The sequence below is a fragment of the Cavia porcellus genome, unplaced genomic scaffold (genome assembly GCF_034190915.1).
Source record: "Cavia porcellus strain 051 isolate PalLab524CR breed Dunkin Hartley unplaced genomic scaffold, mCavPor4.1 scaffold_30, whole genome shotgun sequence".
NCBI classification, from domain to species: domain Eukaryota; kingdom Metazoa; phylum Chordata; class Mammalia; order Rodentia; family Caviidae; genus Cavia; species Cavia porcellus.
The window spans coordinates 19,061,740-19,292,415 of NW_026947513.1; the positions used below are offsets into that span (position 1 = coordinate 19,061,740).

The window sequence follows — 230,676 nt, forward strand, 5'->3', positions numbered from 1 at the left end:
GTAGGACTGGGTCAGAGCCAGAATTCTCCTTCTTGGACAATGTGGCCAGACTTGGCTGTGCCAGGCCTTGAGAAGGGCTTAAAAAATTCAAGGAAGGTCCCCTAGTGCTGAGATGTGGTCCCATGGCAGAGGCTGCACTGGACCAATGGTTCTTGGATTCCCCTAGAGACGCTGACTGGGCAATAAGGGCAGGGACAATGGCTGGGGAGGGGGAGCCATACACCCTATTTTTGGTGATTTATACAATCTGAAGACTCTGAGGTAGTTCAAGGGGAAAGTCCCTGAGATCAGGCAGCTCCCAGAGAGGAAATGTAGAGTCACAGAAAATGTGTGGATGAAGGCTGAGAGCCCCACAGGCCACTGCTGGCAGTTCCCAGAAAGTGTCAACAAAAATACATTTATTACAGGGAAAGAATGTCCACTGCTGAGTAAAATCTATATCCCTATTACAACAGAGGCTTTCACTGAAGCAGGCAGCCTCAGAAGCAGAAACCCTGCAGAACTTCAGAGGAGCTGGGAGTCTACCGCAGGTCTACGAAATGTTTCCCTTGAAGAAAATGTGGGAGAGGGTGATTATGTGCCAAGCACTGTTCCAGGCAGAGAAAGAAACAACACTTGTCAGCAAACAAACAAAAATCTCAGCTCCAAAAAGAGTATGCATTTTAGTGAGGAAGACAGAGAACAGCCAAGATAAACAGAAAAGTGGCACTATAATTCTGAAAGCAACAAATGCTATGGAGAAATGAAAAGCAAGTGTTATGGTTAGCGTTTAGATGTCTCCCCCAAAGCCTCATGCGGTCATGGGGTGGGCTTTTCATAGATGGCTGGATCTAGAGCGTGTGATGCTAAGATTAAGGATGTAACTCAGGGACTGATTCATAGTGTGATGCTAGGATGAAGGGTGCTCCATTCTAGGTGTGACTGATACGCTTCCCAAGGGTAGGTAGTCTGAATAAGATACAAGAGACAGAAAGAGGGCTGCAGTAGTCACTTGGTACTTGTCACTTGCTGCCTGCTGGCTTCTGCTTTGCTGCCATTTGCCTGCCAGGCACCGTCCTCTGTGATGTCACTCTGCCATGCCACCCTGCTGTGGACCCAGCCAACTACCAACCGAATCTTCTACAAACTGTAAGCTAATGAAGCCTTTCTGCCTTTAACTTTTTAAGTCGGGTATTTTGTCTCAGCAATGGGAACAGTAACTGAGACAGCAAGGAAGGTGAATAAGGTGCACTGTCACTTTCAACCTGGGGAATGTGACTGGGGCAGTGATGTGAAGTGCAAAGGGAATGTTGCAATGTCTTAGGGAATGTGAAAGGGTTTAAAATGTACTATATTTGGATTTTCATACAAATATTTCAAACTGATTATCAGAATGTGCATCTTGCTTGAGTAGTTACTTTAAAGAAGCCTGGATGTCACCACCAGACTTACTTTGCAGGCAAGTTTTGGGTGAGATAAAAAAAAAAACCTCACAGTGAATGTTTAAATAAAAAAAAAATGTATTAAAGTCAAAGATACAGTGCTATTAATTCCCCTCAAAATCATCCCCCTCAGTTTGAACACGTTTATCTCATCATTCTTGCTAATTTCTGAAACAGGTCTGAAAGTCTTTTGTTGTGAGTGTCTTACATAGCAAGATTAAAAAATACAGTGACTGTTGCTCCATTCAATGGAAAGGCAAGCTCATAAAAAACATTAGTGTGTCCTCTCCATCTTATTCTGGCTCATTCCCAAAGTCAACATGTTCAGGAAAGGCAAATGTTTTGAATGGATCCAGAACATCAAGGCAGCCACAGCAGCATAACTGAAGACATTCAGGAAAGAGGACCTCCAGAGCTACTTTGGAAAGTATTGCGACCCAGGCAGCTCTTGAGGTTCTTGGGGTAAAGAACCCCAAGAAAATGAGAAAATAAAGAAGAGACAAAAGCTGGGGTCAGGTGGAGCCCTTACTCTCCTGATGAGAGAGAAGGAACTGCTCAACCACTGTAGCACATTTATTTCTATACTCAAGAGGATGATGTCAGTTTCAACCCTGCTGCCTAGCAACTTGTTTGCCTGGCTGGCTTTGGCCCCTTGCCTTCTGGGAACTGGAAGAGCTTGTTTACATGGCTTGTTCTGGGCTCTCTGCATTTTTGGGGCTGGCTTGCTTTAGCTCCACACGTGTGATCAATCTCCAGATTCAATTTCCCTACAGGAAAGTGGCCAGAATGAGGGATAAGTGCATCTGAAGTGAGGGAGAGTGTTTTGAGATGATTTGTGGCAATATACCTTTTACTATAATAACATTTTTAAGGTTTAATGGGGCTGGGGATTTAGCTCAGCAGCATAAGTGCCTGCCTAAAGTGCATGGTCGTGAGTTTGATCCCCGGTACTAATAAAAATAAATAGATGAATAATATTTTTAAAATTTAAATTATCAAACATTCACCATATTTTTTATTACCCCTCAAATCTCTCATTGTGAGGAGGCAGACATGAGCCTGGGTTTGGAGCCGTCTTGACCCAAACCCCTCGCCCAAGGTCCCCAAGCCTGAGCCTGAATGACCCTATGGTTAGCAGCACTTTTGCCCTTGGACACCTGCACACCTGGAGCTGGGTCCTCCCACAGCTCTGTGGCTCCTTGGCTACTTGGTCTGTGAAAAGGAGCAGCATCTTAACAGCTGGCTATCGAAACTGACTTCCAGTCATAGACCACCTCCAAACCCACACTCAGCCGTTGCTTCTTGTGGTCAGCCCCCGAGGATGTGTGGGCACACTGTCAGGTCCACTTCATCAGGTGGCCTGGAGCAGGCTGCAAGGATCATGACCAGCAGTACACCATGGCAAACAGTAGAACACGTGGAAAACTGAGCTCAGTGAAGGGGTGCCATGTGGAGAACTGCTAGCAGGCTACCAGTGGGGACATTTCCTTCAATACCTCCAGAGTGGGGAAGGCTTTGAGGGAAGGCACCACACCAAGGCACCAAGAAGACTGGGTGCTCTGGGGACACACAGGGCTTAATGATAGGGTGGAAAGCGGTAAGAGATTGGTGAAAAATTTCAAATATGCATGGTATTTTTTTTTCTTTTTCATGGGCATAAACTACATTTTTCCCAACTAGGGAATGGATATCATGTTTGTTTTTGAAATGTAACTATGCAAGATTGAGGCATGCTTGTTTTCCTTCTGTGACCTATGAGTCTAGAGAAGCAGAATCAAACAAAACAAGTAGGATGTGTAGGTTTTACAAATTATCTTAATTTTTTTATTTGAAAAAGAAATACAGAGTCACTCTAAATAATTCAACTATTATAGAGAAGTACAACATAGAAAGAAAATGCTTCCTGTTATTCAACCTAGAGATATAGAATCTCATATACTTTTATTTCAATGTATAAACTAACATATTAATGCAAGCTTCTCTACACCAATGAATAGTGAACTGCCTAATTATTTTTAATGGCTATATAGCATTCCATCATAGATGTTTTATACTTGCTTGAATCAATGTTTGGAGGACATTTGGGATGCTTTTCAGTTTTTTATGATTATAAACACCTTTTTACACAAACCTTTGCAAATGTTTGCAGATGTTTCTGAGAATACATTCTTAGAAATTTTTCTAGGAATGGACATGATTTTTTCATTTCTCCTTTTAATAGATATTGCCAAATTGCCATCATAAAAGCTGTATCCGCTCATGTTCCAACAGTATATGTTGTCCCCAGTTGCCCTGGGGGTTGGCAGGTACTTTACACACATTCTGTTCTTATTAGAGAGACAGCAGAACCCCGGGACTCTTCACTCAGTTCTGTGAAAGTCTGTAGTTCACACATTTCTCTGATGTCTGTTAAATTAGCACTAATAGCAATGCGAAGATTTGCCCAAAAAAGCCCACATTTACGCCTATCCTTGGGCCATTCCAAGTATGCTTTCTTTTCTAGGAGAGCCTTCAGCCTATGAAAGTGAGTAGGAATACAGTATAGTGGAATGGGTTCCAGGAGGAGAAGAATGATGTGATCAGAATTTTCATGGCAGTAGAGTTCATAATGGCACCACTCGCTCTGCACAAAATTGGGGGACAAAACGAAGATGGACTTGTAGCTCTTCTCAATGCAGTTAATGATGTTTTCAGTAATGCTCTTGCCAGGGTCAAAGTTTCTCTCACAAAGACAAATCAAGACAGAGCCATCTTCTTTCTCTAGATTGGGGACCAATTCATTCTTTACCCAGAGAGAATCGTGTGCACTGTATGAAATAAATGCATGGAATTGGATGTTTCTCCTAGGTTGCTCTTGTGCTGCCTTCCTAGCCCTGTGCCATGTCTGCATCAATTGACCCAGCATCCTGAAGTACCAGGGGACATCAAAGCGGAGGAAACAGACAGCCACAGGCATCATCAAAATCAGCAAGAGGACAACAATGGTGACAATCAACAAAGCTGTGTTGCAAGACAACTCAGAAAGATAAACATCTTTTAATAGAGTCCCTTTTAGATTCAAAGGATATTCACAGATGTATGAATCTGGCCATCCAACCATCATGCCCTTTGAGTATTTTTCAAGCTGAATGAAATTTCTTAATTCACAAGTACACCGGAATGGATTTTTTCCTGCATTTAGAGTCTTAACCTCCTGGCAGCTCTGAAAAAATTCCAGAGATGGGCTGAGAATTAAGTTCATTTCAATGTTCAGAACTGAGAGTTTCCTGAGATGACTGCACTCAGGGAGATCAGTTAGAAAATTAACTGCAATATTTAGCTCTCGTAAAGACTTCAGATGAGTAATCTCTTTGGGGACACTTTGAATGTTGTTATAGTTCAGGTCAAGAATTTGAATATTTCTGGGCAAGCACCTGAAGACAGAATCAGCAAATTTATTCGATGACAAGTTCATATGGACCAACGTTTCTGGCCACAAGCAATTTTCATCATTTATGTGCTGCAAGAGATTTTGGCTTAGATCCAAGTACATCAAGGCTGTGTGGTTAGCAAAACAACTCACTAAGGAAAGTGTCTCCAGCTTATTACCCTTCAGAATCAGAGTGTTCAAATAAGGCAACTGGATAGGATTTTTAAACAGTTCATCTGTTAAGATATTATTGGCAAAATTTAAATACCGGAAACTTTTAGGAGAATTAGGGAAAAGCATATGAGGCATTTTTGCATCTGATAGTGTCAGGTTCTCTATATCCATCCTTGTAAAAAGCAAGTAGATTGTATCCTGTGGAATAGAAAAAACTCTCAAATGGACATGCTCCAGTCTTACAGTTCTCATTACGGTATTTGTGTAGTCAAATGAATTGTCAAGATACACCTGACCTCCGAATGTCATTTCTTGGATCTGGAAGTATTCCACTGATGTGTGCCAAACAAATTGGAAAATGAGGAGAAGGTCATTCCAGAGTACGTCAACTTTATTAAATAACAGAGTAGATGTCTTGGCATTCTCTAAAGTCAGATTTTGTTGAGTGTCATAATTTAAAAACTGGCTTTTGCCGTCTATGTTTGTCATTTGTAATATTCTTGAAGTCTTGAGTCCATCACGCAAAAGAACCCAGAAATGTATGTTCATTGGTAAAATTATGTGAAGTTTTGTTGTATTTAAGAGGGGCAGGCTACCTTCTTCATAGTGAGAAAGACTTCTCAGCCCAAAGAAGACAGTATTGAGATACAAATGAGCGATTTTCTGGAAATCCGATTTTTGTATTTTTGCTCCACTCAAACCGAGGGTTTCCAGTTGTGTCATGTTGCCAATCTCCTCACCAATAGGCACTGTTTCAAAGTCATTAAAGGAAAGATCTAAGTGTCTGAGAGCTGTCAGTGAGTACCAAGTTACCACCTTCAGTCTATTGTGAGACAAATCTAAATATCTTAACTCTTTGTTGAATTCAAAGATCTTGATATCCAGCTGTTGGATTCTGTTATGGGATGCAATTAAAGCTTTCAGTTTGGAGACAGAAAGAAAATCGGAATTCTGGAGTTGAAATAAGAAGTTGTGGGATAAATCCAGTGTGATCGTGGCGGGGGCCAGTGTGGGAACCTTTCTCAGAGACATGCCGGAGTAGTTGGTGGTCATTTCCTTTTCTTCTGGAAGTTTTGGAGCCCAGCCTTCTACTGACATAACAATATTACAAAATATATAAATTTTTCTGATAAGTCCCATTCTCTTTCCAAGTATCTTATCACTGACTTCCTCATTTAAATCACGAAGATGAATCCAAACCCCTGGAAATACAGCATATAATACTGGTTTTAAAAATTGGTTCATCATACAGACTTTTTAAGGCCAGTATCTGCCTATATTCATGAAGAGATTGTAGTAAGGTCTCAATCTGTGTGTTGAATCTTGGACTTGATCTCAGAGACACAGCTGATCAGTCTCCAAGTCAATTATTGCATGTGCCATGTTTCCCACAATGAGGCAGCTCAGAGTAGTTGGTAGAACCCTCCACACACACACACCTCCCAACCTTGCTTAGGAACTACTTTGTTAGGTCAAAATCCATATCTGCCTCCATATTCCCCTAATAGTCTTAGATAGCATTAAGGTTTTAAGAGGACTGAAAGTAACATTCTATCAGCAAATATTGTGGGCCCTTGAATTACATTCATGAGTTGCACCTCACCTTTTCTATTTGTGAGTGTAGAGTCCCTGTATGTGACTTTCACCAATGCTTACCCATATCCATGGAAGGTACAAGTCACAGGAACAGAATGAATGTTGTCCTTATGCCTCTGCTTGTCTTCAGAATGGTGGCCAAAGAAACCTGGGTCACCGCCAAACAATAACCATACACAGTGATGAAGAACAGTTTCCATTTCTTAGAAGCTTTCAAAGCATCACAATATATAATAAATGGTTCATATGTACTGTCTTATTAGCACTGCAGGGAGGGAAGTACTTTTGTCCCCATTTTGCAGATAAGGAAACTCATGGATGGAATATTATGAGGAATGAGAGAAGAGTCAGTCTTCAAGTTATTCGACATAGAACAGAGAGGCTCAGAAAACTAAGATTCTCACCATAGTTACTATTCAGGATCTTTATTAAGTGCTTAGTCAGCCAGGAACTTTTCTAAGCTTCAAAGAAACAGCAGGGAGCAAAAGAAGCTCTCTTCAACATGGCATGCATTCTAATGAATAAGAGAGACATAATGTAAATAAAATAATATATGTATGTGTTTGTTGGTGATAAAGATTGTACCCATAGCTTTTGTGAAGCTATGGAGCTTATACTTTATGAACTTATGAACTATGAAGCTTATACTTTATTTATCTAATATTTGAAGATGTTTACTGGCACATGTTTGAAGGACATAAGGATTAGCCTCATTGTGGGAAGTTGGTACACATACATAACACATTGTAAGTCTCTCCACTTCTCTTCCTCTTCTCCTTCACTCTTTCCTCCACCCAGATTCCCCTCCAGTTTGCAAAAGCTCTTTCTCCCTTTTCCCTATTATTTTTTACTTTGTGCTTTAGATTATTTCTACTTTGGGTTTTTCATATAAGGGAAACCATGCACTATTTAAGTCTGTCTGATTTATTTTATTTAATATTATGGTCTCAAAGTACATCCATTTCCTTACAAATGTCTACATTTTTTTCAGCTTAAAATCATACAGTATTTCAGAAGTTTTAATGTCGTGCCACTAAATGTAAAAAATAGCTCTCCATGAATTCACTGTCTCTTATGAATGGCGGCTTACAGATGAGCTTGTGTTTATTTGCTTGACCACCGCCTCCACCACCCATCCCCACGAGAGCTGGCAGACTTGCTCACTTCTGCATCTGATGCAGAGCCTTGGTGAACACATGCTCAACGTGTGTGTCAATGAATGCATGATATTATTTCATCCCCTGCACAAGATGGCGCATAATGTGATTTCGAAACTAATGTCAAATGAGTATGTTTATGTTGTGGATTCCTGGTGGGGTGCAGAGCATGATGGTTAAAGAGTAGATTTGGTGCTAGGGACCCATAAGTCTGTGTCCAAGCCCAGTGTTTACCCGTGACTGGCTGTGTAACTTGGACCACTTATTTAACCTCTGACAGCTTTAATTTCATCTGTTAAATGAGATTTATACAGAAGCACAAAATAGATGTTGTAAACAATTACTTAGTGTCACACCTAGCTTCTCACACACAAGCACTTATCAGGCCCAATACAAAAGTAAGGCTAGTAAGTCATAAATTTTTAAGGGGGTAACAAGGAGTTCCATAATCAAGAGTTTTTAATGAAATATTTAAAAATTCAATCACTACATGAAAATCCATGTTGAACAACTACAAAAAATTTTTGCATTTTGGGAGACTGAAGCAGGAGGATTGCAAATTCAAGACCAGCTTGGTCAGTGAGCGACAACTTGTTTCAAAGCAAAATAAATTTAAAAAGGCTGGGGATGCTGCTCTGTGCCAAGACTCTGAGTTCAGTCTCAGTACTACCAAAAAAAAAAAAAAAAATCATAGCTAGGATCAGCGTTGCAGAATTTTTCTTTACCCTCAGGCTCCAGATGGCTTGGCATGTCTCCTTATCCCTCACTCAATCATAATCATTATGTTGCTAAAGGTGATTTGTGTGTTATCACCTCACAGAGCATGTTCTGTACTTTAATCTTCTAAGTGTGGGAGCCATCGCCCTTGAAGAAGGTGGTGGCAGAATCTGCCCCAGTTTCAGAGTTCCCACCTCTTACCCACTTCTTCCCCTGCCCGAGACCACAGCTGTACCTGGAACTGTAACAAGAGAGGAACTAACTCTTTTTGAACTTCTCTTAATATAAGAAAGTAAAAATAGTCTTCTCTCTCAGCTAATTGCATGGGTATAATGGCATTTTCTAAAAAGTGGGATATAAACTTTTGATGAAAAAAGCATACAGGATACTACTATTATTATTATGTTGACGGTAGATGAAAAGCAGGAATGACTTTCTGTATTAGCTGTAGTTTGAAAGTCCAAGTCCAAAGACACCGTGCCATAGCAACTGGTAGTTTGCTGAAGAATGCATACTTTATGACCTGGGAATTTCTCTTTTCCCAGTAATGTCAAGACATAGAGAGGAAAGGTTTTAAATCTCACTGAATGTTGAACAATCTTTGTATCATAACAATAAGAATGTCATTTTTGAGCATCTCCTATGAGTCCAATGCAGAGCTAAGTACTTCCTACATATTCTTATGCAGTCCGCTCAACAACGCAACAAAATGGTGGCTACTGTTACTCCTCTTTTACCGATAAAGGTGCTAACATCCAGAGGTTTAGTAACTTTTCCTTAAGCAGTGTAGAAGGATTTAAACTCAGAATTCCCTGGACCCTTCTGCGTGGTGGTTAAACCCATCAAAGGCAGATGTGACCCTGAAATGATGTGGCTCAGGATACGATGGCTGAGGTCTTCCCTTCCACCTGCCTGGTGGCTGCAGGGGCTACTTCCTTCCTCCCAACCCCATGTCCTCTCTCCGAGCTGAGTACCACTGCTATGGGACACTGCTAGGTGCCACCAAGCCTAAGAGACACTGCTGATGTGTACCTATGTTGTTAGGAGAGTTCTAAGTTTATGTGAATTGAAGCAAAACTCAAGGTGCACAGAGCCCTGATTGACAGCTCCAAGAAGGAGATCTGTGAACTGAACTCAACAGCAGCCTCTTGGTCATCCTTGGGCACTTTTCTGAAGGAAACTGTATTGTGCAAGGTCCGTCCACCCAGCCCAACTTTTGAACACACACCATACATACAGAGCTTGCAAACTGAGTAAAAGACCAACAGAAGTGCTTCAACCACACATCTCTGCAGCTGATGGCAAATAAAAGCTATGAAAAAACTTGCCTTAATTCCTGGGACCATCCTCGCTGGAAGCTGATGAGGTTAACTTGCAATTCATGACAGAAAACCCAAATCCACAAGCTCCTGCAGGATGATTGCTCTGATCAATAGCCCTATGCATCACTCATCAGTCGTCACTAACCTTTAAGCAAAGTAATACCTACTAAAAAATCTGAGTAAGTCTACTTTGCTTCCATCCAGATAAACTCAAAGTATCTCTTCTTTAGACAAGACCCATGCAACCCTTATTTCGTTTTCACAAATGTTGCAACAAACAGAGCTGACAGTTCTTACCGTGGGACTGGCACCTTCTCACGGAGCTGCAGGTGTGTGAATGTTCACTGACAGGGTCAGAGCTGGCTGCAGGAACAGACTGAATACAGTTTCTGTGATGTTAAATCCCTTTCTCCCCCTGCTGCATGCAAGTGGCATTACATGTTACACAAGGTCATTATCACCTAAGTGCACCCTTTAAATAAACAGAACAGAAGCTTATCATTTTAACCGTTTGTGTGTAAGTCAGTGGAATTAGCTGTATTCCCATGGTTGTAAACCATCACCACCATGCATCTCCAGTTTTTTATCATCTCAAATTGCAGCTCTGTGCTCACTAATCATATCTGCTCATGTCTTCCTCTTCTCAGCCGCTGGTAACTGCTATTCTACTTTCTGTCTCTGTGAATTTATATGCTCTAGATACGACATGTAAGTGAAATCTTACAATATCTGTTATTTTGTGACTGATTTGTTCCACTTAGCACGTTTCCAAGGTTCTACCACATGTCTTATGATATGTGTCAGAATGCCCTTCCTTTTAAGGCTGAATAATATTCCAATGTGTGGATGTACCATTGTTTATGCATTCATCCATCAATGGATATCTGTGCTGTTTTCATCTTTTGGCTTTTGTGAATAATATTGCTAAAACTTAAGTGTACAAATATCTCTTCAAATCACTGCTTTTAATTCTCTTGGGTATATGAAATGCAACAAAAATATGATGAAGATTTACATTTTAAAAAATCCTTACCGTAAAAGACACATTGACATTAATCACCCTCACAATACTCCCTCCTTCTCCTTGAACACACTCATCCCATCATTCTCGCCACTTTCTAAAGCAGTTCTGGAAGCCCTCTTTCATGAGTGTCTTTACTTATGCTGTCATGGCTGCCTTGATGAGCTGAATTGATTGCAACATTTGACTTTCATTGTCATTTTGACTATGGAGAAGAGCCAGAAGTCACACAGTGCCAGATCTAGTGAACAGCTGGATGAGGACACACCAAGTCCTGTATCTGTTTGATCAATGAGGGGTGATCAGAGCATATGGTAAATGTTTAAATAAAAATATTTATCACAGTAAAAGACATATTGGCATTAATTCCCCTCAAAATACCCCTTCCCTTACTTTGAATGCACATATTCTCTCATTCTTGGCAATGTGTCTTTTATTGTAATTTTTTTTAAAAAAGTATGAACCATATGTATTTTTGTATATCTAGCAGTGGCATTACTGGGTCATGTGTAATTTAGTAGTGTGATTTTGAAGAATTTCCACCCTGATTTCCCCCAGTATCTTAGAGATCTCCGATAGTTCAAGGTTCAGGCCAGTCATCCTTCCCACTGCATGGCAGATGGCCAAGTGGTGACAAGATGGAATAGGATCCATGGCTCTGTGATTTGAAACATCTGACTGGAAAAGGATGGAGGGAGTTACCTTGAGGCCTTTTCTTGAAGTGAAGGGAGAAAACCAACATGATATTTTTTTTATGTTGGTTGCAGAGTACAGATCATTGTTTTAAAACACATTTTGATGTCTTACTTATACATAGGATTTAAGGGAATGGCTGGAGATTACTAATGCAGATAAAAATTTCCAAGTGGATTTGTTCACAGAAGGAAGGGTCAATTTGAAAATGAATGATTACAATATGTTTATATAAGTATAAAGCTGATGAAGGGCTAAGTTCTTAAAATAAAATTTTTTTGCAATAATATTGGAACTTTAAAACTTACATGTAACACATATATCTCTATACTATTATAGGGCATAAATCACACAATAAGTAACTATATATAACAGCAAAAATAAGTAACACTTGTCTGCTGTATTGCCCACCTAAACATACAAAAGTAAGTCTGCCTTATGCACATGGAAAACAGTGCTGGACACATACTCAACAGGATAGTGGAGAGGATAGTCTCAGCTTGTTGAACAAACTAATCTCTAAAATATTTTTCATTTCAGAAATTCTCAAACAAGTATGGTCAGCACATTCTCATTATATATTTCCCTCTAGAGAGAAAAAAATCACTTGGAATTTTGTTGTTTAAAGACACATTCTTCCTCTGTCCAGAGATGTCTTAGTTACTTTTCTTATTGCTAACATGAAATGTCCAATGCCCAAAGTTAAAGAGGGAAAGTTTTATTAGCTCACAGTTTGTAGAAAGTTCATTCCATAATCAGCTGACTCCAAGGCAGAGTGACACATGGCAGAGGGCCCACAGTTCATGGCAAAAGAAGACAGCAAAAGCAACAAGGGAGAGAGAGAATCTGTTTCTGTCCTTCATATGGTATATAATCTCCTGGGATCAGAGCGGTGCCAAGCCAATCCGTGGACTGATCTAGCAGTTACCTACCCTTAATCCGCACCATTAATCTCATCACTGCACTAGGAATCCATCACATATTCTAGGTCCAGCAACTTGAAAAAATTCTATGTTTGCATGAGACCTTGGGGGGACATCTAGACACAAACCATAAGGAGAGACCTATATGTTTCAACAATTTATCAGCAAATGAAGGGATTTTTAATTTGTTTCTCAAAAACAAGTTGATCCAAGTAAAGGAGTGACACTGTGCCATATCATCATCATCATCCAAGTTTGCATTTATCACTGAACGCAGGAAGTGTCCCATCGTGGAGACTGGCTCATTCTCACCACCAAATGCATAGAGCATATACGAGAGTCCCTCTTGACAGGAGGGGAACCTGGTTGAGAGAGAATAAGAAACTTGCCTGAAGTCATCATCTAGTAAGAGATTGAAGCGAGACTCAAAACTGAGTGGGTCTGGTCCCAAAGCCCCCAACATTTTTATTCCTCTGTGTTCCCAAGAATTTATACACTGCTCCCACCTTCACCTGGGGTTTCTAAAATCTCTAAAAACCCTTGTTCACAAACAGCAGCAAAGAATAGTATGCTCATAACCCTATGTGCAGATAATTTTGCTGTGTAGTGTTTTTATTCTTTTAAAATCTCTTCTCTCTCTCCCTCTCCCTCTCTTTCTCCCCACAAGCACATATATATTGTCTATTTTTAGCATCCCTCTCAATCAAGACTTTTGCCTACTGTATTTCTGCCTTTGTTTACAAGTTACAAAGCACAGAACACCTGAGGTCACCTTGAGTGGCTTCAGGTTTGTTTTAAAGGTGTCACACAAAGTAAGGAAACATGAGGGGCCCGCAGGCAGCCCTCACGAGCTCTGAGCAATGTTCCAGCCCTGGAGCCCCAGCCACCTCGCACACTCCCCGTGTCTCAGCTCTTGCTGTGACTTGGCTTCACCTCAGCACTTTGTCTGCTTCCCTTCTGTTGCCAGCTTCTCTTTAGCGCTGCCTTTGCTTCTGTTTCTTCCCACAGCCTTTTTACCTGGCATAAGTCATCCTGAGGATGTTCCAAAATGAGAAATCTTAGCATTCAAAATGAAATCTCTCCATTGGGCAGAGAACTGTGCAGTACCTGATAATCTAGGCCTCTCACATCTTACTCTTGGTAGGACCCAGAGCCCAAGTCCACAGCGGTCAAAAAATCACATGACAGAGCTGCCTTCAGGTGGAAAGAAGGGCCTAGGCGGCTTTCTCCACAAGGACACTGTGGCTGGCTATAGTTTGGATGGACCATAAATGAGACTCCTCTGCTTCTCAATAGAGATACCAATAAGTGGAAATGGTAACAGAAGTTGCTCCTTTGGAGTGATATATTAAAGGTAGCAAATTTACCATGCTAGGAGATTCAAATATCAATTCATTCATCACACTTGACTGTAAATTGAAAATGAAATTGAAATTGAAAGATTTTTAATTCAGTCAAACTCAAGTGCTCTTAATAATGCAAACCAGAAAGGCAACTTAAAGTTTTCTATTACTAACATTTTAAAAGACAAAGATTAAAGTAATATAATATTTAAGTAATCCAGCTTATTACCGTATTTTTTCAGAAGTACTTAGTATTTAAAAAAAGATATTTTACATTTTCTTTATACAGTATCTTTACAATCTGGTGTGTTTCATATTTACAGCACATTTAGACTTGCCACATTTCAACCCCTCAATGGCCATATGTGGGCAGCAGCCACCATACTGGCAAACAGGACTGGAGCTTTCAATCAATAAATGATCATCCAGCAGTTAGCAATCTGGAACTCTAATTTGTCTATGTTTTCCCCAGTAATGCCAAATACTTGGTATTTCTGATTTCTCCACCAGCTATCCTCTGACCCCAGTTCTTATTCCCTTTCTCAGCTGACTGTGCTCCCTTGGAAATGACCGCACTGGAGAGACAGCCGAAGTGTGGCACACACCCTGGTTTACATAGTCCACAACTTCACCGCAGTGACCTCACATCTGTACCTTGCAGCTGACCATGCTGGGAGTATAAATACTGTGTGAAGCAGATGCACATTACAAAGCAGCTGTGAAACACTGAAACTCTCTCAGCAACCCTGTCCTCAGAACTCATCCTAAATCCTACAGGGTAAGAAAGTACAGAACAGGTATTGGAGGTAGGCTGGGGAAGAGAAAGAGGGAGGATGAACAAAGACTAAAGAAATATGACAGAGAAAAAAGAAAGGAGTGGAAAGGGTAGAGGGTAAAAAGAGGAAAAAGAGGAAAATGAATGGGCAACAAGAAAATGACAAGTAGGTGGAAGGCAAGAACAAGAAGGAATAAAATACACAAGTTCAACAAGTGGCAAAAGCAAAAATGGGGGAAAGTCTGAATTTCTCAGACAGTCATTCTTATAACTTTATTGAGTTGGTTAGCGCTGACGTCAGCAGAGATACAGGGATTGCTTATACAGTAAGCATCCTGCCAAATGCATCAGCACGAAGAATTCCCCTGGATTTCCTTGCTTGTATCCCAGTGAGCTGTTATTTTGATTGATTATGAAAAAGTTACACATTTGAATTATGATGAGTAAGGTATTTTCCAATAATTTAATATTCAACTAGAGTCAGCTTGTACCAGAGGATGAGAGCCAAGTTTTCACTTTTAAAGATTTTGGTAAGCCAGTTGTTAAAACAACCATTATTAAATATAATTATATCTAATTGCATTTAAATGAAAATATATTAGAACAAAGTTATTAAATACTCAGAACTTGTCATGTCCTGATTATTTTACTATATATTTACTATCACTATGATCTTGAGTTATTTTATCCTTATGGTAGCAGTATTATACTGAGATATCCATGTTCATCTCTTTCCACCTCTACCTTTAATAATGTCAACCATTGTAAATGGTTGTGGGTGGAGGTTTATACCATAAAATTGACAAACATTATAAATCAGTATTTTATTTATTGTTCTGTTAATGTTTTAGGCTTATAAAAATGATGATGCTAATAGTTTGTCAAAGCTTTTCTTGGTTTTTTCCTTTATTTATTGCACACTATTCTATCTGCTGCCATTTATATCTGACTAACCTTGAAAGAAAGAAAGGAAAGAAAGAAAAAAGCAAACAAAGAGCATTTATGCAATTTTATGGGTCATTTTTTATTTTAAAAATGAAAAAACGGATAAAAATGACAGAATTTCAAAACAAGAAGTAGTAAATTAACACTACTTAATATATTGCATATCTTGTTTTCCAGAAGATTTAGTATTTCTGTTTTAGTATTTAGATCTTTGATCCATTTTTACTTTAGTTTAGTGCATGATGATAGACATAGATTTAGTTTTAGTCTTCAGCATGTGGAGAGCCAATTTTTTCAGCAACCTTTGTTAAAGAGGCTATCTTTCTTCCACTGAACATGTCTGGCCCCTTTGTCAAAGATAAAGTGACTGAATGTCTTTGTAATTGTGTCTGTGTCTTCTAATCTATTCCCCTGATTCTCAGGTCTGGTTTTTGCCAGTGCCGTGCTGATTTTATCACAGTAGCTTTGTAGTATAGTTTCAAGTCATGGATTGTGATACCTCCTTTCTTGTCTTTGTTGCCCAGGATTTCCTTTGTTATTCTAGATCTCTTCTGGTCCCAGATGAAATTTTAGGAATGTTTTCTCTAGACTCGTGAGATATATTAGTGATATTTTGATCGGGATTGCATTGAATCTGTATTAAGAGTTTGGGAGTATGGCCATTTTCACAATGTTGGTTCTTCCTATCCAAGAACAAGTGGCACCTTTCCATTTTCTGGTTATCTTCTTCAATCTGCATTTTCAGAGTACTGTAGTTTTCAGTATACAGTATACAGTATACATCCTTTGTTGGATAAATTCCTAAGTATTTCATGTGTTTGGATGCTATTGTGAAAAGTGTTATTTCCATAATTTTTCTCTCAGTGAGTTTGTTGCACAAGAATGCTAATGATTTTTGAGCATTGGCTTTGTATCCAGCTATGCTACTAAATTTGCTTATTAATTCCAGTAGTCTTGGTGGAGTTTTTGGAGTCTTCTATAGAGTATCATGTCATCTGCAAGTAGTAATAATTTGACTTGTTTTTTTCCTATCCTTATTCCTTTTATTTCTCTCTCTTGTCTAATTGTTCTGGCTAATGTTGCCAGAACTATATTGAATAGGAGTGGTGATAGTGGACATTCTTGTCTTGCTCCTGATTTTAGAGTGAAAGCTTGCAGTTTTTGGCCATTTAGTATGATGTTGGTTGTTGGTTTTTCATAGGTGGTTTTTATCTGGTTGATGTATTCTGATTTTCTGTAGGGTTTTCTTTTTTATCATGAATGAGTGTTGGACTTTTTAAAAGCTTTTTATGCATTTTGAGATGATCATGTGATTTTTGTCTCTAAGTCTGCCAATGTGGTATATTACACTTATTGATTTGTGTATGTTGAACCATCCCTGCATTCCTAAGGTGAGTCCCACTTGATCATGGTGTATAATCTTCTTGATGATTTGCTGCAATCTGCTTGCTTGTATTTTACTGAAGAATTTTGCATATATGTTCATTAGGGAGATTAGCCTATAGTTCTCCTTTTTTGGTTCTGTCTTTGTCTGGTTTTGATATCGAAGTAGTACTTGCCTCCATGAATGATTTAGAGAGAATTGCTTTCCTTTTGAGTTCATTAAAGATCTGGGAAGTGTAGGCATTAAATCTTTTCTAAATTCCTTCTAGAATTCAGCCATGAACCTGGATGTGTGTTATTCTGAGTTGGTAAGTTTTCAATTACATTTTCAGTTTCAATAACTGATATTGGGTTATATAAAATTTTTATATCTTTTTGATTCAGCTTTGGTAATTCACATTTTTCTAGGAATCTGTCCATTTCTTCTGTGCTTTCTATCCTATACAAGTAAAGATTTTCAAAGTGGATATTGATGATCTTCTGAATTTCCACAGGGAGTCATTTTATTTTTAATAGCAACAGTTTGGCAAAGATTTACATGTGGGCTACCTCTTACATTGTTTAGTGTGAATATTATTATGACCTGTGTAAATACTGACCCAGAGCTAAAAGTTTCTTTCTTTTTTTTTTGTCGTTTTCCTTTTTATCAGTACCGGGGATTGAACTCACGAATGCCTGCTTTCAAGGCAGGCGCTTATGCCACTGAGCTAAATCCCCAGCCCCAGAGCTAAAAGTTTCATACTCTCTGGTATGACAGTTCATCATTAAACTTCTTGATTTTTCTGTAGCTAATCATTACGTTGTCTTTTATTTCCTTAACTTTCCCCACATATTCAAAGCTAAAATTTATAATGTAATCAAATCTGTGAAATAAACAACAACCTGCTTCAAATGACTTTCTGTCATCTTGCTCCAGTAAACACTAGATGTTTTCTACAACTATGCAGAGCTAATATCCCTGCAGCTGATAACCAGCATCTTGGAAGGTCCGTGCCTCTCTCTCCCTTATTAAACCTCCTATTCTCTAGAAAGCATAGCATCTTCTTTCCTGTTTTCTCCCAGTTATAGTGGAACACATCCTCCAGTATTTCCTCAGTAAAGAGTACATTGTGATTAACTTTGAGAGAGAACTTCAGTGTCGTGCCTCACGTTTGATCAATTCAGTACAAAATTCTAAGTTTCAGGTAACTCTCCCACACAATTTGGAGATATTTATTTCCTAGGTTCTAGTATTGTATTGAGAAGTGCAATATTCATCTTACTGTCTGATTCTCTGTATGTGCTGTAGTTTGGTTCTTTCTTCCCCTCCCCCCTTCCTCTATCTGGAAGTTTTCAGGATCATTGTCCTAAAATTGTAAGAAGAAATACCTTGATTTGAGTTTTTGTGCCATTAATTGTGCTGGGCACTGTTGGGAGATTAATGTCCTTTAATGAAATCTTTGTTTTATTTCTTTTTTAACATCTCCCCCTTCATATTCTCCTCCTGGGACACTTAGACAGGTGTGACTTCCCAGACTTAGGCTCTAATTATTTTTCTTTCTTTTTTTCCTCTTGAATTAGTAACTTGTCATTTTGTTCTAAGTTTTTTAAAAATTCCCTTGGCATATTTTCCAATACTTTTATTTCTTTGGGACATTATGTTACCAAATTTTAAGTGCCAAAAAGTACCTATAATTTGAAGTTGTCGTGGAAGAGAGGTACATCTTTCAAGGCCTGCTTGTGCAGGCTTTGAGACCTCTCCTGTCTCCCCACTTTCAAAGGTGTATTACTTGGGATCTTGTTGGTTAATGTCTTATTAGTTTTCTAGTTACTGGAACAAAATACCCAACACCCAAAGTTAAAGAGGGAAAGGTTTATTTAGCTCATAGTTTGCAGAGATTTCAGGCCATAATTAGCTGGCTGCAAGGCAGGGTGTAATGGCAGAAGGGCAACAGTTCATACTGCAAAAAACAGCAAAAGCAACAAGTGAAGAGAAGGAAGAGAAGGAGCAAGCCTCTTTCCTTCCCTTATACTGTATGCAGGCTACCCACCCTAGGGCGGGTGTAGTACGCGCATCCCCAGTCCCAGCACCAGACAATGAACCAATCACAAACTCTAGATTCAGTCTCTTCCAAAAAGTCTGCCTTCCATGACAGCATGAGGCTTTGGTGAAACATCCAGAAACAAATCATAGCAATTAACTTTGAGAACCAATTCTGTGTGGAACTTTACTTGGGTGAATTCCAGAAGTGACTTGGGTTGTAGTTTGAGGATGAAGTCTGTTATGGTTTAGATCTAAAGGTCTCATGCATTGGGAAGGTGATTGGATCATGGGAGTGCTATACTCATGGGCCTGGCTGGAGGCAGATCCCTGAGGCATGACCTAGAAGGGTATATTCTTGTGTGTGAGTACCTCCACTCCACTTTCTGGGTGCCAGGCCTTTCTACCATGCTGTTTCTGCCTTGGAACCAGCAGAAAAAAGGCTGAATCCTCTGAGAGCTGTGAACCAAAATACACCTCGCCTCCTTTGAGAGTGTTGGGTATTGTGTCTAGCAACAGGAAAGTGACTAATGCAGAGTCCACCACAGCTCTGGGACAGGCAAGGAAGGCTGTGTGAACCAGCCTAACATAATGAGGGGCCCTCAGAAGAGAACCCCAAAGAAGGAATGGTGGAGAGTCCACTATTTCTCTGAAAATTCAGCTATTGTCTGAAATTCTCAGAGGGATCACCTTCCAGTAACCATGAACACTGGATAATCAAGTGATTTTACTTAAAGCAAAAAAGAAATAACCCCAATGTGAGAAATCTTGGAGACAATTGAACTTCATAATGCTCAAAATTTTCATATTTCCTTTTTCACTGGGTCCTATTTTGAGTTATTCATGTTCATTTCAGTATATCAATTGCAATCATACTGCTTTCCCATTTTATTCCATTCTCTCTGTGTATAAAATTTTAATTGTGGTATTTGCCACCAGTTTCCTTCCTAAATTCTTATTTCTTTTTTTAAATTTTTGTTTGATTTATTGTTCATTTGCTTATTTGATTTAATATAGGTAAGTTTCCAGTTTTTAAGTAGTTAAATTTAAAAGTGTCTTAGTTACTTTTTCTTGTTGCTGAGACAAAATACCTGACACTCAAAGTTAAAGGAGCAAAGATTTATTTAGCTCACAGTTTGTGGAAGTTTCAGTTCATATTGACTGGCTCTAATATAGGATGGCATGACAGAGGGAATCTCATTGAAGGAATAGTTCATGGAAGGCAGACAAAAACAAACAAGCTGAAGTGACAAGTAACCACACTAGCCTTCTTTCTGTCTTTTATATTTTTATTGAGTCTCACACCAGAAGTGGGGCACTGTTAATCCTACCCAGAATTATGCAAATCCAATCAGTGAACTAATTTACGGATCACACACCCTTAATCCTAGCATCACACTCTAGACCCAACCACCTTTGAAAAAGTCCAACCTATGACCATCTGACCCTCTAGTGGGACATCTAGACACAAGCCATAACAGAAAGTCCATGATAATTTAGACTGAGCAGGATCAGCATAATCCTAGTTCATAGATAGCGGTTTAGGAAAATCAATTATGATAATGATGCAATAATTATTAGTAGCATAATAATGGTCAATGTTTATTGAGCTTTTATTTTGTGTCAGGCTCTGTTCTATGGATTTTCCATGTCTTAACCTATTTAATTCTTCTAGCAGCAGTATGAAACAGGTATTATTTTTATAATTCTCATTTTGCATACAGGATGATAAAGTAGAGAAATATATTAACAACCAAAGTCATTACAAGGAAGTGAAGGATGCAGAATAATGAAAGAGTCTGTCTTAGTTCTGATCCACTGTGTATCTACAGTGAACATCCTAGTACTGACCTAAGTCATTTCTGCATACTTTACCATTGGTTTCTTACAACCATCATTTGAAAGAAGTACCTCTGTAATAGGTGAGAAAATCAGGCTAGGAGGAGTGATGGTTTAGTCTGAAGGCACACAGGTGCAGAAAAATTAGCCAGGATTAAATGCCAGAATGCCTACTTATAAACCCAGCTTTATTACAATTCTCACTGGCCAGAGTAGTGTGCACGTGTAATCTCAGCATTTGGGAGGCTGAGGCAGAAAGATCACTGAGAGTTCAAGGCCAAGCTGGGCTACATCATGTGCTTGAGGCCAGTCTGAATTACATAACAAGATTCTGTCTCAAAAAAACCAACAAGAACGTTTTTTGGTCTGAGAAGATGGTGGAATAGTAAGCGGCAAAGTAAAAAGCTTCTCTGAGAGAAACAGTCCAGATGCTGGAATATAGCATTCTGGAAAAGACAAGAAGGAAAGAAGTGGGTCCTGTCAACCCAGGGAAAAACTAAAGTGATAACTGAAGTCCACAGAGAGAATAAAAAAAAAAAGAAAAATTTAAACAGAAGAAGGTGGTAGCTGGCGGCGATTTCACCGGAGCAGTCCCACCATGCCAGAAGCACTGTTGGAACCTGGAGAAGCATGGTCACAGTGAAACTGTTGGCTAGCAAGCCTGAAGGCCTCGGGGTGGGGATACAGTGGTGAAGAACTGCACTGGCTGGCAGTAAGTGTGTGGGACTCAGTCCTCCTATGGCAGTGGGCGATTGGCCAGGAACCAATTTGGAGTCAGGCAGGATAAGCCTGGAAACAGAACTGCAGCTGGCTTCATTTAGCCACTCCTAGCTCAGAGAAGACTGGAGGAAATTGCTTGGACTGAGTTCCGCCCCTGTGCGTGGTCCAGTAGCCACTGCTGAGGTTTCCCTAAAGCTATCGTTAACCAACCCTGCCAGCCTAGTGCACACTAATGTGGTGAAGACTGCCTGTGGTTAACTCAGCTCAGAAGGTGGTGTTAGCCTGCCCCTCCCCTGCTTACACTCTAGTAGCCACCAGCAGACTGGGGAAAGCAGCAAACAGCAGAAATCCCTAGCCAACACGCCTCAGAGTAATTATAACCAATACAGGGAGTGTCAGGGATCCCACTACCCACTTGTCCAGAAGAAACCAGGAACATGACAAGAGGAAGAAGCAAAAGGCAGTCTTTGACCTCCAGCCCAAGCAGTGCTGGTCCAGGAGATGTAAACACAGAAGAGAACAGGAGTCGCCATGCACCTGCAGTTTTTGAAGCAACAGCAACTAAAATAAACAACTCCGTGAAGCTATAAAAGAACTTAGAACATAAATACTATTACAGGTAAAAGAAGATATGAGAAACATAATAAAAGAATTGTTAAGTACCTTTAAAGAAGACACAGAATAATAAAGGAGCATAGAAAAAAGAGGGAAACCTTCAATGAAGAATATTTTTAAAATTTAGAATACATGAAACAGATTCAAACAGGAAATTAAAAACTCCATTGAAAGCTGGCAAAATTACTTGAAAGAAACTAAAGATAGACTATCAAACCTTGAAGACAGGTTTGCAGCTTGTGATCACAAAAGGAAAGATTTCTTAAAAATAACAAGGAACTAGGAAGTAACAATACAAAGGCTAGAAGATGACAAGAGGATCTATAACTTAAGAATAAAAAACATTAGTGAAGAAGCAGGGGTAAACACAAATGAAATATAAAGGCTATTAATATAAATAATTAAAGAAAACTTCCCAAGCATAGGAAAAAGAAATGATATTCAGATAAATGAGGCATACAGAGCTCCAGCCAGCTATAACCAAAATCGTTCTACACCCAGACATATAATAATCAAGATCCCAGAAATTCAACATAAGAACAGAATATTAAACGCTGTCTTAGAAAAGAAACAGAAAATCCATAAAGGAAAACCCTTCAGAATCATGACAGACTTCTCAACACAAACCATCAAATCAAAAAGAGCTTGGAGTGAAGTATTCCAAGTCCTGAAAAAAAAACAACCTCCAACCCAGATTGATGTGCCCTGTAAAACTATCTCTCAAAATTAATGGAGAAAAAAGATGCTTCCATGACAAAGAGGAACTGGGGGAATTCATGACCACCAAACCAATCCTACAAAAAATATTGAAGGACATTCTACAGAGAGAGAGAAGAAAGACCATGATTTCAGGTACAGCAGCAGAGGAGGCTCACTGAACAGGGCAGACAGTGGAATGAAGGGGAAAAGTAGACAACCAATGGTGGAAAAATAACATGGCAGAGATGAGGCAGAGCAGGCTGGCCATAGTCACTAATATGGATGGCCTCAATAAAAAGAAACACAGGCAGAGTGGATGAGGAGATAGGGACCATCAATATGCTCTATATAAGAAATACAATTAACCTGAAAGAGGGTTTATAGACTGAAAGTCAAAGACAAGAAAGCAATACTCTATGTGACAGGGAACCAGATAAAAGTGGGGGTAGCTTGCCCATCAGATTGGTTAGAAAGCCATGACGCAGTTACACAATGTAAAACTACTCAGCTATAAAGAAAGAAAACCTTGAGGCTCTTGTAGGTAAATGGATACAACTTGAGGTCATGCTCAGGGGTAAAAAGGTTCGGAATCACTTAGGTGAATAGTGGATTGCCTCCCTAATTTAAAAACTGGCGTTAGTGGGATCCAAAATGTGCAATACATATTGTGAAAGTGAAAGGGGAGGAAGTGTCTAAAAAGGGAAGGCAGAGGCCACTGTTAATCTTTTACCATGATTTGAAACTCATTTTGTTTTCATCATTCTGTTCAGTTTGGTTTTATTCTGTTCTAGTTTGTCTACTTAGATTTGATGGCATGGACAGCTATTCCAAAGATAGCAGGATATATTATGGTAATCATTTTTGATTTCCTATTAACTTGATTTGAAGCCCTATATTGCTTTCACTGTCTTGTTTTGACTGATTTTATTCGATTCTGTTTTGTTTGACAGCATCAAGCCTGAGGGTGTAGGCAACTACTTTGAAGACAATAAATTCACTATGACACCCATTCTGGCTTGACTATTATCTTCTTTCGAAGTCCTATAATGACTCCAATGTTTTGTTTTTATTGGTTTTGTTCTGTAACTGTTTTGTTCCATTTTATTATGCCTGATGGTATGGACAGTTCTTTTGAAGATAACAAGAAGCATTATGGTAGCCATTGTTGATCACCTTGTATTTTGTTTTTAAGTCATCTACTATGTCTTTTGTTTGACTGACTCTATTTTGTTTTGTCACACTTGGTTTTATTCTGGGGCTGGGGATTTAGCCCCGTGGCATAAGCACCTTCCTTGCAAGTGTGCGGTCGTGAGTTCGATCCGTGGTACCGATAAAAACGAAAAAGACAATCAATCAATCAATAAATAAATAAATAAGTAAATGGCAAACAAACAAACAACAAATACAACAAAACCCCCTTTATACTCCATTGTTTCAGCTCTGGTGGGAACATAATTTTGATCTCCTAATCTCATTTCCTCATTTTTGGTTGTTAATTTTCCAAGTTTGAAAAGTAAAGCAAAATGAACACCAATCACAGGCAATCAGTGATCATGCTTTTATATGTTTTATCTAGACTTTTTTTTCTGCATATTTTAACACAGTCAAACTACATTTTATATCCAGTACTTTTATTCATGTTATAATCATTTTTCCATGTTAACAAGGTTTTCTATATGGTTTTAAATTATAGTAAAAATATGTAACAAAATTTATCATCTCGATCCCATGCAATAGTTTAAATGACTATAAAAATATGCCGCTAAATGAGCACAACACATTCCTCCACTGTTACAAATGTGGAGTGTTTCACATTTTTCACTGTCATAAATGACCCTGCAATTGACATATTGTGAATGTTCTTCTACATTACTTTTCCCCCTTAAGTTAGATCCTAAAAGCATGATTACTAGGTCAAAAAGAATGACTATTTAATTTAATTTATTTATGGGTGTGATGTTGAGACAGCTCCAGCTGTGTAGTTCAGGCTGTCCTTGAACTCACTATATAGCCCAGGCTGGCCTCAAACTAGCCGTGATCCTCATGTCTCAATTTTCTGAGTACTGGGGTTACAGGTGTGCACTGCCACATCCAGAAGAGCATGACTATTTTAAAGCTTTTGATGTACATTACCAAGTTACTTTTCTCTCTGGTTAACATGCTATAAAAGACCCATTGTGCTATGTGCTCATAGTATATAAAGCTGAGGAAAATAGAACTCTGTTAGTTCCCATTCTGGTGGAGTTTCCTTAAGTGATTTGTGAGACTAGATACCTAGTTTCATGATCTTTTGCAGGCCACCTGCTTCTTGCCAGTCAAAGATGTTGGAGAGGGTGAGAGGAGTTAAAAACCAATGGAGAATTTTAGGAGACAGATATTGTTGTTTATGAGTCCTATTTACCTTCAAAAAGGAAATGTGAGTTGTGCTCTCTCTTGCTTCAAGCCTGGAAAAAATAACTTCAACTGAACAATTTAGAAAGCTAGCTACACATATCATAATTTGGGTAACATCCTGGGCCAATACAGTTCACACCTGAAAATCTAAAGGTCGTGGCTAGCTACTTTATAGATACATTTTACAAATAATGCAGTCTAGGCTTAGATGGACTTATCCAAGGTCATCCACAGATAAGTGATGAAGATAAACTTAACATCAAGACCTTCTGATTCCAAGATTATGTAGTTACTTATTCTGTAATAAATAAAAAGAAGCTTTTTAAAAATTTTTATTTATAGATTTTATTTTATTTAAAATAAAATCTTTATTTAAAGACTAAACAAAACAGAAAATGGGTAGAAATAATACGTTCAGAGAAAAAATAAACAGTAAGAAATCACTAATTAATATTTACGTACTGTCCTTCTACAAATAGTTGTTGAAGATACAAAAGTGGAACACATCAAGTGGGAATTCAAACAGTGAGACTGCAAACAGTTCTGTTCAACTATCCAACGAAAAGTAATATGGTTGTCAATCCTATACACTTAAACATACATGTAGTTATCTACATCTTCATTTGTGTTGAGATTAAACAAACTAAAGTAGGCTAAAGTCATTCTGAACAAAGAAAAATAGTATTGCTGGATTTCACATCATGACACTCGGGAATCAGCACTGAGTACTGTAGTATCTTTTAAAAAATTTTTATTTAAAGAAAGGCTAAACAAAACAGAAAACAGGTAGAAATAATACATACTTTCAAATAAAAAATAAACAATAAGAAATCACTAGTTGATGATTACAGATTATCCTCTTACAAACAGTTATTCAAGATACTACAGTGGAGCCTATAAAGGGATTCAAACAGACTGCAACCAGTTCTGTTCAACTATCCAACAAAAACTTAGAAATATGGTTATCAATCCTATACACTTAAACATACATGCAGTTATCTATATCTTCAATTATGTTGAGATTGAACAAACCTAAGCAGGCTAATATTACTCTGAACAAAAAATAGTACTATTGCTGGGTTTCACATTATGACACTCCAGGATCAGCACTGGGTAATTTAGTGTCTCTTTTTCTTCAAAGAATCTGTTCATTTCATCATGTGTCATAAGATCAGTTCTCATAAACTGTTTATAGATCTACACATGCATGAGTCTTAACAGGCATTTCTATCCTTTCAATAGTGGAGAAACAAAACAAAGCAAGACAAAACAAAACATATTCCTATAAACACATAAAACGAAAAAGACATATAAGATGGTTGTACAAGGAGTTCTACCATAGTTCCTGTGTTGTCTCTTGTTATCTTCAATAGAATTGGCTATATCATCAGACATAGTATAATTGAATATATCAGTACATAACAGTATTAATGAAAACACAACTTTATATATAGTATAAACTTCAAAAACAGGCAGTTATCAAACCAGAATGTGTATCGTACAGTCTTGTTGTCTTCAGTGTAGTTGCCTATACTCTCAGACTTGATACTATCAATCATATCAATTTTGAATAAAATCTGTCGATACCAAACAGCAATCAAACAAACCAGATTTAACTAAGATCAGTCATGATAAAACAGTATAAGTCATACAGGGATCCAGATTAAGATAAAAGGAAATTAAAGATGATTATTGTCCTATATACTGATGTCTTTAGAATAGCTGTCTGTGCCCTCAAATCTAATGCAAGTAGATAAACTGAGACAGAATAAAATCTATCAAAAAAAAGAATAAAAGAATCTAAGCAGAGTGGTGGGAGTAATGTGGGTTTTAAATCCTGATACACTATTAACAGTATCTTCTGCCATCTTTTTTAAGACTCTCCCTCCCCTTTCACTTCCCCAGGGTACACTGTGTATTTTTGGGTCTGACCAAGACTCTTGGTTTTAAATTGTGGGGGCAACCTGCTATTTACCTAAGTGGTTCCAAACCTTCTCTCTCCTGGACTTGATCTGTAATTGTATTCCTTTACCTATTAAAGCCTGTCTTTTCAACCTATCCACAAATACTGGTCTAGTTGCCCCTATTACTCTCTGGTTCTCTGTCACATAGAGCATTGTTTTCTCATATTTGATTTTCAGTCCATGTACTCTTTTTCATGTTAATTATATTTCCTATAAATAGCATCTTGGTGGACCTTGCCTTCTGATATGCTCCATGAGTGGTTCTTTTTTATTTACTTTAGTGTATCAAGGCCATCTATATTAGAGATGATAACCAACCTTCTCTGCCTCATTTCTGTTATGCTCTTTTTTTGCCATCAGTTGTCCACTTATCTTCCTCATTCTGTTTTCTGCTCTATTCATTGAGGCCTCTCTGCCACAGTTCTGGAATCCTAGTACTTTTCTCTCTCTCTAGAATGCCCTGCAGTATTCTCTGTAGAGTTGGAATGGTGGTTGTGAATTTCTCAAGTTCTTCTTTGTCTTGGAAGCATCTTGTTTCTCCATTAATTTCTAGAGACAGTTTATCAGGGTATATCATCTGGAATGGAGGTTATTTTCTTTCAGGGCTTGGAATATTTTGCTCCAGGCTCTTCTTGACTTGATGGTTTGTGTCAAGAAGTCTGCTGTTATTCTGATGGGCCTTCCTTTATAGGTTAGATAACCTATTTCTTGTCTCTAACAGCTTTTAATATTCTGTTCTTATATTGAATTTCTGGGATCTTGATTATTATATGCCTGGGTGTAGCTCTGATTTGGTTGTAGGTGGCTGGAGTTCTGTATGCCTCATACATCTGCATATCATTTCCTTTTCCTATGTTTGGGAAGTTTTCCTTAATTATTTCTGTGAATAGCCTTTGTAGTTCCTTTGTTTGTACCCCAGCTTCTTCATTCACATTCTTTATTCTCAAGTTGTAGATCCTCTTGTTATCTTCTAGCCTTTGTATTGTTACTGCTTGTTTCCTTGTTATTTTTAAAAAGTTTTTCCTTTCATAATCCCACATTGCAAAACTGCCCTCCAGTTTGGATAATCTATCCTTAGTTTCTTTCAAGCAGATTTGCCACCTTTCCATAGGGTTTTTAATTTCCTGGTAATCTCTTTGAATCTGCTTCATGTATTGTATATTTTCTTTATATTTTTCATCAAATGGTTCTCTCCTTTGTTTGAGTTGCTGTCTTCTTCTCTGTCTGCTTGAGGGCTACTTAGCATCTGTTTTATTAATCTTCTTATATCTTGCTTTACTTGGCTAAATATTTCACTTTTGAACTCATCTATGAGGTCGCGAAGATATCTCTTTATGTCCACTGGTGCCATGTCTGATATTGCATGTTTGCTGTTCTCATTCTCCTTTGTATTTACCTGTCGTGGATCAATGTTCTCAGGGTTGGGACCTGGGGACTTTTTCTTGTTGCTTCCTCTTCCCATCTTTTTTGTTTCTTCCAGGAGGCCTCAGTTTCTTTCTTTGTCGGTTACAATTCTTCTGAAGCACACTGGCTAGGTGACCCTTCCCATTGCAGTGTGCTAGTGAGTTGCAGACAGGCGCAGTGTATGCTGGCTCCTCCCCTTCAAATCAGTCAAGCTGCAGAGGCCTACACTGTATCACTATGCGCCATCTCCCCTCCGGGTCAGTCAAACTTCTGAGGCTTCACTGCATTAGTGTGTTCTGCTGCTGTAGGGAATTGATTTCAGATAACCTATTAGGTTTCAGCCAACTCACGTGACCCAGGCCTATCTCACTCCACCAATCTCATTCAGGAAGGGAACAACTGACTGAAGTCACTGCTGCCTCTTAGACTTGCCAGTCCTGCCTGGTCCCATAATGCCATTTTCTGGAACCCCCCTTTCTGTGGAATGGCTCCACTCCTGTCACTCACCACAGGTTGGTGCAGGTTCCCCACCAGCTCAGCTCTCCATTCAGCTGGCTGACCCCCAACCTCAATGTGACTGTACCTCTAGTGGGTTGAAGTGGCAGAACCTCAGACAGCTCACCAAGTTGCCTGCTGTGGTAGGAGCACTGAACCTTTAGCTGTTCCAATAATAGCACCAGGACTATATGTTTGATTGGTTCTTCTCACCTTAGTTTCTTCTTGGGATGAGAGAATTCATCTCCCTCTGTTCGGGGCTCCCCATGCTATATTATGTTGAATTCTAAGTTGACTATCTCTGTAGCCAGCTGTTATCTATCCACTATCTTTGCTCCCTCTGTAACGCTCCTCGTATAACTATGAAATCTTCTTTATTTTCATTACTCTATACTTATGCATACTTTGACCTGACTTTTCCAGCAAAAAGCCAACAGTACAATTTCAAACTCTTAGCAGTCTCCTAAAAGACTACTTATGAGATCAACTGTTTGTATGTAGAAGTGACCGAACTTCTCAAAATCTTGAGTTAAGTAAGCTCTAAGTGACTTTGTGCCTCTCTTCTGAGATTCTTTTTGTAGTTGTTGAATGATTGCTTCAACTTTAGACATTTAGAAGGTTACCTAAATGGGTTTAGCAACTCTGTACCCAAGGATATAGAAGACCCACCCTAGGTTGGCTCATCACCTGGAGGCATAAAAGGGAAGGAGGAAGGTTGGGTGAATTCCATTCTTTGGAGAAGCTCCAGTCTTAACCTTTGGTTTGGACGTTGTCTCCTGGCTTCCAGGAAAGACTCTTCAGCTTTCCAGCATAGACTCTTCAGTCTTCCCACCCCCACTCAAAAGGAGCCACATCTTGATATTGTCCTGCTAGCCTCTACGGCCAGTTGTCTATGCTACCCCTTCATAGCACTTTCTGAAGTAGTCCCTGAAATAACTGCTTTCTTGACAATCAAAACTCTATTGTGAAATCTTGAAGTTCAGCACAGGAAGTGTGTTCATCCTAGAGAAAATGGGAAAATCCAGTCTATAATAACTGTTGCAAATCCATGACAAAATAAGAGATTTTGTGTCTTTCAGAGCATGCATTTCACTTTTTTTTTTTTGTCTTTTTCTTTTTTATCAGTACTGGGGATCGAACTCACGACTGCCTGCTTGCAATGCAGGTGCTTATGCCGCTGAGCTAAATTCCCAGCCCCACATTTCATTTTTTAGTATACATTTCAGAGTTTAAATTTGCTTCCCACCATAGAAATTTAGTTTCCTATATCCTCAAGTTCCAAATCCATAGCTTGATTTTTAAGATCCTTGACAATATCTTAATATAATTTTCTGCTCTCACCTCCTAATGCAGTTTTTCATAAACCCATGGTCCAGTCAGACTGGAACACCAGTCCCAGAATACTGCTTGGTACTCTGGTCTCAGCTGTCTTCACATCTCTGTTTAAAACAGTCTTTCCATTCTTCAACATGTCCTGAAAAATCCAGTTAAAGTCTTCCTTCAAGACCCAATGGAAAAATCATTGTGTGAATGTTGTGTCACTGTGGCAAAATATCTGACATAAACAACTGAGAAGAAGATTTCGGCTCATGATTTGCTGGGTCCATCGCTTTGGACTGAGGTGAAGTAGAAACACCACAGTTGAAGGATATGAAGGAGTAAAGTGGCACCTCACCCCCACGGCAGCCAGGGGGAAGGAAGGGGGGAGAGAGAGAGACAGAGACAGAGACAAAGAAACACAGAGAGAGACACAGAGGGAGTCAGAGAGAGCCATAGAGAAGGGCTGGGGATCAGACACAGTCCCAAAATCATCCATACTCCTCAACTAGACCGAGCCTCCACTTTTCACCACCTCTTAATAATGCAGTCAAATTATGATCTCATTAATGGATTAATCCATTTGGCAAATATAAATCTCCATGATTCCATCATTTCCCCAAATCCCATAGGCTGGCACAAAACCTGTACTGTGTAGTCTAGCAGGACATTTAAAATTCAGACCATAACAACCATTTCTAAGAAAAATTTTCACCCAAACTAAAAGACCTCTGGACTACCATTCTATATTCTTGTTTCATTCATTTTTATTAATTTATTTATTAATATATAGGACCCTTTGATCTACCCTAGGGCAAGAAATTAATAGTAGATTCATATGTTATTTAGATCTCCTTCCAAACACTCCACCCCCAAATGTGAGATTGAGACCAAGTTTTGTGTGCAGGTTTCTTGTTTGGGGAAGTAATGTCAGAGCTCCCAGGGGAAGGGATGAAGAAGGAGAAGGATGAAATAAGGAAGAAGGAAAAGGGACTCAAATTGAGTTCTGAGCTGCTCACCCCAGTAGGGAGAAAAGCTCAGTGCTTATAGGTACTAATAAAGAAACTAGAGAAACTGGCTTTCTTGCTTTCTCTCTCTCTCTCTCTCTCTCTCTCTCTCTCTCTCTCTCTCTCTCTCTCTCTCCTTCTTTCTTCCACCAAGAATAAAAGAAAGGAGTACTTATCTAGTGGCTCTCACCATTGGTGATAGAGGATCACTTCAGAGGTTCCCGTGCACTTCCAGGTCTGTGCACATGTCAGGATGGGTGAACAAACCTCCAGGACCTTTTGCAGTGGTATTAGTGAAGCCATGTGGCATAAAGTGAGACAGACAATGTGCAATTCTGACACGATTCTGTCAGTCTACACTTGCCCATATTTGGGCCAAAGTAAGAAGCTAGATGAGAGGATATTTGACAAATACAGAAAATATATGATATAGCCTAATCTTCCCATTGCACCAATTTGCTCATACATTTCCAAAAGAGAGGGAAACTCTCTTCAGAAGCACTACATCTCAGTTCTTCTTCCTTTAGATCAAAAGATAAAGGCTCAGTTCTTTCTTTGAGTCAAAAGAAAAAGATTTCTGTGCATCTTAGTTTACACAACCAGAATCACATGAAGTTCTCTAGCCACAAAAATGGGCTCAGGATTTCTATTTGAACTGAACTGAAACATTTTGGTTTATGTTTTCCCCAGGAACACACCTGACACAAGGTTTTGATCACATGTAGTTTATTTTCTATGTGATCACAGAAAACACCCATAAAGTAATGAGTGCATGAGAAAAAAATAGGATGCCATTAGAAAATACTTCATCAAGTTCTTTCTACTGGGAATAACCAGAATTTTATTCTAGTAGGGAGCTCAGGGAGAGTACAACATATACTACAGATTTATCTCAAAAAATGGATTAAAAAGTTAGAACAATAATCCATCAGTTCTCTTTCTATCATTGGTTGATGGCTACCGCTAAGAACTCTCCAGCAGTAGTGAATTGCTCTTTTGTGGCTCATAGCTGGGACAAAGATCCTTCAGGAAGAGAGTCTTAAGCATTAGCAATAAGCCACCTTCAACACGTAGATGCACATGCTGAAGTGGACGCAGATGGCATTGACAAATACAGACATTTACAGAAACTAGCTAACATATGTAAATTGCACCCAGGGATATAGCTCAGCGGCACAGCACCTGTGTGGCAAGCACAAGGTAGTGAGTTCAATCACCAGCACCAAAGAAAAATAAAAAATAAATAAAATATAAAGTGTGCAAGTCATGGATTGTGGGGCATGGTATCACTGTGTAGTGCAGGCTGGCCTTGAACTCATGGCGATTTTCCTGCCTCAACCTCCTGAGTGCTGAGTACAGGCATATACTACCAAACCTGTGGATTTTTAAAATATTGACCCAGCACATAGAAATACACATCAACTAGAGAGACCAGTGTTTCTTTTAATTTCCTGATAAATTCAATAAATTTTGTTAGAGCAAAGAAACAGACGAATCCCTCATGTGTTTGGAGTTAACTGCTTAAATCAAAATCATCTTATTTCATTAATTTTTTACTACAACATATAATTGGTGATCCATGGGTCTAACAGTTGAACTTACCAACTAAACCACTCACAATATGATTTTTTTTTTTTGTACTGGGGAATCGAACTCACAACCTCATGCTTGCCAGGCAGCCGCTTATACTGCTGAGCTAAATCCCTGGCCCCTGAATATTTTAGCTCGATGTGTCATTTGTTTCTTTTACCTCATTCCTCAGATTAACATTAATGGCTGCTCTTAGGTTTGCCCAAAAAAGTGCATGTTTGCTCTTCTCTGTGGGCCATTTCAAATATGTCCTCTGCTCCATGAGACTTTTGAGCTTGTGGTAGCTGTGAGGAATGGAGTACTGTGGAATGGGTTCCAGTAAAACCAGAATTAAGTTATCAAAAGCTGCATGGAAAAGATTATGATGGGCAAAGTAGAGTTCGTAATGGCACCACTCGCTCTGGATAAAGTTAGGAGACAGAACAAAGATGGACTTGTAACTCTTCTCAATGCAAGTGATGATATTTTCCACAATGCTTTTGCCAGGAACAAAATTCCTCTCGTGGAGGCAGATCTGTAAATTTTCTTTTTCAAGGTTTGGTAGTAATTCATTCTTCACCCAGGCAGAATCGTGTCCACTGTATGAAATAAAAGCATGAAACTGAAGATTTCTCTGGAGCTCCTCTAAGGGGACGTTCCTGGCCCTGCGCCGCGTGTGGGTCCACTGACATATCATCCTGACATACCAGGGCAGATCGAAATACCAGCACAGGAAGGTCACACTAGCAGCCAACACCAGCACAGTGGTCACAATGGTAACGATAAGCAGAGTTGTGTTGCAGGATAGTGGAGACACGTGGAAGTCCTTCAGCAGGATTCCCTTATGACTTTCTGGATAGTGACACTTGTAAGAATCAGGCCAGTCCCATACCACTTCTCTTGACACTTGGTCCATATTTTTGATGAATTCTCTTAACTCACATGTGCACTGGAATGGGTTGTTGCCTGCTTTCACTGACCTCATCTCCTGGCAGCTTTGGAAGAAATCAGTTGTTGGATGGGAAATAGAATTATGGTCAATGATCAGTGCAGAAAGGCTGCGGAAGGTGCCACATCCGGGAAGGTCGGCTAAAGAATTGAAAGCAACATTGAGTTCTTGCAAAGACTCCAGAGAGGTGACATCCTTAGGGATGTTCGTTATTCTATTGTTGTGAAGATCAAGTACCTTGACTTTGGGAGGTAAGCATCTGAATACAGAATCAGTAAGTGTATTTGAAGACATATTTAAACTTAATAAACTTTCAGCCCAAGAGCAAGTATTTTCATATTCATCATACCTTAGAGAATTCTGGCTGATATCCAGTTGTTGTAGAGACTTCATTTCCTTGGTCATTAGAATTATATTTGCAAGTTGTTTTAATTGATTCATTTTTAAACTAAGTGTTTTTAATGCAGTTAAGGTTTTACAGTTGTTAAAAACTGTGTCTGTTAAGAGATTATTGGAAAAATCCAAATATAAAAATGGGCTAACTTGGGACGGACAAACCATGTGGAGCATACGTGTACCAGACACAGTGAGATTCTGGATTTTCATATTGGAAAAGGTCCTGTAGATTATACTTTGTGAAATACTGAACACATCACTGATAACTTGCTGTATAGACAAGGCCTTCAGAGAAGTATCAGAATCACCAAAATCCCCGAAGCCAAATTGACCTTGTAGTCTCACATTTGAAATGGAGAAACTGTCCATGTTTGAATGCCAAGCAATCTGAATGATACTAAGCAAAGTACTCCAAGTTGTTTCAATGTTATTTAAGGTAAGACTTGATAGCCTTGGTTTCTTTTGCAGTTCTAACAAAACATCTAGGAAATAACACTCATTGTCATGTAGCACACATTTGATATTAGACAGCTCCAAATTCACTGCAGTGCTGACTGAAACATTCAGAATGAAGTGGAATTCCTTTTTTGTGGGGAAAACAACATGCAGACTCCTTGTATTAAGGTCTTGAAGACTATCAGGCTCTACTTTTGCCCCGTAAGAGTCTCCTAAAACCAACAAAACTTGACTGATGTTTAAATGAGCAATTGGCTGCACACTAGATTTTTGTAACTGTGTTGCACTGAGTCCTAGAAATTTTAGTTGAGACAGATTGCCAAACTCTTTGCATATGGGCAGGGCATCAAACGCATTAAAGGAGAAGTCTAAGTGCTTGAAGTTCCTGATAGGGTGGCATGAAATTGTCCTCAATTGATTATGAGACAAGTCCAAGTGTTCCAATTCCTGGTTGAATTTGAAAACACTGATATCAAGATACTGGATTCTGTTGTGAGAAAGTATCAAAACCCTTAGCTTTGACAGTGATAGAACGTCAGAAGACTGAATCTCAGATATGTTATTTTGTGATATATCTAAGGTTGTTGTTTTCAGGGATAGATCCTTGGGAACATGGGTGAGACCTGTTTTTGACCTGTCAACTAAAAATTCACTTTCATCAGATATTTGGGTTTTGACTTCATAAATTAACAGGAAGATGATGACAAAATGGAAGGTTCTTGACTTAATTTGAGCCATTTTCTGGTATGAGACCTTCCTGGGGTAGTTGCTACTCTTCAGATCATCTGGACATATAAGCAGATCCTAGGGAGGAAAACAAAATCCACATTAAATGGTTATTATTTTAAATTAGGCATGGCTGACACTAAATAGTTTCATTGGGGACTCATAGAATGAAGGCTGTATTCTTTAGGGTTATACAAAATGAAACCAGGAAAATATATGATCTATAAGCTCTAATCAAACAATTTTAATATGAATGGTATAACGGTTGTAGGGTGGTTCCCTCCAAAATATATGTCTATCCTCTAATCATGTTTTAATTCATAAAAACTGAAGGTTATCTTTCTTTTTATTTTAAAGAGAATAAAATAAACTAAAACAATAAAACAAAATGGGAATGATACTGGATTTCAAAAACAAGACAGTAGGAAATCAATGATAGTTACTGTAATGGCACATTGTTATTCTCTAAGTAAATGCTCAAACCACCAGACACAGGCGTGCAAAGTCAATCAAACAGCACAAGCACTGAGTTGTTTTTCTATTTCAGTTACCATCATCTCAGAAATTTTAGGCATGTGGTTTCTAATTTTCTCTATGCCTGTGTCTCCTGGACTTGTTCTGGGTGAGACACAGGCATACAAAATCAATTAAACAATATAAGCACTAAATTGTCTCTTTACTTCAGATGCCATTATTTCAGAGATTTCAGGTATGTAGCTTCTAATTTCTTCTGTGCCCTTTTCTTCTGGGCTTGTTCTGGGTGGGCTGGCGGTCTGCGATCACACCCTGCTCTTTTGTCTTGACATTTCCTGTGCTCCTCCAGATCAGGAGGTTGCTGAATCCCAGGTGTTTTCCTCACTGGCTGTCCGTCCCACAGTGCAGGGGGTTGGTCTAGGCACCTGGGTTCCTCCAAGTCAAGGTTCCTGGAGTGGCAGCTGGTGTGGGGCAGCTGTCATTGATGTTCCACTGATGGCAGTGGAACCTGGGGGTATGGCCTCCTGTCCCTGCCACAATGGGGACAGGCTCACTCAGGGCACGACTTCTCCTCTAGGCCCAAGGCAGCAGGCTTACCAGGGGCAAGTTGTTGCTTTTAATCAATTGACCATTTCATTTCCAAAGTTCTGAAATGGCCAACAGACCTAGAAAGACATCACTTTAGATTCCTACTTGAAATCAACCACTTCAGAAAACTGCCAACGTTGATTCAGGACCAGGGTTATATTATTTAGAAAAAGAATCCTAAGGATCTTGGGAGGGGAGATGATCCCGTATCATCCATATGGCCCTAAAGTCCAGGGATGAGTGTCCTGAGAAGAAAAGGGAAGAGGAATGTTTGACAGAGGCTGCAGAGGAGGTATTGGAAAAGACTATGTAAAGACACAGGTAGTGATTTGAGTGACTTAACCACAGCCAGAGAATGCAAATAGCCAGCAGGAATTGGAGGAGGCTCTAGAGAGACTGCAGCTCTGCCGACACCTTGCTTTTGTATTCTCAGGCTCCAGAACAATGAAGGAATCAATTTCTATTGCTTTAAGCCAGCAAGTTTATGGGAAATTTATTACAACATCCATAGGGATTTAACACGGATGGTTCATGGAAATTCCTCTGACATCAACTTTCCCCAGCTCTTTTAGAACTCAGGCTAAGGTTCACCAGGTATCTTTTCAGCCTCTGAATGAGAGTAATGATTCCTGTGACTTATTTTGGGAGCTCCCTCATGTGGCTGAAGTCGTGCTGGTCTTGATTACATTCTATTATCTACACAGTGTTTGCGCCTAACTTTGGTCTTAGTCCTAATGTAACTAGATCATGACAAAATGTTTTTTGGAAGACCTATTCATTTATCTATTTATTTATTTAGTCAATATTTATTGATCACCTAGTGCTATGTTTTAGGAACTGCAGGTAGACCAGTGAGCAGAACAAAGCCCTATTTCTGAGAGAGTAAATCACATGGTGGCAAATGCTATGCAAGCAAATAAAGCAAGGTAATCATACACATGACATGGCGCTTGGTGTAAGTATGAGATGGTGCTATTTTTTATTGATCCACTGAAGAAGACCTTTTTGAGAAGATGACACAGGTACAAATCAAAACAGAGTGAATGAGTCTCCCATGTCCAGATCTATGGGAAGAGAAATTCTGGCAATCAAAAAGCCATCTACAATGGTCCTGAAGTGCAACTGAGGTTGCTTTATCTGAGGAACAGCAAAGAGGGCAAGAAAAGGAACACAAAGGTAAGAGGCATTATGGACCAATTTCCACGGGACCTTGCAGGTCACTGCAAAGAGTTGTAGCCTATCCCAAGAGTGAAAACGAGCTGAAAAGCACTGGAGGATTTGAGGGGTGGAAGCTGTTTCCTTCTCTCTTATTCAGAAAGCCTTTTTCATTGGCTCATCCAGTGCATACTTTCCCCTGTGAAGTGCTAGCCATTGTTCCAGGTTATGCTGTTGACTAACCAGTGCTAGTCACAGACTATTTTATTATTGGCCATCTGCTGGCATGTAAGACCAGGGGAAGTTGTGTCAGGATGATTGCTACAGAGTTGATACACTTCTCAATCCCAGAGACCCTTTCTGCTGGGGTTGCACAGCTACCCAGCTCCCTCAAGGAAGTTATTCAAAATCCCCTTGAAGGACATTAGACAAGCAAACCACCAGACCTGGCCAAGGGCCCAATTCCTGTTTATGTTCTTCCCCATATCTCAGCTGGCACAGATGGACTTATATAATTCAGTTTCCCAGAAACAACCCTGAGTTGCAAAAGTTCCCCACATTGGACATGCAAATGTGTCTGCTTTTCAAAGTTTGCCTTTACCCCATTGCAGGGGTATCCAGTAATATCCTGACCATGCTGATTTTTTCTAAAGTCAGAGATGGACTGGCTTCCCTAACCACCACCACCACCACCATCACCACCACCACCACCAGACTGTGTCCACAAAGACTCTGAACAAGGAACATGACAAGAACCTCAAAGTTCATGTTAAAAGTAATAATGGTCTTTTGGTGACTTCGATTGTTTTTGATGGAACAATCCAGAAATGTCTCCATCTCCTTGTCTAGTTTCCTAAAAGAGTTATTAACATCAGGTGTGCTACTTAAATGGATGCTATGAACTGAATATTCAGACGCTGAAATTCCAACGCCTTATGCAATGGGACTAGGAGGTGAAAGCTGTTGGGAAATAATTATATCAGGAGATGGAGGTCTCATGAGTGGGACTAGTACTTTCTAAAGGGGACCTCAGTGCTCTCTGGATCTCTCTCTTCAATGTGAGGATACAAGAAATTGGTGAGCTACACTTCCGAAGAGGGCTCTCATCAGTGTGGCGCTCTGATCTTGGATTTCCAGCCCTCAGAGAGTAAAGATACATTTCTACTGCTTATAAGCCATCTGGTCCATGGTACTTATTGTGATTGTCCAAAGTGATGGAGATGATGAGAATAAAAATGACATCCAATTCTTACAAGAAATGCTAGCTGAGTGTATCTCAGAACAGAACTATATGTCACAAGCTGGACAGAAGTAAAAATAACTAGGCTTAACAGCTCGGAAGGATTGCTTGCTTTCCCCCATGTATGAGTCCAAGCCAGGTGTTTGCCCTACTTCTGGAAAACTCCAGAATTCAAGGAAGCAGTGATCAAAGTTTTCAGGCATGGTATTTAGACAGTGTCTCTGGAGGCCAGAGACAGACAGGACCCCACATGCGGACAAAGTGCTTAGTACACAAGCTCACCCCAAACAAGAAGAAAATTGTCTCTATCCCCTGACAAAAGTAACCAGTATGAAAGATTGTAATGGATAAAACTCTCTGTCCCTAAGCATTTGACAAAAGCACAGCTTCAGCTTTATATTTGACTAATTATCTCAAACATCTTTATATCTAGTTAAGTTAGTTAACTCGAATGCCTCGCTCTCACTCTGTCCTTTCAATTCAAGTCACGTCTTCAAAGTACTCAGTTTGTGAGACCTTTTTGTTATTTTTATAATCAATATCAAGCCATTATACCTATAAAGAAGCAGGTTTTTATAGCTTCTATAAATTTTATATATCAAACTATAAAAATCACTGAAAATCAATGCCTCAATTCCCCTGAGGAAACAAAATATTTCTTTTTTATTGGTTTTTGGGTTTCTTGGATATAGGGTCTGCTATATAGTTCAAGCTGGCCTTGAACTTACGGTGATCCTCCTGCCTCAGCCTCCTGACTCTTGTGATCCCAGGCATGCACCATCATGCCCGACCATAAAATATTTCTTACTCAAAATATGAATGACAGTCATTGACTCTCATCTGTGTTAGAACCTCAAAACTGTTTCATTACAAATGAAATGATTATTTACTAAATCAAATAGTAATAGGATACTTTAAAACCATAAAACCCTTTCATTTTAGGTGAACGTGTCAATTTTTGTGATTGTGATAACATTAGCCTTATGTGTTTCATTGAAACAATACATTTGCCTTTCTTTAAAGACTGGAGGCATTAAATCAGGTCTGACTATCTTATTGAGTCTTCTCTAGGCCAGACCAACTAGCTACTAACCACAGGCTGATAGGATTGGAACCAGTTCAAAGGCCTTTCTCTTTGGTTTCCTATGTGGTTTTGTGAACTTTTGCCTTTTGTTGCGAACACACATTTGTACTCAAGGCTTTTGACCAAGCTAGCTGTGGCCTGGAAATCATTTTCAGAACCTACAATTCCACCCGACTTCTATCTCTCCAGGACAGTCTCAGCGGTCTGAGAAAACAGAAGACAACTCCAAGTGGAGCCACGCTAAGCAGAAACCGAAACAAGCCTGCCCATCAAAACAGGAGTTAAACCGCAGCATCGTCTCCAAAGAGACCGACTTTCAGCTACGCTTTTGTGTTAGTCTAACAAAATACCAGCAGCAGCATACTTGCTGGAGAGAAGAGGTTTCTTTCTGCTCACGGTTCTGGTCCGAGGTCGAGGGGCCGCACGTGTGGTGGCTGCTTGCAACACAGTCCAGGTCGTGGCATGGCAAGAGACGGGCAGGACTGTGTTTCTTGCATCTGTCTCCTTAAAAAGCCTCTTGAATTCAGTCACGGGAGCTCCGCCCTAACGAACTTGTCTATGCAACACTCACCCACTCCCACTGCCCCACCTCCTAACACCATAGTCAGACTGATCTCCGCCTTCTCAAAGCATCCAAACAGAGAGAACATTCCAATACATGAACACCTGCAGGATGCTCCAGACAGGTGCGTGTCACATTTTCATCGCAAAGAATACGATGGAGAGGGGATGAGGTAAAGAGTAATGTCATTTAAAATCAACAATGAACAAGATGTTTTTAAATTTGACTTAAATATTCATCTCCTGACTCAAAAATATCTCATGCAGTGATGTATGCACACCCATGTGTACAGAAGCACAATGTGTGATAGCTAAATCTTGGAAACAACCCAAATGCCCATCAACTAAGGAATGGTGTTTTAAAATGTGGGATTTTTTTATACAAGGGAGGATTAGCTATAAAGAAGGATAAATTTGAGACATTTCTAGGTACATGGATGCACTTTCAGACCATATCTATACATGAAATAAATTGGACATACGTGTAAATATCGCAGTTTCTCTGGTGTGAGAAGCCAAAGTGTCAGTAAGGACCAAAGTGTGTAATTGTAATATGTATTGTGAAATAAGAAACTGTTCAAAAGAAAAGAGAACTAGGCAGGGGGACAGAGGAAAGGAAGGAAGAGAAAAGAAAAAAAAAGAACCATAAAATGGAAACAAAACTTCTTATATAAGGAGAAGAGGGGTTGAGTGACAAAGAGGGGATTGGGGAAAAAAGAGGAATCAAAATGTATCATGTACAGGTACAAATTCTTTATGATAAATATGATCATTATGTATATCTAAATTGTACCAATAAACTTAATTTTTGGTTTTGTTTTTCATTTTTTAAAATCCATTTTATTCAGAAATAAAAAGACAGAAAAAAGAAAAATTACAACAAACTTTCAAAGCACATCAATCAGGACAAATAAACTTAGTTAAAAATATCTCTTGATAGCAAATCACGCAGAGGTGTCATTCGTTTAAGAGGGGAAACTTAAGTCTCTAAGACTGATAATCTAGTTCATTCCTCCCATACAGTAAAGGCATGTCAGAAATACAACACACTTAGAAAAATATCCAGGGCTTACTCATAAAGACGCCCATGATTTCTGGCCCCATAACTAGCGATACCGTTATTTGCTTTTATAGAATAAAATAAGCTGTGGCTTACCAAGACATCCTGCCTGTGCCTTGTGTTTGTCAATCTGTAAGAAATTCAAGCACTTCCTTGAACATGTATTTCACTGGCAACCAGTTTTAGTCATGCAAAAAATAGCTCCTCTCTGCCATCTGCTGACCCTCGCTGGAATTACACTCCGTAGTAAGGGTAAATTTATTTTCTCCTATTCAAAGAGTGAGATCTGTGAGCTAATTGATAGATCTGTACGGAAATGGAATCTTATCTTTAAGTTTCTGAGCTCGATGAAATCATTCTCATGACTGTGCTCTTGTCTTTTTAAACAACAACAAAAATAGCAAAACAAAAACTGAGCCAATACTGCTAAAGGAATGTTAGCTGCCTGGCTCTGAACTAGTCCTCAGCCTAAGCTCACACTGTCTAGTCATGACACCGATGTGAAGATGACAAAACTCCCCCTTCTCTCCCTCCACAATTCTCTCCCGCGCTCAGCATTTTATCACACTTTGAATACACTTCACTTCCCTAAAGTAAGAACTTTGGGGTTGTTTTTGATCGATAATGTTCTCTTTCTCTCTTCCCCTACCTCAGCATTTGCTTAATGGGCAAAATGTAAATATAAATATATTTTTGAAGCTAAAAGAGTGAATTCGCCACACGCTGGTGCACATCCCTTCCCTTAAGCCCTTGACTGGAGAGAAGGGCAGTTTGGGCAGGAAGCCCCTGCCTTCCGAGGCACTGAGGCTGGGAGGCCGGAGCTGGAGGTCCCCCTCCCCGCCCCAGGCCGCAGAAGGAGCCTGCCAGGCAGTGGTTTGCCCTCAAGCTGGTCTCCCCTGCCCTGAGTTGCCCACTGGTCTATTTTCTTTCCAAATGTTGTTGAACAAACGCATACCTGTGATTATGCACCCACATGGATCAACACAGCCATAGCTCCTAAAGGAAACTAATTCCCAGAGACTACGGCTTCTTTTAAAAATAAACAATCTAATAAATCAAGAATATTAATCAATATGCAGTCAATACAAAACGTTATTAATCTCCAGTAACCCCCACTCCCCCCGCCCCACAAAATAGACAACTTAATAACTTCAGGGTATTATTTACACAGTTGTGTAACCATTATTGCAATTAATTCAGCATAATTCATATTTTAAAATGAGACACTACATCTGTTAGTATTGCAGCTCCTCCATATGCCCCTGCCCTGGGCAACCATTGGTCTACTCTATAGATTTGTGTATTCCAGATGTTTCACGTAATTTCTTTTATTTAAAAAAAGATTAAGATAAAAGAGAGCATAACAACACAGGTCAGAACAGAAAAATTTAAGCAACGCAGTGTTTCACCACAAGATAATCTGATATAACAGTAACTACCATAGTGTCTCTTTCCTTGAAATATTTGAGTATACCTTAATATACTATAGCATCAAACATAAAAGGACAGTGTAAAACCATTTAAGAGAATGAAAGTATTAGAGTATTCAGAACCAACTAACAGAAAACGAATAATGGTTACTATATTATCTCCTTGTCTATAAAAAATTTTGTTTATACTATCACATATAATAAAATCCATTGTTTTGATGTGTTTGATGCTACAGTATACGAAATTGTGCTTGAAGATTTCAAGGAAAGAGACAATATGGTGACTGCTTTTATGTCAGGATTGTCTTGTGGTGAAACACTATTCTGCTTAAATGGTTATGTTTTGATCTGCGCTGTTTTGCTGTTATGCCCTCTTTTATCTCAATCTCCACTTCATTATTTACTTTTTTATTTTTATCCTTTTAATTAAGGGGGAAATAAAAAATAGTAGGATATATTATAGTAACCCACTTTGACTTTCCATTATCTTGATTTAAAGCCCTGTATTACTCTCACCATCTTGTTTTTGACTGATGTTCCCCTATTCTGTTTTGCTTGATAGTACCAGGTTCGAAAGTTTAGGCAACAGCTGTGAAGATAGTGAGATTCATTATGACGCCCATTCTCGTTGACTATTATCTACTTTTGAAGACTTATAATGTCTCCAATGTTTTGGTTTTGTCGGTTTTTTTTCTTTACTGTTTTGTTCAATTTTATTATAACTGATGATATAGGCAATTCTATTAGAGATAGCAGGAGGCATTATGGTAACCATTGTTGATCACCTTGTATTATGCTTTTACATTATCTATTATGTCCACCCTTTTGATTTGATTGACTCTGTTCTGTTATGTCACATTTGGTTTTACTCCCTTCCAAAAAAGTAATAAGAACAGTGGGAGCAACAAAACCCAAAATGTGTAATTGTCATTGTACAAAAGAGAGGAAAAGAAAGTGCTCTAAACAATATAACTGCATGTATATTTAAGTCTATAAGATAGATAATGATATCACTGAGTTTTGTTGGATCATTGAACAGAATTATTTGCAGTCTTACTGTTGGAATGCCCACTTTACAAGCTTTAATTTTGTGACTTGAACAATTATTTCTAAGATGACAATATGTAATCCATTAACTAGTGATTTCCTACTGTTTATTTTTTTCTGTAAATCTGTATAACTTGTACCCTTTCTCTGCTTTTTTTTCTCCTTAAATAAAATTTTTAAAAAATCTAATAAGATACAATATGATAAAACCAATGGAGACAGAAAAATATAAGCTTGGTGGGACTTCAAAATAAGATGATATTAAAGCATCACTAGCTATTATAATGTCTTATTTTCTTCAAAATAGCTGTTCATACCATCAGAGACAATAAAAATCAAACAACCCAGAATAAAACCATTCCACTTAATGAATGAAAACATTATAAGGCTTCAAAGCAATATAATGGAGAATCATGACTACCACATACTTTTATGTATTCTTACCATTTCTTACACTAGGGAAACTATTTGGTATTTATACCACGTGAGTTTCATTTATTTCGCTTATGAGTATGGTCTCAAGCTGCATCCATTTATAAATATCTCAATGTGATCATTCTTTATAGCTGAATAGCACTCCATTGTATAAAAATACCACAGCTTTTTTATCCATTCCTCAGTTGATGGACACTTAGGTTGTTTCCAAAATCTGGCAATTACAAATTGTGCTGCTATAAACATGAGTGCACACATATCACTGTGGTATGATGCTTTCAGTTCTTCTGGGAATATGCCTAGAAGTGGAATAGCTGGAACAAATGGGACTTCCAATCCCAGCTTTCTGAGAAATCTCCAGACTGATCTCCACAATGGTTGCATCAGTCTACATTCCCACCAACAGTGCAGGAGAGTTTCTTTTTCCCCACAGCCTCTCCAGCATTTGTTGTTGGTAGTTTTCTTGATCCTGGCCATTCTTTCTGGAGTGAGATGAAATCTCGGTGTGATTTTAATTTGCATTTCTCTAATGAGTAATGATGATTAACAATTTTTCGTGTATTTATTTGCCATTTGTATTTCTTCATCTGAGAATTGTGTATTCATCTCAGATGCCCATTTTTGGATTGGATCCTTGAATTTTGAGGGCCTGATTTTTAAAAATTCTTTATATGTTTTAGGCAGAAGTCTTTTGTCTGAGGGACAGTTCACTATGGTTGTTTCCCAGTTTGTAGGTTTTCTTTTCACTATGCTAAAGATTTCTTTTGATGTGCAGAAACTTTTTAATAAGACATGATCCCAGTTGTTGATTCGGGGAAGTATTTCCCATGCGGTTTGATTCTTGTTCATGAGTTCTCTACCTACCCCTATGTCTTCAAGGTTTTTACCCAACTTGTCTTCTAGTAGATTTAGTGTTTCTGTTTTAATATTCAGATCTTTGATCCATTTAGATTTTAATTTAGTACATGGTGATAGGCATGGGTCTAGTCTTAGTTTTCAGCATATGGAGAGCCAGTTTTTCCAATACCATTTATTAAAGAGACTGTCATTCTTCCAGTGAACATGTTTGGCCCCTTTATCAAAGATAAGGTGGTTGAGTATGTTTGTAGTTGTGGTTGTATCTTCTAATCTATTCCATTGATCTTCAGCTCTGTTTTTATTCCAGTACCATGTTGATTTTACTACGGTTGCTTTGTAGTATAACTTCAAGTCAGAGATTGTGATGCCTCCTGCCTTGCCTTTGCTGCTTAGAACTGTCTTTGCTAGTCTAGGTCTAGTCTAAGTTGCAGATGAATTTTAGGAATGATTTCTCTAGATCTATGAGGTATGTTGATGGTATTTTTATTTGGATTACACTGAATCTGTATAACAGTTTTGGGAAAATGGCCATTTTTACAATATTATGCTTCCTATCCATGAGCAAGGGATGTCTTTCCATTTTCTGAGATCCTCTTCAATTTCTTTTTTCAGTGTATTATAATTTTCCTTATATAGATCTTTCACTTCTTTCGTAAGCATAATTCCTAAATATTTCATTTGTTTGGTTGCTAGTGTGAAGGGTGTGGCTTCTCTTATTTCTCTGTGATTTTTGTTGTTAGTGTATAGAAATGCTATTGATATTGGAGTATTGATTTTGTATCCAGCTACATTGCTGAACTTATTTATTATATGTAGGAGTCTTTCAATGGAGTTTTGGGGGGTCTTCTATGCAGAGTATCATGTCATCTCCAAATAATGATAATTTAACTTCTTCTTTTCTATCTTTACCCCTTTGGTTTCTCTCTCTTGTCTAATTGCTCTGGCTAGTATTTCCAGTACTATATTAAATAGGAGCGGTGACAAGGGATATCCTTGTCTTGTGCCTGATTTTAAAGTAAAGGCCTTCAATTTCTGGCCATTTAATATGATACTGGTTGTTGGTCTGTCATAGATGGCCTTTATCATATTGAGGTAAAGACAATCTATTCCAATTTTCTGTAAGGTTCTTATCATGAATGAGTGTTGGACATTATCAAAAGCTTTTTCTGCATCTATAGAAATGATCATGTGATTCTTACTTTTGGCTTTATTGATATGGTGGATTACATTTATCGATTTACATATGTTGAACCATCCCTGCATGCAGGGATGAATCCCACTTGGTCATGGTATATAATCTTCTTGATGATTTGCTGCATCCTATTTGCCAATATTTTACTGAGGATTTTTGCATCTGTTCATTAGGGAGATTGGTCTGTCGTTCTCTTTTTTAGTTGGATCTTTCTTAGGTTTTGATACTAGAGTAATGTTTGCTTCCAGGAATGACTTGAGAAGGATTGCTTCCCTTTCAATTTCATTGAAGAGTTTGAGGAGTGTCGGCTTTAAGTCTTCTTTGTATTTCTTGTAGAATTTCACAGTGAATCCGTCTGGGCCTAGGCTCTTCTTTGTAGGTAAGGATTTAATTACATTGTCAATTTCACTGATAGAAATTGGGTTATTCAGCAGTTTTACATCTTTTTGACCTAGCTTTGGTACTTCATATGTTTCCAGGAATCTGTCATCTCTTCTGTATTATCAAACCCATGAGAGATGAGGTTTTCAAAATAGATGTTGATGATCTTCTGTATTTCTACAGAGTCTGTAGTGATTTCGCCTTTTTCATTTCTTATTGCATGAATTTGAGCTTTTTCTTCCCTTTTTAAAATAAGTTTGGCTAGGGACTTATCAGTTTTATTTATTCTTTCAAAGAAACAACTCTTTGATTCATTGATTCTTTGGATTGTTTTCTTATTCTCTATTGCATTAATTTCTGGTCTGATTTTTATAATTTCCTCCCTTCTTTTGGCTTTGGGCTTGACTTGCTCTTCTCTTTCTAGATGTTTGAGGTGTAGCATCAGGTTATTTATTTGTAGTCGTTCTGTTTTCCTGATGTGGGAACTCAGTGCAATAAATTTTCCTCCGAGGACAGCTTTCATTGCATCCCACAGATTCTGGCAAGTTGTATTTGTATTTTCATTTGCTTGTAGGTATTGTTTAATTTCTTCTTTAATTTCCCCTGTGACCCACTGATTACTCAAGAGTGTGTTATTCAGTTTCCATGTGCTTGTGGGAAATTTGCAGTATCTTTTATCATTAATTTCTAGTTTCATGGCGCTATGATCTGATAACATGCATGGGATAATTTCAACACTTTTGCATTTATTCAAATATGTTCTGTGGGCTATTTTAGAGAATGTCCATGTACTGCTGAGAAGAATGTGTATTCTGATGTTGTTAGATGTAACACTCTGTATATGTCTATCAAGTCCATTTGCTCACAGGTGTGATTTGGTTCTGTTACTTCTTTGCTAATTTTCTGTCTGGTTGATCTGTCCCTTGGTGTCAATGGTGTGTTAAGGTCTCCTGTTATAAGTGTGTTATTGCTAATTTGGTTTTTCATTTCTATTAATACTTACTTTATATAACTGGGTGCTCTGGAATTAGGTGCATATATAATTAGGATTGTTATGTCTTCCTCTTGAAGTTTTCCCCTAACCAGTATGTAATGACCTTCTTTATCTCTTCTGATCATTCTTGGTTTGAGGGTCACATTGTCTGCAAACATAATAGGTACCCTCACTTTTTTGGGGTTCCTATTGCATCAAGTATTGTTTTCCATCCTTTGACTTTCAGTCTTTAAGTGTCTTTTTGGGTTAGATGGGTTTCTTGTAAACAGCATATGGTTGGATTTTGTTTCTTGATCCATTATGCCAGTCTGTTTCTTTTAATTGGTACATTGAGACTACTTACATTAATGGTTATAACTGTTATATATTGGTTTATTGTTGACATGTTATCTTTCTGCTGTTGCATCTTTATCTTTCCATTCTGTTTAATTGTCTGCTTTGCTTAGTAGTTTTTTCCTAAGTGTATCTAAACTGTTTTTCAGTATTCTTTGCAGGGTTAGCGTGGTGATCATGAAGTTCTTCCACTGTTCTTTGTCATGGAAGTATCTTATTTCTCCTTCCATTTTGAAGGACAGTTTTTCAGGGTACATCAATCTAGGTTGGAAATCATTTTCCTTTAGGATCTGGAATACTTCACTCCAAGGTCTTCTTGACTTTACTGTTTGTGCTGAGAAGTCTGCTGTGATTCTGATAGGTTTTCCTTTATAGGTGATCTGTCTTCTTTCTGACAGCTTTTAATATTCTATTCTTATGTTGGATTTCTGGAATGGTGATTATTATATGTCTGGGTATAGTTTATTTTGGTTATGGCTTTTTGGAGTTCTATATGCTTCACTGATCCTGATGTCAGTTTCCATTCTCATGTTTGGGAAATTTTCAGCTATTACTTCTCTAAATATCCTCTTGACATCCTTTATGTTGTCTCCTTCCTCTTCATTAATCCCTATCAATCTTATGTTGTTTTTCTTTGCATCATCTTGCAGCTGTTGAATTATTTCCTGATTCCTTGTTATTTTTAAAAGATCTTTCCTTTCCTGTTACTAGCTGCAATCTTGTCTTTGAGGTCTGAAATTCTATCTTCACTTTCATTAAGGCGGTTTTTACAACTTTCAATGGAATTTTTGATTTCCTGTATATCTCTTTGCATCTGCTTCATGTATTTTGTTTGTTTCTTATATTGTTCATCCAGGGACTCTATCTTTTTGTTTAGTTCCTCCAATTTTTTAACTGTGTCTTCTTTTGGTATGTTCAGCATCTCTTTCATTTCTTCTATCATTGCTTTTTTTTTACCTGGGAGATTATTTCTAATTTGAATTCCTTTAAAGCTTCCCAGAGTTGCTTCTTTATTTCAGTTGCTATTATTTCAGGTATTTCAGGCATATGGCATGTTTTCTTCTATGTACATAGCTCCTAAGGTTTTTTGGGATGGGCTGGAGGCTTGAGATTGTATTTTGGTCTTTTGTTTTGTCATTTTCCTATATTTCTGTGTTTCAAGTGTTATTTCAAGGCTTCCCCTGGGCCCGTTGGAAATCTTTTTCTATGTTCTCAGCTTCTGGGACTCTGGCTTCCCAGTTCCCAGGTTGAGAGAGGGTCACTCGGGGTGGGATAGGCAGGCTCAAGCCCTGCTGAGCTGGTCCGGTGCAGCAGGAAGCCACAAAGTTCCCTGGCCAGTGGGAGCAACGATCTTAACTCCCTCTCGGGGGGCTCAAGATGGTGCAAGGACACCGTCCAGTCTCCAGAGTTGAGGGCACAGGCAGGCAGGCCCAAATCCCCAGAGCTGGCCAAGCATGGCTCTGTTTCATGTAATTTGAACCAAGTAATATGCAGCCTTTTGTGATTGGGTTCTTTCACTTATTATGTTTTCCTGGCTAATCCTCATTGTAGTATGTGTAAGTATTTCATTTTTGTATAAGTGCCAAATAATTTTCAGTTGTATGGTTACACCATTTCATTTATCCAGTCATTAGTTGATGGACATTATATCTTATGAGTTATTGCTGCTATACACATTTATGTACAAGTTTATATGGAGACATATGCTTTCTTGGTGTATATCTACCAGGAGAATTGTTGCATTATTTGGTAATTTTGCATTTCTTTTTTTGATGAACTACTAACTCTTCAAAAGCAGCTGCATAATTTGACATTTCCACCAATAGGTCATATGGTTCTAATTTCTCCACATCTGTGATAATGCTTTTTACTATCTGACTTTTATAACCATCCTACCAACAGTATGAAGTTGTGTCTTGTTGTTGTCTTAATTTGCATTTCCCTGCTAGGTAATGATGTTGAGCATATTTTAAAGTTTTGGTCTTTTTTATTGAGTTGTAAGAGTTCTTTATACACTCCAGGAATTATACAAATTCCTTATCTGATATATGAATTACAATTTTTTAAATTTTTGGAGCAGTCTTTTCCTTTTCTTGATGGTATCATTATAAGCACAAAGTTTTCATTTTGATGGTGCATAATTTCTTTCTTTTATTGTTTATACTTTCTGGGTTGAATCTAAGAAACCATTGGCAAATCTAGTCCTGCAAAGATTTACACCTATGCTTTAGTTTGGCCATCTTCTTTGGTTCTTACTTTTAGACCTTTGATCCATTTGTTTGTGTGTTCATTCATTTTATGGTGCTTGGGTTCAAACTTAGGGCCTCATGCATAGTTGACAAGTGATTTACTAATGAGCTTCCCTCAGTCCTCAGGCCTTCTATCCACTTAATTAATTTTTGTATGTGATGTGAAGTAGTGGTTAATTTTACTTTTGAGTTAGATGAGTTGTTTCAGCACCACTATTAAAAAGACTCTTCATTCTCCAGTGAATGATTCTGGTACCCTTGTTGAAAGTCAATTGACCGTAGGTGTATGGGTTTATTTCTAGGTCTTAATTGTATTCTCCTGATTGATTTGTCTGTTCTTATTCTACTCCACACTATCTTGATTACTGTAGCTTTATTGTAAGTTTTGTAACCAGGAAATATAAGTCCATTAGCTTTGTTCTTTTTCAAGATTATTTTGGCTATTTGGGTCCATCCACTTACATATAAGTTTTAAGATTATTTTGTCAATTTTTGCAAAGAAACCAGCTGGTATTTTGACAGATGTTATGATCCTATAAATCACTTTGGGATGTATTGCCATCTTAACATTAAGTCCAACCTATGGGCATGGGATGTCTTTCAATGATTTGAGGCTTAACTTCTTTCAATAATCTTCTCTAGTATTCAGTATGCAATATTGTATTTATTCTTTTAATTTATTTATAAGTATTTCTTATTGATATTATAAACAATTCTAATTTTTTAAGAGTTTTATTTCTAAATTTTATTTTTTCATTTGTTCATTGCTGCTGTATAGAAATATTCATTTTATATTGACTATAGCTATCTTATGACTTTGCTGAACTTTGTTACAATAGCTTTTTAGTGCTGTTGTGAACTAAATGTGTGCCTTCTCAAATTTATATGCCTAACCTCTAATGTGATAATATTAAAAGGTGAAGTCATTAGGAAGTTATTAGTTCATGAAAATGGAGCCCTCATTAATGGAATTAGTACCATTACCCCAGAAAGTACTTGAGTTCCTTTTTGGTAGGTGAGGATTCAAGAAGCAGCAGTAACTCAGGAGAGAACCTTCACCAGAACCTAATCATGCTGGCACTCAGATCTGTGACTTTCAGCTTCCAGAACTGTGAGAAATAAATTTCTGCTCTTTATAAGTCATCCAGTGTATGGTAGTACAATCGCAGCCCAAACCAAAACGAGTAGATTTCCATGTATTTTGCATTAACAAGGTTGTACCATCTACAAATAGAGGCAGATTTACCTCTTTCTTTCCTACATAGGTTCCTAATGACCTAATTTTCCTATCTCGTACCTCTAGTACAACGTTGAATAGAAGTGGTGTGGAGAGGGGGGTAAGGCCAAAATAAAACACAGGCGTAAATCTTTGTGGCACTAGATTTGTCAATGGTTTTTTGTCTTGTTCCTGATGTTAGAAAGGAAGTTTTAAATACGATGTTAACTGTGAGTGCTCCATAGATGCTTTTTACTGGGTTGAGAAAGTCCTTTCTATTCTTACTTTCCTAGAGTTCCTATTCCTAAAGTTGAGTATCTTTATTCTAAAGGTGTGAGCAGTATAATTGCTTAATCAAAAGCACAATACCATAGATGAAGTTCTTCTAACAGTAGGACTAATACTTTGATGAATTGCATAGAATGGTGTTTCTTTCCTTCTGTGTTAGCTTTCCATCGCTATAGCAAAATACTTGAGGTAATTAATTTATGAAGACAAAGCTGTACTTTGACTCACAGTTTTGGAGATTCTGGCCCAAAATTAGGCAGATCCATAGTCTTGGAGTTCTGATTAATTTTTGGGTGGCAATTGTGGAGAATAAAATGTAAAGAAAAACACCTCACTATTATCAAGAAAACACAAAATAAAAAGAAGAGGCCATGTCCCATGATGCTCTTCAAGGGCGCGTTCCCAATGACCTAAGAGAACTCCCACTGGCCCCACCTCCGAAAAATCCACAGCATCTGCCTGTAGTGCCACCCAGAATGAGTCTCTAACATAGGAACCATGGGAAGACACTGCCCGTGTTCAAAACATAGCACCTTCTTCCCTCCTTACTTTCCTCCATGCAACCTCGCAATTCCTCTCACTCACCAGACTGTAGAGCTGCAAACTGTGTCCTGTAACATTTGCTGGGAATAAAAATTACATTACTTAGACATGCATCTTTTAATGAATTCTCCTGCAACTACATGAAGTTTTCCGGCCAAATTTTGACACTAAAATGTCAATACCTAAGTAAACTTCAGGTCAACATAAGCATTTCCGGCTACTTACCTGGGGACACAGTGCTCTTTCATTTTCACAAAATGTTGATAAGCACTTCTATGTAGAATTCTGTTTCCTAAGTTTATACAAATTACCAAGGCTAACCCAAGAAGTTACAAAAACACTGACCAACCCCATAACAAACAATGAAATTGAGATAGTAGTAAAAAATCTACCAACTAGTCAGGTGTGTGGCACACACTTGTAATCCCAGCACTTGGAAGGCTAAGACAGAAGGATTATTGCAAGTTCAAGACCAACCTAGGATGCAAAGTGAGCTAAAGGCCAGCATGAACTGCAATGCAAGACTCTGTCTCAAAATGATAAAATAATAGTAACTAAACCCCCTCCCAGGACTTGATGGATCCACTGCTTAATTCTACAAAAGCTCTAAGAGTATTATATCACCTATACTTATCAAGCTCTTCAAAGAAATTAAAAGGAATAGAGTGCTTCCAAATTCACTTATGGAAGCCAGCATCACACTGATTCCAAAACAGGATAAAACTCAACTAAAAAAGAATATTATAGGCCAGTCTACTTAAAGAATATAGATGCAAAAATCCTCAACACGATATTAGCTAACAGAATGCAGCTCATCACCACAAAGATCATACAACATGATAAAGTAGGTTACATCCCAGAGATGCAAGGATGTTTAACATATGCAAATCAATAAATGTAACGCATCATATATATACAGAAGCAAAAGCAAAATCCATATGATCATGTCAATAGATACAGAAAAGACTTTTGACAAAGCCAGCACTCCTTCACAAGAACCTTAAAAATATAGATATTGAAAGATCATACCTAAACTTGATAAAAGCTGCTTATGACAAACCAACAGCAAATGTTGTATAAAATGAGGAAAAGCTGAAAGTATTCCCCCTAAAATCTGGAACAAGACCAGGATGCCCACTATTACCACTTCTATTCAACAGAGCCATCAGACAAGAAAAAGAAATAAAGGGAATATGAATTGGAAATAATAATGCATTTACCCTTATTTGCAAATGATACTCGAAATAGGAGGCTCAAAGAATTCCAGAAAAAATTTTTAGAATAAATAACTAACTTCAGCAATGTAGCAGGATACAAAATCAACACAAAACTCAATAGCATTTGTGTACACTAATAAAGAATTAAGCAAGAAGGATATTATGAAAACAATACCATTCATGGTAGTGTCAAGAAAAATGAAAAACCTAGACAAGGAAATTAAAGATCTCTACAAAGAGCACTGCAGTAGTAACTCTGAGAAAGGAAATTAATGAAGACACCAGAAAATGGAAAGATGCTCTCTGCTCCCAGGTAGGCAGAACTAACATTGTCGATGGCCATACTCCCAAAACTGTTATATAGACTCAATGTAATTCCAATCAAAATGTCAAAAGCAGGTCAGGCGAGGTGGTGCACGCTTGTAACCCCAGTACTTTAGGAGTCTGAGGCAGGAGAAGTGCCACAAGTTCAAGGCCAGCCTGGGCTGTATAGTGAGGTTAAGACCAGCCTGAACTATACAGCAAGATCCTGTCTCAAAAAACAAACAAGCAAACAAACTCACAAAATCAAATGCATATTTCACAGACCTAGAGAAAACGATCCTAAAATTCATATGGAACCAGAAGAGACCCAGAATAGCAAAAACAATCTTGGGCAACAAGAACAAAGCAGGAGGCATCACATTACCTGACCTCAAGTAATACTACAAAGCAACACTGATAAAAATGGAATGGTACTACAACAAAACAGACATGTGAGTCAACTGAACAGAGTAGAGTTTGCAGAAATATCTCCAGACACTGATGCCTTTTACCATACATGCAGGCAGAGAGGAGGTTCTGCAAGACTCCCAAGTGCTCTATGGCGCCAAGAGGCATTTTATCTCCTCTTCACACTTGTGACTTCAGTGAGTTTGAATGATCTTCCTCAGTTGGTGAACTCTGCCTTTCCAGGCACTGTACCTACAATGAAAGAGTAACAGCAGTCAAGGAAGGTACACATCTGCGGTGGATCCCCTTAGTGGTGAAATGCTCAGCTGCACTTACTCCGTACACTTAACTCAGGAAAGCTCACTCTGAAGCCCTGATGTGAAATACGTACTAAGGGGGTGCCTGGTGGGCACCAGACGAACATCAGTTACAGACAATAATGTTGCTTCAAGAGGTGGGAATGTCATGTATCAGTTCTTCTGTTCAGCTGGAAAAGAGAAAGAGATACAGGAGCTCTCAGCATCTACAGTGTACACAAATTGTCTATGGCTGATGATGGTGAGGTGAACAAGTCTGATGGATCATTGAGACTGGTAATGTTTTGAGATCCTTCAGTCTGCAGGGGGCCCTACAAGAAGGCTTTAATCTCCTAGTTGGCAGCCAAATAAGGACCCTTCATGTGCCATTCAATGCCACTGGAGTAACTCACTACGTGTAAGGTAATAGTCATTTCTACCAACTGACTTACATGGAAGTTAGAGTCCTAAACCAGAATGACCCCAACATCCATCTGGTCTTGGGTAACTGCAGGACAACATCCACTATGGACCCGGCTTCTCTCCCTCAGTGGAATATTATCCTGGATGGCCATGAGTGCGACCTGGACAATGACATAATCCCCTTTCATCCAGTCTGTTCCTCCATGACCCATTCTGATCACCATCAGAGGTTTCATGTGAAGACCTTTGCCTTTGTATCAGAGGGTTGGCTGTACTCTAACCTGTTCTACTCCCGCTACGGTGCTTTAGTCTGCAATCAGCTCTGCTCTGAGTGCTCCGTGTCTGTGACTTTCCCTGCCTCTTCTAGGTACAGAAGAGCCCCGGAGCCTCTGAAGAGGCCAAAATGACACTGTCATTCTCCTGCTGTCAGGTGACTCTGCATTTAGAGATGCTGTAGATTCTGAAGGGCGTGAGACTGCTCGAGATGTTGCTTCAAAAGTAAGCTGGTGTTGCTTTAGTAGAGCAGGTGATAACTCTAGGATTTGTCCATTACCTGTGTAAGGAAAGAAGCGTGATGTTAAACCGCTATTTGAACTTGCAAATAAAATTGAAGCAAAATTTTAAAAAAAAGAAACATTCCCAGACATATTCAGCTACTTGATATTTGAGAAAGGACCCAAAATAATATTTTGGGAAAACTCATATGTGTTTGCAGAAAATTGAAACTGGACCCATATCTCTCCCTATGTACCTAACTATAACCAAAATAGATCAAAGGTCTAACATTAAAATGGAAACATTGAATCTTGGAAGACAAAGTAGGTAAAACTTTTGAAGACTTTTAGGAAAAGATTTCCTAAACAGAACCACAATTGCACAAGAAATAACAAAAGAGATTACATCAAATTAAAAATCTTCTGCTCATAAAATTTAAAAGAGTGATGAGATAACCTAAAGAATAGGGGGGAAATTTTTGCCAACTATTCCTGAAATAAAAAACTAATATCCGGAATACATAAAGAACTCAGAAAAATTAGACTTCCTAAAATAAAAGATTCAATCAAGAAATAGACAAGTGAAATGAACAGACATTTTAAGAAGAAGAACTACAAATGGCTAACAAATATAAGAAAAAATATTCAATATCCTGGCCATGAGAGAAATGCAAATTAAGCCAGCAGTAAGATTTATACCAGAGAGAATGATAATCATCAAGAAATTAAAAAAAAAAAGCCAAGTGTGGTGGCACATGTCTGTAATCCCAGCACTCAGGAGGCTGAGACAGGAGGATCACTATGAATTTGAGGCCAACCTGGGTTTCATAGTGAATTCAAGGCCAGCTTGAACTATATAGTAAGACCCTGTCTCAAAAGAATGAAATTGAAAATAATAAAAAATGCTGGCATGGCTATGTTTTTTAAAAAAAGGAACTCTCTTACATTGTTGGTGGGAATGTAAACTACTACAACCATTATGGAAATTCCTCAAAGAACTAAAATTAGGAAATCCACATGACCTAGCTATCTCCCTTTAGATATATTCCCCAAAGAACTAAAGGCATCATACTACAGCAACACATGCTTACCAATGTTTATAGCAACACAATTCATAATAGCTACATCCTGGAAGCAGCTGGTATACCCACTGAAAGAAAATATAGTAAAGAATGGAATACTATGTAGCAATAAGGAAGGACAAATTTGAGACATTCACAGGGAAATGGAGGAACCGGGATAATATAATGAGTGAAATAAATCAGACATACAAACTTATATTCCGTGGTAATACCTCTCATTTGAATAAGGGAAAGTACAAAGAACCCAACAAAGGATAGATAGAAGGAGATGAGGAGAGCTCTTGCAAATGGGAAGGGGATCGAGAGATTGTGAGTGAGAGGACAGAGGAAGAGAAAAAGGAAATAAGAATACAGATAAGCCATGTCTGGGAACCTAACAACATCAATGACTGTAAACATTTTAGGTCAAAAACATGAGATAATATTAACAATGTCCGCAAGAAAGAAAATGGGAAGGCGGGTTGGAGGTGGAGGGAAGGGGGTGAGAGGGAGGGAGGGAGAAGGGGAATTAAAAAATACAAAGCTGGATCATCTACATGTACCCACTCGCCAAGGTGACTGCAAACTGCATGTACCGCAAACATGAATTCTACTAATAAAAAAGAATAATCTCTGTCAGAAAGAATAAAGAATCTTGACCTGGATTTTTAACTCTGGCCTCAGGATAAATTCTTGGAAAAAAATAACCAGGTTAAAGAACATTGATTTTTATGTTCTTCATGCATCACCACCAAAGTACTTTTCATTGTGTTCATTCCAAAGCATTTGCTCTTCAAGTGTTAAAAAAAAAAAGTAACATATTAGACCAATACACAAAACTAACATTTTAGAGATCTGTTCATTTCACTGATGTAAAGCAGTACAGTATCTCACTGTTGTTTCATTTTTACTTTCTTTCATTGTAAATGCTGTTATGTCTTGTATCTAGATGTCCTCCCCAAAGCTGCATGTGGTAACAGGTCACAGGAGGTGGCTGTATTTAGGGTGTGTGATCCCGGGATTAAAGACACACGGTCCCTAAATTAGCCCATTGATTGGTTTAGCATAGTTCTGGGAATGACCAACCTGTGCATGGCTAATATCACTCAAAAAGGCCATTGGCTGGAAGGGATAACAGGGAGAGGCAGGCTGATGCTTCGCCTGCTGCTGCTGCTGCTGCTGCCTGCCCTGTCACACCATGGCTGCTCCTAATCTGTGATGTCCCTCTGCATGACACCCTGCTTTGCAACCAGCCAACTGTGGATGGAAACCTCTACAAACTGAGTTAAAATAAACCCTTCCTTCTTTAACTTTGGGTGTCAGGTATTTTCTCTCAGCAACAAGGTAAGTAACTGAAAGAAAAGCCATTGGTCCTTTGTCATGTTGGGTTGGAAATTTGTATCTCTTTAGTGAACTGCCTGTTCATATTATTTGCCTATTTTTGTATTGGGGCTGTTTTTAATATTTAATTGTACATTCTTTTTGATGTTACTGACTCTGATCTTCTGTCACACTGTTTGCACTCATCTTACCCACTGTTTGCCTTTGTTTCACTACATGAGTAGATTTTATATAAGTAAATAAGTTCACTTTTCTCTTTGCTATTATGTCATTCAGTTATACTTTAGTAAGCCAGGCTCAAAAGAGCATTTGCTGACATTTTCAGCATCAACATTCCTGTACTACTGATTTCTGTCTAGCAACCAGTCTGCTTGTAAAATTTGGGGATACTTAACAATTGGCTCTCACAAGTCTGTACAAGCCAGCTCCTGCTCCTCATTGGTCCTAATTACTTTCTCATGACTGAGACACAATCAATACCAAACATCGACAACCTAAAGGAGTAAGTTTATGTTGGCTCACAGTCTGTAGAGGTTTCAGCCCATAGTTGCTGATTCCAAGATAGAGTAGCATGGCAGAGGGGTGTGGCAGAGGAGGGTCAGCTCATTTACAAACCCTAAAATCCAACCACCTTCCAAAGCCCTTACCTATGACCTAGGAGTATGTGAGATTGTTAGGAAACATTTTAAATATAAACGATAATCCACTGCTATGCTGGATTTAGGTTTAGAAAGTTCTGCTCCTCAGTAAGGTCAAATAAATGTCTGTTTATGTACCTCTCAAACAAAAGTTCTTAGTTATTTTATTTTCATTATCCAAATAAGATGTTTAATTATGCAAATAAAAGAAAAATCAGAAAATATAACTAAATGAAAAGAAAAATATTAGTTCAATAATAATCCCATTACATAGAGCTATACAAATCCCTTTTTTGTTGTATCCATGCAGATTTTTTTTAAATCTATGAATATACTTTAGGCCCTCTTCTACCTTGACAAATTGCTGTTCAGAAAATTTGCAACATTTTACCTAAAAACACACATGGATATCATATTGTACGTGTTGATTTTTAATCTCCTTTTCTTAATCTATAATATATAATCCATATCTTTTCACATCAGTATTTATCCATAACTTTGTTATTATTGGCTGAATAGTACTCCGTTTTATTTATAATATTTCTTTAACACTTTAATTTATAGTGTATTTATCCAGTCTTCTACTGTGAGGCATTTAAATTGTTTTCAAACTTTCCCATTAGAAACAATTCTGCAATAAGCAGCAATATTTCTCTTAGATGTGCATGAACAATTATTTCCTTAAGATAGGACAATAGTCCATACAGTAGACTTTCTGCACCAATGACTATAGATTCTGACATTACTCTCTCCCCTTTCTCCTATTACTATGAGTGAAGTCTTTTTATTGATTATTTAACAAATCTGGAATATATCCTTTTAGACTGCTCATCTGCCAAATAATTCAATAGCTGGTTATCCTTCCAATTTGTTGGTTCTACCGACTGAGAAATAAGCTGTTTATGGGACTTTTCTTATGACTTGGGTCATATTCCCAAGGAAGTGTTACATTCCCACACTCTACAGAAAACCATCAATGACAGGAGCGCCCAAGGGCCATCTAAGAGGAAGCTGAACCACGCTCACCATCACCCCACCTTCACATTGCCCCGTCCACATAGGACTGCTGGGTGGGGCAGGGATGCCACTGTCCATCGTGTAAACCTGCACCCTCCACTCTCCATGACATCTTGTCTCCAGCCAATCTTAGAATCACTCACAGAGCCTGGGCGGGGAGACTCTGCATCTCTCTCCTCGGGAAGATGCTTGAATTGGTGGTTAAATGTGCAAGACTAGCCTCTGAGGTTAGTCTCTGCTTGAGCAGTGTTAGAGAACACTATGCCCTGCCCCTGGCGTTCAAAAATATAAGTCAGCAGAGAGACTGGGGTCTACTCACTTGGAGATTCTTGTTAGTATGACCCTGCTAAATTGCAACAGACACTGTCACGTACCTGGGGAGGGAGACGAATCTCCACTTCTGCTTCCTTGATCCACACCTCCCAGAGAAAACACAGCAGGTCCTGTGACTCTGTGTAAAGGAAAAAGCAAGCAATGGGAGGACAAGAGCTCTGGGGACCAAAGTCAGATGGGAGGCGTGAATCCTTGAGTGAGTTCACAGCAGCGCAGAGACAGCTACCTACCTGTCTGTAGTATGGGTGGAGTTTGTCCCCAAGGACTCATGTGTTGAAAGCTCAGTGATATGTGATAAGGTTGAGAGGCAGTGGGAACTTAAGAAGCGAGGCCTAGAAGAAGTTGTGGAAGCTGCTGGGGCCACTGAGCCGAGACACTGCCCTTGGAGGAACTGGTTCTTTTGGGAGGGCTGTTATAAAGGGAAAGTCTGATCCCTGCTCTCTCCCACTCCTGCTCTTTTGCTCTCTGGCTTCAGGTCTCACACTGTGATCTCTCTGTCCTACACATGTTCCCATCGCCCTGCCCCCTGCTGTGATGTGATGTAGCCAGGAGGCCCTCACCTGAACCAGCACCATGCTATTGGGTCTTTCAATCTTCCAAAGTGTGAGCTAAAAAAATCTCTTTTCTTTATAAAGTGCCCAGCAGAAATAAACTCACTGAAGCCCCTGTATTTGGGGTCTCTATCTTGCAACTTAGCCTATAGCTACTTCAACACAATTACAGAAAACAATGTCTGTCTTCATCCCTGGTCTCCACACAGGAAAAGATAAATCTGGGAGAAGGAGGGGCAGGAACTATGTATCTCAGTTAAAGCACACCCACTTTACCCCCATACATATGCCAAAGCTAAATGATAACCCCAGTCTATGATATGGTGCATGGAGATGAGCTTCAGGTGGAGTTAGAGAATATAATTTTTGTTTTTAGACAGTCTCGCCTTGAACTACGTAGCCCAGGCTGGCTTCAAACTCATGGCAATCTTCCTGCCTTCAACTTCCCTAAGTACTGAGATTACAGGCATGCACCACCACGCCTGGTTAAGATTATAATTTTTAAACTAGACTGCAGTGTTAATAACTCAAAAATATCGACTAGGTATGAAATGTGCCTCAGCTCTCACCCAGGGGAGAGAAGGGAAGAATTTCAGAATCCAGTTGCTGGAATGGCTAAAGGAAAATAAAGTCTCACACTGAGAATCGACTCTGCTGACATTCCTCATTAACTATAATTTAAAACCTTCAGAAAGTCCCTGTGGTTTCAGAAATCCCCTCAGGTCTATTTCACTGCATGTAGCTTATTCTTATTCCTTTCTCATCAAATCAGCCTCCAAAAATCCAGCAGAAATGTTTCCTCTTTTTTCAGTGTTCGTGTATAAATTCTCATTCTCTTTAAAGCTCGCACCCTGCCCCATTCCCTCCCTCTATTCCATCCAGCCCACTCCCTCTGCCTGTCCTCCCTTCCTTGTACCTCTGACTTCTCAAGCAGCTTCTTTCAGATCCTTCCTTTCTTCTGAGAAAATTTTTTCTGCTCCTGCCACATGCAGCTAAGTCTCTGGGCCATCAGAGACAGCCATCCCAACCCCAGAGTAGAGGGTCAAACAATGCCCACTCTCACCCAGAAGTTCATGTTCACCTGAAACCTCAAAAGGTGACCCGATTAGAAATAGGCTTTTCGCAGATGTGCTTATGCTAAGGATCAAGATGAGATGACCAAGGATCCAGACAGCCCCTAAACTGACTATAGCACCCCTATAAGAGACAGAAAAAGAGACGACAGGGGGATTAGAGAAAAGGAGAGGGGAAAGTGATACATCTATAAGCCAAGTGACACTAAGAATTCCCATAACCACCGGAAGACAGGAGCTGAGGGCGTGGGATAATTTCCCCCTCTAAGTTTGCTGCTGACACCTAGATTACTGACTTCTGGGCTCTAGAACTATGGGAAATAAATTTCTATTGTTATAAGCCACTCAGTGAGATTAGTTAAGAAAGAAAGAAAGAAAGAAAGAAAGAAAGAAAGAAAGAAAGAAAGAAAGAAAGAAAGTTAAGAAAGCAAGCTCTTTCACATCTGTCTCTGAAGAAGACATGGTGACAAGACAGGCATCTATGAAATCTATAAATTAGAAAGCAGGCCACCATGGGCTCCAATGTACCAGCACCTGGATAGTGGACTTCCCAGCCTCCAAAATGGAGAGCAATACATTTTCTGTGGTCTATAAACCAGGCTATAGCACTTTGTTACAGCAATTCAAGTGGACACATACCTACCTGTCAGAGCTTATCTGCCACGTCCTGTTCCTTCCAGCGTTAATAAATGCATACATATGAAGGCGAACTACTTAAATTGTGGCAAGTTTGTTAGGGCGTGTAAAAGCATCACACAAACATGGGATGCAGGGAGGATTTATCTTATGGGATTTGGGGTTGTTTTTGCACTTTTCTGAGTCCATTTTTTATCTACCTAAGAAATGATAGAGAAGAAAAGTTTTTTAGCATTTAAATTTTTATTCCTGACAAATAACAAATACACATATTTATGGGGTATGACATGATGTTATTGTATATAACATTGGGGAATAATTAAATCAGGCTAATTGGTATACTCACTACCTCACATACTTATCATTTTTTTGCAGTAAGTGTTTAAAAATCTATTTGAGCAATTTTGAGATATATTTTTTTTATTCCCCATATATATTTATTCATACACGTTTGCAGTATATAGTAAACGTAAATCCATCCTAGAGAGTTGGTATATACATATAACACCTCGCAATTCTTTATCTTCTCCCCCTCCTCTCTCCAGATACGCATTTTAAAACAATTTGTAATACATGAAAGTTGTACATATTTATGAGGTATAATGTGATATTTAAATCCCTGAATACAGTGTCTGAACTGATCAAATAAGTGTACCTTTTTAGGATCTTTAAAACAAAAGGGCTCTTGGTCCAGGCAAGGGAGGAGCCCCAGGGGGGCAATCAAGGGCTCCCCAACAAGGCCCCCACTTCTCTCCCAGCTTCAGGTTAAACCTGAGGTCCTGGTACCTCCTTAAGTGGCTGCAGAAAGGAGTGCAGATCCCTCAGTGGAGAACACAACTGGCCAGTGCTCGAGGCCAAGGTCAGCTCTCCAGGTAGCAGTGGGCCAGGGACACCGGGGTCAACAAGTGCTCGGTGCAGACCCTGCCAGGGCCCACCCACCACGGTCCAGCTGCACCAGGCCCACAAGGTCCTTTAGAGTAAAATCGAGGACTGTGATGACACTGAGGCCAGTTGGGGCTGTTTGTTCATGCAGGTTTTCACGGTTGTAGTGGACTAGTAACTGGTGGTCAACTTAAACACCAGCTGAACTGAATCAGTGCGGTGCTGAGTGTAGAATGCTCACCTGAGAACTGTTGTCAGTATAAAAAGGAGACCTGGAGAGAAAGAGTAGCATTGTGGGATCTCCTAAGTGGTGTTGTTGTGGGGGTTGTTGGTTCTCCTGGAGGCGCTGGTCGTGCTGGCTCCCCTAATATGAACTTGGCTGTTATCATCGAAGAAGCTCATGACCTTGTTGCTGAGAATAGCTGCGGTTCACTTTGGGGGATCTTTGGTCCTTATTTTGAGCATTGCTTCTGGGCTCCAGAGGGGAAGATGTTACGCTGTTCAATCTCCAGGAGAAGCTTGTCACTCTGGATCTAACCGAGGTCTGGATTTTCCTCAGGACTTAATTTTCTTTACTTCTTGTATTTGACCCTGACTACCAAAAATAATACTATAAATTATGTGTCCTGTATCATCTCGTTCTCCTTACAACCCCTGACTACAACAACTGTCTACTTGCTGTGGGTCACACACTGAGGAGTAGCAGTGAACTCTCGAGTAGGTTCCCATTTTCTTGTGCTTACAGTGAGTGGAGGAAAGCAGGAAAAAGATAAGTGCACAGAGTGCTGTGAAGGCCACCAGAGGACAACAGGGCTCCCTGCCCCGGTGGTATCCGAGTGAGTTGCTAATGGTGAGGACAGCTACACTGGCTCTGGAAAATGGCTCCCACCAAGAGCACTGGTGACCCAGGTGGAAGCCAGTGTGAAGCCTTCAGAGCATCCAGAAGCAACAGGGACAAGAGGGAGGGCAAGAGGGACAGGGGAGACAGGCGAGTTCAGGGGAGAAATGCAGATCACGACAGGTCCTGGCCACCAGGAAAGGTTTGACTTTTATCCCATTACTAGGGAAGGTAGGTCATTTGAAGGTTTTAAGCAGGGAATGTTTAGTATAATGTACACCTTAAATCACTCTGATTGCCATGGTGGCAAGTGTAGGGGCAAGGAGGTCAGTGAAAAGGCCATTTGACACTTGTACAGGTAAGAGACAGCAGTGGCTTGGGATGGCAGGTGCTCTGTTCCAGGTCGCAGTGGGGGACACACAGGTCCTGTCATCAGAGGGGAGCTGTCCATTGTCCATTATTCTGTGTAACAGATGTCTGTGTTCCTAAGGGTATAGAATAAGATGCTCTATCAGAGGAATCCAAACTACAGTGGTTTAACCAAAGTGGAAGTGTCCAGGCTACCTCTGGGCATGAGCTCGAATTCTAAGTAACAAGAAAAACCCCATTCAATATGTAGTTACACATATGAATAAGTTTGGCCCCACATTTCCTTGGGAAGCAAGTACACCCATATCTTTTATTTCTCTTTATATACATACGTTTTTATGCCATGAGTCTCCACTGGATAGTCACATCTTTGTATCAGGATCAAAAAATTAAAACTATTACCCAGATTTGGAAAAAACATGCTTTCTTATATTCCAACACAAGAATAATTTTTTCCCTCAAGCCCCAAGCTGAGCAGGATAATAAAGCTCACACAGAGGCCAATGAAATCCATGGCTCAACCAAAGGACCATGAGCCAATTCTGATCTTGATTCATTTCTTCCTGACCTGAAGCTACACAGGCTCTTGATCACACAGAATCCAGTTGGGAAAGAAAGGGGAGAAAGGAAATCTCTCTGGAAGACTGAGCAATTACTCAGAAATGGCTATTTCAATGTGAAAAGAAATAGTTAAACCAGAATGAGCTGTAGCTCATGTGCAAAATAAGCACCTTCACTCGCAGGCCAATTCCCCAGCTCAGGTGGAATAAGGTTTTCATGAACTCTTCCCCAGATGAAAAACAAATGGAAAAACAAATATGAAAAACAAATGGAAGCCCCTCCACGTGTAACTTAGAACCATCGTGCTCATCAGAGTCTAGCTCTCTTAAGTTGGGTTTCCTCACTTTAAAGTTTCACCTCATCATTGTCAGTGACCAGTGTTAACTTAATATTGAAAGCAGCTCTAATGTTAGCCCAAAAAAGTCCATGTTTGCTTTTCTCTGTCGGCCATTCCAGGTAAGTCCGCTGTGCCATGAGAGCCCTCAGCTTGTGATAATTCCTAGGAATGTTGTTCTCTGGAATGGGTTTCAGCAAGATTAGGATTAAGTTGTCAGACCCTCCATGGAAGAGCTTGTGGTGGGCAAAGTAGAGTTCGTAATGGCACCACTCGCTCTGGATAAAGTTAGGAGACAGAACAAAGATGGACTTGTAACTCTTCTCAATGCAAGTGATGATATTTTCCACAATGCTCTTGCCAGGAATAAAGTTCCTCTCATGGAGGCAGATCTGTAAATTTTCTTTTTCAAGGTTTGGTAGTAATTCATTCTTCACCCAGGCAGAATCGTGTCCACTGTATGAAATAAAAGCATGAAACTGAAGATTTCTCTGGAGCTCCTCTAAGGGGACGTTCCTGGCCCTGCGCCGCGTCTGGGTCCACTGACACATCATCCTGACATACCAGGGCAGATCGAAATAGCAGCACAGGAAGGTCACGCTAGCAGCCAACACCAGCACAGTGGTCACAATCGTAATGATAAGCAGAGTTTTATTGCAGGATAGTGGAGACACGTGGAAGTCCTTCAGCAGGATTCCCTTATGACTTTCTGGATAGTGACACTTGTAAGAATCAGGCCAGTCCCATACCACTTCTCTTGACACTTGGTCCATATTTTTGATGAATTCTCTTAACTCACATGTGCACTGGAATGGGTTGTTGCCTGCTTTCACTGACCTCATCTCCTGGCAGCTTTGGAAGAAATCAGTTGTTGGATGGGAAATAGAATTATGGTCAATGATCAGTGCAGAAAGGCTGCGGAAGGTGCCACATCCGGGAAGGTCGGCTAAAGAATTGAAAGCAACATTGAGTTCTTGCAAAGACTCCAGAGCGGTGACATCCTTAGGGATGTTCGTTATTCTATTGTTGTGAAGATCAAGTACCTTGACTTTGGGAGGTAAGCATCTGAATACAGAATCAGTAAGTGTATTTGAAGACAAATTTAACACCACTATACTCTTAATCCAAGTGCAGTCTTCTCTGTGTGCATCAGATCCTAGTGAATTCCAGCTAACGTCCAGTATTTCTAAGGATGTCATATTTTTAGTCATAAGGCTTACTTTGAAAAGGTTTTTTAAACTGTTCTTTTGCAAGATAAGTGTCTGTAGCTTCACTAAAGTGGAACAGGAGTCAAAAACACTATCTGTGAACACATTTTGGCTAAAGTTCAAAAACGTAAATGTGCTGGGTGCATTAGGACACAGCATGTGAACCAGAGGTGAGTCTGATATGGTTAGCATCATAATATTCATCTCCGAGAACACTCTGTATAATACTGTCTGTGAAAAAAGAAAAACTCGCTTTGTAATATGTTCTAGTTTCAAGGATTTCAAGGTTGTATTAGGATAAATAAACTGTACATCTTCAACCTTTTCATCTATTGTTAAATGGTAAATGTTGAGATATTCCACAGGTCTGGGCCAAAGGTATTTAAAAATCCTAACCAAGCAAGTCCAAGGGGTTTCCATATGATTGAGAGTAAGATTCAATAATGTTGGACCTCTAGTGAGTCCTAATAAAAACTCAACAAAAACTTGACAATTCCCATCATTCAGTTTAATATTACTGAGTTGTAAGCACCCTAAAGTATTAATTGATATGTTTGCCTGGACAGAGAAGAAACTATTTGGGTGAAAAACCAAGTGAAGTGTTTCTGTAGTCAGAATTTGAAGATTCTCTCTTACATTTTCCTCCACATAACTATCTCCCAAAACCAGAAGAAGGTAATTTAGGTTCAAGTGAGCAATTGGTAGCAGATCTAATTGTTGAAACTTCACAGCACTGAGTCCTAGGAAACTGAGTTGTGTCAGGTTGCCAAATTCCATGCAGATGGGCAGCACATCAAAATCATTGAATGAGAGGTCTAAATGTTTCAAACTCACCACAGGGTAGCAGGACATCTTTTGCAGCTGATTATGAGATAAATCCAAATGCTCCAAATCTTGATTGAATTTGAAAACACGCAAATCAAGTCTCTGGATTCTATTATAGGAAAGTTTCAGAATGTTGAGCCCTGACAAAAAGCTGATGTCAGAGATCTGAAGTTCAGATATGTGGTTTTGAGATATATCTAAGCTTTTGGTTGTTGGTGGCAGGTTTTTTGGAACATGAGTAAGGTTATTTTTTGACATGCACACTTGAAATTCACTTTCTTCACAGATCTGAGTTATGGTTCCAACTATTAAAGCCATGAGGCAAACTAAAAGAAAGATTCTGAAAACAGGTTCTCTGTCTTGGGTCATGATGCAGTGGTGGTTCTGAAGGGTAGCTGCTCTTCAGAACTCTCTGGTTTGAGGCCAAGATCTAGAAATATAATATAAATCAAGATGAACAAGGATTGTCTGATTACTTGCAAACCCTTACATAATTTTCAATGACTTCCTTAGTTAGCACCACAGTGATTTCTGTCCCCGTAACTTTATATTTCCCCTGTTATGCAGCTTGCTAATGTCAGAGGGGATAACACAAACATTTTAGCAAAGAATTGTGGCGATGTATTTTGACCTGTTCAGTGGCTCTAAGGGGTTTACTTGGGGGCTACCCTTTGTTCCAAACACAGCTCAACTTTCTCAGGGTCAGAGCAGCCTCTTGGGCAGTACTCATTGAAAACAGTAAAAGGAAAATATACTAGCTTCAGCCAACCAGGGCAAGAGGTAATGGATGGGCAGGCAGCAGGCATACTGAGAAGCTGGGGAAGGAGGAGGCTGGAGAAAGAAATGCCCAGGAGATAAAAGGCTTGGAAAAGCTCCACGTGTACTAAGGAAGTTAGGACTCCACACAGGCCGAGGACACGTGCTCACAGAACACCTGAGAAAATACTCAACTTTCACCTCCGGCTGAATGTTTAGGCTTTGAGGAAGCAGAAAGTAAAGACTAAGTCAGAGTCCTGGACAGCCCTGACCAGTGTGCGAGAAGCGAATCAACACAGAGCCACAGTGTGAAGGTGGTTCTGAGTTTTGGCTTTTGTTTTTAGTGTTTTGTTTTCTTTGGGTTTTGCTCCAGGGGTTTAAGAAAACCTCAGATAACCTGATCAGCATAGAGGTAACAGAACAGAATTCGACATCCTCAGATGACACATAACCTTGATATAAATACTGTAGAGGGCTGCAGATGTAGTTCGGGGGTGGGGCACTTGCCGAGGGTGTGCACAAGGCCTGAGGTTTAATCCCCAACCTCAGAGCCACGAGAACAAATGAATCAATACACAAAAATTGCTTAGAAAGATCACTAAACAAACAACCTACAACAGGCAGCAACTACAACTCCTGGGGAGGTGGACAGAAACCGATTTCTATAGTTACATGTGGTATCTAAAAAGTCATCTCTAAACCCCGAATCACCTACATTTTCTATGTTGTTTTCTAGAAGTCTTATAATTTTGCATATTGCTAAGTGCAAGGGGCCAGTCTAAAGAAGCTACATATTGTGTGATTCCAGCTACATGACATTTTGGAAAAGGTAAAACTAAAGATATAATGAAAAGGTCAGGGATGGCCAAGGGCTCAGGGGGAGAGAGGGAGTAAGAGAAAAAAAATGAACAGATGAAGTACAGGGAATTAGGATGGAGAAACCACTGTGTATAATAACTGTACTGGATATGCCACATTGTCTATTAGTCAAAAGCACAGCCGGGAGCAGTACAAAGACTTACTCTAATGTAAAGCATTACATCACCCATGCTAGTTCACCAATAGCAACAAATACTAATGCAGATATTATAATAAGACAAGCAATTACAACACACTGCTAGAGAAAGGGTTATGGGAACTCTCCGTACTACTTGTTCAATTTTTCTGTAAACCTGAGATTGCTCTTAAAAATGAAGTCCATTAATTTTAAAATTAATTAATAGACATGTTTCCAGAAAGAGCACAGAGGTTGAACCCACTAGGCAAAAACTTTAGATCAACTGCTTGAAAAGTTAACTATATAACCATGGCCCGTTTTAATTGTACTTTAAAAACGGTTTATTCTCTTTTAAAGGGGAAATGTTTTTAGCCGCATACCCAAATATTAGGCCAGACAGTTTGATTGTTTGAACTTTTTTTTTCCCAGTACTCAGCATTAACCCTAGATCCTCAGCATTGATCTTTTCTAAAATTTTGAGACAGAGTCTTACTAAATCACTAAATTACCCAGGCTGGGCTTGAACTTGTGATCCTCCTGCCTCAACTTCCTATATTCCTGGGAAAGGCCATTATAAGAAGGCAGTCCTAGAAACCATGAGACACACTCAGGAATCTATCCCAGTGTCCAATTTGACACCTATTTCAGTGGCTGCTGCAATGGTAACCTCTCATGGGAAAGGGCTCACAAACACATTTCTCTGATTCTCCTTGGACTCATCTGACCTCGGGCTAATTTTCTGGCTGTGGTCTAAAAATCTGATACAAGTACAATAGCAGCTGTGTTCATCCAGGAAACATTATGTTTTATAAAAATGACCCTTGAATGGTAGATACACTCGACCTGAATTACAAACCCCAGGTAGGAATCCTGAGGTGCCAACCATGCTCTGTTTGGGGCTTGTGGCTCTGAATGTTCACATCTGAGAAGACCTGGTGAGCCCTGCAGATGATGCCAGCAGATCCTTCCCTCAGCTTGGCCACACCAATAGGAGAGGAAAAGGATTGGGGAAAGGTGAGGCCTGCTCAGAAGGCTCAGCTCCCTGTGGGTTGATGGCTATAGTTCTGTGAAATATGACAGGAAACACATACTTCTGTGAGGATAAATTAGGATCAGAATAAGGCCAAATTCATGTCACAAGGCAGAACCACCAACCCCCATCACCTCCAGCAACCAAACCTGACCAAACAAGCTACACTTGGCTCAGTAGACATGACATCATTACATCATTGTTCATGGAGCTATTGCAGGAGACAGAATTAACACAGGCCAAACGGGCTTACTAAAGCCTGGCTGAGGGGGGCTACCCGCCACACAGGGTCATGGAACTCATGTCTGTAACTGGGACAAAGGGAAGGGATGGCAGCTGTACAAGGACCCAGGCTCTCAGAAACTCAGGTATGTATTTAAGAGTCTGTGTCACCCACTTCTGAAATTCACAGAAAAGTATCTATGAGTCCACCCAAGGGACAAAGGCTGGCAAGGCACTGTGCCATTCTGTAAAGCTAGCCAAGGCTCCAGTAAAAATATTACATAACTTTGTCAAAGTTAAATTATTGGTTAAACTCCTATATATCTTTATGGCTTATCCTTATGAACTAGGTTTCCAAGATGCCTCTTCCCCCATTATAGAAGAGCTATTGCATTTTCATGATCACACACTAATGATGTGTAGCTCCACTGTGAGATCACACTGTGTAGCTCCACAGTGGCAACTGACCTCCTTCGTGCCTTAATCACTGCCCAGTGTCTCCACCTTCCGGCACCATCCCAGGTTTCATCATGGCAATGGTGGAGGCATTTAGAGCATAGCAATGAAACACACATTCTGCCCTCTTTAATTCAAGGAATTAATTTTTAGTCACCAGATCTCGTTTACTGACACAATTCCCATAGCAATAGGCTCCACGTGAGGCCCAAAGCCACAAATTCAAGGAAGCATGACTTAGCACATGATAACCTGAAAACATCAAGTTGCTACAGTTACACTGACAAAATAGGAGAAGACAGAAAACAGTATTAAGAAGCATGTGGAAGGGCTCAAATATGTCAAGCTAAAGCAGCTGAACATGAGTGACACAATTGTCTTTGCAGGGCCCAGAATACCTCCCCTCAAAAAATGAGACGCAAGGGAATACTTAGCACAAGTAAGAATTGCTACTAAGCTCCAATAAATATTGATATGAATTTAGAACTAACATTGCCAGTGCTAATGAGGAAAGTGGCAGATGGCAGTGGAGGAGGAAAGGAGTGCACTGCAGAGCAGCTGCCATTCTTGCCTATTTGAGAGGAAGCCATCAATTCAAGACACTGTTAGGAAAACATGAGTTAAATATTTATATTATAAAATTAAGAGAAAAATTATTGGAAAATAAAAATAATAAATTGATTGGGAAGATAAGCAAATGCACAGGATGAAGAAATTTCAACCAACCTAGCTGTGTCCTGGAGGGAAAGGGCACAGTGTGTCGTTGGGATGTTTCTGGGATTGTAAAGATGGCTCTGATTGGGAATTCTATGATGATAATGTATCACCGTGTCAAAGGAAAGAATAGATGGGCGTTTCCATAGATGCTAAAAGTTACTTCATAAAATTTGGCACTCATCATTAATCAAACATACAACTTTCACCAACCAGATACGTTGAAAACTTGGATAAAGAATATCTCATATCTCTTCACTCAGTAAATTACTCAGGGCACTCAAGCCAGTTCTAAGGAGGTCCACTAGTATTTAATGTAGTTCTTTATAGAAATTAACACTATTATGAGGGGGAAGGAGGAATGACAAGGATAAATATTGAAATGAAAAAATAAATTACTGCTTTTAGATTATATGATCTCAGCATAGAAAATCCAAGAGAAGCAATTGAAAAACTGTTGGCACAAAGTAGACAGTACAATAGAGTGGCCAGTACAGAAGAAATCACATTTTGAAAAAGAAATCAAATTGTCCAAAAAGCAGGTTGGCAAGTAAATTATTATATTTCTATATAGTTAAATATTATTATGCAACCTTTAGAGATAATGAGGGGCTGTGGGTATAAGCCTCATATAGGATGCTTGAGTCCTGAGTTCCATCCCCAGTGGGAGAGAGAGAGAGAGAGAGACAGAGAGAGAGAGAGAGAAAAAAAAAATAACACTACAGGTTCTAGTTGGCCTAGCTATTCTCCTTCTTGGTATCTTCCCAAAAGAATTAAAAGTACCATATCACAGCAATATATGTGCATACCATGTTTATAGTAGCACAATTTGTAATAGCTACATCTTGGAAATACCTCAAAGACCCATCAACCAATGAATGGATAAAGAAGATAATGGAGGATGTATATACATATATATATATATATATATATATATATATATATATATATATATATAATGGAGTATTACTCAGCCATAAAGGATAAGTTTGAGACATTTCTAGGTAAATGGATATACCTTGAGATCATACTCTTAAGTGAAATAAATTGAACAAGCATTTGTAACACCACACTATTTCACTGGTGTAAGAAACCAAAAATGTAAATAAGGACCAGAATGTATACTAGATATTATCAAACAGAAAAAAATGCTCAAATGAGGACAAGATACTGGATGGGGGGGTGAATAAGAAAAGAAGGAAAACTGGAAGCTAAACTTCTATGAATAGAGAGAAGGATTGAAGGGAGGATAGGGGAACGGGGAAAAGAATTCAGATACATTATGTACAGGAACAAACTCCATACAATGAATGTGATCACTCTGTATAGATAAAATGTACCAATAAAATAATTAAATAATTAAAGAAAAATGCATGACTTTTCTTTCACCCACCAACCTGGAAAAACTCAAACTATAATACCCAGTGTTATTAGGTGGGAACTCAAACAAGAATTCTCATTTACTCTTTAGGCAGAAATAAAAAATTAGTAAAACATTTCTAAGCCAGGCTCAGCGGGCCATACCTGTAATTACAGCTCTCTGGAAGGCTGAGGCAGGGGGATCAAAAATTCCAGTCCCCCTGGGCAGTTTAGAGAAACCTTATCTCAAAATTAAAAAATTAAAAAATAAAAGGGTCTTTATTTTAAAAAATAGCTTAGTTTTAGAATGCTCCTGGGATTGATCCCAAATATCACAAAAAATTCTAAAACGGTAATTTCATAATTATAATTCATATACATTTCTTTAAAATATACCTTCTTCTATTTTAGAGATACAATTGCTAGGAATTTGCTAAAGGAATAATCAAAGAGAGACACAAAAACATGACTATGCGGATTCTCAGGATATGACAGACTGAAGCAGTTAGAATGCTTAGTGTAGAAAATGGTTGTTTCAATTACGGTACATGGAGTCTCAAATTCTGCACTTTGAAAAAAATCTACAATATGAGATTATGTGAATAAAAGAGTACAGAACAACATATGTAGCGGAGTTTCAATTTTGTAAAATGTGATTAAAATCTGACATATACAAAGCCTTACCGAGGAAAAGACTGAAGAAATATCCTAAACACTAATATCTCTGCAACAGATACATTTAATTTTCTTTCTTATAGTTTAAAGTATTAATAAATGCATGAATTTTGAACACCTTTTATAACCTCCAAATGTTATTTTAAGACAATATAAGAATTGGTAGTATACCGTTGTAATCCCAGCACTCAAGAGGCTGAGGCAGAAGGATCCCCACAAATTCGAGGCCAGTCTGGGCTACATCATGAGTTCAACTACATACGGAGACCCTACCTCAAAAAATAATAATAATCACAATAATTATCTTTATATTTAAAGAAACACATTTGCATTATTTGTGCTATTGATCCATATATAATGAGAGGAAGTCTTTCACACTCTGGTAGATAACTGCCGTGGATGAGGTCTCACGTTCCAGGTTGCCCCACACAGTTGTGTCTGTGTTCAGGAAACTGAAATTTAGCCCCCAGGTGGGAAAGCTAACACCCTACTACAAAAATCCTATCACTCCTCAGGTGGTGGCGCAAGCCATTAATCCCAGCACTTAGGAGGCTGAGGCAGGAGGATCGTCGCAGGTCCAGACCAGCCTGAGCTAAAATGAGAGCTCAAGGCCAGCCTGAACTGCATAGTGAGACCCTGCCTCAAAAACAAAAAAAAATCTATCACTCCTCTTGGGGAGCTCATGCCTTTGAGCAGTTTCTAGGGGAACATTTAATGAACTTTCCAGAATTGTAGTATTTTTTAAAATGGAGTAAAAGAGAAAATGAAAGTGGAAAATTCAAGAGTTCACCATTTTTTAGAAGACAAAAAAAGATATAAAATATGTTAAACACGCCAAAGGGGGGGGGGGGGGAAGGACTGTTTATAGAGAACTCTTCTATCCTTGTTGCAGTCCAGGAAGGTTATTAGATTTGTAATCACAAGGAGAAGTTACTGGAATTCGAGTGAGTTAACTCCAATTGATCACTCCCAGTGCAACCCAAGGTGAGAAGACAGACAGACATGTACACAGTTATGAGGAGACAAGGGGTCCTGAATCCAGACAAGAAGGTGGGTCCCCAGAAGGAAGGCCACGCCTGGAGCTCAACCCAGGTTTCATTGATTCTCCCTGAGGGGAGTGGGCTGGAGATGAGTGACAGTGAGGGTGGCAGGAATAGGTGACTGCCCTGACTGCCGTGAGCTGTGTGAGCTAGGCAGAGATTCTGAGATCAACTCTGCAAAACACAGAGGGCAAAAGTGTAGGGAGAGAAATCTACATAACAAACTGAGGTGGTGTCTGATTATTTGGGGTCAGTGCTTCAGTTCTGACGTACAATCCTTTTCGCCTGGGAAATCACAGCCTCTTTCCAGAGGTTCAGTTCCAGCTGACGGGGTGGAGCACAGCTCTCCATCCCACCCAGCCAACCACGTATTTGGGGAGTCACTGAGCGGGGTAACACTGACCTCTTGCTTTGCTTCAGAGATTACACATCAGCTCCTCAGCAGCCCAATATCCACTGCTGACAGCCAGCTGAAGGGACAAAGGAAATGGCCCAGCCAGCTCTGTGCACATCAACACACGGAGACAGGACAAGTTTATCTAAAATGGTGATCGTGGCTCTTCTTTTCAAGGAGTCATCTGGGTGGTTCCCCACAGTTTACATAAACTTATTTCAAGAAGAAAAACAAAAACAATCAAGGAGGCAACCTATAAGAAATAAAACTGTAAGAAAGGAAAGACCAGGAGGAAACCCAAGTGAGTAAATGTGGGAAAGACTTCCTACCCAACTCAAGGGACAAGAGGAACAGTGTTTTGTGTGTCAAGCTTGGGGTCAGAGGCTTGGAGGAAGTAAGTGCCAGCACTGTGCTGAATTCCCTTAGGAAGAACTAGGACTGCTCCACTTAATAAATGTTTCTCCAGAGTCCACTTTGAGGGAAGTCACCCTAGATGCTAGGTCCTGGGGGGAGGAACAGGAGCAGGAGTAACACAAACTAACTCACACTGATCTTAAAAGGAGGAACACGACCCGTAACAGATACAGACCACTGAGTAGCACTAGCTCTATACACCAGGGCAGATAAACGCACAGAGTCTACCATAAAGATACATAACCTGTGACAGGACTGACACCAGCGAGGAAAACTATGTTTACATTACGTAACATAAAGAACTAGAGATGAAAAGAGAGATCGAAGAGCGACAGATGAGATTGCTTTCTCCCTTAGCCATCACTGGAAGCACTAGTTGTTGGTAGAATTCAAAGGACATTTACATTTTTTAAACAACACAAAATCATTTTGCAAAAATGTTAAAGAACACTTACCTATTTCCTACATAACCCTTAGCATTCTATTGCTTATTTGAGACATTCATGCCATAATTTGATACAACCATAAAAGCGCCTACTTACCTACTTCTATTTTTCAGAAGAGAAAGTAACCTCTAAATGCACGGAAAAGTACGTGCTTGAAAAACCAGGTCCTGAAATTTACGTAAAGCAACGCCTTAGAAGTGGTTTGGTACCACCTATTGGCCCTTACTGGAATTACACCTACATGTAAACTTTCCCCAAGATTACAGGGCAAGTTTAAATTCACATCAGCAGGCAATTTCTAAAAAGTTCAGTGTAAAGAAAATTATTTTTCTAAGATAAATTTTATCTCTTAAGTTTTCAGGATGAATATTAAATTGTCAGCGGAATGGGATATTATGGCACTGCCCTGTTCTTTATTGTCCCCATATTTAACCTTTCCAGAATAATTATATCTACCAGAAGAAGCAATTTTTTGTGCAAAAATTTTTTCATTAGATAATTTAAGACAAAATAACCTTAAACCCACAATTTTTTCTCAAAAAATCAACTTTCAAGGAAAGACATACATATTTAGCCATACCTAAGAGGATTATATCCTGATTCCCCACATTCCAGCCCACTTTTGGAATTCTTAAATGTTTTAATTTTTAATCCTGGAATAGCAAATAACACTGAGACCCTGCAGGACTAACTTAAAAATAAATTTTCTAGAGCCATTTAGAAAAATTGTAGAACAATATCAATAAGGTTTAAAACAAAAAGAAGGTGAATGGCTGGCCAGATACTCACAGCCTAGGTCCCCTGCTCCCTTCTTGATTGTCTGGATTTTGTAAAGAACTGGACAGAGGAGCTAAGTGACTATTCTGTAATTAATCTATAGGCTGCTATTATCTTTACCAAAAAAGTTAAGACCATGCAGCTTGGCCAATGACAAAGTTAGACATGTGATCAAAATCATTTCTGCTTTCAGGAGGAAGCAGCCCTTTCAAGAGCTTACTGTTCCTCTTTACTCACCAAATACAACAGGAAGTCCTCACAGCCCACTGGCCTCAGCAAGGAGTGAAGGTTGCACAGGAGGCACCAAGGAAGCAACTGGTATGAGGGGGTCCTGGGGAATCAGATTTAAGAAATGGCAGCAGGGAGGGGGCGTGCTGTGGCCTTAGGGGACTCCCAGGCAACACTGGACAAAAGTCTTTAGCAAATACGCCTAGAAACACACACACATCTCCACCCACTTGGTCCATCACATGTCACAGTACGGTAGTACATGAAACTTCTGGCCTTTGGGAACAAACACGTGGTTCTTGTTGAGACTGTCATAGCTCAGACTCACATATGTAAACATCATATGGTCTCGCTTGAGACGCATGACTGGGTCCAAGCTTCAAGAGACAGCGGCAATCCTGCCAGTCTCCCCTCTCCCTCTGGGTTATCCCATATTCACCCCTCCAAACACTCAACACCTCGTTCCCTCCTCCATACGTCGCCGGTGATGCTTCATTTTTTCAAAGGAAAATAGATATCAGCAGAAGAGCATTTCTGCACCCTTCCCCAAAGCTTTCACAGCCTACCTGTATCTGGGCTGCCTGCGTTATCCTTTGTCTTTCTGAATGAATTCTTCATGTCAAGTCAGTCCCTGCCTGCTGAGCTCTGGATTGCCTTCCCACTTGTCTGCTCAAGGAAATCACTCTTGCAATTATTCTCTCACTACTGCACCAACATTTTTCTCCTCAAATGTAGTATTTCCAATCAACATACAAACTGCAACTCTTTTGTGTACCAGGAATTGAACTCGGGTCCTTGTGCTTGCCAGGCAGGCACTATGCTGCTGAGCTACATCTACATCTCCAGCCCCTGCTGCACATTTTCTCATCATTTTTAATCCTCTCTTTAAACCTACCAGCACTTCTTTACTCCTCTTTATACCCCAACTCCTTGAAATAAATGTTTGACTATCTCTAGTTATTCTCTTCCCGGCCTTTCTCATTCCAGGCCAAGTAATTAGTGATGTCTTTCTCTTTTGTCCAAAGCCCACATCCAACCCATGAACAAATTTAGTTGAATTTTTATTTGACATATGTCCATAAGCAAAACACTTCTTGTATCATACTTATACATGAAATATAATCAGACTCACATATGTAAACATCATATGGTCTCCCTAGTGTGAGAAGCTGAAAAAAAATCTATATATAAAAGGTAGTTAATTATACTACTAATTTCTCTTAGTTCATTGAAAAGACAGATTTGTGCTAATATTGTTTGGACAATTAAATGCAGGTATCTTTTACTCTGAGTAACTAACTAAAAGGTAACAATATGCAATGTATTAATCATTGTTATCCTCTATCATGTTTTGAAATTTTATTTTTTCCTCTTTAAAATGAAAGAAAATAAAATACTTCTCATGCCTCCACCATGCCTGTGATGGTTCAAAGTCATTGTCATCTCACGTGAATAACTACAACGGTCTCCTAAACTGGGATCCCTGCCTCTATAGTTCTCACCCATCTGATCCTCTTCATCCCATCCTAACTAGACTCCGACACCAGAATCCATGCAACTCCTACCCGACAGCAGTAGGGATTCCTTTCTCACTCAAAGGACAAACCCAGATCTCTATTAGGGTTTGCAGGACACTGCCTGATCAGCTCCCCCTCAGACTTCATGACCTCTCTGGCCTTATCTCCTACTCTGTTCCCTCTGACTGTCCCCACACATTCTCCTTTGCTCTGACCTCCCATGTCACATTGAAATTTACCAGAGTCTTCGTTACTGTCTTGCTACTGGTACAAAATGCCTGACACTCACAAGTTAAAGGAAGAAAGGTTCATTTTAGCTCAGAGCTGAGCTCAGTCCATAGTCAGCTGGCTCCAAGGGAAGGCAGTATGAAAGAGGAGCATGGCAGAGAAGAAACCGTCCGTGGCAGAGCAGACAGGAGAGGGAGAGCCTGCCTACTGTCTTTCCCTTTATGTTCCATCCAGGCTTCAAGGCTGTTGGTGAATGCCACCCACACCCAGAGCGAGGCTTCTTTTTTCAGTAAATCCATTCAGCCACACCCCAAAACTATGCTAATCCAGTTAAGAGACTAATCCAGATATCACACACTCTTAATCCATATTCACAGACCCTAGATCCAGCCGTCTCTGAAAAGCCCATCAATGAATGCATGAGGCTTTGGGGGGACATCTAGGCAAAACCTATAACAGCCAGCAAGGACTCCCCTGGCCATAGTTGCCCCCACCCATCATTCTCTAGATGCTATAGATTTTTTTTCCTTCTTTATTGCACAACCTGCTACATTATCAAGTCAGTGTCTATCCATCTTTCTAAAAAATGTATTGTTAGATATTGGGACTTTGCTCCCTTTTGAATTGCCAGTGCCTGTAGCAGTACTTAATACATAAATACCTGATTTTAAATGTTGTTGAAACACACCAACAGGCACCTGGGCAATGTCTAGTAAAGATGGCCCAGCTATTCCATTTCTAGACACTCCTAGGGAGGCAAGAAATTGTATATAAAAATGGTCACTGCAACCTTACCCGAAATTGAATGAACCATGGAACATATTAAATGTTCATCTGTTAAGAAATGGACACATTTTATAAACACCTATAAAAACATTGAAATGAATGTTTTTCGTTTCATGTATGAGCACAAATGATTCTTAAAAATATAGTTATCTACAAGTATACGGAATGTCATAAAATTTAAAATTTCAAAATGATTCTGTTTATAGATCAGGGTATATGGATGAGAAGAATATACAACCATCCCAGGAAAATGGATAACTCCAGGTAAGACAAAGAACAGAAGGGACAGGATTTCAAACCTATCTGCAAAAATTTTTCTCTTTTAAAAAGAGGTTCTAAAATAAATACATAAAAAATTAAAATTTGCTAAATCTAAGCATCATCATCATACTCTACTTTTTTATACAAACAACTATTTGTCATAGTATCTTCTACTTATATATATATAATATACTTTAAAATATATAGCTTAATATGTATTTTAAACTTTTCAATATGTTTTAAGTACCCCCAAATGTTCTAAATAAACTTTTTAAAATTTAAATTACAAAAAAATGTCAGTGTCTGAAATAAAACTGCTAGGCTTGGAAGCAGCTACATATGTGTAAAAGAGAAGCCCCTGTAGTGGGCAAAAGGCCACCCTGTTGCTAGGATGGCTGGGCTGGCATTCTTTACTACAGAAGTGGGATGTGGGTCAGAGAACAAGCAGGGGACCCGCCAGCTATCAGCCGGGCTGGCAAGGCAGAGTAGCGCCCTCTACAGGCAGGGCTGAACTCACAGGCATGGTAGTTTATATAGTGCTCCAAAATATACACCTGTTAAGCCTAAAACACAATCTGATAGCATTCATGGCTCCGGAATTAGAAGGAAAGGTGCAAGGTAATACTCTCTACTCCACTTTAGCTTTGGAAAAACCCAGGTAGGTTCTGGCCCAATTAAAAAAGGTTGATATCAATTTAAAGCAATTGCCACCCACAGCCACATTAAGATAACTTCCCACTTTTTCACCTAAGCAGGAATGACTGAATAAACTGTGATACAAACATATTACGAAATATAATGCAAGTCTTAAAAGAATGCATTTGATTCATATGTCTTGACCAAGAAGGCTGATTATGATTTTTATAAAAAGCAACCAAATGTGTGTGTACCTACATGTTTATATAGTAGGAGCTACACACTTTCAGATGGTTCCTGTATCAGTCGGTGCTCATGAGAGAAACAGTCTTGATGCAAGATGATACAAATTTGTAGGATTTTACGTGATTGGCTTACAGTGGGCCGCCTGCGGAGCCGGGTGTAGAGGGCCAAAGGGCCGCCAGTGCGCAGGAGACCCAAAGAGTCCAGTAGAGGCTGCCGCTGCTCAGTGTGGAGTCCCCTGCGAGTCCGAAGGTCCGCGCTGGAAGCCAGGAGACCACATCCAAGGTGAAGATCAGGACTTCAGCTTCTCAGGTAAAACAGAAGCGAGCCTTCCTTCCTGAGTTCCCTTTTGTCCCAGTCGGGTGATGAGACCCCTTAGGGTGGGTCTTCCGTCCTCAGAAGCCCCCTCAGCCACAGCCAGGACCTTGCGGATCCCGTTTAAAGGACTCAGTTAACTGTCACAGTAGTGACAGAGAAGGGGTTCAAATGAGGCTAGTACCTTTTTTTTCTTCTTTACTTTTGAATTTATTGGTTTGGTTTTTTTTTAAGACAAGTACAGTGGGAAAACAGAAAATTAACCTTAAGCACATCGCTCAGAATCACTTTCTAGATTATATTTTCCCAGGCTTTTATATAAAACATGCACGCATATATATTTACAAAAATAGATCCAGCTGAATGCATACCTTGTAAGCTCCCTTCCTCGAGCGCATTTAGCCATATACTAAAGGTCTTAATATGGCTTTCCTCCCTTGTGGATAAATTTTAACTTTTATGGTTACAACGTATCCGAGGTTTTGAAGTTTACTGTAGCTAATTTCTCCAGTCTCTGACTGTGGGACATTCCCACTGCTTCCAGCAATCCCTGACACAAATAGCTACAATAAATGTCCCTGCACACACACGTTTACACATGCTTTCTTACGGCAAGTGGGGTTTCCTGGGCCACAGTCAAATGTGCAATCATTGGACCAAAGCTAATACATTTGGGATCTGAGCCAGTTTTCAAAATGTTCTGCTAGAAAGTGGTTTTCTGTTGCTGATATACAAACATATTACACCCTCCCCGACAGGGCAAGCAAAGGGAGTTTTGCTTAACTCAGAATGCGAAAATGACAAATTCCACAGTGATCTGAATCGGATAAAACTGAAGAGCTCTCAGGAGAACTAGCTACACCAGCCAGGTCCAGGCCGAGACTAGCACTTTCCCCAGGAGGGTGGGGCCCGCAGCTGGCGCGCCAAGCGAGGCAGGGAGGGGCCGGAGGTGGGCGGGGCCGGGCTCGGGGGCGGGGCCTGTGGTCGGCGGGGGCGGGGCCGGCGGTCAGTGGGGCGGGGCGGGGCAGCTCCCCCCTCGCTCCCCGGTTTCCCGCCCCGCCCGCCCTCCGGCCGCGTCCCTGCTGGACCTGCCGACGTGGCGGGGCGGGACGGAGGGCGCTCCCGCCTGCACTCGGCCGCCGGAGCGGTAAGAGCCCGGGCACCCTGACCCCATCCCTTCCCGGGCGGGCGGGGAGACCCTGCCGCGGACCCTAGTCCCGCGACTCCCCAGTGGCGGGGACGCGGCCCGGGACGCGCCATCCGGCAGGGCCGGCTGGGGGTGCAGGTCCCGGGAGGCAGGCGACGCGGCCGAGGGTCCTGCGTGGGTGCGGGCGTGTGAGTGTGTGTGTGTGAGTGTGTGTCGCTCCAGTCCACGCTCATGCACACACCCACACGCCCGCACGCCGGGTCTGCCCCCTCGGCCCGCGGGAGCCTCCCGCACTATCCGGTCCTGGCCAGGGCAAGTCTGAGAAGTTACCCAGAGTCCCAGGTCCGAGTCCCCGAGGCCGGGCGCGCAGGAACCTCCATCCGGGGGTGCGCCCACCCGTGGCCTCGGAAGCAGAGCGCAGGCCTTGGGCGCCTGCCCACGTACCCCCAGCACCCCCGCAGACCCTCGCCCCGGTCCTCTGCCACACCAGCCCGCCCTCTGGCGCCGCCTCGCGTCCCAGCCTCCTCCCCACCACAGCCCCCAGCCCTTCCATCCTGTCGCCCAGCTTCTCTCTGGAATCTGGTGAGTATTTCCAGCCTGCTCTCCGGGCGCCTGAATTGCTCTGCCTGTCCCAGAGTAGGAGGCTCTTTATGCTCTGTGAGAACGTTATGTCCTGCTGACCCCACCAGTTCCCACCCTGAACAGCTTGAAGGATACAAGCAAGTGGCTTCTTTAATCAGTAGCTCTCAAATGCTTGAAACTCAGAGACCCTTCCGGGACGAATCAGGTTTTATCCTCAGAGGTCTGCCCCCTCTTCCTGCTCGTGCCCTGTTCCTGCCCCACCCTGTCTTCCATAAAACCCGCATTTAGGAAAGAATCTGATTAATGTTTTACCCTGTAGGCTTTAAGCCAGCGAGTGAAACTTTAGGATGGAAGGCACAAGTGGCACAAGTGCAGGCACAAATGAACCAGTGCGGAAGGAATTTGAAGATGGGAGGGGGCCTTGCTGAATCTCCAGGGTTCAAACCATATAATTAGCCATTTGCTTCTAAGACCAGGCTTATTTCCAACACCGTTCCTTTTAAATCGATATGGAACTCAACATATTTCAGGCCAGTAAATATTCGTGGATCAGACATGAAGCCAGGTGCTGTTGGTCACAGGCCTGGAAGAGAGATGACATAGAAACAAACATTTCTAAAGACAGTAAGGCAGTGGCAGAAATCTGTGCAAGGTCTCACAAAAATTAAGAAGTGGGACCGAAGAAGTAGAGCAGATTAAGGGAGATCTCAAAATGAAGAGTAACAGGAGACTTTGGTTGTCTAAGGGAATAGGACTTTGCCAGGCAGGGTGCAGCAGTGCAGCCAGGGCAGGGAGTGCGGAGGTTTATGGTGCTGTGTGGAAATTCTGAGTGTGGTGGGCGAGAGAGGTGCAGAAGACCGAGATTAAAGCTGAATTGTGAGAGGCCACAGATGCTGTGCAAAAGTTCTTACACTTACAAGGTTTTTTTTTTTTTTTCCTCCCATACTAGGGACTGAACCCAGGGCTTCACACTGAGCTACATCCCCAGTTCTTTTTTTAATTTTTTAATGACAAGATCTTGCTAAATCTGTAATCCTAGTAACCTGGGAGGATGAAGCAGGGGAACTGAAAGATCAAGGGCAGCCTGAATAACGAGCAACCTAAGTTTTTAAACAGAGGAGCAAATAGGTCTTATCTTTGTTTTGGAAAAGTGCCAGTTGGACGTGCATCTGGGACCCTGCACCTGTACTTGACACGCTTCATGGGAGTTGGGAGCCTCTCAGCCAGAGGTTGTGTTCCTTGTCCTTTGCTGACCAGCACTTTTTTGACTGGAGGAGGTGATCTCACACAGAGGATCATGTTGCCACATTTAGACTTTGCCAAGTGAGACCATTAAAAAATAAATCCATTCACTGTCACCACTTTTTAATAAAATGAGAGGCACTTTAATACCAAGTAAAGTACAAAATCTAAATTTGCAACATGAAGGCAGCTTTATGTTTAATAAATTTAGATTTATGGAAAACTCAAAATCTTGTCCTCATTTTTCTCCATCATCAGGGTCTGGCCCCAGTGCTGCAGTCGGGGTTTGGAAAAAACCAAGTACCCAGCTCTTGTTACCCATCTTACTTGAAAGAGCATGAAGCAGGAGACCTAGAGAGAATGCGAGGGCTGTTTACCTGCAGAGGAACTTTGAGACCTGAGACCACAGCTTCAAGGCATAGCTCTTGCCAGCTTAGCACCACACCCCCTCACCCTCTCTCTTCCTCAGCACATTCATCCCACCGGTCAGATGTCCATCTTGAATGTCTAGAATTTGTCCCAGATGCTGGTGTGCTGTTATCCACCATGCCCTAATAACCACGCAAAAGCTACGTTCAGACTCTCCCTTGCATCCCGTCAGTCTAGGCCTGGTGCATTTTTCTTTTATTTGCTGTGCTATTTTGCACCGCCTTTCAGCAGGTTTGTGTTAGTTCCTCAGCCTGTTCATTTCAGAAAAACTGTCCTCATCTTCTGTTTTACACTTGTTCAGGAAGCTCTGATGCTACTGCTCTGACACCTTGAGTAGTTCTAGGAGTGTTTTAGGTGATGAATGGATTTGCTCGTGAAAAACTAACTTATTCCCAGCCCACAAGTAGTTCTTTATATGCCATCCTTCCTTTCCTTGGAGTTTCCTGAAGCAACCTCCTTGTTTCTAGGGGTTGAGTCTTCCTAGCTTCAAAGCCATGGTCATGGCTGCAGTGGTCAGTGTTTGAAGTCCTAATTCAGGAAGGGCTTGTGACTGTGCTGATGGTACTCCCACATGCGTCACCCCCAAAAACGTCAGTCATATCACAGCCAAAGTCCTGTTGAGCTCCAGCAGTCCCTGCTCAGAAACAGCCATGCACTTACAGCAGGTTCTTGTGGCTTCAGACGAAAGGACACACTCTTAAAAATGATCAATTTTTCCCCATCACAACAGAATGCAGGATCAATAGAAATCTGTCAAGACAAATTGGTTTAGGGAAATTTAAAGACTTCTAAAAGATAGAAGTAAATATAGATTAAAAGCACACAATTTGAAGTTAAAATCGGTGACCATTTTTATGATTTAAACAGGTGTAAGTGGTCTTTCTACAGTATGCATACTCAGTAAATATTTTTAGCACTATCAGATTAGCATCTTAGAACTAATTTTTAAAGTTTTGTTTTTTGCTATGGTCAAGGAGTTTGTCTTTTTGATTAAAAGCAGAACAGCCACAGAGAAGAGTTTTATTGCAGCAGTTTCTCTGCCCTTCAGGGAAATGACCTAAGGTGACTGGGCCATCAGATATAGGTGAGGGCTGCAGGGCTCCTCCTCTGCCCTCACCTCCCTACCCCGAGGTCTGGGAAGAGTCTTAAGTTCTCTGATGTAGTCTTTCTGCATACTCTCATGTATATTAGCACCCAAACTTACCTAGCCTGCTCTTGGTGCTCCAGGTCCTAGATCAGTGTCCTTTTAGGCCTGGGTTCTAGACGCAGAACATGCTTAATCTTCGCAGCTCCCAGCTTTAGTGTTCTGCAGTCAGCTAGCAGCACCAGAAAATCTACTCCAAAAGGCACCAGGCTGTTAGACTCAGTGAAATCTTATGCTGAGGTCATAGAAAGCCAGAAGGCACTAGGCCATTACTCTCACCATGCACATGTCATAAAACACTTTCTGTTCCAGGAGCGAGAAATGATTTCTCATGCATCTGATGTTAATTAGCATGCCCTGGAATCCCAGTCAGCAGTTGAACCCTCTTGAAATGTGAACACCCAATTATGGATTTTAAAACGCTTGCTGGAGAATCCTGGAGAATGTATTCCTGAATCTCTAACACTTAATTGTTAGCCAACCAACCTAAGGGTGTAAAGTACAGTATAACAATGCATTTAGGACAAAGTATATATATTAAAGTGTCCATAATAGCTTTTGTTTGCCCATAAATGCTTATCATAGCCAAATTTGTTCTCATGGTCCTGCTTGTAGAAGAATGAAGTAGATTGGCGTTTGTTTTTTTTTTTTTCAGTTTTATTTCAGGAGAAAAGAAAACAGAAAAAGGGAACAAGTTATACAGAATTTCAGAAAAAATAAAAAGTAGGAAATCACTAGTTGATAGATTACATATTGTCATCTTAGAAATAGTTGTTCACGGTATAAAATTAAAGCATATAAAGTGGACATTCAAACAGTGAGACTGCAAACAACTCTGTTCAATGATCCATCAAAACTCAGTAATATGATTATCTGTCTTATACATTTAAATATACATGCAGTTATATCCTTTAGAGCACTTTCTTTTCCTTTTGTACAATGACAATTACACATTTTGGGTTTTATTACTCCCACAGCTCTTATTACTTTTTAGAGTAAAACCAAATGTGACGTAACAAAACAGAGTCAGTCAAATTCAAAAGGATGGACATAATACGTACTGTAAAAACAAAACACAAGGTGATCAACAATGGTTACCATAATGTCTCTTGCTATCTTAAAAAGAACTGCCTATATCAACAGTTATAATAAAATTGAACAAAACCAATAAAACTAAAACATTGGAGACATTACAGGACTTCAAAAGAAGATAATATTCAACCAGAATGGGCATCATAATGAATCTTATTGTCTTCACAGTTGTTGCCTATACTCTCGAACTTGATACTATCAAGCAAAACAATAGAGGAAAATCAGTCAAAACAATATGGTGAAAGCAATACAGGGCTTCAAATCAAGTTAATAAGAAATCAAAGTGGGTTACTATAATATATCCTGCTATTTTTTATTTATTTTTCCCTTCATTAAAAGCATAAAAAAAGAGATTGAGATCAAAGAGGACATAACAAAACAGCACAGGTCAAAACATAACCATTTAAGCAAAATAGTATTTCACCACAAGATATCCCGACATAAAAGTAGTTACCATAGTGTCTCTTTCCTTGAAATCTTTGTGTATAACTTCGTATACTGTAGCATCAAACATATCAAGACAATGTAAAACTGTTCAAGAGAAAGACAGTATTACAGGGTATTTAGAATCAACTGACAGAAAATGAATAATGGTTTCTGTATAATCTCCTTGTCTATAAAAGTTTTTGTTTATATTATCACATATAATAAAATCCAGTAAGATACAACATGTTAAGACCATTGGAGACAGAAGAACAAAAGCTTGATGGGACTTCAAAACAAGATGATATTAAATCAGCACTAGGTATTATGATGTCTTGTTTTCTCCAAAATAGCTGTTCTTACCATCCAACCTTCTCTGCCTCATTTTTGTTGAGCTCTTTTTCTGTCATTAGTTGTCAGTTTGTCTTCATTTTGCTTTCTGCTCCATTCACTGTGGCCGCTCTGCCACTGTTTCTGGAATCTTGGTATTTTTCTTTTTAGAATATCCTGCAGTATTCTCTGTAGAGTTGAATTGGTGGTTGCAAATTCCCCTAGTTCCTCTTTATCCTGGAAGCACCTTGTTTTTCCATCAATTTCTAGGGACAGTTGTGCAGGATATATCAATCTTGGCTGGAGGTTATTATCTTTCAAAGCTTGGATTATTTCCCCCCATGCTCTTCGTGATTTGATGGTTTGTGCCAAGAAGTCTTCTGTAATTCTGATGGGTGTTCCCTTGTAAGTGATCTGTATCTTGTCTCTGATGGCTTTTATGATTCTGTTTTTATATTGGATTTCTGGAATTTTGATTATTATATGCCTGGGTGTAGCTCTGTTTGGGTTGTAGGTAGATGGGGTCCTGTATACCTCATATGTCTGAGTATCTTTACTTTTTTCTAAATTAGGAAAATTCTCCTGGATTATTTCTGTGAATAGCCTTTGTAGTTCATTTGTTTGTGTCCCTACTTCTTCTTTTACATTCTTAATTCTTAAGTTATAGATCCTCTTATCTTCTAGCCTTTGTATTATTGCTGTTTGTTTCCTTTTTATTTTTAAGAAGTTTTTCATTTCATGCTCCCACATTACAAATCTGCCCTCCAGTTCAGCTAATCTATCCTTAGTTTCTTTCAAGCTGTTATGCCAGCTTTTGATAGAGTTTTTGGTTTCCTGGTACTCTCTTTGAATCTGCTTCACATATTCTATGTTTTCTCTATTTTCTCCATCAAACAATTCTCCCTTTTTTCTGTTCTTCCATTCCACCATCTGTTTTTTCTTGGGTGGTGCTTAGCATTTCTCTAACTATTCTACTTATATCTTTCCTTACTTCATTAAATACTTCACTTTTGAACTCGTCTATGAGGCTCCGGAGATACCGCTTTATGTCTGTTGGTGCCGTGTCTGATATTGCATGTTTTCTGTCCTCATTCTCCTTTGCATTTATTTTTCCTGGATCAGTGTTCTCAGGATTGGGGACTGAGAACCTTTCTTGTTGCTCCCTCTTCCCATACTTTTTTTTCCTTCCATACAAGCATATATAGGAGGCCCAGTTTCTTTCTTTGTCAGTTACAGTTTGTTTGAATCCGCCGGCTAGGTGTTCCCACCCACTGTAGTGTACTAGGGAGACACAGACCTGGGCAGCCTCTGCTGGGTCCGTCCCTCCAGGTCAATCTACTGAAGGCTTCACTGCTAGTGTGAGCCCCCAGGCACTGGGAGCTGGTTTGGGCTAGCCTACTGAGTCTTAGTCCACGGCATCACCCAGCCCGAGTATTCCCCACCAATCCCGCTTGAGAGGGGAATATGCGACTAAAGTCACTGCAGCATCCTGTTTCAGCTAGTCTGCCCGGTCCCAGAATGTCCTCTGTTGGAGCCTCCTAGTCTATGGAAGATTCCCCATTCCTCTCACTCACTGCAGGTCAATGCAGGGCTCCCCGCCAGTCCTGCTCTCAATTCTGTTCACTGATTCCTGCTCTCAGAGCTTTCGCGTGTCTCTGTCCCTGCTGTGCTGATTCAGATGCAGCAGCGGCAGCAGGAAATTCAAGCCGCAGTTTCCAGAGGCGTGGCTTCCAGCTTCCGCACTGAGATTTTATCCCTTCCAGTTATAGCACTGGGATTGCATTTCTAGTTCATTTCTCTCAGCTTAATTCATTCCTGGGTCAGCAGGGTATATATCCCCTTGCTTAGGACTCCTCACATCGTACCATTCCTGGATTTTATGCTGGCTGTCTCAGAGAGCCTCTATAGCTGCTGTTATCTATCCACCATGTTCTTAGATTGGAGTTTGTTAATAATCCAGATAAATAATAAGGTTGTTCAAATTACCTTACAAACAAAAATGTCAGATGGTGTCTGTGACTAGCTGCGTATGAAACATAGGAATAAAAGTAAACTTGAAGTATCATTTATTCTTCTTAAGGTTTGGACCCAAGGACCCAGATGAGAACAGGATAGATTAAGACAGAAATCTTTAGGATGTGACCATCAAATAATGTCCTAGGCCAGGTGCAAGCAAACATTTTCTGTGGCAGATCAGACAGTAAATATTTTAGCCTTTTGTCATGCTAGAGATGCCATTACAGTATGTAGGTAAAAGGATATGTCTCTGTCAAATAAAATTTTATTAACCAAGATAGGCAGAGGGTGACATCTGGCCAGCAGGCTGTAATTTGCCAACCCAGTGCCTTTGGCCAGTCTTGATTCCAAAAGAGGTTTTCACAAAGATTTCATCAGCTTCCTAGTGACATTAGATTATCAAGCTGCCCCCATAAAATCTGCCCCTCTCCCCTCTCAACTCACTGTCCTCCCATAATCCACAATAATAACCCCTTTTCAAAACAGTGGCCTTGGGCCATTCGTTAGTATCTCAATTAGGCGGACTCCTTAACAGTCTGTAGTCTACCTTGAAGGTTCAATACTTAGTGTGCCAGCCAGGGACAGTAAGTATGCTCTGCCTTTTCCACCTTGAGATTTGTTTGCAGGAGCATCATCACTGAATACGGGAGTTGAGTTAGACTTTCTAGCTCAGTGTTATACTTTGGATCTGGAATATTTCCTGAACCCATGTGTCAAAGGCTCTGCTCCCAGGTGGAGGCTTTTGAGAGGCAATGGAAACATTAAGATGTGAGGTTTAGCGGGAGATCCTCCAGTCTTTACCTGGATGTCCTGGAAAGAAATGCTGGGACCTCAGCCTCTTGGTCGTTTTTATTTCCTGGTCACGAGGTAACACACACTCCCGCCATAGTGAGTTGCCTCACCACAGGCCCCAAAGCAACAGGGCTAACCATTCATGGGCTGAAGCCACCAAACTGTGAGCCAAAATCAGTCTTTTTATAGGATGATTATCTGAGGGATTTGTTACAATGATAGTGAACACATTCAGTTAACTAAGAGGAAAAAAAATAAAAGACAATCTGCACTTACAGTCACTTACAACCACCTGCTACAATGAACACCTGAGTATCACTACTCAAATATTATTACAACTCATTTGTTGACCTTTCCACTGTGTGCAAAAAGCCATGTTTAAGTGCTGCGTAAAATATGAAAGCAAAACAAGGAATACCCTTGTCTTCACAGAATTATGATATAATGGAGGAAAAGTTCCAGCACCTCTAGTCAAAGAGAATTGTGATGCTCCAGGGTGAAGTAGCCACAAAACATTCTGAGAATTCAGAAGAAGAAATCTTAAGTCCAATTAGAGGGACAAATAGTTAAGGAGGTAGCAGTTGTACTTGAGCCTAAAATGGATTTTTTATAAAAGCAACAGACTGAACCAAATCCTCTTGGGTCTGCAGTGACTGTGAACAGATACTCACTGTGTCATTTAAGTTTTAGAAGGGACTAGTAGGAGGTAAGCCGGGTGATGCCAAAGCACTGAGTCTCCTGATGCCAGCTGAAGGTGGGAACTCATCTCAGTGGGGACAAGAAGGGGGAGTCTCTGAGGATGTGATTAGAGCCGGAAGATGAAGGAGGAGAAGCTGGAGAGAGAGTCACAATGGGGTGGCAGACTCAGTGCTGCAATAGCGTGAATCACAGTGAGGACCCGACAGTGAGAATAGCATGGGCATGGATTCTGAATAGCGAGCTTCTCTCCAGGATCTGGCCACTGGCTGAATGTAAAGGAAGAGAACAGATAGGGTTCTGATGTGATTCAGTCTCAGATGTGGGCTCGAATTTCAGATCTGCCATTTTGTAAAAACACGACCTGAGCCCCAATTCTTTTCTGTGTAAAATGGAGCTCACGTGTGTAACTCGGGCGATAATAAGCTTACATGGCCTGGATATAATAGGTGCTTCATAATGGTAACTACTGACATTATATATTCTTGGAAAGAGGAAAGTTTAGTCAGTCACACTCCTGAAGTTTTAAACCTTGATTATAGCTCTTTCTTAAGGCAGCCACGAACCACATGTGCCTGTATGAATTTAAATTGAACACAATGAAATGTTTAGTTCTCAGTTGCAGTAGCCGCAGTCCAGGTGCTCAGTACCCACAGTGCAGATACAGAACATTTTCATCATCGCAGAAAGTTGTATTGGACAGTGCTGTTCTTCATGATGTCGATAACTTATAGGCTTCTAAAGGAGTTTTCTACTTGGTAGGTTACTGCATAATGAATGGCTGCATTCACATTTGGCTTCATATGTCATTTATCTCCCTTTCATCCTTGTTTTTCCCTGACTGAATTATTGTCCAGCCAGAGCCCAGCCCTTCCCCAGCTGGTCCCAACAATGTGTGCTTACGTGTCCCTAATAACATTGCAAAGCTAGTGACACATCTTTTTATTTAAATGTTTTCAAGTTCTGTCTAGTCTTTCATTATTTTTTACAAAGGTAATAGATTAAATAATTTTACAGGCCCAGGTAGTATATTATTAGTTCCTGTATACATATCCCTCATGCCAAGTGAGAGATCCTTGGAAGTTTAAAGGTAGGCACATTGGTTTATATTTGTTTCCTGATGTTGTTATATTAAATTACAATACTTTGAACAGCTTATATCAATACAGATTTATTATCTTGTGGTTCTGCAGGTCAGAGATCCAAAGTTAGTTTCCTTGGGCTAAAATCAAGGTCTTGGCAGGGCTCCTTTCATCCAGAGTCTCAGAGGAAAAATGGTTTTCTCACCTCCTGCAGTCTCTGGTGCTGCCTGTGTTCCTAAGCTTGTGTCCCCTTCTTTTATCCTCATAGTGCCTCGCTCTGCTCCTGACATCACATTCCCTTTTGTAGTCAGTCTCCCTCTGGTTGTCTATTGAGAATACTCAGGTAAATCAACATAGTCCCCTGTCCTGAGATCCATATTGGCATCTGCAAAGTCCTTTTTGCCATGCAAGGAATATTCTCAGGTTCCAGGGATTAGGAGATGGATACCTTTGGGGGCTGTTATTCATGCTACAATAAGATTGCATAAAGTTACTTATTAGAAGAAAGTTTACCCCCACCAAACTTAATCAGAGCTTTCAGTGAAAGCTTAATGATTCACATTAAAGCATAAAGTATTTGTAATCATGTTGACAGATATTAAAATGTCTGATGATGCTGATGACGCCTTGGCCACTGGCGACGGAGCAGAAATGACTGAGATGCCCGAGATGCCTACTAGTGATTCTGTACCTGAAGACGCAGCATTGCAATGTGATTCAGCTACCTGTTCAAATGAGCCAGTGCCGGCTGACTCCGGAGGAGATGGTTTGCAGGAGAATGCAGCTGGTCAGGGTGCAGAGACTGCTGCCCACGGGAGCCCAGTGCCATCCACAGACACCACTGTCCTGGAGCCCCCTCTCCACAGAGAAGTGACTGAGGATGCACTTGCTGAGTGCATTGAGGCTGTCAGCCTCGAGGGAGAACCTGGATCTGACATACCCCTGGTGGAACAGAATGATCGGGTAAGGAGGGCTGTTCTGTTAATTTCAATGTAAGTTCTTCCTGACACCTACTATTTTAGACTATTTCCTTCTATGACACAGTATCACAGACCATGTAAGTTATAAAGAAGAAAGGTTTACTTGGGCTCGTAGTTCTGTTCAATGGTCAAGGAGCCACATTGGGTGTGGGCCTGGTGGAGACCTGAGGTAGAGCAGGGCATGATGTGATGAGAGACAAGCTGGCTGTTACAGTGCACCTAACTCTTCAGATGCACCGTGAACCCATTCATCCATCAATCCCTTGAATGAGTTGATCTATTCAGGAGAGCAGAATCCTAACCACTTCTGAAAGGTCTCACCCAATCCCCCCTCTTATCTCCTATGAGAGTTCAAAATTGGCTTCAATATCTCTCCTCTGTCATCAAAAATGGTGTGGTGACTTAAGATGTAGAACAGTTTGTCACCCTAATATTTGCATTCTGATCATTATGTTAATAATAACAGCCATCAATGACGGCACAGCCTGGTCCCAGACACTCCCCTGGCCATTTGATGTCACATAATTTACTCCATGCAACAGTTCAGAGCTAGATATTACACACTCCAATTCACAGAGGAGGCAGGCTCCGAGAGGTTAAGATCTTGTCCTGGGCTGCTCAGTAATAAACAGAAGATATTGTAGTATCAAATTTAATGACTTCAGGTGATTATGGAGCTAATTCCATCCTAAGCAAGTCAGTGCATCTGGAAGACCATTTAAATCCTACTGCACATTTACAGATCCACCATGGAGGCCATCAACATTCAGGCCACTGTTTTATCCTCTGCATCACCTTCTCAGGGACCAGAAGCAGACCCCACTCAGTGTCCCCTCCACTTGGTGCCTGCACCTGTACTTCTGGAGGAAGAGGTAGCATGTCTCTTTGGGACCTTGTGCTACTCCAGCAACCATTCAAGCTGGATGTCCCAGAGCCTTCCCCTCCGTACATGTGGAGACAGATGGAGGTGCCCAGACAGGAGGTGCCCAGAACACAGGAAGAGACAGACAGGCTGCATGTCCTCCACCCTGCCCGGGATGGACGGCCACCTAGGGAGCAGTGCTGGAGGGGTCTGGGGGCCGATCACTCCGAGTGTGCTCCTCACTTTGGGTGACTCAGTGCCATCTACTGAAGGGCAGGAAGAAAACAGGGACTGGGCCTGGGCCTTCATTTTCCAACTTGTCACTAGGTCTGGTAGTTTGGGAAGGAGACCTCATTTCTCTGTGCCTCAGCTTTTGCCTCTATAAGATAAACAGTTGTCACATGAAGACTAAAATGCATGCTTCCAACTAATGGCTTTTCTATGCCTTTTATTCAAGGTTGCCTTGCCATCCCTTTCCTCAAGGAGTTTGACGTAGAACTATTCTAAGGTGACAGGAGTGATGTTTCCATTTTGTCACTAAACCAAAGTGGAAGCACAGCTTTGTGGGGTGTTATGGAGCTCTGAGGACCAGCTAGCAGTTTGGGTCAACAACTATAGAAGTTTATGAGTTCCAAGAGGTCACAGATACTTTGAGGAATCCACGGAACCTCTACAACATTAAGATCCCCTAGGTTGTAACTCTACCAGAGCATTCCAACCCTGATTGGAGAAAGAAAGGCTTAAAAAAAAATAAAGAATAAAGTCCTGATCTCCATGTGCATGCCTAGCACCTTGAGAAGCAAAGGCAGGAGGATCTCAAATTTGAGCCCAGACTGGGCAACTTAAGGAGATCTTGTTTAAAAATTACTTTAAATGAGAATGTAGGTCGGTGTCAAGGCCCTGGGTTCTGTCTCCAGTACAAAAAGAAAAAAGAAAAGAAATAGAAAACTCTTGATGCCAGAGTCCCAAACCAAAGAGTCTGAATCAGAAATGAATTTGAACATAGAGATTTTTTAAAAATTAGTGCATATTGGTAATAAAGAACAGCAAGGTTCATTTTTATAAATGGTGCATGCATTTAACATCTCTTGGTTTGAGGCTGGGGGTATATATCTTAGTCTTTTTCCCATACCCCTCTCCCTTCCCACTCCCTACCTCTAATCTCCTTTCCTATCTCCAGTAATCTACCTTCTAGTTTCTGGTCATCCCTTCTTTATTTTGTTTTTCCGTTTGGTTTTTCATACAAGAGAAAACGTGAAATTTACCTTCCTGAATCTGGCTTATTTCATCTAACATGGTGTTCTCTAATTTCATGAATTTTCCTGCAAATGACATGATTATATGCTTCTTATGGCTGAGTTATATATTCTATCGTGTAAATATACATTTTCTATCCAGTCATCTATCAGTGGGCATCTAGCATGTTTCCACAGCTTGGCTCTTTGAATTACACCACTATAAACATGGATGTGCCTATATCACTGCGGATGCTGACTTTAATGCATTCAGGAGATGCCCAGGAACGGGTATTTCTATACTGATTTCCTTAGTGGTTGTCCTAGATCTGTGAAGAATGTTGTGGGCATACTCATTTTCCTAAAACAAACACTGCTTGACATAAAAGGAAAGACAGACACCAATCCAATCATAGTACGAGACTTCAACACCCCACTGTCACAAATAGACGGATGAACCAGACAAAAAATCAGCAAAAAACATCAGAGTTGAACTGCACTGTAGATCAAATGGCTGTAGCACAAAGCCACAGCTAGACATAGATTTTTAAAAAGTGCCTCAAAATATTCATCCAGGAAGAAAATAATTGCTCCAGGTCAAAGAACCTCCAAGGTCCTTTTTATGATTCTTTAAGTAGGAGATCTCGTGGTGTTGTGCCAGCTGTCGAATTCAGTGGTGCTAGGACCACACTTGAGAACCATTTGGAGAGGGCTGGGGCTGTAGTTCAGTGATGCCTCATGTGGACAAGGTTTTCAGAACCACAAAAAGAAGCAAACAAGAAGCATGGGGAGAATAGGCATTTATGCTTTTGGCTACTAAGTTCCTTTTTCATACATTAATCTTTAAAAAGAGAAATACTACACAGATGTACTAAGTAAATAAAAAATAAAGAGAAACAACAGTCAAGACACACAGGAGAAGAGGGGGGGACACTCAAACTTCAGGCTTGGCAGTTTGCGTGCTGCGGGTGGTGAGGGTCCATCCAAACTAGAAGGCAAGAACTGCTGGGAAGGAGCAATCACGGAAGCCATGTCTTCCTGACTCCTGAACCTGTTTAACCTCTGCGTTGCCTTTCTATTATAGGGAATACGGTTCCCAGGGTTCATTATAAATATTACTGTTAACATATTAATACAGTAAGAAAAATATAACTCGGTCACACTGCTTTAACCCAAGGTGATTTAAAGAAGCCAGGCAAATTCGTGTACATTAATTCATAATCCACATACTACAAATATGTTTCAATTACAGGATTCTAATAATTATAATAGGATTGGTAATAAAGATAACACAGTTCAAAAAAATCAGTATGCTCCTACCACATCTGCATCCTTAAACTGTTTGAGCAAACTGAATGAACTCTGTTTTGAAAATGCCTTTGAAACTTTCTTAATGCTGTGGGAACAGAGCCAGTTGGCAGCAGCTGCTCCCCCTCTCTCTGCACCTCTCTAATAACATTTCAAGGACTTTGGAAAGGTGAGCATTGTATCATAATGAGGTATCACAGAGGTATCTGAATGGAATTGCAGCACTGGCCACAAAGATGGGTCCATGGCTATGGGTGTGTGTGTGTGTGTGTGTGTGTGTGTGTGTGTGTGTGTGGCTTTGCATCAGAGCTCAGACAGAACCAAGGCATGGAAGTGACACCTGAGGGTATTTTTGTTCTAAGAAGGGCCAAAAGTTGATACAGGTGGCAAAAAGGGCCTGGAGAAGAAAAGGTGTCTTTCACCCAGGTCCTATTTAAACCTTTTCTGTATGTACAAAGTTAGTGTCTTTAAAGGATTACCATAAAAGAAAGGATTATCATTCTGCTGTCTCTCTTGGTGACTTTTACTGAGTTACTTAAAGTAATACAAGATGTGACAAAAAGAATACTGTTTAAACTTTTAAAAATTTGTTGTGCTGAAATACACCTTGCTATTAATCCCCCTCACAGTAACCCCCCTTCAGACACACGCCATTCTTCTTGACACTTTCTGAAGCTGTTCTGCAAGGCCTTTTTCGTGCATGCCTTTAATTGTACTGTCATGGTTGCCCTGGTGTCCTGACTTCAAAACATTGACCTTTCATGGTCATTTTGACTTTGAGGAAGAGCAAAAAGTCACACAGTGCCAGATACATGGAATAAAGCGGGTGAGGACACACAGTTGTCTTTATGGACCTGCCTTTGTATTGGCTAGAACTCGACAGCTGAATTCACTGTGCTTTTAATCACGCTTTGTAAAGACTTTCATGAAAGAGGATTTTCAGAACTGCTTCATAAACTGGCAAGCATGTTGGGATGATGTGTTAGAAGTGAGGGAGAGTATTTTGAGCAGGACTAATGGCAATGTGTCTTTCATATATTTTGATTACTGCTTGTATTAGAAGCAATCTTTTTGGTGTCTAATCTGAGTATTTTTAATGTGTCTTTATTTGTCCTTTGTTGGACTTTGTCCATCCTGTTGGTACGGGGGATTGAATCCATTGCACCATGAGCTGCATTCAGCCCTTGTTATTTTTTGAGATAAAATCTTGCTGAGTCCCTAAGTTGTTTGAGCTGAGCACAAACGTGTAATCCTCCTGCCTCAACATCCCAAAGTGCTGGAATTATAGATGTGTACCTCCACGCCCAGTTCACTGGACACTTAGAAGAAATCATTTTCTGCAATCATGAGACAAACTCTTTCTTTGTTGATCCAGAAGAAAATGAATTCTTTTCTTTAAAAAAAACCAAATGAGTTAAAAGTTGTTTTATAAGTTGGTTATTTGGATCTTGAATATAGGTCCTCAAGGAATGGCAGATTTAATAGGAAAACAGCCAAGCTCAAAAAACCATTTGATCCCAAGTGTATCTAAACGTGATAAAATTTTCATCATCTCTTTTAAAAAGTATCTGTGGGAAATGTTTGTTTTACTGAAAAACAAACAGTCAAAAACCAGAATAGCTTTTGAGAAAGTATATATTTGTGACAGTGTGTGCAGGAATGTCGGTATCTTTCTATGAGTGGTCTGGATCTGCACAGTGACATTGTGTCTAGGTCCTCTTAAAATCTACATAGTAGGGGCTGGAGATTTAGCTCAGCGGCATAAGCGCCTGCCTTGCAAGCAGGCGGTCGTGAGTTCAATCCCTGGTACCAATAAAAACCGAAAAAGACAAAAAAAAAAAAATCTACATAGCATTAGGCTCACCCTTACCTGGCTCAGGGTGGAGACTGTACCTTGGCGGATGGGTAGTGTAAGTAGGACAAGGCCAAAGAAGAGGATGAGATCAATAGCCTACAAAATGAGGTCAAATTCCTGCTTTGAGAGATCATTTCCTTTACACACTCAAAGAAACCATCTTTGTCTTCTTTTCTGTCTGACATCTTTTGCTCCTTTTCTGTCTGACTCAGCTACTGGAGTTGAGTCTTTCTATAAGAATCCTCTTGAAAATATGCACTGAATGTTGGAGGTAGGATCAGATTCTCTAAAACCTCTTTCAGCTCCACAACACCAGGAATCCAGTGGTACACCTACCTTTAGGGTACACACAGTCTACTTGGAGAATACAGTGCTGTAAAAAAGCAACTATAACATGTTGTGTAGTGCAATAGATGCCCTCACTAGGTACTTAAATCAGTCATAAGGAGTCAAGAAGGTTTTCACCTTCAATTCAGAGTGGTTTATCTTGGATACTGGTTGACAGTGATATTTGTCACAAGAGACCTTGTGGAACTTTATTATATATACACTGTATTAGCGTTCTCTAGAGGAACAGATTCAATATAAAATATAAGTATGATTACACATGGAATTTTTGAGGTGGGCTGACAGGATCAGAAGTAGAAGAATCCCAATGACTGCTGTAGGATCAGAGGCAGTAATGGTCATCTGTGTGATGGAGAGCTGGAGGGTCCAGTAGCAGTCAAAGGTTGAAGACCTGGAATCTCACTGTACAATCACTGGTGCGAGTCAGGCTGAACAGTGTGCATTGGAAGCTAAAGAATCACTGCTAGGAGGCTGAAGAAACTGAAAGCTAACACCCAAAGGCACGGTAGAGACTAGAGCTGCTCAAAAAAAGGGAAACACGGGGCTGGGGGTTTAGCTCAGCAGCATAAGCGCCTGCCTGGCAAGCAGGCAGTCGTGAGTTCGATCCCTGGTACCGATAAAAAGGAAAAAGACAAAACAAAAAAAAAAAAAGGGAAACACTTTGCATTCTGTGCAAGCTACAAGCCTGTTGACTGATGCCACCCATATCTGGGGTTGGTCTTCCCTCCTAAATTTGCTGACACACTCGTCAATCATCTGCAGACACACCTGGAATTTACTAATCTACTAGTGGATCTTACTCAAGTCAAGTTCATGAATCACAATTAATTATCACATACACTAACTGTCAACACTTTGAAGTGACAGTGAATCTCTAGCTCAAGGTGTTTTAAACTCCTTCCTAACACCCAGAAATGGATTGCCTACAATTTTTTTGAAAGTCATTCTTCCTGTCCAACACCAATGCATATAGCCAATTATAGCAAAAATGAAGAATTCCAATGTTACCACTGTAAGTACTCTCAAAGAAAAGCTCAAGATTGTGAACTACCACCAGGTAGCTCTTTTCTGGGGAAAGAAAGGCAGAATATTTAAGAATAGTAAATTGTGGGCCAACAGTGGGAGAGCAGACTTATAACCCCAGCATTCAGGAGGCTGGGGCAGGAGTTCACTATGAGTTTGAGGCCATTCTGAACTACATAGTCCAAGGCCAGAGTGGATACAATAGTGAGACCTGTCTCAAAAAAAATAAGCTAATAAATAAAGCAAATTGCTTTCAAACTAGACACAAAGGAGGGAACACAGGCGAAGGCATTGCCACTGGCAGATCTTTGCATCCTAAACTGGGTGAATAGCACCTGTTCCAATTCTACCTGAGTATTTCTCCTTTTAGATGTGCAGGTTATGACAATACTCAGTTTTCAGCTTGGGTAACCAGGTGGATGGTGGTGCTATTTGGCCTCACATAGATTTGGGCAGCGCTTCCCAAATCTGGTGAATTGGAATCATCTGAGGTACTTCTTAAAAATTCAGATTCCTTGATCCTATCTAGACAGATTCTTATTCAAAAATGTCACAGTGGAAGCTGGGACTCTATATTTTTGTTAAGGAATGTAAAACTACTTATAGGTCACTGCTCACTATTATTTAAGTAAGCATATACAGTAAGTAACTATACAGGAGGATAATGTTTATGACCACTGCAAAGATTTTTTCCTGGCTTCTGCTGAACATAGTAATCCATGTACTAAAAAGATTGAGCCTACATGTAAAGAATGATTTGGAGTCAAGAAAAATATGCAAGTCAGTAATTTAGATTCTATGGACTTTTTGTTTATTCCAGTAGGTCCTACACTGTGAACAACTCTTAACCATCTGAGGGGGTTTCCGTGAGCCAAGTGATAGATACTTCATGAATCATGACCTTTTAGGACCCAGATTTCAACTTATTATAAAAGACCAGCTCACTAGACATCTTTAAATGTTTCCTTAACAAGACTACCGAAGTTTAAAAAAAAAAAAATAAGACAAGTTTTGTCAGGTTTCCTCATTTGAATGGGTAATTTGTCAGCAGTGATAAAATTCTTCAGAATATTTCAAGAAAACTGCATTTATATGGTTAAAGACATTGATTCTAATGTGGCTGCTTTGAAATTACTCATTTTAAACTGCCCAATTAACCACAGAATCATTTATTTAACTTGAAAGATTATGACTTTGGGAAAACTTTCAGTTTAACTGGAAGTGACTTAATTTTTAGGTCATTCAGAATTATGGTTTCTCAGAAACCCATGGTTTTTGTTTTGGTGAATATTTTAAAATCTTATGTAAGTATTTTATTTATATGCACACACAAACAAATAAAAACTCAGATTGGCTCTTAAGTATGTGAACTAAAAATGATTTCTGATTGAGTTTGGCTCAGTTGGAGTCAAACAATTTCCTCAATGTTTAGAAAAGTGGGGGAAACATATCAGGATGTCAAATGTTCTTTTGCAACAAGGAAGCAGCTACACAAATCTTATGTGCTCAAAGTAACCAGGACTATTGATACAAAACAAACAAATGAACAAAAAGAAACAGTAACTCCCCAAACTACTTTCAAAAGGAACATATTAAACTTGATTTCCTTAGAATAACGTTATTTTTTTCACACTAGTAAATCAAATACCAAGACTTGTATATCATGCAAATTATTACTGAGTTTCATTTTCTGGACCAGAATGCCTACTTAGTCTCTCTTCATAAAAAAACTTTGAGGACTTTTTATGTTTGCTGCTTTTGGCAGCCTCATCTGAAATTTTCCATTTCATGAGAAGCATCAATTTTCCACTACTGCCCATGCCACTGATTCTTCGTTCAAATTAAGACCTCTGGCAGAGCCTCAGATGTCTAGTCTCCTTATTTGGGTAGGGAAGTTGTTGGTAGTGATAACATTTTTCTTTTTAGGAATTTTGCAAGAAAACTGGTGCATTTATGCTTTCACGTCAAATAAAGATTTTCTTTTTGTACCATCTTTTTCCTAACCAGCTTCTTGGGAATTAAGAAATGCTTCAATTAACGCTGGACGACCTAAGTTTTCTTCAGGTTTCCATGTGTGGTCAGCATCTGCAAATCCATTCTACTCCAGGAAACACTCCAGTTAGTCCAGTACCTGTTTCACCACAAATTCTGATTTTTTTTTTTTTTTTTGCTTTTTCCATTTTTTCTTTCCCATTCTTTGCGATGTAGTTGTGTTGAAAACCATTTTTGTTGCAGACCTGGGAAAACATTACATCTTGGATCCTTGTATCATGAGTCTGCAGATTTAGAGATGCTCACAGGAAGCCCCACTCACATCCAAGGAAAGGGGCACAGTGTGCTGCCAATACTGTCATTTTTACAGATACACTTGCTGTCAGTTTGTGTTTTGGAGTGTTTTGGAGTCACTAAGACTAGGATACAAATTCCTCCACTTGGAGTGTGGAAGAATTGCTAAGATGGTCAATTCAGTATTGGACATGCCGTGGCTCATCCAAATGAAGATTTTTATAGACAGTTGACTATAATGGTCTGGAGAGATAGGTGATTTACAGGCCTAAGTAACCATCATAGCATTTGGGTGGTTACTTAAGTGATGGAAGTGAATGAGGTCACCAGGTGCTACACATAAATAAAGAGTCAGAGAGGCCAGGCTCTCAGCCCTGGAAATCTTCTGTATCTCAGCCAAGCTGGTCATGTACTGCTCTTAGAGAGTGCTGCTGGTGATGATTGGATAGTTTATAGTAGCCAGCAAAGAAATGAAAATGGTAAGAGTTCATCTCTCCCTTTACAGGATCACCACTACATTCTGTAAGAAGCTGTAGGAAATCATTGTATCATACTCATACCATGGTCACATTTTAAAATAGAACATTAATTAATGTGAGAGATAAAAATAGTTTATGAGAACTTTTTCCTATGTAAATCTAAGAGCATCCTATTTTCTGTGCTTTGTCTACTGCCTAAGTGGAAGACTTGCTGGATTTCAGAACCTGGGTTTCTTTCCCAAGGAGAATTCCCTGAGCATTAGGGAACCAGAATTCCTGAGTTTAGATTTTTTATTATACCAGATTCATGTACAGATGAAAGAATCTCTTGAATACATTTAACCATCTACAAATCTTGAATAACTTGCATTTCACTGTCTAGACCCCTATCATATTCAGAATGCTAGTAAAATGTTCACTATATTTACCAATTAAAATTCATTTCTATGGTTCAGTATGCTAATTAGCAAAGCATCTGCTGTTAATAGAGACACAGATAATAGGATTGCTCATTATAGCTACCTCTGGAATATGACTTTCCTGGCTAGAATATCAGCTGACCTCCCTATGTTGTGCATATATCATTGCAATGCTGACAGTGCTTCGATTATTGCTTAATCTAAGAAGCACCTGAAATATCACAAAATGCATGTTGAAAAATTCTGAAGAAAATAAATCATAACACTAAAAGATGGGCATAAAAATAAGAGTCAGAAGATAGGCCATGGATGTTGCTGTGGTTTGGATACGCCCGAGTTTGTCTTCTAATGGTGCATGTGTTGGAGGAGTGCTCTCAGTGTTGGTGATGCTGAGAAACAGGACCCTTGGAAGGTGTGGCTTAGTGAAAAGTTCTTAAGTCATGGGGGAAGTTGTCCTGAGAAGGGATTACGATTCCTGAGCTCTTGTGAGACTTACTAAAGTGTGAGCTTGACCCCTGAATTGCCGTCTGTTTTGAGATGTAGTCTCTTCCACATACACTACCACACTGAGGCACTACACACCAAGGGGTCCTCATCAGAGCGGTGCTGATGGCAGTCTGTTGCCCTTGACCCTCCAGAACTGTCAACTATGTAAATGTCTTTTCCTCATAGAGTTAGCCCACCTCTGGTGTTCTGTTATAGAAATGAAGAACATACTAATACAGATGCCACAAGAAAATAATCCTTTAAGAACATAAACATGTTTAACCTTCAGATGCTTCTAAGAGGTCAGGTAATGAAAGACGAAAACATGTCCATAGCTTTGACAATAAGGAAGCAATTGCATTGCGACTTTGAGGAAATACCTTCACTAAGTATTGGCAGTAGGAGTCTTGCTGTGTTGGGTGAGGAGTGAAAAGGGCCGTGGATACAGAAGGCACATGCGTTAATTTTACAAGGCAAAGGAGAAAGATGTGGAACAGAAACCAGATCTGGCTGAAAGAAACACTTTGTCCTTGTGATTTTTATTTGTTAGTGTTAAAATGAAGAAATTGCATGCATGATTAAATGTAGCAAATAGCCAAAGAGAGGAAGGGTAAAAGGCCAGAAGAGTCCCCCACACCCAGAGGAGGGCGTGCGGAGGTGGAGTGTGGAGACAACAGTGGTGACTAAGAAAAGGACATTACTATCTCCATGGTGATCAGAAGAGGAAGTAACTTGAGTGAGGCATAGTACAGCTCGATTCATGTTACATGGGTTTTGATTGTAGGCCGTTGTGTGTTTTGTGTCTGAAAAAAAACCTCAGAGATTAATTTGATTTAAGCAATTAATGTTCACTTTATTAAGACTGTAAACTCAATTCTTTTTGAGACTTTATGTTTCTCTCAGAAATTTTACTCTAGAAATCTAGAAAATTGGATAGTCACTTTCTAGGGACTTATAATTAATGTTTGGTCCTTTTTGCCAACTTAAACACATTCAAATATTTTAAACAACATTTAAAGTTATCTATTCTACTTCCTTTTTAAGTTCCTCATTTATCTGCGTGTACAGAATCTTCCAACTGCTTAATAATAAAGCTGTTAAATTTATTTGGTAGCCATTAAGTCCTCTTAAATGTTATAATAGTATGTATAAACCTAGGAGGAGTTTAGCCTAAAATCAGAAGTCTAATAATTCAATTGTATATTTTCCTTTGGTTTTCAAAACCTGTCACTCTAGTAGGTCAAAATCCATAAACATCAATAGGATAGAAAACTAATGTGCACAAAAATATTAATAACATGGCTTTGAGGCTTTAAATCTTTCTGCATTTAATCTTTAAACCTTCCTTAGAGTTGAGTGGATACAATCACCAAGGAAGAAAATTGCTTGGAAATAACTGAGACCATTTTCAGCCAGATAGTTTGATAGAGCTGCAGGCGTCCAGAGCAATTGACATCCCCCTGTTGTCACACTGAGCCCTTTTTTAGAGTAGCAGTGTCAAGAGTTACAGAACTTAAAGCGGATGTGGTCTCATAAATCCTTTTGACCACATCTCTGAATTCAGGTTACACGCAGTAACTGATTCCTCATCTACCATGAGAACAGGAGAAGCAGACTTATAGGTACATATAGTTCCATCTAAGCATTAAGGCCTTTGAATTTAATGGTATTCTGATATTTATAAATTTTTTCTTTTTATATCTTTGAACTTGAAAACCTAAAATAAATAAAATTTATTATTTTGTTAGGGGTAAAACCCAAGTGCATGGTAGACAAGCATTCTATCACTAAGCAAAAACCTCCAGCCTCAAAAATGTATTTTTTAATTTAAAAATAGTATACTTGTTATGTAAATATCTTTTCTAATTAAAGAAGTTTGAACCTGATAGAACCCCACATTCTTACGTATTCTTGGGACTGCTCACTGGTTATAGATATTTACACCATCTCTAATTGAGTTTTGGATATCCTTGATTAATCCATGCCTGATTCGCTGTTGAAGTATGAGTTCATTCCTTTGAGAGTCTGTGTGGAAAAAGAAGGAGACTAAGGCGGCTTTCATCTGGTGCTTCTGTTTTCTCTGTAAGTTAGAACATGAAGTTATCTGTTAAAGAAGGTGGGAGTTATGAGGGAGGTGAGAAAGAGCTTTAAAATAGATTTGAGAATGGAGCTCTGAGCTGATCTATGCTGTCTATTGTATAGTCTCAAAAGTAAGTTACATTACATCCTTTTAAAGTGGGAACAGTATTCGTGATGATCTATATTTATAATTTACATTGAATATTTATGTTTTTATATTAAATGTTTTCATGTAGTCCCTTGAGTATTTGCCATTAATAACAAATATTCTTTGCAGCTGATCACATCTGAGCTTAGTGTCAAAGAACTTCACTACTAAAGCAATTGAAGGATCATTTATTATGCAGCAAAAAGTTCGGGATTCATTTAACATTTATTTCCATTTGCTAGTCAATTACCAGCTGTCAGAGCATATTAAGTATTGTTAATTCGAGTTAGAAGCTGTCACCCCTAAGTGTATTAACTCTGCCTAATCACAGGTAGCAATTTGTCCCATGAAAGAATGATATTAATCATCAACATCCATCTGTCTTCATGATTGTATAAAACTGCCACTGGGTCCCATTGCTGAAGTGACGTAAATCATTTTAGGCACCAAAAATGAAAACCGACAGTCGTAAGTGTCTTGATTCACGTTAACAAGCTTCTCATTGTTTCCAGGTCAAGGAAAAAAACGACAACTTTCAAAACTTCTTGTTTTTTAGTCATAAAAACGCAGTTTCTTATTACTGTTACTAACTAATATTCATGGAGTATTTATGATATGCTAGTTATCATGCTCACAACTTTATATGAATTACTTATTTTACTTTTCCCAGGACCTGTGAAGTTGTTAGTTGTTACAATTCTTATGCCACCATCACTTGCATTCTGCAATGAAGGATTAAAAGAAATTGAGTAATTTATTACCCAGAATGACTTAAACCCGGGCCACTGGATACCATAACCCTTTCTCTTCACCACTGGTCCTCACTGATAGATGGTTTCCGGTGTTCACTAGGTTAATCAGTTAGGAATACATTTGAGTGTAAGTAACTAAAATGCAACATATGGTTGTTTACAGAATAGTAATTCATTTTTTCCCACTTAATAGGATGGGAATGTAAATAGCTACTCACTCTGTTTTAGTGCTTTAACAGTGCTGGGACCAGCAACTTCAGTTCCTTCTCCAGTTCCTTTTTCTAATGGCAGCAAGAACAGATACTTCAATCCCAGGCATCATGCCTGAGCTCAGGCAGGAGGGTGGGAGGGGAAGGAGTTGGTACTAGCTATGCTGGGGTAATTCATCATCACAGCAAACACTTTCCTGTTTATATGTCTGTGGGTACAAAAGTGTTTTACACAACCACCCTTACCTGCAGGAGTGGAAGACAGGAGCAGAAGGGGTTGATAATGGCTGATGGAACAGCCTTGGGCCAAAGATGTAGCATTCACAAGCTTCGCAGGAATTTTTCACATCTGTTTTAATGGCTTTCTTTCTTTGAGTGAAAGGCTGCGTTATCTGTATGGTTAATCCGTAAGATATTTATTCTTGTCCTGTTTTCCAGAATATGTGTCCAGATAGTAAGTGAATACTGTGATTCCCTTAATGCAGTCAGGAATCACTGGTTGCAAGTAACAACAACTAACGGACACTGAGAAAATAGATGGATTTTGGTCACTTATCCAAAATATATTTATTATGCACTTATATTCCAGATACTCTTCTAAGCTCTGAACATGTGTCAGTGAACAAAGCTTCTGTTTGGTTTCTGTATTTTGAGAGAGGGTCTTGCTATGTGGTTCAGGCTGGCCTTGAAAGTACTTTATAGCCCAGGCTGGTATGGAACCCACTATCCTCCTGCCTCAGCCTTCTGAGAACTTGAGTTACCTGCATATGTCACCACACCCAGCAGTGAGTAAAACTTTTTTTTAAGAGTAAGAAAAAATAAGAGGGAATTGCACAGAACCCAAAGGGAGAAGGCAGCAGGGCCTCAGGAGGGATAGAAACCGAGGGTGGACAAGCTCTCTGAAATCCAGGCGGTCTGAAATCCAGGCGGCCTCTCTGAGCAAGCACATCCTGCTTTCTCCCTGGCCGCTGTGGGAGGATGGGTCAGCCCAGAGACCCTGACTTGTCATCTACCCCAGCAAGCAGCTCACGCTAAAGCAGACTCCAGTCCCGATTCCAAACACTTAGACAAGAGAATTTGGATCCATTGAGGCCAGGGACAGTCTACCACTCTTCGCATGAGGGGTGGGGATACAGGCTCACCTAAGAGGAGCAGATGCCTGGGTAGGCAGGTGTCTACCTTACAAAGCTTTCTTCCCTGCTGTCCACCACCGAGCAGCTGTCCGCGCCTCTGTGACTGCCCAGTCCACCGCCCAGAGGTGTGAAGGTTAATCCCGCCTTGAAGAGCACATTTGTTCAGCTCTGTAAGAGCTGCCGGTGTCAAGGTTGTTTTGAACGTTTCCAAATCATTTTCATGCTGATATTTATGTCTTTTCCCCATGTGCCCCTGCCTGCCAGATAACAGAAGTGAGGCTCCCTCTCAGTATAGACTGAGCCCTCAGGAGCCAGCACCTCTATTAATCTATTCTGTTCCAAGGTGCACATGGTAACTCGAGTCAAGATATTCTTTCATAACCCCGGTAAACTGTAAGTCAGTGAGATCTAACTGTCGTTGATTTTTTTTTTTTAACCTTCTCTTTGTTTCCAGCCAGTGAGTGTTTTTACATTCAGGCATGAACTGAATTGCTGACCTTCTGATCTGTTTCTCTGCAGGCTGTGGATTCCCCTCCGCGGGGTGGAGGATGGGCCGGCTGGGGCTCCTGGGGCAAATCTCTGCTTTCGTCCGCATCTGCCACAGTGGGTAAGCATGAGCTGCTGCGATGGAACAGTTTTCAGAAGCCCGGCAGGGTAGGACGTGGTGATTGTACCATGTAATGGCGGAGTTCACCATTAGCCCAAAGGCAAACCATTTTTAGTGTTTCTCTCCTACGTGGATCATGTGTATTAATGGATTTGTTCCTCAAAGTAACCCTGTAAGGAGGTACTCTTGCTTTCTCCATTTTACAGACAGTAAGCTGAATCATAAAGATACTAAAACCTTGTTCAAAGTCAATAATGTCTAGGTTGAGGTTAATAAGGAGAGAATAACAATTAATATACTGTGTATCACGGTCTCACAAGAATAGCTGAGATGTTATTCAGAGTACAGATCATTTTAAAAAAGATTGTCTCTTCCAAAGAAGAAACAGACAAAAAGGACAATACTTTCTTTTCAATGGACAAACAGAGCTCAAAAAAATTAGACCTCCCAAAATAAAAGACTCAGTCAAAAAATGGGCAACTGAAAGGAATAGACTTCTCAGAAAAAGAAGTAGAAATGGCCCGTATACATACGAAAAAATGTTCAGTATCACTGGCCATTAGAAAAATGCAAACTAACTATACTGAGACATCATGTTACCCCAGAAAGAACGGCCTTCATCGAAAACTCAAGTAATAACAAATGCTGGCAAGGATGTGGGAAAAAAGAACTCTCCTACATTGTGGGTGGGAATGTAAACAAGTACAATGATTTTAACCACTATATTTTCTTGCTTTTTAGCATGTAAGAGTTGAGCTTTTATAATATATCCTTACAGCTTTGGAATTATCATCCCAGTTCAGTATTTTTAAATGTAAAATTTAATTACTTCTTAAACAATTTTGATAATCATTTCATCAGCCATACGTTAAAATACAAATTGAACAAAATATTCAGGTGGAATGAGTATATGTTGTAAATATCCCCAGACTAAAAGTTATGGTAATTGAGCACTCACTGAACTCTGAGTTTCCTGGCTACCAGTAAATGATTTATTTATCATTGAATGATAAAATTTAGTTTATCTAAACAAATCTATTTGCTGGTCTTAAATTTTTTTTATTATTATTTTGAGGGTAGTGAAATGCAACAGAACAAGACAGAACATAGCCAGGTGAGACAGTGCAGTGGAATTGGTACAGAACGTCACAGCAGGTTACCGGGATAACAGTAATAGGTACCATAGTAATATCTTTGTTATCTTCACAATAGTTGTTCTTTCAATCAGGTATAGCAAAATCAAACCAAATACAGAACACTATAGAACTTATCAAAACGGAATATTGAATAGAGCAACACAATTAATCAGAACAAAGCAAAACAGTGATAACAATATTTGCCTTCAAAGAGATGGTAAAAGGAAATCTCCCCTATTTGCTATGTTGCAGATGGTCAGCCTCCCAAGAGATGCTCAGACCTCTGCCTCCCATTTGCTAATGGTGGGGGGGGGGTGCGGATGGGATGTTTGATTCTCAGCCCGTACACTGGTAGGCTCACAGCTGCTTACTAGGGAGGCGGGGTGGTTGCTTGGTTTCCCAGCACCCAAAGTTCCAACATGGCAGAGGTCTCAGGAGACGCTGGGTGGTGCTCCTGCTCTTAAATTTTTAAAGAAATTTCCTGTATTTATTCTTAATCAAAGAGAAAGTATAATGGCCAGTATCTTCGTCAGTGCAAATTTATCAAGGTAACTCTTGCTGTTACCTTTTTTTCTTTCCTTTTTTCTTTGTTTTTCTTTCCTTTTTCTTCCGTGATGGGGATGAAACCCAAGGCCTCACCCATGCTAGGCAAGTACCCCACCACAGAGCTATGTCCCCAGCTCTCCTGTTATATCCAGTCTTCATGAAGACTAAAGATAGTTATCAACAAGTTTAACATAATTTAGCAAACACATTTCATGTTGAAGGTGGAAGGTTAGAAGTAAGACAGGGAAGCCACAAGTGACGTGGCTTTTGGATCTCCTACCTTAGGTATTTTTAAGGTACAACCCACAGCCATGGTGCTCTTGTGATGGGCTGTGAAGTAGTCCAATTCTTGGTTGTTTCTAAAACCAGGAGAGCAAGAAGGCATTGAGGTCTCCTGCCTCACCCCAGTAGACCACAGTCCCAAGAGTTTCGAAACCAGATCTCTAACTTGATAGGCTTAGACTGCTGAGAAGAATGGATAGACTGTGTTTACATTGCTCTCAAGTGTCAATTTTCACATGAAGAATCAAGCAGGAAGCACACAGGGAAAAACAAATGTTGCCTATCTGGTGTGAGCTTGGAGAACAGACTTTCTCTATTGCTAACTGTAGGGGCCAGGCATGTCTTGGACATGACAAAGGCAAACAACAAAATTAATCAGATCAAAATGAAAAGAACACCTTTTGTTTTCCGAGAAGGACCCCCAAGGGTGAAAACTAGCACCCGTGGATCTCCTCCTTTCTTAGAAAAATGTTTGAGCTTTTAGTGTCTTTCAAAATAGGAGTGATTTGCTTCTACAACCAAAAACTAAAAATAAGGCATCTTTAAAAATTGAAGTTATTCAAGATAAATAATATGTTTGCCAATTATACGACTCTTTTCATGGTTTTTTATCATAAAGTAGAAAATGTTCCAGATGATTCTGGTAATAATGATGTCCCAAACGACTGTGTTTTATAATAAATTTGGTTCTGTTAGAGATGGAGGATTTACTTTCTCCCAAAATTTTAAGTGTACACTTCCCCCACAGCAAGTGAAGAAATCATCTGCCCTGTGGGTAGCAGTTAGAGGTGCTCTCTATGCACACGGAAAGGTGCACCTGCCTGGAATGGCCCTAGCCTAGCTGGTGACACCATTACTTCTCATCAGTCAGCGGCTCTACCTACTCATTGACCCTGGGCTTTGCTGAACCTTTATAAGATTTTCCATCCGCAGGCTGTTGAATTTCCTATCCAGCACCTGTTCTAATTTGACACTGGCACAGGTGCAACCCTGGTTCAGGTGGACCATGCTCCAAGGCCTGGTTCAGACACAGCTGACAGATGATGCTGACTTTACTACATCCTGATGTGATTTATGGCAAACCCGGCTCTCTACTGGCAGACACTGTGGACTTGATCTGAAGTCCCTGTCTTAATTTTAAGCCTAGGCTTGTGTTTGATTTTGCTTTGAAGTTTCCCTGTGTCTGAGGCACTGTGACGTTGATGAAGTACTGAGGCTTGGAACTGTCGCAACACTTGAAAACCCTGGCTTTGTTTAGTGCTTGATCCAAAAGAGGGGAAAAGGTCCATTGCTCAAGGGCAACTGGATCTTCGCGCCATGATCACCACGGCCACATTCCTGCTTGTGAATTTTGAAGATAAAGTTTCTCTGCGATTTCATGGCATTTGCACATCACTGCATATCAGAATGAAATTCAGTTACCTTCTTATTACTTTTATTGCTGTTAAGAAATCACCACAGGGGCTGGGGATTTAGCTCAGTGGCATAAGCGCCTGCCTTGCGAGCAGGCAGTCGTGAGTTCGATCCCTGGTACTGATAAAAAATGAAAAAGACACAAACAAACAAACAAAAAAAAAACAAAGAAATCACCACAAATGCAGAGGCTTAAAACAACAAGCACTTGTTATTTTGCAGTTTCCCTGGGCCAGGGATTTACGTTTGGGTAGTTGCTCCCCATCTGGGCTGAGGTCCAGGTATCACCAGCTGTCCACTCATCTAACATTCGCCGTGGCCTGAGGCAGCATGCCAGCTTGACCGTGGCAGATGGGCAGTACAGTTAGCAAGGACCCACACAGAGGATGAGGCCAGGAGCTGCATTTAGCTGCCACCTCTACTTTGAAGGAGTCATCTTTCGGGGTTATTCAGATTCTTGGCAGGATTCCTTGACAGGGCTGAGGTCCACATCCACTCTCTGGGCATTGGTTGAGGGTCACTCTTGGTTCCTAGAGGCTCCCCTAGATCTTTCTGCAAAGCAAGGATGATAATCTTTCCAATACTTCAAATGTCTACCTTTAGCCAGGCATAGTGGCCCACATCTATAATCCCAGCACTTGGGAGGCTGAGACCGGAGGACTGCTCCCTGTGCTACACAGTGAATCCAAGGCTAGCCTGAACTACGTGCTGAGACCCTATCTCAAAAAATGAAGCAAAAGGAAACAAAATCTCTACCTTTAGGTAGAGGTCACTCGTGTTTTAAAATTCACCTGATTAATTTAGGCCCATCAAAGATGTCTCTGTGATTAACTGAACAATTAGGGAACCATAATTACATCTTTAAAAGCATTCCTTTGAATTCCCAATGCAACTATCACAGGAGTGAAACCCCATCATATCCACAGACCTGCACATACCCAAAGGGGAAGGGACTCTATACACACATGCATCTGGAGATAAATCAGTGGGTACCATCTCCCTGTGCTGCCCACTTTCTCTTCTGTTGGACTCACCCCCAACAATCCAAGAAACTTTTTTTAACGTTACATTTTATTGGTACATTTTAGATATACATAATGATCATAGAGAATTTGTACCTGTACGTGATATAACTTGTCCCCCAGCATTTCCCTCACCCTCCCTTCAACACTTCCTGAAACTCCGCCCTTTATATGGCTCTGGTGACATGCTGGACTTTGAAAGGGGAGTGACCTTAGCATTTTTCTCTTTTTGGCACCCACTGGGGAAAAGAGTACGTGAGGAATTCACAGGAATCTTGAAATATACACATTCTGAGAATCTCTTTGGACAAACCTCGGAGAGGCAGGCACTAAAACTGCCCATCACCACTGGGCAGTGGACACAATAGAGACGTACCAATACCATCCCCAAGTCACTCCTAAAACGTGTTGTGGAGACTTCTGGTCAAGATGTACTGTGACTGTACACAGCGAGAGTAGCCCAAATAATAGCTACATGTAATTAAAACTGGCTAAGAATCTTTGTGGACCTTACACATAAACTGTTTGAAAACCAAGACAGCATTCATGTGTTTCAAGGCTTTATACAGGCAGCCATAGTTGGGAGTTTGACAAAAAAGTAATAAAGGACTCACGGGGGTTGGAATGGGGCTCAACTATCTGTGAACAGAGACATTCAAAAGTTCCGGGTTCCTCCTGGACTGTGGTCTTCATTGAGTTGCTATCTGGGGATTGGTAAGCAAGACACAACTTCTATTCCACTCGCCCATGCCATCAATCCCAGGGCTTTGCAGCATTAGCAGTTTGTTATCACAGGGCAAAGAAACTTACTGGAAAACAGAGCACTCCCAGCAGTAGACAAGCTCTGGAAGGTGTATAAATTGCCTGTGGAAAGTAAAGAAAGAGAATAACTGTCTGTTCAATTGCAATTGATTTCCTCTCAGTAGCCTCATGTTACCCCCCAAGGTAATTCCAGTTGTAGACAGGAGGGAAAAGCATGTAGTCCTTAACAAAACACGGTGCTATCAGTGGAGCGCTAGAAATAGAAGCCCAAAGTTCTTGCTGTTGGTGACAAACTCAGTCACAATAGCTGGAACTGTTTAGAGTTGGCAGGGGAGTCATTGGAGAACAGCAGCTTTTGGAAGGAGGGACCCTTTTGGAATAAGCACTGTACCCAGAGACCTGAGACCCAGTCCTGAATACAAGAGACTTCCACTGCCTAGCTACATTATGTCCTTAACCCCTCTGGGACACAGGGCTTGTTGCTGGTGTTCAGAAAGTATGGTTAGGAAACTTGAAAAATTCTAAGGCCTCTTCCACCTTCCAGAATGAGAGTCCGTTTTCAGGGGCTGCCCATAGAAATAGATATTTGTAACCACCATGCCAAGTGGAAAAATACAGTAAAGTGCTTGGCATTTTGCTTTGCTGTACTTCTGTATCTTGTCTTTTGCCTCTTACTTTGGCTCTAAGGTTAAAGAAAAACAAGAAAAAGGCATGTGCCTCGTGCATATATAACATCAAACATTTCGCAGCCAACAGTTCTTCTCAGAGAGGCCTTACCTCTAGGGTTTGGTTCATTCACAGCAATACTCTTATCACGCATTCCAAGAGTCGATCTGCCACTCATGCCTTTGGGCAGGTTTACAAAGTACAATAAAAATCTTTATTATCGCAGGCAGAAAGCACAGTGCGAAATGTCAAAAATATTAAAAAAACAAGGAAATTTTTGAGGATAATTTCAAAGTGATGTTGTGACAAGCAGTTATGATTTCCCACAAGCGTCTTACAGACCTAACTCATTCTGAAAATTTATTGCTATGCCTAGAGTGATAGACGAGTAATCAAAATGATTATTGGCAGTGCTGGAACATATACAAGGATCCCAAAGCAAAGGCTCAGAACAGGTAGACGAGAGCAGTTTATTTCTAGACATAACAGAAGACTGAAATGTTTATTTGAAATTCTAGTTTTGACAGTTTTATGAGTCTAAACACCCCATACAAGAATACCTGAGGTTGGCTGGCGGTGTGTGTGAAATGTGTCTGATTGTATATTTACTTTTTTAAAATTACTATTATTTCTCTTTCCCATCCTGTCCCAAGTTGCACCTTTTTTTCCCTTCTTCCACATTTTAATGAGGCCCTTCTACCAGCTCTGTCAAAAATAATGACAGTGTTTATTACCAAGGATGGCAAATATGTCAAAATGGTACTACAGTGAGGTTCGTCACTGTGTAAATCTCTCTCAATAGTGTATGGATTTGTTTCAGAAGGTGGCATTGCCAGTGATGTGAAAAGTCTCAAAAATTGTTGATACAAAAGGTGGTGCTGGTGCCTGGAGTTTGTCCACACCCCTTTACATTTGATAAATAAAGCACAAGGGTTCATGAATTTCGGTGGACTGCGAGGCAAATATTATCAGTTTAGTAACACTCTGTCAACTTTGAACCTGAAGGCGTGTGAGCATGTTATTAGAGAGTGGATACAGGCATCGCTGTGAGAGGGAAAACTTCTCCAAAGGAAGGACTGGCTGGTTCTTCTTTTTGCTGCAGTATAGTTTACTTTAGCTGAGCATGGTAGCATCAATCATGTACTTTTCTGAACAACTATTCTTCACAACCTTAAATTCACAATAGAATCTAAAATGTAGTCAAGATTTTTTAATTGCTCCCTTTCTAAAACTCACCCAAGGAGGAGGGTATACTGATTGGTACAAATTTTTAGAAGAGCACTAATCACTCTAAATCTTCAAGTGTTCACACTTTGTCGCCCAGGAGTCACATTGTTTTGGTTTGCAAAAGTTCATTCACACAGGTGTTCAGTGTTGCAGACATTTGAGGTAAAGCAATAAGCAAATGAGACAAAGCCCCATCCCCAATAGGGCTTGATGCTAGTGGAAGAAGATAAACAATAAACAGTGCATGTATTGAATAGGAAAATTATGTAGAGTGTCAAAAGATGGTAGTCTATAAAATATACAAAGTACAACAGGAAAGTAACAGCCAGAAGTACAGTTTAGTTTTAAAGAGGGTGGTGAGGGTAGACATTGATGAGGTGGTATTTGGATGAGGATCTGGAGAAGGTAAAAGGGTTCACCACATATAAGAAACTTGAAGCAACCAAAGTGTCTATCCATAAAAAGCTTTTAAAATGTAATCTATCCATTCAGTAGAATGCTATGCAACCAGTAAAAAGTTAGTAGATCATAGTTCTAGGTTTGATTCCCAGAACAGAGACTGAGGCAGAGGTTATGAGCTGGAGTTTCACTGGGATGCACTCTCAGAAACAAACCTTCAAGAGAGCAACAGATTGGAAAGAAAAATGGGACCAAGGGAGAAGCACCCCCACAACAGAGAACTCAGCCTATTCCATCATAAGCTCAGGGTTTGCGGTGACTCTTCAGGATATCCCCATTAGTGCGCAGAACCGGGCTTTTGTATCACCAGCTGCCCTCACTGATCAGCCATTGTAGCACAGTCTGGGAACCCAACTGCCTTGGTCAAGGACAATTCCAGGGAGACATTCTATAGAGAGCAGTCAGTAGATGGTGCTCCCAGCATCGGGAAGGGGAGCACTGCGACCCCAGACCCTGCACAGCCTCCCACTGTCCACCCCGACTGCCTGGGCTGAGATTTCTGCTGCGTATGGCCAGGTCCGGAGCATTTGTATGTAGGCATATGCTTTTTTCTTTCCTAAAGGAGATCACAATAAAAAATTCTTTTTTTTATTTTTATAAAGAAGGGGAGAAAGATCTACTTAAAGTCTTAAAAGCTCCAAGCACTCCTCATTTTGTAGATTCCTCCTATATCTCAGGGAATATGTTAAAGTGAGTCCATACTCCTTTATTAAATATTATTTATATATCTGTATGAGTCAAGTTTGAGTGACAAGTTAAATTCAGGTAGGTATTAGTATCTCATTTGCTGTTTTCTTTCTTGTTTTTTAAAGCCAAAGTTTTTGTCAGGTCTTAATTATTTCTGTAGTCCCTTGTAAGTTCATAGATTGTGTTGCCTATTATATCTCTGCAAGTTGCCTAGATAGAAAAAGTCTGGTCCACGTTCTGTTGTTTGGATTTCTATAATGCTTGTCTTTGTAAATATTATGTTTTACTTTATAAATAAGCATATAGGAAGATGCTCAATTTCACTAATCATCAAAGACTAGCAGATCAAACCCACAATGTGCTACCACCTCCTGCCATGACAATTATTTTTAAAAAACCAAAAATAAATGTGATAAGCATGTTGGTTATTGGAACCCACATGTGCTGTGGTAAGGATGTAAAATACAATATCCACTGTAGAAAACAGTATAAAAGTTCCTCCAAAACTTAAAAATAGAATATATAATCCAGAATTTCCACTCTTAGATGTATAATCCAAAAATTGAAAGTAATATCTTCAAGAGATGTTTGTTACACCATGTTCATAGCATCACTATTCACAATAGCTAACACATGGAAGCAACTCAAGCATCAGTCAACAGATGAAGCTACACAAAAAGTGGTGTCGAATATCATACAACCTTAAAAAGACTGACTTATGCTAAATATGAATGAACCTTGAAGACACTATGCACAGTAAAATCGGCCAGTCACAAAAATACGAATACTATACAATTCCACTTATACGGGGCACTAGCAGAAGCAGTGTTCATGTGTCTGTGATTTTGAATGGACTTCACAAAATCATCAAAGTGGAATGATGTTTGCTAGGGGCCCAGGAGAGCAGATGTTACAAACCTTTCAGAAAAGATGCAGCTGCAGAGACTGAGAGAGGTTACCTAGCTCACCCACACTGCACAGCTAATGAACAGTGTAACCAGAATTCCTCCAGGACTCCTAAGTTTAAGACATTTTCCATTACAGTACAGGTGACAAATGAAACACCATCCAATCATTTAACATTTGTTTTAAAATGCTACAGTATCACAGCATTTATACAACATTCTTGTTATACTTCTTTGCAGTACTCACATTTTACTGCAATAACAAAAGGAAAGGATATTCCATCTTTAGTCTATGAAATTAAGAGGGATTTTGTTTTCTGAGGCTTGTGGTAACATGAAGAAACTTCATGAACTTTACCCTGGAGTATTATTCATATTTATTATTTTTCTTCTATCAATACAGTCTAGTGAATTTCCCTGGAAATGAATCACTCCCCATCAAAAGTTAGCATGACTCCATACTACTATTTTCTTGTTCTGGGCACTAGATGTCACACTCAGTAAAGTTTTAGAAGTTACTCCTCAAAGTAGGGTGTGGCTTTAGCGTGCAAACCTTCGCTGTGAAAAATGACAAAGCTTAACTTAATATTTCTACTAGAATGCAGTGAAGATGTGCTTTTACTAACAAAAACATTTAGAAAAGAAACATTAACTGGCAGATACAGTTGCAGGAGCAGCCTGTTTTTGTATCTGTTAAATAGACACTCCATTTTATGCACATAAAAATGGTACTTCCTTCCATAGACAGAGCAATTGTTCTGGAAGCAGCTTATGCACAGATACTCATGACCATTTGTGTTCTGAGATGATGAGAAACTGCTATACCTGCAGAGAACCCCCAGTAGGACCTTCGGTTGTCAGGCGTGGAGATGGGGAAAGAGGAGATAATGACTTTGAGGTTAATTAAACTCCGAAATGTTCTTGGGGAGGGAGGTACAGTCACCTTTCTGATGGTTTAAGCAGATGGTGCCTCCCCACCTCTTGGAACTCATTTGTTCCTTGGTTTTGGCTCTCAGGAATCTAGATGAGAATCATGGGTTGAGATTTCGATGTATATTTTCCCATTTGAAAATATGTGTGCTTTCTTAAAATGTTAAGGAATGTGGATGCAGTATGTAAATGAATGAGATGATCCTGTCCCATGACTTAACATGTGTGACCAAAATTTCAGTTAAGTTTTCACTGAAATACTCAGAATTCATTCAAATCCAGAAAGAATTCATTCAGGTCTTAGTTTTAGCTATTTATTTTTTCAAGGAACTTGGGCATGAGTTTGAACTGTGTCCAATGATCTGTATATAAGTATAAACTTATTTATACTTGGAATTAAAGTTGCAAATTGTGTTTCTTAAGTTACACAGGTTTCTAGGTAATGTATAGTGACAGGTAATTTTCACTGGATATAAGTACTTTGTATTAAGATTTCTCTGATAAATAAGGTTACAATTGCAACATTACCCTGGGTTTGGATTCATTCATGTGTTTATCTTATTTAGGACATAGGCAACTGGTCATTTCAAGTGTGTTCTGATTCTATGTGATTTTATTAAGCCTTGGGTCCTGCTGTGACTTGGGACTTTTCCCCCACATATTAACGTTGCTGTGGCCTTGTGAGGCCCCAGGTGAAATCCCATTTTCTGCCTGTGTGTGAGGTTGGGAGCACTGTTTTTCAGAGTTCACACAGCCACTGGGACCAGGCAGAGGCTGTTCAATCCTTCATCATCAGACCCAGGACTCAGAAAGGTTCCAGACCTCTGGGACCTGGAGGGGAGATTTCTACAGAACAAAACACAGACAGTGCAACTGCTCTTTTAAGTAAGCACTGGATTTTGTTCAGTGTGAGTGGGAAAGTCCACTCTGCATTCACCCTTGGATATTGAATCCACACTGTGCTGGGCTCAGGGGACACAGGTATTGCCCTGCTCTAATGAAGTAAAACCTGTGCCCTTAGGCCTGACTTGGACCATTACTGCCCAAGACAATCGCTAGCTGCTTGTGGCCTTTCTGGTTTTCACTACTTACCTTTCGATGTGGAGATGTTAGCTTAGACCCTTTGGACTAACTGAGACATAGAAGGAAAATACTGAGCTCAACTGATTTTAGTTCAGCCAATACTAATTGAGCATTTACAGTGTGCTAGGAATCAAACCCGCATGGCACCAAAAACTGAATGATGTGGATCTGCTCTGAGGCACTGCGTCAGCAGGGTAAGTCAGGCTCGCCACTCAAAGACACTGTCTTGAGTTTGGAATCCTAGATTGAGGCCAACACTGCAAGAAGTAAAAGAGAACAATAAAACATCTGGGATCTCTTTAATGTATGAGGCATGATTTTAAAAAACACACTGGCTGTTTTTTAAAATGTATTACAGTACAAGACACATTGCCATTAATTCTCCTCAAAATACTCCCTCTCACTGTGAACATACTTACCCCATCCTTCTTGGCTTGTGTCTTTTACTGTACAAGCTTTTTATATTTAAGCATTCGCCATTTCTTCCTTTGCTCCCTGTGTTTATCATTTGCTCCTCACAGAGACCCAGTAAGAAAATATTCACAGAGAAACAAGGTAAATTCTTGGGGCCACTCAACCATCCAAAGTCTGTTTTAACTACTTTCATTCTGTCAAGATCAAGACAAACATCTGCAACTTCACATAGCCTTGTAAGATTAGCCAGAGAATTTGCAGGTTGCGAATTTTTATCTTTTCGTTTTTTGTTGTTCTAGTAATCTAAGCAGGGCCTTGGATGTGCTAGGCAAACTCTGTACCACCGGGCCACGCCCAGCCCAGCCCAGGAATTCCTAGTGTATATGAACCCTGTATTTATTTCTGACAGGTCATGGATTGACAGCAGTCAAGGAAAAGGCCGGGGCCACCCTACGAATTCACAGTGTAAACTCTGGATCTTCCGAAGGGGCCCAACCTGATGCTGAAACCAGAGTCCCTGAAAGTGAGTGTGACGATGACCGTGGGGTTCTTGGCTCCAATACACTGTGCACATGTTTAGTCAGTTCCTAAGTTCACATCAGCATCATGAATCCTAACAGGATTTATTTTCTCACATGACAGATGTGGCTACAGATCAAGACCCTGCAGGAAGCACCCCCACCTCTCCTGCAGCGGGCTCTGGCTCTCGGGGCATGCTCTCCGCCCTCACCAATGTGGTTCAGAACACTGTGAGTGGAAAGCTGCTTCCTGTTTTCCCTGGTGTCTGGCTCCTTTTGATGTCCCTGTTTGCCCGTGACCTAGATACATCAGAGAAAAGATGGCCTTGCTCATGACTTTGGATTATGGTTTTGTTATACTTTCTGCTGCAGAGCAGGTGTAACCTTGGATTCAAAATAATAAGGGCAACATGAAATACAGTTTGTGTTTAAAAGAAAAGAGCTGTTTAGAAAGTGTATTTTTCAACCTGATTTAACACTTTCCAATTGCTGCAAGGACAGTTCCTGGTTGGGGGAGAGAATACTTCTGGAAGAGCTAGACAGCTGTTTTTTCTGGCTGGTTTATCTCTGTAACCCTCAATTTAAAAATATGCAAATAAAACTGTTCAAATAAAGAAGGAACAGTAGGGACTCGGGGGTAATACCCAATATATTTCTGAAATGTTTCCAGATAAAAAGATCCACATTCCTTCCCCATTCCTATGTTCTAATTCCCACTCTGTCCCTTCCTTGAATAATGCTAAAGTTAATGCCTCTCTTTTTGTGATTTACTTTAATTTAAATGAAATTTTTGTTGTTTCGTTCTGTGGTGCTGGAGATCAAACTCGGGGCCTTGCACGCAGGTGCTAAGAGGTGTTCTGCAACTTCGCCACACTACCAGCCCACATATCTTCCTTTCTTAACTGATAAATATCTGTCTCCTTTGTCCCCCTCATACTGGGGATTGAATCCCGGGCCTTTGCACTGACCTACATCCCCAACCCTTTTTGTTTGTTTGCTTGTTTTTCATTTTATATTTTGAAATGAGATCCCACTACGTCACTAAATTGCCAAAGTTGGGCTTGAACATGAGACTCTCCTGCCCCAACCTTCCAGAATGCTGGGATTATATGAATGCATCACCTTACCCAGCTGTGCATTTTTAAATCTGTTTTATGGCATGATTATTGATTGGCTCACATATCTGAAAAAAGGATGAATGTCCAAGGTGAAAATGATTAATAAAATATATTAATTCAGTAAAGTTGAATGTTGCTATTTAAATGGTAATTATGAAGACTAGAAAATGTATGTAGACAATAATATAAAAATCAAATAGATAAATTTTACATAAGGTGGTGAAAAATACGGAATAATACAGAGTGTAATTGCAGTGACACAGTTGGGGCCTATGAGCAGAAGTGGTTTCAAAGAAATGCATCCTGTTCTACTCCCCTAAACAGATTATACAACTCTTAGTTGTGTTAGTTTTTTAAAAAGAAACAGCATTTGACAATGGAATTTTCAGAGCGATAACTATATAACAGAACATGGAAATCAACCTGTCTTATTTCATTAATATATTAATTATTGGTGGCTCTTGCTCATTTCTGAAAATATGAGTCATCTGAGACAGCCTGAGGGCCCCATACTCCAGGGTGCTACATTAAAGAACTTCCTAAATTAACAGGAGTGTTTGACATTTTAATAAACTAATCCAAGAAATTCTGCTACTTAGGTTAAACTGTTTTTACACAAAAGCAACAATGGAATCTCTGCTAATTTTACAGATTACATACATCTGCATCATCTGCACAGAGCTCATAAAATTAATTCCTAATGAGCTTTGGTTTTCCTAAGCATCATTTTTTAATAACACTGCATACCATCCAAATCATATAACATATGGTTTTCCAAGGAAAATAAAATAGGGTTAAATGGATGATAAATCTGATGAGAAAAAATTATGGCTTTATATTGATTTTAATATTTGAAGATAGTGCCAGTTACCTAGGAGCTGCTGACTGCTGCAAAACAACAAATTGTAAAAAAACTAATCGCATGCAATTGTCTCATCTGCAGGGCAAAAGCGTCTTAACGGGAGGCCTTGATGCTTTGGAATTCATTGGCAAAAAAACTATGAATGTCCTTGCAGAAAGTGACCCAGGATTTAAGCGGACTAAGACACTCATGGAGAGAACCGTTTCCTTGTCCCAGGTTGGACTATATTTTTCTTCTTTCAGTCAAGAAAGCAAATAGGTTTTTATGTCTCTTTTTTAAAAGGCCATTTAAAGCACATGTTCAAATTCAAATAGCATAAAAAGAATAGAAAGTGAAAATTAAGTTTCTTTTTGTTTGTTTATTTTGGTATCAGTAACTGAGCTAAGAACCTTGTGCTTGCCAAGCAGGTGTTTATGCTGCTGAGCTATATCCCCAGCCCAAAAATTGAGTTTCTGACACACCCCTTTCCCCAGCCTCTTAATTCCTCAAGGGAGACCATCACTGTTAATAATTTCTTATATTTATTCTCAGTTCTCAAACAAATAGACATATATGCATATGTTTATGTACATAAACATATAGAAGTGTAGATGCTTGTGTACATGAATGTACAGATATTGTGTTATTTACTTTTCTCATTGCAGAGACAAAATACCTGACTCTCGAACTCAAAGGAGGAAAGATTTATTTAGCTCACAGTTTGCAGGGATTTTAGCCCATAATCAGCTGAGTCCATGGCAGGGTGGCATGGCAAAGGAGAAATAATCATGGTGGGCAGAAGGTAGCCAAACAACAAAGATAACCACAGCTCTTTCTATCCCTTACATTTTATCCAGACTACTTAGGGCAGGTGGCACTCACACCCTTAATCTTTATGCAGTTGCACCATAATCTTAGCATTGCACCATGAATCAATCCCAGCATTTCACACTCAGATCCCGAAATCTCTAAAAAAGACCCCCTGCCACAACTGCATGAGGATTTGAGGGAATATTTAGATACAAGTCATACATTCCACCTCTGGTCCCACCAAAGACTCATGCACATCTCTTTATGCAAAAGCCATTTAATCCATCTTCAAAAGTTGCCAAAGTCCTAACAGTTTCAGCCCTGCTGAAAAGTCCAAGTCCAAAATCTCCTTTGAGATTTAAGGCAAACTCTTAGATGCAGGAACCTATGCAAATGAAAAGAAAGTAAAACACTTCCAACATTCAGTGGCACAAGAGAGACATTTCTATTCCAAAAGTTAAAAACAGTGGGGTAGCAAGGAATGGGAACAAAGCAAGACAAAATCCATCATAGTAAACATTAGTTCCCACAGTTCCATTTCCAGCATGTCCAGCAATCTGTGGCAAGTTGTGAATTCCAAAGGTCTTGGGTAGCTCTGTCCCTATAGCACTTGCAATGGTTGTGGCCCCCATGGCTTCTCTCTGAGGCCAGCTCAGCTCCCTCCTTGCAGTTTTCCTCAGACAATCATGCTCCTGGCTTCTCCAAACTTCTGGGGTCTCCACTGCGTCTTTGGCTTCACCCAGTTTCACACACTGACCTCTCAAGGGCACACTTCCTGGCCTCCCAGGCTTTCTTCTGAAATGTTGCCTTCCTGACCCCACAATTCTTGCATTCTGCATGCACCTAACACTAGGACCATGTGGATGATGCCAAGATCTGCTGCCAATTACAGCAGTAGCCAGGCTTCCTTCTGTCTTGGTTGTAAGGGTCAAGTGCCTATAAACCTAATCCCAAGGAACAACTTACCTAGGTCACTGCTTCTCTGGAACATGGTGGTGCTCTGTAGCTTTTTTCTCAATGCAAAGTCTTTCACTTTTACAATTTTGAGACTGCAAAGGGTGGAGACTTGTTACTTCTTGAGATGCCCTCAGGCCATCTTTTCTATTCTCCTATTCACTCTCAGCAATCAAGATCTCCTCTGCTGTATCTTTTTAGTCCACAGCTTTACTGGAGCTTCCTGGACTTTGCTGAACCAAATCGACAACACTTTGAATCATGCTGCTGGACTCTTTGCTCTTGATTTAATCTGGCTAAAAATAAATAAATATAAATCTGGCTAAAATAAATAAATAAATAAATAAATAAATAAATAGATAGATAGATAAATCTGGCTAAAAACCCCCAACAGTAGTGATGCTACCACTTCAACATTAATCTGCCTTGAAATTTCCATTTCTTCCCCCCCCCCCAAACTTTCATTATGCAGTTCAGGCTGACCTTGAACTCACTTTGGCCTCAAACTCACAGTGATGCTCCTGCTTCAGCCTTCCAAGTGCTGAGATTATAGGCATGCACTGACATACTCAGTGAGACTACCTTGAAATTTCTTCTGCAAGATTAATTAGTCCACTACCCTTAATCCCAGTCTCAGCAAAGACTCTGGACCTGAGCAAAATGCAGTCCAATTTTCTGCCAAGCCATAACTCACATCATCTAGAGTCTAGCAGCCAAAATAGTCTTTCTTCTCAGCAGACACCTTCCAAGCCTGATCTTTACTATCAGCATTTGGTCTTCATAGCTCTAGACCAGAATCTCCCATCAAGTACAGCCTCAGGTGTTCCAGCTCCACTTTTTCAGCCAGCATCTCCAAACCTTTCCAAACTCTTCCTACAAGCCAATACCAAAGAATCCTGAACTGCATAGTCAGATATAGTCACAACACCTCCACTCTCAGAACCAAATTGTGTCTTAGTTACTTTTTTCATTGCTGAGACAAAATATCTGACACCCAACCTTAAAGGAGAAAAGGTTATTTAGCTAACAGTTTGTAAAGTCCGTAATCAGCTAGCTCCAAAGCAGGGTGGCAGGGCAGACAGGCATCACAGAGGAGAAACAGTTCATGGTAGGCAGAAGACAGCAAAGCAACAAGGGTTGACCACAGCCCTTTCTATTCCTTATATCTTATCCGACTACTTAGGGAGGGTAGTACTCACACCTTTAATACTCATACCCTTGATTCTAGCTTTGTACTATGAATCAGTTCCAGTGTGACACATTCCAGATCCAGTCACCTCTGAAAAAGCCCCACCTCTCACTGTATGAGCTTTGAGAGGATATCTAAGCACAAGCCGTAATAGATATCATGCTACTCTTTGCACTGTTTTGTATTTTAATTCATTCATTTAATAACTGCTTAAGGATTATACTATTTATGCCATTGTATGTATTCCAGATCTACCACATATTAATTGCATGGCCTTCAGTGAGTTTCTTAGAATAGAATCTGATTCAAACATTTATGTGTATGTATACATTCATTCAGAAGGATATGTACATTTTATTTCAGTTAAGACAGTGGCGATGTAAGAGGAAATGGGTCTGAGTCTACAAGCTGGCTAACCAGGCTTTTTGCCTATAAAATGAAGAATTGGACTGGGTTAGTTTATTGGATTTCATAATTTTTATGCTGCCTTCACAATTTTCAATCGTAACTGCATTCAGTCTGTTATTAAAAGGTGCACTGCCCAGAGAAATGTGTCACTAAGGAACCTCAATAGTAGCCTGCGGTGTTTGTTCACATCTGAGCCCTTCTGGCAGGTGTGACCCAGACATTCTGGAGCACACCCAAGCAGCTCAGCAGGTCACCACGATGCTCCTGACTTTACAGGCACATCACTGACTTTGCCGCTTCCCAGGCAGTAAATTTTCACCCATTCTTCATTTACTCACAGATGCATTTTAGTGTCTATACTGTGCCAAGCACTGTTTGTTGGTAGCCAAAATGAATAAAAGTCTGTATCTTTAAGGAGCTTTGGTTCTGGGAGAGACAAAGAGATAATAAAAATTACCTAGCGTTTTAGTAGATGTTGAGTGCTGCAGAACAGGAAGAATGTGGGAGAGAGGGACAAGATGATAGTGCCTATGATAGGGGACAACAGAGACATGATGGGACATTCATGGAGACAGTGACACTGAGCAGAGACCTGAAGGACAGGGCTGACTGTGCAGGCACTTGGTTGAAACATATTCCAGGTAGAGAGAGAAGCTCAAGCAAAGGCCCTGAGTCAGGAGCTCCTGGTGGGACTCAGCACGGCTATCACACTATGAGAAAGCACTGTTGAGGGTGGAGCCAGAGTGGTGCTGGGCACAGGTGATGGCAGATCATGGAGGGCATTTGCAGAGACCTTCAGTTCCACAAAACTGTTGCAGCATTTGCAGAAGACGAATCACCAGAACTGGCTTATGCTTTAAAATGATTGCTGCAATTATTGTGTTGAAAATAGACTAGGGAGAAGGAGAAATGAGGGCAGAAGACTGTTAGAAGATGTGTCACTCTAATTCCTCCCAAAACAGATGTCAAGATGGACTGAAATATGCCAGCGTGCAACTAGGGAAGGTGCTTATGTGCAAAAAAAAAAGCAGGCAAGTGCTCAGAAAGACTGGGAGAACCGTTAGACCAAGATGCAGGTCTAACCCCATGAAGGGCGAAGGGGAGAAGAGAGGCAGGAATGTCCAGATATGTGCTGCTTAAGGAAGGTTGGGCAAGGCCTTGGTAGAGTCCTTCAGGCAAGTCTACTGACAGCAGTAGGGAACCTCAGTTTACCACAACATACAGATTTTATAAAGAGCTGGGCGAGGGGAGTTCTCAGGCTCCTAACACAAAGAAACAAAACATATTTGAGGTGACAGTTATGCTAGTTATGCAGTTATCCCTGATTTGATCACTATACCTGCACTCAAGTATCAACGTATCACACTGTGCCTGGTAAATCTTTACAACTATTTTCTCAAAAGAATCTGTTGGTGATGGAGCTCCCAGCCTCCTAGGAACAGGTCAGAGTTGGTCGCAAGTTTCTGAGGGGCTTGCAGAGAGGAGCCTGGCAGGTCAAAGACTGGATTTCCAAGTCCAGCAGCTGGAACCCTTGATCCTTATGCTCAATGGAGAAGGAAGTTCAATTGCAGAGCTCACTCACACACCCAACCCAAGGAGCAATTGATGCAATCCAGACAATAGAAACGGGTGCTCAGAACAGTATGGAGGCTCTGTAGGTGGAGATGAATGACTGATCCTAAGTATGGAGCAAGTATGGGTTGTGAGGTAAAAGGCACGTCAGGAATGGCTCAAGGGTCTCTGGAGCAACTAAAAGTGTGAAGTTGCCATCACCTGAGGAGATTTGCTGTATTTTTTCCCTTACACACAAGAGATAGTGTACTAGTCAGCTTTCTGACACTGTGACAAAATAGCTGAGATAACTTAAAAGCAGGAAAGGCAGATCACAAATTGAGCCCACCCTGGGCATGACTGTCTCAGACACAGAACATAAGAAAAAGGATTGGGGATATATCTCAGTGCAAAAGCCCTAGGTTCAATCCCTAGTACTGCTAAATAAATAAATAGGGGAAAGGTTTATATTCAGAGGTTCCCATCCACGAGTAGCTAATTCTATTGCTTTGGGCAGTGCCACATTGCAGGGGGCATGTGCTTTAAATGTTGGTCCCCTCATGCAGCCAAGAAACAAAGAGAGAAAGGGGCTGGAGTCTCAATATCTCCTTCAAGGCCACACGCCAGTGATCTTAGCTCCTTCACCAGGCCTTGCCTCCACCACTTGGTCACCACAGATTGGGGATCAAACCTTTAATCCTGAGTTTTTTTAGGACACTTCAAATCCAAACAATAGCAAAAACATAGTACTGTACAAGCCTGAAATGTTCATACATGCACTGTCTAAATCCTGTGACACAGTTTATCCCAGAACTGCAGAAAATATGCTGAATGTGCTCCAAATAACACAGGGACTGCATAACTCTTGAATTCCACCGATTTAAGTCTCTATGGCTTCCCTGTGGCAGGAATTTTTCCATGCCAGAATTTCTCCCTGCTATTGAAATCCATCTCTATTTGTTTTCCAGAGGGAAAATAGAACCAGCATCTTTTGGTTCCACTTCCTACTTTTTGAGTGAATCCTGATTACTCTGGCATGATGTTTCCTCTTGACTTTCCATTAGAGATGGAAGCTGGTGTAGAAAGAAAGGAATCCCAGAGTCATTTTGCTTTTTAATGTTCCTACCATCAAGTCCTGAGATCAATGTGGGTAGTTGAGTTTTATTGCAAGTATTAAAATTTCTCAAAGTGGTTTTGGAAACTTTAAAGTTGAGAACTGTATTCATCCTAAAGATAGACAGGAGAGAGAAATCTTTATGCAGCACAGTGGGTTCTTGGCTAACAACCTCAAAAACCCAAAAGAAGAAGGAGGCTGATGCTTTTCTTGGCGCACAATAAACACCAGGCTCTATTGTTGAATGATCTTCCCGGTGTCCTTGTTGTGTTGGCCAGAGTATTTATGGTGCTCACCACAGGTATTAAGGGATGCTATAAACTTAATGCCCCAGTAAACTTAATGAGAAATCAAATTAAAGATGCTTAGAATCAAAGAAGGCAAGCACAGAAAATTAGGGCTGACTGATGGACTTGTGTTTGTTTTGTTGTCTTTATTTAAACAACAAAATAATAACTGGAGAAACATTATTAATGTGAACAGAAATTCAGTTCAGCCATACTTCTGGAGATCTATCTGAGCATCTGTTATCTTGTTTCTATTCAGTATGTAGTTTTTATCAGTTTTTATTCTTTTTTGTTGTTGTTGTTGTTCGTTTGTTTTGTTTTTTGATGTTTGTTTCTGTTGTGTGTTTTTTTGGTCAAAGTTAAAGGGGGAAAAAAAACTTATTTTGGCTCACAGTTTGTAGAGGTTTCGGTCTGTACTTGGCTGGTTCCGAGGCAGGGTAGCATGGTAGAGGGGCATCACAGAGAAGAAACAGTTCGTGGCAAGTAGAATATAGCAAAATCAAGCAAGCCTTTATCCTTTTCACTGAACAAAAATTTTAAGATAATGTAACAATCAGACCAGCTTATTTTTGCTTGGAAGTCTGCCTAGGTGAAGAATTTACATTTAATTCTGCTTCAAGAGATTAGACTTTCCAAGTGTTGTGGTTTGTGTCTAGATGCTGTTGGCCCATCCCCTGGTTCCCCCACCCACGTACTCAGCCAAAGCCTCACACAGTCAGTTGGTGAGGCTTTTACAGAAGTAGCTGGATCTAGAGTTTATGATGGATTCATGGTGCAATGCTAGGATTGAGAATGGGTGATTACTAAGTGAGTTCACTGAGTGGTTTGGCAATGCCCTAATCCCCGTAGCCTGGATACAATATAAGGACAGAAAGAGGCTTGTCTTGTCCCTTGCTTCCTTTACTACTGTCCACCCACCATGAACTGTTTCTCTTCTGCAATGCCTGTCTGCCAGCCTGCCTTAGAGCCGGCAGATTATGGACTGAAACCCCTACAAACTGTGAGCTAAATAAACCTTTCCCCCTTTCACTTTGGATGTTGAGTATTTTGTCTCAGCAAGGCGAGAAAAGTAACTAAGACACTAACTGTGTTTAAAACTTGCTCATTATAGAAAATGGTTACATCTTAGAAAATAAGAAAATCGACCACTGATAGGAAACACTTAAGTGGAAACCAGGATGAAGCTTTTGATCCACTTATTTCCAGTCTCTTATTCCTGGACATAAAAGCTTTGTTTTTGTTTTCCACATAATGAAAGTACAAAATTCAAAATGGAATATTATCAATGTATCAATGACATCAGTCAAAAAATAACATTTTAGAAACTTCAAAGTGGCCAGAAAGCTACCTTCCCAGTTACAAACTCAGCCCTCTGCAGCCCTCCTCCCCACGTTTCACACAGGAAACAGAGCTCCAAGCATACGTCTGATGCACAAAATTGTGTGTTTCTGCAGATGTTAAGGGAAGCCAAGGAGAAAGAGAAGCAGAGGCTGGCCCAGCAGCTCACAGTGGAGAGAACGCCACACTACGGGATGCTGTTTGATGAATACCAAGGTTTGTCCCACCTGGAAGCCCTGGAAATTCTGTCCAATGAAAGTGAAAGCAAGGTACATCTTCACTGTCATTTGCAAGAGCGTGCTTACTGGTGTGTTTTCTTAAATCTGAAAAAAACAGGGAAAATGAAAATACTACCTTTTTAGAGCCTCGTTATTCTTGGGCTAAAGTGATAAATATGATACAGCCCAATGAGTCTGCAAGCTCATGTGATTAATTTCCTGTCTGTCCTGTGCCAAAGCTCCAGGAGGGCCAAGCACATGTTCAGGATAATGCCTCTGCCCCTTGTGGTGTAAATGGCTGTTCTAAAGGGGGCCACTATGCTCTGGGCCCTCTGCCTGCCTTTGGTGATATGTACCTGGACCAGAGATCCCGTATAGCCCGTCTGTATGTCACCCAGTGAAAACAAAGTCACTGTTGTTTCTTTTAGGTTGTGAGGTTTTGATTCATTTTGCTTTATGAGTTATAATTATTATTTATTTGGCCATCTTGTTGGGCTATCCAGGTCACAAAGGACAATTATTCACTGAAAATTAAAGTTCTATTTGGGAGTGGTTCCTGTGCAGCCTCTTTGATGACCCTGCTGAGTCAAACTTCAACTCTGTGGCTCTGGGAAAACAAAACATTACTAGTGGAAGCCTCAGTATTTGGTGCCTTTTTTTTTTTTTTTTTTTTTTTTTTTTTTTTTTTTGAGACGGTCTCATTAAGTTGCTAAACTGTTTGGGCTGGGCACAACTTGCAATCTTTCAGCCTCAGTCTTCCATCTGCTATGATTACAGGCAGGTACCACCATATCTATTAGATGATTTGGGTGGGTGAGGATAAGACAGGGCCTCCTGTCTTATCCTTCTGTAACAGTGCAGGCTACCCTTGAGTTCACTATGCAGACAAGCTGGCCTCTAACTTGTGGCAGTCCTCCTGCCTCAACCCTCCTCCCCAGGCTAGGATTACAGAGGATATACATGATGCACACAAGCATGCATGTGTATCTGTGTCTCTCTGTCTTTACTTAACACGGCACTTACAGTCACTAGTCTCAATACTATAAAACCGTTTCCTCATTCACTTGTGTGTGTAACTGTCTTTTGTGGCTGTCAGCCTGACTGTCCTCTGAGGTTTTCCAGGGGAGGCCACGGGGAGTACAGTACTCTCAGGACCTCCTTCCAGGAGGGGCATGGGCCATCCTGGTGATGTCCACAGGGAGAGTCAGGTCCTCAGACAGCGCTGAACTTAGAAGTGAGCCTCAGATTGAAAAGTGATTTTTTTAATGCTCTCTACTCTTTGCTGTCTTGCAATTGGATTTGGGGAAGACTAAGTCATTCTCAATACCCTGCTTCATCTGAGATTAAGGGCACATAACAGACAAGCAAGAGCCAAAAAGGATATGGGCACCCTCTCCACTACGGGTTATTAGGCTTCAAGTTACTGCCTGTGTTTATTTCCTCTTTGTCATCCATGAGCTTCAGTGAAAGTCTTCTAGTTAAAACTATTAAAGAATATTTTTTTTACAAAGGAGGCAGAGCCAAGAGGATCACAAGATCTAGACTGGCCTGGGTAGTTAGCCTGGGTATCTCAAAATAAAAATAAAAAGAGCTGGGAATGTAGCTCAGTAGTAGTAGACCTCTGGCCTTCATCGCCAGTACTGGGGGGTGAAAAGGCAAAATCAGTTGATGCCAATGTAAACAAACATATTATAAGATTTACTTAGCTGATTAATTAAACAAGGAAACCAGGAAGATATTACCACCTGTTCAAAATAAAAGCCAGTGATCCACAAAGTCACATGGAGACCAAGAGTGTTGGAATGAGCGTGCAGACAGACACAAACCTGAGCTCACCATATGGGAGGCTGTCTGTCCCCAACAGTCAGTCACGTGTCTGTGGAGCAGAGTGATTGCGCTTCGCCGTCAGCTATTCATAATTTACACAGTGGTGAAACCACTCCCAGAGATTTGGAATCCAATCATCTTGTCAAACATGCTCTCAATATGCCATCTTCCATGGAAGCTCAAATATTTTCCTGCCAAAACTGAGTGATTACATATCACTCTGTCTGTAACTGTATGATTTTTGAACCTCTCTTACTTCTATTGCTTTATCTATGAAATGGGAATAATAATAAAACCTACCTCATAAGATCATTGTAAAACTTAAGTGGTATAACCCATTTGAAGCTAGCAGAAGCACTCAATGTTAGCTGCCACTTTATACACAAATATATATGTATATATACATAGATGTAGCAGTAATAGTTACTGGGTATGGTAATAACCCTAACAGAAGACGACAAACAATAGGACTTAGGCTGTTACATCCTATAACAACCCAAGATGTGGATGCCTGATGACTGGGCATCTTTTGTGTACCTAGGGCTGAAGGAAACAGACTCAGTCCATCTTGTGAGTTAGCTAAAATCATCCTAAAGGCTCCCAGCAAAAATACAAATAGTAGCAAGGCATGATGATTCCAGCACCCTGGGAAGCTGAGCCAGGAGGGTTGCCTCAAGTTCCAGGCCTGCCTGGGCTATATAGTGAGTCCTGTCTTTAAAAAAATGCAAATGGAGACCACATTGGCATAGCAAGTTAGAGTAAATAAAAATATTGTTTATAGCATAGCATGGTAACTATAGTTAATAAGTGTATGTTTCAGACTTGCTAGTCTGTTTTAAATATTCTCACCACAAAACAAAAAGGAATGCATAAGGTGTTCATTAGGATATGTTCATTAGGATGATTTTATCATATATATATATATATATATTCTATATATGTCGAAACATCTCCTTGTACTACATAAATGTATGTAACTGTGTATCAATTAAAGATGAAATGAAATTTTTAAATCCAATAGGAAAAAGCACAGAATTAGTTAAAATTCAGCTTTAGATTAACAATGCATATTTCTTTAGACACAAAACAATATATAATGAGCTCAAACATGGCCTGTAATCTGATGATGCAGTTAAGAGGGATGTAAATAGGGATGTATATCCTCACATTCCATCTTCTGCCCAGATAGCTGGACCATAATATTGGATGATTTTTCTCTGGAAGCCATTCATCACCTTTCCAATTTCCTATTTTAGTTGCCTTTTAAGTTTCCTTATTGGCTTCTCCATAGGGTACCACAGAGTTTGTCCCTGTTTTAAGGGGATTAGAAAGAAAGATGTCTAATGTCCCCCATGTACGGCCCCTGACCATTTAGCTGGTAATTGTCAGTATACCCATAATCTGCAGACCCAGTAGAGGCAGAGTGTACCTTTTAGTTATTTGGGGTCTCTAGCTGACACAAAGTTTTCCCTGGAGTATCATATTAATATCACTGCCCCAGACAAGTTAGTTCCCCCACCAATGATAGAGATTTTTAAATACCAGATGCTCCAGTAAGTGAACGTGGGGTTGTGGGAACATGTGGGTAGGGTGAAATTGTCTTCTGGCATCAATTCTCTCGCTTCCCATGGCCATTGGTGTCCCACGTTGGTTCCCTCACAGACATAACATGAGGAGACATCAAGGTTTGGGGCTATATTTTCAGCCAGCTCTTGCTGAATATGCTCATATAACAAGTCAAAGACTCAGAATCATTGGGCCAAATGGATCTGAGGCCGAATGGGCTCGTAGCCCACGTTATACATTACCAGTAGAACCATTTGGAGTCTTGTCATGATTTGGGGCAGGGGCATCAATAATGGCTGGTCCCTTTCCGTGGTACACATATGAATATGAGTCTGTATAATAACTTTCCCATGAGAGACCTCCACATAGGTTGCAGATGGGTCTAGATATGTTGCTTGGCATGCATCAGAGTACAAAGAAATGGCCCCTTTATGATTTGGATGAAACCTTAGTTTTGTTTAAGACCTCAAACCAGGTTTTATAAGATGGAGACTTGGGGTCATAACAGATGTAGGGCTGGCTATCTCTTGAGCCATAAAATGAGTGGTTGGCTTGATTATGGGTTCCTGTGTGACCCTGTACATTCATAATATTGCAGGATCCTTGTTATGATGCTCCCTGACTGTGTGATATAGATACAGGGGGAACATGACTCTAGGAACTTTTCTCCTAGCAGGGGCAAAGAGGGAATTATAACAAAAACAAAAGGGAGTTATGTTGTCATTGTAACTCCATGTTGATCCTCAAGCTTCAGCTGTGCATGGACTGGTCAACTTTGGGAATGACTAGAGCAGGACTGTCATTTCCAGTGGCTGTTTGGTTTTGCCATCGGATTAGGTAGTTCTGATGGTCTGATCCTGTTGGCTGATTCACTTGTCTTGAGCTGCCAGTTTTAGCCATTTTTGGCTCCTTTTCCCAGCTTGGACTTGTGGCCCTGTAGGCTATCTTTAATCTCAAACCATGTATTCCAGGAGATTATGGGCATTTGACTCCAAAAATCCCTCATTTCTGTGTATCCATCTCACGCACACCTCTGGCCAACTGGCCTAACAATTCAATGTTGAAAATAGTAGACAGAAATAAAAACGGCACCACACATTTTAAGGAAAAAATTGTTAAGACAGACTGGCTACCTTGTATCCTGAACAGCAAGTAGCATAGTACTGAGCACACGGTCAGCATCCAGGAGTATTTATTGAGGTGTATTTATTGAGCATTTATTGAGGTGTGCAGCGTTATTTATTATTGGACCCATCTAAAGGTTCAGTGCATGTATCCATAGCAGAATGAAATGAACTAGGAGGGAAAAGCACGAGTGTGCAAGCTTCTGAAAGGAAGGTCAAGGTCACCATCCATCAAGCAGGACTTACTTGCTTGTACCTGATGAACTCCCCGCCAATGGGCTTTATGTTGATGACTTCCAGCCAAGCCCTCCCATGAGCCTCCCTCCTCCCAGAGCCTCGAGCAGGTTGCATGATGCTTAGTTAGAGATGTGCATGGCCTTTCAGGAAAATGGAGTCCCACATCCTGGATGCTCTGGCTACCACTCTGTCTTACCCTGCTGTGCCAATCCACTCCCATGCTGCATATTAAAACGTGTGCCAAGGAGGATCACTGCTCCTCTGCTGCTAGCGTTTGCCCTGCAGAATGAAAAAAATTACAACTTCACTACTTTCCAGTTATGTTTCACTTTTAGTATGATATTTCATGCCCTTTGACCATTTGCAAAATTCTAATTAGTCTGCAGAGAATGGCTGGCCATCTGTGCAAATAATTTTTAAGCAGATACAAAGAATAGTATCAAAAGAGGGGTTCTTGGGGCTGGGGATTTAGCTCAGCGGCATAAGTGCCTGCCTTGCAAGCAGGCAGTCGTGAGTTCGATCCCCGGTACCGATAAAAAGGAAAAAGACAAAAAAAGAGGGGTTCTGGAGACAGTAATTGGGGTGACACAGGTCTAAACAATACCTCTTCAAGATGCAGCACCTGTAGGCTCCTCCGTGTCCCCCCCTGTGCCCTTGGTTCACAGCTGTCCTGGCCATTATTAGTTGGCATGGGCCTCCTTGCTCTAGGCTGTAAGCTCTCAAGAAATAAAAATGGTTCTTCTCCAGTTTTGTAACTTCAGTATCCTATCCACATAAATCCACGTGTGACTATGTAACACTTCTCTATTTACTTACATATATGTACATGTATTCATGTATACATTATTTATTGAGCATTGCTATAAGTATTTTAAGTACATTAGAAGATAGATATAGTTCCCATTTCATAGATAAGGAAACTTGTATTGTCAAAAGTTTAAATAAATGACCCAAGATCAATAATTTGTGAGGAATTGATATTTGAACACAGTGTTAGGTCAAAATGTGGTCAAAATTTTAATTATTCTGATAGGAGATCTAGCACTACCATTTACTTAGCATGTACTGTGTGTACCTGTACTATATATTTTCTATTTTGTATCTCTCTTATCACACAAAGATCACAATAAAGGATGGATCTTGTTTTAAGAATGAGAAAGCTTATGTAACCTGAAGTAAGACTGAGGAGCTTAGGTAACTGCTGAAAAGCGTGGTTAACAGGTAACAAAACCCACATTCAATCCAGTGTTACCCCACAAGTCACCTGGGTCATGGGAAAACTGGGTACAGCTGTACATAAACAACATTAATGAGTGGAAAAGTTGACAGTTACGCTGGCCTATTTCTTTTTTTCAGGTTCAGTCATTTTTAGCATCGCTGGATGGGGAAAAGCTGGAACACTTAAAAAATGACCTAATTTCCATTAAAGACATCTTTGCAGCCAAAGAATTAGAGAGTAAGGAGAATCAAGAAGAACAAGGTAAGAAAAATAAATCAGATAGCACAATAAACTGTTGGCATAATCCTCATGAGACTGCCACTAATAAATACAGCCCTTCCTCAAGCAGGAGGAATTATTTAATTCGGCTGCTCCTCGTGTGTGTCTCCAGAGTGCCCTGCACACCTGCTCTGGTTGCAGGAGCTCAGCACACTCATTTGTCACCCTCTTTGGCTGGGCAGGAGCTTCTGTTCTTCCTCTGGCATCCAGCTTGGTCCCTGGCACATCCCAAACATGTGAACAAATATGGCTGCTGAAGAGTGCAGGGTGCTGAGCCCAGCTAGAGCTCACTTGCCACCAGCTAATTTTATCTGCACGTGAAAGTTGTTTAATATAACTAATGTTCGTGGTAGGCAAGTCCTGCAATAATTTCTTTGCATATTTTTCTTAGTCCTTTTAATCTAGCATGTAGGGTCTATTTTCAAGTGTCTTACACTTCACTTAGAAAATATAGATCTAGAACCGGGCATGCAGCCCAGAGGTAGGGTGCTTGCCTGTCCTGTGTGAGGTCCTGGGACCAATCCCCGGCATCACAAAAATAAAAACTCAAAAAAACTAATAATACAGTTCTGACAAAGGCTGTGCCATTTTCCCACAATGTGTAAGGATGGGATGTGCCGGGTTGACAATCACTGAAATGACCCAGCACACACTTCCTGAAAAACTTCCCACCAATGACTGACCCTGAAGAGACCAGAACCAATTCCATGGAAAGATGGACCCAAAGCTGGACGTGCCTAATGGCTACTTTGGGATGTCCACTTGGGAGTAGAAGAGAGTAAAACATTTGTTATGTCCAGGAGAGTGAGTCCTTACTGAGTCGTAGCCAAGCTCCACACCACAGTTGCTTTGCACAGGCTGTGCTGAAAATTTGTGCACAATACTGGCTTCTGGGATCATATAATGGGCTCCACTGAAACATTTTCACCACTCTCCTGCCGTGTGGCCTTGGACAATTTACAGATCCTTTCTGAGTCCCAGTATGTTGTTTTGTTATGGGGCCAATGACGCATATTCCCAGGGGCTGTCCTAGGGAGCCAAAGAGGTAAAAACATGTAGTCCAGTGTCTGGTACAAAACACTGCTCAAAAATGTTAGCTATTGTTGTGTTTAAAGGCCTTACACAATGTCAGGAAAATAGTAAAGGTATAATGAATTGCAACTGTTTTTTATTATTGTACTTGTTAGTATGCACCATGCAGGGTAACTATATATGTATTCAGGGTGTCAAGTCCTTGTAAGTGTCTTGTCCCCAGGTGGATCAGATACCTCTGAGCAAAGCTTGAACACAAGCTCTCACATGCTTGAGCCTTGATCTGTAGGGCAAAGTAATCCTCAGCATTCATAAATAGTTACTTAGACACTATTTCCCTCTTCAGCCCCACATACTGACCTTATGTCCTTTCAGTTTAATGAGGTTTATCCTCATTTCATCAAAATAAAAATTATGCTGGAGCATAGAAAGAGGCCACTATCAAAGGGACTGTCAAAGAACCTTCTTTTTTCTAAAGCATATTTGTGTGTTTTTACCAAAATCCCCAAAGATGACAGCCTTGTCTTTGTTTCTCTAATGAAGAAACTAAGCCATTGCTCTCAAAGGTCATGCAGCTCCCATTCTGGAAAAATAAAACCAAAAAAATATATAATAGGCCCTTTCTGGGCAGACTAACCACTGCCAGAAGCAATCAGGAATTCCTCCCCAAGGCTCAGGATGCCAGAGGTAGAACTTGGTCCTCCTAGGTGTCATTCGGAAAGTATATAAAGGATCCCAGATGCACCCCAACACTGAAGAGATCTTTGCCAGCGCGAGTTAAAGCAGTGTTACATTCCCAATTGATGCTGTTCTTGGAAGAGAAACCTGATTCTATACAATTAAATAGAAAATGCTATTACAGACAATGTATTCTCATCTTAGGGCAAAGCTTCAGTAAATTGAGATATTTTTTTAATACAGTATGTGTGTGTGTGTGTGTGTGTGTGTGTGTGTGTGTGTGTGTGTGTGTGTGCGTGCACTCATGTATACACAAATAAACATGCACAGAAATTGAAGTGCTAAACAGCCTGTTTAAGAAATGGTAGATTTATCTCTCCTTAAGTGACAAAACTCTATTATCTCCCATACTATAGCCATTTTCCCAAAGGCCACCTCCAGATTATCAAAACACTATTAATTTTAATTAACTTAATTTAATAAATAAATGTCACTGAAACACTTAATAAAGCACTCGGAGCAAAGAACAGAGGTGTTGCCATTAAAGCCACCCAATTGTGATGGAGTGTCACAGCTCCAGAAGGTTAGGGATTGCCCGGCAGTTGCTGAGAGAAATCTTACTGGGGCCAGCAGTGAGCAGAAAATCCAGGGGCCCAACTCTGACACAAACCAGTGCATTTTTTTTCTTGCAAGCATTTATATTCCTGAAATTCTCTAATGACTAATAATTTATTTGGTAGCCTCAGAAAATGTAAGAATGGTGTCATTTTTAGATCAATTTAATATCAGGTCCCTATGCATTGAATGATGTTAGCAAGTGATTTGTATGTTGTCTTTTCGGCAGTGTATAATTTTATCACACTGCTATGGGTCTCTGATTTGGTTTATCATGGCTGTGAGGAGACTTCAAAAGATTATTTGCTATTTTTATTGCCTTGAGAAGATCTTTGTGGCCATGTGTACAGACTGAGAATTGGAATAATAGACAATTTTTGTCACAATATTATTATCTGTTGGTACCTACCTCCAGTTTTCTTTGTGATTTTTTTTCCTAAAAATACTTGGTAATACTTGGTATTCACTTTATAGAATCAATGCATATTTAAAAGCTGGAGCTACCCAAAGTACTTGTGGCCTAATGTGACCAAACATTTCAAGAAAGGTGGAAGCATTTTGTAAATGTGAACACTTTATGTAATGTTAATTATGTGCTATGAATATAAACATAGGGAGATTAAACATATTTGGGAGAAATCAACATTAAATTAGGCCACAAGTACTTTGGGTAGCTCCAGCTTTTAAATATGCATTGATTCTATAAAATGCATACCAAGTATTAGCACGTATTTTAGGAAAAACATCACAAAGAAAACTGGAGGTAGGTACAAACAGATCATAATGTCAATGACGTCACCTTCTCGGCTTCCCTCCTATTAATCTGCTTCAGCTACTATAACATAACGCCATAGACTGTGTAGCTTACACACTGCAGGAACTCACTTCCTAGTTCAGGAGGCTGAGAAGTCCAAGACCGGAAGTGCTGCAGGTGTGGTGTCAGCTGACAGCGCCCTCTGGCTGTGACCTCGTATGAAGCAAGGGCCCAGGCAGCACTCCGGGTCTCTTCTCCAAAATGTCTGATCTCATTCATGAGGGCTTGGTGTCCGTGACCTGACCACCTCCCGAGAGCGCCACTCCTGACACCCTCCTTTTGGCCACTGTTGTGACATGTTTTTCTCATCTGTTTTGTTTATTAACCTGTCTCCCTCCTGAGAATATATGAATGGTAGGTAGTAATAAACTGATCTATGCCAAAGGTTTTGAACAGAGACCCACAAGCTACCCCAGCTATCTTTATGAGCTGCCGATTAACCATTTTGTCTCTAAAACTGGAAATAGCTATTTGACAATATTTCTCACATGCCTTAGTCCCCCTGAAGGTCCTGCCTTCACTCACTGGCATAAACCATAGTATTTGCTTCTCAGAGAGACTCGTAATTGAGCCAGATTTAATGATGCTCTTAGTCTTCAAGCCCCCTAACCTCCACACAAAGTAGGAAACCTATTATGGAACCAATTGTTTAACACCTACCAGAGATTTAAAATGTTGTTTATATCTTATGGATGGAAATGAGAGCAACAAGATTACTGTTGCTCACTAGGAATATTAATTTGTGTTAATTTTATGATATATATAATGTCATTTATTAATAAATTATTGATTTGGTAAGTGATCATTTTAGCACTTATTACTACAGTCTAAGCACTGGATTTAGGACTGAGTCAAATACTGTTTTCTGCCCATAGACAGCTTCCAGTCTGAACAGAAGATAGATCATTAAGAAGCAGTTTAGAGCCTTGTGTGGTGACACACACCTGTAATGCCAGTACTCTGGGAGGCTGAGGCAGGAGAATCAAGTTCAAGTTCAGTCTGGGCAGTTTTAGCAACTCAGTGAGACCATGAGAAAATGGAAAATAATAAGAAAATAGGAAAATAAAAAGGAGCTGGGGATATAAATAAACAAACACATTTTTTAGGACTGAGTATGTAACTCAGGGCAAAGGTCTTAGGTTCAATTCCCTGTACTGGTTTAAAAAAAAAGAACCAGACAGGTACCCTAGGATACTGGGGAAGTCTCTCCCGTGACGGTGGTGTTGCATCAGATAGCATACATCCCGAGGAGGCCAGATCTGCTTGCTCAGTGCTGTAGCTCTGAGGGCCTAGAATGCAACCTGGGAATTACTAGGGTTGCAATGCACAGTACAACAATGCACTGTCATAAATACAGTGCTGTCCTAGGCCTCAGAGCTGACAGAGGTCATTCATTGTTCATTCAGCATTCTTTAAACAAAAAGATGCTGCCCACCTATAGCTGTGAACAGGATAATCTGAGTCCCTCCTGGCCTCTGGCTGTGTCTAGGCTGGCCTGGGGATGCCGAGGGAAGGCCCTGAGGCCCCCCAATGCAGCAACTGGCTGCCTCTCTGTCGGTGGCCAGTGGGGGATGTCCATCCTCATTGGCGGCTTCACTGAGGGCCAGAAGGCAGACTGCCACAGCCCACCTGAGCCTACCCCTCCTGCAGGCTGACCATCAGGGAGCTCCACGCTCTGCAGCATGAGGACTAAATCGTGGTTCTTGTGTCGTGTTCTGTTTCTAGGCTTAGAAGAAAAGGGAGAAGAGTTTGCTCGCATGCTTACAGAGCTTCTGTTTGAATTACATGTCGCAGCCACTCCTGACAAACTCAATAAGGTCAGAACATCTGAATCTCCATTTCTGGTTTTACAAAAAGTGGGGTGGGAGAGTCTGTCACTCATAAAACTCCAGAGAGCCATGTGAGATGCAAAACCACCAGCTCCCTATGCCACGGTGAAGGAAGAGGAGCTTGAGGTCAGTAATTAAGATTTGAGGAGGGAATGTAATAAAAATAGAAAGGTAGAGAATATGCCAGACTGTGTCATGAGACTGATACTGTAGTTGCGGCTTTACTAGTAATTGTCTTATGACCTTGAACAAGTCACTTGCCCTTTGCGGTACAACAGTGCTTATCATCAGGATAGAAAACTGAGGGGTACAGAATCACCAAGGGGCTTTTTCAAATTCTGTTCTCCCATTTTTAAATTCAAGGACACACGTCAGAATTACGCAGGGAGAGGCATATGCCAAGAAAACCTCTCAGATCTCCGCCCACCTTGAAGCTATGTTACATCATGTCCAAGAACATCCAGCATTAGCAGTCCGGGTTCCTCTAATGATACGGTGCTATGCTTTGCAAGTTGGTACAAAGTCTTGCTGTGGGAGCTAAAACAGAGACCATTGCTTACTCAAAACTGTATGATGGGTGCCACCCCCACCCCTGGTTTTTGGGGGTTTTTTTTTTCCCTTTTTGAGACAGAGTCTCTCTATGCAGTTCAGGCTGGCGTTGAGCTCACTTTTTAGCCCAGGCTAGTCTCAAACTCGCAACGATCCTCCTTCCTCAGCCTCCCAAGTGCTGGGATTACAGGCCCGGCTCCCCTGGTATTTTTTTTTTTTAGCAAGCAGTGCTTTTTTCTTAGCAAGCAGTGGTTTCCGTAGGCATCACTTATCAAGGTGGGCAAGGAAAGGGGAGCCTGAGGTGGTGAGGTAGAGATGAGTAATTGCTTTATCTCAGATAGGGGTCACTGATGCTGGCAGGTCAGCGACATGAACATAGAAGGAAACTGCCTCATCTGTCTCCCTGCAGCATCTGCCACCATTCAGAGAGGGGCATGTGATGGCTGCAGGTTTGCCGTGGTTTGTTTACACTGTCTGTGTCGACCTTTATCCCAAAAAGAGGATATGCCAAGCATGCTTTTCTTAGATTTTCTCTCCTCAAATCTACTTGGTGTTAACTTGCCACCCAGCACTCTAACATACTCAACTTTGACTTACACACTTTACAAAAGGAAGTCGTTTTTAGCTGAGAAATGACTTATTCTTAAGTAGTTTAAAAGAGGGTGATAAAATCTGGGAAATCTGCCCTTGCTAAATTCAGGAAACAGCAGATAGAGAAGATGAGTTCTGCACCTTTAATTTAGCCACGACTTTTAGGGCCACAGGCTGCTTGACCTGCACCGTGTGAAATTAAACTAGCCACAGAGCAGGGCCAGGTCTCTCCCGCTGCTCCTGTCTGTGCCCCCAGTGCCAGAAGGCCTGCGTGAATCTCAGGAGCACGGCTATGTTTCATCGTCGCAGCGTGATACATTATCAGGTTCATGAAACATTCAGAGCTCCATGAGACATATCAGATGTGGAAATTTGCTTTAGCCATGGCTCTCCCTAAATTTCTCACCTACACAGAAAAAAAATGTTGCTATTCTTTTATAGTTGGTCATGAAAAGTGAAAAATGTACTATAGATTTTCAATGAGACTATCATTTTTATTCTTACCTGAATATCATTTTTAAATTCTTCTTTTAAGGCCTTGAGCCCTGCAAATTTCCCTCTGTATTTTCTATTCCGTCCCCTTCTTCTATTTTATATTTTTACCAACAAGGTTGTCCTTTAATGAAGTGGAATGATGGCCCCATCACTTATTAAACACACAGAAATTTGCCCTGGAGGTTTAGAGCAACATGAGTCTAGCCTCGGCTTGGAAGGGCCTAGTTTTCATGTTCCCACAATAAACGTGGCCTTTGTTTGGGGACCACTGCAGGCCATGAAAAAGGCCCATGATTGGGTAGAAGAGGATCAGACCTTGGTGTCAGTAGATGTGGCCACAGAGTCAGAGGAGGAAACTAAGAAGGAGGAAAAGGAAAGGAAGACTGAAGAACTTCAGAAGGACAAAAAGGAGGAAAAGAGAACTAAGACCATAGAGGTAAGTTCACTCAAGATTCTCCACCAAAAGGGCAGTAATATTATGGTAATTTTATTAGCAGCCTAATTTCAACCAAAGAAAGGCCTTTTTTAATTTGTACTCTCTGCTCTTTAAAAAACGAGTAGGAATGGAATCAACCTTAAAATTTCTCTGTGCCAAGACAATTGCTGGCTTAACATAGATTTTATAGTTTTTTTCTATAGCTTTACAGTTATGATTTAAAGGGGAAAGGATTTTTTAAGAATGTAATTGATTTATCTTTAGAGGAAGTCTCTATCTTATATGCAAATTTGTTACTATAAAATGTCTTTATGCACCATAACTAATGAGGTAATTGAAGCTTTTTTGAAAAGCTTTTTCATTGCTGTACCTTTTATTCTGTAGATCATTAAATGTATATGTGCATACTTATAGCCTGTGTTTGGAAAGTGGTTTGCAATAATGGTACCTTATGTCGAATTTTAGTTTTAAAGAAAGTAACGTTTTAAGTTAAATCTCTCTAAGGAAAAGTGTGTGTTGAGGTCTGTTCATTCACTCTCGCTTCTACAGTGTTCTAGCTGCTGCCTGTTGTGTGTCCAGGTTGGCTGTGACTGTGAAGGACACAACTCTAAACAGGCTCACTGCATCCCCGGGGACCTGGCAGAACGGACCTTTTTTATATTACAGCTTACATTTTATGGCAGCATTCCACTTAGAGAAGTCCTAGACATAACCATAATCTTCACATAAACTTTTTTACGTTCTATTTGTATTTCATATTTAGGATTATATTACTTAGGGACTGGCAGTGTAGCTGCCCTGCACGGCCCTGGGCTTTGTCTACAACACTAAAAATAACATAATTAAAGATGGCACAATGGCACTCATCAGCAATCCCTGCACTCAGGAGGGAGGAGAGGATTATGGGATTGAGGCCAGCCTGGGCTACATGGCAAGACCTTGTCTTAAAAAGACAATAATAAAAATATATACATTATTACAGTATTTATTGTGATTATTATATCATGGTTTAACATCACAGGGCTTTGTAAAAAAATCTGTTTTTTCTTGCGTGTGTACAGGAAGTGTACATACTGTCCATTGAAAGTCTGGCGGAAGTCACTGCACGTTGTATCGAGCAGCTTCATAAAGTTGCAGAATTAATTCTTCACGGACAAGAAGAGGAGAAACCAGCCCAGGATCAAGCAAAAGTTCTGATAAAGTAAATTCCAGTTTTAATTATTTCTTACATTTTACATTTACACTATATGCCATTCAAAACACACACATTACACACACCCTGGACAGCTGAAGACAATGGCTTCGTGTCAGCTAACTCCATTGTTATGGTCATCTTAAGAAACAAGGACTCCCTTTTGTGTTAGCAAAAAGAATTACCTAGACATTCTAGGAGTTATTTTGTGTTAGCAAAAAGAACTAACTACACATTCTAGGAATTATTGACGAAGACTGGAGGTAAGACACACTAACTCATTCAAGCTATGCAAGTGTTTAATAGATCAAAGTCTAGAAGTACAGACCTTTGAGAGTAATTACATTTTGAGCATATCACATGAATAGAGAAAAAGCATGCACCCGTAACTCCTCAACTGCTCAAAAGGAAGCAGATGCCTCCTCCATTCCCAGGAACCTGTCCCCACTCTGCACGCTCAGCACTCAGGTGATAGTGGTGGCCAATGTAAGTCAGGTCCCTGTAGATTGCATGTGTGTGTGCATATGTGTTGTGGTGGTGTGTGTTCTTCAGTAAAGCATAGTTGTTATTACTAGGTTATGTAGTGAAATAGATAGATAGATAAATAATAGATAGATAGATAGATAGATAGATAGATAGATAGATAGAAGATCTAGATAAAATATAGATATATAGATTCACACAGGAAAGTAGTTGGTATGGAACTGAACAATGAATCATGAACCATACACCTTTTATGTATATGATTATATTATGGTATAAAAAAATCAGCACAGGCCCAAATAACTTTTCATTGCTGAGACACAGGAAATTCAATGGAAGCCTAGGGAGATAAATGGTGATGCCCACGTAGTAATCTTTGCTTAGTATTTCCTGCATTTAATAGAATAAGTTAGAGAGATTTAGCTGAACTGTCTTCCAAAAATTCAGGATTAGTGTCTTTGTGCTGATGGCATTTTTTATCACTGGTAAAGATTTGTCATCTAGTCTAGGTTATCATATCTAAACATATAGAAATCCACATAATCCACTCTATAATACTGCTAGAAAGATTATGCAATACGTCAGCCTATAGGGGTACAAGGAAAGGACAAAACAGGATAAGTTTAAAATACTAAGGCCATCTAGCGTCTATTTTATCTTTGCAGTATTGATTTGAAGGAGGGCTGATGTGCAGAAGTCCTTGAGTGTGTGTTAGTAGGACCTTGCTCTTGGCATCTTTCTGATTACCATCCTTAACTGTCCTGACCTCACCAAGCTGCACCAAGCCCCTGATTTGTCTGTACAATGAGCACTGTCCACCTCTGCCCAGAAACAGACAGAATGGGCCTAGGAAATCTCCAAGCCTTACTCTTGATGCTTTCTGCAGAAAACTTTTGAATGATGGGCAGATGGATATAGCTTATAAGACTTAATACATAGGTCATTTATATTGGGCCCCATTTGTGAAAAAAAATCTTACTTCTACTGACATTAAATTTTTTGACATACAAGATTCTCAACTTGGGGTTTTAATTTTTCTAATAGCATTTTAATTACTATTCATAAGCATCATATACACTGATTATAAGAAAATAACAGAAGCCACATCATAATTATGTATGTAATTAGTTTTTTGTTTGGTCATGATCTATAATGTTAGGATAAACATTATTGTGGTTAAATATCTGTATCTCTCTTACTTTATTTTCTTGGAGTAAACTGTCTGAAGTATAATGACCAAAATTTGGAATTTTGATATAGGTATTTAAAAACATATTCTTCAAGATCTTTATCTTGAGCCATCTAGTGAAAACATAAAATACAGAAGGCCTCCTGAATTTAAATCCCATCTCTACAGTCTACTGTTGCGTATCCTTGCAGGTTACCTCTTATAGCTGTCGGTTTCTTCATCTGTGAAAAATGGCAATAGTAATCATTAGGTCCCTATAAGGATTAAATATGATTAGATGTACAAGTACTTAACATAGTGCCTGAACGAATATTCATTATTGTTTCATTATTATTTTAAATGACCAATGAGCTGGAGAAATTCCACTTGGCAAGAGTTTTTACCCCTGTAGAGCTGGAACTCAAGCTTGGCATTTTCTTACACACAGTTTTCATTCTAAAAAGATGGCAAATGAATTAGGTGATTATTCTTTAATTAAGCATGGAGAGAAAACCGGAATTTGATTAAACTGTGATTGTGAATCATGAAAAATTGTTGAGAAAGACTGTCTGATGGCCCTTCCATGTCCAACCACCTCGGCCTCATATGCCGCCATTTTGGATGTCCTGCTGCATTGTTATCATGGTTATGACCACTGAACTCTTTTACCTTATTGGAAACCCTGCACCTCTTTTTTCTTATTTCAGGTTAACTACTGCAATGTGCAATGAAGTGACTTCCTTATCAAAGAAGTTTACAAATTCTTTAACTACTGTTGGGGTAAGATTACCATCTGGACCATGTTTTTATCTGTCTAAGGGAAGTGGGGCTGTGAGGGGCTGTGAGAAAAGTGGGGTGCAGTTCCTTTCTGGATAACTGCATAATCAGCAGCTGTGCCATGATGGATGCTAAAATCAGGCCATGAGCACCTGCTGTTATGACAGGCCGTGCCGGGCTCTGCTGTGCCTGTGCTCTGGCCTCAGTAACGCAGTCCCATATACCTGAGATGCTGGGAGAGGTGAGGTTGCACACTGTTATCAGCCTTTTTGTAATGGTACTGGAGAAGGAACTGGGACCTTTGCACTGAGCTATACTCCAAGCCTTTTTCTGAGACTGGGTTTTACTAAGTCACTAAATTATCCAGGCTAAGCTCAAACTTTCAATCCTGCCTCAGCCTCCCAGAATGCAGGATGTAGCTGTGCACCACTCTACCAAGCTCTCATTATTTTATTCACTAAAAAAAGTATCAGAATGAAGGCTCTGTACATTAACATGAGTATATATTATATAATATTGAATATAAACATTCATATGAATATATTCATATGTTCATATGTTAATATTGAATATAAACATATTCATATAAACATATTCATATGAATGAATGTATTTTATATTACAATAAATATATATTACTGTGTATCCATGTATCTTAGCTACTTTTCTCATTGCTAAGACAAAATACCCAACACCGAAAGTTAAAAGAGGGTTTATTGTAGCTCATGGTTTATAGAGGTTCAGTTCACAGTTGGCTGGCTCCACAGCAGGGTGGCATGGCAGAAGAGAATCAGCCAATGGCAGGGAAGACAAAAAGCAGTAAGTGATGAGATTTCCTTCTTTTCCCCTTTGTTGTGGCTGGGGGCCTAAAGAGGGACTTTGGCAGTGAGATCCCCAGGGCAAAGAATGCACACAGGGCAGACATTTGTTCAAAAGGCAGGCAGCAGCAAGACAGCAGCCCGTGTCTTTACTGTTTAGCCCTTACACAGGTAGTTGTCACGTATTTACAGTCTTGTGTGTTGACTGAATAAGCACACGGGTGGTTGCCTACTGCTTGCTCAGTCATCCTGTATGTGCCTTGGTCTAGATAAGGGGGTTGTGTCCTCATAGCTGGCCATGGGGTTCCTTCTGTACCCCCTGAGCTTTGAAGCCTGAAGGAGTCTGTCTGGAATGGTGCCCCACACCCTTACATTCCATTCAGTCTACAAGCCTTTTGTTTGGTGCCAACCATACCCACATGGAGCTTCTCGTTATCCCTAACCAGAACTGTGCTAAACCAATCAATGGACTAATTTGGTGACTACACATCTTTAATCCATATTCACCTCTTACAAACATAGAAGGCATTGAGGGGACATCTAGAGAAGAAGCATAACTATATATATTTCAAGCATCTCTATTAAAGTAATTAACTTTGAGTATTCTTATTTCTTCTTGAGCTTAGTCTATTTTATAAACCTCATAAGTTTCTTTGCTCTATTGTTGCAATTCAACTGAAACCAAAAGAAAAAATATTACCATTTGGCATAACAGCAGAGTTACTTCCTGCTTTAGCTACGTGGTTTTTTGGTTGCAAGCTTCTAATTTTCTAGGACAACTGTAACAAAGTACCACACATGAAGTGACATTCAGGACTGAAATTTACTCTTCACAGTTTAGAATCTGAAGCAAGCTTCAGACATGGTCATTCTCTCTCTGAAGCATCCACGGGTGGATCTTCCTTGACTTCCTCTGGCTTTCGTAGGCCCAAGGTGTTCTTCACTTGTGGCCACAAGACAGCCATCTTGTCCCATCTTCACCTGATGGTTTCTCCCAGTGTCTTTGTGTGGTCTCCCCTCAGTGCGCGTTGTGTCCAGATTTTCCTCTTAGAAGGACACAGCCATACTGGATCGGGGTCTCATTACTGTGGCTGCACCCTGACTGATTACACTCACAGCTGCCCTCGCACTAGGGAGTAATAGCAAGTCAGGTCTTCAATGTACCCTTTTTGGGAACACAATTCAATCCATAAGGAAGCAAGAGAAATAACCTATAAATGGTTTAGACAGAATAGGGGGCTTTGAGAGACAATGGGGAGACTGTGAGTAGCGGTGGGGACCCAGCACCAAAGCTCTTACACATGGTCTCTAAAGTGTCGCTATCCATGTGACTCAACCACAGTAAGTCCCAGGCCCTGGATCTTGGAACCCCAGAGTCCTGTGTCCTACGTGAGACAGTTTACAATGTTCATGCAAATGGATCGGAGGTCCACCTTGCAGTCCCTCAAGAATGACAAGGGCCAGGCCCGTATCATGCAGACCTGCCTGGCTGCTGGAGTGCACGTTCCATCCCTCCTCAGGCCAAGAGCAGTTCTCAGAAAAAGCAGAAAATAATTGTGGACCTGATGTTGCCCCGAAAGATATCTATCTCCCACACTTCTATCAGTGACTCGATTAATAAGAAATGAGCTACCTGCCATTCTGCTGTCAAGGAACATGGTTTGCTGCTCCTCCTTTGTAAACCGGCAGCTTTTCTGTTTGTCTGACTTTCGGCCTTCAGTAATGGAGCTTCACTGTGTGCCAGCAGAATGGTGGGGAGCGGGAGCCTCTGCTACGACAGGCTGGATAAAATGCATTCGGGTGCCCTGCACTGTGTAAGTTACCTAGTGCCCGTGGACTTAGGGGAGATACTAGGTCTGCAGAGAGGTGTGGCAGCTTGCTCACGATGGGATGGCCTTGACAGTCCAGGTTCCCAAGGCTCTGTTCTTCCTTCTACTCAGTTTACTAGGAGAGAAAACTCAGTCCTTTTTCCACAGTTTACTAGGTGAGAAAACTCAGTCCTTTCAATTGATTTCTCAGCTCCTACAGGCTGCCCACCAGGTGCATCAGACAAATAACCAACTGTTTTAGGTTGCATAATTGCCTAGGGATGCAGGGGTGTGTGACATATCTGGTATCATTTTTATGTCAAACATTATTTTATTTCCATTAGTGGGCAATGTTCATGACATGGTTTTCCCTTCCTTTTAAAATATTGTATTTCCACACAATGTTTCACAAATCTGAATGCACACAAATCACCTAGAAATCTTTTTAAAATGCAAATTCTAATTCAGTACATCTGGAATAAGGGCTGAAATCTTATAGTGCCAGTATGCTCTCAGATGATCAGAATGTTTCTGATCCACAGCCCACATTTTGTTTAATAAGGCTCTAGCAGACGGGTGTGTGCTTGAACTTATATTTGTTCATAAACACACATGCGTGTAAATGTTTGCATGCACAAAGTCAGGAATAGACACGTTATTTTATAGAAAGAAAAAAGCTGAATCTCAGAGTTTACTGAAGCGCCATTTCATCATAACAGAAGCCCTGATCTTGTGGTTTGATGAATCATTTGTATCAAGTCATCGTTTCTGTTCTTTCAAACAGCCATTATTCATAACTTGAAGTTAATGAGTGTATATGGCTCTCCAGGCTCTATTTAAATTGCTTGCACATCTCATTGATTCTGAAAGCCAATGTCTTTTTATTGCCCTCATTTTGATTATATTTTAGAGGTTTATTGATAATCAAATAAACATGAAAGCAAATACCATAATGGATTTTCTGCTTACTTACTAAAACGACTGGGTTTTTAAGGAGTCTTTTTTTCCCAAACTCCATTATGGTTTCCTCTGTGAGATATTACTTCACTCTCAGTAGAGTGATATCAGTGAAAGTAGGCTGCTCTGAGAAGATGTATTTGATTTAAGTGCTTTGGTTTGCCATAAACTCTTCCAGGTATAATGGGAGAAACCACCTATTAAGACTGCCCTCTCTTCAGTCTCTTTAATGATTTATCACCTATAGATTGAACATTTTTAGATAGGAGTGACTGTTTATTAAAAGGCCAACAGCATAAATGAGGATAATGATATTAGCTTCCAGCTTTTAAACACCTACTTTATTTTGTACTTTGAACATTTTACTTTACATATGTTCATGTTTTTCAAACTTGGATGTGAAAATCTGATTGCAGATTATACTTAAGGATGCTTTAATTTTGGTAGTGTTCTGGAAGATGCCCTGTAATTACGTATTCATCCTTGCATTTAAATCAGAAAGGGAAAAAATAGAAAAAGACTAAACCAGAGCTGAGACTAGGGTAAATAAAGGTAAGCAAAATTTGAGGAGCTCCCCCAAAAAAGAAATTAGAAAACAAACCAAGTTAGATGGATATCTTACTGCAATATTTTTAACATTAAAAAGGCAAAAATTATCATGCTATCAAAATTTTTTAAGTCTTAATACTTGCACAATTCAACTTAACCTCACACTACTCCCAGACCTCCTACATCTTTAAATAGTTGAAAAGATCTGAGTTTACGCTCCTAAGCACTGTGAACTTACACAGTTCTTCACCGTGTTTTCTTACCTGGAAATTGGAGTATGTGCCTGCCTGCTAGAATTTCTGATGAAATCAAATGCGCTCACACAGGGGAATGACCAAATAGGAAGCGCAGTCTTTAGAAAGCACTGCGGTTCCCCTTCCTCACTGAGAGATGCCTGAACAAAGCCAGTGCCTTACATTTTATGTGGCAAGTGTTGTATTATGAGCCCCTAATCTGTCAATTTCATACTTTTGATCCCACAGAGCAACAAGAAGGCTGAGGTCCTTAACCCCATGATCAATAGTGTATTGTTAGAGGTAAGTGGTCTTGGGAGAGAAAGTATTTCTGCTTCAAAACAAATGTTAGCACTACATTTTTTTTTCTCTTTTTGTCTTTCTCTCAGACAGCAAACGTTACTGCAATGCTTTTAAATCTTATCGGCAACAGTGTTTTTGAGTACATTTGTGTAGCTCAACCAGCTGTAAACCTTCTGATGAAGCAACAATACCTAATTTTCAAGAATTTCTGATTATAAAAAGAACTGCTAAGCTTGCACGTTATTTCTGTCACTGTTTCCTCCAGCCGAGGCAGATTTCTGTCGCCAAGTTTGACACTAGATTTAACACTCTGCTTATTGGCTACAATAAGGGATTATTGCCTGATGTGATTTTCATAAAAATGGACATTTCCTTCCCTTCACAAGAACCTATTGTTCTGCTGTGTCTAAGCTCTGGGAATGGCAAAAATGACAGAATCTGCCCATTCAGTGTCAAGGGCTACTGACCACTCACTCCATGGCTGGCCTGTGCATCAGGACTCTGTAGCACCAGTTGGTCCAGCGTGAAGCTGCCCCAACACTGGTGTGGTTTTGCTCACAACAGTGATGTGTCAGAGAAAAAAAGCAGCCTAGGGAACCTCCTCATCATGCCCTTCTCATGGGCACTGTATTCTACCAGTGGTTGTTGGAGGAGATTCTTACACTATGGGCAAAACATCTATAACCATTGGGCACCCGCCAAATCCACAAGATTTTCACAAGCTGAGACTGTGGGCAATGCTTATCCTGGAGTTTTTGCTTTCTCAGGTAGCTGTCGATGGCAAAATTGGGAAATGATAAAAACATTCAGATGGTTATGTAAATATGCATGCCAGTATATTTGGGAATCACACCTAACAATTTAGGAAAGCTACCCAGGGACAAATGTAACAGTGATGATGCCAAAAGCTGATCCACTGTCGCACAGTGCAGTGGAGTCAACCAGAAAGGACAGGAGCTGTAGGGACAGGTCCAGAGGGACAGATACATATCGGGAGAAACTCTGGCAGTCAGAATTTTTAAAAAAATTTTAAATCTGATTAATTAGACTAATCTTATCAGTCATCACAAATGAGGGCAAATATTCATTCCCTTAGCAAAAAGTTTCATATTAGCTACCCTAAGCTTAATTGATTAATGGATTGATTATAGTAATCAATTGATTAATGGATTGATTCAATCCTGGGATTGAACCCAGGTTCTTCACACTGAGCTATTTACACTCAGCCCTGTTTATTTTTTATTTTAAAGACATGGTCTTGCTAAGTTCCTCAGGCTGGCTTTAAACCGGGCTCCTGCCTCAGCCTCCCAAGGAGTGAGGTTACAGGCATGTGACATCACATACAGCTGATTTATTTTATTATTTGTTTTGCTGTACTGGGGATCAAACCCAGCAAAACACTCTACCACTGAGCTTCACCTGCCCAGGCCCATCCCAGACTTTAAATGGGTTCTCTGTTTAGTAATGCTTAGTACTGTACTGCACAGCAAAAATAACAGTATCAGATCTACAAGCCAAACATGCGTGGCCAAGGTGACAGTGTTCAAGAATTCGGTCTTGATTAATTTACAGTATCTTTAGCTTTCTGTAGACCATTCTGTTTATACAGCTGTAGGTTATAACATGACCCCCTTCATACTGGGCTTTCACATGGCTTCAGAGCAGTAAGACTGATCTGGGAAAGGGACAGATAAGACTGGACTTATTGGGCCATGGATATACACACATAGATGTGCCTTAACAGCCTACAGAAACGGTTTGCCTCATTTTGAGTGAATTCTGTTAATACAGATGATGAAGAGCTAGACATATGCTATCTACAAGAATGTGTTTACATTTTCTATAAGCACTAACATTATCAAAAGTGCATAAAGTCCCAATTCAGTGATGTTCCCTATATTCTGGGAGATCTGCAAGACGGAATGACAGAAATAACCTTACACCTACATTTTTTCCTCTCACAGGGCTGCAATAGCACGACATACATCCAGGATGCCTTCCAGCTGCTGCTGCCTGTCCTGCAGGTGTCACATATCCAGACCAGTTGTTTGAAAGCACAGCCATGACCTTACATGACACTGTGCAGGGAGAAAGGCCACAGTGTGTCTGTGTGCACTGGTAAAAAGGATGTTTTGATGCAACTGGTCCAAGATGCCCATTTGAGAACACTACAAGCAGTTTTGTACAGCCAGTATTATTGAAAGTTTAAAGGGTGTTACCATTTTTCTTAATGTATATGATTGTTTTGCAAATAATTGTTTTCTGTATGTTAATTTAAATGTATACAGTTTATATTGAAAGTTTCCTTTCATTTAAAATTCTTTCCCACATAGTCATGTCTGTTTTCCCTAGTCAAGCGTGCTATATTTAGAGATTCAGAGGCAAACCTTAGATTTTTTTTAATCTTAAATTTCTATCTGTAAATGTCACATCAATTTTTGTACTGAACTTTGTTTTGTTACCTAAATGTCATGGGCAAAAATAACACTACTTACAGATCCTATCTGTTGTGGTATAAGAGAAATGTAAGTATCTCTTTATAGTCATTCATTCTTACAATAAGCATTTATTGAGCACCTGTTATGTGCTCACAGTAAAGCAACATAGTCTCGCCCCAGGTGAGACAGATACTCTAAAAGAGGGTTTACAAGATAATACTTAAAATACTTTGAAATACCAGTGAGTTTTCTAAATCTTAAGACATTGAGAACAAGGTAAATTGGTGCTTTTTAAAATGTTCTATCCTTCAATTTATTCTATTGTCCTAACCTTGAATTTTTTTAATCCCATCTTTAAATGCAGGGTGAAAATGTGTATGAAAAGGAGAATTAAAGACTATTTAGTTTAAAATTGATTTCTTATGATCATAAGCACATGATGGCATAATTTCAAAGCTTCAAAGTATTAAATAGGAAATTGAAGGGATCTTTGGGTTGCATTTAACAAATCTACTACACTGATCATGCTCACTGTTGGGAAAGACAGAAAATACTAATGTGTGGGTGACTGGCTGGTGTGTTAAAGACCCTCCTTGCACCTGGGAGACATCATAATGAACACCTGTGAGCCCCACACTTATCACAGATGATGCTGGGGGATGCTCCTGCCCCGCAGCCCCCCCTGCAATCCCTATCAGCAGTGTCAGAAGGAATCTTGCCTGGTGGCTGTCTCCAAGGTAAATGAAGCTTGTGGTTTTGCAAGGGGTGAAAATCCCTTGTTCATGTTTGCTTCTATTCCCCTGATAGAGTCAACTGCCTTTGTTCCCTACAGACCATGTAGGGACGTTTCAGCATCATCCTGCTTCTCATTAACATTTCATTTGTCTTCGCTCTGTATTTCATTTGTGTATCTCTGAAACAGCCAAGTAGAAAACATCAGAACAATTTCTTTACAACTTGGAAAAATAAGATTCTCTGAGGAATCAATTAAAGATGTTTCTTTTCTCCTTTTCTGATTGCCTGAAATGTTTCTGTTACCAAATCTAGAGGTGATTAACTGATGAAAATGCTACTTTCCTTTTCCTGCATCCTAGAATTTTTATGTGTAGAGCAGCGGAAAGGAATTTGATTTATTTCTCACATGATTTTTTTTTAACATCGCTGACTAGAAACGTGAAAGAGAAACATTTTCAGAGGAGATAGATTCCCAGACTTAGATTTTAAACCTAATTATACCCCACTTTGTTCACAGGAAATATTTAAGATAAAATCAAGTAGAAATTTTTAAAAGAAGAAGAGAGGGAGGGGCCAGGGATGTAGCTCAGCGGCACACTGCCTGCCTGGCCAGCACGATGCCCTGAGTTCAATTCCCAATACTAAAAAAAAAAAAAAAAAAGAATCAGTGAGGGAATTATTTTTTTAGAAAGTGGTTAATGTTACTGACATTATATTTACCTTTTAATAATATAATGTCGAAGTTTGCCAAGTGTAGACACAGACTGAGAAATGATTCCCTGGTCCATGATCTGCAAATTACATTATTAAGGAGAGAATAATCACTCAGTATTTATCCACCCTCCAGGATTTCTCTCTTTTAATATTAGTTTTCAGCGTCCCTTTTAAATAATTGCTTCTTTGCTCTGCTTTAGAAGCTAGCAAAGTAGAGAATCCATATCTGGATAAATGTCAGCCAGTCCTGAATGAATGATTTAGCAGGATTACCATGAAAGTTGTGTATTCCTTCAATAATCCTTTACATAAATCAGGTTCATTGCACTCTATGCAATTATTCTGAAGGAGCCTGCCAGCTTTTCTCTTACATCAAGTGCAAAAAAGTTCTAGTCTAAATAATGAATGTAATCCTGCGCCTGTGCGTGCTTAAATAAAAAGCATCTACAACATATTTCAAATTCAAAAGAGAATGCGTTCAAGAAAAATTGCTTTGGGGTGTGGGAAACACACAGATCTGATCAGCAAAATTGAATCCCAAACCTTAAAGCATAAGCCTAAGCTTACATATTGCATCCCACTGAGAACAAAAATCTGTGTAGTTACTCTGGGTCTCAGCCTCGGCTGCATGCCCAACTCAGAGTTGATGGTTGCCAGCTGAGGCTTCTGCAGGAGTGAGCAGAGATGTGCACAGCCTTGGCAACACCACCTAAAGCAGTGATGGAGAACCTTTTAAATCTTTCACTGATAAACAGCTCACTGCAGAATACATGTGGTAGGTTCACCACCGCTGACCTGAGGGACGTGCATCCTCTGCACACCTCAAAGGGGAAAGCTGGTAGGCCCAACTCCAGAGAGGGTGAGGCTGCTGAGAGAAAGGGCTGAATACCCAGCAAACTCTGAATGCAGTGATGGGAGGATTTCCTTGTGTGTAACTAGCTGCCGGAGGTACTCATATCTCCAAAGTCACCTTCTGCACAGGCTGACCGTGCTGAGTTTGTGTTAGAAAAAAAGGCAGACATCCAAATCATAAGTGTTGCAAGGGTGCAAGGTCAGGGAAGCAATTCAGCAAAACTTTGATACACACGTTGCATTTCTCTTCTTAAGAAAAAGTGTGTGTGTGCACGCACGCATGCGCACGTATGCACTGAACAGATGGGATTGATGATAATACATAGCTTCAACTGCTATTTAATTTTATAAAAGCAATTATTTTACAGGGTCAAGATAGTTTTTTGTATAATGTAAAAACTGCCCTTTGATCTTCCTCCTAAACGTGTCTCACATTCTAATATTTAGATCCAGGCTTCAACATGGTCTCTTAAATTACCATGTTTCTAAAGGCACATCAAAAGAGATCATACTGCAAATCTATCTTAGAACTGCAATTTTGTCTGGTTTTGTAGTTGATCAGAATTCTTAATGCCATAGGAGTGGATTCAGACCAGCCATTCTTCACATAAAAGAAAGCAAATGATGTGCTTAACCATGTGTTTTATTTGTCTGAATATTTCATCCCTCAGGCAGTTTTATGTTCACTGTCTGTATGTTCACCCATATGAGATAGTCTGCTAGAATGTCTGCTGTTAACAGCTCCAAGGACAGATTGCATTGTATTCATTTGTTTCCTTCGATCCTGCAAATAATGAATTCTTCTACCCTTTCAACTGTTCGCCTTTAGCAATGATTAAATTATTACAACTCAAACAGAAAAAAAAAAAGTATTGATAGGGTTTCTGCTATATGTGGTATCCAAAACCATCACAGTCCAGGACAAGAAGCTGATTGTGGAGGGTTAGAATCTTGTGTTGGGATTTAAACTAAATTTACCTTTATCTGGATCAAAGAGGATTTTTCTCTGCATGAGCTGTCAGCCAAAAAGCAATAGGATTATGTCAGCCTGTGGTCGCTGGATTCACCTGACAGGTCTGCCTCTTCTATTAGCCTCAAAGGAATTTCTGTGCTGCAGAAGAAAAATATGTGTATTTCTTAAATGCCTTCACTGAGTGTGGAACTTTGGGGTAATTCAGAAATGATCTATCTCCTTTCCCTGGCTTTCACCACCAGGCTTCTCAGATGCTATTTGGAAGGAAAAAACAACAGAGAAGCCAAGGCCAGATGGGTGAAACCTTGGCAAAAAGCAAAGCTAAGCTTGTGCCTTTTGAGTCCTTGCCAGCTTTTTTCTCTTCCTCTCTCAGGATTTTTTTAAACAGTCATAAGTACCTGGCTTCCAGAATTAGCTTTTAGCAATCTGCCTCCATTGTCTCTGTGTCTTGTTCCTCTTCTCGTTTTCTATTTATACTCTCCTCATTTAACAGAAAACCATCCATCTATCCAGGAGATTATTTCAGTCATAATAATATACATTTACTAGGTGCTGGGTTATGCACTGCATCTTTTATATACTGTACATCATCCCATTTTTCCCCCATAGTCCCTTACAGGTAGATATAATTTCAGTCTCCACTGCCCCAACAAGGACAATGAAGCCCAAAGAGCTTATGCAGCTGTCCACAGTACAAGATTCAAGATGAGTGAGGATGCAGACCTGGGTCAGACCTGAGCCGCATTTTGAACTGTTACTCAGAGCTTCCCAACAAAAGAAAAATGTAATGTATTATTTTTAGAGACATCTGAACCCTGAGATTTATATGCTTAGTTCTCTTGAAGCTGTGAGCTAGATTTGTAGCTGAACGCTTTGGTTGTCAGCTTTGGTTGTTTCCATGCAACTGAGAACAAACTGGGACTAAGGAGACACAGAATGAAACCACGAGGGGTTCTTTGGCCCCTGGATGCTTCTCACCGCAGGCTTCTTTATCATTTCACAGGCATTTACTGTCGAGCAGCGTTTTGGTCATAGTATCTCAGCATCCTGTCTCTCATAGGTGCTTTTGATGGCTCTGAAATGGCTCCTTTGTATCTTTCCCCATCCTCCCCCTGATCTGATGCCAGGGAAGCCTGTTTGTAAATCAACCCCACTCCTGAAAATCTTGAAGTGTACCTACTTCCTAGAGCATTTTTAAAAAATTCTAAGTTCTATGAGATCATGCCTTCAGCTGGGGATTTGGCTCAGTGGTATAAGCACCTGCCTGAGAGGTGCGAGGTCATGAGTTCGATCCCTGGTACCAAACACAAAAAGCCTTCTTTAGCCCTGTACTTGGTGTATTCCCTGTTGAGGTCAGGGAATAGTGATGGTGATGATGATAATAGCTTAAGTACTGTATGTGCTGTCAAAGCCACCACAATGATGGCACATCTGTTGACTGAGAGTTTACTTATATTTCAGACACCTAGGATAAACATGTACTTCTCTGATCTCATGTAATCTCCCATGAGATAATTCCTATTATTACACCCATTTCATAGAGGAAAATGCAGCTCAGGGAGATGAAGCAATGTGTCTGTGATCATCCAACTAATAATTAGAAAGGCTGGGTTTTACATCCGGACAAAGCCTCTGGATAAGCAGACACTTGTTTATAAATAGAAAATATGCTCATTTTCCCATGGGCTGAGTCCTTTTCTATCCAATCACTGGGGTCCCCTCTTTCTGTTGTGTGGCCTCAAGCAGAGACAAATTGCTCCCCAGTCTCCCTGTTGGAGGGCTACCACATTTTCCCTGCCAGTGCCTCTGATCCCAGGAGACAGTGGGATCCAAGCCCATTCTCCCCTTGTCTTAGGCTTTATATTTTAAGTGATTCATTGTTCCCAGAAAACTGTGGTCACCTTTCCCTCTTTTGCGGAGAAGACACTAGAGGAAAATATGCTTTGGAGTGGGAACTCCCACTGCTGATAAGTGATGAAGGACATGAAATCAAACGGTGAACTGCAGGACACAAAAGACTGGCCATTTCTCAGTCAGAAAAATTTGTCTGTTCTTAGAGAACATCTTAGTTAGGAATACTTTTATTCCAGACACTTTCACAGCTACTCCTTCCCTCTTTCTGATCTTTATTCAAAAGCCTTTGGAGTGAGGCACTTTCCCTGCTTCATGGTTTTGTCTCTGGGACATATCACTATCTAGCATTCTTCACGTATTACTTATCTGCTGTCTCTGAAGGTAATTTCCTTCAGAGTAGGGAATTCTGTTTTGTATGTCACCGTTTTCCCAGCACCCTAACTGTATGACTCATAGTAGGTGCTTAGCGACTATTTGTAAGATGAACAAATACATCAAAATCTTAGATGTATAAATTGTAAATAATGAGACAGGCAGGCATATTATAGGGTAATTATTCACAGGAAATGGTTGAGTTGTGTAACAGAATATTGACTATGTAAGTAAACTTTGTCCATTTGAGCAATATTGGTGTGGCACTAATGGGTAATATTTGGGGTCTTAGAAATGCATAGTTTTTCCCATTAAAATCAATGAAATTTATAATTTTTACTGCAGAGAACTCTATGAATGTTACCTTTTAAAGTAAGATGGGCTATAGTGAAAAATCAGAACCATATAAATAACTGTAGCACATGATACTGTAAAATATTATGCTACCATAAAACAAAGAATAAAATGACTGAAATAGCTCAGTACTTCTGAGCTCCAAGATTTACTGCTGATACCTATCTAAAATAACACATTCACATGCACAAAAATGCTACATCCACGTTTAGTCCGAACTTTTAACACATAAACCTATCAATAGTGCTATAACCAGAGGTAAAAGAGGATGTGGAGGAGAACATCAAAATTTGATAGAATAATCAAAAAGGATCCCAATATTATCTTTACTGTTTACATTTTCTGTGTGATAATATGTTGATTGATAACTTATATAGCTAAATTATGAAGAAAAAAATCAAGAAACAAAAAAGAACTTAATTGTGACAGAGAGATCAGAGGATAAAGCCCTCCCAGAGATGAAAAGTATACACAAGAGCCAGAAGTATCTAAAGGATGTGAATTTCTTGCAAGTTTCTAAGATAATGTTGATGACTGTACAAATCTCTTCTTGCTTTCCTCAGAAATGCTCAACCAACTATTTCAAATGCATAATTTGTAAAGACTGTGATGATGTAAACAGAAAAATTTGTCATTTCCACTTCATTGGAAAAGTCCTCTAAATTCCTTAGCCAGATAGTCTCTCTAATCTTCCTATTCAACAGCTCAACTATATATAATAACGCCAGAGCCAATCTCAGAAACTTCTGCAGGGAGGCACCACACAAATGAATGAGCCTGTGGTTTAGAGTTATTAGTTTGATGCCCAGATGCATATCATATTTGCAAGAAGCAGTTTACAATCTGTTCATCTTGACAAATGCGGCACAAGGGGATTTAAATTCCTGCATCTGCAATTTCTGTCTCTGTCTCTCCAAATTTATGGGGAAATTGTAGACACAAATAACGTGTCAGGCTTGAATGAACTGAGATCTCTGCTCCATTTCACTCAAAGGTTAATCAATAGAGAGCAGAGGAAAGTCTCAGCAGATAGCCAATCTGAGTTCTATTAACTTCCCGGAACCACAACATGGGCTTATAACTTCCTTGGCAGTGCCCATGCCTTTTGACGCATGGTAGTGAGGTGTTAAAGCACTGGCCATTTTGTGCATTTTAAACTATTTCTTCAATGATTTCTAAAGGGTCAGGACTACTTGCATATTTTCTACCAACATAAAGTTATCCATCAGTGATAGTAGATGATGTGTGTCTAGCTGGCTTGGTGGTGTGACTGATTATCAAGGAGGTTTTGGTCTATTCTACAGCTGCTGAGAACCTACTGGGGCCACTGACATGAGACACGGACATTACAAGTCAGTGCCGGCATCCCACGTATTTCTTTCTTTTAAACCCACTTGCTCTCTGGCAAAGAATATAGACCAAAGACTTACATTTACTCAAGACAAGTAATGCACAAAAATAACACGCTTGCTTGCAGAAAATGTCTGCCACTCGACCAGTCAGCTCCAGCTGGTTTTGCTACAAAGGCAGCAGTTGGTCAGTGACTGCCCCGACACCAGTGTCAAGCAGGAACATACATCAAGTGGTCTGAAATTAGCAGGCTTAAAGAATGAAAGGCTCATTGATTTTTAAAAGCAGGAATAAAATCCTCACATATTGCGTCCAAATGGCGCCTTTTTGCTTTTTAAGATAGTCACATTTTTTCATGCCAGAGCTGAAACTGAAACAAATTGCAAGACAAAAAAAAAAGAGAACATTTATTGATTTTCATGAACTTACACTCATCACTTATTTAATCATCTCTTCATCCATATATCCATCCAATCTGTCTGCAAACATTTACTGCAACTGTTGTGCACTCTCCCGAGTAAAAGAGGGTTCAATTTGAAATTCATTTTGCACTTTTTCCATCCAAAATTATCCATTTGAGCAAAGAAATTACAGGATTCATGCAAGTGCCATGCAAGGCATCCATGGCTTCTGCAAGCACCACCTGTGTGCCCATGACACACAGACTCCTCTGCGGAATCCGGATGTCACTCCTGTACACCAACCCTAGTAACAGCTTCCTGCCAGAGCTCTATAAATCAGAATTTGAGGGGCCCATAAATCTATCATCTCTCCTGCTCCTCCTACATCTCTGTCTTAGTTGATACATAGCAGCTCCTCTATTAGAAGCCTGGCCATCATCCTAAATTTTGTCTTTTCCTCATCCACAACACCCACTTGTTTTCCCAGTGCTGCAAATTTCTTCTTTGTGTATCTCTCTCCATCCTTGCTTCAATCTGGCTTCTGTTTCTCCTCATGTTACCTATTTGCTACTGTAACTGATACGAGTCTGGTTCCAGCCCAGGTCTCAGTCCCCTTCTGACCCATCCATGACAGTACTGTCGGCAGTCTTTAAGGTGGGAATCTGGTTTTGATTCCTCTGATTAAACCTTCACCAGCTCATTTCAGCATTCAGGAAAACACTCTCACAAAACCCTTTGCCCTGTGGACTTTGCCTCTTTCCAGGAACTTTCACCAGTTCCTCCCCGAAGACTCGGTGTAGAAGCCTCTGCAAGTCCTCCCTGCAGCTGCACCCCCTGCCGCCTCTCCAAAGTGCTACCTAACCCATGCTGCTGCCACCACACAGTGATTAGAACCCGTGAGGAACTGGTACAGACTGAAAGCTCCAGCGATGCTGATGCCAGAAACCGATGCATTCCCCAAACCTGGATACCATCATTCTCGCAAAGAAAGCTGTACTTCAAGAGAAGTACATTTGAATGGATTAAAAAATCTGGCTGTAGCGTAATTCCAGCAAAGCAATCTCAATATTCTGTGATGGGTCAAGAACTGTAATTAGAGAAGAGGGGAAAGAAAACAAAAAGGATTTCCTCCACATATTTTTGCTTCACCATTAATTTTCCTTAGTTACAGGACTTGCCAAGCCATTTAATGTGTCACTGTGCCCTGGCACTGTCTGGGGTAGGGGGATGCAGTTAAGGAGCAGCTTTTCTCCATTTGAACAAGAAAGACTGGTTCTGGAGCACTGACAAGCAACTTTGATGGTGGTGTCCTTCCCAATGCAATCAGCCTCCCCTGCAGTGTACCCCAATAACGTTTGGTGTAATAAATCATTCTTTCAGCTATGCAGTCACATTTAAGGTCTGTCTGCTTAATCTTTAATTGGGTAAGCAGTTACAAGCTCAAATTATACCATGTAAAAAACTACTGCAATAGATCACAATGCTGTCAGTTTTCCCCTGCAGAACTCTTGACATTCTCAAGTGTAACAAAGCCTGCCTCTCCCTCACACATTAATTACAGCTGTGACCTTGGGAAAGAGAGTCGTATAGTTACAGTATTTGCAGGGAGTGTATTTCTGTGTCCTGAACATCAGGAACCCAGGCCCATGCACATAACCTGTGTATGTGTGTGCGCACGCCCACACACACATGCTTGCATCTGTGTGTGTGTATGTGTGTGTTTTGAAGGCCATATTGGCCTTGAATCAAAGTCCTTTTTCTTTATGCCATTGACAAATGACTTAGTATGTGTCCTTTTCACCAATGGCCAAATTATTCTTTAATACACCCTTTCAGGACTCTTGCTTTAGATGATATCCTCTTCTCTGGGACATCTTCCCTCGCTTCTGCCTTCTGCTTTGGTTTAGATGCCCCTGGTCTGGACTCCAGTGCATTCCACTCTCTTAGTAAACAATTATTGGATCATTTTCATATTAACACCTGGGGTGGTACTGGAAATCCAGAGACAGACAAAATTAGTCCCTCAGAGAATTAAGACCCAGTCTTCCTCTTTCCAGGCTGGGTTGTAATTGTTTGGGTTTCTTCTCTGGTATCAGATTGTGACTGGCATATGGTGGGTGGGTTTTGTTTTCTGTTTTGTTTTGTCTTATATTAACAAGTGATGGACAAATAAAAGACCTCCAATTCGGTAATATTTAATAATCAAAAAGAAGCCCAGCCAGGACTTTATTACGTGATAAATAGCAAGCAGTTAAATTTCACTGAAAGCTTTGCTGATAACCTGGGTTTGAATGCTAATCTGATGGAGAAGATGTTACACTGCTCAGTTGTTACGGTGTTAAGACAGTGGGAAGGCCTGGTGGGGTTTTGCCTGGTTTCTTTGTGCGCAGGCTGGGAGGGGAGGCCTCCATAAGCAGGTGATCCCCTCTTCTCTCACCTGCCTGCTGCTCCTCCAACCCCATCCGTGCTGTCTCTTTAACACAGCTAAGGGGACAGTTTGCTGCCTCTAGTGAAATTTACCTGACTTTCAGTACAGCATTGAGGTCCTTTCTGTTCACATTAATCTACTATGTAAAAAAAAGTAATGACTACTGGGTCCTAGAGAACTTTCCTTCTAGTATTAGTCTATTATTTAGATAGCTACAATTCAGTGGGCAATTTTTATTATTTGTGGATTTTTTTCACCTTAAATGAAAATTACAAGGCCAGGGATATAGCTCCGTGGCATAGTATCTGTCTGGCAAGTAGAAGGTCATGAGTTCGATCCCTAATACCAAAAAAGAAAGAAAGACAGAAAGAAAGAAAGTTATATAAAATATAACTTCTATTCATAAAAATGCATAAAAGTTCACCATGGTATAAAAAATTACAAATTGTTGTTTTTACATAAAGGAACTTTCTAATGGTATGTTGTTTAGAAAGAAAATCTACAACTAGGGATGTGGCTCAGTAGTACAGTGTATGCTAGGTCTTGGGCTCCAGAGAGAGAGAGAGAAAAAAAGGAGGAAAAAATTCCTATATTGTCTGTTTGCCTGGGTAAAAATGGAATAAAGAGCCGGACATGGTGGTACATACCTGTAACCCCAGTACTTTGAGAGGCTAAAGCAGGATGATTGTAATTTCAAGCCCAACCTGGGCAATTTAGCAGCTTAATGAGACTTTTGCTCAAAATAAAAATTGGAGAACCCTGTACATATAGCTCAGGCCCTAGATTCGATCCTCTAAAAAAAAAAAAAAAAAAAAAGAATGACCCATCAATGATTTCCTATGTCTCTGTAATGAATTTTGAGTAGCAAATGTATCCGGAAACACTAAGGAAGAAGGAAACTTACCAGGTACTCCAACTCCCCAGGCTTTTCTTGTCACTACTTGGGTGTTTTTGCATCGTAATTAATATTTTTCACCAAAGAAAGCTTGTGATAGATTAAGAGAATTTACTTTTAAAGGTCAATTAATACATTATTTACTGATCCTATTTTATGAGCATTCAGACAAAAAAGAAAAAACACTATGTTCTATGTAATTCTTCTCACAACTGCCACACAATTGGGTTCTCTGAGGTCCTGTATTACACAGGTTCCGACACAGGAATCTTTAGCTGTGTAGGAAAACTGTGGTAGAAGTTTGTTTGTACGTAGACTTTCCGAGCATTGTTGACACAAAGGAGATTCATGATAGCAAGCTCCCTATTAGAAGTGTTGGAGGAAGACCAGTTGCCTACTAGACAATCTTTTGCTCCTGAGAAACGGAATCCACTTTTCCCTCCTCGGAGAGAGTTTCTGTGGTTAAGATGCAAGAGAGCAGAAGTTTAGGGGCTCAGACTTTGATGGCTGGGACAGAGCTCCCCCGCTGCCCTTGCCTGGGTGAGTGATGTAAGGGATTTGATCTTCAAAAGCGAAAAAGAGAAAAGCAAAAAACAAAAACTTGCTTGTGTTTAAATCTCAGCTCTTCTGGCTTGAAAGTTGTGTGACCTGAGGCAAGTTACTTAACCTCTCTTGGCTTTAATTCCTTCATTGGTAAAAGGGGTGAATGGTAACAGTCCCTGTCTTCTTAACTCCTTTTAAATGATTTAAGGAAGATGTAAGTACTTCAAACAGCGCCTGGCATGTTATCAGTACTGTTATCGTGAATTTCCTTCCCAACTCCTTCCCAGCCTTGGGCTGTCAAGGCAGTGGCCGCAAGAGCTTTGGCTTCCCCCATTGAGAGCAGAGGGCAGATCTGCACGTATTCCTGAGGGGCAGAGGAAGATCCCCGCAAATGTGCACAGCTGGAAGGGTCAGACTTAGAAACAGTAAGTAACCACTTTCTGAACCCCCGCCCATGTATTTCCCTAGTGCAAACCACTTCCTTTCCAAACACGACCTTCATGTGAAAGAATAAACATTTGCAGATAGCCAGGAAGCAGCAGGGCCCCATATACGGACAAAAACAGATGCCTGTCTGCCACATGCCAAGTCCCTGAAAGGATGTCTCTCAAAGTAAGCCTTTAAACTACACAAAGCAAATTGTCAGGTCGAGGTGGGGGACGATTCTTAGCTCACCATCCTCTATTAAATGTTACAGCTATGGAGTGGGAGAGGAAGGGAGGGAGAGGGAGGGAGGGGGAGACAGCCTCTGCTTTATACTAAAATGAGATTAAAAGAAAAAACCAAGCAGCCTACACTGCCCTGAGGGAAGGAGACCTTGTCTTTATCCGAGTTCTGTCACCAATAAACTCTGTGATGTGACCTTGGGTGAAATGCTCAACCTCTGTATGTTTCCAGATACATTTGCTACTCTAGGGGCTTCAGTTACTCCTCTGTAAAGCCAGGGAGTTGGGCTAGATGAACTATCAGATTTCTTAAAGCTCTGACATCCTGTGACTTTAAAATAAAATAAAATAGATGTTAGATGCTGCATCCAACAGGCAACAAAAAGCACTTGGAGACTTCAGCAGAAGATCTCTGTGTGAGGACCTGATCAGCAGGTGACAGTGTCAAAGGGCAGACTGGAGGACCAGGAGCAGAACAAAGGAGCTAGGTGGGGTGGGCTGGGGTTGCTGGCTGTGGGGAACAGAAAGAACCAAGCTGCTGCTGGAAGAGTAGGCTCCAGCCATGAACACCCTCCTGTCCCTATACCCACAATTCAAAGTCCTGAGTCAGCTTGGTGTAGCCCAGGTCACATGTTGATCCTCGGCAGGTGGGCAAGCAAGCTTGTGCCCCAAAGATGCTGTTCAGAGGGTGAAAAGGGACTATCAGAGGCTCCTCAGAGCAAGGACTCGATAATAATGACAGTGATGATTGTGTGACTTTCACCTGTCTGTCTTTGTGATACCACACTTGATATCACTTTCCTAAGTGAAAATACACACTCTTCTCTCAGCCCACTTAGACACTGATGTAACTTGGTTAGAGACAATGGCCCTAGACAGCACTGTCCTCACGCACAGACATGAACAAATGACACAGGCTCTCAAAGGAAAGGAAAGCCTTTGTGTGCCCCAAGAGGTTGTTGCAGGGGTGTTGGGCGAGTCTGGGTTTTGCTTCTCTCTTTTTTCTTGTTCGTGTATTTTTTGGCACTCCAGATAGAACCAGAACCTTGCAAATGCTACACAGGTGTTCTACCACTCAGCTACAATCCCACCCTTTTATTTTATCTTCAATCAGTTTCTTTCTTCACACATCACCTTGGCCTGTGATGATGAACCTTTTGGAGACCAAGTGCTCAAACTGCAACCCAAACCCATTTATTTATAGCAAAGTGCCAACACTGTGTTAAATGTGAATACTGAGATTTTAGTGTAGAAAAAAAGCAACTCATACATTAATATCTTTTGTGTTAAAAGAAAAATACGATAACAGAAATTTCAGTGATACAAACAGTTTTTTACTGAAAGATAAAAGTTTCTATTTGGCATGCTTTTGCAGAATTAATGTGATCTTTGCTGTTGTATGCATGCTGGTAATTTGTCAAAACCTTGGCTGGAACAACTTGGCTTGCATACCAACAAAGGGCTCTGTAAGCTACCTACAGCATGTGTGTTCACCATCCCTGTCCTAGGCACTGAGGTACCCAAATCATCATTTCTCTCATGTCCTATGTTTAGAGCCCTATGGGGAGGGGTGGCACCAGGGATCAAACTCATGACCTCATGCTTGTCAGGCAGGCGCTTATGCCACTGAGCTAAATCCCCGGCCCTAGAGCCCTGTTTTTAACTGATGGTCAATTCTCTCTCCAGCTTGAGGTTCAGGTCAATACTGATTGTTCTGCCCTAGTCATGTGGCTCCCTGGCCCCCTTCCTGGTGGTGAAGGGTGGGTTTCTGACGCAGTTCTAGATGCTCTGACGGGAGAATGAACCCGCTGGAGGTGGAGAAGCACCTTCTGAAGACAGCGGACACAAAGTGTAATGATGTCACTGCAGCACTGCCATTCTGTACAATCTCTCTTGCAAGCAGGAGAAGGAAAGGCTGAAGACTAAAAACAAGCCAAAAGCAACAGAGATAAAAAGGGAGGAAAGACTTGAGTGTACGATGTAATGAATCTTGAATTAATCAAACCCTAGAGCACCCTCTTCAGAATCCGCACTAGGTGAGATGAAAAATTATCTCATCATCTAAGACATTTTGATTTGGGCCTCCCACTAATAGCTGATAAAAGTATCTTAGTTGATAACCTACAAAACTAAATCTTTCCAGGAAGCAGCAGTTATCTCCATAGTAACATAATAAGGCTGCTGACAGCCTTAACTCTCAGGGTACAGAAAGAACTCATCTGGATGACTTTATGAAGTTTTCTTTTTTCTAAAATGATGTTTTCCTGCTGCCTGAGAAGGGCTGCTACACTTTCCCTTCACATCACGGGAGTTTCTAGAGTAACTCCTCTTTCTTCACTAAAGTATGTGATCCTCAGAACAGAAGTACTTAACCCGCAGCGAATTTCTTCAATGTACCTTTTAGTTGCCGTGCCTCGAGATCATCTGACAATGTCTTATTTAGATTTTTAAATGTAAGAACTCTCTTCCACTCATACGCAAAGATCACCAATCCATCAGAATAGCACCAAGAGTTGAGGGTGGTTAAGGAGTATGTACACAGCCAAAAGAGAAGTAATGCAAATAAAGGAAGAAAGTAAATTCAAATAATAAAAATAAACTGTCACAAAGCTGAGCCCACATCTATAGTCTATCATGTCTTGGAGGAAAGGAGAGGAATATAGTTGAGAAAGAGAGATAAAGGAAAGTCATCTACTGACAGAGAGAATGGATTAAACAGCTCTCTTGTGACCTTAAGCCAGTTCTTAAAAGAAGGTTACTATGTTACTAAAAGAGCAACCTGTTCCTCCTCTCTGTCTGGCTTCCTGTCTCACCATGTGATATCTCTCTCTCTCTCTCTCTCTCTCTCTCTCTCTCTCTCTCTCTCTCTCAAAGGCTCCACCACAATGCTATCTACAATGAAATCTCCACCAGACTTGAGCCCATACCAGCTCCATACCCTTGAACATCCAGAACTCTTACCTAAATAAACCTCTTTCTATATAAAGTACTCAGCCTCAGGCATCAAGCTATAATATTGAGAAATGGACTAAAAGAAGTAGCACAAAAGTATAGCTTAAAATATATCCAAGCCACAAAGAATCAGGACACTAAGTCACACGTGTGAAGTACCTGCTACCAAGTTAGTACATTATCGTTGCGCTAGAAGACCCTGCTTGATCAATCAGCAATTCCATCCCCTTACAAACAACCATTTGCAGAATCTGCGGCCAACATCTGTCACTACTCAAGAGAGTACTGGAAGGACGGAGCAGGCTGGGAAGAAGTGGGTACCTGTCACTGAGGTCCCAGGAGCTGGAGCTGTGGTTCCCATCTCACTCTTGGTTGGGTATGAGTAAAACCAGCTGCAGTGAGGTGAGACATAATCTGACAGGAGTGTTCGGACTCTGGCAGAACACATAAAAAGGTGTATTTTTCAAAAGACAGTGGGTCAGGTGGGACACAGGGAATTTCTAAAGATGGAAGGAAAGGGCAAAGTAACCATCTTTAAAAAGGCAGAGAGAAAAAAGTGGTCTAATCGACTGCTGCATCCTATGTGACTCCAGGAGAGAGCTGAGCTTAAAATTAGGATGAAAGTGCAGGTTGGGAGGGAATCTTACCTGGAAAGCAAAACTTTGTCTAGAAGCCAAAACTAGAGCTTTAAGCTTGGGTAGGTCTTGGCTCCTAAGCAGAGTACAGAGGCAAAGCAGGCCAGTGTTAAGTTATGGTTGACCATGGGTCAGTAGCAGACTAAAACGTAAGTCACAGGGAATAGCCCTGGAGTGGATCGAGGCTGGACTTGGACCAGCTGAGAAGCAAAATATGCTAAAAGCTAGAATTAGTGAGAAGCCAGGCATCATGCAGGCATCAAGGACTACAGATTCATTTTTTGATTTGGGCCACTTGAGTAGAGATGTGGGCAGAACTACCAGGCTACAAAAGACACCCAGGGCAAGTGACAGCACAAAAAGTTCCACCAGATGTCTCCTTCAAGGGACATCAACCCACCTCCCTGCTCTTCCAGTAGAGAATTTGGCAGGGCTCTAGCTTGGCCTCCTCTCTCAGGCAGCCCCTCCAGATACCCTGCTCCTTGAGCTGCCTCTGCCCACACCATAATAGGAGGAGCAAAACTGCCTGACCAAGCTAGGACTGAATCGCGTATTGATCCTGAGAGGCCGACTGGTGAACTGGGCAAAGAATTACAGCCTCAAGGTATCCTTTTGAGGAAGACAAGAGAGTGCACACAGCACATGTCATATGGCCAGTGGGGGCTGATAAATGCTTATTCATCCATCCATCAGTTCTGAACTTCCCACAGTGACCCACACACCATGCCAGCTACATGAGCAGAACCAGCATTTCCCCTCCCCTCACATGCCTTCCAGTCTAGAGACAGGAACAGCCATGAATTTCTAATCACAAAAATAATTGCAAATAATAGGTATAACAAATGGGGGGTGGTGAGAAACTATATCTGGGAAGTTTGATGGTTCTGAGACACAGAGAAAGACCCTGCTCAAAGCTGCCTTCTCTATCAGCTTGTCCTGATTCTTTTAGCCAAAGGTTTTATTGGTCTGTAAATTCTCAGCAGGAAGCCAGCACCCTGTAAATGACACTCGTTACTCTATTGTGTCTAGTATTTTAACTAGCGGTAGGCATACTCAACCTCCCCTACTAGTTCCTACACCTATATGTGCTTTACAGTGTCTACTGAAGTCTGTTATTTTAATAAGTAAATGAAATTGCCTTCTAAGATTTATCACAATTTAACAAAACTTGTGCTTAATTTATTCCTCTTATAAGCCAAGTTCCTACTGATTTCCAAGTACTCTGTCAGAACATAATAGGTAATCTGCAGAGAAATGATAATTAGGTTCATCAGAAATTGTATAATAGCTACACCTCACAGAATATGACACCTCTAAATGCTAGAAAATCCCAGACCTGAGCTGACTCTCCTATTAGTTAGAGGTATACAGACAAAAAAAAGTAAGACCAGTAGAATTCCAGTTGCCAATTCCTCAATTCCTGAAATGTACAATTAAAATTTTAGTTTGTAATCTAGGGGGAAAAAATAGGTACCAGAAAACCTTCTGCACATTGGAACATTCATTCATTCCTGGTTAGGTTGTTTGTGTAAGAGAAGAAAATTATCTTTTACTTTTGCCCTTCTAGGTTCATGACTGAGGAATCTACAGCAATCAACAAGAGAAAATATATGCTAATTTCTTTAAATGTTTTACATGAGACGGGAGGTTTCAAAAGAAAATGAAGATCCGAAAAAAGATTAGTGACCTTGCTTTTTCTGTTCTCTTGAACTCGTTCAACTTAAAATATTCAGTATGCCAAAGTGGCATATCTTGAGGTAGCATCTGCAAACCCCAGCACTTAATATTAAGTCTGACCCTACAGTTAAATCTGGAAGTCAACTCAGATAAGCAAGTCTAATCATATAATGATGTCAGAAAATTAAGGACCATTTTAAAGTCTGGGAATATTTTTCAGCATTTAAGAGCTGTCTCCTTGACAATATTTGCATGTTATTATAATTGACAGCTATAATTATTCTTCACATCTATGATGGGATAACAAGTGTAAAAGCCAAAGAAATCAGAGAAAACATTTTGCTACTAAATTTAAGCACTCAATTATTTCATTTAAATTCATTTTTGTATCCTTGAATTGTTTTCAAAAAAACATCCTAAGACCAAAAGAAGGCAAGATTTACAAATGCAAACAAATGTATAAACAAACAATCCAGGCCCTCTTAAGTAATTTGCCAAACAGAAACAATGCACCCATAAAAGAAAAATCACCCACTCAAAATCTCCAATGTGTCCCAATGAGAAAAAAGATTTTTCTGACTTACTCACTCTTGATTCCACAAAATTACAATCTTGGCATGTATACTCCAAGCTGTATACTGGTGGGTAAGGAAGAGTTAATTATGTTGTTCTTCTGTGGGTTCCACCAGCTTGTTCTCCATGACTCCTAAAGGCTCTTGGAAAACATTCATTCCCCTGCTCTTACGAATCAGATGAATTCCCTAGAATTATATCAACTAGTTCCCCATTCCTGTTGTTTGCCTTTTGTACATTCTCTGCTGGACCCAAACATCCCCTAGTCTACTTGATCCCCATATAAAACTGTAAATATGCTTTGAGAGAAGTCAGTCCAATTTGCTTAGTGATATCGGTACCAGGGTTCGAACTCACGACTGCCTGCTTGCAAGGCAGGCGCTTATGCCACTGAGCTAAATCCCCAGCCCCAGGTTTCTTTTTTTTTTTTAACCAAGCAAATATTCGCACAAGACTTTTGTTAAGCATTGCTTAAATTGAAATACAAAATAAATAATTCATTTATTAAAATCATCTTAGAAAAGCACCAAAAGTGCCTTGGGTCACTGATGAAGAGCCCTTTCCATTCTTCTGTTTCACAGTGCAGTCCCCCATTATAGTCCTACGAGGACAATGCCAGTAGTGATAGTAAACTTCTCAGCTTAGGATCAGGAAACCCAGGTTTTCCCTACCCTTGCTACCAAAGTACATTTGCCTTACTTTCTAAATCTGTTAAATGCAAACCTAAGAGTTCGTGAAGGTTTCAATTGTTACATTCCACGATTCTAGAAGAGGCACGGAAGTTGGAGTTTAATCTTCCATTCAAAAGACTTATGTGTGACACCATAAATGCTAGGCACAGTGTCCTCTAAGGTGGGGGTCTCTTTTGTGCTCCCCTAGTCTCTTTGAATACTTCTGCTATGTTACTTGACACTCTTCACTGTAATCAGAGGCGTCATACTCTGGCTCCATCATCGACTGCCAATGAGCAGAAGAATTCCTGGCACACAGTAGGTACTCATTCGATGAGTGACTCTTCATCTGTGAGGTTACTCAGCCTGGAATGAGGAACAGAATGGCACATTGATCAGAATGCCCAGTAATATGGCATGGAAACAACTGTGTGGAATTTCTGAGCCCACAGCATTGGGTGAGTCCACTAAGTTTTGTCTCTCATAAACCTTAGCCACAGACATATCCTGGGCACTCAGCTGCAGGTTGGCAGACTGAGCCATCTGTGCTGGAACCTTCTATTGCCTCTCTGAATCTGATCTGCTCTCCACGAACCGCCTACACTGGCTCCAGTGTGGCTGCCTCACATGGGCTTGGCAGATGGAGAGCACAAGGGCGGACAGCACAGTGGGTGTTTATTTTCTGTTATTCTCTCTCTCTCTCTCTCTCTCTCTCTCTCTCTCTCTCTCTCTCTCTCTCGCTGGGCTGTCCTCATTCCAGAGGTCATAGCTCCTGTCACACAGCCCTCCCACACATTCATTCTGCATCAGGGTGAGGAGCACGTCTGTCTCTTCCTCTCTGGGTCCTTTTAGTTTCTTACCCCAGGACCCCAGTCGCAGGGGGCTGCATCTTCCCTTTCTGCTCTCCCAAATCCTGTTTATTAAGCCCTGCACTGAACTCTGCTCAATTATTCACTTTAAGTATGACATCAGTTTCCTGCTAGGGTCTTGACTGATGACAACTCCATTATTATGAAGAGTAAACAATACAGCCAATCACCACAAGCATAAAGAGAGGATATAAATGCTGCTTTCTGACTCTTCCCTGTTGTAATTTTTATATGGCCACAGATTACTTTTAACATAGTAGCTACTTAATAAATCTTGGTTGAGTGAAAAAAGTTTCTATAGTACTGACTACAGTTTTAGATACAAATACATGGAAATCAATGTGTAACCATTCAGATTACCGTGAATTTAACTCCTTTAGATTTAAGGAAGTTTCTTAATTCAGTAATGGACGGCAGGGTGGAGGGAGAGTTCTGCTTTATAGATATTCCCTCTCTTCTCATACTGTGACTGAACTGTGGGTAGACTCCAGGATAAACAGTGGCCAGGGATGAGCTGACAGCTCAGAGGCAGTTGAACAGACACAGAGATTTGTCTAATAGACAGGGAGATTAGTTTACTGATCCTTCTTAGATCTTGGAGAAAATAGTGGTTTTAGTTCATGTCTCTGATTCGTATGCATTCATTTCACAGGGTCATCACTTTTTACCTCCTACAGCCAGATAGAAATGTAGTTTGGGGCGAACTGTACCTCCGTGAGTCACTCATGCTTATAATGAACAAGCCAAATAGTCAATAAAGCCGTATCATCACTCACCTTGTGTATCGATCTCACTGATGTAGTGAAGGAACTTCTAGTTCTGGTATTGGGGAAAGCACGTCCTTAACCCGAACGGGCTCTGTCATTTAAACAGGAGAGCGGCATTAGTGTGCATTTCCTCGACAGCAGGGCAAAAAGAGTAATATATTCGAATGCAGGAAGAGCACTAGGGACAATATATTCCAGTGTATGGAGTGCAGCGAGAGAATCCTACCTGACATCCCAAAGGGTTTAGGCCATTTTCATCACTCCCTAGATTTCCTGCCTGCAGCCCTGACATCTTTAACCTACTTCTCCCAACTCTGTTTTGGTCCCTTCTTTCTTTCCCTCACCTTCTCAGTTCATTTTCTGGGCACAAAACTGAATTATATTCAGAGAGAAGCAATGTAAAAGCACAATCTCAAGTAGAAAAAAAGAATCTTAGTTTGGAAACTAACTGCACACATTTCCTTTTATCACATTTTGTTGAAATATGTCCCCAAGGAGAACATTAATAATGTCCTCAATTTCAAGGACAATTTTACCAAGAAGAAAAATTTTAAATTAGATGCGTTCTAATCTGTCTTCTTGCTTTATAACTATGTGACTCTTTAAAATTCTTTATTCATCTAGTATTATCATCAACCAGCTTCAAAGTAGGAGAAAAAGCTTTGGGTCCTGCATAGTGACATCTCTTTCATTATCCTAAGATCTGAGGTCTGCTTTTCTAGCTTTTATATTGAGATGAATTCTACATAATATATGTGGCTTTTGTTTTGTAAATATCTTTTAATGCAAAGACCTGAACATAAGTGGAAAGGAGGTGACAACAATTTGAAGACAAGCTGGGGTAGTTGCTTCTTAGGAAACCAAAAGAGAAGGTTTAAATAATTCAAAAACATGATACTCTTGATTTCAGCAGTATCCAATGTAATTTCAACTTTTTAATTTCTAACCACATTGATTTGTATCTTTTATTTCCCTTTTTGGTAAGATAGGCTAAGTGTCTGTTTTATTTTTCAAAGAAATAATTCTTTTTTTAAGAGAAAAAATAAAATGAATTACCAAAGCTGAACCAAGATGACTTAAACATCTACAACAATCTAATAACGGACAATGAAATTGAAACAGTAATAAAATACAACAACCAACTGAGAAAACTTTGATAAATGCATAGCTATATTCTATCAGAACTTGAGGGAAAATCCAACACTAACAATCTTCAAACTCTTCAATGAAATTGAGAGGGAAGAAGTAATGTCACAAAATAATCCTCAGAAGCTAATGCGCTGATTCCATAACCAGACAAGGATCCAAACAGAAAAAAAGATTACAGGCCAATTTCCCTGATCAACAGAGTGCAAAAGTCCTTCACAAGATGCTGCCAAACAGAGTACAACAAATAATTGTAAACATCAAATACCATGACCAACCAGGCTTCACCCCAGGGATGCAAGGATGACTCAACATACGTGATTCAAAGAATGTAATTCATCACATTAACAGAAGCAAGGACAAAAATCGTATGTTTATCATGATACATGCTGAAAAATCATTTGATAGGCCGGGGATTTAGCTCAGCGGCCTGGCAAATGTGAGGTTGTGAGTTTGATCCCCAGTACCCCCCCCCCAAATTCATTTGACAAAGTACAACATCCATTTGTGATTTTTAAAAAAGCCTTAAAGAAAATGTTTATAGAAGGCCTTATCTCGATCTGATAAAAGTCATTTATGACCAACCTACTTACCTACATTACATTAAGTGGGGAAAAACAAAGCTTTCTTTCTAAAATCAGGGAAAAGTCAAGGCTGTTCATATCACAACTGGCATTCAACATAGTCCTCAAAATATTAGCTAGAGTAACGAGACAAGAAAGAAATAAAATGAATACATATTTTAAAAGTGATGCTTCTTGTCTGTTGTCCAAACAGGAATATTATAGAACTTTCTAAATTTTTTTTGTTTTGATGAGAAATATTCTTTTAATAGGGAAAATTTTGAGGAGATTTAATTTTGTGAATAAGGATTGATCCCAGGACCTTCACACTGAGCTACATCTCCAGCCCTTTTTATTTTTATTTTGAAATAAGTTCTCACTAAGTTACTCTATTGCCCAGGCTGAGCTTGAATTTGTAATCCTCCTGCCTCAGTCTCCCAGAGTTCAGGAATTACAGCCATGTGCCATGATCACTGGCTATGTCTGTAGATCTTTAATTTACATTTCCACAGACTGTAGGCTCCTGGAAGCAAAGATCTTCACATGTTAGGTTCACCACTGTGTCTCTTCTACCCAGAAAGTCAATACTATTGGTACATAATAGGCACCAAAAAATTAATTAGGTATGAAAGAATTTTTTTCTAAATAAGCATGAAAACCTTGCAAATATTTAAGAGCTTTTCATATTTCCTTTTCCATAAAGCACTCTGTTCTTACTCTTTGCTCATTTAATTGGAGGATCTTGTTCATCAGCTCCTGATGAACTGGGCACTTAGCTCTTATTTTCAATGAGATACAAATAACTGTTCTCTATTTGTTATCCTTTTTTACCGTAGCTTGTGATGCATTTTTCTGTGTACATTTTTCCCCACATATTCAAATTTATCAGTCTTTTAAGTGAACTTTATGTCTTGATTAGAAAGGTCAACTTTGGGGGCTGGGGATTTAGCTCAGCGGCATAAGCGCCTGCCTTGCAAGCAGGCAGTCATGCGTTCGATGCCTGGTACCAATAAAAAGAGAACTATAGGTTAATCTCCCTAATGAGCATAGATACAAAAATTCTCAATAAAATATTGGCAAACAGGATGCAGCAAATCTTCAAGAGGATTATACACTATGACCCAGTGGGATTCATCTCAGGCATGCAGGGATGGTTCAACATACGTAAATCAATAAATGTAATCAATGTATCAATAGAGCCAAAAGTAAGAATCACATGATCATTTCTATAGATGCAGAAAAAGCTTTTGACAATGTCCAACACTCATTCATGATAAGAACATTACAGAAAATTGGAATAAATGGTCTTTACCTCAATATGATAGAGGCCATCTATGACAAACCAACAGTCAGCATCATATTAAATGCCCAAAAACTGAAGGCCTTTACCTTAAAATCAGGCACAAGACAAGGATGTCCTTTATCACCACTCTTATTCAATATAGTACTGGAAATACTAGCCAGAGCAATTAGACAAGAGAGAAATAAAAGGAGTAAAGATAGGAAAAGAGGAAGTTAAATTATCATTGTTTGCAGATGACATGATACTGTACATAGAAGACTCCCTAAACTCCATTGAAAGACTCCTGGATATAATAGATAAATTAGCAACATAGCTGGATACAAAGTCAATACTAAAAAATCAATAGCATTCCTATACACTGACAACAAAATCACTGAGAGAGAAATGAGAAGCCACACCCTTCACACTAGCATCCAAAAAAATGAAATAATCTCACGAAAGAAGTAAAAGATCTATGCAAGGAAAATTATAACACCATGAAAAAGAAATCAAAAAGGATCTCAGAAAGTGGAAAGACATCTCTTGTTCATGAATACGAAGAATAAATATTGTGAAAATGGCTATTCTCCCAAAACTGTTATACAGATTCAATGCAGTCCCATTGAAAATATCATCAACATACCTCATAGATCTAGAGAAATCACTCCTAAAATTCATCTGGAACCAGAAGAGACCTAGAATAGCAAAGGCAATTCTAAGCAGCAAAGGAAAGGCAGGAGGCACTACAATCGCTGACTTGAAGTTATACTATAAAGTCACAGTAATAAAATCAACATGGTAGTGGAATAAAAACAGATCTGAAGACCAATGGAATAGATTAAAAGATACAACAACTACCAACACACTCAACCACCTTATCTTTGATAAAGAAGTCAAATATGTTCACTGGAAGAATGATAGTCTCTTTAATAAATGATGCTGGGAAAACTGGCTCTCCATATGTCAAAATCTAAAACTAGATCCATGCCTATCACCATGTACTAAACTAAAACCTAAAAGGATCAAAGATCTGAATATTAAAACAGAAACACTAAATCTATTGGAAGATAAATTAGGTAAAAATGTTGAAGACACAGGGGTAGGTAGAGAATTCATGAACAGGACTCAAACTATATGGGAAATATTTCCCAGAATCAATAACTGGTATCATATCTTATTAAAACGTTTCTGCATGTCAAAAGAAATCTCCAGCATAGTGAAAAGGAAACCCATAAACTGGGAAAAAATCTTAGTGAACTGTCCCTCAGACAAAAGGTCTTCTGTCTAAAACATATAAAGAATTAAAAAAAATCAGACCCCCAAAATTCAAAGACCCAATCCAAAAATGGGCATCTGAGATGAATATGCAGTTCTCAGATGAAGAAATACAAATGGCAAATAAATACATGAAAAAATGTTCATCATCATTAGTCATTAGAGAAATGTACATTATAACAACACTGAGATTCCATCTCACTCCAGAAAGAATGGCCAGGATCAAGAAAACCACCAACAACAAATGCTGGAGAGGCTGTAGGGAAAAAGGAACTCTCCTGCAGTGTTGGTGGGAGTGTAGACTGGTACAACCTTTGTGGAGGTCAGTCTGGAGATTTCTCAAAAAGCTGAGATTAGAAGTCCCATTTGACCCAGCTATTCCACTTCTAGGCATATTCCCAGAAGAACTGAAAACATCATACTACAGTGATACATGTGCACCCATGTTTATAGTAGCACAATTTGTAATAGCTAGATCTTGGAAACAACCTAAGTGTCCATCAACTGAGGAATGTATTAAAAAAAAAAAGATGTGGTTTTTTATACAATGGAATACTACTGAGATATAAAGAATTATCACATTGAGATATTTATAAATAAATGGATGTAACTTGAGACCATACTCATAAGCGAAATAAATCAAACTCACATGTATAAATACTGAATAGTCTCCCTAGTGTAAGAAGGTAGGAGTACATAAGATTTTATGGTAATCATGATTCCCCATTACATTGCTTTAAAGCCTTATAATATTTTCATTCATTGGTTGGAATGGTTTTATTCTGTTTTGTTTGATTTGGTTATGTATGATGTTATGAATAGCTATTTTGAAGAAAAGAAGACATTATGGCACCCACGGCTGATTTAATATCATCTTGCTTTGAAATCCAACCATGCTTTTGTTCTTCTGTTTCAATTGGTTCTATCATGTTGTATCTTATTGGATTTTAATACATGGGATAGTATAAAATTTTTTATGGACAGTGAGAATATAAGTAGCCATTATTCATTTTCTGTTATTTGATTCTGAATGCCCTGTAATACTTTCATTCTCTTGAATGGTTTTAGACTATTTTGTTATGTTTGATACTATTGTATGTGAAGGTATGCTCAACTATTTCAAAGAAAGAGATATTGTAGTAGCTACTGTTAATATTCAGTTGTCTTGTGGTGAAGTACTGTGTTGCTTACCTTGTTCTGTTCTGATCTGCTTTGTTCTGCCCTCTTTTGTCTAAATCTCTTTAAAATAAAAAATAAGTAAAGGTAAATGACAAAACTTCTGACTAGGATATACAGGGCTAAGAGCCAGTTTTTGCTGGACCTGGGATCCCCTGCTTGGCTTCTCTCCTCACAGGCCTGCTGCTCCTGAGCCCTTTAGCATCCTCAGCTTAGCATCCTCAATGTTACTCTCATTGAGTAGCAGCCATCCCTGCAGGGCTGGTCCATCAGCCCAGCCTCACCCAGCAAGTTCCTATAGTGATTCCTGTTTCTTCACTCCTGTGATATGTCCTTTTAAAACCTGTGATTTCAGAAGAGGGCTGTGGTAAGCAGACTTCCAAGAGGGTCCCCAGACTCCTATGGCCTGGTATGCATGCTCCTTATGTCCTCCTCCCCTTGACCATGGTCAAGGTAATGAGCAGAATGGGCTTCATTGCTATGATTAGGTAATGTTATAAGCCAAAACTGAGGGGACTTTGTAGTGTGATTAACATCCCAAATCAGCTGATTTGAGTTAATCAAAAGAGACTATCTTGGGTGGGGCCTAATTTAATGAAAAACCTTAAAAGAGATACTGGGCCCCCTCTGACATTAGAGGCTCTCACTTGCTTAAGGATGTAAATTGCCTTGTGATAGGCCACAGTGGGCACCCTCAAGGTCGTGAGAGTGGCCTCCAGCAGCCAGCTACTAAGAAGCTGAGGTTCCAAGATACAGCAGCAAGGAAACGAATTCTGCCCATCACCCAGATGGGCTTGGAAGCAGAGCTTCCCGATTAGGATGCAGACCTGCTGACATCTTGATTTCAGCCTAGAGAGACCCTGAGCTGGGTCATGCTCAGCCAAGCCAAACCCAGACTTAGAACCTCTAGAAACCGAGAAGATACATGTGTGCTGTTTACTAAATTTATGGTAAGTGGCTACACACCAATAAAAATCTAATATAGCAATCTACTGAACTTTAGCCTGAAAATCATCAGAGGCAGTGATTTAAAACCTTTGTTCTTGGGTTCAGTTCCAGATCTATTGAATTAGAATCCACCTGCATAAAAACCTAGGGGCCTGAATTTTATAGACTTCCATGTTCATTTTAATGCATATTAAAGCTTTAGAGTGAATTTATTGTGCAAATAATTGCTTATACAATCCTTCACAAAGTATCTCATAGCTTCCAGAATGTGAGATTTTAGAGATAGTTCTTTTTAAAGGTTATAATATCAAAGGACCCTATTCATAAAACTAAATAATTATCAAAGGAAATTAACTGAGATCTTTTGGTTGGAAAGTCAAACTGCTCATCATTTTCTTATTCATTCAGTTTGCTGATGTTTTATAGCACGCCGTAACCATAACTTACTGTAAGAAGCTATTACCTGTCAGAAAGATGGCTGATCTGAAGAAATTCCCTAGAGGCACATTATCTTCAGTTTCTCCCAGAATCCAAAGTCATGTAACTTACATGCTAATAGCAAAACTTCTAAAATAGATAAAAAGCCAAGAAAGATAGCATATGTACCATTTTAATTCTTCCTTCAAAATAACTTTTAAAAAGTAGAATTTTTTTTCCTTATGCCACACTGGAAAAGTTTCTTTCAAATAGTAGTAATTCACCAGCTCTAGTTAAGGCAACAGAGGCAGTTAAAAACATTTGAAAACTTCACAGATATCTTTTCATGAATTTGTCAAATCTCTGAACCATTCTTTTAAAGATTTTTCAGGAATCTCAGAAGAGCCTAAAAGATTAAGAAGAATCTTAGCGTGAACCTGGCTGAATCTAGCAAACAAAATGGATTTCCAGCAGTAGAAACTTTGATTAAAATAAAATTCCACGAGTTGTATTCTTCAATAAAGCCCTTATCACACTGTTCATGACAATGCCCAGGTTGCTCTGTGATGTTGCTTTTTTGTTTCCTTGTTTTTTAAAAGATTTCTATCGCCTTTCAAAGGAGCTTTATATACAAAACATCTGCTATCCAACCTCAATTCATCTTTTCAAACTATGGATTCCCACAGTGTAATGGAAACTTTCAAGGAGTTCTGTCACTGTTCCTGGTGGTGTCTCTGTCAAAGACAGGGAATGAGTCCCCCAACAAGGGCACATCTAGCCTCTGCCTCTTTGCAGCCTCTCTTAGCAAGGGGAATGTGGCCACCAAGATTGAGAGGATGTTATTTAACCCATCTAATGCTTTGTTTCTCCCAATAAAAGGGCGCAGGTTCAAGCAGAATAAGGAGTATAGAATAACCCTGGAGTCAGCCCAGAAATTTTAAAGAAAATAAGATCAACCAGGGATGATGGCAAACATCTACAAATCCACTACTGAGGGAGTTTGACCCAGGAAGATCACACGTTCAAGTCCTGCTTGGGCAACTTAGCAAGACCTGTGTCAAAATAAAAAATAAAAATGTCTGGCAATGTAGCTGAGTGAGAAGGTCTGAAGTTCAACCATAGATGGGATAGGAGGACGAGAACAAGGACAAGGAGAGGAAAATGAAGAAAAAGAGAAAAGAAAGAAGAGAAAAGAAAAAAGGAAAAGAAAATAGATAGTTGTCTGAGCTCACCCATACAAAGTCATTTTCAAAAATTATTCTCAAACCAAAGCCCACCAAATGTTAAAGGTGCTATATTAAGTGAGCTAGTCAGGTTATACCTCAAGCAGGGAAGAAGATATATATTGCTCCTTCTCCTTTGATACTCCTCCCATTCCTGCCTGCTCTGCTATGAGCTGTTTCTCCTCTGCCATGCCACCATGCCTTGGAGCCTGCCCACGATGGACCAAAACCTCTACAAATTGAGACAGAACAAAGCTCTCCTTTAATTTGTGATTATCTTGCCCCAGCAAGGAGAAAGCAACTAAGATGGCTATGATGTGACTTCCAGCATGGTTCTGTGTGACAGAGCACATGAGCTTGCTGTGTAAGTGTTTCAGTCTGTATGTTCCTCAATCATATCCTTCTCTGTGAATTAACATATTGGCCTTCAATTTTCCTATGCCTACTGTGTGAGCTGGGTTATACATTGGACCCTTCTCCACACACTGCCACACAGGAGCCTGGGCCATGACCAAAGGTACCAGGCCAGGTAAAGTCCCCATTCTGAACCGTGCTGGATAGGGTTAGCCTTGCCTAAACATTCCATTTAGAGGGTCAGCAGAGGGTGCTGACATCTCTACTACCCAGATCATTGCCCTCTGGGTTTGGCTGTGGTACTGGGAATTGAACCCAAGGCCTTCATCCGGAACTGTATCCTAGCCTCTTCTTAAAATTTTGAGACAGAGTCTCCCTAAGTCATTAAATTACCCAGGCTGGGCTCAAATTTGTGATTCTCCTGCCTCAGCCTCCCAGACTGCTGGGATTCTAGGCATGCAACACAACAGCCAGCCTCCCTGTGGCTTTGGTCCAGCTACAATGGTTGCCTTGAAAAGGAGAAGAATAAAAATAAAGGTCAAATAAACTGTTAAAGGTGTACTTTAAAAATACATTTAGATGAATTCTGAAAAATAGAAAGCACTGCCTAGTCAGAAAAGAATCTTTACCAGAGTCTGTTTGAGCGCTCTCCAGGGTTCTGTTCGGAAGGAGTAGGACTCACGTAGGTGTTGAGCAGAGCAGGGTGACAGAGAGGCAGCTTTGGAAGTGATGCCCTTGGTTCTTTCTCCTCTCCTTCCAGCTATCATGACCCTCCACAAAACAGCAGCAATAAATATCTAAATTGCCACTTATAATGTATTTGATTTCCTCCAAAGAGCTTCCCACAAAACTAAAGGAAATTTAGTAGCTCACTGATTACTATAGACTAGACAGCTAGATAGCTGAAAGTCTTCAGAAAGTTGGGTGACTCTTAGTCAGTTGTCTAAACTGGCTTCAAAAACTTTCCGGTCTTAATTATCTCTTACTGTGGGAGGAGTGTAGAGCTTAAATGTCACTCTACGTCATTCTGAACTTTCATCACATAAAAACATTGGCACTTTCACGCAAGCCCAAAATAGCTTAGTAGCCTTTTAGAACTAACAGAACCAATTATGGGACATTGAAATAGATTTCCACTATTTGAGGTGCCAACTCCTACTACATTCAAAGCTCCATCTGTTATTATTAACAGTGATCCTAAAACTACTTCTTTGCCCCAAGTCGGGGCAATCTGAAAATCAAATGGGGATGGAAAATAAATGACTGAAAAATTACAGAGAATTATTTTTAAAAAGAAACGTGAACTGAGAGTTGTCAATATTCTGAGCCACTGATTCTGTCTCCGGTTACCTCACACGGCAGATGTACTTCATGCTCCAAGAAATGGAATTGTTGAAGCATTTGACCACTTTCTCATATTATTTCAGATAGCCATTGCCAAACCTTATAATTTAGTGTGGGGAGAGATAGTTGGAAGGTGTTTGTAAGACAGCAGCTGCTGCCCTTTTGGCAGTCAATAGAGAGATGTCTTTATTAAGTTCTTATTTACTGGTACCCAACAAGTTCCTGTACATATGCACCATGCTGTGGATGGGGTGGGACGTGCAGCAATGAATATCATCAGGTATCTGACCTCAAGTTGCTAACTGGCTCATGAGAGAGACATCTATCAAATACTAACACAAAAATATAAAATTGCATCAGTGACAAATACTGCACAGTGATTTATGGTGCTTTAAGGAAGCGTGATCAAGTCTGAGACTCCATCCCTGAGGAAGTTTAGTTACATCTAGATTGCAAGCGAAGGGTTGGAATTCAATAGTGGAAGCTGGGGTGGGAGGAGGGCTGGAAGGCTGGGGTGGGCCGGCAGGTGGGATGGGTCAGGCACAGGTGAAGGAGGTGTTTAGATGGAAATGTTTTGTCATCAGTTCTTCCAGACCTGGTATAAATGGCTGTCACAAAAATTAATCAATAAAAGAAGAGAATAAATCATTCTAACCTGCCTATACATTCTTCATACTTGTGAATTTCTTCCTGCAAATAGAATCATCTTCTGCATTTTGATCGATTCTATAATGAAGCAGATGGCTGTAACCTTTCCCGTTTTATGAACCCACACATGTATTTTAAGAGTCATAAATATCATAGTTAAGCAAGTAAAAATTAAATTTTCATGTTATCTTGCTTGGTTGCAAAACATCTGGCACCAATAATTTATCTTCTCTTCTTCAGGAAATTGAAACCTGCTTATGCTTTATTGTACTGGTCATAAACATGTTGCAAATTACAATTTTACGTTGCCATTAGTTTTATTTTGGGGTAATATAAATTGGGTCAGGTACTTACTTTTGGTATTTACTCATTTCACTTTCACAATGAAATTCAGTTTTTCTCACTCCATGTTTCCTTAGAATCCACCCCATCACAGCCAATGCTGAAATGCTTCTTTGTGGATGACTCACAGCATCTCACAGGCTGCTACAACTTTATAGAGAGAAATACTTCCTCCCGCTTCCCAGTGTTAAAGGGAAAATGCAAGAAGAGTTTTGATCTGTAGCTTGAGCAGCAATTCTCCAGTTCACCATTGCCTTTAAGTGGTGTGCTAGAAACTACATCAGGCCAGATGTGGTGGTGTGCGCTGCCATCCAGGCTATTTGGGAAGCTGAGGCAAGAGAACTTAAAGTAGGAGTCCAGCCTACACTACTTAGTGAGTGAGCACGATGCTGTCTCAAAATACAACATAGAAAAGATATAGCTCAGGACAAAGGCCCTGGGTCCAATCCCTACAGCAGACTGAAAACAAAACACTGCATCAGTTGGAGAGAACTGAATTTGAATCCTGACTCTGACAGGAATTGGCTATGAACCAGCTAACCCGGTGCTTAAACTTTCTTAGCGTTGGTTTTCTTATTAGAAAAAAGGTGAAGTTGTTGTGAAATTAAACCAAGCTTACGTGTGGAAGCACAGTGCGTACAGAAGGTGCTCAGTGGATATTCCATCCCCTGCCCTCAGGCAACCAGCAGTGGAATGTCCTTACTTACGTTGGGACCTCACGGTGCCAAGATAATGCCTGACCCATGCTCCGTAAAAGTTTAGTTGAATATTTAAAGGTAAAGAATTCTAAGTTTTAAAGACTTCACCATTTTGAGGGAGATACAAATGAGTGCTTCTAGGACTCCTGCAGCAGCAGCGAGTGAGGGTTCTATCCCTGATTCACGTGTGGCTGTCCTGTAAGTGGCATCTCAGGGGTGATCTCAAGTGCACAGGAAGCTGAAGAGCAGATAGATCCTGGCACCCAGGGTCACCACCAACAGTTTACATCCAGTCAGCTCCTGCTTGGGGTCTGCAAACCTGGACAGGGATGCAAATCTGTAAAGGTGGCCCCAGCTGCTCTGAGGGAGCATGCCAGGGGTGACATGCCATTCTCATAGCCCACACTGCTCCCAGGCTTGAGCTCTGGTTTTGGCATCCTGGACTCCTAATTCCCATTTATTTTCCAAGCTCAGAGTCTCTAAGCTGTCTGCTGCATTCTAAGAGTTACCTACCAGTTTACCCACAAATTTCACTTCTGCAGTCAGTCAGGGGTTTCCAGTGTTTGCACCCACTGATTTAGAATTTGATGCTAGTCCATTGCTTCAGTCCCTGGTCTTGGTTGCTCAAAGTGATCAACCAATCAAGCACTATTTCTGGAGACATTTTAAGGTTACTTTTATATATCTCTCAAAATCTCTCCTCTATGACCAATGTTCTTCTTTATTCTTTGATATCCTAGCAACTCTATAAAATATGCTACAAGTTCTTCAACAAAGTAGAATCATGTTAGCTCTCTTTGTCTCTCCATTTTTTTCCCCTTTTGCAGTCCCTAAGAGTCATTTCTTTTTCAGCTGCTCTTCTTCCTTTCTATGCTCATTTCCTGTGAGTGTTTGCGAGGTTTCATGAGCTTTTATCATGCACAAACTACATGCCAGAAATTATGCTAAAGACACAGGTGCAAAGATGAATGAGGTGGCATCACTTAGATGACAGTAATAATTGAATGAATAAAATGCTAAGTAGATTAATGCCAAGACAGGCACCAAGTCATCATGTTCTTAGGCAAGGAGAAAATATCACAGACATATAAAAGATTGGAATTTGATCCTGTCTGACATCTCTTTCTACAGGGGTGAGATTCATTTATTCCACCAATGTTCGCTGGGTCCCTATCATGTACCAGGCACTGTGCAAGTCAGCATCCTGGTGATCTTGCCTTTCTCTGTTGTGGGATGAATAAACTTCTTTTGGAGGGAGTGAGCCTCTCTATACCTCTGTGTGTATGTGTGTAACAATCCTGACTTTGTAATGCGTGAACAACTGGAGACATTCTGGAACAAATGTCAGCTAGAATTGACAACTGGCTCTGTGAATGTAACACACAATCTCTGCTTCTTTGAAAGACATTTTTTTCTTATGTTACTGCATTTTCAGACAACCATACTGGCACATTTTCCCCTTACATTCTTACTGCTGTCTATAATCCATCATTACAAAGAGCAGCCTTGGAAACAGCACTCGAGGGAGACATTATTTCCTTTCCATTTCTCTCTCAGAAAGAGCAAGTTAGGATGGCGCGGGGGGGGGGTGGATTTAGGAATATAAATAAGGAATATAAATAAGGAAGGAATATGCTTCTTTCCCTTGTTAAGATGCTAAGCCTCAAAAGGATCCTTGGTTTTAAAAAAGGCCATCACCCCTTGGCCTGCACTGAACATTAATGTTATATACCTGGTAATAAAGCCGGAGGATTTTTAGTGAGAGCCATTAAAGGGAAGGGCTGAGAGGTTTCTTGGGTGAATGGAAATCACAGCTCATAAATACAACCTGTGAGGTTAGTCTTGTGGTTAGCTAGGACTTAAAATTTGTGATTCCCCCGATTATATGGGTTGACAGGGGAACTATTGACTTTCTCAAACAAGACTGCAGAGCTCAAAATTATGACTTGAAAATAGAAATAAGCAGGATTCTTAAGGCAAGCAAAAAGCCCAGCAGAGCTGGATTAAACCGCTCTTGGAGTGAGGGCATGTATTGTTCCATGTAAGAGAGAAACACAGGAGAAATGCCATTCCCTCCTTTTAAAGTGAACGTTTCCACGTAAATCATCTTTATGGCATTTATTTTATTAACTGAACACAATTTTCAATTTTCATTGACTACATGGAATTTCTATCAACCTGCCCCACATGTAACTGGAATCAAATGATTATATTACAAGAGCTGATTATTAGTCATAGCTTGATAAATTGCTAACATGGATTGGAAAGTGCAAGTTTTTTAAAAAATGAACTCTTTAGCTGCACCCAATTTAATTTTTCCCTAGACTAGGGGGTCTGAGTTCCTGCTTGTTTAAATAGCTAGCAAAACCCTCAGGGACCTGGTCCCCAGAGAAATGCTGGGCATATCTCTAGGTGGCTTCAGAGGCAGCTGCAGCAGGGGACAGTGGGTTGTCTGGTTTCCTCTCATTTCTGAAAAGTGTTTACACACCAGACTCGAAGCTTCCTTTTTTAACTTCTTGCAAAGTACAAAGGGGTCTGTTCACAGGCAGTGGACAAAGAATGTTAACAATATCACTCAGAATTCTGTGGCTTTTTGACAATCAAGGACATTATTTCTCTTTGGTAAAGGAGAGGACTTTTTCCATGTCACACTTTTCCTGTCTTTTTTAATGTGATTTGACAGCATGAATTTAAAAGGAGGCTGCACAATTAGAAGGAGATGGAACCATAGCATCTGTGCTAAGAGTCCCCTTAGCTGCTCTAATTAGGATCCCCTTATTCGATTGCTGTTTCTCTGGCGAGGACAGGGAGCTTTTTAATTGGGGCTATTAGAAGTTCTCTTTGCACAATGACACCCTCTGTGAAGGGAAGACGCCAGCAAAGCCAGGCCCACTCTGCAATTACTTCTTGCAATTCTGAGCAATAATGGTATCCTGTGTCATTTAAAAATAAATCTGAGGCTTATTTCTTCTCTCTCCTCTGCCTACTCACAGGAGTTTCTTCATGCCAATTAGGCAAACTTTCCATTATTTAAGGAGGTAGTTTGGATCATAACTGTCCCCTGGTAATAAGACATATTATGCTGGATTTCATTGCCCACGGCTTCTTTATCCCAGATACAAGGCTCATTCAATGAGCTCGGATCTCAGATCCTGAATTTACTTTGTAGTGAACTGGTGCAGCTTTGAAATTTCCTGAGCTTTGTTCTGTTTGTACACCACAAGACTCACCTGGAATAACCCGCACATTCAATGCTCTCAGCTTCTCAGAATCACTTCCTCTTAAAAGAGCAGATGCAGCTGTGTATTTATGATCTATTCCAAGAAAAAATTAAATACTTAGCTGATAAGCATGCATAATCTTAACGTGTATTTCCTATGTTGGTTCAAAGGCTTACCAAGAAGAATGGGCTATTCATAACAAGGCCTGGGTAGCAAGACACCATGAATTTTTTCCTATTCTATAAAAACTGCAAATCCTTTCTACAGCCAATAGCTTCTCTGCTACCCTAAATGCCACTGTCATATCTTATAATGAAAATTATCGGCCCTAACATACAAAATATTATTTATTTGATGTATAAAACATGTAACCTACATTTAATATGTAATTATATTTAATGTCATGAGCGGTATGGCATTTGTCACGACTTTGTAGCTTGGACTTGGTAAGAAAATTTTTGCAAGCCACTAAGTCTGTCCCGTGGGTAGATGTTCATAAGATCCTAATGTGACTTCTCACTATTGGTCAGTATTTTTTCTATCTCATTTACATGAAAAATATGTCAAAAGGCCCAGAACTATGCATGATTTGCAAAAAAAAAATGTTTAGTATAATTTTCAAAACTAGAAAGATATCAAGCCTTAGTTTGACATTTCACTAACTACATAGCTTTGGACACAACATTTAACTTATGTTAGTTTCAGGAGGTTTTTTTCGATCTAAAAAATGAAAATTATAACATATTCTCTCCACATTCTTTGAGAATTTAGGGGAAAGGCTCTGAAAATGGTTATTGTACAAATATATAGTGTTGATTATTTTATTAACCTGTGCATTAAGAATGTTATTACTAAGATATCAAAGGTAACATTTGATATGAAACTGTTCTCAGGCTGAGTGAGGTAACATGATCACAAGTTCAAAGCCAGCCTTGGCAACTTAGCAAGACCTTGTCTCAAAATAAATAAAATTAGCTCAATGGTTGATCACTTGCCTAGCACATGTGAGGCCTGGGTTCCATCCCCAGTATCACATTTTTCAAAACTTAGTTAAAACAATTAATGGACCCTTGCTTAAATCCAGAGGCAAGCACTTGTCCTATTGAAATGACTGACATGGCCTTACCTGGTTCACCTTACCTGGTGAAGGACATAAGAGCTTTGGGAAATAAACAACCACCACAATGCTGCATCAGACACTTAAACGTTATCTCTTAAGTAATCTCTTTACTTCAGTCCTATCCTCAGCCCTGTGTGAGTATCCTTGTTCATCAGGAGAGTAAAGGCACATTTAGATTTGGGAAGTAACTGACTCAAAGTTACACAACTGATAAGGGTAACACTTGAACTCTAACCTAAGTCCATCACCCTTAAATCCTATTTTCACAGATACATTTTACACTGTCTTCAAAGACCAACTTCTCAGATCATGAACCATGCATCAGGCCTGACAGTCGTATATGGCTACACACAGCCGTGCCATGCCAATGGTTTACCATCTATTCTGCTAGGTGGGTGCCTCTGTCATACTAGCTATTAAATATTTTTAACATCATCCATCCTGTCCTGATTTCCAATCATACCTATCTTCTCTTCCCTATGAAAAATCTACTGATGTCTCCATGCTTGTTAAAGATTGATTCCAGCTCCTAGTCATCACCCACAGCCACACTGCTTCAGATCTCTCTGAAATTCTTTGATGCCACCCCATCTTATTCTGTTCTGTTTGCCCCACTTCCACTAAGACACACTCAGCATCCCATCAACTTTGTCATGTTCACTCAGTCTTCTAGGAAGCTTTTTCCAGTGCTCGGGGTAGGGTCTGAATACAGACCCTACCACCTTCTAGGAAAGAACTCTGCTACTGAGCTACATCCCCAGGCCTCATCCAGGCTTCCTTCCCCTCCTATGACCTGTCCAGGAAGGAGAAAGATGCAGGGATGTTGGTGCCACGTCTTCTTTATGCTTTTACTCCTGAGATTATATAGACTCACTTCTTATACACAGTCAGGACACAATAACACCACAATGCTGCATCAGACACTTAAATGTTATATCTTAAGTAATCTCTTTACTTCAGTCCTATCCTTTGTCCTAGTTGGACAAAAAAGAAAATTAAGTCTAGAGATAAAAGTAGGCATTCGTTGACATTAAATGACAGATTTATTCCTCAATACTTACTGTGCCACTTTTTTACTCTCCTGTGGCCTTCAAGTATTTTGTGGATAATGAGAATGATCCAAAACATAAACACTAATAAAACTAAAATATACCAAGTGATCTTCATGGAGCAGGTGGTATCTGTAAAGAAAAGAGTACTATTAGGAAAAAACCAATAAAATGTTGTGACAGGTCAGAAGCAATGTGGTGGTACATATGCTACCACACTGCTTCTGAACAGGGTCGTTTGCTCTCCTGAATTCCTTCACAATGTATTAAAGGAGGAAATTTGACCAAGTGGCTTCCAAAGATCCATTTAACTCCAGAATTCTAAGGTTAATTTGGCTTACAGGTTGTGCTGATATTAGCTGTATTATCATTGCTGTCAGTGAATTGAGGACACAACATATCAGTCCCAGAACCAGAGCCATTTGTAATGACAATTTTGATCCAGGATCAATCAGCCCAAAAATATGTCCTCAAATCAACAAAGATTCAGTGAGTACAAGGAGGACAGAGAAGAAAAAGAGTAGCAGGAACAAACAAGGGAGAAGACATAAGAGTGGCCAGGACAGATGAATAACCAGATCCTCTTTCCACCAGGGAATACTTCAGAGGCTTACACACCAGTGATCGGATCAGGTGCATGCACGGATTATACCTATACTTGTCCTGGCTGAAACTTAATAGGAAGCAAGCATAAACCTGCTCGTTCAGATGATAGTGAGGCAACATCAGAAGGACGGTCATCGTAAGCAAATATTCACTACGATCTGCCTTGGTGCCCTAAAGATACACTGCCCAGCAGACTCAGGAATTGGTGACTTCAATAGGGGAAACTGTTTAGTGACTTCCTAAACCACCTCATGTACACTATTCCTTGCCACAAAACATAACTGGTACTTACTTAACTTAGCGGAATATGTAACTAACTTATACCTTTGAAGACTGCCTTTGTGGGTTTATGGTCTAGTTGTTTCCTTTACAGAAACCCAGATGTATGCTACGTAGCCATCCCACACTTAAAGACACTGAATGGAGAGAGGGCAGGTTGGCTTGCATAAGATCTCAACTTCCACAATATCATTCCCTGCTAATTAGATATCAGATTTGTGTTCCTTGCTCAGCAGAATAAGAGCGTGCAGTGATGGAGCATGGGAGATCTTTAGTGCCATCAAGAGCTAAGGCAGGTCCAAGGATGGATGTCTCATTAGGCAGAAAACTATGAAAAGAGAACCGTGCATTCACCAAGTTTACACCACCGTAGCAAAACATGCATGATTAGGGCCAGACCGATGGATGCTTCCACCACAGAGTCTAATAAACTCAGAAAAGCATGATTCCCAGTGTCCTAGAGTCCCTGGATGCCACCTGCCTTCTGTCCCTGCAGCCAGGAATTTTTTGAGAGAGACAAAGAGAGAGAGAGAGACAGAAACCTAAGAAAATCTAAAAAGACAGTTTAAAGAATTGTTTTGGAGTAACTGTACCAGAGTGGGCTAAATTTAGTTTCACCTCTTGATGGAGAAGGCTTCAAAGAGAGATTAAATGTGTCCTTGCACAGAGTAAAGCATGAATAAATTTTTAACCTTCTGTACATGGCTAAATGGACAGACTTGTTTCCAGAACCTAAGAGCGTATATCTGTGTAGTGCTGCTCTATCTTTCTGAATTGGATACCTCTTATGGCACTTCGAATCTAGAATTTATTTTACACAAAAATAAGTTCTCTTAAAAATCATAATTAAGGGGGCTGGAGATTTAACTCAGTGGCATAAGTGCCTGCCTTGCAAGCAGGCAGTAGTGAGTTTGTTTCCTGGTACCAATAAAAAGGAAAAAGACAAAAAAAAATCATAATTAAGGAAGTTTTCATTTTCTCTTTGCTTTGGAAAAATGTAAAAAGCAATTTGATATCCAACTATATACACTGAAATTGATATGCTTTAAATATTTAAAATCCAAACCTATCTTTCAGATTTTGCTATGATCAACATTTTCTACATAGCCTTTCCAGAGTTCCAACCTCACTCTTAGAGCCAGGATCCCTCTATTCATGTCTTTCCCAGACCCAGCCCAGACACACAACTTGAAAAACCCCTAAGTGCAGATGCTGTCTGGCCCTGGGCAAACTAACTTATAGAGGAAATATCTTTGAAGTCACATTTTATCTTAGAAAGGCACACACACAGCATACTTGTATTTGCTTTAAAATAAACAATAACTTAAAAATAATTATCTTCAAAATAAAAGCAAACCTTTAGAAGAAGCCTTCCCAAGAAATCCAAAAAGTTTATATTTTTTTAGGGATACCAAAAAGCCCAGCCAGGTACTGCCGTAGCCTTTGTAGCTGTGGAATGCACTCGCTTGTTTATATACCATGTCTCCCTCTTCCAGACCATGTTACGTTCTCTGATCCAGTGCCTGACACACTGCCTGGCATACAGCAGGCACTCATGGAATGAATGTGCATCATAAAATGTTGTCCAGATTTTACGGGTGAAGTACAAAGGAATAATTGTGCCTGTAATTCCAGCACTCTAGGAATCTGAGGCAGAGGGCACAAGTTGAAGTTCAGTCTGGACAATTTAGTGACTTATCAAGATCCTGTCTCAAAATATTTTTTAACATTTTTAAAAGGGCTTGGGCTAAAGGTAGGTGAAAGGACCATGAGTTTAAGCCTTAGTATTCAGGAAAAATGAAAAGGAAAGAGAAAGAGAAGGAAGAGCTGTGATCATTCAGAACGAGTAGGAAGTCAATCAATCAACCCTTAAGCAGACGGATGTATTAAGATATACTTAAGAGCCATCTTTTGGCCTCCTACTTTCCCTTCAGTCACCCAGTGACCCCGGGTGCTTAAAATCCACCTCAGCCTATCCTTGCACTAGTATATTAAAAAGTCCATTTCATCCAAGCCTGGTTCTCAGCTCCATGATAGGACATGGTACATGAACTCAAAACAAAAGTTAACAACACATCACAATGTACATGGATATTTGCATTTTAAAAGAATCTCATGCGTGAGTACCCAAGTGTGATTTTTTTACTTTAAGCACAGCTAATATATTATGCGTGGCAGTTCCTCTAGAGCACTCCTAGCGCCCCTCAAATTCTGATGCATAGATGTCTCCTCTGCCTCAGGCTACAGCAGCACCCTTATAAAATCACATTTTTGAAAGAAAAACTAAACAATAAAAAGCTATCATTCTTTCAGCGTATGTTGCTTCATTAATGAATTTCTTCAACTATTTGACTTTCCATGAAGCTAAGCTCCATTACTTAATTCTATGTGTCTATATCTGACTTCTCTTTTTCCCTTGGTTTCCTTTAACACTTACTTTTTACATCCATTTCTAGGTGCAAGGAAACATGAGTACAATTATTTGAGTACTCCATGATTCTACAAGTATGATTCAGAGAATTTTCCTTGGTTGGCTCCTCCTCCACAATCGTTGAGTTTGCAGTCTGAGACCTGAGGCTGCAGGTGGTGTTGGATTCCTCTAACCAGTCAACTGCAGGAGTTACAGAGAAATTCAAATGTTGACAAGGTGAAAAGAATTCTTTTGCTTTCACGTCCACTGATCGCCTCATGACAAGAACTAGAAAGAGATTTAAGGGAACATTATTTGCAAAACAGTAACACATAATAACAAAATACAATTCAAAACTAAATGTTCTCCTTCCTGTATGAGACAATAGAAACAAGAAGTTGGCTACATTGCAAACACTTATCCAAAGTTACATTTTTTTAAGATCATTAAAACCAGATAAAAGTAGGTTTGAAATGGCACTAGAACATCTCAAAGTAAATACAGACATTTCTCTGATGATTTTTAAGAAAGAATGTAAAATGAAGCTTAAGGAACAGCAATCTGTCTCCCAGTAGTAGAGGCTAAAAGTGTGAGATAAGGTGTGAACTGGGCCGGTGCCTTCTAAGGGTTGTGAGGAGAAACTAACCACGGAGCCTTGAGCCTTCGCATAAAGTCCAACAATTTAAGGTCACCTTGCTGTGAGGGAGTCCCAAATAAGCCCAAGTGGAAAGATGGCACCAAGGAAACTGTGACCAACCCCAGACTCAGGGAAGATATCTGCAAAACTTGTGGCTGATATGTCATGGAAAGTTAATACAGTATTCATAATATACAAGGAATTCCTGTAACTTCAACAACAACAACAACAACAACAAAAATCCTAATCTTTTTTGTTTTTTGTTTTTTTTTTTAAATTTTATTTTGAAAGTGGTAAAATACAACAGAAAAAGACAGAATAAAGCCAACTAAGATTGTACAGTGAAACTGGTACAGAACTTCACAGCAGGTTACTGGGATTACAGTAATAGGTATCACGGTATATTTCATTATCTTTATAATAGTTGTTCTTTCAATCACATATATCAAAATGAAATACAGAACATAATAGAACTTACCAAAACAGAACATTGAATATAGCAGTACCATTATTCAGAATAGAGCAAAACAGTAATAAAAATATTTGCCTTCAAAGAGATGGTAGAAGGAAGTCCCCCTTATTTGCTATGGTCAGCCTCCCAGGAGACGCTCAGATTTCTGGTTCCCATTTGCTAACGGGGGCGGAGGGGAGGGGCACGGGACAGGAGAAGGAGGGTAGAGAAGTGGGATGTTTGACTTTAGGCCGTGCATCAGTAGGTTCACTTTTGCTTAGCAGGGAGGCAGGCTGGTTGTTTGGTTTCACAGCATCCTAAGTTCCAACATGCGTGGATCTCCGGAGCTGCTGGTGGTTCTCCCCCTGGAAGGACCGCAGTCTGCCACACCGCCACTGCTTACTAGGGAGGGGAGGTACGTGCTTGGCTTCCCAAAAAACCCTGATCTTAAAACAGCCAAAAGCCTGACACAGTGACCAGTGCCTATAACTAATCTGGAGGCTGAAGCAGAAGGATCACTTGAGCACAGGTAGTCAAGACCAAGTTGAGTAACATAGACAGATCCTGTTTTAAGATTACATATATATGTATGTAAATGTATGCACATATATATATATGCATATATATGATTCTGATAGAAATTTCTCCAAAGATGATAGATGGGTGGCCAGTGAATATGTGAACAGTGGTTCAATGTCACTAAAAATCAGCAAATGGATAATCAATACCACAATCAGATATCACCTCACACTCATCAGTAGGGTTATTTTGAAATAAATCAATATCAAGTATTACTGAGGATGTGGAGATACTAGAGTCCATGCACACTGATGGTGGCAATGTAAAATGGTACAGTCATCAGTATGTAAGTTCCTAAAAACATAAATAAATAAAAATAGAACTACCATATTCTCCAGCCATCCTACTTCCTGGTACATACACAGTCAAAAGAATTGAAACCGGGATCTCAAAGAGGTATCTGCACTCTCCTATTCATTGTGCATCATCTACAATAGCTAAGATAAATGTTCAGTAACAGATGAGTAGATAGAGAAAAAGTGTTATGCGCGTGCACACACACACACACACACACACACACACACACATGAATGGTATTCAGTTTTAGGAAAGAAGGAAATCCTGTTACTTGTGACTCTTTGTGACAAATGGATGAACCTAGAGGATATTATATCAGGTGATATAAGCCAGCCATAGAACAAATACAGTGCTGTATCACCTTGTTCATCTGCAGTAGTAAAGCTATTAGAAACAGAGAGCAGAAAGTTACGGGGTAGGCCAAAGAGGTAACGGAAAAGTCCTACCCAGACTTTGAAAAGTTCCAGCTATGCAAAACGACTAAGTTCTAGAATGCTGTTGACCAACACTCATGACAGTGAATGAATTGTTCAGCTCATCAATTACCTAATTTGATTTAATTTGATTAAATAATACACCTTGATCTCATAACAAATGCAAAGTTCAGTTAGGCACCACAGATGGCGCATAGTTATTCTTTTCTTTGTTCGTGTATTCATCCCACAAGTATTCATTAACTGCCTACCATACATTACATCAGACATTATGCTGAAAGCTAGAGATCTGGTAGTGAACAAAAACAAAGGCCTTTCCCTCAAGAGACTCATTGGAGAGTCAGACAAGTAAAAAGACAGCTAAAATTGGGAGATAAATGCTAGGCAGGAACAGATACCAATGTATCAAGAATTCAATGACTCTATGGAGAATCAGCATTTGATTTTACCGTGAGAAACTACAGGTTTCCTTAAAATTGTTTTTTTAAACATTCATTACCTTTGAAACTAGAAGGCTAACTCATCTTTTACCCATCCAATATATCTGAATTACAGCAGCATTTCAATGTATTTTAAAAACAGATACTTTGTTTTCAATAAATCAAAGTAAACAAACAAATGGAAAAAGAGTACAGTTGCAAAACTCTGCAAGTCATCCATCTAGAGCCATGTCGCTCAGTGTGGCAGCGCCTCTGAATTGTTAATGGAGTGTAGTCTGCTTTTTTTTTTTAGCGGAGTAAGTTAACTTGCAATTGGTACATTTTATTCTCACTTTCACTTTGTATTTACCTTTTGATGTTTGTTCTTGAGAGACGAAATCCATGTTTCCTTTGGACTCACAAACCGAACACAAGAAGCATGTTTTAAATTCACTTATGATTTCTTGGCAAATCCTGGTGAAGTTCTGGAAACTGGAGTGATGTAGAAAGAGTCCCACAGTAGACTGAGTGTCCTTCACTGGTTGCAGGAAAGTCACGAAAGAATAATTTAAGGATGAGAGTGAGTAAGTGATATTCGGTTCTAAACACCTTTCCAGACAGGATAGCTCCAAAAGGCTTCCTGTAGAGGAAAAAAAAGAATGCTTCTTTAAAATTTTGAGATTTTTGTCATTCTAATAAATATACATTCCCAAGTTCTCTTAGGCAGATTTTAGTTCACCAATGACAATGTTTTTATATAAATTAATATCTGCTCTATTTGGCTATTTTTAAAAATTGCCCATATAACATTAATTTTCAGGTAATAGATGTCCATGTCAAGAAGGACTTGGAAACCCTAGCATTTTAACAATTTCATGTTCTGGGAAATTTTTAACACAGAGACATTAGGTACTAATGAATTCATCTGTTCCACAACAGAAAGTCAAGTGAGTTGAATAGAGTTAAACAGATTATTAAAAAGGTGAACAGTGTCGCTGTGTTAGTTTCCTGGGCCTGCTGTAACATATTACCACATTATGGTAGTTTCAAACACGAGAAATTCCTTCTCTCACAGTTCTGGACACCAGAATTTCAGCATCAATTTCAATAATCCAAAATCAAAAAGTCTGCAAGATCACACTCCCTCTAATGGAGACAGGAAAATCCATTCCTTGTCCCTCTTCATAGGCACATGGCATCTCTCAGTCTCTATGATCACATTGTCTTCTTCCGTTTCTGTTTCTAGTCTTCTGTCTGTGTCAGATCTCCCTCTTTCACTTTCTCATAAAGATATTTGTGATTGAATTTAGGACCCACAGGCATAATCTCCTTATCTCAAAATCCTTAATTTAATCACATCTAAAAATACCTGCTTTCCTTATAGGGAAATATTTACAGGCTCCAAGAATTATCACTGGTTGTCTCTCTGGAGATGCAATTGAATAAGATGGCCATTACAGCTTCACTGTGACCCAAAAGGCCAGTGTACTAAAGGCGTCCATTGGGAAGTAATGGAACCTTGAAGATGTCAGGCCTCCTGGCACGTCCCAGTCACTGGCGATGCACCCTTGCAGGGGACAGTGGGACTCCAACCCCTCCACTTTCTCCCTTTTTTGCTCCCTATCATGAGAAGAAAGGTTCTGCTAGGACACAGGCTCCCATCATGCTGTGATGCTTCACTACAGACCTAAAGCAACAGGGCCAATGACTATGGGGTGAAACCACTAAAACTGTAAACCAAATTTAAACTTTTCTTTTTAAAATTTTTAAATTAATCCATTAGAGATGAGGTGTCTCCCTTTGCTACTCAGGCTGGTCTTGAACTCTTGCACTCAAGCAATCCTTCCATCCCAGCTTTCTGTAACTGTGACCACAGGTGAGCTCCACCACACCTAACAATCTTTTCTTTATAAGTTGATTTACCTCAGGCATTTATTACAATAATGCAAAGTTAACTAGCACAATGACATCTTAATTTTTATTTTTACCCAAAGATAAACATCAGACATGGAAATAATGGTGTGATAGAAATACAACTGAGTTCAGCAACAGAGACTCTCATGCTATGTCTGTAATTAGCCAAAAACAGAGCCTCTAATGCTGTGCTGTAGTTAGGCAAGATTTGAGACAATTTATTTAAGGTCCATGAGTCTAGTTTTCCCACCAGTGACACAGAGTTAATGATTCTGGATCCTGCTAAGAACACTGAGTTATAACAGTATCAAATACATTCATCCTTCAGCTAGGATAGGATAATCTTTAATTTAATTCATACAAATAATTGAAGTTCACTATGTAAAACTGGGCATGCTTAGCAGTGAACAACTATGGAATTGGTATCTTATTTTTCAGAAATTTCCACTCCAACAGTCACATGTGAATGTGAGAAAATAACTGTTGTGACCAATTCCACCTTCAGCTCTCACATAACTGTAGGGAGTAAAATACAGTTTCAAGGTTTCTAAGTAATATGGTCCACAATGAAAGGATTTACTTTACTGTTTAAAATGATTACTTCTAATTACACATCTTGGTTCCAACTTAAAAGAAAGTCAAGCCCAGTGTTGTAGTCAGGGGTTGTGAGGAGAACACTTAGAATTAGGACACAGAATTTATATTATTTTATGATGGTCACCCAGAGTAAAACACAAGAAAATGTAGGAAATCTGTCCACAACACTAAAGACCCAGCATATTCAGCCAAGGGCCTGGATCCCACAGCAATGTCCTACATGAGTCCAGATGAAAACCTAGAGCCCATGACAATGCCTCCCACGAGTCCAGCTGGAGGTCTAGAGCTCATGAGAAAGACTCACATCAGTCTGTTTTACAGATCCAAGCTAGGAAGGCCCAAAGGTCAGCGGTGGAAGCTAGAAAGTCTATGCCAGTGGGGTGAGGAGCTCTGCTGGTAGGTTGAGGATTCTACGCTGGAGCTGAAAAGTCACGCTCAAAACAAAGACTAAGGCTGTCCTGAAAAGCCACCCTCAGTGACACGGAGGTGCCAAGCTCTTTCAATGATAAGAATAGTCGAGTACATTGCAGAAAGCCAGCATGATGAGTTTGTTCTGGAGATAAAGCAGCATGTGTCTTCCCCTCCAGAGCCAATGACGCTTATTGTAAAGGACCAGAGCTCCCCCAAAGCAAACCACAGCCACCCTCACCAACAAGGTCTCAAGCTTCTCTGATGACAAGCATCAAAGTCAATGTGGGGAAGCTAGTCATGATGAGCTTCTCCAGGAAAACCAACAGTTCAAACAGCAACACTTAGAGAAACCCACAATGCCTCACTTCTCCCTCTCCATGTCTCTATGTATGCTGGCAACTTTCCTCAGGTGGAACATCTATGCTCAGCACCATGCTGATTTAATCCAGCTGGCATTAAATTGACCACCAGTTTTTAATCCATAACACCCAGTGATTGCTATGAAAGCAATTTTTTAATTTTGGAGTTTGTATTTTAGCAGTAATTGCACCAATGTTTAATTACCATGATTTTATTATTATTATTATTATTGATTATTTCAAAGGTTCATTTTCCTAGCCCTGTGTATTTGAAATTACTTCTATAATAATTTCTAGCCATTAAAGAATTTTATGCTAGAGTTCCTATAAAGGTTTTCTTAGGGGTAAAAATTTACTCAAATCTACATTTTTATGATATCTAATATATTTATAATCACAGTTATAATAAAATTATAACTATATAAAAATATTGCACTTGTAGTAACATTGAAGGAGAGAGATGAAAATGTGCCATCTGACGTAACTCTAATTTATAGCTTTTCTAATATTGTTCAATCACATGAAAACTTATTTCTTGACTTTTCCCTCACTAGCATTCTTCACCTTATGAAATTTTCAACTTCTGGAATTTATATTGCTATGATATGACCTAGAAGGGAGATAGAGAAAATTTTATTGTCAATATTGCAGTCTTCTTATCTGGTAAGTGACCAACTGGGCTTTCTAGATTGATGATATAGGTTTAATATTTGTCTATCAGGTCATTTTATGATGGTTTTAAACCTCAATTTTAAATAAGTCAATTGGAAAAGAAATAAATAGAAGGCACACCATTCTCTGGTAAAACTCTCTACTTAAGAAACAAGTAATTCTATTCAATTATTTTTGTTATTAGCTGGGCTATATTCTCATTTTCATAAACAAGGATTTATGAATTTAACTGCTGCCATTAATCTTGCTGTGAGACATCTAAATTCTTTCAGAGAATTATCAGGACTGAGACTTCAACTCTCAAAAGAAATATGCAGAATACTAAATAGAAGTGGAAAATATATGACAATATAGGACAAATGCCCAATATTGAACCGAGGGTCTTAGCACTGAGCTACATCCCCAGCTCTGTTTCTTTTTTTATTTTGATATAGGCCTCACTAAGTCACTTGCCCAGGCTCTTCTCAAACTTGCAATCTTCCTCTGAGAGTGTTGGAATTGTGAGTTTGCACACCATGCCTGGTTTGATTTTTTCCTTTACAATAAAAGTAAACATTACTTTTATATTTTTTCCTTTACAAAATAGGGCATTACCAACATCTCTGAAATACTCTATCCCTCCCACCCCTAAACCATAGCACATTTTAAATATATACAGGATATGATGCATATATTCTGTGACTTGATTTTTGTTTACTATATTTTAATCATAGTGATGATTATATCATGGTTAATCATTTATGGTATTCTTATGAATGAATATGCCACTGTGTACTCATTTATCTGTCAGTGAACAAATTTATTTGGGTTGTTCCCATTTTTAACTGTTATGAATAATGATGCTTTAAACTGTAACTCTCATACACTGATGCTGAGAATGTAAAATAGTACAACTACTTTGAAAAACAGATTTTCATTTTCTTATAAGTTAATTATATACTTACCATATGGCCCCCAAATTCCAGGCCTAGGACTTGGCACAAGAGAAATAAAACAGACATAGAGATAGAGATAAAGACAGAGACAGAGACAGAGATAGAGATAGGGAGAGGGATAGGGATAGATTTAGTTCCATTTTACCTGTACTCTACATGGATCTTTATGACAGATTTTTTATTTATATTAACCCAAAAACTTGAAACAATCTAAATTTGCAAAAACTAGTGATTATTATAAACAACTTCTGATGTATCTATAGAAAGCAATATCACTCAACAACAAAAAGAAATTGTAAACAACAAAATAGATGAATCTCAAAGGCATTAAGCAAAGAAGCCAGACATGCCAAAAATGAAATAGCTAGAGATTTAGTCCATGTATCTTCAATTTTACTGTTACAAAATTCCAAATGAGCATACAAAGTGGGTGTGCCAATTTAAACTCTCACTAACAGTGCACAAAACCCTGGTCAGTGTTTTTCAATTTAGTCAGTTTAGTGAGTGTTAAACAGAATCTCATCATGCTTATCTGTATATTTTCTCCCACTTTTCCATTTTTCTGCTTTTTATTATCAGTGTTTTTAACTGATACATTTTATATAACATTCTATATTTAAATTTAAGAAGACTGTTTCTTATCAGAACATCTTTGCACAGTTTGTACCTTGTCTATTCATTTTCTTTTTGATCTTTGAAGCTCTTAATCTTAATTTGTGTCTTATTTAAAACTCTTTCTAAGATTGAAAACACCTGCGTCAACTTTTTCTTCTAAAAGATTTAATGTTTTCCATTTTACATTTCAGTTCTTAATCCACCTGGAACTGTGCATAGTGCTTATGCTTAATCTACTGTCCGAGCATTATTGAGTGATCCATTTTTTCATTTCTCTGTAACAACACCTATCAGCTATCAAATTTTCATGTATATTCTGAGCGTGTTTCCGGGTTCTTGATTTTGCATCTTCAATCCACATTCCTATCTTTCCAATCACAGTACATGCTTTCTCAATTCCAATTTTCTTATAAAAGCTTTTATATCCGATAGGTAAATTCACACATCTTGTTCTTTTTCTTCAGAAGTGTCCTACTGATTTCTGCCTTTTTTTTTTTCTCTTTCCAATAAATTTTAGAGTCACCTTAAGTTCAGTGAAACTTCTGACTTGATTGTAGAAAGTAATTGGAGAAGAAAGATATCATCCATTTCTTCCTTTTTATTATTTCTTTCTTTCTCTATTCATAAAGCTTTTCTATGATAATTTTCTGTAAAATTACTCAACTTTCTCTACTATGATTTTATGTATCATTTGTTAGATTTCTTCCTAGGAACTTTATTTTTTGCTGTTATGGCCAACAAGTACAGTATGTTTTAAGAAATGTGGCTTTTGTACAATTGTGTCATAAGGAAATACAATTGACTTCTGAATAACAATCTTATATTTTACCTCTTTGTTAAACCACATTATTAATTTTAACTTTTTTTCTATTGATTTGGGCTTTCTATGAAGATACGCATATTGACTACAAATAGTGACAGTCTTCTTATTTTCCCATTCTTATACTTTTCACTGTTTTAACTCTCCTGTTTCCTGAGGAGGACCTCCAGTACCATGTTGAATAGAAATGTTGAAAAGGATCATCTTTGTTTGCCCCTGATTTTAAGAATGTTATAGTATAGTGTTTAAACACTGAAGATTACATTTCCTATTATCATTTTTAGATCTCTTATCAGTTTAAAATTCTCTCTATTCCTACTTTGCTTTAAATTATTTATTATGAGGGCTATTAAATATAATTGAACACTCTTCAATAGCTATCAAGATTGTTAGACAAGTTGCGATCAAAATATGTGGTGAATATTTAAATTTTTAAAAATGTATTATGGTAATACATTGTCATTCAGCCCCCTCAAAATATCCACCCTCATTTTGAATATACATTTACCTTATCTTTTTTCCACATTCTGAAGCAATTCTGGAAGTCCTCTTTCATAACTGTCTTTACATAGTGGAATCAAAACTATGGCAAATGCCACTCCCAGTGACATACAATAGAAAGGCAGTGTTATGGTTTGTGTCTAGATGTCCCCCAAAGCCTCATACAGTCATAGGGTTTTTCCAGAGGTGGCTGAATCTAGAGTGTGTGATTGATTCATAGAGCAATGCTGGGATTAAGGGTGGGTGATTGCTGGATTGGTCCATTGATTAGATTGGCACCTCCCTAATCCTGCTGGAGTGGATACAATATAAGGTACAGAAAGAGGCTTACCTTACACTCTCTTGCTTTTGCTGTCCTGCTCCATGATAAACAGTTGCCCCTCTGCCACACCACTCTGCCTTGAAGCTAGATAATTATGGAATGAAACCTCCACAAACTGTGAGATAATTAAAACTTTCCTCTTTTAATTTTGGCCATTGGGTATTTTGTCTCAGCAAAGAAAAAAAACGTAACTAAGACAAGCTTGTAAAAATATTTTGAGTCCTCACCTACCTCACTCACTGAATCTGGCACCAAGTGACTTGCACAAAGTCAAAATGATTGTAAAAGGTAAACATTTTGAATCATTCAAAATACCAAGGTAGCCATCATAGTGTAACTAGAGACACTTATAAAAGACAACTTCCAGAACTGCCTAAGAAAGTGTCAAAGAGTGAGCAAGTGTGTTCAAAGTGAGGGGAAATATTTTGAGGGCATTCAATGGTAATTTTTTTTATTCTAAGAAGTTTTTTGAAATTTAAACATTCACTATAGTTTGCCATGGTCCTTTATATTGTCTTCTTTAATCTGTTAAATATAGTAAATTACATTTATTAGATTATGTAATGCTAACTCAATCCTGCATACCAGCAATAAATCTAATTTGATCATTTTTCTGCATTGTTGCATTTATATATTTTATTTCATTTTATTTTTCTCAGTGCTAAGGATTAAACTCAAGGCCTGCTGTATGCTAGGCAAGTGCTCTGCCACTGAACTACATTCCCAGCCCTACACTAAAATTCTTAATGATGTGCTTTAAAGTTCTATAACCATATTTACAAATGAGATCGGCTTGCAAATTTTTTCTCTTTTGTACCATTTTTGTTGCACTTGAATACTAAGATATACTAGTCCTCAAAAAATTCCTGACTTCAGTGTTCCTTAGCTTATCATTTTAGTACTATCTTGTTTTTATCACTGACATGCAACTTACAGATATAAAGCAGTGATTATTTTAATCAATATTTAATCAATAATTAATAATTAATTAATTAATTTAATCAATATCTTCAAGGTTTTTTTAGATTTACTCACATGTTTATATTTGCTGCTTTTTTTCTGTCATTTCTTCTTATGACTCTGACATTCTTTTGGAGTTATCTTCTTTCTCTTGGAGTTAATTTTCAGAAAAGCTCCTTCACCAAAAATGTGATAATTGTACATTTTCTGCCTTTCTGTCTAAAAATGTACATCTCACCTATTTCAGATTGATGATAATTTTGTTACAGCACTTTGGATGCATTATTCCACTGATATTAACTGTTCTTTTCAAGATATGAGCTGTCATTCTAACTATTGAAGACAATGTGTCTTTAGCTCTATTTTTTTTTTAATTTTATTTAAGGAGAAAAAGGAAAGAAAACAGAAAAAGGGTACAAGTTATACAGAATTTCAGAAAAACTAAACAGTACGACATCACTAGTTAATAGATTACATATTGTCATCTTAGAAATAGTTGCTCAAGCTACAAAATTAAAGCATATAAAGTGGACATTCAAACAGTGAGACTGCAAAGAGTTCTATTCAATGATCCAACAAAACTCAGTAATATGGTTATCTATCTTATACACTTAAATATACATGCAGTTATATCCTTTAGAGCACTTTCTTTTCCTCTCTTTTGTACAATGACAATTACACATTTTGGGTTTTATTACTCCCACAGTTCTTATTACTTTTTTTGAAGAGAATAAAACCAAATGTGACAGAACAAAACAGAGTCAGTCAAATCAAAAGGATGGACATAAAATGTACTGTAAAAACAAAAAACAAGGTGATCAACAATGGTTCCCATAATGCCTCTTGCTATCTTAAAAAGAATTGCCTATATCATCAGTTATAATAAAATTGAACAAAACAGTAAAGAACAAAACCAATAAAACTAAAACATTGGAGACATTACAGCACTTCAAAAGAAGATAATAATCCAACCAGAATGGGCGTCATAATGAATCTTATTGTCTTCACAGTTGTTGCCTATACTCTCGAACTTGGTAGTATCAAGCAAAACAGAACAGAGGAAAATCAGTCAAAACAAGATGGTGAGAGCAATACAGGGTTTCAAATCAAGTTAATAGGAAATCAAAGTGGGTTACTATAATATATCCTGCTTTTTTATCTTTCCCTTAATTAAAAAGATAAAAATAAAAAGTAAATAATAAAAAAGGAGATTGAGATAAAAAAGGGCATAACAGCAAAACAGCACAGGTCAAAACATAACCATTTAAGCAAAATAGTTTTTCACTACCAGATATCCCGACATAAAAGTACTTACCATAGCGTCTCTTTCCTTGAAATCCTTGAGTATAACTTCATATACTGTAGCATCAAACACATCAAGACAATGTAAAACCATTCAAGAGAATGACAGTATTACAGGGTATTTAGAACCAACTAACAGAAAATGAACAACGGTTTCTGTATAATCTCCTTGTCTATAAAAGTTTTTGTTTATATTATCACATATAATAAAATCCAATAAGATACAACATGTTAAGACCGATGGAAACAGAAGAACAAAAGCTTGGTGGGACTTCAAAACAAGATGATATTAAATCAGCACTAGCTATTATGATGTCTTGTTTTCTACAAAATAACAGTTCCTACCATTCAACCTTCTCTGCCTCATTTCTGTTGAGCTCTTTTTCTGTCATTAGTTGTCAGTTTGTCTTTTTTCATTTTGATTTCTGCTCTATTCATTGTAGCCTCTCTTCCACTGTTTCTGGAATCTTGGTATTTTTCTTTTTTTAGAATGTCCTGCAGTATTCTCTGTACATTTGAATTGGTGGTTGCAAATTCCCCTAGTTCCTCTCTATCCTGGAAGCACCTAGTTTTTCCATCAATTTCCAGGGATAGTTGTGCAGGATATATCAATCTTGGCTGGAGGTTATTATCTTTCAAAGCTTGAATTATTTCCCCCCATGCTCTTCGTGATTTGATGTTTTGTGCCGAAAAGTCTGCTGTAATTCTGATGGGTGTTCCCTTGTAAGTGATCTGTTTCTTGTCTCTGATGGCTTTTAATATTCTGTTCTCATATTGGATTTCTGGAATTTTGATTATTATATGCCTGGGTGTAGCTCTGTTTGGGTTGTAGGTGGCTGGGGTCCTGTATGCCTCATACATCTGAGTATCTTTACCTTTTGTTAGATTAGGGAAATTCTCCTGGATTATTTCTGTGAATAGCCTTTGTAGTTCATTTGTTTGTGTCCCTACTTCTTCTTTTACATTCTTAATTCTTAAGTTATAGATCCTCTTATCATCTTCAAGCCTTTGTATTATTGCTGTTTGTTTTCTTGTTATTTTTAAGAAGTTTTTCATTTCTTGCTCCCACATTACAAATCTGTCCTCTAGTTCAGATAATCTATCCTTAGTTTCTTTCAAGCTATTATGCCAGCTTTCAATAGGGTTTTTAGTTTCCTGGTAATCTCTTTGAACCTGCTTCACATATTCTATGTTTTCTCTATTTTCTCCATCAAACAATTCTCCTCTTTTTTTCTGTTCTTCCATTCCACCATCTGTTTTTTCTTGGGTGGTGCTTAGCATTTCTCAAATTATTCTACTAATATCTTGCTTTAGGTCATTAAATACTTCACTTTTGAACTTGTCTATGAGGCTCCAGAGATACTGTCTATTGGTGCCGTGTCTGATATTGCATGTTTTCTGTCCTCATTCTCCTTTGCATTTACCTTTGCATTTATCAGTGTTCTCAGGATTGGGGGCTGAGGACCCTTTCTTGTTGCTCCCTCTTCCCATACTTTTTGTTCCTTCCATGCAAGCGTATATAGGAGGCCCAGTTTTTTTCTTTGTCAGTTACAGTTTGTTTGAATCCGCCGGCTAGGTGTTCCCGCCCCCTGCAGTGTACCAGGGAGACACAGACTTGGGCAGTCTCCTGTGCCCACCCCTCCAGGTCAGTCAACCTACTGAAAGCTTCACTGCTAGAGTGCACCGCCAGGCACTGGGATCTGATTTGGGCTAGCCTACTGGGTCTTAGTCCGTGGCGTCACCCAGGTCAAGGCTCCCTACCAATCCCGCTTGAGAGGGAATATGTGACTAAAGTCACTGCAGCGTCCTGTTCCAGCTAGTCTGCCAGGTCCCAGAATGTCCTCTGTTGGAGCCTCCTAGTCTATGGAAGGGTCCCTGCTCCTCTCACTCACCATAGGTCAATGCAGGGCTCCCCGCCGGTTCCGCTCTCAGCTCCATTTGCCAATTCCCACTCTCAGAGGTTTCGCCTCTCTGTTCCTGCTGTGCTTATTCAGATGCAGCAGTGGCGGCAGGAAATTCAAATCGCCACGTGGGTTCCAGCTTCTGCTGAGATTTTATCTGTTCCAGTTATAGCACCGGGATTACATTTCCAATTGGTTTCTCTCAACTTAGTTTGTTCCTGGGTCAGCAGGGTATATCTCCCCTTGCTCAGGACTCCTCACACCACACCATTTCTGGATTTTAAGCTGGCTATCTCGGAGAGCCTCCACAGCTGCTGTTATCTATCTGCTATGTTCTCCTGGAAGTCCTTTATCTCTGGTTTTTAAAAACATCTTTAGCTTCATGTTCTGCAGAATTTGTTTCTATTCATTCTTTTTTGGGAATTGTTGAGTTTCCTAAATCTGAGTATGTCTTTCCTTGATTCTATAAAATTCTCAGACATTATTTCTTCAAATATGGTCTTTTCCCTATTTTATCTTCCCTTCTTTTGCAGCCCTGATTAGAAATATCTTCCTTGGGGCTGGGGGTTTAGCTCAGCGGCATAAGCACCTGCCTTGCAAGCAGGCGGTCGTGAGTTCGATCCCTGGTACCGATAAAAATGAAAAAAGACCAAAAAAAAAAAAAATTAAAAAAAAAGAAATATCTTCCTTCATCCACCCTGAAGACACATTTCCAGCAATACTGATTACATACTTGGAAGCACATACCTGTCATGGAAGTGCATGCCTGTAATTCTAACCCTAGGGAGTTTGTGTTTTATATAAGGAGGAAAAGAAAATAAATAGACACATGTAAAAGAAAAAAGAAATATCTTCCTTTGTTCTCCATTTCTATTAACTTCTGTTACATATTTTTTAAATTTATTTGGACCTCGATGCTATGTTCTAGGTAATTTCTTCAAGTATGTATTCCAGTTTATTAAATATTCAGTTGTACCTAATCTGTTTACTTCACCACTTGCATTTCTAATTTGTAATTTTATTTTCACAATTAGAAATTCTAGTTTTCCAAATTTTTCACACACACACACATATATATACACACACACATATATATATATATATACACACATATATATATGTATTTCCTGTATCTATTCATCCAGTGATGAACCCTTACCATTCATTCATTCATTGATGTGGATTATTATGAGTAATGCTACAGTGACATGGAACTGGATGTCTCTTTGACACACTGATTTGTTTTTTTAAAAATACAGCATATACCCAAGAAATGGCATTGCAGGATCATATGATAGTTCCATTTTTAATGCATACATACCTCCATAATAGTTAACTAATGTATATTTTCACCAACTGTGTTAAGGATTCCCTTTTTTCCACATCCTTACCAACACATTATCTTGTCTTTTGGACAATAGTGTCTTAAGTAATGTGAAAGGATAACTCATTGTGATTTTAACTTGTATTTCTGATGATTAGTAAGGAACACCTTTGCACATGCCTATTCATCATTTACACGTCTTGGGAAAACTTTAAGTCCTTTGCATACTTTTTAGTTATTTATGCTTTTTTAGTTATTGAATTGTAATAGTTTATTATGTATAGGATATCAATCCCTTAATAGATATAATTTGCAAGTATCTTCTCCCATTCCATTGATAGTTTTTTCATTCTGTTGATTGTTGACTGGGTAGAAGCTTTTTAGTTTAACTTTGATTTGTATTATTTTACTTTTGTTACCTATGCTTTCTAGGACATGCTCAGAAAGTCATTGGCTAAATCAATGCAAAACCTTTTCTCTCGTGTTTTCTTCTAGTAATGTAAATGCTTTGGGTCTTACATTTATGTTTTTAAGTCATTTTAAGTTGATTTTTATATGGTGATAGATAAGGTTCCAATTATATTATTCTGATATTATTCATAACTTTTAATGCCACATCTATTTACTGAACCAAAATAAATATTGTTCATATTGAAGTAACTGAATTCTTTGAAAATTTGATTCTATTTGTTGTTTCTGTTGAGTCTTCGTGTGTTTTGTGATTTTTGATAATAACTCACTTCTCTTGGGATTTCATAAGGGAAATTACTTGAGGATTGGTTGAATATGTTTCCATCCAGAGAAGATTGATAATTGCCTCTTCTGGGTATCTAATGGCACTGCTGATCCCAAATAACTTTAATTAAATTCTTGGATTGGACTTCACACACTTCACAGATAATAGCATTCAATATCCAAATAACAACAAACTCTCAAGGGCAGCATTTCCCTTACTCTCTAAATAACCAAAGGAGACAGTATCCTTAGAACCAGATGTTTTTTCCCATTGTTTGACAGATCATAGGACCTATGGAAACTACTCTAGGTCAAGTTTTATTTTCCCAACACCAAGACTATTTTGTTAACTAGTTATCAAGAGACTTTGGGGGAAATGTGGATTATTTAGAACTATACATATGCTAAGTGCAGTTTCAGCACATTAAATGAAAACTAAAGGAAATAAAAATCTTTGCCACGTGAAACATTACTAGTTCAGTCACTTTTAAAAATCATATTTACTTATAAAAGTAAATATACGCAGTGCAAAAGACTGAATGTTGGTGCCCCCCCAAATTCTTATGTTGAAACTTTAATCCTGACTTGATGCTATTTGGAAATGGCCCCTGTGGGAGGTAGTTAGATCATGGGGTAGAGTCCTAAAGAGTGGGATTAGTGCCCTTATGAAAAAAGGCTAGAGAGGGAGCTCTCTGTCTTTGGGCCCTGTGAAAATGCAGGGAAATAGGCAGTTTGTGACCTGGGAGAGTGCCCTCATCAGAACCCAACCATGCTGACACCCTAATTTTGGACATCCATCCTCCAGAACTGTAAGAAACAAATGTATACTATTTATAAGCCATACAATCTATTGTGTTTTAAATAGCAACCCAAAGTGACTGAAACAGTCAGCTATTCCACTATGAGTTACCCAGTAGAAAAGAAAACATAGGTTCCCATGAACCCTGGTACAGTAATATTTACCATTGCATATTTATAACAGTCAATAACTGGAACTAACCCAATGGATGGAACACAAAGAAAGGAAAAAGTGTTATATTCAATAACATAAAATGTCAAAACATTATGCTAAGCTAAAGAAACCAGACCCATTTATATTAAAATGAAGATGGGTAAACTAATCTATGGTGGAACAGATTAGGATATTGTCTTGGGGGTCAAAGGGAGATTTGTCAGGAAAAGACAGGAGGTGTCTTTTCAGAGGTGATGGAAATTAATGTCTCATAAGCATTAGCAGTTAATATATGCATATAAATGTCAATATTCATGAAACTAAGTACTTAAGGTCTTTCCATTCTATTGCATGTAAATCTGCCTTTTAAGCATAGCTAATCAACAGGTACCAAGTTAAGAGAAAAATTCTTATGTTTTGTTGTACTACAGGGAGACTGTAGATAATGATAATGTACTCTGTATTGCACAAAAGCTGGAAGAAAATATTTTGAATGTTTTAAACATAAAGAAAGAATGAGTGTCTGAGGATATAGATATCTCTATCTATCTATCTATATACATATTTCAAAGCATCACACAGTACCCCATAAACAGAGAGATTTATATCAGTTTTTATAATGAATTAAAAAAAAGATAAAAACCAAACCAATTTTTCTAAAGCTCCTTCATCAGTTTTGGATATTCTGTAGCATAATTCTGCAATTTAGACCTTTGCAAGCATATGTTGTTTTCCTTTGGTCACAGATAATTAGCATAAACTAAAATAGAATGTCAATTTCCATAGCAAAAGCTTGCTATACTTCACTTTAGGGGCCAACAGTTAAAGCATCTCTAGTAATACTGAGTTTTAAAGAAAAAAGAAAAAAATGATATCATGCTATAGATGGGTAATATATCTGTGGTTTTAACAAGATTAAAAGCCAGGGAACCTAGAGAAGATATAGATTGACTTACAGGATTTAAAATGCCTTCTGAAGGCAAGGGTAAAGTTTTGGGTAACTTTTAACAAAACATAATAGTATTTGAAAGGCAGATCTAGGACCTAACATTTTACTTATCAAGACAGTAAGTAAATATTTGTTTTGAAATTCTTCATAAATAAGGAAAAAGGCTCCAAATAAAGCTACATATATTTTAAGTGAAATATTCAGTAAGATACATTTAACAGGCTGCATGACCTAGAAATTTTAAGCTTGTGATGAATTTTATTTTTCAACAATGTAACAGTAATACTTGATGGGCCTAAATTACAAAATGATGGTGGAGATTGAAAATAAAATGTTTTTTAAATTTCCATAACAACATGACTCAGAAAATTTGCTTAATCAAGAGATATTCATTGATTGTCCCCTAACGTGGCAAGTACTGTCCTAACAACTCAGAATGCAGCAGCACATTAATGGATAAAACTGTCAAAAAGTTCATTGTCATAAATAAGCAAGTGATTAGAACAATGTAAGCAAGTGATAGAACAATGTAAGGGGACGATGTATCACCATGTTAATGTTTCAAAAAAGTCATGTTTTTCTATTTAAAAAAATAGGCATACTAAGGGCATTTACCACACACATCCCCACCCCAAAACAATGAGCAGTTAGAAAGGGTTGTGGGTATTACAACCTAATAGGCAGCCAATAAGGCCAGTTCTTTAGAAACAATGGAAAGCTTTGGATTTCAACCCTCTTAGCACATGTTATCTAAAATAGATACACACAGCAATAATGTGCCTGTTAGTAGTCATTTTTAAACTGTTATGATTGAGAAATTTCAGTAAGTGAAGTCCTAGGACAAAGTAAATTTACTAACTGTTTTATTCCTTCTTTCTGAATATTTTCAGAATATTTTCCTGATATTTCACCAGGAATTCACTGATTTTTACATTTTTTAGATTATGTTGGTGAGGTCTGAACACGTACTATGCATGTGCTCCACAACTGAGCTATACCCTAAGTTGAAATATTTAATGAGTTGCTATATATATAAGTATTGGGGGGAAAGGAAAGGAAGAGAAAAAATAATAGAAAAGGAAGAAAAAAATTAAAGCAAAGTTTTTGTAAATAAGGAAGGGAAAGGGGATTGGAGGAAGGGTAGGAAAATAGAGGGAAAAAAGAATCAAGTTGTGTCATATGCAGATATAAATTCTCTATAGTGTCTATGATTATTATGTATGCCTAAAATGTACCAATAAGCATACTTGATCAAATTCAAAAAACACTTTTGTTAATGACCTATAAAAATAAATATAATAAAAATATTGGCATAGTACCTATAAATATGGAACATATAAATATTAATATCTTAAAATTTTTTAAATTATAAACCAAGCAAGATGGTACACACCTGTAAATGCAGCACTTAGGAGGCTAAAATGGGATGGTCACTTTAGTCCAAGAGTTTAAGACCAGCCTGGACAGTATTGAGAGACCCAATCTTTTAAAAAAACAAATTATTTAAGTAGTCATAAGCCTTTATCCCAAAACTTTTTTTCAGGGGGAACTGATTAAATTTTTATGAACCAGTCAATGAGAAGAAAATTAAGTGCCCATGCTGAGAACCAGGATAGCACTGTGAGAAAATTAATTGCATTTACCCTTAATATGCAAGGTTTATAATTCAGACATATATAATACAGACATGAAAGCTGTGAAAATACTCTCCTATACTCCAGGGATTATCCTATAGTTTGTTAGTGAAATTCCTTTATGCTTTGTTTTCTTCAGGTTGGCTGTTCATTTAGTGTGACGTAGAAGGAGAAATGAAAGCTAGTAAACATAATTTATGTGAGTTTGGCTCTTAAAACTGAAGAAGTCAAAACAGCTGGATAAAATTAAATTTAAGGTGTTTTTATCTGTGCTATTTCTGCCCTACATTGCCACAAATCACTGGGAGTACATTTGCACAGTTTGCTTCCATTTTTGGTTTCAGGAATTTGTGATATATTGATATGAAAACTTTTTATTTGAAAATCAATAATAATCACGATTTTTGTTAAACAGTGTTTCTATAAGGAAGTAAGGGCAAATACAAAGCAATCATTTAAACTCTGCTAGTTGTTATTTTTCTTTGCAAATGAAAATAGAAGGCAAATATTCCTTAAGACAGGACTGGAAGCAACACTTATGTTCTCCATACAACATTTTTTACACCACTATTTTAGAATTTATGCTATTATATTTAGTTGCCTACTATTAGATTTCTAACTAATTGAAAATTCCTTGAAAAAAGACTTGCCTTGGATTTTTTGTAGCCCTGGGTTCCTGTCAATGAGAAGATACTATTGTTGAATGAAAGAATCAATGTGTAACAGGTTGTTGGGGTTTATACAAAAATTAACCACATCTCTGTCTTAACCACTAAATCCGGCAAATACAAACTGGCGAAGTTTTATTTGAGATCAACCAGCTCCTTTCAGTTTCTTGCAAGATTCTCTGAATCAAAATATATCCATTTCCATCTGGATCTCCCTTACTTATATGCAATGTAACTATTATATTAACTACTGTATCTTATCTGTCTTCTAGATAAGTTGAACGTTTTAAAACATTGCTGTAGAATCAGTTATCTTGCCAATGCATACCCAATGCAAACTTACTTAAAAGACTCAATGTTTAAGAAGTTACTATTCTCAGAGCTAGATTAAATAGCTTACAATGTGTGACGTGATGATTGAATATTCCTACTAGCGATTATTCAAAAACTCAGATACATTTTTGATGAAAAATGATCAAACATAGTGCTGGATTTTTAACTCAGGACTTCAGAAAATTTGTTATTTTGAAATCCAATCTACTAAACCTCACGAATACCTTACTCTTCATTAAGATTCCTTTTGAATTCATTTGACATGTTAAAGACAGGGTATCAGTGAATAATTTATAAACAAAAATAATTTTATAAAAGTTTATCTTAGAAATTAAAATGAATAGAACATTAAAAATGAAAAGGAAACAATAACAGATGGAGTGAGGATAGATGAGAATTTCAAGATTAATTTTCCTACTTTTAGAACTCTCTTAATTTGTCATTTAAATAATTAAATAAATAATTATTTAAATACTTTAATAATAATTACTAAATAATTACTAAATACTTTATTTTATGAAATGTACTGGTTGATAATTCAACTTATTTCAATAGGCAAGAGGCAGGAGGATTACCAGTTCAAGGACACCTGGGTGAGACTAAATATAAACAAACCAAACCAACAAATCTCAAAACACACTATATATATAGAGAGACACGCACATAAATAGATGGCATTATTGTTACATATTGCATATGTAAAATATTTTACCTACTAATTAACTTTTTATTCCTTCCTCCAAGAAATGACAGTGGTTTTCAAACATATTTGCTTGCTGGCCTAAAATAAGAACCCTTTGAAACAAAATTCCCAAATAAATCCATCACCTCAAAGACTCTGACAAGTAATCTAAGCGATAGCTGAGTCAGGCAAAGAGAAACAGGTATTTTCAGCTGACAGAGAAGCAAAGGTTGTACTGAGAGCTGATGCAACCAGTTATGAAACTAAGAAGATAAACATCATTATAAATGACTGTGGAACACCGTCAAGATGAAGAGCTGACACGTTACCATTAGGCCAAGAAAGTTTGATGAAGACGGATTTTACAAATATTCTTTGTTCTACCCACAAATACGAGGGGCCACTAAAGCTTCCATCTGTCCTACCTGCAAATTTCTCTGAGCTGCGCTTCTTTGTGCTTACCACTGGCCCAGGAGGCCACGTGTCATGCTCTGAAAACAGGAATTAAAAACGCCATACATCTGCCTGGGGCACAGGGGAACTTTAGACCCGCCAGCTCTCATTTAATATCAACCAATGGTTAACAAATAGTTCATTAAATCTTTAGTGGGCCAATAACCAGGTTTTCATTAGAGCAAACAGGATTTTTTGTAGGTATATCTTACCTTAGTGCTGCTTACCTTAGGTAATTATTAAATGAGCTTACTCACTTCAGTTTAAAAGTAGATTTTCTTTAACTAGTCTGTAAATCACCCAGTAAACCAAGCATCAAAAATGTATGTCATATCACTTAATCTGAGCAACATAATGGCAGCAGACCAAAGAAAATTTAAAACTTTGATCACTCACAAAATTGCCATCCTAGTGTTTATTTAGCAAAAATATTTTTATCTGGCTACTTAGCATCATCTAATAGTCAACATTAAATAAGCATTGCAATATGGCATCAAATATAGCTAGCAAAAATATTCTTATCTGGCTTCTTAGTATAACATACATACAACAATAAATATTCATTGCAGCAAGGAATCAAATATGAGTTTTTCTCTGGTTTCAATAAACTCATGATTTCTATTTAATGATACAATACAACACTTTATTTTTTACTTTTTCTTATTTAATTTATGATTAAATACTACCAAAACATTTATACTAATACATTTTCAGATCTTTTACTAGAATATAAAAATAGCTTAAATTTATCTCTATTTTCCTAATCCTAAGTTTCAGCAGTCATGTAACAATTCTCTGAAATAGTCACAGAGTTAATTTTGTTCCATTTTTCTCTAGTCATAAATACACACACACCTGCTTAAATTTGTACCCATCTTATTTCCATTATATTTTGAAAATGTCCACTGTTATTTTTCCAAAAGCAGCAGTAAATTATTTGCATTAAATTTCAAAAGAGGGAGTTCAAGCATTTTAGCATAATAAATGTGACTTTCTTTATTAAATAATTCCAGAATATAAAAGGTACTCAAAAGTGTCAAGAAGTAAACTTTCAAAGAGCAAAATCATGTGACAAAAGATTATTATAAAGTCAGTGTTTGAAATCTAAACTACCAACTTTAAATATTTCTTTTCATGCTTATGTATGCTATAAGTAATGAAAAAGTTACTGTACCATGTAACCATCAATTAAAATTACAATTTCATTTTATTTTACTAGTTTTTCAAACAGAACTTCACTTCATGCACATGTATCCTAGTTCTTTTCTGTAACCATTAGCTGACAATTTTTAAAAATTAAGAAAGGAAAGCTAGATTATAATCATACACTCACCTTTTGGTGTCTTGAAATACTCTGGCAAAATTAAAATGAATGTGATCACTATTGCCACAAATAGTTTAAGAAGCACTGTTTTTGTCATGTCTACTCACATGACACAAATGTGCTCCATGCAGTACACTGATGAAATATCGCTTCCTGCTTTGAGTTTTATCTCTGTGGTGCTGTAAGTCAATGCAGTTCACCTCACACTCACTTCCTTTTGGGTCAGACTTTAGAAAAAAGGAGGCCTTGAACTCAGACTTCTTCATTTGAAGTTACTTTCCATTAAGAAAACTATCTTCTCATAAGCACTTTCAAAGCATAAACAAGAAAGATCTCAGGAAGCAAAGGGGTTTTACCCTCACCTAAATTTGAATCTGTTTCACCAAAATACTCCTCAAAAATAAAAACGATGAACGTTAGTAATCCCCTGGTTGTATGGGCATCATTCGTTCATTGATTAAGTGATTGTTGATCCCTCTTAATGCCAGGTACTGTACTATGATTTGCTTTTCAAAACAATGTATCTTTAGGACAGTAAAAAAGTACAAAATGTACAATAAAGACTCATGTAAATGTTTAGTTCTACTTCCCTATCCTGCATCTAAGCAGTAGAATGGAACACGTTACCATGATGCCTATAATCACTGTGATTATTGTTACAAAATCCACATTTTGTGCTCTTATTTTTTACAAGTGATCTTTCATTATGATAATCCTGTAAAATAAACTACTAGGTCCTAGAATATAAATGAAGGGTGGGGAACATTCATGGTAAATAAAGTATATGTATAAGCCAATATTTTTACTTAGAAAGTCTAAATGACATTTCTACTATTCTTGTTTTCGTTAAAAAAATTAACCAATCATTCTCTCCCTGTTCATGCCCTTCTCTACTCCCACAACCACCCACCAGCCATTTATCTATTTATCCTGTTTCTTATTCTCGCCCACCCAGTTGTGGGCTCTGTGGGGAACAATGAGATGGTAAAGAGCAGGAAGCCAGATAAAAGCTGAGCTGTGAATCTGCTGAGTGAATTAACTGACTTTTTTCTGATTGGAAAAGCAACTGATGGACAGATAAGAATCACAGGTTAGGAGATTTTAAGACCTCAGTGCAAGAACCGTCAAAATGGTACCACCAAACATTTAACTTATTTTAAGAACAGCTGCAAGAATCATTTCAAACTTGGTGTGATGGTGCATCTCTGAAATCCCAGGGCTTAGGGCAGTGGAGGTAGGGGAGGATTGTTAAATTCAAGCCCAGCATGGGTAATTTAGTAACTTATTAAGACTTTTAAGGTCTTAAAATAAAAATGGCTAGATTTATAGCTCAGTGTGAATGTTCTCAGCTCACACTGAATCCCCAGCACTGAAAAAAAAATCATTCCAAAGAAGGAAAGAACCCAGGAGAGTCATGGCCTGCCCTGTATGTCTGACTGGAAGGGCTCATTAGCACACGGACCAGCAGAAGTCTTCAGTAGAGATGCTGATGAGAAGGTGTGGGAGACATTCTCTCTTCTTGTGTCTCCATCTTCCAGGCTTTACTTAATGGTTAGTAATAATCTACTCTCCATGTTTGACCCTGTATAATTTCCTCATTCTAACTCTTATTTATGAATGTAGACATTCAAACCATAATTTTACCAAATTTTTAAAAATTTTATCACAGTGTAACAAATTTATCAACCAACTACTTACTTGCTATTATCACCATCAAGTCATAATTTTTTGACCAGTTTTCTTTAAAAGCAGTTAACTAACTATTTTTTTCAACCTTAATTTTCACTTTCTTTTTTTTTTTGTACTGGGAATCCAACTCAGGATCTTGCACTTGCCAGTACTTATCCTTACTGATTTGCAAATTGTTGTGGTGGTCCTTCGTCCAGATACGTGTGCATATACACACACACACACACACACACACACCCTACTCCCTATCACACTGACCTAAGGCTGGTTAGATTACTCCTGGGCACCTGAAAGGCGTTTTTCTCTAGCAGCCCCATGGGCTTTTGTCTTCCTGGACATGTGTGTTCTGCACCTGGTTTCTCTGGCGATGACCAGATGATGGGCATCAGGAGATCAGTAGAGAGACTGTAAATCCCAATCCACAGACTGGCCACTTGGAAGACATAAGGAATCAGAATCTCACAGCTGGCCTGTGATTCACTTGCTTGACATCACTGTATAATCTCTGAGTTAGCAAATCTTGAGAAAATTAACTATGCCTCAGATATTTCAGGAAGCTTTTTATTGTCCGTGAATTATTCAGCTAATCCAATACTAATCCAATAGTTATAAAAACTTTTATCATTCTGTTTACAGTTCCACTGGTTAAAGTGTTAGCAAAACAATGGCCAAATGACAAGCTCCAAATAGCAGCTGGTATCTTTTAAGTCAAAAACAATCAGAAGTCTTACTTTTTCTGATTGTCATAATTCATCCACTCAGATGTTTCACAGGGCTCAGGATGTAGCTCAGCGGTAGAGTACTTGCCAACTCAATGTCCTGGATTCATCCCTAATATTACCAAAAAAATTTTTACAACTGAAATTACTAAATACAGAACTATATCATTCAATAGTTGCATTTTAACCATCTGTAGTCCCTAAAATTTAGGAATGAGGTTCCTTAAATAAACATACTGTGTGTTAACCTTTGATTCCACTTGACATTTTATTTTGAGGATAGAACTTAGGTAACAGAAAAGTTCGAAACATAAACAAACCTAGAGTAGACAAGCATTAAATGATGTGTAAGCAATTTTCTCTAACCATGTTATCTGCGGCTTTGACATATATAATATGAAGGTCAGAGTTGTAGGAATGTCAGCCACTGAAGTGTATGAATCTGGGTCATCGTTAGAATTTAATCTTCTTAATTTACCTTGAGGAACTGCGGGAAGCTGAGGGCCTCCCAGAACCCAAGGATGGGTGAGGGGCCCCTTGCTGCCTGGCTGTCCTCTCGGGGCATGTTCCATTAAATTTACTGTCTTCTCAAACTTCTCCTTCCTGTACCACCATTTCTCAGTTACTCAACGCTGGGAAAGTTATTCTTAAAGCCTGCATTCAATTCTTTAATGATCCATGAGTGGATCATATTTCATTTAACTGTATTCTATATCATGTAAAAATGTATTAATAGTATCACAATGTGAATATATATATATATATATATACAAATTTTTGAGGTTGATTGTACAGTAGAATTACTGAGAAAAAAGAACATAAATATTTCTGAAGCTCTTGGTTCGTACAGCCAATTGACTCCCAGAAGTCACATCTGGCAGTTGTAGCTGAAAGTGTCCCTATAGCTCCAAACTTCAGCACCAGCCACTTTATTTTGCTGACCTTTGCTAATGTGACACAAACACAGTATGGTCCCAAGAGGCGTTTCTTCACTAGTAATTCTGAGCATTTCTTGCATGTGCTGGTGATTTTAACTTCTTTTTTTATGAAGTGCCCATTCATGTCCTTTATTGGGATATTCATATTATTCCCATTAACTTATAGGCCTTTTTCTCCACTGGGAATATGTATTTTTGTCATATAGGTGCATTTTCCTTTTCATTTCATATACAGTGGAGGTTTGTGGGGTTTTTTTTTTAAATATTCTATCTTTCTTTTTTTGTCTCCCTGCCTCCCCCAGTGCTGGAGATGGGCCTCACACATTCTAGACAAATACTCTACTGCTGAGCTACATTGCCAGCCTTCCCCTAATTCTCTTGTGATAGATTCTAAAACATGTAGAGTACATGCATGAATGTTTTATGCTGAGAAACAGTTCTTTATCATTGTACTTATAACATTATACAAAATAATTTATAGTTTTTAAAGTGGTTTTTAATTCTTAAATACAAAATTGCAGTCCAACTTGGACTGCCTGGACTGCATACTAACAAACATAAATAAGCATGACCTCTCCCAACAAAGGAAACATCTGTTCCTGTAGTAACTTGCTATAGTTGATGATAATGTAATGGCCTATATTTCCATAGTTATGTCTTGCAATTTCCAAAGCACATTCACAAATGTAACACAATGAGAATATAGCCAATGGCTACCGATCTGTAATTACTCACTATGATTTTCTTCCTCCTGTCTCAAAAGGGAAAAAAGAGATTAATAAATCTAAAACACAGACATATTAATAAATTGAAAATGTGATTTCTAGTGTTTAGTATTTAACTTTCATGTATTGTACTTCATATCTGAATTCAGTTTCTCAAAACACTTTAAGATTTTTCATCAGGATTAAAAGTCTTAACTAAATCATTGGACATTGTGTGCTAGATATGCATTTTCTAAATGAGACAATATTTTATTTTTAACAAGCTGCTCTACCAGAAAGGCAAGATCTCATACTTTTAAAAGATAGTAACAACTTTAGATTAGTAACAACCTTAAAAATATTGATTCAAATTTCATTTTTATGTAGTTACCTATTAATATATAAAATACTGATGTGTGTATGTTTTATATGAATAGGTTTAATTATTTGTTTGCTAGTTGAAACCATTCCCAGTCTCTCTTGTATTCTGCAGAAAGACATTTTGGGGTCAAAAATGAGAACAACAACAATAATCAGTGGCATGCATTGAACATTTGATATGTGCAACCAAAAATATGTATATGTTTTATATGGATTATTTTATTCTGTTCCCTACCAATTCTTTAAGGGAAGTGTCATGGTTTATGTCTGTGTCCCCCAGGCCTCATGAGTTTGCATTGTTCATTTGTGATGGTTCATTGTATAGTGCTTGGATTGGTGTCAGTGCTCCACCCACATAGGGGTGGAGCCAGGATGTGATGTAATGGCAGGAAGAAGGTGTGTCTTTCTCTTTGCTGGTTCAAGCTTGCCATTTGCAGCTGCCATGAACGGTGGTCCAGCCATGCCCACCTGTCTTGGAGCCAACTGAGTGTGGACTGAAACCTCCAAAAACTGTAAGAAATAAACCTTTCCTTTCTCAACTTGGGCATCAGGTATTTTGTCTCAGCGATGATCATAAAATAACTAAGACAGGAAGTACTGTTATTAATCTGATTTTGTACACACACACACACACACACACACACACACGCACGCACAGGTGCAGAGAAGTTAAATAACATGTTCAAAATCAGGTAGTTTAATGAAGAGCAGAGCTGGGTTTCAAACCCACAGTTTGACTGCAAACAGACTGCTCTCAACTTAGTACTTCCCCTCTGAAGCTACACAGAGAGGTGTGCCAGGAAGGCCCACCCATTAAACACACAAGTACAGTCCTTACTATGCACCAGACACCATACTAACTTGGAGTCTCACTGGCAGTACTATTGATGCTTAGAATACCTAAAATTCAATCTTCTATTTGGAGGTATTGCCCTGTCCATTTTAGGGTATACGGCAACTGATACCAGCAGCAGTCCTCTCCATCCCAATTTTGACAATGACAACAAAAAATTGTCTCTAGATATTGGCAGAATAGCTCCCAGTTGAAACCTACTGTGGGAAACATCTCTCTTACATGATTAAGTCATTTAGTTCCCATAACAACCCTATGAAATAGTTACTATCATTATCACCATTTTACTCACTTCAGGCCAGTTCTATTCTGGCTAATCTAATCATCTAGAAAGTGAATTTAAAAGACAATTCATAATCTCGGCCAGTCTAATTACTTCTAATTGTATTACTTGCAGATGATCATCTATGTTGATCACACAGCAATCCTTAGATTAACACATTCTGTAAGGAAAATAATCTTTTTAACAAGGTTTGCCAGAGTACAAAGGAGAGGGTCCTGAGAAGATCCAGTCTCTTCAGACGTTTTGCAGTTCATTCAACAAATATTTACTGAGCACTCTAAAATGCCAGGCAGTCTCCTGAACCCTGGAGATTCTGTGGCAAACAGGCAAAATCCTCGCTCTCACATTCCAGGGGGAGCAAGCATTCACTTGAAAGACCATAACCACAAAAATACGTTTTTAAGGTAATGTTAGGTATTCTGGGGTGAGATGAGCTACCAAAAAGAGGTGCAGCACACAGGTTGCTTAAAATAAAGATGTTAATGAAGGTCTTGTACGATTCCATTTCTAGGACATCTGGTGTGTGGGGCAGGGGATGACACACCATGGGAAGAGAAAATAGGTAAGTGGTACCAGAGGGAGGGGTTGACGACTAAAGGACACAAGGCAATTGTTAGGACCATGCAAATGTTTCATAGCTTCATTGTGTTATTAATTACGCAACTACTATGTGTGAGTCAAGATTCTAGCGCTAGAGGGGTGGATTTTATTATATGTGAGTTATAACTACTCTCTCTCCCTCTTTCTCTCTCTGTATCTGTCTCTCCTTCCCTCCCTCCCTTCTTCCCTCTCACAGCCTCTTTACTGTTTTAGAAATGGAGATTATTAAGAAATAAAGGAACTACAGTGGCCTTTCTGAGGCTGGCAGCTCTCCCCTGGACCAGGGCTTGAGTTTCACAGACGAAAACCCGAGGGCAGGAGATGACAGAGATGCTTTGTTGTCCCCTTCAGTGACTTGGACGAGGCTGCTGCAAAGATCCCTGGGGCTCGAGGGCTCGGGGGAGGTCACCTGCTCAACAGCCTGCGGAGTAACCGGGCCAACTCGGGAAACACAGCCAGCTTCGCAGAGAACCAGAAAGTGCGCTTGTGGTTCTTTCTGTTTCCTCCCGGAGGAAAAACTCGGGTTTCATTCAGGACCACCACGTTGGAAATGCTCAGAACTGGGCAGCGGAGCCCCAGGCTTCACACCCACTCCTGGTGTGAAGTCCACGCATGGCTGCTTTGCTAGGACCGTCCCCAACCCAGTCAACTGTGGCTGGAAGGCCGTTTGTGTCCACTAACAAATCCCGCTGTACTGATACAATCGCTTGTGCGGGAGAGTCTGCTGGAGTCACTAAAAGCACTGTGATTCAGGGTGGTTTACCCAGCTGGAGCGCTCGAAGGAAACAAAGAAGAGAAAACCACCCTGGAAGGAGTTTCTAGGACTACTATGTATCCCAGCGGCTAGCAACAAAGTTTCTGGTAACTAATTTGACACGGAAATGTATTAACTTATTAATTACAGGGGTAAAGAGAAACACATGATCAAACATTCTTCATGATGCTAGAATAATGTAAGGATTGACTCTTTGATAGAGTAAAATCAATTGCTCAGAGTTTGAAAGTTATCATAGCCAATAAATGCAGTCTCAGGTTTAAAAAAAAAAGAAAAACAGGCTGCAACTAGAGAGTCCTTATGAATTAAATGATAATTAAATGGTAATTTTTTTATTTTCTTGGGGTTGCAGCAAGGGAGAATGAGATACTTGTTCTCCTTCTCCTTTGTATTGCTTACATTACTGAGTGTCTTCAAACTGTACAGTGTGTGCCACCTTCTAGTCACCTGCTGTTTTTCTATCACAGGTCAGCTGCTTGTTACTCAGTCAGAATCCTCCCTCAAGATTCTGGGCCAAGTATAGACTCTGAATATAGAATGCAAGTGTGAACACAGATGATGTGTGGTTCAGAAAAGATGAACAAAATGGAGCCGAGAAAGAAAGAATAAAGACTTTCTTTCCAAGGAAGGAAGAATAAAGATAACACTTTGAGGGGACAGGGGACACAGCTCAGTGGCACAGGGTCTGCCTGGCAAGCTCTAGGTTTTGAGTTTGGTATGGGGAGAAGGAGGAGAAGGAAGAGGAAGAGGAGGAGGAGGAGGAGAAGAAAAAAAATAAAGAAGACAACTTCTGTTTACATACCTGCTTGATTCATCATTGTTGATTCACTCCTGCATAAGAAGTAGTTTGTTAATATTGGATACTTTGTAAGCAAATTATCAGCAGAGTAACAAACTTGAATGCTTAAACTTGTATAGCAATCATGAATTTCTCTGAACATATGAAAATAGAAAGCTGATTGAATGGTTCCTATCTGTTAGTGACAAGGAAGTAATATGTCAAATGAAAGATGTTTTTTAACTAGTGAAAAATCACCATCAATTAGTACTTATGCAACTGTTATTTTTAAAGGTTTAACTATACTGAGATACTGGAATAATTTTTAATGCATGGCAATAAACACAAACACTTAATGTTTATTCCTTCATAACCCTTGTTCTTACAAGTTTTTGGAATCCTAAATTGAAAATTTTCTAAAGTTTCATGAAACTAATGGTACAACACTGTAAATTAGAGGCAAATTCTTGTCTATTTTTTGTCCTTGTCTGTTTTTGTTGTAATACTCAGAGAGGGAAATGGTCATACCCTATTAAGTTGCTATTTCTCAAGGCTTTGTAGGCAAAAAGTGTTTTTATTCATTCATTGATTCATTCAGAAAATATTCATAAGTATCTGTAGCAGTCAGTAGTCAAGGAAACAGACAAATAAACCAACATTCAAAGCCCAGTGAGTAACTGCTAAAATAGAGAGGTATGCAGGGTACTGCAGGGTACATTCAGCCTGGTAAGTTCCAGATAGGGATTACCCTGGAGCTGAGTTGAGATCCACCAGCATCAGAAAGACGGGCATTCCAGATGAACGAACATAATTAAAGTCAGAATAGTGAGATAAATGATATGTTGTAGACCCTTTGAATAGAAGAATCTTACACCAATATGCAAAGGTGGCCTTCAAAACAACAGAGGATCACTACAGCATATGAAGCAGAGTCCTGGAGGATGAATAGAGTTAGGTTTACTTTTTGCCAGCTGGAAAATACAGTCTGATTATAGGAGAACTTCAGGTGAATGGAAACATGTTCGTGAGAGAATGCACATTCCTTCCCATGTCTCTAGTGGTGTGTGCGGCAGTTTTTCTATGAACACTCTGGGACTGTAAGCAGTGGGCTGACAGGGGCTTGTAATGAGTGTAGAGAACAAGTCTCCCCAGCAGAAGGGTCTCCTATGTTGTTAGCACAGTCCTACAATGTGACTGGGACCATGTCATGTCCCACTGACAAGGAGGAAGAATGGAGTTCATCTTAACCACTTTTCCATTCCAGAAGCAGAGTACCCAACACCTGAAACCTAAAGAAGGAAAGTTTTAAATTGGCCCATAGTTACAAGAGAATTCAGCCCATAGTTGGCTGACTCCAAGGCAGGAAGGCCATAGTGAAATATCTGGGGCGTGGGAAACTGCTCACATCCTGAAGGTCAAGAAGCAGAGAGAGAAGGGAGGAGCTGAGAGGGATGATCTACTTTTGCAGGTCCTGCCCTCAGTAGCCCTGCTTCTTCCAACCAGCCCTGTCTCCAAAGGCACATCCAGCCATAGATTCATCAGTGGATTAACTCACTGATGGTATGGAGCCTCTGTGATCCAGTTACCGTCTAAAAGCCCTACCTTGAACACCTGAGGCTTCAGGAGGACACTCTAGATCTAAACCACAACAGGCCAGGAGATCAGGAAGGGCTTTTAATCTTGGCTCTGGTTAGGACAAGATAATGTTTTTCATATTGATTTAGTTACTTTTCTCATTGCTGGGATAAAATACCCAACACTCAAAGTTAAAGGAAGAAATGTTTATTTGGCTCACAGTTTGTAGAGGTTCCAGTCCATAATTGCCTGCCTCTAAGGCAGCGTGGGACAGCAGACAGGCATTGCAAAGGAAAAACAGTTCATGGAGGCAGAAGGTAGCAAGAGGGTGATAAGACAAAGGTCTTTCTGTTCCTTATATATCATTTATATTGTATCCAGTAGCACTCAGATCTTTAATCCTAGTGCCCTCAAGCCTAGCATTGTAACATGAATCAATTCCAGCCACTTCTGAAAAAGCCACACCTATAACTGCTTCAGACTGGTGGGACATCTAGACACAAGACACAACACAAATGGAAGGCAGAAACATGAACTCATTGTGTGGAAAAAGAAAGCCTGGAGGAAAGAATATCTCTAACCTGGAGATTTTTCTGCCAGGGGCATGGTATGGTATGGTCCTAGCATCTATATCCCATGCCTAATACAAGCTAGGCAAAGTGATCAACCACACAGTTTTGCCCTTAGCCATAGCTCTGTGTCTTAACAGACTGTTTTGAGATGAGCTCTTTCATGGACAGCAGCTATACTGCTGAAGAAACCCTAAATATTTTTTTTTAAACATCCCATTTCTAGGATCCAGGTTTTGAACATATACATTGTACATAATCATAACTCTGTCTTTTAATCTTCCCCATGCACACATCAATAATCAAAGCAAAAAATGAAAAGTCAAACTATTTCTTCATGAAGGGCATCTGCATGCCGTGATTAAGTTCTATTTACTGTTAATACTACACTTCACCCAAATTAAAACATTCATTATGTAAGGATGGAAGGAGAGATAATCCCTTTCCTGCCCATCTTAAGGGTCACAGCTGCCACTGCTATAATAAATAACAAGTGAACAAGAGAAAGTACAACAAATTGATAAGTTTTTATATGATGTAGGAGACTTCAGAGTGAAGACCCAAAGATAGTTGTTATGCTTAGGTTTAATGAAGCAGAGACAGGTACGTGGAAATATAAGTGGGCAAAAAGCCTCAGAGCTAATAGGAGCAGATTAAACAAGGAAATGTGGCAAGTTTAACTGTGTCAATTCTTCTTGACTCCTCAGTTACAGCAAATCTTCCACACAGATAGGGGATCCCTGCAAACAAGGGTCTTATGTTCTACCATCTAATAATGTAGATCAGAGAATATCCTTATGTTCATCTCTTTCATGGAAAAGTAGCTATAATAATAATTTTAGGCTTTACAGCTGACTTTGGGGAAAAAAAGTTCTGATTAATAAAATCCTGTTTCCAAACAGCTAAGGGGTCTTTTTAGAATTCATGAATCAGCACAGTAGGGCTCAGCTAGCAGCTCTCAGTCCTTGGTGTTACCGCTTTGGGACTCCAAGTCCTATAGCAGAGGCTGGTCTGTATGGATCCCAGTGAAATGTCATTGATTGCTGCTGGCTGTCATCCAGTGCTCTGCACTGACAATGGTCAGTGCTGGTGGTTACTGATGGTGTTTGTCGGTCATCACTATGTCCAGACACGGGTCTCCACTGCCAATCTCTGATCTTTGTCAGTTTCTCCCTAGGGTCTCTAAGAATTCCTTCAAGGCTAACAGTTCCTGGTGTTTAAAGTTATTTTGAAAATAACCTGCTTTGGTAGCACACTGCCAAATAACCCTGTGTAAATTTTCAGGTCCTTCCGAGTTTACACTACCTGAAAAATAATCAACCAGCAGATTTATAGGACCACCGGAGGGGCAGTCTGTACTATAGCATATGTGAGTCAGTACAGTACTACACTAAAGACAGCCATTGAGATGAACTGCAAGAGTGTGAGGGGAGTGCCCCCTTTATACTGCACCAGTAGGCTTGTAATTGGTCAAAATATGAGCCTGCTGATTGGTCCAAATTCAAGCCGTGTTTGAATCCAGTTCAAGCCTGCCTTGGTCAAGGCAAACATCTCCTCCAATAGCTGTAGGACATCCAGGACAGCCCCAGCTGTAGCTTTCAATCAGTACATTCTCTCTTTGGCCTGGGGTGGGGTGGGGGGGGAATTCCCATTTTGGGAAAAGGGAATTCCAGGTTTGTGGCTTGCCTTGGAGAATGAGGGCTGAAAAACATTAGGGCTAGACAAGGTTAAAAACTTTTTTTCCCCTGGTATTGTGGATTGAACTCAGGACATCACACTTGCCAAGCAGGCACCTGTTCCGCTGAGCTCTTTCCTCAGCCCAGTAAGGCTACTTTTTGAGGCCTTTATTTTGGATATTTGTCTGAGACCTGACAATTGTTAACCTTGCTGTAGTCATTATCAATTAACATTATTAAGCATTTATAAAAGGAATCATATTAATACCATCATGTCAAGTTATCAGTATAAAATTTTAGATTTAATTATTTCACTTCTGATCATTGCTGTATTTTCTCTCAGAGACAAATATTAAGACTTTCACACCATTTATTGATCTATTATTACTCCCTGACTCCATGAATCCATTTATAGGTCAAGTTGTACGATCTCAACATAATTCTGAGCTGTAACTTCTTCTTGAAATGCTATTGCTCAGTACTGCCAGAATGAGAGATAAAAACAGCCTTTTCCAATTCTAATTTTAAAAACGAGCAAAACTGGGCTACATTTTAGAAAAATGCCTAAATCATACGACTCAAGGTATATCACATGAAAGCTTTCTGCCATTACAAAACAATACATGCTATCTCTTCTATGTGGAGTCATTTTTCTATCCAAAAAAAATTTGTTCAGTAGTGAGCTAAATAAAGCTCTCTTCTCATGGAGTTTACATTCCAGTGGGAGAAGACAATCAAACAGATGACAAGCGTGCTAGGTAGATAGGGAGAAGCAGCAGGTTTCCATACACTACATAGATCGCACTTTTCCTGGCTAGGAAAGGTAATATGAAGGAAAAGGGAGACCTTTTCATGAATAGCTCACTCCATCAGTTAGTAAATCACATGAAATAGGTTTCAGAATAGAATGAACAATATGTTTGACAGAAAAAAAGGAGAGGAAAGTGCATGGGACATCCTGTCTTAAGGCAGGATTTAATTTTTCCCACAATTATAATCTGATTTGATTGCAAGCTTTTCTAGTGTTTCACATCATAAACCAGAAAGAAACAGATGGAATTAAAAGTCCAAAACTGAACAAGAAATAATTATGAACAGGAAGAGAGGGGGAGGGGAGACAATGAGAGGAATGTCACTTGCTATTAATGATCACAAATGTTAATGCTAAAGAAAGCAAAGGGGTGAAAGGTAGTATCAAATTCCAAAACTTCAGCCGGTAGTTATACCCAGTTTTTTTTTAATACGTAAAGACAATGCTATAGAGGTAATTTTTAATCCATGCATGTAGGTATTGTTGTAAAAGGTGGAGGGTATATATCCCACACAGCTGGGATAAAAACTGTTTATCTTGCACATTGTGGTTGGAGCCGGCCTTGGAAGAGTCTGTGATATATCTATCCCCTTCCTGATTGTAACAATGTTAACTCATCCCATCCTCTTCCTTTTGAACTAGCAGTCCATGTCGATACTTCCTGATTTTACATTATGTTGCTTTTTCTAACCATTTCCCCAAAAGGAAATGGACAAAATATCCTTAAATAGCTCTCCCAGCCACTCTAGGCTGCTACCACAATTTGGTTCTGTTCTTCGATTATTAGTCTTCTGGACCACTTGCTT

General features: G+C 39.5%; 5 protein-coding genes, 1 long non-coding RNA gene, 1 other non-coding gene and 1 pseudogene across 22 annotated transcripts; 2 read left to right on the top strand and 6 right to left on the bottom strand.

Annotated features, from left to right (window-relative positions):
- Positions 1-3,222: 3,222 nt before the first annotated feature.
- On the bottom strand, positions 3,223-10,153 carry Tlr10 (toll like receptor 10). Of its 4 annotated transcripts, none has more exons than XM_063240461.1 (4): positions 10,094-10,153; positions 7,005-7,114; positions 6,661-6,748; positions 3,223-6,095 (listed from the first exon to the last, which is right to left on the bottom strand). In XM_063240461.1, the coding sequence occupies exons 3-4, from the start codon at positions 6,668-6,670 to the stop codon at positions 3,733-3,735; spliced, it is 2,373 nt and encodes a 790-aa protein (XP_063096531.1). In that variant the 5' UTR covers positions 6,671-6,748; positions 7,005-7,114; positions 10,094-10,153; the 3' UTR covers positions 3,223-3,732. The 4 variants fall into 4 exon arrangements, with proteins under 4 accessions (XP_063096531.1, XP_063096529.1, XP_063096530.1 ...); XM_063240459.1 differs by having other exon boundaries at positions 3,223-6,206; XM_063240460.1 differs by lacking the exon at positions 7,005-7,114 and having other exon boundaries at positions 3,223-6,206; positions 10,094-10,142.
- Positions 10,154-30,799: 20,646 nt separating this feature from the next.
- Tlr1 (toll like receptor 1) lies at positions 30,800-82,815 on the bottom strand. 5 transcript variants are annotated; one of them, XM_023565844.2, is made up of 6 exons: positions 82,744-82,815; positions 60,150-60,218; positions 55,506-55,777; positions 54,897-54,992; positions 54,610-54,757; positions 30,800-35,527 (listed from the first exon to the last, which is right to left on the bottom strand). In XM_023565844.2, the coding sequence occupies exons 5-6, from the start codon at positions 54,610-54,612 to the stop codon at positions 33,074-33,076; spliced, it is 2,457 nt and encodes an 818-aa protein (XP_023421612.2). In that variant the 5' UTR covers positions 54,613-54,757; positions 54,897-54,992; positions 55,506-55,777; positions 60,150-60,218; positions 82,744-82,815; the 3' UTR covers positions 30,800-33,073. The 5 variants fall into 5 exon arrangements, with proteins under 5 accessions (XP_023421612.2, XP_023421613.2, XP_023421614.2 ...); XM_023565846.2 differs by having other exon boundaries at positions 30,802-35,527; positions 54,615-54,757; XM_023565845.2 differs by lacking the exon at positions 55,506-55,777 and having other exon boundaries at positions 82,744-82,791.
- LOC111757353 (small nucleolar RNA SNORA2/SNORA34 family) lies at positions 36,529-36,663 on the bottom strand. Its single transcript, XR_002791723.1, has one exon. It is a non-coding gene; the product is annotated as a small nucleolar RNA SNORA2/SNORA34 family (small nucleolar RNA).
- Positions 62,593-76,778, bottom strand: Tlr6 (toll like receptor 6). 3 transcript variants are annotated; one of them, XR_010044675.1, is made up of 3 exons: positions 75,985-76,470; positions 64,790-67,815; positions 62,593-64,573 (listed from the first exon to the last, which is right to left on the bottom strand). XR_010044675.1 is itself a non-coding variant. In XM_063240518.1 (2 exons), the coding sequence occupies exon 2, from the start codon at positions 67,752-67,754 to the stop codon at positions 65,364-65,366; it is 2,391 nt and encodes a 796-aa protein (XP_063096588.1). In that variant the 5' UTR covers positions 67,755-67,815; positions 76,678-76,778; the 3' UTR covers positions 62,593-65,363. The 3 variants fall into 3 exon arrangements, 2 of the variants coding, with proteins under 2 accessions (XP_063096588.1, XP_013009808.1); XM_063240518.1 differs by lacking the exon at positions 75,985-76,470 and adding an exon at positions 76,678-76,778 and having other exon boundaries at positions 62,593-67,815; XM_013154354.3 differs by having other exon boundaries at positions 62,593-67,815.
- Positions 81,903-154,969, top strand: Fam114a1 (family with sequence similarity 114 member A1). Of its 2 annotated transcripts, none has more exons than XM_013154358.3 (14): positions 81,903-82,026; positions 92,450-92,817; positions 107,976-108,063; positions 120,005-120,118; positions 120,238-120,344; positions 122,175-122,309; positions 129,840-129,992; positions 136,052-136,175; positions 141,058-141,149; positions 143,071-143,232; positions 144,294-144,433; positions 146,783-146,855; positions 151,467-151,520; positions 153,485-154,969. In XM_013154358.3, exons 2-14 carry the CDS (start codon positions 92,458-92,460, stop codon positions 153,584-153,586), a joined length of 1,704 nt encoding a protein of 567 aa, XP_013009812.1. In that variant the 5' UTR covers positions 81,903-82,026; positions 92,450-92,457; the 3' UTR covers positions 153,587-154,969. The 2 variants fall into 2 exon arrangements, with proteins under 2 accessions (XP_013009812.1, XP_013009813.1); XM_013154359.3 differs by lacking the exon at positions 81,903-82,026 and adding an exon at positions 82,496-82,608.
- On the bottom strand, positions 101,139-101,807 carry LOC111757306 (chromobox protein homolog 3-like; annotated as a pseudogene).
- Positions 154,970-172,402: 17,433 nt separating the features above from the next.
- Tmem156 (transmembrane protein 156) lies at positions 172,403-217,779 on the bottom strand. Of its 6 annotated transcripts, none has more exons than XR_010044679.1 (8): positions 217,529-217,779; positions 197,527-197,796; positions 194,367-194,540; positions 191,057-191,176; positions 188,885-188,968; positions 181,092-181,195; positions 174,248-174,329; positions 172,403-172,968 (listed from the first exon to the last, which is right to left on the bottom strand). XR_010044679.1 is itself a non-coding variant. In XM_013154233.3 (7 exons), exons 1-6 carry the CDS (start codon positions 217,614-217,616, stop codon positions 174,262-174,264), a joined length of 891 nt encoding a protein of 296 aa, XP_013009687.1. In that variant the 5' UTR covers positions 217,617-217,749; the 3' UTR covers positions 172,403-172,968; positions 174,248-174,261. The 6 variants fall into 6 exon arrangements, 2 of the variants coding, with proteins under 2 accessions (XP_013009687.1, XP_063096590.1); XR_010044677.1 differs by having other exon boundaries at positions 194,367-194,627; positions 217,529-217,762; XR_010044678.1 differs by lacking the exon at positions 181,092-181,195 and adding an exon at positions 179,696-179,743 and having other exon boundaries at positions 194,367-194,627; positions 217,529-217,755.
- A 4,592-nt stretch (positions 217,780-222,371) lies between these two features.
- LOC134474071 (uncharacterized) lies at positions 222,372-225,713 on the top strand. Its single transcript, XR_010044662.1, has 4 exons — positions 222,372-222,462; positions 223,598-223,648; positions 223,883-224,547; positions 224,929-225,713. It is a non-coding gene; the product is annotated as an uncharacterized LOC134474071 (long non-coding RNA).
- The last annotated feature ends 4,963 nt before the right edge of the window (positions 225,714-230,676 follow it).

Excerpts from the sequence above, each read along its gene's own strand:
- Tlr6 (XM_063240518.1), bottom strand. The coding sequence starts at position 67,754 with ATGACCCAAGACAGAGAACCTGTTTTCAGAATCTTTCTTTTAGTTTGC.
- Fam114a1 (XM_013154358.3), top strand. The coding sequence starts at position 92,458 with ATGTCTGATGATGCTGATGACGCCTTGGCCACTGGCGACGGAGCAGAA. Across the intron at positions 141,150-143,070 it reads CTCCTGACAAACTCAATAAG|GCCATGAAAAAGGCCCATGA; the intron begins GTCAGAACATCT and ends GGACCACTGCAG. Across the intron at positions 146,856-151,466 it reads ATTCTTTAACTACTGTTGGG|AGCAACAAGAAGGCTGAGGT; the intron begins GTAAGATTACCA and ends TTGATCCCACAG.
- Tmem156 (XM_013154233.3), bottom strand. The coding sequence starts at position 217,616 with ATGACAAAAACAGTGCTTCTTAAACTATTTGTGGCAATAGTGATCACA. Across the intron at positions 191,177-194,366 it reads CCTAGAAATGGATGTAAAAA|ATACCACCTGCTCCATGAAG; the intron begins GTAAGTGTTAAA and ends TTTTCTTTACAG. Across the intron at positions 174,330-188,884 it reads GAATGTGCGGGTTATTCCAG|AGCCCGTTCGGGTTAAGGAC; the intron begins GTGAGTCTTGTG and ends TTTAAATGACAG.